This window comes from Harpia harpyja, chromosome Z (genome assembly GCF_026419915.1).
Source record: "Harpia harpyja isolate bHarHar1 chromosome Z, bHarHar1 primary haplotype, whole genome shotgun sequence".
NCBI lineage: Eukaryota > Metazoa > Chordata > Aves > Accipitriformes > Accipitridae > Harpia > Harpia harpyja.
This window is the reverse complement of record NC_068969.1, coordinates 72,707,439-72,975,880: the sequence shown is the minus strand read 5'-3', so window position 1 is coordinate 72,975,880 and position 268,442 is coordinate 72,707,439. Positions and strand designations below refer to the sequence as shown.

General features: G+C 39.3%; 3 protein-coding genes across 7 annotated transcripts; 1 reads left to right on the top strand and 2 right to left on the bottom strand.

Moving 5' to 3' along the window:
• Window positions 1-58,323: 58,323 nt before the first annotated feature.
• On the bottom strand, window positions 58,324-212,640 carry FRMD3 (FERM domain containing 3). 4 transcript variants are annotated; one of them, XM_052778101.1, is made up of 15 exons: window positions 211,828-211,901; window positions 202,230-202,256; window positions 146,172-146,276; window positions 126,284-126,326; window positions 117,055-117,133; window positions 104,755-104,852; window positions 103,412-103,535; window positions 91,177-91,264; window positions 89,313-89,401; window positions 86,941-87,004; window positions 85,820-85,908; window positions 82,426-82,500; window positions 81,802-81,870; window positions 78,480-78,601; window positions 58,324-61,768 (listed from the first exon to the last, which is right to left on the bottom strand). In XM_052778101.1, the coding sequence occupies exons 4-15, from the start codon at window positions 126,288-126,290 to the stop codon at window positions 61,173-61,175; spliced, it is 1,500 nt and encodes a 499-aa protein (XP_052634061.1). In that variant the 5' UTR covers window positions 126,291-126,326; window positions 146,172-146,276; window positions 202,230-202,256; window positions 211,828-211,901; the 3' UTR covers window positions 58,324-61,172. The 4 variants fall into 4 exon arrangements, with proteins under 4 accessions (XP_052634061.1, XP_052634058.1, XP_052634059.1 ...); XM_052778098.1 differs by lacking the exons at window positions 202,230-202,256; window positions 211,828-211,901 and adding an exon at window positions 212,311-212,640; XM_052778099.1 differs by lacking the exon at window positions 202,230-202,256 and having other exon boundaries at window positions 211,828-212,105.
• Window positions 212,641-226,462: 13,822 nt separating this feature from the next.
• On the top strand, window positions 226,463-232,159 carry IDNK (IDNK gluconokinase). Its single transcript, XM_052778673.1, has 5 exons — window positions 226,463-226,547; window positions 226,668-226,698; window positions 227,113-227,199; window positions 228,774-228,817; window positions 231,054-232,159. The coding sequence occupies exons 1-5, from the start codon at window positions 226,507-226,509 to the stop codon at window positions 231,412-231,414; spliced, it is 564 nt and encodes a 187-aa protein (XP_052634633.1). The 5' UTR covers window positions 226,463-226,506; the 3' UTR covers window positions 231,415-232,159.
• Window positions 232,160-237,463: 5,304 nt separating this feature from the next.
• UBQLN1 (ubiquilin 1) lies at window positions 237,464-264,491 on the bottom strand. 2 transcript variants are annotated; one of them, XM_052777573.1, is made up of 11 exons: window positions 264,194-264,491; window positions 252,706-252,857; window positions 248,388-248,503; window positions 246,936-247,198; window positions 245,972-246,130; window positions 245,075-245,318; window positions 244,447-244,589; window positions 243,634-243,717; window positions 240,913-241,028; window positions 240,421-240,589; window positions 237,464-238,645 (listed from the first exon to the last, which is right to left on the bottom strand). In XM_052777573.1, the coding sequence occupies exons 1-11, from the start codon at window positions 264,347-264,349 to the stop codon at window positions 238,490-238,492; spliced, it is 1,758 nt and encodes a 585-aa protein (XP_052633533.1). In that variant the 5' UTR covers window positions 264,350-264,491; the 3' UTR covers window positions 237,464-238,489. The 2 variants fall into 2 exon arrangements, with proteins under 2 accessions (XP_052633533.1, XP_052633535.1); XM_052777575.1 differs by having other exon boundaries at window positions 237,464-238,642.
• Window positions 264,492-268,442: the final 3,951 nt, after the last annotated feature.

Sequence of the window (268,442 nt, the reverse complement as noted above, 5' to 3'; positions counted from 1 at the left end):
GTTTTAAGTAGGGATTAAAAGACACATTCCTGAAGAATAACCTAGGTATGATATTCTGCCTGGGGCAGAGGCCCCTTCAGTACCTATTTTCTGTGCTTCTACAAAAGGGAAAAAGAAAAGCACCAGCAACATGACCGGCAAATCACAGAAGGGGGGCGTTAAGTGGCTAAAGAACACCTGAAGTGGAAGAACATTACATCCAGTGTTTCAGGTTAGAGCCCTCTCTCCAAGCGTCTCAGGTAAAAGGAGAGAAATACCCGCTGTGCTTATAGGTTCCTCCAACATAGTGAGACCAAACCAAAGCATGTCTGTCAGACCCCAGCTGTCAAAACCAGCAATTATAATCAGGCTTAAATTATGCTTAAACAGAGCTGTCTTGCAACTCTAGTATCTGTTCTGGAGCATGTCACAGAATTCTGCTTGCATGCCTTCTCTGCAGAGGCTAAGCCAAAAATTAGACAGTGCTGCTAATCTGAAGAGATCTCATAAACAGAGCCTTGTCAATGTTAGCATGTTACAGATCACACATGCTAGTCATCTAGAGCATGTAGCTCTCCTTGGTTTTGCAGTCACCTGTATCTTCATATATATACACAGACGCAGACATAAACACAGGCTGAAGGTGGTATTTGTCCTAATTACAAATGCCTCTGGTCAAACATCAAGTACACCAACAACAATTAACATTTTTTTAATGAAAAATCTTTAAAATAACAACCTATATGGTTTTTCTCTTAATATAAAATCTGAAAAAATTTCTCACATCAATTGTAACATTCACACCCAACTCTAACAAAAAACTCCAGAAACATTTCTGGTTCAGGAACTGATCCAATAAAATTTACGTCTTTCAACCAGAATTCTCCCTGAGTTTTGAGGCAGCCATCATCCAAAAGAGAAACTGAAGCAGTTAATCATCAAATAGTCTGTACCAAACACACCACAAAAATTCCCTGAATCCCATTCGTATTGGAACCACTTATTTTCATTCATTTTTATGGCAAACTTTATGTGTATGTGGCATTCATGTACACATACATACCCACATATGTACACATGCATATCCACATACATAAACATACAGAATGGGCTTAGATGAGACAAGAGAAATTGCAGCTCAGACTGGGAAAACACATGCCTATATACTTTCCATATAATACTACCTTAATATTAATTGAAATGTGAACTAATGGTATTCCAGTCATCACAGGTACATGTAGACAATAAATTCTGGATGAAAATTGTGAACGTTATGCCTGAATGAGAATGCGGGTTAAGCTCACATACCTGACTATTTGAAATGCCACCTACATTTAGGTAATATAAAATGAACACGTGCATAGTCAGTTGTTCTGAAAGACAACTTTTAAAAGAAAATGATCAAGTGTTATGTGGATCATACACTGGCTACTGTCTTCTGGTTTCATGTTCACTAAACAATTAAGATTTGTCATTTTGTTCAAGAAGAAAATTATAAGATGTTTGCTTTTTCAACACTTTTGAGTATTTCTTTGGAAAAAAAAATTGATTTAAATGTCACTATTAAAAAAACCACCACAATTAAATATGCAATAGTTTTAATACGAAAATAAACCAGGACACAATGCTTTTAAGATTTCCAGGAAGATAATACTTCAGGTAGACGAAACTTCTATTTTCCTGCTAGTATGCATATAGATCAGAGGAATAAGAAAAAGAATATCAGAATCACTGCCTATGATCTTTGGAAAAGAAATGAGATGGTTGTTGAATGTGTAAAATGTTTGTTACTGATTCATACTTAAAGAAAAAAACCAATGAATCAATGACCAGAGATTGCTGTGTGCTCTGCGTGAGTCCTCCAGGAAATCTTGTGACCAACCAGGGTTCATCCTTTCCTGTGAGCAAATGATTGGCAAGGACAAAACCTTTCCTCTGTAATCTTCTATATTCTTAAAAAGAAATAAATATCAGTCATTTTAGCCAAGAGTAACAGTTTGTTTAAACTGTCAGAAGTATTTTTCTCCCTTATAAGAAAAGTTTATTAGCCTCTGCTTTAATTTCTGGGATAAGATATTTGCACCTTACGGCAGGCTGTCACAAATAAAAGTCACGGACATTTGCTAACGCTTTTTACAAATATAGAAAACTTTTACATATCTAGATACATATGTAAAAATATGTAACTAGAAATGATTATTGACATCTTTCCTGTTCTTTATTCTCTAACACAGGTACCTAAATATTAAACCAATTTTTCTAAGAGGAATTACATATCTAGAGAAATGTTCCAAAATGACATTTGTGTTAAATTTCTACATAAAATAAGTCATCTGTCTATGAAAAAGCATTAAACATACAGCTGAATAATAATGCATTTTGCTTCAACTCCATACATTATAAACTAGGAAGTATTTCATATATATGAAGATTTTTACCAAGACAATATATGGCAGGTGGAGCTTCAATTTTGATTTTTAAATAAGAAATAAATTAATGCAGTAATAACCATAAGGATAGCAATTGCAATAAACTTCAAACCATAAAACATTTAAAATGTTTCTTCTTCAGCTGTAAAGCTTTACTAGAAGCAAGAAGATTTTTATCAAGGGTGTGCATGCAGGACTTTCAAATTGAGAAGAATTTAGGTCACATTTAGGGAAGAAGTTATTGGTTACCCATAGGATAGCACAATGGGGACCTATATGTTACATCTAAGGATGGTGTGAGGGTGTGTCAGCCGGGGCTGTGTAGGCAGGGGAGGATAGGAGGAAGAAGACCACAGAGAAAATCTGACTCACTGACAATTTTTCATTCAAGGAATGAGTCTGTGCATTTGATGAACAAGAAGTCTAATTCCTAAGGCAGCACCCCATGTATGTGCAGTTTTGCTATGCCAATAGTTTGTTCCAAAGAAAGGTAATAAAGGCAATGAACCATTCAATTATCTGCAGATCTCTGCATAGCAAGTGCCTTTCCAACCTTCATAATTACAACACTGATATATAATATTTGCCTTAACCAAGGACTTCTGGTGTAATTCTTAGTTAGAGAAAGGTGTCAGTCGCAGTGTCTGATTAGCATATATCTATTCTTTAGTGAAGTACACTGTGTATTCTTTACACTGAAGGTTATGCCACATAGACCATGTTTGAATGCCCATAATTAGCAAGGAAAATTCTATGAAAGAAACAAAATAGTAAAATATTTCTTACCACAAAAAAGATAGAAAATGAAAAAGAATATTAGTTACTGTCAGCATATTAAACCTCAGACAAGTGCCTTACCCTCTTTTGCTTGTTGCTGTAGAGCTCAGAGCAAGATAATGAAGCTGGTGACAGCTGCCTGCCAAAGCCCAAATTCCTGTTTCAGTCACCCTTTACAGCCACAAATATCAAGATACCTGTAGATATCAAAACAACTGACTACTTCCAAAGTTTTGTCTGTTACAAGCACTACATGATGAAATTAAGAAACGGTCACATTTTCAGAGTGATCTACATAGATTTACTGTATGTTTTAAATAAATATGCTAGTAAGACCATCACAGAAGTAGTTAAAGTTGATTACACTAAAATATATACACTCTATAGTAATATATATTAATTCCCACTTCTCCTTCTTATATTATGGCTTCAGTTTAAATGAAATTTATACAAAAACTGTTAATGAGAAGGGTTTTCACTAGATCAACAAGGTAGTCTCTGTAGAAAGGAAAGTTTCTTATACTAAGATGCCTCCTCCACCTTGTCCTCAGGCTTTTATATGTACAGCTTACTTTTGACAAGGAAAATGTAATGATTTTGAGAATATAAATTAATTATATGCAACCAAGAGTTACAGTTAATGTTCTATAAACAAGTTGCTTCATTTGAATTCTAAACGTGAGATCCACTAGCTTTGCTTGCAATTCTCATGCCTAAGCAGCTCATGAATGTCAATCTTATATCATAAGACAAAAACTCAGTGGTGAGTGTTCATTCATTAATTATCTCACCAAAGATGGATATTAAACTTGGGAACCTTACAACTATGTCACAACAGTATGGGATTTTAGTACACTAATTGACCAATTAAGAGCTAAAATGGCAGAATAGTTACTAAGGCATGTCTTGCATCAGAATATATATATATATATATATATATATATATACACCATATGCTAGAATAAAATTTATGCCAAATCATCATACCAAATAACACCACAAAATCTTATTATTCTAAAGAGACTGCAAGAACATTTTCTTCCTGCTGGAGTCTACTATCATGTTCCCATTTGGAGGCTATAAACCCGAGCAGCATTTGTTTGCCTAAGAATTTCATGAGTGTGAGCATGCTAGGGGGCCATTAGGAAAGTAATGCTGTATTCTCACTTTGATACCAATTTTCATGAGTAACTAGCAGGCTCAGCTAAAACAGTCAGCAACGTGGTTAATGAGCATGAAGAAGGAGAACTTCGATTATTGTCATCAGGCACCATCAAAATACCCAAGACAGGTGGACAGAAGCAGCCTCTGCTACCTCATCATTTTCTGTCGTTCCAATTACATAGAACCACGCAGAAAGATAAACAGAATTACGAGAAGTTACAGCTTCAGCGAACTCCAGATTTCGTAGTAGAAAAAGAAAGCTTAACTGAAGTAGATGCTGTCACAGTATCTCACTCCTTAAATAAAAACTGTAACTGTTTTTTTATTTACATACATTTAAAAGGTGAGAAAAAATAATATTCTGTTATAAACAGTGAACTACTTGTCAGTATCTGTATAGAAAATAAATAATTACTTCTCCAGCAATTTAGTAATTCAAAATGTTGCACTCTTGCATGAAGCATCATGATTTCATCACGGAAATTTCTTTACAGAGTAATAACACAACGTTTTCATTGTTCATGACAAGATAAATATTTCTACAGAGGATCACTATCTTAGCCAGCTGAGATACACTCTGAAGGAAAATTGGTTTCCATCTTTCTCTAAATCAAAATTGCTGAAAATATTGGACATTTATGCAGATGCAACTGGTTTCTGCCAAATAGGACATCATTCAAAAGATCCATGCTTTCATTCACTAGAACCAGGCAGACTGTTGGTTCAGGACTCGCATACCACCACAATGACATCTCTGGTAAAGAAACCACAGTCTCTGCTTTTGGAATACCAGCAAGAGCCACATGATTTTTCAAATGGCTGAAATATTCAAATTTACAAGACTCATATATGGACAAACATTTTTCTTTCAGCATTCGAATTTGTACCTGATCACTCATAAATAGGTGCTGAAGTCCACTAGGCTTTTATCTGTCATTTGTGAAAAGAAGCTGAAAACTAAATACTCCAGTTTAGGACACTGAGTCACAATAAAGTGGACAACAATATCTCTCACCTAAAATGCAGCACATAAAGGGGAAATGAAATGCAAACATATTCTTTAGGTAGGGGCCTGAATGTACCTGCCTAAAATGTCCCTGTCAGAATATTCAATGGCCACTGAAAACAATAAAACCTAATGGCCATTCATGCTTGCACAACTTGTCCATAGATAAACAGTGTACAGTTATCATCATACCCAACTTTAACATGAAAACATGCTTGGCATTGTAGTCCCTTAAGGTTACATGGTCCTTGCTCCTTGAAAAATTTACATTTTTTCAAAAAAACAAATGATATGATAACAAAGTAAAATACATAGTAGTAACAGTTAAGATTGGAGTTTACAAAACATATTGATTCCATTAACACACGTACATAACATGGCTGGATCCTCTCCTCACAAGCTTTGGCATGGTGACCATCCTGACTCAGAGGGCAGATCTTCCCAAACCACAACATCCTCATTGACCAAAGACCTCAATGCACTCTCTGTTGCTAAAGCAAGAGCCATCACTATTTCCTCACCAGTTAAGCAAAATGCAGAACTGTACATTGATTTAAGCTACCAAAATAAATAAAGGAATGGATAGTTATTTGCAACAAAAGACCTCATCGAAACAGGTTATTTTCTTAATAGCAAAAATTTCTCCAGTTACAATTTATTTTATTTTATTAGTGTCTGTGTTTTGTCCATTATCACAGGAAGCATTCACATTCTGTCACTGAGGATGTCTTTCCACTTTCTACCCCAATTGTGTTTTTTTTAAAGCTGTATGTAATGACTCCTACTGATATTCAGTGAGACTGGGTAAGTTACTGTCTTTTCTGTATATGAAATTCAGTCTGCAGAAAACACTCTGCAACAAAGTGTTGGTTTTAGTACATGAATGGTGGACACCATCACAATATTTTTAGGGTTCTCTGTGTTGTAAAATGCGTAGGCGACATTCTCATGCCCTATACTATGCCATTTGTATAATATCATGCTCACAGGCCTATAGAGAAACAAGAAGTGCAGGCACTACTATGAATCCTACAGATTACACAAAAAGCTGCAAGTGCATAGCAAATATCAACACATAATATTACAAATATCAGCATGTGCATATAATGCAAATAATGTAGATATAAATCAAACTGCACCTAGTTGTTTTAAAACTAATTGAAGCAAAATCAAGAAATCAAAACTTCCTTGCCACATTGAGCCCAGTTGCATTGAGTGCAGTTAGTTTTCTCAGATATTTCAAAATATGTGATGAACATCCATGGGTAATGCTCAGGACTCTACTAATGTTCAGTGTCTGCAGATCTGGACAGCCACTAGCCATGGAGCTTACACATTTGGTAGTTAGAGAATGACAGCCAAATACTTTTAGTTTTCTGAGTCTGGGGAGAAAAGGGTGAAATTACAGAAACATTAAATCCAAGACCATTAATGCAAAAAGCAAAAAAAATCCAAAACATGTTTGAAATTGTTTCAATTTTCTTTTTCCTAAATAGGCTGGACCTGACACATTAAAAAGTTTGCAAACACTGATAGAGAAGAACTGATGGCTTCCTATCATCCAGTTCAGGTATAATGCGGGAAGAAACATGCAGAACAGAAAGTTCTAAAACAACCCCAGGGAAAGAAGCAGATAGTCAAATATTTATCACTGTATCTGAATCTCCTTCTCTGGGGATCAGACTGATGGAAACCTCTACAGGATATCTAATCATATAAAATTTTCATCCTGATGGACCATAATTGTAGACATACAAACTGAAGATTTTGATGCATGAAAATGTGAACGTAAACTTCTCTGGATGCCACTTAATTTCTTACATAGCAACCCTCCACCCTCTGAACAGGCCTGAACAGGCATTTAACCACAGTGTCCAGTACAACGTAACTCAGAACCTGGAAGGACTCAGCCCCTTTACCAGGACTTACATTACAGCAACACACAATCCATTAGAAAAGAGGAATGAAGTAGGAGAAATGAAAAAGATATTAAATGAGAAAGTTACATGGTTAGCCTTGAAAGCAGTAACAGATGTTGACATATATGCCCATTTAAGGACTACTTCATAGTCCATTAGCATGCTAATATCATATAAACATAAATCTATTTAATAAAATCTATTTAGTTTTCAAAATTAAACTTACAGAAGCTTTAAAATTTTAGACTTGAGCAGACGTGCAACTTTAATTCACCATCTTTCCTCAATGCCTTATTAGGTGCCTATAGTGGTATGATAATATAGACATTAATCAGGGTTTAACACAGCTCTGAGTCAGAGAGTAAGGAAACCTTCCTTCTCTGTTTCTGCACTATACTGTTATAAAATAGCATTGCACTGAGCACTTTTTTTTCCCCCCTTAGACACTTTGGAGGATCACATCAATAAAATACTTGAATCCTCTGAAATGCAACTTAATCTCTCTTTACAATTCCTCTGAGAGGTAAGTAAATAATATGATCTTGTATTAGTTTATTTTTACTTAAGAAAAGGTGACTCGCCAAAGGTCAGAGTATCTATAATAAAACTGAAAACAAAACACATTGCTTCAGTGCCAACTCTTTACTTGCTTCTCTAGCTATTGCTGAGCAACAGCAGCTACCAAAGATCTCACTTGCAGCTGAACTTGAACCTCAATCCTCATATGGATCAAAGTGCCTTGAAAATACGGAGTATGGTTAGTGACTAACTAGAATTATTCAGTAGACACCTTCTGTGTACTGCAACAAACTAGACTGCAGCTTGAAACTGTTGTTCATCCCAAAGCAGCCCCACAGGACAAGGTGGTAGGTTTTATAGCTGCTTTCACATGGCAAATATACACACAGATAAGAAAGGCCCTTTTTAAATTTCTCATCATAAGTTTGAATCTGCAGTGTGCTGGAAACTTTATGAGGTACTCATTTCCTGAATCTAGCAGGATATGAAAGAGAAGAGCATTCCTGCTGAGCAGAACCATATCTTACTTATACTTCTCATAGTTTTTTTAAGTTTATTCTTTGTTCTTATTAACATTGTCCTTTGACATCTTTCCTTCTCTCCGATACTTTAAAATCTATTTTTAGAAACCCATTTGTTCCATATGATCATGGAACTCTTTTCTGCCTCCTCCAAATCTTTTCATTCCATCTTAGGAAGGAAAGAGATAAAATCAGTTACTTTGTATTCTCTGCCTCTGATGCCATTTCTACTATTTCTAAGAAGGAGAGGAATTCCCCTCTCCATGTACTGCATAACCTGTTCAGTCTGTTTTTACATTTTACGGATCATTATGGTCACTCCTATATTACAAAATGTGAGGGACAGAGGTAAGAGGGGATTAATATTTATAACAATACCTACATGTAAGCAGAGGAACAGGTGTTCTTTTGAAACTGGTAAAAGAGAAGTTGGAGAAGAACTGTCAGGAATGGCAGTGAAACTTTAATTACAGGATATGGATCCTGGCTGGCTTGTTTATAACTACAGATTTTGTTGCACTTGGCAACCACCTGCTCTCACTCTGTCATGCAGCCATACATAGACATATAGAAAACAGAAGCAGAATTCAATAGTCAAGTACGCAGAATATGTCTGCAGCCGCTGCTGCGATCACACTGTGTGTGCCATGCCTCAGCTAGCACTGAATGAACTCTAGCTGCATTGCTGCAGTACCATGGAGCATAACTGCAGTCACTGTAAACACCCAGAGCAGCTAAATATATACTTATGCAGTTAGTCAGTGCTGCATTTCGCTCTGTGGTGATCCCAGTGCTCAGCCAAGCTAGTTCAAAACTAGTACAGATATGCCTAAAGATCATGCTACCAATCGTGGTGAAGAAGTTCCTGCAATAACTGCGACTGAGTTATCCGGACCAGGAAAGCCAAGAGCTGACCTGCTGCCAGGCAGGCAGAGCACTGCTCTGCAACGCTGCTGGTGGGGCCCCCGCTCTCAAATTTCAAGCGAGCTTTAATGCTTTTAATGCACCTGCTAACGTCAGCACAGACATCTCCCAAATCAATTAAGTGCCTTTGTTTTTTTAAACTGTGAAATCCAGTTTGCTCTGTGAAACGTGCAGTGGCTACACAGATTGGGTTTACCAGCTGTGAAAATCAGGCAAATCTTAAAGCGGGTGTGTAATTAACTAATTTTAGATGTCTAACCTTGAAAGAGGAAACACAGACTAAAGATTGTGTCAAAATTATGACGGAAGATACTGTTGCCATTATGTGAGTTAGAATAATTATTATTCTTAGTTAAATTAGTTAATAGTTAGAACCATTATTAAAATGGTGTTATTTCACCAATAACTGTTTCCTAATTTTGAAGCTATACTGAAGAGTTTGCTTTTGCTCCTGGATTGCATTTCTCTCTAACTTTTGTAACAAAGAAGAATACCCTTCCTCCCTGCCTGCCACAGAAGAAATGTAAAACCATACACACAGACAAACCAGACTGACTCCTGAGAGGCGGTCTGGAAAGTTAGATGCTCCTGTAACATCTGTTAGTATCCTACCGATTTCCATTTACACTGGCCAGGGATCTAGCCCATCACATACAATTCCAATTCACTGTGAGGAGACAAGTCCTGCCCTAAGCTTTGATATACATTAAATTATGATAGTACATGGTGCTGCATGATATGAAATAGGAAGGACAGGTGAAGGGTCAGCAGTTCATCATATAAAGACATTTTTATGTCATTCTAAATAAAAAATTCAGACAGATGCTAAACTAACAGAAAACATTTAAGCATCCTCATAGCTTTGAAACACACATGATTTATTTGCTGAAGAAAATCAGATAGATGGGCAAGGTTTTGTTTCCATCATCCTAATTCATAACACACATTCTTTGCACAAAATGTTGAAGAACTGCTCTGAAGACAGTGCAGCTGAGTACTATTACTTTCCTTTCTTCTTGCTTGTATAGTTTATTTGAATTAATGCACCACACAACAAAAGTATTGAATTAGGAAAAAAAAATTACATTCGTCTCTGGAAAAAGCAGCATAAGTGGTAATAGTTTTCATTGAATGATATTATTACAATATCTGAAGTATGTTATCCTTACCAATAAATGATGCATAAGCTAACTTCTCAACTATTAACAATTAACAATGTGTTTCAAACAGATGAAAACTGATTCATAATGCTCAACTTCTGGCAATTTGTTTAACTGAAGACAAATGACATCACCATGAAAATTTCCATAAAACTTCGCAAAAGGCATCCTTCAGGAACTATGGATTTCCCCTAGGAAAGATCAGATCTTTTCCCCTTTTTACACGGATAACTGCTTTTCAAATTTACAAGACATATAAGACTGTGCTGGTTTTTGGTTGGGTTAGAGATAATTTTCTCCATAGTAGCTGGTATGGGGTGATGTTTTGAATTTGTGCTGAAAACAGCATTGATGATAATGTTGAAATGTTTTTGTTACTGCTGAGCAGTGCTTACACAGAGTCAGGCCTTTTCTGCTTCTCCCCCACCCCACCAGCGAGGAGGCTGGGGGCCCACAAGAAGTTGGGAGGGGACACAGCTGGGACAGCTGACCCCAGCTGACCAAAGGGATATTCCAGACCATATGACATCATGCTCAGCATATAAAGCTGGGGGAAGAAGAAGGAAAGGGGGGACGTTCGGAGTGATGGTGTTTGTCTTCCCAAGTAACCATTACGCGTTATGGAGCCCTGCTTTCCTGGAGATGGCTGAACACCTGCCTGCCAATGGGAAGCGGTGAGTGAATTTCTTGTTTTGCTTTGCTTGTACGCACGGCTTTTGCTTTACCTATTAAACTGTCTTTATCTCAACCCATGACTTTTCTCACTTTTACTCTTCTGATTCTCTCTCGAATCCCACTGTGAGGGAGGTGAACGAGCAGCTGTGTGGGGCTTCATTGTTGGCTGGGGTTAAGCCATGACAAAGACATATAAGGCACAACCAAACTGTGTGTTTCAAAGCATGAGGTCTTAAAATGAAGAAGGGCATGATGCACTGCATAGTAGAGGACTACCACATGTAATCCACATGTACCATCTTCTCCCAACAGACCTTTCCTTCTCAGAAACTTTGCACAAATGTAAAAAGAATTTGGCCATTTGTACAGGATCGCCGCACTCCTGGCAGCTTGATCAAAGCTACTGCTCTGTCTGGCTACCAGACATCTGGACATCTCAGGCTTCTGCAAGTATAGAGATGGCACACACAGTGCGCCAGCACATCTTGCATGCACTGGACCCTTTGCACATGTCATACTCGATCGGTACAGCTAACGGACCTAACATGGAAGGTCCAAGCCTTTTTGCACTTACTACCCATGTGCTGACCACTATGGAGTGTCTATGCACACATATCTAGTATTTCTCAACTGAAATACAGGTAACTCACAGTCTCACCCTATTAATTAACATACCTGAGTGATTAAAATGTACTAGTTATTAACATTAGTTTAAAATAATAGTTTCATTATTTGCTACCTTTTGCACTTAAGGTAATGCAGGTCTTTTAATGTGTATTCATTTACATGTGTGTGTATATACATATATATTTGTATACATTGAATTAAAAAAAATTAATTTTACACCTAAGCTTGACAAAAGTGGAAGAGTTCACATGCTTGAAAAAGTAAGAAAGAAATTTCCTTTGCTTAAAAATATGTATGTTAATAGTATCTTTTGAGTACTACTCATCTTTTGAGTAGTTAATAAGCACAGAACTGCTTTATATTTAATGTACCCACACAGACACCTCAAAAAGCAACAAAAAATAAAGCACTTCCCACAATCCTGGAAAGCAAACAACATTTTAAAGATCCTGCTGAGAACATATGAACAAAAAAGACTTACATGTCTAAGTCATATGGGGCAAAATGTGAATCCAGAGAGGACAGCTGTTTGGCAAATGTGTGAGTTTAAAAATGGATGGCTATAGCCAGTTTGAACACAAATAGGCTGGCTTACCCCTTCAGGTGGAAGAATCAGTCTAAAGAAGGAGGACTGATATACCCCATGCTCCTGTTCAGATCCCAAGCATGCAAATAAGCAGAAGTGATCAGTTTAGGCTGTGCTCAGTTCAAAGGCTGCATTCAGGTGACTCACAAGTCTGACCCTCACCAGCATTTTCACCCCTTGCCCAAACACCATCAGAGAACTTTCCTGTCCCCTGAGGTCAGGCAGGTGCAGGAGTCAAGGCTGGATTCCATGACCAAATTCTAATTCATCCGTCCTCGTTGTACACTGAGGACATTCTGAGGTAGTCAAACAAATTCCGTATTAGGAAGAAGGTTGGAGAGCAGCATTTCTGATATTCCTCCCAACAAATCCCAGTAAGAAATGTGCTGCTGGACAAAAATGATTAAAAGTGACTGTCTGAGCTATTAGAACGTCTGCCTCCTGTCCAGCCAAACAAGGTTTCTGCCTAAAACTCAGCTCCACTACATTTTAGAAGAAACCTACATCAACATCTACATAACCCTTAACTTCATTCACAATTTTTTTTTTATCCCACCCCCCATCCTAAGTAAACATCTGAGGAGAAGAACTGGCCACTGACTATAAACAAAAGAAAAATGGGTCTCATCTGGCTGAGCTTCTCCATCCTCTGTGTCACACTTGTTAGCAATAGCAAATGGAATGTCAGAAACACACAGACACACACACAAAAACAGATTTACATGTTTTCTGACTCCATGTATTAGAAGGAAGTTCAATGACAAGCCAGCGAGATGGCTTCAGAGTACTCCTTTGTCTGGGCAGTTAAAAAAAGTCACAATTCATGCCCTTGATTTTTCCATTTATTGTCTAGCTACCACACAGCCAAGATTTCCTTTTTTCACAGGGTAACACACGTGTTCTTATACCTTACTTCCAAAATACCTTATGTAAAAAAATTATTTTGTTTTTTGATTAGCAATATATGTGTAACACATATTCATAGTATACTCCTTCCACTTCCTAGATTTGTGTATTATAAAAAATATATAAACACCAAATTATTGTCAAAATTAGCTCATCTTCTTTCATCCTCATGCATCTTTTTGCTTTATTTCCCCAAATATCATGTTAACATAGCTCTTACTGTTAAGAAACTCTTTATGTTTCATGGGGTTTGATTTTTTTTTCTAGCTAGTCATTCAAATCTAATACCTGTTATATACTCACAAACACAAAATTCAGTTAGGTTGATACTGAGGGTGTTACACAGCGTATCAACCAATCGAAATTGTATAGAGCTAGGAAATAAGCCATTCATACATTCAGTTCTACTCTTCCAGTTTTTATTAGCTCTGTTACAGCACAGAATGCTCTTAGAGAAAAATGTGTGCAGTCTTAAATCTGAACAGCTTGATGGTGACATACCCAAGCAGAACTGATTCATGTTATGACTATGTTCATGTAGTTTGAATGTGTAACTCATACACACGGCTGGAACGAAATCTGGTCTCTCAGAAGTGGATGTAAGGACAGGGCAAGGGAGGTACATGGACTACCAGAGGCACCAGAGAGTAGGGAAATTAATAGGTTTTTGCCTTATCTTTTGACTTAGCTCAAACCCTAGGCCAAGTCATTCAGTCATAATCTCAAGGCTCAATCTACACTTAAAAGTTCTGGCATAGCCATGTGTGCCTGGAGTTGAAAAACATACCTTCAACCAGCTGCAATGATTAATGCCCTCAAGTAGACAAAACCCTGCTGTGAAAACCACTAGGTTATCAGCAGGTGTTATTCTGCATAGGATACTGCTTTATCATTCTGATAAGCAAGCACAGTGTTGCAGCAGCTACATCGCCATTTCGGGACCAGTTATGAAAACTTTTCCTTGGAAGTTATATTAATACATAGCTTCCAATGTAAACACAGTCATGTACACCTTTACTGAGATAGCTCAACACAGATGATAAAACTTAGCTGCCATTAAGCCAAAAGAGCTGCATTGTCACAACTGATAATATCACTGCACAAGGTCTTTTGAATGGCAGTTACCTTTTACCATGCTTTTCAACCAAGATATTTAAAGCATCATTGGTAATCTGGCATCCGTTAGCATTCATTAATTAAAGTCACTGTTGTTGACAAGAAAATAGTGGACAGTAAAGATCATATTTGTTTCCTTGGTGTACTGTTACAAATCAAATGTTAAACTGGAAGAAGCTTGTGGATTCATATTAGGTTCTATCAATTTCTAAGAGTTCAAAAATCTGGAGATAAGTTTAAAGCAGTTGTAATTAAACTTAAAATAAATTAATTGTAATTAATTCTATATTCCTTTTATTTGCCTCTCCTGAGCCTGCAGAATTGCTGTTCTCAGGGGTGAGGTGTAGGTATTACAGCAGCTACCGACATCAGTTTACAGATTGTAAATTGAACTGTGTAGCTCCTACCTGCTATCTCCTGATACTCAGGAGTTATCAGACGTGAGCAGTGGGCTAACAATGGTGAGCAATTACTCTCCCAGTCCACTGGCAGGTTATCTTTAGTTAGTTCTTACGGTGACAGCCCTCACCACACTCACTCCTATGGACAACAAGTGTGTATTTATAGTGTGTGTGAAGAAAGCCGGCAGCTGGGTTTGAGTCCTCCCTTGCCTCCTGTTCAGCCCATTAAACCCCCCATCCCAACCGCCTTTGGTGCAGTGAAGCTTTTGGGACCTGAGCTGCGCTGTGTGCTCTGAACAGACGGCAGGGTCACAGCCGACAATCATATAACGAGGCTGCCCCTCATCGCTCCTCACAAAGCAACCTGAAGTCCTTCATAAGTCCATTTTTTTTGCCTGGTTACAGCCTGCTGAATGCCAGCAACTGAGAACTGCAGCCAGGTATTATGGGCTGCCCCACTCAGATATCCCCTGCGGTATTTTTCTCCTTGACATTCATCTCTACCCCCACGCTGAAGCCTATTCACTCCCATAGCACGAAAGCCATTGTAAATCCCAAGAACTTTACTGTGGTGCCACATATTATTTCTCTCTAAGACAAGATATGAACATGAATTTCCAAAGAGAAGAAGAAACTTTCATTTTGGCAGGAAACTGCTCATCAATAAAAGATTTACTGTTATTCTCATATTGAAGAAAGCGCTGAAACAGATTTCCATTACATTTTGTATAATTTTAAAATCAATTACCAATTAATGGTTCACCTATGCAATCTTCAAATCACTAGGTCCTACAATTCTAATGAATTGACTCATTGGACTCCAGTTAAATATTTTAGGCATCTTTCTCTTGTTCCCACAGCTCAAATGATAGATATATTAACAAGACCTAAATTGATACATAAGTTTTAATTAACATTCTTCCTGTACCCATCTACCAAGATAATTTTGTATTTCCTATGACCATGTTATCAGAACACTTGACAGGTAAGGAACATATCTTCCTAGTGACCTCTGAGAGCAAAAGTGTCATTATCAGCCCCATTATCAGTTAATAAATAAAATCTGAAGAGATGAATATGGGAATTCTTGAGTCTTCTCCTTGAGAAGTTTCATGAAGATAGCATAAGGAGTCTGTGACAGACTCAGCCATTCCTGTACCACAGTTTCAGTGCCTTGACTGAAAAATCCTGCCTTACGGCATTTCCTGTCATCTCCTGTTTAGTTTTAGCTGCAGGCCCTCTCCTCCATTGATACCTTTTGTCACTGAAAGTAGGCTAAAGACATGCGCAATGGACTGTGTGCTGCTGATCAATACTTTCCTTATTCTTCCATATATATTCTTGATCTCCCTTCTTTTCACTGCCATCTAAGAACATGAGAAGCCATTGAATATACAATGTTGAAAGAGCAATGTTGACAGAAAGAGATCCAAATAGCCCAGGCCTGGAGTCCTTTCAAAAGGGGCCTCACAGCCAGGTCACAGTTTCTGCTGCACATGCAGGAATAGGTCACTACACAGTTCCTACACAAGTCATTACACATGTGCAACCAGTCAGATTTTTTCACGTTTGCTGTAAAACACTAGGAAGAAGACCACATGTAAACTTAAGATGAGCCTCAAAGTCTACGAATGAAGAGGAAAGGAAGAATCTATCTCCCACAGAAGCTACTAGGATCCTTTCTATTGCCGGTAATGGGAGCTGTGTTTGGTCTGAAATGTAGTTATATTAAATGGGCAATGAGCAGAAAAACCTGAAGGAGTATGTAGTCCAAATTTCATAAAACATCAATTTTCCAGCACCAAAGTTAAGAATTGATGTTGCTGTTAAATAAAAACCTACTAAATACTAGTAAATATATCCAGTAACTGCTTTAGCAGAATAGATTTTTTTCAATTCATTGATCTGAAGCTTACAGAAAAGGGCTTATAATGAAATGGTTATTGCAAAAAAGATGAACTGCTGCAGAAATTAATTTAGTTATTCCTAGTAATCCTCTATGTCTTAAAATAATTTTACTATTCAGCCCAAGGCTCTCATTAGGGAGTATTCAGCCACAGCCAATGTCCTGATGAAAACTGGTTAATTTATATAACTGACAATCTATTTACAAGATACTTGCTTTTACCGTACACTTTGGGTTTGCTGCTAAAGGATTTGTTTACTTTCCTTGGCTAGTACCTAGGACAGACTACCTATTTGGGGTATAATATCTATATGAAGCATGATAAATCATTTATCTACACCTGTGTATGTGCAACCGCATATTTACACATTTGCATATGAAGTATCAGGCTATAACACTACTTTTTATCCTGTTTTTTGAGACATCTTCCACCACAATGATAAGCAGTAGCAGCTCTGATATTTCAACAGTCAGAAGCTATCTGGTTTCTTTGCTCTTCACCTTTTGTGCAGTAGCATGACATTGCTGTTACATGCTTGGGTTTGTTATCTAATCCTGACTGGTGAAGCCCTGGCACAGCCCCTCAGTTTGGTGCCAAGTGTAAACGTAAGGAGCAAACTGCCTACAGCATCACAAGAATCATGAGTGAAAACTCTCAAAAGTGGAGGACCAAGAACAAAGATGGTAAAGAGCTTAAAACATTCTCTCCATACTGAAAACAAATCACTTCCATCTACTCTTGAAACAGATTACAAACATTTTTTCATCCATTTGCAGATATTTACACCTAGCATGTTTCCCTCCATCGCCTGTGAGAACAACAGTAGAACAGTGCCAAAAGCCTATTTGGTATCTACTGCTTTTTCTCTGCAAGGCCTGTTAGCATATTGCAGAAAGGGGTTAGATTGATTGGAAATGTGTAACTATTACCTTTTTCATTTTTTCCTTCACGATTAGTAGTGAAATTTGATTGTTTACCTGAAAATTTCTCCAGGAATGGAAGTTATTCTTAGCACACTAAAATTCCTGGATTGCTTATTTTTCCTCCTTTCAAACATAAGCACTACTTAAGGGCTTTTAGAGTCTTCCAATACCTCTTATACTGCAATGATAAATGCTCATGCTTACAGCTGAGGTTTCATCTGCCTGCTCTTTAAGAGCAGGAGCCCAGGAGGAAGGAAGAACAGAAGGCCCGATCAATTGCAAACATCTAAGTTATCCAAATATTATCTAACCTGTTTCTTCCCTACAAGATCCTGAGCGCTTACCCATTTATCTCTGTTATCAATGATTTTATCCAATTGACTGCAGTTACCTTATACAAAAGTTGATGTAAATATTTCTCCCACACTGTATGTCAATCACTTTCCTGGTCCCCTAATATAACATCATTTTTCTTTAATCTTTCTCTTATTACTGCTTATGTAGAATGACTTCCTGTAACTATTGATAAAACTCTCTAGATACACCTCCTCTGGAAATATGTGCTTATCTTGTTAATAAACATACTCAAATTGCACAAAACAGCCCCTAATAATACATGTTTCAAAACACCAAATTCTCTGCCTTCTAGATCTGCAACAGTTCTCTGGGAAGCCATTACAGATCTAAGCCCCCCAGTTTTACATTATGCTCATGTTTAATTAATTAATTTCAATAAAGCAGCCACTGAAATGTATTTTCTTAGTAATATGAAGCCTTAGCAATAGATTTCTTTTACTATTCTATATCTTCCTGTTGAAAAATCTTGACATACTGATGAGCACTATGTCAATTTCATCACTGTACAATGGGCTTCAAGGAGTTTTTGTAATCAATGGTTGATAAAAGCTATATGGTAGCTATGACCACCACGTTAATCTATGTTAATCCTTGAAAATTCTGAAATTAATTTAAAAAATCAACAGAAACTAGGGACTGTATAGGTTTGTGTGTGTTATCCTTAAGGGGCTGAGGATGAAACTCTGATTTCATTAAAGTTCTGAATTCAGTAGAGACCAACTGAGTCAAATGAGTTTCAGTACCTTGTTTGGTTCTGGTTTTATCCAATAAGAATCTTACCTACTTAACCCCTCCCCAGTATAAAGGTAATATTCAGAAACATACTGTGTCAGATATGATGGCTTTTGAGGGAAAAGATTCATGACTTTTCATAGCTGAGATGTCTAGGGCCTAGCCAGATGTGATGGCAAGAATTGTTGCCAAGTTAAAATCTTGTTCTGAATGGAAGCCTAAAGGACAGCAGGAACTTAGCAAAATTTTTTTAAGAAGAGCAAAGTTCTAGTTCATTCAATACCCTCAGCTAGAGTAATCTCCTCTAGTGAGGAAGAACTTTCTCCTTCACCTAATAAAAGGATAGGAATAAATCTGTAACAGTTTACAGAGCTAAATGTATACCTAATTCTATTAATGGTATGGCATCTCTTATGTTGAAAACACTTGCCTGCCTGCAAACATATATGCACGAAACTGACCTTGTAATGTAAAAGCATATCTATGACAGTTGTTGCCTGTGAACATTTTCCTCTTCAGTGTGGCAGCACAGAATGTAAACCAAACCTATAGTGTGAATGGAAGCCCATATTTTCTAGTCTGTATTTTCATGTTGTTTTCTGTCTTCACCATGATATCTCAGGCTTTTCCTAAAAATTGTGGTGATATAAAAGTTTAAGATTTGTGGCCATTATTAACAACAGCTCAAGAGCCCACCAGGCAAGATTACCCTCCTGTTACTTACACTTGTATGCATTAAAAGAAAGATAAAAACAATTAGACATTCTACTAGTGGTGTTTTTTTTTAACTCTGGCAAGTAAACTCATACTACTCAGTCAGATATATTAGTACTATTCTTTTGGATTTCAAATATAATTTTTGTCTTCAGTTTATATACTTGTCTGTAGCCACAAGACCATAAAGCAGATGGATATGTCTGAGAATTTCCTGTCAGGAGCAGCTCACTTCCACCACCAATCTTTTAAATATTTTAAAATCAAACAGAAGTGACACCATTCTCTATGTTAATCCTTGAAAATTCTTAAATTAATTTAAAAAAAAGCAAAAGAAACTAAAGATTGTGTAGGTTTGTGCGTGTTATCCCTAAGAGGCTGAGGACAAAACTCTGCTCTCATTAAAGCTGATAGGAAAGCTTCTGAATTCAGTAGAGACCAACTGAGTCAAATGAGTTTCAGCAGTTTCTTTGGTTCTGTTTTTATTCAAAATAAGAATCTTACCCGTTTCATCCTTCCCCGATATAAAGGTAACATTCATAAATATACTGCATCAGGTTAATTTTCACTAGGTCCTGTTGAACGGAAATCTGAACATCTTTAACTACTAAAGAAAAATGCTCATGTTTAACCCTTTAAACAACACAGGATCGCCTGCTGAGTATATTAAAAAAAAAAACAACCGTGGTGACATGGGCTCCCCCTCGTGGTTATTTGTTATAATATATTTTAATTTTCCACATTAAAAAAAAAAAACAACTTAAATTTGCTAGGACTAACAACAGACAGAAATCCAAGTAAGGGAATATTTTCAAATGAAATGTATTTTGTGTAAAAACATTTTTCTCAGTCATCTGTAAGGGATCAAAATCAAAGGGTTCTTGAATCACCATTTAATACTGATCAAAAGCAACCCAGAATCAACTAATTCCATGTATAAATTTTACACCTTATAAGAATTTTATACCAATATGATTTGTGTTACTAAATAGAAGTTGAAGACAGCTTTGGTAAAGGAGTTTCTAATAAGATGTCAGAAATGTGTGTTTGTGGAAATCTAATTCCAGTGCCTTAACATATAATTATATTATCACATAGTATTTTTTTCGACAGAAATTGCTTTGCTTGGCACAGCAGTGTTTACATAATGGGCAGCTGCAGAACAGTTTGTTTTATCTTAACTGTTTAATGCCTGGTTCCATGTACCACCTACTGCCCTCTATTCAAAGCCAGGTCTAAGATGAGACCTTCACTACAGCCACAGAACCTCTCACAAAGAGAAATTGTCCTCAACATACAGGACAGGTAACAGTTGATATTATTCCCATTTTATATATGAGAAATGGAGGTACAGATCTGGTAAGAATTTACAGTCTGCAATTACAGTGTCATATTACTGAGTGACTGAGTGGATGTACTTCAGCAATTTAGTGCATGGGAAAGGTTCCTCACAGGTGCAAATTTTCCTTGTCTCTATACTTGTAGCTATGCAGTATGCACTCACGCACATCACAGGTGTTTTCAAAGTGGAGCAACCAAGGCTGAAATCATGGGCAAGGACATTGGTTAAGGTACCTAACTCACAATGTGGATGCAAGGTCTCCTGCAGTTCCCTCTCCATGTCCAGTATTCTGTTATTAAACAGCAACACCCTCTGCACAGTAATGTGTCTTGCATCACCTGTTAGGTACAGATGTACAGTGCTTGCCTGGGACTGACAAATTATATGAATTTTATTGCTGGTAAATGTGTGATATAGACTTGTAATCCTAGAGGTGTAACGGTTCATGTCAAATCAATGCCCAGTCCCTTCCCTTACTGCACAGGTTGAAGCCACATACCACCCAGTTTGAATCTTCCCTGGGGTTAAACTGGATTTGTCATGGTGAAGGCTGTTGTCTGCATCTTCCTGCCTGTAACAGCATGCATTAGTCATTCCAGAGACCACCACCTAGTTCACCTAGTCCACACTTAAGGATTTCTTCCTCAGTGCAATGTCATATGTAAGTAAACACACTTTTGCACAGCTTTCACTAAAACAGCCTAGATTTGTAATCCCGATTGTCTATAAAAGAAAAACAAGAAGAAAACTGTCAGAATTGTCCCAGTTTATTTAGAAAGTGAATGGGAATGAAATATAAATTAGTATACTTCATTTTGCAGAGAAAAAAAGGAAGTTCTAACATAAATAACCAGTGACTAACAAAAGCAAATAGAAACTGTAAGCTTTATCTCACTGTGAAATGCAATCATTCTAGTAAAACACAGCATAAAGTTGGACTTTGTTTACTATTTATCTCACCAACTTTAGCTGCAGGATGTGGGGATTTTTATTTTACTAATTGTATGGCAAACTTTTCACGGTAGTGGAACTTCAGTGGATGTGTCTTCGACACATGGCCAAGCAGACAGTTGGAAAGCAACATACCTTCTTAACCAAATTTGTAAAATTGAATGTACAAGTTTAAAGGAAACATTAATCCTTTCTCTCACTTTGTGAGTATAATCAATCACAAATACATGTTATACACTGAAGCCACAGCATTATAATATGCAAATAACCCTGCCATTTAAAAGAGTTCACAGGCATATGAATACTGAACGGTGGCAAAATGGAGTTTATAGGAGTGCATCTTACTGCACTGACAGAGTCTTATGCAGAATTATTTTTAGGATGCATAGCTAATTGAGCTAGACATCTGCATGTAGCTAGACATCTGCATCCTGTTAAAGGCACCTAAAGTTAATTGCACTTACACTGGTTGCATTTGCTGGAAGGATAATGGGTTTTTAAAACCACACCTCTAAGATTTATTACAGGTTCTTCAGTGCACTGTCCCTTGCATTAGTGAGAAAGATTTATCAGTCCCACTTCCTGACTCTGGGCTTTTTGAGTGTTCTTCAAATGAGGAGGTAGTTTTTATTAGCATTAAATTTACTGCGTTATCATTAATTATTTGGAACTGAATATCCTCACATTTATAAGAGTATGAACCGGGAACACTCTCAGTTACTTTGCTGTAAAAAAGGTGCAAGTAAGAGAAAAAGCTGTCCCAGTGGTTAGTTTCATGCATCTAAGTTAATTGTTCTTTGCTTCAGCTGTGAAACCAAGATAAGAATTATGTACCTTAACAGGAGTGCTACAAAGTTAGTTAGTCAATGTCTGCATTTTTCTCTGAAAGCCTAATTTATGATATAAACACAAGGAAATGTCACTCTTCAGTTCAGTAAAATAGAGCTTTAATAAAGTAACAGGTCCTTTCTGCCATCTTTTATTGCTAAGAAAGGCTGACTTGAGATACTTGTCTAGTGAAAACTCTTCTTGCTATAGATAATCAATGTTTTAAAAACTTTCTTTTAAAACATATGGATATTCATATGTTTATATGAACAACTATAGTAAATTCACTCCTTAGGCCTACATAAATTAGGAAGTGTAGTTACTGACAAAATCAAAATACAATGAGAAAGTGTGTATATATTAATATGCCATTTTTGACCACACAAGTTAAAATGTATCATATATTGGCAAAATATTTAGATGTGAAGTACAAGAAATTAATAGAACAAATGTGTAATATAAGTCCTTACTTTTACCCACATATGCCTGACAAAGCTAGAGCTTCTTTACTTCAGTATTCTCATTTTCTCTAAAATAGGAGTGGCAGTAATTGATTGACATTAGGACACTACTTTGAAAAGGTAAACTGCTATACAGTTGTTCATTATCACTATATAACATACTTAAAATAAAATACATCTTTTTTGTATCCGAGTAGTATTTATAACTATCATTAAGCATTTTATTGCATTGCAACGTCTATCACTAATTCCTAGACTTAACCATCAATTTTTCAGATAATGTACAAAATACAAAAGAACATGCCTACCATAAACAGCATAAATTTAAGTACTGAGATATGAGGCAACAAGTAAATACCACAAATGGAGGAGCACAAGGAAACAAAGAGACAATTCTCATCACATGCTATACATGTATTTTTTAAACATATTAAAAATTTGGATTAAAAAAGAAGCAAACCTTTATGTGTAATAAATCCATCCTGGAATGTATTTGTAGTGGAAAAATAGCACATTTTTAAAGATCCAAAATATATCAGCATGTAAGCCATACTACATTTCTGAAAAAAGAAGACTTTTGCCTCACAAAAACTTGCGTTACCTTAACACACTCTTTGCAATGATTAAATAACTAACCCCTTACCAGTAAACTGCTGTTTTTCATCATGGCAAAGGTAAAGAGTGAAACACTGAGGATGATGGAGCCCTAAACTGATCAGCCATTCATCATTCAAGTAATGATAATCTGCAAAATGAATCTGCCTTACTGCAAAAAGAAACTCATGTTACCATGATACACAAAGAAGTACAAACACACATTTGTATTACATTGTTTGGATGACATCATAGGTTGAAAATAATTTAAATACTTCATTTAAAGAATTAGATCCAGAATATATGTGCACAGTGTGTTTTTCTACTAATAAATCCATCATTACCATACAGTATGAACTAAAGATAAACGTTGATTACTTCATAAGCAAAGGCCAGTGGCTTCCCAAACAAAGAAGAAAATTCAATCACATACATTTCCTGTGTGTCTCCTACTAGCAAAAAATCCTTTAAAATTTTATTACTATTTGCTATGGTAGTATCAGTTGACAAAAAACATTACTCCATAGCTACACACTGCCATTTGGAAATAACCTTTATAAGCTATTATTGATGAAAGAATATTTTTTCCTCTGCATATTTATTCTATTCTCATGCTCACTTTTCCCTATGAAAACTCAAATAATTTATTTAAAGCAGGCATAATACTGGTATTGTCACACCCAAAAGTTTCAGACTCTCATTTAAGCCAAAGTATAAACATCACTTTACCTAAAAGTGTCATAACCTGTTTACTGTGAATAGAAAAAGAAGACCAATTTCTAAGGACACCAATAAGTTTTACCTGTTGTTGAGAATGAAAATTAGAACATGCGAGTCAAAATAGAATCCCAGTTTCAGGTCAGCTGGTTTTGGCATTCAAGGGTTCATCTCGCAAAACATAGGAACTGTGGTGATTTAGGTCAAAAAATACCCAATAATTAGTGAAGATCGATAATTCTGATCTAACTGTTGGCCTACAATTGCAAGATTTATTCCTCTAGCAGGACTATTCATTTTCTTCTCTGCATACATAAATTGCTTTAATTTGGCCTTGGTTCTCAATCTTTATTTCACTCCACTTAAAACTGAAGAATTTCTAATGTACCAAAACTAGAAACACAGGATACTAATACCAGCAAGCAATGCAACTTTTATTCAAATTTGGTATTAAATGTGCAGAATTCTCCACATTCTCCTTTACAGAATGCAACAATATGCATTATGTGGGGGGAAAAAAAATCATATTAGCTCCAGATCAAACTGGACAAAAAAATAACTCATTCTTCAAAAGTTTGTCTGTAATGGGTGAGAATTAAAACTGAGGACTTTGAGTAGACTTCAAATTAGGTGACATACAGGACCTGTCGTGCAATGAGCACCAAATCATGACTTTTGTTAATATTATAGAAGTTCATCGACTAAAGCAAAGGTGTTGCACAAAACAGTAAATGCCTCTACTTTTTGTCTCACTATAATGAACAAAAATTAATGAATTACTGGATGGGAAACTAGCGGTGGCTTAAAGACCAATTATTGTGACACGCTTGTATTCAATATGGGAATACAAAACACAATCCCAACAAGTGATTATACATAATTTGTTATTCAAAAGAGCTAAATTTCCCAATGCAAAAAGTCATTAGAAGAATTACTGGGAAGAAAAATGTTCAGAGAAAACTATATAACTAAAATCAGAAATTAAAACAAATGTTGCATTTGGCAGAACTCCTTAATTCCATTCATGTTTTGTCTAAACAATGGAGAACTGAACTGAGAAGCAACAATTAGAAATAACAAAAATAATGTAATTAATATTAAAAGGAGGAAATAGATGGTAAAAAACTGAAATTATAAAGTGCAGGAAAAGGATAAGGGAAACTAAAGACTGGTGAAATAATTCTGTATTGTCAGACGCAATGCCAGCAAGACAAACATGTTTGATGTAAATGAGCAACAAAAGAAATAAAGGCAATGGTATAATCCCACTTCCGGAGAGAGGTGGTAAACTATTAATATTGCATGAAAGGCAGAATTGTTCAACAGAGATTTCTGTTCTGTATTTGAAAAGAATCCAGATGGTTTACTTGTACAACAGAAGATTTCCACGTCATTAATAACTGAGGATTATATTTGAAAACATTCACTGGATATAACCCATTTAAAATCAAACCTGAGACTTCCATCCTAAAAGAGTTGGCTACATAGATCATATGACAGAAGACAACTAATTTTTAAAAAACTTGAATTGTTGAGAAAATGTTGTAAGAAAGGTCATACAGGTAGACCAGGTAATGGTACAACAGGTAGTCAGATACCAGTCCTAGTCAAAATAAAGGCAAAAAGTACCTCATTATTAAGTTAGTAAAAGCTATAAATCTTGAAATCTAATCAATACCATTTTGTAGGAAGTACTCTGGATTCCGTCTTGGGTTTTGCCACATAAGTCCTAATTTACAAACACAAAACTGGGAAACAGCATACTCTGAGGGGTCTGCACAGGAGACACGGCAAGGGAAGGTGAGGCTAAGGTGTACACGGAAATGATGGAGGCTTGTTCTACCTGACAGAAAATGGCTGAAAACAAGGCAGTTCTCACCAGCCTGCCAGTGCAGCAAACAAATGAGAGGAAATAATGAAATAATCTACAATTATCGAGGGAAAATAAGCAAACTATTGAATCACTGCCCTTCACTGCATGTTCTATAGTCAGTTTCCATTTACTCCTATTGCCCTTGTTTTAACTTGAGATGAAAATTCTCTGTCATAAAGGAGAAACTGCAGGGGAAATCCCTTCAGGTCTTGCTTTTATTAAAGTGTGGCACTGTAAATTCTGAAACACTACCACTAGGATTTCAAGGCCGACATACTGTGCCACCTGCAGAACAACATACAGAAGACAGCTAACAACAGCAGAATCTGCAACAGACACCGAGTCTTCAGGGGGACTCCAGGAAGCACAGCATAAATTTACAGTTAATTTGCCATAACTACGTTAATTTTTTCCATTAGAAGTTAAGGTAATTCAGGTATGCAAATGCCAGAATTAATAGAACCACAACAAAATCACAGGGAAAATATCATCACAGCTAACGAATCATAACAAACTCCTCAGAGGGAAAGTGGGAGAAAAATATTTGTTAGTAAAAAACCAAACCAACCAATCAACATTGTAGAAGCATCTATGACTATTACTAGCACCTATAACCCAAATAAGTTTAAAACTTAAGAAATGAAATAAGGTAAAGCCTACAGCAGTTGTCTGTTCCTCAGACAACTGGCAGAAGCCTCAGATTTACAGGTCCTGATTCTCAGGGTGGACTTCAATCACCCCAATACCTGCTGGAGCAGTGCAATCCAGCATGGCACAAGCAGTCAGGAGGTTTCTGGACTGCACCAATGACAACCTTCTGGCAGGCAATCGAGCAGCTAATGAGAGGAGATGCTCTGCTGGGCTTCACACTTACAGACAAGGAAGGACTTATCAGAGATGTACAGGTCAGAAGCAGCCTTGGCTGTGGTGACCATGAGATGGTGGAGTTTAGGATCCCAAGTGGAGAAAACACGGCAAAAAGTGGGATCACTATGCTGGAATTCAGGAAAGCAGACTTTGGACTCTTCAGGGACCTGCTTAGAAGAATCCTATGGGTTACAGCCCTGGAGAGAGAGGAGTCAAGGAAAGGTGGTTGATTTTCAAGGTTCACATCCTCAAAACTCAAGAATGATCCATCCCAACAAGCAGGAAATCAAGTAAAGGCTGCAGGAGGCCTACATGGATGAACAAAACACTCGTGACCAAAGTCAGACATGAAAAGCAAGCATTCAACAGCTGGAGGCAGGGCCGGCAGGAATAGAGGGACACTGTCCAAGCATACAGGGATGGGGTTAGGAAAGCCAAAGCCCACCTGGAGCTGAATGTGGTAAGGGATATGACACAGGCAAGAATTTCCACAGGTACATCAGCAGCAAAAATACAGGTGTACTGCTGAATGGGGTGGGAGACCTGGTGACAACGGACATGGAAAAGGCTGAGATGCTCAATGTGTTCTTCACCTAAGTCTTTACTGTCAGAATTTGCCTCCAGGAATCTCAGCCCCTGGGGGAAATTCTAGAGCAGAGAAGACTTATCTTTGGTGGAAGGGGATCAGGCAAAAATTATGGTCTTGGAGGGTTATGGATCAGTGGCACAAAGTTCAGTTGGAGCCTAGTCACTGATGCAGTACTAGGGGTCGATCCGGGGGCCAACGTAATTTAACATCTTCATTAACAATCTAGATGATGAGACAGAGTGAACCCTCAGCAAGTTTGCAGATGATACAAAAGTGGAGGCATGGCTCATATACCAGATGGTTGTGCTGCCATCTAGAGGGACCTCAGCAGGATGGAGAAATGAGCAAATGGGAATCTTGTGGAGTTCAACAAAGGGGAAGGCAAAGTCCTGCATCTGGGGAGGGATAGCCACATGCACCAGAACAGGCTGGGAGCCAACCAGCTTGGCATAAAAAGACCTGGGAGTCCTGTGGACAAATTGAACATGAGCCAGCAGCTTGCCAACAGAAGGCGGCCAACAGCTGCCTGGGCTGCATTAGGAGAAGCATCACCAGCAGGTCAAGGGATGTGAACCTTCCTCTCTACTCAGCACTGGTGAGACACACCTGGGTCCAGCTCTGGGGTCCCCAGTACAAGAGAGACATGGTCATACTGGACCGACTCTAGCAAGCAGCCATGAAGGAGACTGATGTCCCATGATAAAGGGACTCAAGCATCTGTCGCAGAAGGAAAGGCTGAGAGAGCTAGGAGAAGAAAGATTCAGGGAGATCTTATCAGTGTGTATAATTACCTGATGGGAGGGTGTAAAGAAGACAGAGCCAGACTTCTCTCAGTGGTATCTAGTGACAGGACAAGAGGCAATTTACAAACTGAAATGCAAGAAGTTACATTTAAAAATAAGAAAAACTTCTCGACTCTAAGGATTATAGAACACTGGAACATGTTGCCCATGTAGGCTGTGGAGTCTCCATCCTTGGAAATATTCAACACCCAAGTGGAGACAGTCCTAAGCAACCTGCTCTAGCTGACCCACTTTGAGCTGGGGCATTGGACTAGTGGATTTCCAGAGGTGTCTCCTACCTCAGCTATTCTGTGACTCTGTGAAATGAAGAAACCCAAAGCTATTGATAGGCTGTGTCTATTATGGCATCACTTTCTAAAAACTCTTCTCTCTTCCTTTAAAGTTTAGTCTCAATGAATATGACTAAAGTCTTTTACAAATCTACCTGTTTAGTGCAAGTCTTAACTAATGCAGGATTGAAGATCAGTTGCAGCAAAAGCAACCTGGTTTATCTTAAGTCTCCAAGTGTTTCCAGCCTCATGTTTTATGGAAAATTTTCAGAAATCGTCCCTTGTGCAAAGTCCTTGTGAACACATCTACACCAGGGAATGCAATACCATGCTAGGGAAACAGCTGATCTAGCTGTTAATGAACCGGAACACCACATTACCATGCAACAATATTAGCCTAGGTTCCAAAAAGCTGTACAATTGCATCAGCACAATGCTGCATCCAGGCTAATTAGCTCTGCCAATCAGCCTAATTAGCACAGGGCGGAGCCATGCTGATGTGGCTATACTGATTCTAGCTCCTGAGCTACTAATCACGGCACTACACTACACTGTGTACACCAAACAAGAGGTACCTCTTGAGTATATTTAGGGGTGAAAAGTCCTGTAATTCTGTCCATTCTATGAGTATGTGTAAAACTTTTAGAAAAGCATTTTTTCCTGCTTTTTAAAACAGACATTTTTAGTATGAGGCACATTTGAGGCTATTACAAAAAATATTTCAAGAATTTTAAAAATTTACTTCTGCTGAATACTGGTTATTCTGCAAGATTATTAGCTGCTAAAGTAGATTTTAACATCTCTTGGATTCTTCTCAGGAAAAGGCAGTAATTTCACTGATGCAATTTTGTTTCTTCACATAGAGTGTTCACAAAGCTCTGTTTCCTTTAACACCATTGGAATAAAACCACCAGACACTTTTCTTGTTCATCTGGTTTTATACTATCACTTTCTTAAAGAGTTACTCCTAATTTTTAGCTGCATGAGGAAAAAAAAAATACTTTCTGGTGTTTGGTAAATTATTTGTTTCAAAATGTTATGATAAATCTTAGACTACCTTGTGCTTACTAAAAACTGAAGGTACGTTAGCAATTTCCTCTAGGATATGTGTCAGGCTTTGCGTAAAGAACAGCTCAATCTCAGTCATGCTCTGCTTACTTCCCAGAAGACAATCATGCTGCTCAGCTAGTTCATGGCAACTTCATCCGCTTCCAAATAAGTAATGTCTTTGATGTCAGCTAATTAGTTCTGCACTGCTTAAGCCTGTTAAACAAGGCTCTGTGTATCTGGGCTAATGCAAGAAGCATAATAAAACCTTTCAAGTAATCTCATGATCTAAAGCACACTTCTTGGGTCATATTTAAGAATGGATTCCAAATTCCAAATTTATATTCTGAATTACCCCCTCAACATGGTCTTGATCTGTCAAAGGTTTTCACCTAGGCAGGGCCTTTCTTGGTTTGAAAAAACTTTCTTAATCTTGATCTTTAAATGATCTTAACTCCCAGGGTTTTACTTTATTTCTTTCCAGCTGTGACTCTTTACTTCGAGCTGCTCACTGTGTGAAAACGCACTACCCTGTCTGACTCTGCAGCTAACTGACTTAGGACAAATGCATGGGACATCACCAAGGCAAGATCTGAGCAGAAAGCAAGGTGAGTTACTTCTACCATATATCTAAACAAAGTAACCAAAAGACTTGTAGTACATGTTCAGATGCTAATGCTTTGTTATAGCAAAGGTTAATTTGACTGTTACCACTGAAAAAAATAACCTTAAAGGTTCAACATTTCCCAAGCAACTGAAACTTATCTCTAAAAATAGGGTCCCCTGGGAAGTTCAGTCCTCATCTGTGTTTGCAACACATTGTATACCAGTGCCCATAGCAACCTCATAATGAAACCCTGCTCCAGGGCAACTTTCACACAGCCTAGCCCAAAGCAGTGGGTGTGGCAAGACACTCACAAAGGTCACCCCAATTACCTCTGCTCCTTCTTTGTTGTAAATGTTGTTATTTTGGTTGATGATCCAACAGCAGGAAGTCCTCTACTTAAATTCCTGAAACAGCCTTTGAATCAGCTGCTTAATATCAAGAGACATGTAAAATGCATAGCAAGAAAGAAAAGAAAACCAAATCTCCCGGACAGACAAGTAAAAGATTAAATGATTGCACTTTGCTAGGTTCAGTGCACAAGAGGATGCAGAAGAAAACAGATCTAGGATACCAAGAAGAAGTCATATTTTAGTTGCGAAGGGAAATTCTAATTGTAACAGCTCAACAGTGGTAATTTGTGATGAAGGAGTGATCTGGCGTGGAGAGCAAGGAGGCCCAACTGCAAGAAGGGGTTAAACTGTCTGGAAGCAGGAATGCCAGAGACTCCTTGCAAGGGAGTGAAGTTTCCCTTGGTGGTGAGATAAGAAACAGCCTTAGCACTGTCTTGTAGACTATCCTGGAATGGGAGCGCTCATGGGCCCAAGCTCAGGGGCCAGCTTTGGGCAGCAGAGTTGGGCTGGGGCAAGGACCCACCGCCAGGCTGAGTTGCCCCATGTAACCACTCAAGGGATTGGTGCTGGTGCAAGTGTATGTGAGGAATCGGCTTGTGTCACATCTTTGTAGACTCAATGTACAACCGTGTATTGCAGTGGGACTCACCCAATGCATTGTTCATTAAATTTTTCTTTTATATTTTAAGGACAAACATGTTTAATTCACCTCGAGGAGTACCATAAAAATTCCCTAACAGCTGTTAAAATTATTTTAAAGAAGTTACTTAATTCTTCAACATACAATGGCTTCAGCTGGTAGGACAGCTCTGCTAATGTACACCAACCTATATTCTGCACCCAGACTGAAGCAATACAGGATAATAGCCGTTACCGTATTTCATATCGCTTTTCATATCCTCATTATTGAATAGATCTTCAATGTACAGCATTCTCTCATTCAAAGTGTTCTACAGCCTGTTCTACTAATTAGAAATGTTAGAGGGCACTGTTTAAACAGCTGGTTGCAGCCATTTACGAGTCTCCATTTTCCCTTTTTTAAGCACCTACAGCTGAGGATTTCATAGTGTCACAAAACTATATTAAGATCCTATTATCACTTATTTCCATTTATTCACTGACCTTTGCTTCAAGTACCATTAAGTTTAATCTAAAACAAAGCTAAAATACTTTGCTTGCTTGTCCAAAGGGTACCATGTGCACACCAGGTGCTGTATAAATAGCTATGATCACAATAGCAGTAACAAACTTAATTCACAAAAGACCTAAAGTCTGCTAGTTCTCACCATGTGTGCTATCTTACTTTAAGTTACTCACCTTAGTGTCTTTTTCTGTGTGCCAAATTCACTGTAGGATTTGACAACAAAACTTAAAGCAATCACAGTACTTACCTCCATTAACTTAAATTGCAGTTCCAAAAAGAAGAAAGTACAAAACAGATTCTATGCTAGGTGACTTGACAAACATTAGCCATTTCAATACACTGATTTAATATCTTTCTTCTCTTTTGTACACAATGTACACCAGTTCAAACTGTACATAGAAATGACCTAGTCATATGTAGTATATTGTCAAGCTAGGGCTTTGTTTGGAGATGATGGTAAACTCCCAGGCTGCAATCATGTCTACAGAAACTGCTGGTACTCCAAGACTGGGCCCTCAAAATGCAAGAAGCAAAAGGAATAATAATTCAAATATTTTACAAATGTAATATTAATGATGAAAGGTAGCTTTATAAACAGAAAAATATGGATTGCTCTTTCTAAGGTTGTTGTGTGTATAATTTGCTGTGGTAGACATCCTAACATCTACTGGAAGACTTAAGTAACTATGACTTAATAAGCCTAGGAAACACACAGCCTCTTTTATGTAAATAGTGTGTATATTTAAAAGCACTTTGTTTTCCAGAGCTTGGAAGTCAAAGATTTGTTTCTTTTAAAATCACTGCCTCTATAGCAGTTACATATACACATGTATACTCCTCCCTCTGTGGGTTATATTTAGGAGAGCTTCATGTAAAACTTAAGAAAAAATCCATAACTTTGGTTAAGATCCATTTTCAGCTGTGTACTCAAAGAGAAGACAGGGAACAATATAGGTGAGCTAAACAAGCCTGCTGTTTTAAATAGTCAAGTATAATTCAGTCTATCAGAGTAAAACCATTTCCTAAAGACAACTGCTTGGCTACATGAGATTGCCCCATGCTCAGTCCCCAAATCCTTGCCTGACAATCTGGAAAACAACATTCACCATTACTACAGACTAATAAAACATATATCTAAATAACTGATTGAGAACAGAAATTAAGAGTATGAACTGAGCATTAGAAGCAGAACAAGACTTGATTTTCAGGGACATAAACTCTAAACACCAAAGAGCAGAAATTACACAGAGAGATGCCTCCCACTCCACTCTTGCTGTGTGACAGAGTATTGCACAACCAGCTGACAGACTACCAATGAACCCAAAGCAGCTGTCTGCACTTGTAACTACAGTGGAGATAAATGATTTAATTAGTTCTAATTGAGCCTGATGAGATAGTATATTTGTCTGCTTATAGAATACATATGATAAGCTAATATAGATCTGTATTTTTGCTTAAAAATAAGATATTCTTAACATAAAATACACACTAATATCCCTAATGGCTGGAATAGCTTACAGCAGCTGGTTACAGGAGAAGCCCAGGATCTTCGTACCTTAGTGGATTCAGAATACTATCTCTCCTATCCTGCTGTACTTTCTGTTCCAGCAGCTGGACGGGAGTTTTGTTAAGATCACTTTTTATACTGCTATGAATCTTTCTGTCAATATGAGCTTGGCACTAGTAGGCAGATCTTTAAAAAGCTGTCTTTGGATTGGCTTCACCCTTGTATTTCCCTACTCTTAATTATACCAGTTAAGAAACTGTAACTGTTAAAGTGGAAAGTAGCTACCGTTATTGAACCTATGAATACAGGAATTTATGAAAATTTTAAAAATACACATATAAAGCACATAATTATATCGACATCATGGGCTGATCATTTTATTATGTTAGTCTGAAATGTTAGGGCAAGGTAAAGACAGTCTAACCCTTCAAACAAAGTGTTTTCAGCTCAGAAAAAAGCTAGCTTCAGTTGTTAGAGGCTTCCTAGCAGGCTAACAAAGAACAGCATTACCTTCATTTCGCAAACTTTGTGCATTATTAGTAGCAGAATACTGATAGCATAGAAATATACATACAGAAGTATCTTCTGTCAATCATAATAGTATGCCTTAATCAATCTTGTAAAATGAATATATATGCTGTCTTTGGAAGTACTACATACCTATCCTCACTACACAGAAGTTGACAGCCATTTTCTTATTTAACTGACCATGTACAACTGAAAAAACTCACTGAGTTTTGAAGCTTTGGTCCTTTGCGACATGCACAATGAGCAAAGCAGAATAAAATGAAAGCACCAAAGGAAAAATCCCAGATTCTGGCCTGGGTTTTTCCGTGCCTGCCTGATGAGTTTGCTTTACCTCACATATAATAGTCTATGACACATTGTAAAGATCCCGCACAGAGGCCTGCTGGCTTTCTCTGTCACAAGCTCCTCAAAGCATACACCTGGGGTAGGCCAGGACCTTCGTGCCCACCTGCAGGGCCCCTGCCACCACCGCCACCTCCTCCTCCTTTTTTTCTTTTTCTTCTTCTTCCTCCTCCTGTTCCTCCTCCTCCTGCTGCCACTGCCACTATCTCTCCAAAGGAATAGCTTACGTGCTTGCTAGAACATTTGTTCAGCAGCACTGAAATGCAACACCTGACACTTGTTTGGGCAAGGTGTAAGTGTTTGCTCAGGAATTCACCGTGAGAATGTGACATAAGCTATGACAGAGCTACCTGCAGCAGGTGACCTACAGTTTTGTTTGCTTCCTTAGTCACAGCCTTGAGTTTCTTCTTTTTTTAGAAGCCACCTCCCCTATTAACCGTTCATGTCATTCAGTGCATGTTAGTTTTCTTTTGCTTTGTTTCTGAACTGTTGCTCTTTGGCCTTTGCATAAAAGTTTGCTGGTGCTTTTATTTGATTAAATTTTGACATAAATTCTTGAGAACGATGAAAAAGAAACACTGTTTCACAATGGAAAATCTTCAATTTTCTTTTTATTTCTCTGCAATAAGTTAAACTTTCCCATGGGTGAAATATTCTGGAAAACTTTACAAACAAACTGAAGAAACTTCGGTTCAGTGACTTACCTCAGTCATGAACAAAAATTTGTGTCAAAGATCTGAATCCAGATGCACTGATCAAAAACGTACAATTTTGCTACCTACCTATGCATGTGAGCCCAGGTGGTCAAAATCTCTGTTGAAGGAGGAGAGCAGGAAGACTTTTTCATTACAGAAAACTTGTTCAAGTAGCATCTGTCAAATTTAGTATGTAGCTCGGACCTAACAAGATGGCACATATTTATGTGTTCTATTGTAAACAATAAAAAAATTTTTTTTTCATTCTTGGTTTATACTCATGTATACATTTAGCTGGGTACTGAATGTAGGAGTACTTAAAGTACCTGGAGAAAATCCACAGCTGCCATGTCAAGGTGAACTTAAAAATAAAAACAAAAATAAAAAAAGGGAGAGGGCACCTTGGAATGAAATCACTTACAAGAGATTAATGAGTGAGAATTTCCTTAATAGAAATACTTCATTTACTGAAAAAAATCCAGTTTAAGTAATTTATAAGTCACATTTTATCAAGGATTATTAACTAGAATTTGCAATAGTCCTAAATTTATAATGGCTGTGATTTTATGTAAGAATATTTAAGGAACTTAAATATAAATATGTTCAGGAGATTTTTTTTTTTTTTTTTAGTAAATACATTACGTGGAACAAGTATAGTAATATCTGTTGTTGCTTCATATAATGCAGTTACTTAGCCATTACATATTATCATTGCCTTGATTTACAATCTACAACAAAAATAAAAGACTTCCCAAGTCCTTTTTGTAGTGCAAGTGGTTTAGTAAGTTAAAACAGTCTTTTTATGTTCCAGGAAAAATTGAACACTATGGAATATTATCCTCCTTAATACTGAGATTCACATTTAAAGAAAGATAAGGCATATCTAAAAAGACTTAAATAACATACTGAAGCAAAAAGGGGTACATTACATATCACAGTGCACATGACAAATTTCAAGACCATGAAAATTAAGTTCTTTTCTGTCTCCCCTCCAGACAGATGTACATTTCTTTGTAACCATGATCTGCATAATTATCAATACAGAGAAATTTTTTCCAAATATCACCTTTCTACCACATAACTCTTTAGACACAAAGGAAATCTTTACAGTTTATGACTTCAGAGATGGGTTTAATAGCCTATAAAAAATTACATTTATTTGCTCCAAAACTGAGTCGATTCTTCCTCTTCAAAAATTTCCTAAAAATGAAAATATTTGCACCAGTCCTAATTGGAAAACTGTTATTTACAACAAGGACTGTATAACATTAACAGGAGTTACTGTTTAAGCAAATACAATATTCACAGACTTTTATTCTACAAAAGCTTATAACTCAATTAGAATTGGGTCTGCATTGCCAAATTAGAATTTAGGTCTGAACATTTGTGGACACTAAGTTATTTAGATCCTAATATAGGATAGAAACATAGAAATGTCATTAGAAGTTTTCCATATCTATCAGTGGTTACTAGGGTGTTTCTCAGAGTTTTCATCTGTTATTTCCCACCAGAGGGGACTTCTTCCCCTTCTGCTTACTGATCTTAATCCAGACACTGTAATGTACTTACAAAACAATTCATCCGTTGCAAGCCCATGTAATCAGCGGCAGACTTGAGCAACCTGCGAAAGTTCTTTATGGGTCAGTAGTGAGAAGATGCATAGCCATACCTCATCAGGGAGAAGAAGCCACACTGAGAAGTCACTTTTGACCTTATTGCTCTTGAAATAGATTAAAGCTACATGTAATTGCAAGGGATGACAAACAAAGACAGTACAGTCTCTGACATTCAATTCTTGTCCAAGCAAATAAGCATGCAAAGTCAGATACTGAAGAGGGGAGCAGATCTTCAGTTGTTCTTCAGGTCTATTTTAACGCCATCTCACTTTTCTGAATAAGACACATGGTCTAAAGCATGAACCAAAGACTCTTGGAAGTAAGATCGCTAGTGCCACACCAGCTTTGCAAATAAAGACCATGCTGCTGTCATTTTCAAGCCAGGTCTGACACTCATGCCTCTGCAATCCCAAAGTGAGAATCTTTAGGATAGATCCAAAAAAACCCATAAATCTGAAGGCTGATTTGTGGCTTTGCAAAAATTAAGGTCATATGTAGTATTTTGAACACATAGCTAAGCATAGATGTACGTATTTACCCAGTACATTGTGTTTGTACCTACTTGGGCACAACTGCTGTCTTATAGAAGTCTGAGCTTGCAGAGGACCATTTTCTACAAAACCAGCTCTAACAACTAGTAAGACACTCCATTGTAGGGAATCATCCTAGAGTATGCGTCATGACCCAGACTGGACAGACCAGAGAGTCGTGTTTAATTCGAAATTCTTTCTCCCACCTAAATTAAGGTGAAATGACACCAAATGATCGGTTGAACGTTTTATTCACGGCAGAAACAAACTGAACTGCAGAGGCATGGTAGTAGGTGGCAGGGTTTCTCACAACAGGAATTGGCATAAGACTACTTCTGTAAACCATGTAACCATATACATCAATTCAGGGAATAAGGAGATCCCTCCCATTGAGTCACAAGGTTCAGAGCAGACCCCCTTGCTTTCCAGACTCCTCCTCAGAGAAGGGTCTAGGGGCAGCTGGATCCACTCTTGGTCTCAGACTTGGTCAACGGTTTATATCTTGAAACTACCTCAGTAAACCAGGTAACCTGTGGTAACAATATACATTGATTCAGGGAATAAGGAGATCCCTCCCATTGAATCACGAGGTTCAGAGCAGACCCCCTTGCTTTCTGGACTCCTCCTCAGAGAAGGGCCCAGGGGTGGCTGGATCTACTCTTAGTCTCAGACTTGGTCAACAGTTTATATCTTGAAACAGATGAGGGGTAGGGATTGTGGAAAAGGAAAGAGAGAAGACGACAGAGGGAGAGAAAGGAAGAGAGAAAGATTTCACCGGTCCTGGGTCCAGTGTTGGTTCAGTCAGCCGAGGGGTCCTGTCAGCCAACAGGTCCAGTTCTGGTGGGCTTGCGCGCCCGGGGCTTCAGTTTGTGTCCTTTTATCATCCTTGACCCTCCTTCGGGTGGGCACCCAAACTCATCAGGTTAATGAGCAGTTTGTGAGCCTTTGGTCTTGGGGGTCGTTTGTGGAGTAACTTCTCCTTCCCTGCAGACACGGCCATTGTTTGATCTTTGTATCAGAACAGCTTATCAGAACAGGGAGCTGCACACCCTCCAGCACACCCTCCCCCTCCTGTTGCTGATGTCTGAGCTGATGGGCTTTTCACCTGGATTCCTTGCTGTGCAGGGTTTGTCTTTAAGCAGAACTTGCCCCACCACAATGTTTGAGACACTAACTCTTTCAGTCTCTCACAGTATGAGGCAGATGGATTACATGGTTTTAATATGTCTTCGCATTTCTGAGAAATCAGACCTCACCAGATGAACCACGTATTTGCCAGTCTTTCATTCAATTAGTATTTTATCTGTCTCACTGGTATTATGTGATTACATATTCATTTCTGTCACTGCAATTGCTACATGGTCAACAGTTAATAACCAATGCATTACTCCAGCATGAAGCCAATCAGGCTTTTACACACAATCATGAAATACTGACACTGCTTTCTAGACTGAACACAACACTGCTCAAGTTCAGCAGCATGGTGGGTTGGAGAAGACCACTGGTTCACCATCAGCCTGACAACTTCCACTCCATTGCTACACTTACACATGAAGCTAAATGGCTGGGCAGAGTAGACAATTGAGGGTCCAGTAATTTTGGACATAGAAAACTGGTACTTAAAAGGCTGTGAACACGGCAAGTGAGAACATGGAGTGCCATGCTATCTGCCTTTCACTTCAACTTCTGTGCTTCAGTTGACAGCTGATGTGCTAACAGGATTACTATGCATGAACATCATCCTACTGCTTCTATTGATGTGATTCTTTGCAGAACACCAGAAGTGCATTTCCAACAAAAACTGAATGACTCATAAACTTTAAAAAAAAATTAAATTATGTTTAACATGCTGAGTCTGCACCTGTGATTACAGGGCAACCATATTTTATCCAGATATCTTTTGCAATGATGCAAAGCCACATTTTTATCCCCTGTGCATTCACAGAGTCTCTTTTGGAAAGCAAAATAGTTAGCATGCTGAGCTATCCATGCTGACATTATCACGTGACTACTGAAGTAGAGTCACTTCCATCTTTGAAAGTCTTCCATCTTTGTGGATGGAAGAGAACAGTGTCATAAACTCAGACAGACCGTAATTGCTAGCATTCATTGCAAAACAATGCAAATTAAAAAAAAGTGCAAATGTCTATGCTATTTCCAATTACAGACACAAACTATGTAAGTAATTACAATCAGCTATTAAAATAACATATATATTTATGTCTACATTATATAAATATATATAATTTTCATGTAGTTTACAGATTCTAAAACTTAATACACTACTTATTGTCAGCACTAGTTCATATTAGAACTTACGATACGAAAGCTAGAGATTACTTGATTTTCTCTTCAAAGAACCGGGCATATCAGTAGTATCTCATTCAAATCTTAAAGTCCTGTTAATATCACTTCAGCCACTAATCTAAGAATAACTTCAAACTGTTTCTAAGAGCAATTATTTGGTTATGCTTTTATGTCACCTCCTGTAAGCTTCTTAAACTTGACTGTAAAAGATGGAGCAGCTTCAACTGCTCAATGTTCAGCTGCTCAGCACATCACTGAATGAATTCATGACACCAGTTCTGAGCAGAATTTAAAACAAGCAAGAGAAAGCAGTGAATGTAGCAAGCACAGAAATTAGGTGATACGTATATAAAGATTTTTATTTATGTGCCTTTACAGTCTTCTGAAGAGCTACTACTCTGTCTTCATCAGGCATTTTCTGTTCTACTTTCTCAGACATGGGAAATTTCCAGGAAGGAAGTGTTTTGCCTTGTCTGGAATTAACACAAACTATGGGGAAAAAGTTTTCATAACATAATAAAAGAAGATAATTACTTAATCAGCAAATCCATAATTTTTCCGTATTCTCAGTTTCCCAGGATGTGATAAGTAATGGAACATACAACAAAATTATTTCAAAGGTTGGAAAGAATCCATGTCACAACTCAACTCAGTCTTTATGCATAACCTACCTGTAGTAATCCAGTAGTTCTATGGTGCTGAACTGTAATGATTCAGTCTTCACAAAAAACCTCTTCACTCAGTATTGAATTTACCTGGGAGGCATTTTGTGGACCAAACATTCTTTCCTAACACTTTGGTTCCCAAGTTTTTTAATCTCTTTAAACACTGCAAGCCTTATGTTAAGAATTTTAATCATTTTAAACACAAAATGTCTCAGAAGTCATGGGCTGCTTCTCATGATATGTGGCTTGGGATCCATCAGCTTGATGATCTCAGAGATAGAAACCAATACGAGAAGAACAGAAGGGAGAAAAAAAACGAGCTATTTTTATTTTCTTGCCTGAAATTTTCAGTTGTGCTGTGTTTGAATGATGACTAGATTAATGGCAAAAGAATAATATGGATTCTAGTTGCATTGCTGGTGAACAAGGCTGCCTTTATGTAACCATTATGGTTGAGTCACGCAGAGTTAAATAAAATTATCTGTCAAATGATTGCTGATTTGGGGCCTTCCATCTTTGAATGACCCCTCATTACTTCCAGTAAGAATGCATCTAGTATTAGCACAAAAGCCTATTAAGCAATGAGACGTTAAGGCCTTTTCAAGATCTCTTGCAGTGTTCTGACACTGTGAACTTGAGATCTGAAAGACTGAAATGCAATTTCTTCATTTATTATAAGAGTATATTTTCTGTATACTGTGGAAGTGTTCATGCATGAAATTATTTACTGGAACTCACTCATAAATTAGCTGCCTTGTAGCATTAAAAAAGGCACAAAAAAAAGGTCAAAAGCAAATTCTGTAATCTATAAAAGTCAGAACTATTTGCCACTGAAAAATTCCTTCTAATTGATCAGACACAGGAGATATAAAACAGCATGCTTTAGAATGCACGTAAAACCCTTTAATATTGCTATACCATTTAAGAATTGTCAAATTCTTAGCTAGTAGCTATTGGCACAGTATCATAAAAATTCAGCTAAATAAGCATTTTCCTGTTATAGAAAGTGTAAATAATTGTCATTGTCACTGTATGATTTGTGCAGGACACTAATGTAAAAGGGAAATAGAAGAAACACAGCAAGCATAAGTGTAAGCATGAACCAGAAACTGAAAATACAGAACACAAACCAAAATCAGAATATTTTATATGATAAGACTAAAAGCTGCTTGCTTAGGCAAACAATTCAGCATAGGCTCAGTAAAAATCAGTTACTCCTCCTATATGAAATATCAACAAAACTTTTGCAGGGACAGTATTACATTGCATTTTACACAGGATACGTAATTATACCACAACGCTACACAAATAATCCTGATCTATCTGGTTGATGCTCCAGTTGGTTGTGCTGTCTCAGAAGGCTGGAGAAATGGGTAAATAGGAATCTCACAGAGTTCAACAAAAGGGAAGGCAAAGTCCTGTATCTGGGGAGGAATAACCAGATGCACCAGAACAAGCTAGCAGCCAACCAGCTGGGAACCAGTTTGGCAGAAAAAGACTTGGGGGGTCCTACAGACAAGAAGTTGAACATGAACCAGCACTTCACCCTTCCCGCAAAGAAGGCCAAGAACCACCTGGGCTACATGAGGAAGACCATCACCAACAGGTTGAGGGATGTGATCCTTCCTCTCTACTCAGCACTGGTGAGACACACCTGGAAAACTGGGTCCAGTTCTGGGTTCCCACTATAAGAAAGACACGGTCATACTGGACCATGCCTAGCAAACAGCCAAGAAGGAGACCGACTGTGGAGTCTCTGTCCTCAGAGATATTCAATACACAACTGGAGATAGCCCTGAGCAGTATCTGCCCTATTTGACCCTTCTTTCATCAGGGACACTGCATGAGGCAGTCTGAGATGTTACCCTGTACTTCAATAACTGCTATTCTACGTTCAGCCAGAGGACTATTTACTCTCCCAGTTTTTCAAAAAGTGCTCTGATTTTCACTCTTTATTAAGGCTTATCTTAGCAAAGTGAACAATAAAATGCTTACTCTAAGTAATCTCGTGATAAATGGAATGACATTGCTTTGTGTCTTTAAACCAGAAAGCAAAACACAAAGAACAACTCTTTGTGAAAGTTGTTCAGCAGGGTTTTGTAGATAGTAGAGGAATAGCTCTCCAAAAGGAAGGAGAGTGAAAAAGTAGGAGCATGTGCAAAAGAAGAACAAAAAGATCTCATAGATGATGTGTTGAAATCAGGTACATTTGAATTAATAACCTTCTGAATTAGTTTTCAAACGTGAGTATTGTGCATTTCGTGGCTCAGTGTCAAGCTTTCAGTAACTTTGTCTACCAGATGGCAGAGGTAGTTGGAGATGTGGGAAGGGTAGTAATCAACACAGACCCATAGGCTCCAAATTCTGTGTGGCAAGAAAGAACCATTGCCTTAGCCATACATTTAGCCTAAGGACTCTTGTCAAAGAAAAGAGCATCAAAAAATAGTCTCAGCACACAGAAGAACCTTTCTTTTTCCATGAAAGTCTCCAACATGGTAGTTGAAAAAGATGCATGTATGTTTATGTTCTAGCAATATATGCACATAATAGTTTGAGAACAATCTGAGTGCAGACACTGCACAGATGATCTAAGTAAGTTTAGAGGAAGTAGTTAAAGTAATTTGGTGGAGGAGTTTTCCACTGGAAGCTGTTACTTAACTGCAAACATAAGCTTTTGCAGAAATGCACCATTTTGACAAAACTTTCAAGGAAAAAATTCTAAGCGTCTCAAAAATAAAATATATTTGTCTTTCACATTTATTTTGTTACATCACTTTTTTTATTATCTCCTTATATAATTACATTGAAGTTTTCTTTTCAAAACATAATATTGTCATAAGTTTCTGACAATAACACCGAATTCTTTATTTCTATTTTGTGGAAAAACAAGTTTTCAGCTAAATCTCATGTAAAACTAGGACAAAAGGCAGGAAAAGATTCTGAAGAAAAATAAAGGTGGCATGTCTTGCCTATGGCAAGAAACTGGGACAGTAGCCCCTGCAAATCAGTGAATGGGACAGATTTCCCACTAAGACCAAATATTGCTCAAGAATAAAATAAGATTAAAAAGGACTATTCGCAGTACTTCAGTCATCCACCACATTGTTGTTCCCAGTTTCAGGCTGGGAGATTCATCAAGTATGCAGATGCACAACTGGAATGGGAGACTGCAGGGAAACCAACTAGGTCCAGAGTCCTTCTGCCTTTGTGGGACTCCATGGGCAATAATTTGTTGAGGATGCTGACAAGCACATCACAATGACAGGACAGGACAAGACCTACTCCAACAATTCCCATGCACTCTGAAAACAGGAACATTCAAAACACACCAGCCCAGAAGGGTTCTGCCAGTTTACTTGCATTCAGTTTCCTGGTGCTGTAAGTAACCTTAGAAGAATGTGTATAATGAAGGCAGAAATAATTAAAAAAAAAGTATTTGTTATGTAAATAGTTTTTCAATGCCCTTTTCCTCACCTGTTTTCCAAATATTTTTTTTCTCCCACTGTTTTTCTCCAGTGGGCTTGATTTTCATTCCTCACTAGGTCAGCTATTTCAAATTTTTTCTCATTTTAAACTCATTTTATATTAGATTTACATCTAGTGTAAAAGCTAATCTGATCCATGCTAAATAATTTCTTCTATTTAAGTCTACAAGCTTTCTATTTCTAATAGTTATTTTTTCTATTCCCCATCTTAAATATTCGGCTGTCTACTAAACAAAAGTAATGAAGTTCTGAGGCCTTTGAATAAAAATTTACCACAGACATTAGGGAGGCCTTACAGGACATTAACAGTACAGGACTTATCTTGTCCTATTTATGGATGTGCTTCAAAGAGGCAGAAACATTGATTAAAAGAATGTATTCATTGTAATTTGCGACCTTACTGGAGAGTGTATTAAAACAAAGCTCTGACAATGGTAATTTGATTTCTTTGAGTTAAATTAAATCACTCTCAGGACAATTAGAACCTTAAGTCAATACACTAAAAATTAAGAAAAATATTAAAGCTGAAGATAAGAATTAAGAACACTGCAGTGTTAAAAATCAGTATTAAAGCCCTCACTGGAATATTCACTAAAAATAAGAAATACCATATAAGAAATATAAACTAAAAAAGTAAGGAAACCTTGGCTTCAGCTACCCATGTATGTAAGATGACTACGCAAGTCTGGACTTCTCCCACTGCCTCCCTGCACCAGTCACTTTTGTTCTAAGGATTTCTGTTCCAGAAACAGATAGTTTCCTATCTAAACTATGTCACAACACTGAATGTTACCAAACACATTTATTTAATGCAAAACATGATGGGTGTTGCTTTTAACAAGGAGAGAGCAAAACCTCTTCCACTGTAAGATACCTGCATTGTTTAAGCATAGTTTCATAGTTCTCCACTACATTGTGCTGCATTAAAACCAGTTTTTGGTGTCATCTCTTGTGAACAACACCCAAGAACAGCTTTATTTGGGATGTTTTGTGTACCACCAGGCTACAGAAAATCACTAATATTAGCAATTAGTTATACAAGCAACTTTTAGGTGTGGTTTGACAACATTTTTCTAATGCAGAAATTGACCGTGCTAGAATGGATCAATCTATTATGTATTTCAATGAATAAGGGTACTACTTTTCAGGGTAATGCAATTATTCCTGCTATGACATTAAAGACAATAACAAAGTATATTTATAACAAAATTAATCATAGTCATATCAAAAGCATGACTTGTATTTAACAGGTTCATTAACAATGATTATTTACACAATATCAACAGCTAAGCATATGTTAGAAATTCTTTACCTATCTGAACTTGACATTTGTTCTGGTTTATTTTATTATTTGACTCAGGACTATCCAAAGGCTTTGAAAAAACACATTCTACAGCAGATTCTACTTAAGAGCTCTCATCTTCAACAGGTGGTCTTTTGTTCCACAAGACCAATCTTTCAATTACTAATAAAACTTAGTCTGGATGATCTATAATCATTGCCAGTTTCTTCTATCTTGACTTGTTCAACAACTTTATTTTCAAGATATCTGGCAAATGTATTCTCTTCAGAGAGAGAGGTATGAATTTTTTAGGAGAGTTGAGATTTATAATGAGAAAAAACTTTAAAGGATAGGCAGCTTCCTGAAGGACTGTCTCCTCAGTTCAGTGTCGAACCTCTTCTGTATCTTCAAATCTTTCTTTATTTCTTTGTTTCTCTGACCTGTCTGTACTTTAAAAACTTCAAAATTTAAGATCAAATCGTCCAAATCATCTACTTTTTCCTTTGCCTTAGGAGCAGAAGCCTGTCTCTTGATGCTATCTGTAACAATTTTGCAAACACAGGAAATGTCAATCTTTATGGTAAAAGTGGAATTTTTCATCTCATCATATTTATTATCTAGCATATGCTTTCTCCCATGCTGCCTTCACCACTGCTGTCAGTCTTTTTTTCTGAAGAAAACATTGCCTTCCAACCACGTAGAATAAAAATGTTTTGTATTTTCTCTTTTGAATGAAGACCTTTTCTGGAGAGTTTTTTGGTAAGGTGTCCCTGTCAGATCTACTTTTAATCTCTGTCAGAGCAATTCTTTCTGCACAGTTCTCATCAGAATTGTCAATTAGGGGAGCCCAAAAATAGGTATCAGAATTTTCATGCAGTGTCTTTATAACTGTATTTGAATAATCATCCTCATTAGACACAGAAGGATGAGGTTGGACTTGACATATATATGCCCTTGTTTCTCCCTCATCCAAGCTTTCAAAACATTTTTCCTTGAGGTTTTGTGGTTGGTCAGCAGCTGGAGGCTGGCCCAAAGTAACTTTGAAGATCTCAGGATCCATTCCTTCCCATTTACTGTTCTTTGTTCATTAGAATTAGACTGAAACTTAGAGAAGCACTTGTTTTGGGAAGGTAATGAATTGTCTCTTAAGAAATTAATATGAATGGATTCTTTTGTGCACTCCATGCTGATAAATGAAATGGTACAAAGTCTAGAGCTCTTGCACACATCAGCATGTAACAGAGGCTGTCTGCCCATAAGAGCAAAAGCCACCTGAACTTTCAGTTTTCCCCATCTTGCTAACTGATGCTTTCTTACTTTCACCATCTTCAGAAAAGATACATTCCTGATACAACTGTGGATTTCTTGATAGATCATTTCCCTTGTGAGTTTTACTATGAAGCTGTCCTATACATTTTCTAGATATTTCTGAACCTAAAGTTGTGTTCTGATCTTTTCCTGAATGTGATATTCCAGGTCATTTCTCACCGTGTCATTGGATGGCTGAGTGCTGTTTGACACAGAAAACTGATTTCTGCCTTCGCTATGGAATGCAAAGTTTTTCCCCTAAAACTGCTAATTCTGGTTTGTTGTCAGCATTAGGATGGGTAAACTTTCTCTTTTCATAGTAAGCTACGTGCTTGGCCTGTATGAACTTGAGATCTTGAGCTTGAGGTGTGTTTGTTTCACTAGGGATTTTGGCATGCAGCTGTTCAGTTGCCTTTTCAGAAAAGTGTTCCATCTGAAAGGAAAAGAAAGCATGCTAAAATAAACTAAAATCTTCCATTAACATATTCAAAGCTGTATTATTTTATTGGCAGAAAACAATAAGATAGTGGGGTAAAAATCCCCAAACTTGCAAATCCATTTTAAATTACTTATGCTTAGCTGAAGATACCATTATATCTTACTATTTAGTAATAACAATGACTATAGATTTGATCCTGACCCCAATAAAGGAAATTCTTTACTGACAATAAAGAAGAATCAAGATGAATAGCTCAGTGGATGCCAAATCAAGACATAAGAGCAGTATTCCTTTATTGAAGCTTTACTATCTGCCTGACATGAAATAGGTGAGAAGATTAAGGTGTTTTCAACAAAAACCTTAATGTGATTAGAATTGGGTGTATGGACAACTGGGATCTTTCCACTGCCTTTTAAAAGTTCTCAGAGTTTGAACTATTCATAGCAAGTAAGACAGCTCTTTCAAGTGTTCCTTTATTTTCATAAGCATCTAGAACAATTTTTATTTATTTACTTTTAATCCAGATAAACAGGGTCTCGATGTATGAATGTATGAAAATTAAAAACTAGGTGATGATACTTAATTTAACAGGTTAAAAGGCAACAGGCCTTTTACACAGTATTCTATTGCTACTTTGATATGTTACACATCAAACCACAACTATGTTCACAGTTACCTTTAAGCTAGATACAACAACAAGTAGAACTCCACCTTGCTATCAAACCCATATATTTTCCACTTGTCAAACAGGATTATATTGGTTGAATTGAAACTCAATCAGAAATTTAGATGGTACAATAGAAACAAAACTATGAAACACACTACTTCTAAAATAATATTCTGGAGTAGAAGCATAATATAGGGTATTAAATAAAACTGATATTTAGCCAGCAAAGCAACTGTGAAGATTAATAAAAATCAATAAAACCTAATTTTAAAATAAATTCCTAAATCACAGCTCACTATTTGAAGGGTAGGACAAGTGAAGTTCCTTATCATCAAGAATTATAGTAAGAAAGTTTTTTTATACTGTCAGATAGTTGACAAACTCCTAGATATATGCAGATATGCCTCTGCAAAATTCTTTTTAATGTGTGATCTGCTAAAGTCACATGAAACCCCAACCGCCTTGAAGGTGAAATCCTGACTTCATTGAAATCATTGAAAATATTTCCAGTGATATTAATGTGAAGTCCATAGTTCTGTTTGTTTCCAAGGTCCAGTTGAGCCTTGAAGGCTCAGAAAAATTAAACTAGCTCAGATTTGGGGAACACAAGCAAACTCCCCTGAATGAACACTGCAGTGCCCCAAGATACCCCCAATTCATATAGAATACACAATTCCATTTAGGATGAAATTTAGCAATAAAATGTCATTAAAAAAGGATTATCATATATTTGAAATTTATTTTTACTTTTAAATTCAAAAGCCACAATAAGGTTGATATTACAATTTTTTTTTCCCCCTATTGATCTAGATCTGTCTGGATCTTACTGGAGGAAAAGAAGCAGTAATTAAATAGCAGGAAATCTACTCCATCCAGCTACAGATATAGACCTTAACCTTACAGGAAACCTTTTACATGCTTAACTGTCCTGGTTTCAGCTGGGATAGAGTTAACTGTCTTCCTAGTAGCTGGTACGGTGCTATGTTTTCAGTCCAGTATGAGAAGAATGTTGATAACACTGATGTTTTCAGTTGTTGCTCAGTAGTGTTTAGACTAAAGTCAAGGATTTTTCAGCTTCTCATGCCCAGCCAGCGAGAAAGCTGGAGGGGCACAAGAAGTTGGCACAGGACACAGCCAGGGCACCTGACCCAAAGTGGCCAACGGGGTATTCCATACCATGTGACGTCACATCTAGTATAGGAACTGGGAAGTGGGGGCGGGGGATCGCCTCTCGGGGACTATCTGGGTGTTGATCGGCGGGTGGTGAGCAATTGCACTGCACATCACTTGTACATTGCAATCCTTTCATTATTGCTGTTGTCATTTTATTAGTGTTATCATTATCATTATTAGTTTCTTCTTTTCTGTTTTATTAAACCATTCTTATCTCAACCCAAGAGTTTTACTTCTTTTCCTGATTTTCTCCCCCATCCCACTGCCGGGGAGGGGGGGGGAGTGAGTGAGCAGTTGCGTGGTGCTTAGTTGCTGGCTGGGGTTAAACCACGACATTAACTTCAAGCATATAGGTATCCTAGTTTACATGAAAATGTCCTTTTCTCTCTCTTACAACTTAACACCAACATTTGTCTTCCAGAGTGACCACGCAGTCAAACAAGGAAATGTTGACCACATGATCCTGCATGTGACTAAGTATATTAATAAGACCTGGGTAAGGCTTACTCTCAACAGCATTTTTCAGGAGTCACCTCCATAGTCATGAATTTCCATTAATATGAAGGAACTTCAGTAATGTCTCTTTCAGGCTGAAGAACTCATTTGAGAGTAGACACTGGCTATTTTTAAGTATTTTCCTTCAGTATTTGAGCCCTCAGATTCATATGGCTACTTTTTTATTTTAGGAAACAAGGTAATAAAATACACTACAAGATAATCAATCACACTTTTAAGGATAAGTATAAAGGCAGCGGTGAAGTAATTGAATTGAGACCACAGCTAAGACTGACTTTGTATTTCCAAAGATCAATTCTCCAAGTTAATATAATCAATAAAACAAATTCATTCACAGGCTGCTGTTAGGATAAATTCTCCCAAGCAAAACTGACAACAGATACTTTCAAGGCAGGACAGGTTCCTTAAAATCTGAAGATTCCACTAGGCTTAAAGCCACTAAGGTGAACCAATACAGATGATCAAGAATTTAAGTGAAATACTGCATATTCTTGGACTTCTATTCCCACCCTGATCTTAGTCCCTTGCTCAAGTAACTCACCTAAGCAGGCTGACTCATATTAAGCAAATAACAAATAAGTCAGAACTCAGTCATCGTATGATATCATTCCTCAGTTTCAAGACAGTTTAGACTGACTTTATTAGTGACATAGATTTTCCACCTCCTCCCCCTTTGGCTACTCTGCTCATGGAGCAGAGGACACATGGGCTCAGGTATCAAAGCAATCAAGAAAAAAAAAAAATTCCATCCAGTCTCTGCTCTAACAAAGGGTTCTTGCATACCTGCTGGCCTCAGGAACAACATCCACATCAGCAAAGCCACTGGAGTGTATCCAAGCAGTCTACACAGCCCATCTGATTCTAGCAGAGCAGGCAGCATGAGGCACTACAAGAAAGTCAGAAGGACAGTCAAATCAAAATGGCACCCATCTGTTAAACATGCAAAAATTCCTGTAATATTTATATGGAGTGAATGACATCTATAACAAAATAGGCACCAAATGAAATGCTTAATAAATTAAATGTTATCATATGATTTTGTAAAATACAGCAGAGTTGATGATTGATACCTACAGCCGTAAGTAAGATACAGCATGAAATAAGAGACGGAAGGCAGTGCAGAAGAACCGGTCTTCTTGTCCAAAAACTTACTTGAAGTTCCTTCCAAGAAAATACTTATTATTTCACAGCCTAAGTTTCCTTCCCACATAGCCCTTTTAAGACCCAAAGACTTGACATTCCCTGTACTTATCAAGGGCTTATTTCTAACTTTTTTTATTTCTAAAGTCTTCAACTGCTCACTACTCTTCACTTCTATTCTAGACCACAAGGGTAATAATAACTCTGTGTATTTCTACCTTTTAAACATTACCTTTGGGGCTCATTTTCTCAGTTGCTAGAAGTAAGAAAAACAGCTCAAAATCTTAACTGGCACTAGCAACAAATGCAACCCAGACTCTTGTAGGTTTGAAAAAAAGCAAAATAAAACAAATAACTAGCATTCACAAATAGTTTGCAAATGATATAGGCACAGAAACAAAACCCAGGAACATGGAAGCTAACGCCATCTTGCAAACACTATCTGAACAGATAAGAAAATTATACTATGCTTTTTTATAATAACCGTTCTCAGAAACCTGGTTTTCAGGTTATCAACCCACAGCAATTTTCAAAGCAAGCCTCTCCCACATGCTTTTGCTTGCCTGCCTTCTCTAAGGATAATTCTCAAATATTTTTTGATTTTTTTTTTTTTCCTCCTAAAATGACGTTTAAAACCAAAGCTCTCTGGCTCAGATCAAACTCACTTAGTTTTTACCAGTGCATCCTATTCTTCCCCTGTTCTTTTCTCCTTTAAAAGAAAAAGGGAAAAATCAAGTCTGATCTACATAGGTAATGAGGGAAAAGCAGTTATCCAAACAATACAGTGCTTTTAGACTTGGAGACTATCTGGAGCTCAAAACTGTGAATTGTGTGTTAGTACACATGTATAGGTTGTATGGAACAGTATCCTTTATTGTTCCCAGGGACGGTTTCTACAGTATTCTGCTCTTATCTGCCCTTTGGGCAACTTTCTCTCAGTGAACTGTTTCTTTTATATCACCTAAAGACTTTTTCAGAGAATAACAGGACACCAAGACAATTTTATCATCTACAGTTTTGCCATAAAATTCAAGAGAGCAGCCACATAAATTGATGCAGGTGATAATTTCCAGTTTTGATCATTTGGTGAAATGCAGCAGAGAAAAGTGCTTGCACCATTCATGTGAAGATCAACAGGACTGACAGGAACTTTTCATACCAAACTTGTCAGTGGAAAACAGTGCTCCACTAGACTACTGCAAGACCTTGTTCTCTTTTAAGTAATTGATTGTTCAGGAAAAAAAAAAAAATCCTGTATAAATGAAATGTTTCAGCTTGGCATTACTCCCCATCACCTACACAGCTGTATTGTCTTCATTTCTGTTCCCTTTTTCCACGTGTCTACTCTCTGGCACCATCTTAACCTACAGCCAAATTGCCAAATGCTTGAGGTCTCTCTTCCTACTACATGCTGCTCAGGAGCAGCTGCCTACACAGAAATGCAGCACTGTGTGTCTTTAGGACCTTTTAGAGCAATTAAGGAGGTGAATGGACAGCAAAGGCCATCAATCCTGCATTAACAGCTTTCCCTTCTGTGATGCTGCACAACATCACCAATCTCTCCATTAACTTCTGAGACTCCTGAGCTACAGCAATGCTCCAGTAAATTGAAAATCTCCTGTGATTACTTTGTGTTTGGTGCAAAGTAAGTTCAAAAGCACAGGATGGGCAGGGGAAAAAGTGACTAAAGGTCTCCTGTTTGACTAAACTGGAAATGTGTAAGCTGTGGTTAGCCGCATGTATTCATGGTACCTTCAGCCAAACACGATCGTATCATAAATGCTTGTCATTTCCAAGCGGGGTTTAGAGGCAAGCTTGGCGTGCCGAGGGATGAACAGTGCCAGTGAGAGGGTCATTACAGCCACAGGAGCCCAGCCCAGGACTCAAACAGGGCTAGCTTTCACTAACCCTCACAGACACAACACTATGGGTATACTACATATATATAATGCATATGTAAGGAGATATACGTGTTTATGTACCTGCGGGGGTGCCACCGGCAATGGCAGCATTCTGAGCAGGATGGCTGCATGCTCACATCTGCCTCAACACCCCAGCCCCTCGGAGTGGCGAGGAGGGGTGCCACTGGAGACCTTTGGCACTGTGTTTTCCTGAACCAATGGAAAAGCTTATTCCCAGAACAACAAAATTTGAAATACTTATGCTTAAAACTATAAATGCCTAATTCAAACCTGTTTGCAAATATTTCTTTAGTGCCATTTAAAAAACCAACCAACCAAACCAACCCCCCCACCAAAAAAAACCCAAAACCCAAACAAAAAAAACTAACAAAAGGAAAAAAAGCAACCAATACCAGAATCCAATTCTTTAAAAAGTGTTTCTGTGCAAGACAACTTCTGATGGATTATTCTGTAGTGCCACAAAAAGACACTCTTAAATCACTTTTTTAAATGAGGACCAGCGCTTTACAAGTCATTCTGTATTCAGTGGTAAATACAGATTTCTGAACCCCAGCAACACAGAAGATAAGGACAGTTTTTCATATTCACCAAATCTTGCTTAAGCTCAGAACTCAGGTAGTAAATAACTAATACAATTTGTTATTATATCTGCTTTAAAAAATTTAGCTCAACTGCCAGCTGTGGTCCTTTATACAAATTGTGTAAGCTTTGGTTCTTGCAGCTTATTCTAATACTGTGCTCATACTTTTTCTCTGAAAGCATGTAACATATTTTACACTTTAGTTACAACATTGTTACAAACTTGCTACTTCCATATCTGTAAAGGTGTACTGTACCAGTACTCATATACCTTGTCTTTAATTGCTCAAAGCAACTAGGCATGTATAATATTTTTAAAAATTACTTAGGAATTACGTTTCTAGAAACATAAAACTAGGTTTTTAAAATTAGTGGTAGTATTAAAAATACTGAAGTAACTACAATGTCATTGCCTTATCATTATTGTAGAGACATTGGGTGCAAGTTTTCTAGAGAGAGACAAGCAAGTAATTACAATATGTGAATTATACATTAAAAACACCTGAGCTGATGTAACCCAGCCATCAGTTTGGAACAAAAGGAACACAAATACATAAAATATCTTGCTTCTTTATAGTACATTCTGGTGGAACAAGTGTTTACAACAAACAGATGTAGAATCTTCCTCCATTTTGCTTATTATATGACTTGCAGTAAGTTCTGTGGCCTGAAGAAGAAGAAGAAGAAGAACAAGTAGTCAGCTAAATGATGAATTAGTTTATACATACAGCTTAAAAACAAACTGATTAGGAACAACAGAATTTAAGATAGCCAGTGATGTTAGTAATATTTGTGATATATGTGTTTCATACATAACTTCATTTTAAAGTTGTCATGGAGTTGAATGATACTGTTACCCAAGCTGAATAGGACTTCAACAGCTTTATTACAATGGTTAGTTGTTTGGGGCGGGGAGGAGAGGAACTACACTTTCAGATTTGGCTTTCATCATAGCAGCAATTAAGTGGATGAAGGAGACAATGATTACCTTTGTCTTGACCAGTATGGCCAAGGGATATTCTGGCAAGTCTTACTTAGGTCCTTTACATCTGTTTGCTGATTTTTGTTCAGTCTGATGTGGTACTATCAAAACACCTTTTCCCATATTACTACATCCTGTCTGATCCACCTCACCATTTCCAACAGGCTAAATCTACCACACTGTCACCATTTTCAGGAAGGATTTGGAAGAAGAAAACATGAAGAAACTCATAATAAAACAACCAGAGGTGCTTACACTTCTGAAGCATACCCAGTTTATAGCTGATAATAATATGAATTACTGCAGTTTTTCTCTTTTCTTCTTTTTCTCTTATAATCTATATAGGACCTGAACACTTAGCTAAATGCAGCTGCAGATAGGATTACACTCCTTGCTTTGTATATCTTTGGAGAGGGTCAAACCCCCATAATTAGCAAGGCTTTCTGGCATACATTTGCAGTTGTAAAATGTTTTAGCTAGATGTGAGGTCTGCTTTATTAATGCTCAGTAATGATTACATAATTTCAAATTTGCTGTTTTCTTTTTTCTAAGTTGTTATTTTGTGATGAATAGCTCCAGCCTCTAGGGGGAGGAAATGTCTTTTGATTTCAGAGTTGCACAGATTGCTTTTTGCTAAATGCTCTTCTCAGTGTCCTGCCAAGGGAGTCCTGATAACTCCAGAAGTCAATACGCAACTTACAACCATAAATTCAGAGGTGTTATTCACAGGCAGGAGAGGAGAGACACCCACAGAGCCAAAATCTTTGAAACAGATGCTATTGTCCTTTATAAAGATTGTGAGAGTGCTGGATCATAGCATAATTTGCTACAATTGTAGATTTTTAGCAAATACATAAGGACAGTGAGTGCTGTAGTGCAAGTCACAAGAAATAACTGTTCAGCACACAATATACAGGAATCAGTTGTACAAGTTTTACAGCTCAGGAGAATTACAAGTCAAAGTAGTACTGAATTAAAAAGGATGGGAAAGAAACTGAGAACTGCGTCTCACTTTAATGTTATTACCTGCACTTTTTGTAAATACCCAGACGAATGAAAAGGAAATAGCCTTTTTAATGCATCGCCAAAGATTTAGCCTGCCTGGTTGTTGACAAACACTGCTACAGTTGCATTTTCCTATAATCCAGGAGAGCCACACCACAGTTCACAAGCAGCTTAAAGGTGGCCGTTGCAGCCCTTGGTGCATGCGGCCAATGCAGGGGGCTGCAGGGTGAGGTTGCAGCCAGTGACTCACATTCCTGGCAAGCCCCTGCTCTTGGCCTGGCCCCAGCACATCTCTGCACAGCTCCCCGGTGCACCAGTGCATGCCTTTTAGGAAGCGCAGCCATTGCTGCAGGGGCAGATCAGGCTCCACCTGATCTCAAAGAGTTTTGGGTACTGAGTGTTCAGGGGGCTGCACAGTCCTGTGCAGTGTAAGGGAAGCAGCAAGGAGCTGGGGATGGAGAGCGTATTGGGGACAGAGAGGGTGGACAGAGCCATGGGCTATGCTGAAGTTCAGTGCAACGGTTTGGAGTGCCACAGTGTGTATTAGGTTTGCCCAAGAGAGACAAAGGAGGAAGAGGGGCTTAGGAAATCAGGATTTTAACAGAAGGAGCTTTGTGCTTTGTGGAGTATAGTTGCCTAAATCAGAGCAGCAAAGGAGACTTTGATCAGAAGGACAATAAAAATGAAGGAGGAAGTCCTGAGTCCATGGCTGGCAATAGAAATGCTTTGTTTCCAGCCTCTGAGCTCCCTTCCCACACAAACATGCCAGCTATGCTATTGTAATGACAAAGGCACTGCTCACATATTAAAAGAAGAGATCAGTCCTTTCTCTCTGTACCCATACCATCTCACGCTCTTTAGAGACATGTTGTTTTATCTCGTTTCTGAGGTTCCAGAATAACTTGGGGAAAGCAATGGGGAGGAGAGGGCGAGGGGGAAAAGGGAAGAGTCATCTGAGATGGAGAAACTTGTGGTGATAGAATAACAGTGTCCCACCATTCCCACTCATCTGAGATGGAGAAAATTGTGGGGATAGAATAATGGTGTCAAAGGTAGTAGAGTTAGTAATATTTTTGGTGGGCTGTTCAAAGAAAATACAGCTCAGCTATTCTGGCTTAACAGTAGGTTTATTAAAAAAAACAGTAGGGTGAAATAACAAGAACAGATAGGCAGCTATGAAGCAAAGCTGACTCAATCTATTTTTCACCAGCAGTTGACATTTATTTCGTTTTTATGCCAGTTTAGCACAGAACAGACATCTCCTTACATCACCTTTGTTGTTACAGTTCCCTGTGAATGTACCAGAATCTCAGACTGAAATGGCACATGCCATCAGCTAGGCAAAACCAATAAAGGAATGGTGGTGATCATGAGGAGATCATGAGAAGCTGTGCTACTAAGTTTGGCATTTCCAGTGAGGATTAGGGCTGTTGACAGAGATTCCAAGAACAACATTTAAGCAAAGTTTGTGCTAAGATGCTTTTTGGTTTTGGCTTTGCGGAAGTCATTTTTTCCCACACCTCAAGTGTATCTCATTATGTCCACCCAGCATTATCTGTGGGAAGAGGAATCTGAAGATTTGATCTGAGAAAAATAGGGGACACATTAGGTGACATTTTAGTTTTTATTGCTGGGTTCATTGCACTAGGAGTTAATTTAGAAATACCTGCAGCCCTTTCAAAACTTCTCCTTAGGGAACTATTCCTGTGCATTAATACTGAAAAACAGAAAATATTTTAAAGTAGTTTTAAAAACAGACCTTTCAGAAGACATTACATGCAGGAGATCTTTTTATTACAGATTCTAAATAGGATATATAGGACTGCAATTGAGAGGCTTTCCATGTTCTTCTGTCTACAACTCTTTCCAGTAGTACATGCCCTATTCAATCAATATATTTAATTAATCTTCAATCAAAGAAATGTAACCTATTTCACCTCAATTTCTAGTTCATTTAAACCAATTAATCTCTTCTTTTTCTGTGGCTAGCAACTAGTAGGTGGTATTTGTTCTTCAGGACACTGATGAAGATTCTAGGAGCCACTTTGCTTCTCTGAAGTATCTGCCATTTCATGAGCTCAGCAAACATATCTGCATTGAAATTAAAAGCAAGCTAACATGGGGAAAGTCAGAATGAAATAAATAGAGCAGGTAATTTTTCATGCTCATGTTTCATTTTTATAACCATTTTTTGCACTTCTCCACTACATGCTTGCAAAGTAGAAATTAATGCCTTATTGTTCTTCACTGTAATGCAGAAGCACTGAGCCGTGGTTGGTTATAGCAGGAAAACTTTTATGATAATAGTTATGCCACAGCTTTAAATTCCCACTGCATCATTAAACATCGCTTCACAGGGACAGATAGTTCCCCTGTTTTCTAGGAGGGAGCTACAAGACATGTAAACGGCAAGCTGTGAACCTTTGTAACAGTGTAAGATGGAATCAATCCAGGGAGTCCATCTGGCTGAGATGAACAGCAATAACCTGCCTCAAAAGAAAGCAACTGCAAGCAAGACAGCTTCAAAACATCAGAGCAGCTCCTACAAATTTCTGAAAGTAAGGCTGATGAAGGATTCACCTTTGTAGAGGGGCAGAATGAAAGACATAAGACTATGGGATCAAAGTCTTGTAGCATGGCATTTAACAGCTGTAATGGTAAGAGAACTTCACAAGGTGTCTCGAGACATTTTTCCACATAAAACACAGCTGTAAGAAAACCTACAGCAAATCCATACAAACAGAAGAGACAATTACTTCCTTTGGGATTTAAACAAGCCAAAAAACAGCAAAACAAAAAGTTGAGAGACGTACTTTGATTACCAGATGAAGTTTCTTGCCTTCCAGTGCTTGTGATCTCCAGTTTGGCCAACGTGGCTGTTGTCAAGTTCTAACAGTTACCTACAGCAACCATTAGCACCGATTAATGCAGCCTGATTTCTTCAAATGCACATTTGGCATGACATTTCAGTGAGCTGTAATTTTAGAGATTTTTATGTGCCATTGTTCAGAAAGAGTCTATGACAAATGTTGAATTTCTACCAAAAGTACATATACTATTTTCATAAATTGTGGTACGTACTTAGAATGCAAACAATGTTGAGGAGGATATACTGTGTTCTTATGTTAAAGCAGGAATGCAACCTATTTTGAAGGCAGCATTATAACCTACATGATTTTAACTGAATAAATATGTCTACTTCTATTATATAGTCCTGGCCCTTCACATTTCAGATTGGCAGAGTCCATTTAGATTTTGGTACTTTCTATACAGTACAGACATGTCTGCATCTAAATGTTTTATGATGTGCTCAAGAAGTAGCCTCAGTTTCTCTGACTTAACTTCCCAAAATGATGTTTGATTGCCTCTTTGCAGACTGCGTGTTTCTTACCAGATGCTTTTGTACTGTCTGAGCTCTTAACCAACTTAATGTAAGCAAGCTTCATCCAAAAGCTGCACAGCTTTGTTTGCATAACACTCTAGCCAGATCTGCCTACCAAAAAGTTGCAGCCATATGTCTACAGCCAGGGCCTGACTTTAAAATCAGACCTCTCAAATTGTATTGTGTGTAGTAGTTTTATTTTGGGGCAAATTCAAGTGACTAACTCTTATATGGTAACTGGGCAAACCATTAGGCCCTTGGTTAGTGCATCTGAAGCCATGTTAATAACATCCTATTTTAAAGCACTTTCTTAGTGTCTCTCCAGCTGATGAATAAAAAAAAAAGTATGTAAAAAAAATTCTAAGAGTCCTAAGCAATCTGTACTATATCATGTACCAACTAATTCTCAACAAAAACTATTATTTACAAAACATCTTTCACCATAAGAACTGTCATAACTGCAGAAAGCTTTTCTCCAGTGTATTTTTATTAGGGATTCCTGCCATCATATCAACATACAAAACAATCAGGATGTTGACATATAGAAATGTGAAATTCACTGTACAAAGATAAGGCTCAAGTTACAGGTATATTTTCCCCTTAGTCTCCATGAAATAAAACCATTTTTAATTCTTCCCAGAGTTGTGTTTATAAATGTTAGACAAACCACAAAATAGATTTCAAGTACATAACATTTTACAATATAATCCAAGCACAGACAGAAATACAAAATATTGTACCTATAGATGCTTCATAATCCAAGTCTGTCATCCTCACCAATAATATACTAGACTGCTACTCTCTCTGAATATGCCCAACCATATCCTTCTGCGTGTATTACGTGGCCCTGGCCTTTAAGTTACAGGACTCTCATGACTTTCAGTTAAATTACTTTGATAGACCAGAGAATATCAGGAAGGAAGGGAAGAATTTTAAAAGGCCAGGCCTGAATATATGCACATGGTTAGTAAAGGCAGGCACATGTGCACACACACACACTTGCATTTAACCCTACATAAAACCTCACTGCACTGCACATTTTCTGAGATTATGTTCTCATGCAACTCAGCCATTTTCCGATAGAGTTAAATCAAGCATAACAATACTCCTACTTCTGGAGTGCTGTAATTTACAGGGACAAGACTACATTTTAGAGCATGGGACCTAACTTTTTTTTTTAAATAATTATCAGACTTATATAGGAGCCTGTGTGGAACCATGTCTCCATAGTCCAGCAGGATGCCAGGTCTCACAGTCTTCACCACTCAAAACACCTTTTCTGACACCTTTGTTTAGAAACAATGCAAGTGAATAATTTCCTGTTAAGGCCAAATGTCTAATTCAGTTCACTCTCCATTTCTATTAGGCTGAATGATTATTACCTCATAGGAAAGGATCATTTAGCTGCAAGTAGCACAAGAAGAAATACACATCAAGTAATTAATCAATAATGATTCTTCTGAGGAACAGATTGGCAAGGAAAAACAAAGACAAGAGAAAAAAGGTAGTTGTTTAATTTAGCCTTTGTTGGTTGAGAAATGAATAGCAATCCAAAAGTTTTCAACTGAGAAAAGGAACTCCTAAACCCTGTAACTGTTTTGTCCTTTAAAAACTGAAGATTAGAAGGGAAGGAGAAATCCTCTAAGGAAACTGCTGTTTTCAAACTAGACACTTGCAAAGGCTTACATGAGAAAACCAAGCAAAACCAATTCTCTGATATTGAAACTAAATTAATTTATTCAGTAGGAATTAGAGATGTGTTTACAATGTGTTAAATGCACATCTAATAAAACAGCCTCAAATATGTCTCCAATTCATAAATGTCTAAGCAGGAGAAAGACTCTGAGGCCAAAATCAGAGTTCCCTAGTTTAAATACAAAACACTTCTGCACTAAGATTGGGGCAGGGCGAAGAATAAAAACTTTCTCCTCTCAGATACAACCTCTGTGGTACATTTGAGGGACTTCAAATGTTCTCATCATAGACAAGATTTTACTTAAGCATATTCTCTAAGCTATATTGGAATAACTTTAGATATATAAATCCGTGTTACATGAAACAGCATTAGAACATGTAACTGGGCTTGTAATAACAGGGAAAAAGGCTAAGTATGCTGCTACATGTGAAAAGAAGCATATTAGTATGCACAAAAAATATGTTGTCTTACAGATTATTAATAAGGGCATCAAAGATGAAGATGCATCTCTTAAAGTGTTTAAGCCTTTAACTGTGAGTCAGTAGAATACTTTTATGTCAACTGTACAGCCTAATGCTTTGCTTTTAAAAAGGAATAAATTTTTCTTCTCTATCATTTTTAAAAGTAGGTCACTCACCTACTGATTTAGCTAGGGTTTTAGCTTTTTTTTTTTGCCTTTTTTTTTTTTTTTGCTACTTACTATTATCTTCTTCCATGTTATGTACAATAATCTACATTTAGACTGAAGACTCATTCTCTTCCCAAACGTACTTGGACTATCTTGTAGGGACTTTCTACAGCACTGATAAAGTATAAGACAACCTGACAGGTTAGAGGAAGGATCATTACGTTCAGTTCTGCTCACCTCCCCAAGCTTTATAACTGTGTCTTTCAGAAATTCTTCTGCATACTTCGTGTCCTTTCACCTCCCCCAGGCAGCCCCTACTGAACTTGAGTGAACTGTCTATGTATTTCCCAAACCACGGTCCCTCTGTATAGAGCTATATTAAACTCATTCATTCTCCAGCCAGTAGTTTAAAAACAAATCATTGCTAAAACACTAAAAACACCCTACATGCCCTTGTGCATTATTCTTACCATTTTGTACATTTAAATAACATCAGAAGTTGTCTTTTGCTAAAAATTTACCAAAATATTTTAAACACATAAAAATGTAAAAAACCAAACAAACAGAAAACCAAACCACAAACAAAAACCCAGCATAAACATTGCTTGTATAGGCATTGGTTAGAAGAGATTGCTGCACTAAGGAGGATATTCAAAAAAGTTATTCTTCCAGTGTCATTGGATTTAGTGTCATGGATTGGAAGGTTAAGGACAATGAAACTTATTGTGACCCCATCTTATATGATGTAATAGATGAGCAGGAAGTCTGAAATGCAATTAAAATAAAGCTTCTTTTTGGTTATTGAAAGGTAACTGTATCAGCCTGTAACTAAAGGGGCAATTTAAGTACATAAAGGGAACTTAACAACCTGAAGAGTCTGTAATGAACTGGATATGAAGACAGCTACTGACTGATGGCCCCAGGGCATTATGGAAAGCTGGTACTAACTGAAATTTTGAATATAGCCCTTAGTTGTATCATATTTATTTAAAAATTAAAAGCTGCCCAGCATGTCACGAATGAAGTTTATTTTGCAAGCCACCCACTGCCTAAGGGGGCAGTAATATTCAATATGAAACTGCTGAAACTCCGGTGTTTGACGGATTTCATGGAGAAAAGAGATTTGAAGGTCCGACTCCAAGAGAACAAGGAGAAGAGGGAACACAAACAACAGCAGTCCAAGGCCTACAAGCAGAAGTCTGGAGAAACTCTTCACAAAGGCATTCACCTCTATGTTGCCCATTAGAAAGTCATAGCTCCACCTAAGTGCTCTCCGAGCTTCTTTTAGTTCTTCCTCCTCTGCAATCAAAAATGCATTTTCATCTGCTTCCAGTTCCTCAAATGAATCTGTATCATCTTTCTCATTCTCTACTCTTGGACAGGTATCAAAGAGCATGTCAATCTCATCATCAACAGGGGTGGACAGCAAGCTGGCACTAGGATTGTATACCAGTTCTGAGATGGTTAAAGGTTCCTCTTTTATCTTCTCTTCGTGTTCAATGGCAAGATCAACATTCTCTCCAGTGTCCTTAACTGGGGAGCCTGAAGTCACAGGTACTGAAATCTCATCTTCCTTTGGCAGTTGGATACCTGAAAAAACAGGATGAAAATAGTGATCCTAAATTTCTGCCTTCCTGGTAGCAAAACTCAGCCTTCCAATGGTATCTACCAGAGGCTGGAAAGAAGATTCTGCAATGACTTTGCATATGGAAACCTGACCATACACAATTAGCAAAAACTGGAAAAGCTTTCTGAAAAGCTCCAGAGGAGGGCAACATCTTTTACAACACTGTAGTACACCAGATCTACTTAACTTTGTCTGATGCAGCTACTACTAATAATGATGTAATGCAAAACAGAAAACAGAACAGCTCATTCTCTACTGGCAGTCAGAATTCTGATATAAATGAATACCTAGTACATATGTGAATTGGTGCTATTTGGTGTCTAATAATAATAATAACAACTACAACAACAACAACAACTCACCTTTATTTCTTGGAGGTGAATGAAGGGAAAGAGATAAGATAATGGCTGAGGCTGGGAATTTTTAATAGAGCATGACATTAAAAAGAGACAATAGATTAGCATGATAAATTCGCGTTAATGGTAGAGAGGATAAAAGGAGAGGAAGGTTGACATACAGTATGAGGACTAGGTATCATTGAAATGGAATGAAAATGCCTCACCTCTTTAAAAAGGTCCCTCTCCTCATGTCTCATTTTTCTTCCAGTCACCTCTCTGCTCTTCATACTCACCGTCTCTTTTCTCCCTCTCCTTTAAATTTCTCTCTCCCCCTTACAGAGGATTCTTTCTTAGCCTTACTGGCATGCTTGTTTCTTGTGACCCCACTCTCTGCCCAAGCTCTTTCCTCTTCAAAATTTACTCCCCTTTTTCCAGTCTACACTAACAGCAGTAAGTCTGCAAAAGAGTCTAGCTGTTTCACAGCTACATCAACACTGCAGTGACTGCTCTTAGTCGTCATCTGCAGCAGTGGAAGGGAGGAGAGTTGGGCACAGAGCTCAGACAAAGTGATCAGAAAACAGTTTTAAATTTGTCCCACGTCCAACACTCATTACCATCATCAGATGCCATCTATGTGCAAAAGGAATAGACCATACACAGTACAGTCTATAAGCAACAGTAATATATAATAACATTTAGTACTTCTTGGTTTGTGATGTTAAGCACCGCTCCATTCTTTACTAATGACTAATCCAAATGCAACATATAGATAAGGATATAGCAGATAAAACCAATACAAGGTTACATGACTTGTCCAACAAGTAACTCAGGAAGTTCATGTCAAAGTACTATATATAATTCAAATTGGCCCAATTCTTTGATTTCAGCAAAAGATCTCTGTAAAAGATAGCAAACTGACATCATCAAAGATTCATTCCAGTTTTAGTGCAGTAAAGGTTAAGGTTCAGAGACTTTAAAACAATGTAGTATAAAAGAAAATGTATTATTACAAAAAAACAAGTAATCAGAAAAGTGGTACATCTCCAGTGCTAATTATACTAGATATATAATGGGTTTCAGTGTGAAGTAAAAGGGTCTCAGCAAGCTCTACTGAAGTTTTCTATTAAAGGATGGCAAACATATAAAAAAATTAAACTAAACAAAAGGCCCATTATGATCATTTTGAGATGAGTGAAATAAAGCATGACCTGAACAGTGCTATATGGAAGAGATGCATTACTGCTCTGTAAACATATGATACAGGACAAAAATTGAAAAGCAAAAATCCCAATGATAAAGACATCTACAATATAGGAAGATACACAGCTTAGATGCATTTTGGATCACAATTCTAAGCTAAAATTTTAAATAGTAATTCAACAATAATTGACCAAAATTCTGCAAAGAATCTCACTTTACAATCAGAAGCCTCCTCAAATTTTTTCTTGAAAATGTGACTTATTTTTTTTTACATTATTAGTCCTAAGAACTGTAAATACCATTCACTGTACTGAAATTATTAACTTTGTTTCTGAAACCTACTTTCCTTCTATTTGACTAGATAGCAAAAGAATATTCTTACACCATTGGCTACTGATCATTAAACTAGCAGTAGGCATAACTATATTTCAGCAATGTTGTTCACTCTAGACCTTCTCACTGTTACAAATTTTGCATTTCTTGAACAACAAGGTCTTAGAATCTCTATTTTCTTTTTTTTTCCCTTTTACATCTATCATGACTACCATGCTTAGGATGGGACATATCCACAAAAATCTCAGTTTCATAACTAATACCAGATTTTTGCACTATCAGGTCACTCAGCAGTAGGCCTGCCCTGAGCCAGACACAGGAACATTATCACATTCTGCCAGAGCCCAAAATACTCAGTATTTGCAGAAAAAATTGCCAATATAAAGTTAACCTGTTAAAATTTTGTAAATTAAATTAAACAAGCAGATTAATACTTTGCGAGACAGAATCTTAAAGCTGCACTGGGAATCTTACAGCTTGTTACAACATTTCCACATGGAAATATCTTCCATAGGACCCTGCTGTATGCCAGAGTGCCTGACTGCTACCACAAAATCCTCCATGCGACCTCTGCAGCATTGTTAGCACGTCCTCCAGACAGTCGAAAGAGTAAGTAAGGTACTTGCTAAGTTACCCCAGTTTATAGACTACCCAAAAATTGGGTGAGCGATGACTTGTTAATATCTGGTAACTTTAAAATTATACTGAACTTAATATCAGTTGAGATGAAATGCCAATAAATGCAACATAAAATATATAACATAGTACAAATATTTCTAAAAGATGTAAGAAATGACAGAAAACCTGCACTTTAAACCTACTTATATTAAATCACTCCTTGAAGAAGCTAGCTTGCTCCTTACCTGACAATACAACTTTCTGAATCCCCTTCTTAGTACATGTTTTTATGTGTCATGTTACATTCATTACAGAAAACCTCTTAATTACAGAACACCGTCCTCAGGAAGCATCCCCCCCTTCAGTAGAGCACATTAGCTACTAAAATTCATTTCCCCTTTTAAGTCTTAAAAATGGCCCAGACAGATCTCTCCCCCTGTAATTTGTTCTCTTTTCCTGCTCTCTAGGAGATACACTGGCCATGCCTCCAGGTGAGGTTTCACCTTCTGGCTAAATCAACCAAAAAGACCATGTCTGCTTCCTCTCATTTCATCCCTGAGCAAGCCAGCTTTTAAAGCTAACCTAGGAAAATAACTGTTTTCTAACTGGATTAGTTCTCTGATGGTTTTTCTTCCTGAACTGGCTTGTCACGAGCGCAGCACATTACCAGGGACAGAGAGAGAGCAGGAGTGCTCCTTTCACCAGCACCTAGCCAGCAGATATGCACAGAAATGAAACGTTGTCCTCAAAAAAGAAAATGCAGATGTCTCCTCATTAGCTTAATTTGATTGTCTAGCTAATAATTCATTGCCTCAACTAATCTGTGCTCTCCTATCACAGCCATTTTAGAAATTCATCACATTTCAGCATGAAACATATTTTGTGCTGGAACTTATTGTCTACACCATTCTTTGTACTAACAAATATACTTGCCACAGTCAAGAAGAGGATACAAACTGATTGAAACTAGACATAACAGGATATAGAATCACAGAATCACAGAATCGTTTAGGTTGGAAAAGACCTTTAAGGTCATCAAGTCCAACCGTCAACCAACACCACCATGCCCACTAAACCATCTCCTGAAGCACCTCGTCTACATGTTTTTTAAACACCTCCAGGGATGGTGACTCCACCACCTCCCTATGAACACTAAGAGGTGAGAATAGATTTGGGGGATCTCTCTCCTAAGCATACTGTAACAGCAGGTAATGCTGGATCATCAAACATACTCTGAGTCACTTGAGAGTTGCACTCATGATATCTTAAAACATAAAAGCCAAAATTTTTAAACTCTGGAGCCCAACATTAAGCATCTGCACATATCTTTAGATACACAAGTACAACAATTTGATTTTAAAATGTGCTTTTCACTTTCTTTTAATAGGAGTAAAGGTAAGTTGAGCCACTTACTTAGGTACCTTAATATGGATTAAAGGACCTAATTTTAACCTCCCGAATTTGAGAATCCTGGCCATAGGCTTCTCTATACCTGCTTAGATGCAAGGTCAGTAATATATCTTCATCAGGTTTCTCATCACAGAGAGGACAGCTGCAGCTACTGCAAATAAAGGTCACCCCAGTTTATGATTCTTGAGCCTTCTCTCCTTCCCCAGAGTAAATTCCAGTGTGCATAACATACATAGTGAACATAAACAAGAAAGGTCATATTAACTTTCATTAAAACTGTATTTTTCTCAAATAACTGGCAAATTTCTGATTTTGTGATTAATCTGTAGATAGAAGGCAGTAGAGGAACCTTTTCAGATCAGTGTTTTCTGAAGGGGTTGTATTAAAATTGGAATGTGTCACAATTCTAAAGCATACATCAACTTTACAGTCCACCATTTAGTTTGAGCGCATAACAAGAATTTTCAACTGTTTAATTGTTGTTAAAACATACTAAATCAAAGTAACTGTGTTTTACATCAGCCAAATATAAGTGTAAATAAATAAGGTTTTAATATAAAAAAATTGAAAATTTAGAATGGGCATTAATTGCTGGTGTTGCAAGCTCATTTGATATTTAAAAAATAAAATATATAAAGCTGTTCTTTTTGTGCCTTCTTATTCCCTGTAACATCACAATATTTATCAAGTCAAGGACTGAGGAAACAATTAGCTATTAACCATGGTCAATGTAAGCCCACAGCAAAGTTCCAGTCATGTTGCAATATACAGATAAGTATGTTGGACCACTCAGATTTTGATAGTGTCAAAAGATACAAGTGTAACATCATTATGGCACATATCATTTACAATGCTTATGCAGGCAAAGGAATATCACATCAAGGCACCGAAATTCTAAATCATTCTACAGTATAATAAATATTCCAGTGACACAAATTGAAGAAAGGAGCAAGTTTTTCAGATTATTTACTTTTTGGATAGCCTTCAAGAGAGTCAGTTATCTGAAGTAATAGAACCAGGTTAAAAGAAAAAATAAATCCTCAAAATCTTCCAATGGAAAAAGAGAATATAAAAGCTAAAGCAAGCCTGAAGCCAATACCCTTTAATTACTCTACAACATTGCTGCAAATCCTTTGCTCTTATTAATACATAACAATTATTTTGCTACTACCCTTATAAGGCTATAATTTTATATAATTTTGGGGCCTAGATTTTGAAAAGTCTACTGTTTCTTTAGTAATAGTTGAAATTTATACTGTGGTTAGATTTAAAGGACTACGACTTGACTATTAAATTACATTTCAGAAGAACTTCTTCCTTCCATCCTTCATTTTATATTTTTACCCTCAATTTATATTCCATAGGTCAGTATCTTTTAATACATATTACTAGAATATCAAGCAAATAAGCTCAATTTTATTTCTTATATTATATATCTATAGCAAAAATTTGCTACACTTTTCTTGCAGCTGGACAAATTTTACAGAGCCAGAGAGATCTCATTACCCCAGCCAAAACTCGGTAGTACCCTTCCACTAAATACTGTGATTGTTCCAAACCTCTAAGTTGCTACAGCAGATAGGAACATGAACAGCTGAATAAAACACGAGTTTACAGTGGTCATCTGCTGCGAACATGAATGTGCAAGAGGTCTGACATAAATGTTGTCAGCTGCTAGTGTTTCTAAAGGGGCCAAAACCAGCAGCTGAGGATTAGCAGGATGAAGTGCAGTCCCAGCTCCACCATTCTTAAGAAGCTGCAGTTGCTGGAAATACAGCACCCCAGAAAAATGTATCCTCTGCTTATTAAAAAATTCAATTCACACATTGTCTGGTGGCTGAATATACTGCACACAACTTTATTTACCAGACATGCAAACACAATTACATACCTGTAAAGGCTTTGTATAGTGGAGAAAGGAACAAGTGTGAAGATTTCCTTCTTTTAAACAGAGAACTGAAAAGTTAGATATGGTCCCGAAAGCGCAGCACTGGGAATACTACATATAGGTGTGTAAACAAGTAAGGCCAGCCAGACTGCGATTAGGACAGTTCCTTCCTATCTCTTTTACTACTTCCTGTAGAAATATTGTGTATTCCTTTGTTTATTTTCCATGTGAACAAAATTCATTTGTACTATGAATAGAATGACCTTTTAGAGGGAAGGAGAGTGTGGCTTTCTCACATGAGCAAAGTACATGGATGTCACAAAGAAAATGTAGGAAAGGGAAACAGAATCTAGAATTGCACTAAACTCAAATATTGCCCTACGCAGGATCTGTATCAAAGCATGGTCTGCATCAAAGCAGGATCTGCATCACAGCTAGATGTCCAGCCCTCAGAAGTAGGAGGCCATAGATCCCTACCTTACCCACATCCTGTGCCCATAGAAGACACCTGTTCTAGCTTTGCAAGGGGAGTAAATTGATGATAGTTTACAGTAACTTCTTTTTAGGCAGTGACCTGGCTTTCCTGGTGGCCGTTCCCACTTGTTTTAGTCTTACGGGAGCTTCTAGAAGGGAGCAAAGCCCTGTGACAGTTGCCAGCTCATATCAGTTGCAAGCACTGTGATTCTGCAGCATTACAACTCACCTCCCAACTGCGTTGTGGGTCACGGTGTTCAACTAATGTCACAGCTAGCACAGCAGCCAGAGACAGCCACCCTGCTTTTCACACCCCACAAAGGGCACCCAAAGCACAGAGGTAGACGCAAAACAGAGCACGCAGCACAGCAGGCATTCTGGGGTGCCTGTCTCTACCTTCCCTCTGGCCTGGCAGGAGCCCACCCCAGCATTGCTGACCCCATTTCAGAAGCAGGATTAAGCAGCGAAAAGGCTGAGGGTAGTAGCAGGGAAAGAGAACTGCCTATCATAGGAGCAGGGATGAGAAGGCAAGATACCTCCGTCAGCAGCTCAGAGAAAGGGGAGGAGCTGGCGAAGGGACTGCAGTGACTCAGTGTCTAGCACCAGGCCAAAGGGAGCACCTCTGAAAAGAGGTGGGCGCTGATGTGAAAGCTTAGCACTCGAGAAAAGGACAAGCAGGACATTTCAGCATGCCCGCTTAGCTTGGGTGAGCCCTCCTGGCGCAAGGCAGCATTGTTCTGAAGCAGTCACAATCTCAGTGGGGTTCTCCCAAGGAGTTTTGCCCCCTGCCATGAGTTTTGCACAAGCTGACTCCAGTCCTTAGCTTTCATATGCTGATATACAGGTTTTATATGCTGATATACAGGTTTTATGCATATGTACACCAAAAGGAATAACATCCTATAAACAGTACAGCAAAATCAAGGTTTTTAAGAATCAGTGTAGCCCCAATGCACACTTCTGTTACTAGACTGGTGTCATATTAAACCAAGATGGCTTGCACCTATTTGGAGCCAGCATTTAACCTCTGAGGTGTAAGAATAAAAAATACCTGTAAATACTAATGCTTTTTCAATTTTGGTATCTATTTTTGAATCAAGGGAGCTAGGTGCATTGTCATAGACACTACAGTTTCCCCTGAGTGGTGAATTCATGAAGCAAAGGCAGCCAGGAGCTGTTGCTACTCAGAGACAAATCACTGCAAGAAGCAAGTTGTCCCATATCTTCTGTGCTTACTGCTTTCTGATTTTCAGATGCCAAAAGTATGAGAATATTCTGGTCTTTGCCAGAACATTCTCAGTTAATTCTTCTGTAAATACTCATTTCTGAAATGAAGATTCAATACAAAGGCACAGTTTTATATAGGTGCATGGAAACTGAAATCTGTCAGCCTATATATGCAAAAATACCAAAAGTAAACAGTACCACAGAAAGCATGGAGAAACAAATTTTGAAATCTCAAACTACATTAAGGAAACAGAGACATATAGATTGACAGAGGGGCCAATCCACCTTTGGCTAAGGGATTTTGGTATAAAAACAAGAAAAAAACCCCACCTTTGTTTTGGTTGCTATCCAAAACAGTATTGAATACTTTTTGTTGCTTGGGTTGCACTCTTGTTACGCATAGTGAAAAAGAGATCGGAATCAGACTCCTTTCCCCACACCACCCCAGTACTATTATTCAGTATGTTAAATTATTCAGTATCTAGAAAAATAAAACCAACAAAGTTGTGATCTGGCAACCCAACCCACTCAGTGGCAGTAAAACGCTAAACCATATCCACTACTGTATTCAGCTGACATTGAAAATCTGCTACCAATCTACCTGCTAATTTAAGAACTATTTAGTTTTGTCAGAAGTTATCATAGTTGCAAAGTATTTCTCCTTCTCAGTCCAAGAAAATCACAAGGGCAAAATTCCAGTCACTCATTTGTTAGCAGTTAACAAATAAATCCACAATTTATGTAAGATATTACAACAAACGCTGTTTAAGTTTAATCTCATTCATTCCCCATTTGCAACTCTGCTCCTGTCAGTAATTCATCCTTATTCTCTGCTATACTCAACGTAACATCGTCTTTCACAGTACAGTTCCTTTCCAAGAGACCACTATTAGCATAACAAACTGGGGGTGGGGGTCAGGTTTGAGTAAAAGAAATGTAAATTTACCAGCCCTTCTGGCTGTGATCTTGGAGCCATGCCGAAGTAATCGAATGCATACTTCCTTGTTGCAGTGGTTAACCATCCGCAAATGAATGCTTCTCTTGGTTTGGATTTTTACAAGACATTTCACCATTTTGACTATTAGTTCCTCTTCTCAAAGTCTTGTAAAGGCTCAACCCATACCAGCTTTGACCTTTTATTGAGTTCCTACTGAGTTTTAAGAGACTAACACAAGTCACTCTCAATGAATCAAATGACAATCTTCTAACGTGGCCAAGAAAAATATCCCAGTAGGGAACAGAACGAGAGGTTATTTTTAAACATTTCCAAATGCCTCATAACGTACAATACAAACTTCCACAGCATCCATCTCAGTTAGCAGTTGCTAGCATAACAGCTGAACCACACACACAAGCATAAAAATATCCAAGGCATCAAAATGTGGTGCAGTGAAACAAAAGGCAAGTATTAAGGGTCTGTTTTTCACAGAACAAAATGACACTGGCCATTATTTTTCTGGAGACCTTCAGTTTGGCCACTGATGTCAGTTCCCTACGACTGCCTGGGAAATATTTGCAGGAAATGTATAGATACAAAAGTAAAAATCCTATGCTGTGGTTACAAACCTTAGTCACAAGGCAAGCCAATGAGATGAAAATGCTTTCATTTCAAGACTAGAATCAAAGCTGACCTGCCTGTGTATAAACAAGAAGAGAAATCTCCTCAGTTTGGGAAAAATGTCTCTCTTTGCATATGTACTCCAGTTCCCATTTGTGGACAACTATTGGACACATTCATATCCACCAGAAAGAAGTGTTGCTTCAGAAGGCTGGGCACTTCCCCATCCACGTCCAACAGAGATATGCAGGCTCCTAAAAAAGGCATGACGCACATATGCTGGCTGCTGATAGCTTGCTCCAGCTGGAATGCAACCACATGCACAGCATCACACTGTCCTAGTGGAAAAGGAGCTCTTACTGGGTCCACTGAAACCACAGAGAGGAGATAAACTGGAAGGAGTGTACTGGTGGGGATGTAGTCTCTCACTTCCCAGAATACTTACCTTTAATGTTTACAACATGTTGTGCCATCTGAGTCCTCATTATCTGATGTCCTTGTTCCCTCTGCACCATAATGTCAATGATGTGCATGCAAATATGTGGGAAAGAAGGGGGCAGGGGAGAGAGTCCTGCAAATGCGTATTTTACACCAAGTGATTTCTCTCATGAAAGACATCTGCTTCAGTGGAGCTTTTGAAAGCATCTTTACGGTGGCTCCTTTCCCCTGCCTGCCTTGTCCATATAGTATGAATATCCAGCAGTACTCCTTTTTGCTCCTTCCTCCCGCAGGGCAAACACTCTTCTCTTCCTTTCCTTCTCTGCAAGCACTTCCTTGTGGGTCTGAGGAAAGATCAAGTGCCCCTTTGCTTCCTATCTCCATGCTGTCACCACTTCAGACGCAAGATTCTGTCTGCTGTTCTCATCTTTATTCTCATAACTGTTGTAGCAACCAGAAGAGGATCATTAAAATCTCACTAAAAAGGGTTGAACCTTCACTGTGTACACAGCTACAAAAACTGGAAAGCACCAATTCTTACAAAAGTCTAACCATCAATGTGTTCGATATGCAAAGGAAAGCCTAATCGAGGACACAAGCATCACCTGTACAAGGCTGTGAATGATTTCCAACAGGAGCACACTCATGTCAATGAATAAACGTGTATCAATTACGTTTCATGTGACCATGCTTCTGCAAAAGAGAAATGACTGTGAGATTTCAAGTCACTGCCAACAAACCATGCATACAAAACTAAGGGAGATTTATGCTGAAATCTTGCAGCTCAGTCAGCAACTCTCTGTCTCTACTACTAAATCTCAGCAAGTAAGGAACAGGCTCTGTCTCCTGAGAGAAAGAAGACTTTGCATGACCTGACAATGGCAGCATGTCCTGCATGGTGGTTGGAAGATGTTTTTCAGAGAGGATTTTCCAGACAAGGAGCCTGCTTCTCTCCTGCAGAGCTGCCTGGGACTCCATGTGCAGAAGAGGGCCAGAAAGGCGACGGGTCTACTCTCAGTAACTAATTGGTTTTGCAGCTCTTGTCACTCTCCTCCTTCCTAAATTGCTACTCTAGTTATTACACAGCTGAAAGACTAATGACTGGTCGGAACTGTGACAGAGACCCTTAGCATTCATGCCCCATTACAAAAGAGGCAGAAAACAGCGGATGGTTACCTAACTTCTCGTTAAAATCAGAAAGTATGGTTTACAAAAGCAAAAACAATCCCCTCTCAAAACCAGAAAACTAAAACTAATAAAACACTCTTCAAAACTAATATCCTTCCCCAGCCGGTGAAAATAGTGAACAGGAAATATCTATTCAAGCATAACAATTTTCACATATTTGTGAAAAGGAAGTATATCATCACCTGTCTTCAGATTTTAGAGGTACCTTATTATGGTGATGGGGGAAATGTTTAGTTTGTAACAAAAGTAGTGATCTTATTTCATAGACACATGGGATGGTAAACACCTGGAAATCTGAGAATTTGTAAATAAGTTATGAAGGAAAGCTAGCTGAGCTAATTCTTGTTAGCATTTGGTATTGTTATCTTGAAGTGAAAGGTTTGCTTGTAAACAAGTTGTTTTCAGACCTTGTAGGGCTCAATTACATGGTTAGAGGACTGTAAATCCAAGTTAGTTTTTTGAACACAGACACAATGACACATGCAGTGATGTTAAGATCTCCTGAGGCCAGAACACTCTTTGGGACACTGCCAGAAACTTGCAAGACAAAGTGCGCAGTAATGGGAGAAACTTAAGATGACCAGACTTTATTCCATAAATGAGAGAACTATCTCAATGTTAAAAAACTACCAAAAAACTGGTAGAAAATTCCATTACATATAACCTGAACTAAGGGTGCTCACTTTGGCCTCTACGAAGTTTAATGGAATATTAGAAGAAATTAATTATCTCTGCAGACCACAGGAATCTAAAAACAGAACTGTTATTTTATTTAGAAAAGCTATCAAGAAATCTGATGAACTCCTACATATTACAATTTTTTATATCATATACCCACACACAGAGCAGGTACAATCAGCTAACAGGAGTATTGCTTCTGCTAATTTCACAGGGAAAAGCTGTTTGATGCTATATGACACAAGACATTTCATGATTCTCTCTGATGTATTAAGATAAATTGTGTCTCATGTACAGCAGGTATGATCTTAAAAATACAAATGTTGACAAGCTGTGTATTAGTTCTACCCAGAGAAACAGTTAGCACTAACCCAGCAATTTTTTTTCCAACAAAAATTAAATGTAACAACACTGAGCTGTGCCCAAGGAAAAAAGTGGACTAGATTACCTGTTACAGTGTTCTTGCCGTACAAATGTAACATGTAAACAGATACTTTACATTATTTCATATTTTACTAGCATATTTTTAATATTTATTCATACTATTATTCATAAGTGGCCAATTGCTCATGTGTTGTTGCCTAAGCTGTACCCACAAAAGCTCCATATGCCTTTGTTCTACAACAAAAGCTTACACAGATGAGAACCCACACACACACAGACAACTAGACTGGTAGTAGCTGGTGTGTGCTCATTCCCATACATGCGCGTAAGATGCAACAAAGACTCCACATTATAAAGTAAAGATAAGTAAAGATATCATTCACACCAATTAATTGCCATTAATGCAATATTTCTTAGACTTGAGTGACACACAAAAGTAAGTGAGCTAAAGGATAAGAGCTCTCCATACAAAACTCAGATGCACAGGCATACAACTTCATAAGAAAAAAAATCTTAAAAGATCAATGAGGACATCTAAAAAATGTGTAAATCTGGGAAAGAAAAAATTGAGGAACATGGACTTCAAACAGGAGAAATTCAGAGTGAGTCTGTGCCATAAACTCTCTCTTTTCTAAAATAAAGTACAAGGTAGATCAATCAATGGAATGACTGAAGCACGCTACTTTCACTTTAGTTGCTCCAAAAGCAAGAGTCAATGTCACCAGGAAAATAATTCATGTATGAAACCTGAGAACACAAGTATCACGTGACTTAAAAGAAGTTTTCATTACTTTGTCAAAACCACATTAATATCCTGTGATTCAAAGGTATGGTTTTGCCTTTTTTTTTTTTTTTTAATTGGACTATGCAAATAAGTGAAGCCCTGATAGCATTTGGTGCTTGGAAATCCAAAGACAATGATCTACCATCTGCAAAATAATTGCCAAGTGATCAGGACAGGCAATAATCTGTCCCACCAAGTCAGAGGGTGAAAGAAGGCAGCCACACAATTCCTATAGCAATACCAAAAGAAATATAATTTGTTCAACTGTACATGGAGCAAGGACCACAGAAAGGACATAATAGGACCATTCAGAAGGACCTAATTTGGCCATCTGTGATGAAGATGAATTTTGCAATCACACTTCTGGATACACTTAAAACTTTTGTAGCTAGGTGCCTTTTGAAGAATGTCTTTTAGGTTCAAATGATCTCTCCAAGCATACCTGACACTTAAACATGTAAAATCTAATTCCATGTGATAACCTTCTATGCACAACAGTAATTTTATGGTTGCATCTTTACACTACCATGCCTCTTTCCTCCTCCTGAGACAGAAAGGACATTGGTGCAAAACAAGAGTCAGCAACAAGGAATGTGAAAGCCTGAAAAATCTTAAGCAGTAGCAACAAAGCACCGACAGATGACCAGCAAAACCTAAGACATGAGGCCTTGGGATTAGTTTTTTAATTTGATAAAACATGTATTGGCTCATGGTCAATCTCTTAGGTAAGTCACTTACATAACTATAATTTAAAATAAGAATAAAAGCACATTTAAGTAAGAATACCAATTCAAATCTAGGTGCTTAAATTAGTAATTGGACAGCTGTATATGGCCTTGTCCTGGGTTCAGCTGGGATAGAGTTAATTTTTACAGGAACCCGGGAGGTGGGGTTGGGGCATAGCCGGGGCAGCTGACCTGAACTAGCCAAGGAGCTATTCCATACCATGTGACATCATGCTCAGTATATAAATGGGGAGCGGGCCGGGGGGAGCTCTCTCGACTTTCGGTGGGGGAAGTGGCGGAGCGTCGGGTTCCGGGTGGTGAGCAGTTGCACTGTGCATCACTCGTTTTGTATATTCTTTCATTAGTACCGTTGTTGTTGTTGTAACCTTTTTTTGTGTTGTCCCAGTAAACTGCCCTTATCTCAACCCTCGAGGTTCCAGTTTTTTTTTTTCTTTTCTCTCCTCCGTCTCCTCCCTATCCCACTGGAGGGGGGTGGGAGAAGTAAGCGAGCGGCTGCGTGGTCCTTTGTTACCGGCTGGGCTGAAACCACGACAGGTCTCTAAGTGCAGACTGAATAATTGCGTCTTGAAGACTGAGACACCAATAGACAAACTCAGGATATTTTTGCTTGCCATTCTAATAAAAAATAAAATGCTATTACTTGTTTTCAAATACTCTTGCATAAGTGTCAACTGCTAAAGTAACTATTAGAGTGATATCATGGGCATGCAGTATCTTTCTTCCCACAAACAGTGGTCGTTTATGACCATGTTCAGTCAGCACACCCTTTCTTACATGTCTGCAAAACCACTGGACAATTCAGGCTTTTTGGAGGACAGCTTCACTTCAGCATGACAGCCAGAGTAGATTTGTAAGATGAAATTTCATGCAGGAGAATGGCTGGGCTTTAGTTGTTTTTCAATATTTGATTGCATCGTGTTTATTTTCCATCTGAAAGGATTATCTTAAGGACAACAAGGCAAGCTGAAGCTGCTCAAAATCCGCTGCAGACTCTGCTATCACCATCTCTGGTGGCTTTGTCCCCTAGCAACTACCAAGTAATTGACACAAAATCTTCCTTCTCACTTGCCAGTTTCTGTTAGTTCAGTTTCATATCACCCAGGCTCAGCCAACTCAGAGTTCATCTCTCCAGAATTTTCAGGAAGCAGAAGTATTTACTCAAGACACTGAGGCCACCATATTTTTGGCCATGTGTTTTGCTCATAATATATAAAGCCAATTTAAAATTAAGAAGTACATTTTGCTCAGTTAAAAGACAAAGGTGTGCACTCTCCTGAGTCTGTGCAACGTATGCATAGCTGACAGCCCTCTTATAGCCAGGTCTGCCAACAAGTTGGCTGGGCCGATCTACACAGCACAGTGCAGCACAGTGTGAAGGTCTCAGCCATCAGCAGCTGGAACATCCATATGCATACGGCAGCACCTTGCAGAAATACGAGCATGGGTGCTGGAAGCTGCATTAGCCAACCCATGCAGCAAAGGGACATCTGACCTAGGCAGGGCTGCACCGTGCTCTCAACAACATCTGCAGGCTCTTTGGAAAGCACCCCAGGTGTCCACCCCCACCTCAGGCCTCGACGTTTAGAGAGATGCCAAGGCTGTTTCACACGTGTAGCACACTAAAAGCAGTTTCCCAATGCAGTTGAGTCAGTCCCAGGGCTAGCTGCTTCCCCTCTCCCCACCTCCTGCTTCTGCCCTTGCCCTTGCCCAAACCTCTCTGATAAGCCACTTAAGGGTTGAGCCAGGCAGTAGTGCGTCACTGTACAGTTAGGGGGTTGTGGTTGGTTGGGTGGTTTTTGGGGGTCAAGGGGTAATTTATTTTTTTTTAACTCCTTCTCCCAGTTCACTCTGGGGTGATTAGTGCTGGTGCAAGAAGATGGGAATCCACAGAATAGGATTGAGTGCATGTGGGGAAGAGAGCCAGCATCAGCGTCAGAGAGCTGTGAGATCAATTCAAGCTGCAATTTTATAATATAGCCAAGTTCGCTACAGAAAAATACTGTAAAAGAGCTAAATACTGTTAACTTAGCAGCTGGTGGTATTTAACTGTGCATAACATGTTCTACAGGAAACCCACCAGCAAATATTTCTATTAAATTGTAGTAGTAACAACAATCTGTATTACTAAAAGGAAACACGACTTTCAAACTTATGTAATACATACATTTGAAACTATGACTCTCTGGTTAGCATATAGCAATAATAAGTCAGCAGTTTCCAGAAATGGATTTCATTGCTTAGAGTTGTAAGTGTGGCACAGCAGCCTTACAAGCAGCAAGCTGTTGTTACTCTGCAGTGGTGGCAACTGCCTAGCAGGAACACAGTGTTGGTACTCGGCTGCCAGAAAGTGAATTCTCAGATGCAGGTATTTCACAGCAGAGGTAAACGTAATTGTTAAAATTAACTACCTGTCATGTAGCTACTACTACTTATTATAATAAGCTGAGTACACAGATAATCTAATTCACCCTATTCTTACTACATTCAGTGTTGAAACCCCAAAGAATGAACAAAACCTGTTCATATGACTCCTATGAAATGAAATTAGGATGCACTCCCATGAAAATGAACATATTTGCTCAGCTGTTTTCTGCTTCCCATCAACTGACCACAACAAAGCAACAGCAGAGTTCATATTTCCCAAATTCTGAAACAATTAGCTCACTACATCTCAAGTAAGAACTACTGTTAAGTTTTGTTCGGTTGGCTTCCTTTCTTCTTAGGAAGAATGCAGTTACCCTCATTTAAGATGGCTAAGATGTTCATACCATTCTTTGTAACGACTGGATCTCAAAAGATAGGTGTTGAATGTGATTTTTAAAATATCAAGGAACAAACAAATAAATGGAAAACCTTGTTCTACAAAATGCATTCAAACTGATCTTCAATAACATCCCTTTTTGTCCATGGGATTAAATTAGCAGAGAATCTTTCCTAGCTGAGCTTCAAATAATGTCCCTTTTTGTCAATGGAATTAAATTAGCACAGAGTTTTTCCTAACATTAGAACAGAAAGAAAGAAATATAAAAGTAAAGGGAAGGAAGAAAAACAACACACCTAGCTGTAAATTGCTGGTTTTCACTCCTGAGTAACTGCAGTTACTATTTAGTAAAATGGTGCTATGTTGAGATTATTTATTTCCTGTTAAATTCCTTTCACCTGACAATCTAAAAAAAGATTTTTGAAACAGAAAGCTCAACAGCAGTAACTTTCCTTACTATGTATCTCACATGAGGCTTGTTCCTTGAGCTAGTGATCATTTCTCAGTATGACATGCAGAGGATTAATGGTGTACTTCTAATGGAAATTACTAGATTTCTTCCATATCGCTGAGTCAGTAACACAGCCTTTTCCATATGTTTTAGAATAAATATTGGTAGTGTTTGGCAGGAATTGGGTAAGTGACTCACCTTCATCTAAAGGAACCTCCTCCTCCTCACAGGGAGAAGGAAGGAGGGGCTGTAGAGGTTCCATGTTGATTATGAGTTGCTTGTTCAGGGAGGGAGAGCTGCGACTCTGGGTAATGCTGGTTCTAAAAGAAGGGGGAAAACAGCATCAGTTTATTCACAGGGAAACAACTGCAGTTCAATACATCTCATCTCAGAATTGTTTTGCATAAATTACACTAGGCCTTGAGCTATCATAACAAGTTCTGCACACTGAACGCTGCTTTCAGCCGTGTTATGTTGCACCCTCAGCAGATATAGACCTTTCAATATCTGAAGTGCAAGAGAAAGTTTTGTGATGGTTTACTTCTCTTTACACAGCCTGACTCCTTTTCATCTTACTCAGGATTTCACTGTGTTGTTCCTTCCACACTGCACAGCACACATCAGTATTTGGCTTCATGGAAGGGGAAGGTAGAGAGGATACAAATAATTTTCTTGATGTTGTTCCATTGCCTCCGGGACTGGGCAAAGGATTTGTTATGGTTTGACCACTGCAGACTAAAGACTAAAGCAGGAACAACCGTATCCCTTCAGTTAACAGATACACAGTGCTCTCATTCTCACGCACACCAGATACTGCCTCTACACCATGCCTCCAGGTGCTCAGGCTGGTTTTCTTTCTTGTCTTACTTGGCGCTAACAGGCTTTCCTGGTAGCAGGTGTTGAACTTTCTCAGGAAAGTTTGAGGAATGCTGTTGATTTGCTTCAGTCATGAGGCTCATTAGCTAAAATCATATTACTGAGAATATAAAATGGCTCTTTAGAATAAGTTAACTAGGACTTACATGATACAGGCCTGAAGCAAGAGTCCTGCAATAAATTTGAACCATTACATTATAAAATATTTATTTTTGACAGAAGCAAAGATGAAAAGGAAGAGGATTCTACTGGACTTCAAATGGTACATAGGTACAGTGAGGAAGTTTCAAAAAATGCATTTCAACTTTGCACAAAGACTCAACTTACAATTCCACATAGATAAACAAACTGAACAAAGCACCTGTTGCAAATTAAAAGAAGGGACTGTGTGTTGCTGAGGATTTATGTAAACTTGGGACACAGATGTCCTACTCTAAGTCACATTACATATCATTAAATATTCTGTGGGGATAAACAAGCTTTCTTGCTCAATTGCCACGATTCTTTGCTCATTAATGTATGACCAAAGCTACTTATGTCCTCATTTGCATTCTGTGAGCAGTCTGTAATAGCTATTTAGTTTAAATTTTCACTTCCAAAGAAGTTTTTCACTCAGATTACTGTAATTACAATCACTGCAACCCAGCAGTACCTCCACAGGCTTGTTATGCATCCCCATGATCTTCGTGCTTGCTGTAAAGAGCTATCAAGCAACCCCCAAAATAGAAGTGCCTAGGAGCACACATAAGGCTCCTACTCCATGTTTATTTACAAAGATGTCTCCTTCAGGCATGCCCTGGAATCAAAATATTAAATCATTCAGTGTGCATTTGTCAGAACTCTCCACTGCATTAATGCTATATGACTACACACTCCAACAGATTTTCAGTCCCTAGTGCTTTAAGTGTAATATCCAAACACAAAGATACTGAACAGTAACCTCCTCACAACTGCATGTTTCTTTCTCAATACAGCCATGTCACCACTGAATTGACTTTGAGGAAGGGAGGACAGGGAGAGAAAACTTTATATATATTTAAATATGTATGTATATTTGCCTTCAATCATATAATTTCCTCTAAAAGTTTTGCATCCAAAAAACTACCATTTCCCACCGTGAAATCCTCTTTCACAGAGTAACATGCTTCTGAAGCCTACTTTTTTTTGAGCTGAAAATTTGCTTTTTGCCTACTTGTGCTATTAGAAGGACAAGCTATCTACCTCTGTCTCCCATTTCAAAACCTGCACTATAAAAACACTTGAAATCATTAGACTTTTTCTTAGTCTTTCTAAGAAACTGAACTTGGAGCTACCATTATACTGTAAATGCAAGCATTTTAAGAAGGTTAATCATAAAAAATATATATTACTATTTATGGGTGTTAAAGCCATATGAAGTTGCTCTATAAACTTATTTGCCCTCTGATCTTTTTCTTCATGTACACTACAAGTTTTAAACAATATGCTTAAAATACACTAAATACTGAAAGCAAAGAAAAGCAAAATACAAGATAAAAAATAATTTTACATTAAAACCCTTTCTTATACTGTGGAAGAAAGAAACACTATGGGAAGTAGGCAATAAGTTATTTCCTTATGTGAGTAACTATTTTCATTTAAAATGCATTTGTGTGCCCAAGTATTCTACCCTGCCTCAATGATGGACCTATATTCTGTCTTCCGTGTTCTCAGTCAACACATTCTAGACTGTCACTTACCCCATTTTAAAATGTAATCTGCAAAAGCATGTTCAAAAGCATCCCTGCATGGCCTTACTATTAACTACATAGTAGGGCTGCACAGCATATTTATAAATATTTGCTGCAAATATATTCCTACCCTTTAGTAAAGACAATCCACTTTTCTCTCAAATATAGATGGAATAGCCATATTCAATTAAAAATAAACCAAACACACACATCCTACCCCTGAAAAAAAATCACAATAAAAATAAGGATATGGCTGTAGAATGTTCACAAAGTTCAGTAACCTTTTTTAAAAGTTTTTAAATAGCTTTTTCGTGCTGGCCTCTTTCTTCTTTTCTGAAGGACTTTAGTTAGGTTCTTACCAATTTTCACTGTCACTACAATGAGTGATAAGGACCAGAAAGCATTAGTTTTCTTTTAAAATCTAGCTGCTTATTTCTAACAAGTCAATTTTTTCTCTGAAAAAAAGATTGTCTGATCTTTTTTCTCTTTACTGAATGAACTTCCTGCTTTTTAATCTGACTGTGTTATGCAAAAACTATCAAGTATACTGTTAAACATACCCATGTACCTACACAAAACAGAATCTTTCAAAACCAGGCAAGAACTAGGAATGAAATGAGAACGTACTTTTCTGTCAGGATCATGTAATAACAGTCTATGTCACAACACAGAAAATAATATAAGCTACTTATCTGACTGATTGATTAAACCCAGCTTCAAAGCAGCACAGATTAAGTTCCCTTGTGCAGGAGACAATACGGCGTTGTCAGAATTTTGTAACATTGGCAACACATATTTCCCAAGACTTGCATGCCTCATTGTGGAAGCTGATAATGACAGCCATTACATCTCACAGTAAAGGAGAGAGAATTTCTCTGTAGAGAACAATAATCCTCCTTAGTCCTTAAACTTTAATATTGAATGTCAAGACATACCTGTGAACTTCAGGAGGTTCCCTCTGGATTTTAGAGCTTGCCTCCACCACCTCTTTGGCTACTTTTCCACTGCATTAAAACATGAGATAAACATTCAAGCAAATACTAAGATGAGCTCATTACATGCCAAACCCTATACATAAATGAACAATTAAGTTACATTCAAAAGAAAAAAAGGAAAAAAAAAAATCCTATGTAGTGGGTATATAGTGTCCCAGATTAAAAATTCTGCTGACCACTTCTCTGCAAAGCTACTGAAGAAAAAGCAAACTTTTGTAGTAGAACGCTAGGAGTGAGACTGGACTATCCCACTAATGCACCCCTGGTCCAGAACTGCCCAGTTACAGGGGACATACAGTCTCTGCACTGGCCACGCATCGTTGTTTTTACAGAAACTGCACCAAAAGTGGAACACTGTTCTCATGAAACTGGTCTTTGACAGAAGTCTGCATGAAGCCTCCAGGATGCTAAAGAGACAACAGAAAATCTTTCTAATCCTGACCTGAATTACGTGTGAACAGGTCATCAAGAAGGAAGATCCCTCAATTTGCCATGAGTAATTACTGATGTTTTCTCTTACTTTCTGAAATGGTTTACCATGAAAAAGAAACAGCAAACACCCACCTATATCGAAATCTACTGCCTTTAAAAAATATCTTGCTGCTGGACATGGTCTTAATCTGACTGGATTTTGCATACCTTGAAGAAAAAGAACAGAGGCTGTCACATTTTCAGCACAGAAGGAACACGATAAGCAAAAACGAACAAGGCAAACTACAAGCTTTGTTATTTTTATACCACAAAGTAATACTCAATAATTGGCCTTTCCAACTTTTTTTAAGGCCATTACACAAATTACAATAGAAAGCGCACATAAAACAATTCAGACAGCACGGAAAAACTGAACATAAAACAAGTGATTACCTGGATAGGAAAGCAAGAAAATTAAACGCAGGCACTTGCTGCATCTCTAGGGACTCTCATTCACAGGATGAAGGAAAGACTGTGGTACACCAAAAGCCCCCTAGGACAAGTTTGCCCTAACACCACCTTGTTTGTGGGAAGAGATGGCTATTTCACTTCCCCACTAGTAAAACAAAGAAATAATAAAGAAGTGGTAACACTTGCCTCCAAAAATAGTTGCTTTTCCAATGTCTCTATACAGTCAACTCCTTAGTAGCCTACGTCATATCCTACTGCTTCTCTCTAATCACGAAGTACACAGCAACCTTTTATCACAGTCTTTTATCACAAAGATCATGGAAGAGTATCCCAGACACTCCATCTCCTTGATATTCTCTGCCTTCAAAATGGCAAATTGATTTCATATCGAGTCTCTCATTTCCAGACCCTAGTAAACAATTTCCTATGATTTGTATCTCCTTGATAATAATCACAACAGTCAACCCTGAGCCTGGATCAAGACAGGACTAAAGCTGTTTTTCAAGACATGCCAAGCAATCATGACCTTATCTTAAATTCCAAGTCTCAAGCGCTTCTAAGCAGAGGAGAGGACGAAATCTAATTAAAGCAAAGTGTCATTATCATGAATTATTTACACAACCTGGCTACCTCTGTTCTAATCTTATTGGAATACCTTGTTGCTATCATACAGAACATAAACAGGATTTATCTAATGCTGTTAAGTAACCAACAGTCCACACTCAGTACAACTCAGTTTCTCTGAAATGTATGAAAACTTTTGCTGTTTCAAAACTACTATCTTAAGCCTTTATTTACAGATTGCTTTGGCTTCAGTTTCATGTTTGGAGGATTGTTGTTATTTTTCTGCACTCTGCTTATTAACCATTACTATTTTCCAATCTATGCACCAGGTTCCTCTCCACTGAGTGTCACTACCAATCTTCATTTTACTAAAGTAGTCCTCTTTTAAGACCCACCAAAATTGAAACAGGCAAGCATAATTTTAAGCAATCATGCTAAAGAAATAACCCCACGGTAGTGCCCGAAGACATTTGGAAAGTAGAAAAAAACATGAGAGAAGCAGCCCCACAGACACCAAGGCCAGTGAAGAAGGAGAGGGAGGAGGTGCTCCAGGTGCCAGAGCAGAGATTCCCCTGCAGCTCATGGAAAAGACCATGGGGAAGCAGGCTGTCCTCCTGCAGCCCATGGAGGTCCACAACAGAGGAGATGATATCCACATTACAGCCCATGGAGGACCCTGCACTACAGCACGTGGACATGTTCTGAGGGAAGCTGCAGCCCGCGGAGAGCCCACACAGAAGCTGGCTCCTGGCAGAAGTTGTGGCCCATAGAGCAGAATCCATGCTGCAGCAGGTTTATCCTGAAGGACTGCAGCCCATGGGAAGGACCCGTGCTGGAGCAGTTCCTGAAGGGCACTGGAGCAGTGGAAAAGTGTGAGGAGGAAGAGGCAGCAGACAGAAACTGCTATGAACTGACTGCAACCCCCATTCCCCATCTCCCTGCACTGCTTGGGGCAAGAAGGACATAGAGGAGTCAGAAATGAAGGAGTGAAGTTGAGCCTGGGAAGAAAGAGGGAAGGGGTGTTTTTAGTTTTGCCTTTATTGACACTTTAAAATAGAGCAAGACGGTCAGAAACAAATTAAATTAACCTTCCCCAAGCCAAGCCTGGTTTGCCCGTGACAGGAATTGGTAAGCAATCTTTCTGTCTTTAACCCGACCCATAACCTCTTTCATCTTATTTTCTCCCCTTGACCTGTGGAGGAGGGAGTGAGAAAGCAGCTGGGCAGGCATCTGGCACCTAGTCAAAGCCAAACCCACCACAACCATGTATTTGTAACCAAAACCCAAACAGTTAATATAAAAACCATTTAACAATAAGAGCAGAGAGATGATATTCCTATAAGTCTCCCTCAGACATCTTTACTTTGAGCACTAATTTCTCTCCTTTGGGTGGGAACTGTTTCCTATTCCCTCTATTTATTTCTAGAAATATAAAAAAAACCTGCTCAAACACTATGCACTATGTGTACTTCCAATGGAAAGTACTCCTGATAATCTTTTTATTAATTTAGTCTCAAACACAGTAGACATTAACATAGAGAATTAACAGCTGTATTGTTCCAGCTCATATTTCCTGTTTCTTCACTGAATATATCAATTGAATAGATTATATTGATATGTTATTGTACCAGTGTTGAAATGAAACAAGGAATCTTCTCCAAAATAAAGCAGGTCATTAACATCCATGTTAGAAGACACATCCTTCCCACTTAGTTATTATTCACCCTTACAGCAGCCCCCTGGTGCTGTTATACTCCAACACAGAAACAATAATTTTTATAAAATATGCAAGATGCTGTAAGGAGAGACTAAGTAACAAGAATAAAAGCTATATGTCTAAAGGGAAGCATCAATAAACAGATCTAACAAAGTCAACAGAGGGCAAAAAGAACACAATAAGAGCTTTTTAATGAGGAATTATTTTCAAGTTCTCTGTTAGGGAATAGGGAGGAAGACACTCCTTTTTTCTTGACAATTTAAAGGCTTTTAAAAAAAAATCAAACGAGATAGCTGGCAACTTGCAAAATGTATCTAAGAACATTTTCTTTTCTTTTTTAAATCATTTCAGAGAATTTTTTTTTTAATCAACTCTTACTAAACCTTGGATTTCAAGTGGGAGAACATTACCTACCAGCAGAAGAGCCCAGAGAATCAAGTACAACAGATTGTTTCCTTCATTCTCAAGGTATTCAACAACACGGCTAAGATTAACAGCTATGTTCCCAGACACAAGTGCAGTACCATGTCCATCCAACATCACACTACAGAGCAGCAAAACCAGTGTGCTGGAAGAAGTGTAATTATTCACTGCCAAACCCCCCCTGCCTCATTCAGATTTTAAACAATTTACAATACTGGCTTGAAATTAAATAATATTCCTCATTAGCTTGCATATTTTCTGTCTGCATTTTGAATTCTGTTAATTAAATGGAACATTTCATGTTAAACAACCTTCTACTCACATGCACACTTTTTTACTTTTAGTATAGATAATCACTTCAGGTTTACATACTTGTAAAAAGCCTGGTTCTCCACCCCACACTTCCAAAGATGCTTGCAGGCTGCTGGTGTAGAGGTATGGAATGACAGCACAGCCTTTTTCTAAGTGAAAGAAAAAGAAGGAAAATAAAAGTAATGAAAATGTAGAATTCTCGAAGACTGAAGTAGCTGTACCTGATGGCATCATCATGAACCGGCTACACTGAAGACCAAGTTTTCCTGAGTAGCCTCGCTCTGTGGTTCACCCACAGAAGTACAACCAATATGTAGCTGATATTTAAGCTGCCCAGGCAATTGTTTCAGAAATACAAGGGGATGCTTGGAGGTGACAGAGAAGAGCATATGTACAAGTGGCTTGTAGAATAAACCTGTACCAATGGTATTCACACCAAAATCAAAAGATGGAAGTCTCTATATTCAATATTTCACCTTGCACAGTTGCTGCACTACGTACCACCTGCTTCTCCCTGTTCCCTATGTCCTACCATCAAATCCTCCTTGCAACCACACAAACAGCCCCTGACACCTCTGGCGTGATTTCCTTCCTTCATTTTCTATTTCTCACCTAGACTGCACCCAAACCTGTAACCTTGGGCTATGTTACTCTGCCCTAGGGGCAGAACTGATTATAGCATCCTGTAGGCAAAAATCTCTACGATTTCAATGGCAAGAGCCTAAGGACAGGACTCCTGACTGCCTGGGACAGACTCCAGCCTATTCAGCTGACCAATATTTGAGGACATGATTGTAATTAGCTGAAAATACCTCACATTGATCCAGGTATCAATGTTCACCTGAATTTTCAATCATATACAGATGTCACTCATGCTTTAGAGTGGGTAGGTACAGCTTTAGCGCTTTAAAATCCGTTAAAACTTGACTACACCGATGACCAAAACCATGAGCAATCAACACAGCACTGCATGAATGTTAAGTGAGAAATGTCTCAACCCTTTGCAAATTAGACATTCTTTTGACAACAGCAATATTCTTGTTCACTCATATTCTATATTGTAGTTACAATATGAAGTACAATTATTGATTGTTTAGAAGTTTGTTTAGTTAAAAAATGATGTTATGATTTAGTTGATTCTAAATCATATACAGAAGTTCTGTGAAAATATTAAACCTGACCTCTTTCTGAGCTCCAAACACATAAAAAGTCTTCCCTTCAAATTTCAGTTTATAGACATCACACCTAGAAAGAGAAAAATCATTTAAGTATAGGAAAAATAGATAGATCTACAGGTATGTAGAACCCATTTCTACAGGTATGTAGAAACTTGCATGCAAGTTTCCTTGATTCCCAAAGTCAAGCAGGCTGTCAAATGACAAAGAGCCTCAACAGAAGTCTTACAACCTTTAGCATAAAAGTATTTAATATTCTAATGTTCTTTAGAGTAGAGAACATAAGCCCAGAGTATTTCTTTACATCCCTATGCACCTTCAAAGAATTAACTTTGGCTGCTGGAAAATGAAGAGGAAATTAAAAGTAGGCAGAAGCTGATGTTTACATTCTATTTATCACACAGTCTGTAATTCCTCTTCTATCTTAAAACCTTGGAACATCTAATGTAATTAAATTGAGGGAAAGAAAATACTCTTATCTCTATCCTTATTTACTTGTGGTTTCATACCACACATTTTAGTAACTAGCTACTTACAGACAGAACACAACAGGAAGAAAAAGAAAATGTTTGACAGCACTTATTACTGGGGCCTTGTGAGTTGCAAACCTATGTCAAAATTTAATTTAACCAAGGTTGAAAGCACAGTCTACAGATGGAATAGCGGTGCACCGTATAAAGGCAATGTGATGCCTCTGCTTAAATTGTAATGGAAATTTTGTCATTACCACAGCTAAAATGGAGACACTGTAGTTTTTCTAAACTTCTCTAAAGATTTTGCATGTCAGATGGCTGAAATAGGAATGATTCTGGAGGCAAGGACAATGCTAGCCCTGCAACTTTAGAACAAGAGTTTTGCTTTAACATTAAACAACAACAACAAAAAATCATTCCAGTTGAGAAAGCTTTTCCATTGAAAAGAAAATCTCAAATATTAGTTTGGATTTTTACTGTGCAGTGCAAATTTCAGCTAATATCAGTTAAAACTACTAGCACTCACTTCTAGGTCTCAGAAATGAAAGGAGCAGTACATGGCATGCAGATAAATTCAGATAAACCAGATCGAACTTCCAATGGCCAGTGTAACACTGAGACAGCTTAATGGCTTTTCCTCCATCACTATGGCATTTTGTACCTGGTTTACATGCCAATGGACTAAATGAATACACAGAGATCTCCGAAGGGACACATTATCCTTAACTAACATGAAAAACTAAGCGCTGAGAAACTAATTTCCCACCGTATGGTGGATACATCCTTGGCAAGTGTTATTCTGTCCTCCCTGCACTGTAGACTGACATTGCAGTCACATTGTCCTTATGCCACAAGCACAAACCACTGAAGCACTGTGACTAGGGCTACCTGAAATTAACCCTAGGGAAACTACAGTACAAATCCAGGATCACAAATGGATGGTATTTGACAGACATGTCCCCAGAGCTCCACAGGGAACTGAATTGTATAGACAGAACTACACTGACTTTGCACCTCTGAGGATTTCAGGTTAGTCAACTATCAAGGGGAGTTCTATGGACATGCAGCAAAGAGTCCAGCTCTACACAAAAAACTACCTCCCCATTTCTTCGCCTCCCGCCCATCTTGTTCCCACAAGACAGGCTGGGAGCGCTGAGGTGGAGCAGCCACATCTAAGTAACTTCTGTGGGCATCTGTTAAGCAGCAGGGCTAAAATGAGATTTATCAACATCTGGGCATGACTGTGCTCACTCTGCAGCACACTGCTGAGGGCATGCCCAGCTACTGTTACAGTACCAGCAGCAGCTCAGTTTTACCGCTCCCTCAAATGTGGCTGTGGCTGCCCAATTAAGTCAAATGTTTTGCAGAAGCAGAAAAGGAAAGCCAGACGAAGCAAGGACAATTGCATAAGTGTCCACTGCTTTAAAAAAAGAGGCTAAAAAATAAAAATTCAAAGGGATTCTCACCTCCTCCTCTGCTTACCAAATAAGTTCTTTTATAGTTTTCAAATTGAGGCTATTAAATGAGGAAATAGCAACATTTCCAAGAGTCAAATAAAGATGCAGGTGGACTCTTGTAAACTCTTCCAGATGTCTCTTCCAACAAGCCTCACTGGTGATTTACAACATAGTTGAAAAATCAACTTACTCAATTTTAGCATTTTTGCATTATGTTGACTAATGCACCCAGCAGAATAATTTTCACTGGAGGAAGAATGAGACCAAATTATTATTATTCTACTTCTCATCTAAGATCCTTTGAAACAGAAACATAATGGGGCAAGAGAAGGAATATTCACTTGGTTCACCTTAAAGACAACAAATGCAGGTGAAGATAGTAGGAAGAAGGGAAGACACAGGAGAAAAGACTCTTGCATATTAATCTATTCTTACTTCACATACTTACCATTTTAACAAATGAATTCTTTTATTCCCCTGGAAAACTACAAATCCTGCAGCTGTGAATCCTAAAAATGTAGTCGTCCCTGTTGAGTCCTTGAAAGAGAAAAAAGAAACATAATTTTCCCCTCATCCAGTGAGGTATTTCTTACTGATAGCATAAATTGTTACCCCACTACAGATTACCGCCATTTTGTTTTCCTTTTCAAAATAAATTTTGCCTTCAAACTGTACACTTCTAAAGAAAAAAGACTGCTCTTGGCAATACAGGCCTCATTTATTTCTAGGCATTTAAATGCGTAACAGCATCTTATGCTTTGTTTCCATCTATCTGTAGCTGATGACAGCGGCGAATCCTTAGGTATACTTACTAATTTTGTTGAAAACATACTTCTGTGCATGTGCTATTCTTAACGTGCTGACTAACTACAAACCAGGGATTCATATCTGCTTCAACACTGATATTTTTTAAGATTTCATAATACGTTGCTCCCCCGTGAGATGTTGTGTTGGAAGTACTGCTGACAGACAGCATTTACTACAATAAGCAAGTACTCTTGAGTACAAACCAGAACATATGGTGATACTTGCCTTTCAAATAGGAAAGACTGTTATTTAAATTTTTAATTCCACAATAAAAGTTCTGGCTTATAGTTTTTGAGCAATGATTCAAGTGAATTTTGTATTAACTGGATTTCCTGTCCATCCCAAGTTCCAGACCCTCACCTTGCTAAAGTTAGTCAACTTTATTGTGTCTTATGTTCCACAAATAAAATAAGGGGGAACAGAAACAGCAACGCCTCTGGAGTAGCAGCCACAGCACTGGAAGGAGCATGTCCTAAGGAGCCAGGGAAGCACCTTACTTACTGAAAAATTTTCCTTAGGCATTGGCCATGAACACCTGCATGCCCCCACACTACAAGCCCTGCCACACAGGTAAAGAGGAAATTCTGAGCCAGATTTGACTTTGTCCTAAGTGCCAACATAAGTCTGTCTCTCAGATGCCCTGTGAAAATCTGCAGTATAGTTTTGAACTAAAGTTTACTAAGTCACTGACCTCACTGGGCTCTGAACCAGACCCTGTATTTCACACAGGAGCACCATTCCTAGCAAAGTACATATGAAATCTGATGCAGCTTCATGTCAGAGCTGACTGTTTAAGGGCACTCACCACCAGAACAGCTAACGGGACAGCACTGCTGTTCCACCAAATGAGATGGTATACAAGCCAAAGTAAGAGCAGTAGTTAAAACATGAAGCAACTAACACTAAAAACAAACACTGCAAATTATGCAGATAAAAACAAGTAATTAAAAATGCAGGTGTAAGGGATAATCAGAACCGGTAACTAAAATCACCTTCTCATAAAGAGCCACAAAATAGCAAAGTGGAGGAATACGCAAATGCATACCCAGTTCTCCCCTCTGTACATTTGGTTTGCTGTTCTTCCTAAGATTTGCATATTTTGATGGTGTTTGAAAAACTAATCTGCCAAGGACTAACAGTTGTTGCATCTTCTGGACTGAGTAACACTGAATCCTGAAAATCTTGGCAAATAAAGTATTTCACACCTGGAATATTTAGAGAAACCTTTGCATTAAATGCAAAGAAATTATGATGTATAAGCAAAGCTTTTGTCGTGACACTCTGCCACATTCTCCTACAATGTTCTGCTTCCTCTGGAGAGACCTTTCCTTTGACTGATGTAGAAATGCCAACCAGTCAATGTTCTTCCAAGGCTTAAACATAATGTGTAGTTCCAGGGCAAGTTCTTTTATAAATTACTCCCTATTAGTGCCTGGATAAAAAACAGGGCTAAATCAACTCAATTAATGGCTTTTTACTAAATGTTAGTAAAGAAAAACTGTTACCTTGCAAGGATGAGGATCAACACCATAAGTTTCCAAAGAATATGCTTTCAGGAGCAAGTTAAATTCAGAAACAGCTGGGCTCTGACCTCTGAAATTACAAAAGAAACAGCAGTTTGACACCAAAAAGAAAACAGGAGAAAAAGACTTTTTGACTGGAGCGTTTAAATGCCTAAAAAAGAAGGAAAGAAAAGTTCTTACTGAAATACAAACTATTTCAACCTTGTTCTGTTTATAATGTAAAGATAGAAAACTTTTCACATGTTTTCTCCTGCTGAATTGCACAGTGCCTGATGTTTTCAGGTAAATTCTGATGTTTTTTTTCTCAGTCCTGAGATAATAACATGTTATGCAGTTAAACAGCTATCCATTATCCTGCAAGTATTTGTTGTCTTTTGTTATACATGCACATCAGCCTGAACATGAAATAAACCTCAGCATCTTTTTCCACAAACTCTTGCTCCCCAACTCATTTAAAAGGATTGTGCAGATTAACAAACATTCCTTCCAGCGCGGGGTATAAACATGGCAATCATATTACACTGTCTATTCAGATGCTTGCCTAATTATAGCAGTGCCTGCTACCAACATGATAGTTCATAATCTGTCAGCTTTTCCATTATATGCCCCTATTTTTAGGGTGTCCATAATCAACCATGAATATACACTAAAGCCTGAAACATGGCATGCAAGACTTGAGTTCTAGAGTAAGTTTCATTATTTGATTTTTGCTCTTCTAACTCCTACCATTACAACAAGCTCTAACACAGATTTACAATGCCTGTTTGTCAGTGAACTGTTCCTAGTATTATTTTACTTATGTATTTGCATGACTAGAGTACAGGATTCTGATAGATAACATGGGTTTGTGACAATGAGCGGTGCTTAGGACCTTTAGAAAGCCAGCCCTCATAAATGCTTCTTACACAAATATCAAAAAAATGAGCCTTAGACAAATCTTCAAGGAACACAGCAATACTTTATCTTACCCCTGCATTTTGGGGTCCAGTCTCACACTGTGACCAATGGCACTCGGGAATTGGCATTTAAAAACTGCTCCATACACTGGTGTGGAATAATTTCCCTGTAAGTCTGTTTTCCCCCAGTAGCTAGAAACCAACAAGCATTGAAATAAAACATTCAGTATCCAGCCCAAAGTTCAGTTTAACAATTCAGACAATGCCTAGCATGCTTGTGGATGTCAAATCCTATTTTGAACCTAGCAAGCTGATGCCCTGTGGCAATGTAAGTGTCAATAACCTTCTCTGTTACAAAGTTTTAATTTGTGCCTGCTTATTGTCTCCCAGTCAATTCCATGATACTTCTTCAGCTTCTTCCATATGTCTTTTGGTCCTCTTTGATACTATACTCCTTGCACTTCATTTCAGATCACATTTTTGTTGAAGTTTAGATTTAAAGAAAAAAAACCACCCGAGATTAGAGAAGTGCCCTTCTTTCTCCTTCCTTTTTTGGTCTCTTTCTCACCACCTTCCAATGGAGAAGAACATGTATGAAGTGGAACACCAAAAATTACAAATTTGCATTTACACAGCTAAATATTTAAGGGGAAGACAGCATGAAAGCAGCAAACAAAACAAAAATGCTTATTTTGCCCAACCAACTTTCTACTAAACCATTTTTCTCCCTTTTCAATATTAATAAATCACAACTTTAAGTGTAATCACAACTGTAAGACCAAAAAATGAGCCTTAAAAAGGCAACAAGTTTGTTTTGTGCACTAACCAACTGCACAGGACAGAGGTAATTAACTAACTTGACCTAAATTACTTAGAACACTTATGTTGCATAGTGAAAACAGCCAAACACATAGATGGTTTGAGTGCTTATTGGAAATTGGGCCTTACAGAAAAATAAGATTATATAATGCATCTTTTTCCCACCTCCCTTTGCTAGTACAAAAGAAAGTAGTCAGTCATATGGTTTGAAAGGACCAAAAAGTGACAAATAATTTGGAGTGATGTGATTTGGGGGTTTTGGCATTTCCAAAAGGGAAAAAACTATTAAATAGCAATTATTATTGAAAAGACACATTAAAAAAGAATTAGCATGCTCTCCTCACCTATAGCCTCTGAAACTATGCTGTCTTTGTGCACATCAAGTGGAACAAGCTGTGGCACTTGGGGAAAAAAGCAGAAGACATGGACAGGTTGGATCTTACCGGATTACAGGCTAATCAAATGGCTACTGTGCAAAGCCTTACAAGAACATCACAAAGCAGAAGAGTCAAGGGCAATATCAAATGAAAAAATCCTCATCCATCCCTTATCAAGGGATTAATATTCAAGCCTTGATAATACACTTTTCATCTGTAACTTTGCAATTAAATTTTCATTACTAAATAAAAATGTAACTATAGCAAATTCTATCAGTAAAGAAAAGTCAACATTTTGTATGAGTCGCTGATTTAATATTAGATATGCCTTTGACTGTCTTCGTTTAAAAGCCTTTAAGCTTTCTACGTGCAACAAACAGCCTTACGCAAAAACATATAGAGTTTCCTCACTTATGCAAGTGTTTCAACTAATGTCTCTTAGGGTGGAAAAACAAGGAATATTTAGACAACGCATATTTGCTGCTTTGTAACTCAGTTCTCTCAGTAATGTCAGGTCTCTCTCTCAGTGCATTCACTCCTTTTGACCTTATATGACTTCCCAAATTTTTCAGAATGTATTCAGCATTAAATGGAAGATGTATTCTCTTTCTATATGCTGCAGCCACTATAGCACCCAGCTGCAGTGTGCCAAAGGTTTTGAACAGGACCAGTAATAGAAAACATGACACAGAAAAGTTTCTGTACACCACACAAATAATAAAATGTGGATAACTTGTGAAATCAGAGCTCCACAGTTATTAGCTATGAATTAATGATTCAAACTAGGATTCAATCAATCTAAAAGTTCCTAATAAAATTTTAATGAAACAAAGACTTTAATAGAAGACTGAGAAGTCTACATTACTCTCTGATTTTTCCTTTGGCTCATGAAAAGTACACACTAGAGGATGTACAAGCTCTGTTTATTCCCCACAGGCCCCCCAACTCTGAAGCACTTCAAAGGCCAGGAAGCTCAACAGGGAATACCTCCAGGGTGTGCCACAACAATGATCTACTTGGTTTGCTGGCTGCCCACACCAATTCACTCTAGAATTTTCTCCCCTTCATACCTTTCCTTTGAGGTATGTATCTGTTGTTACATACTGAAGTAGGGAAACTTAGTGAAAGTCAAGGATGAGATAGCACAGGATTGAGTATTAATTCCTTTTAGCAAACAGAGAAGACTATATAGCAATAACAGCAAAGAAAAAACATTTTCAGTGCTATTCTTGGTTTCTTGCTTCCTGAATAACCTTAGTGAAGTCACTTCATCTGTCTTCTCTGATTCTCTTACTGACTTACAAAGCGCTGTGAGATACTACCATTAACATACTACTAATAATAATAAATCGCATAATTATTGTCCATCCTTTTGCCTCATCTCTATGTCAAAAAAAGTTACTGTACTTTGCCCCACGTACAATTAATTTCTGGGTATTTATGGTCTGTAGGGTATTTCAATGCAATTAATTCAAAGAATAATAAGTATGTACATAATGATCTGGCCTCTAGAAGCATTATGTATTCACCTCCATGCAAACCAGGGAAAAGTATCAGCCATAAAGCTTTAAATAACATAGGCTCAGTCTCCATCAAACACTCTTTGCCCTGCCCTGCAACTGTGGACATATTTCACTGCAGTCTCAGAAGAGACCACAGTAACTATTTCAAGAAGGATCTCCATCTATGAAGTATTCTCCTTGTTATATCCCTGATCTTGTACAGGACATCCCTCAGCAGAACAAGGTTCCTTGGGTTTCCTTTTAACCTAAAAAAAAGCCAGAATTCTGCATAAAGAATCAACACATTTAGCTACACCATATACTGATCACAGAACTGCTTACACATGGCTGAGGTTTTGTTGTTGTTTCTTTAAATCTTTTTACAGGTGGTTGAGACTCCGATTGCTATACAATTATAGTATTAAAGGTCTTCAGTAGTTTTTACTTTTCCTTTAAGCTCAGGAGATTCTGGCAGACAGTGGGGATGTTTTTAAATAGTCTGACTGCTAGTACTTTTAGTCACGATGAAGGTACTAGGGAGGACTATGTGGTATTGAAACACAAATCTGCTATAATTATCAGTGTTTTAGTTGTACTGGGGACAACAGCACAACAGTGGTAATAATTTTAAAGAAAAGCACTAAATTAAGACACTGGTAAATGAAATTGCATTATAGGCTGTGGCTCAGTTTGTCAGAATAGTGAGGCCAGGCTTTGCACATTGCCCAGAGCTGCTCCCCTGAGAACTGCCTGGGCCACCAGCATTCAGGAGAGAAAAGCCTTTAGACAGGTCTGCCTATGAAAAGAGACCTTAACATCTGGCAAGTAGCTGAATTGCTGAAATGTTGCTGGAACATATAAAACTTAGAAAACTGCAGAATACTCAAATATCAATTTTAACTTGTACTGCAAAATTGTTTTTTCTCTCAGACAGATAGAATCCTAGGATCAGAAAAACCTGAATAATCACTTTAAAACAATAATCAAACTCTTTTACAAGTCTATTAAATGCTTATGCATTTAATTTTACACCGTGCACATGGTAATGACATGTGTCACTTACATAACTCCTTCTACCAGAACATTTCAAATTACTTGTGTGCCTTCGGAGATCAGACTGAGGTGGTATCTCTGAAGTCTGTGCTTAGGTATCTGTATTTCAACTTCACTTCATAAATTGATGCAGTGACGCAGACAGCTTTAAGCTTATTCAACAGACAGAATACATTTACAGAGCAGATGCAGTTTTAATTTACCATTAATTTAAAATCTATTCCCATGATACAGAGACATCTACTGAGCTATCTGTTTTTAATGTCACAGTAGATTCATCTTTCTGGTCCACACACATCTAGCCCGTAAAGCTTTCTCCCAGATAAAGAAGAGGTGGGGAGGGAGGAGAGGGGCAGAGGAAATGGGTCCCTTCAGCTGATGAAGAAATCCCTTGTAGAAATTCACACAGACATCCGAATTCACCAGTATGCTAAATATGCAGAACCTGAATCCAAACCTAACCATGAGACAGGCAACAACTAGCTTGGTAAAGAAACCAACCACATTTGTGGATCATGATTATGAACACTCTTCCCGGGGAGGGGCAGGGGGAAGCACGTGCACATACACACACACAAAAAATAAAACTTTCCTAAAGCTAAAAAATTATCGATGTTACAACAAAACCAGCTACCTTTCTCAATTCAAGTAGATTATCCTTTCTATTGACTACTTCTTGGAGTTCCCATTAAAAGAAAAATCACATATATTGATATATCTTTTCAGGTTTTCATTGTATCAGATAGACCTTTGGGAAAAGAGGAGGGGAAAGACACCTGTTTCGTCTCTGAAGTTCATTTCTCTAGATTGCTGCTACAACTGCATCTTCCATTAACAATAATCTTCCATTAAAATCCTGCTCAGTTAAAGCTGCTCCTTACCCTAAAGCTTCTGGGAATACTGTCTGTGCCATGCAAACACCAATCCAACAAAACGGCATCTCACTCCTACCATATTCAACTAAGTGCATCCACAATTACAAATATGGTTCCTTAATTTTAAATGGTTTTGAGCACAGTTCTGTGACAAAAAAGTGGTTCACAAGAACAAAGTTTTGAGGAAAGCAACACACACATCATTCTTCAGGGAAACGAGTAGGTGACCAGGATAACCTGTTATTTCAAACTTCTAATAAATATACATTCCAGCCATCTCTCTAATTCAGTCAAATTAAAACTGATAGGAATTATGGAGTGAAAGAATACATCAGGAAAATATAGCAGAACAGAAACAAACAAATTATTCATCTATTACAGCAAACACAATGGCATTCTAATACCAGATTGCTAAATTAGAGAGAATTACCTAATTTTGAAGTTGCAGTGACATGTGCCAACATATAGCCTGATGGATAAATCTCAATGTCTACACCGGGAAACTGTAAATGAGCGAGCATGGGCTATCAAGGCTGAAGTGAAGAGGACATTCAGTGCAGCCCAGGGTTGTCATGTAGGTGGGATCCTGAGCAGCTGTTGCCACTATCTGCCTGTGCACTCCCACTACACATCATTGTCCTCCTCAGCTCTCCAAAGTTCTTGGTATACTTTGTATAGCTGAGAACTACAAAGACTTTGGCTCCTTAGGCCTGGAAGTCAGCTATCCCTGCTGTAGCCCAAGTCCTGCTTTTTTCCAAACTACCCCCTCCCCTCCATGTAAACCTCAACAGATCCTCAGTCCCTAGCAAAGTGGCTTCTGTCTCCTGTAACATGACTTGCAAGTTTTGGAGCATACCATATGTCCTTCCAACAGCATTCCGTTTGTGTATACAAGGCCGTTAGGTACTGATGTGATTAGTGTAGCATGAGAAGCTAAATATAAAGTGTAGATGAGTGTGCTGCCAACATTAAATGCATAAAAGCAGGTAATATGTAGTTTTAATTGCAAGAAGCTTTTAAATGAAATACATGATCCACATTATTCTGGACTTGCTAAATGGGAATTTAGGTTTAGCACTTTTTAATATATTCAACAGCATGCAAGAAGTTGCTTTAATCTTGGATCTAACGATATTAACACCCACAAAGAGAAGCATTTTCTAGCAACTCTTGCCAAGTCTTCTAGGACAGCCTCCCAGAATATACTCTGATAGTAACATTTGTAGTTATGCTTGCCAGTGGCTCCACTGACAGCTCCATCTCTGCACGAGCTGGAAAGCCAGATCATCAGAGACTGGAAAATCCTGTACTCCTGCTGGCACCAGAGTCTGAGCACCCATGGTAACTGATGGTACGATGAAGGGAATACAGTAAGAGTTAGAGCAGCGGAGGAAAGTTAAAAGTGCTTAAATCCCCACTGAGTAGTTACAGGGTAGACAATGCAGCAAAGGATAAAAATGTTATATGCCTTTCAAATCAAATTTAAACAACACTTCTCATTTAGCTTGGATCAAAGACAAGCATTAATTTGCTACTCTAGTTTTCAGGAAAATACTACCCTTTAGCTTAAAAGTTTAAATTGCTTTTGAGATTGTTAATAGCAGAACATGGCAGTGATTTCACACCCTCAGAGGAAACTTTTTCTCTTCCCAAAAGATGTCCTTCTACATATGACTTTTGCAAAAGCTGGATTATTCGATACACACAATGGAGATGACAGCCAATTCAGTAGCACTCAACCATCTTGAGCCTGTATCCACGCTGGCCATCCCAAGCAATAATAAATAACTTGCATTTACCTATATAGGGTCAGCCTGGGAAACAGGCATTTGAACAGGTCGTGTAACTGTACAATTTACTGCACAAAGTTAATGTTTGCATTTGGCTTTCAGATAAATTAATGGCTTTTTACATAACAGTTTCATATAAATTAGATGGCATAATATTTCATATCAGAAATAAGTAAAAATGTTTCATTACTTTTCAGGTGGGAGAGAGAAAAAGTAATCTTTATTTTTAACCACTGAGTCCTTTCAAAAAAAGAAAAAAGGGGAAAAAAAACGATTCCTACAAATATAAGGTCCCTTGATAGGGATTTATGTGGATCTTCTCTTTGGAAATCTCTGTATTTTCAGGTGTCTGGCCTCAGGGAGCTCTGTCTGACAGGTGTCTTTCAATAGCCAGAGAATTTTATTAGAGTAACAAATGTTCTGTTAAAGGACATAAGATTTGATATAAATTCATAAGAAGGAATTTTTGTCTTGGAAAAGGGAGAAAGGAATGTGACTGCACTAAAAACATCTGATGTTTTATTTGGTCATCTGAAGCAAATCCCACAGTTGTAACAGCACAGAAGTCAATTGGAAGTAGTACTGACACTGGTGCATACATACATACAAAGTCCCTTCTTTTGTAAGAGAAGCCCACAAAATCCAACAGCAACAGCTAGAAGCAAAACTAGGCCAGCTACTAATGCAGGTTGCACAAACAAACAAACAGTGCTAATTCTGCCATGGAAAAAGTACAACTGAGAACATCTGAAAGGAGCAAACTCGTAATGTGTTAAAAAAAAAAACATAACAAAACAAAACCTCAAATCCCAAAGAGATTATTAAGATCACCTGAGTGATCTTTCCCATAAAAGCCCAGTAATCCTAGTAGTCCCTGCTGTTATGCTTGAAGAATCAACCTTTCACTCAGCTTTCCTCGGGTCTACTTAGAAGATTACATGACTCTGTGTAACCTCATTTGATGGGTTAGTTTTCATTTGGTTTTCCCCAAATCTATACAGAATTCTTCACTATATTTGTGTTAAGCTGGGGGCTTTTGGTCACCAGAAATAAAAATGAACTATGGCTTTATACACTGAACACAGTGCAGTGTATTAAACATCTGTAATACTGCCAAAATGGTTGAGAACTGAACGTGTGGTTCCATGTACTTTTGTGGAAGCCAAGTAAAAGAAAGTAACTTATTTTTAACTTGCATCATTTCACTGATTTGTTTTACAGTGCAATGTTACAAACACTTGCACACATCTAACTAAAAGGGAAAAGAGACATGCAACTGAACAACCTGGGGACGGACCTTAGCATTCACTTCACTTGGAGAAGAAGGTATACCAGAACACACTCACAGAATATGTAGATTTTCATTGCCCAAATCTTTTCCAATCCATTAAGAGTGGCAGGAAAACAGAAATGCAAGTAGCTATTACTTCAGTAGCTATGCTTTGTTGTAACCATACCCAAAACCATAACATTCAAATCAATTTTGAATTGCTTTAAGAACAAGTCTCTAAGTCTCATCAGTTCCTAGTGCATCCTCACATATTCTAAGTTTTTAGAGTCGTAAGAGCATTATCCCTTTGCTTCCCAGTGGCATACCGTGTGTCAAAAGAGGGCTTACTTGGAATGACAGGAAAATGAGAATATGTATTGTGATGAAATCAAGGCACGTGTTTGCCCCACCACTGGTAAGGTTCAATGAAATTATTTCTGTACCTGTCCTTTTCTCAATGAGGGAAAAATAATTAATTAAAATTCACAAGACAATTAATCACAGCTCAGTAAAGCTGACATGCATTTCTGTCTGTCACGTTTATATTTTTGCGATTGGGTGCAGTGGAAAGTCACATAAAAGGCCACATTTTGCTAAAATCCAGTGATGTTATCACAGCCACAAAGGATAAGAAATAAGGGCACCATGTCATACATCAGTTTTAATTAATGAGAACAAGGCTTCTAAATGACACAAGATGAGTCACTAAGTCACTGGCAGCTGTCACAGTACCCTACTGCTGCTTCTCAGACACTCCCCTCACAGGTTTCATGTGTCTTTCAAAACGCAAAATCTTCTGTCATGCTGTAGGACAGAAGAAAAGATGTGCCCAGTGAACAGACTTTGACAATGCCAAGACAGGATTCTGTGAAGAACTGGCCTCTTCCAGGCCAAAGGGCTTCGGTTATATGGGAGCCTGCTGCAGAAGAAAGATGCCATGATCTTTGTTTATTTACATATGTGAAGAAAACAAAGAACCAGACACACTTGCAGTGCTGAAACTCAGAAATAACTCTTCTGAAGGTAGCAGAACGGCAGATGGGCTAAAATGGCTCTTAGCCTCTTCTACTCTCCTCACATGTTAGCTCTCAGCTAACATGCCACTCAAGTATCTTGTTAAAAAAAGGTCAGGGGAACCATCTGCAACATTTTTTAAAATACTAATTGAGAAGCAAAACATTAATTCTTATCAGAAAATTCAACTTGCCAAATGCAGTGAAACAGATGTGCTGATCAATATCAGACAGAAGCCTCTAAGCTTAGTGTTTTTTCTAATCATCTCTTTCCAGCTAGGTACAGAAATCTGATCATCTGGCACTGGACCTCTCATATTGTTCTTTATATGACAGATATATGTTATTAATTTGTACTCCTAGAATAGAGATCCATGGAATTAAATATCTGGAAAAATGTAAAAGTTTTATGTGACTAGTGGCTCCCTGATATAAAAAATGTAATATGATGATCAATTTTGGGAAGACAGAATTACAGTGGAAAATTGCCAGATAGTAGCTATCCAGACAGCTCTGAAACTGTCTTTGTAACCAGACAAATAGGTAAGGCACACCAGATGCTGATATAAGCGAAAGAAAACAGAAAAGCAAGAAAACAGCTCCTGAGGGCTGCAACGAGCTATAAGCCACTGAACCTAACATTCATAACGTATAAATTGGTAAAATCTAGAACAGAAAGAAGATTAAGGAACATATACATGTAAGTGGGATATAGTAGGAGAGTTCTGCTATAAATTAGAGTTATGCCTCAAACACCTCCTGGAGTTCTTTGCAGGAATCAGCAGATCCACAGGCAAAAGAAGTCAGGTTGATACCACCTGATTTCCAAAAGGCAATAATGAATAGTGTCCCTCACCAAGACTACTGAAGAAATTCAGGGGACATCCTCACACACTGAGCAGCCATTGATAGGGGGAATCCACAGCTACAAGAATCCCAGAGGGACCTGTGTGAAGGCTTGTAACATTTACTGTCACAGGATCAAGAACATTATACCAACAGGAAAGGGGATTTAAAAAATGAGCTAAAAAAATGTGTCTGGTTATTCACAATAGAGGAACTAGCAGATTAAATTCACAATGGATGGGCAGAATTATGCACAAGGGAAAAAAACAACACAGAAAAATACCTCTCTCCCAGGGCTATGAAATACAAAACCCATCAGCTTTGGTTAACCACCCTTCCTTCCCTTCTCCTAACTTTAAATAAAGAACTAGCCTGCTCTTGAAAGACTGAATTGATCAAAATCTTTCCAATTGCACCTTGGCTGAACCGATGAAAGATCTTGTTTTTAAAGGGTTCAATTTATCCTTTGGAAATCTGCAGCCACTGTATAGGACAATACTGAAAGTAAGAGAAATTCTGTTTTCTTTTTTAAAAGGCTGCTTCTATGGGTCAGTGTAAAGTGCAGCCTGGACCGCTCTAAAAATATTAGATGTAGTTGTGTCATTTAAAAGATTGTCTCACTGAAAGAAATATAGACAAAGTATATAGGTTTCATGAAGGAAAAAAGAGAAGACGCATTAATATTGGCAAGATTATGGTCATGAATGTTGCACTTCAGTTGAACAACATATTTGATAGGCTTCTGAAAAAAAGAAGTGTTTTAAGCTTTAATCCCTCTGAAAAGGAATTCTTCATTTTCTTATTTTTCCCCCAGGAATTTGGTGTCTCACAACCTAATTTTTGTATAAACATTATTCATATACTTAAGCAGAGCATTTACTTATACTTCAATATGAAAACAAAAGACAGGGGGTTTAAGCAAGTGCAAAGAGCCTTGTAATCTTTGAATAAAAATTGTCCTTCTACTTTATGTAGCTTTCATTTGATTTTCTGCATATCCTATTGCTTTCCAAGTTTTCCGAGGACTACCCTCAACTGAGCGAAGTGACTGGGGCATCACGCAAGCTACCGTCACGACGACTGTGCATGTCATTCGCTGACAATCCTGAAGAGGGTAGAGTTGCACAACTCACTGCTACTTCTCTCTTGAAACACTGTTCAGGGACACATTCAACTTCGAAACCAAAAGACTGATTAGTCTATCTTTCTCCATTCCCCTTTGTCACACTATTAAAAGTTTAGGACAGAAAAAGAGCACGCAGAGTTCTGAATCTCACCTCCTTAGTCTTCCAAAGAAGTTATTTAAATACATTTCTGTGCAATCCACCTCTATGTTAACAACCTACAGATACAATAACTTAATTACAGTTTCAGTCAGGTCAGTATCTATCGAGAATTTTATAACTGCACTACAATACAGAAATTTCACAGCGAAAGGCATAAGTGTCATCCCTAAATGAAAGATGTCATTCCACTAATCAACCAGAGCAGCACTCATGATGTGAGCCGCTCCCTCTAACCAGACCTACATTTCAAATGAACGCAGTCTAAATTACCAGCACACAAGCAGGAATCAGCTATGATTAATGAAGGTTTACAGGAAAAGAAAACCCACTAAGCTGAAACCGCATTTTCAAATACAGCATATTAGACAGTATATTGGTAGAGCATCTATTATAATCCAAGGAACAAACCCTCCTAAATTAACAGACACTATTTGGAAACAGATAAAAGTATTTCTTAGCTGTCTTTTTACCAAACAGCATTTTAAATTACCTGAATTCATTTTTATGCATTTCAGCTATTTTCTTCTTGAGCTTTTGTGACTGCTTGGGAAAAATCTTAAAGTCGCTGATGTAATTCTCTGGGTGTTCATCAGGATCATAATCACCAAGCTCAGCTAAACAGATCCAAAATACAAAACAAAACAGAAAAATTCAATTGCAACATTAGTTAATAAGGAAAAAAGTCAGTAAATACAGTGTAATTCAAGGTACTTCCATGATAGGTAAGAATCCAGCATCTGTCAAGAACGTTACTTTGAAGAATTGATAGTTAACTGAACAACAAAATCCTTGTAACTGCAACTTCAATTAATGAGTTTCGAGGGAAGCTCATGGTTTATTAACTGCAGCAGTAATTAGCAATCCTAAACTATTTTCTGTGGCAGAAACATGCTCTGTAAAACAGAGGTGTAGGTAATGTTCACCCTTTGAATACCTGTCATTCTGGTACCAGGCAGAACTGAAACAATGCACTCCAGATTCTCCTCTTTTCTACACTAATTTATCCTCACTGATATGGACTGGTTTAATTCTGTTCTAGCAGGGAAACACAGGCTGTAACATTATTTAAGGTGGCCCACAGTATTTGATTCCTCTTCTAAAAGATGCATCACTTAGGCACCCAAACATGGCATTTGGTGTTTTAATTTTCCAGATAAGTCTCTTTTAATAAGGTCTAAACTCAATCTTAGTTTGGATATGGTCCCTTATATTGCATAAAGAGTTTCATTCACATTAAGGCAGAATGAAGTGGACTTCCACACATGACATCGCTAATCAGACATCTAGCTAACTATTTCTCTGTGTGCAATCCAAGACCTATGCCTGAATTTAGCCCTAAGGAAATGAGGGAGAGGGAGAGGAGGAGAAAAAAAAAAGGGGGGGGGGGGGGGGACAACGACCTTTATCCTTGAATTACATCTACTATTTTTGCCAGAGATTCCATCATCACACAAGTCTTCTTTACCATAAGAAAGGGCACTGAATGACACTTTTTCTTGCTTAGGTCAAATGGAATAGGCTACATTTACATTCAGGATTCAGAACAGAATTTTGCTTTGTTTCTAACTGGAATCTAACATTGATGCTTTCACATAAATGCTAAGACAACCCGTTGTTTTGAAATTTTTTTTTAAGTTCCAATTTGGGTTTAGTTGGCTAAATGGCTGAATTACTTAAAACAATTTACAGTGCATGTCAATGCAGGGAAACAGTACAACTAAAAAAACCCCATACGTTACTGCTAGCTATACTCCCACAACAGTTCTGAGTGTCTTTTTATACTGAACACACCTATGAATTAAGTATTTGAAAAAGCCTGCTGCTCGTACTTACCTTGGACAATACAGGCACCCAGGTAGGCAGCATCAGAAAAAGAACACAGCAAACGGCCATGGAAAATGTCCCTTTTTATTTGTAGATATAAGAGGTATCTGAAATATAATTTAAAAAATCAGGAAACTGTGTGGCATCTTTTTGTAACAGATTTAACTTATTGGTGTGAAACCAGCTGTGCAACTATTCTGGATCTCTCTCTTGCTACCTTAAATGGCAGGAAAAAGAGGCAAAGAGCAACCACAGGAAAAACTAGATGTAAGACAAGAGATTTTGCTCAATAATAATGAAATAATGATAGCAGAAGTAACAAAAACCCACTAAGAGATAGCATGGAGAGTAATTTATTTAAAATGTACAGCTGTTACAATGCTCATTAGTAAGATGAAATAAATTAGAGTAACGTAAGTTTGTTTGAGCACACCGCCTCTCATTAATTACAGGTTTACACAAGGAAACCTCTCTATCGCTGTGGACAAAATAGCACATTGACCACAGCGGAGAGGATTTCTTTCCTTTTCTTTTTTTAATCTGCGAAGAATCCTAGATGAAGCTTTGAGGCAGAAGCAACTCCCTGAGGCCTAGGGGGGCAGCAGGCATAGGGTACTTGCCTGGGGGGAACCTCTCCCATTCCTCTCAGAGCTCTGTTCTTCCTCCAGAAGAACTGGGGAGAAGAAAACAAAAGGCTCCTTCTATCTGCCCTCCACCTTCTACCACAGAGCAGCATTATTTCTAATAGCAAGAGGAGAGATGCAGCTGCGAGGCCATCACTTTCTCTTTTGCTTTCTCCCCCAGAGAGCATCCTCCCAGAGATGGACCAACTCACAGCCCAGTGACTCACTGGCAGCTCCTTTCCCAGCCACCTGGCTGGTTACAGCTGCACCATTCAGCAGCTTCAACCCTCTGGGAAAATAAAGCATTTAAGCATTGCTTTAGCCAGATAAATTCAACTATCTGGAGGGTGCTATCAAACCCAGTGACTTCTGGAGACCATCAGGACATTGCCTGATGCTGCCAGTCCTCTCCAACCCTAAGCTGCAGTGTAGCCAATAAAAATGTGCTCTATGAATAACACTGATGTCAGACATGTTTTGCCCAAGTTACTTGGTTCTGTGTGTATCGTGAGCTCCTGCACCAAGTATCTTGTCTGAAGCTTACAGGGAGTTCTGGATTTGAGCAAGACTGGAAGCATTATCTGAAGGGCAAGAGAAATTTTCCTCCTTTCCTTGGATTGTTACTAAATGCTATGTAAATAGGAGACAGTTACCACTGAGAAAAGCAATTTGTTCTTATTTTGAACACATCCTTTCACTGCATTACAGTATTATAAGTTTCTACAGGGACCTTGCCCATCAAGGCCTTTTTTTTATTTTGCAACCCCTTTTTTTCCTGTAATCAGCATCCAGTAACAGCCCACAAATTCACTTCCACAGTTTGGTACTGCTACAGTACAAGTAGTTCCCAGAGGAGAACTGCAACAGGATGAACCAACGGTCTCAGTGAGATGCAGTAAAAATTCTCAATCGCAATGACAACCTACTGGAAAAAGCTCAGTATATTGATGCAGGTACCATACATAACTTGGGCAAATGAGCAGTCCCCATCCTAAAACTTTTGGTAAATTTTTCCAGGGTGAAAAATTGGCTTGTGGTTCTCCAGAGTGACCATTAGCTTGAGGCCAAACTGAGTTCACCTTTTAAGAAGTGCCAAAAAAAGCCACCTATGGAAGGGCATCCCAAGATTTCACAGCATGGCTTGTTAGATGAGCTGTAAGGTCAACAGATCTTCAACCACACTGCACATCGGTAGTTTCTGAGTTTGAAAATTACTATAATGAGATACAAAAGTAAATAGGCTTCCAGAAAAGCATATTAACCCACTGCTCCTGACCTACATTTGCAGACATGAGGCTGAGGTGAGAACTAAGAATCTGAAGTCTCAGGACTGTGCCAGGTCTGACTCTCCAGCTGTACAGATGGAAGCAAACACTATGAACAGTTACTTTTCCATTAATATTTTGGTATTTACAAGAAGGAAAAACAATTTTGCAGGAAATTCTTTCCCATGTAACAGGATTAGGTGCCAATGCTGCCTACTGTGACCATCTATTACAAGCCATTATCTTCAGGGCCCAGGGAACATGGAGTATCTTCAAGAATTGACTCAAAGCACCTATTCAAGAGTCAGGCAGCCTCTCTCTCTCTCTCAAATGCTATGCAAGAAATCACAAGTTAGAGTCCTGAAGTGAGATGGCAGGGAGTCCCCCTCCCCGCCCAGTATACGGTTATTTTGTGAGAATAAACCTGAAAACACAAATACATGAATTCAGTAGAATTCAAAACTAGCTTTTTTAATACAGGGGGACAGCCATAAATACAACAGTTTGTGATGGGTCACTAAGATACTACACTGGCACTTAGGATCAAACACAACAGCAGCATCAACAGAAACCCCTCAGGATGAGGGCGAAAACTAATTTCTATGCATTCCACTAAAATTCTATATAGATTAACATGGGAGTTTGGGTGGAAGTGTGCATACTTGTGGCATTTCTAAGCAAATAGTTTGTTGCTGACCAGGAACAAAGATCCTCAATGTCGTTATTAAAATTCTGGATCCATAATAGTCTCAGTTATCTGAGCTAATCTTAAACAAGAAATGCATGGGTTTATTTTCCCCAGAAAGAAATCAAAGAGGAATAAATATAGGTTTTATATTAGTTTCTTGCTTAAGCCTGTTCACAATGTGAAACTACCAATATTTGTCAAAAAAATACCCCCCAAAGTTAGTTTCATTACAATAAAAAATAAATATACTCTTTCAATCTAAATTGTCAATATATGCACTTTTGTCAATTACATGAAGCTAATAAAAATGTATTATTATCCATTCCCTCCAGCTAAATCACTAGCTCTGCAAGTTGTTCAGAATTTAAAAAAAAAAAAAAAAAATTAAAAAATTGCAGAAAACTTCCATTACAATTTTTCCATAACTTCAGGATAACACATTTTTCATTGTCTTGTCTCCCTAACACACCAGGAAATATTTCCTTTCTGTAACAATTGGGAAAACACAAACACATATTCAGTTTTCACTGAGAGGTATGTTAACAGAAAATAAATAAGAGTAAGCAGAGGATATGTAACAAAAACAGCACATAAGACATAATTCTAGGGAAAAGAACATTTGTGCCTCAGAGCTGATTTCTTCTCAGCGATCATCCTGGGATGACAGAGCTGAACACAAGCCATCACGTAGGCTAGCTTCTGTCACAAACGTGGGCCATAGATGTTATTCATCTGTCTTTGCTTTAAAATGTATAATCCCTAGCACTTGCTAGTCTGAGGAATAAGCTCTGTTTTTCCTCCCTTATGTGGAAGGGCTTTGTTGTTGCAATGTTTCATTGGCTGTTTGGGGGGCAGGGGGCTGTCTCTTAAATTGTTCCTGTACCTTTCTATTACACTAATAATTTTTAAAATAAAAATACTGAAGTTTATTTTTCTGTCACTAAGGTTCTGTGCTACTGAGTTGCTGCATGCATTTGACCATTGAAATCCTTAATCAAATGGTTCAAAATCGCACTTTCAAAGAATTATTTCACTTCTGAGAAAAAAAAAAAACAGAAAAAAAGAAGAAAAAAAGAAGAAAAAAAGAAACATCTCCAAGACAGATGGCAGCAGTCAAGAGGGGAAAAGAGGCACACACCACAGTTCCCAGTAGAGACGAGAAATTCTTAGCTGGGACACAAGGGAAGCACTTGCACTCATAAGAAGGGCAGGGGAATACCCATGCGGAGCAGAACCAGAGAGTCTGAATGTGTTTTTCAGAGACCACCCACACAGCAAGCTGCATAGGATGCTATTCATCTTCAAAGCAAGAAGGCCAGCCTGCAACAAGACGAAGACATTAAGGAGTTTTTTAAATGAAGGAGATATATGCACTTTGCACTGGAAGCCAACGTTGCAAGCTTTGACAAAGATTGGCTCAACCTCAGACACTTCCTATAATCCTGATAAAGTACTTTCTGTCCCAGGTCAGCAAAGACCTATGAATGTGTACCTGACTCCTGAATTCAGTAAGGTTTTTGCATGTACCGAAAATTGCCTATACTTACAGAAATAACTTGCAAAATCAGATCTAATTTTGCTGCTTCTCGTGTACTTCTACCACAGTTGTTCTTTCCAAGCCCTGGCACAACTTTATAGCCTGATTTACAGCCCTAAGTACTCAGGCTTACCAGCAAGCTAGTAAATGTATGCTTCAGCGCTTATGCTCATAAGTGTCTATCATTGGAATAAACTCTTTTCCATCTATTATCTGTTTCCAACACAGATGACTCAACTCCAGGTTAGCCAAGCCCTTCCCGCAACTGCAGATGAAGGGTCAGCAATATCTATTATTATTTTTAAGCAGGCTTCATGACCCCCAGAGACCATGTTGCTAACTGCTTAACACACAATTTATTTATCTATTTTAAGATGTTCCATGAGGCAGGAAAGCTTTCCCACAGCCAAACTTTGTGGTTTGTCCATGTAGTGGTTTTTCTTTGTATTCAAGTCACTTCGCTCATTTTATTCCAGTAATGCATTTCTCCCAGTGTTGTCGCAGCCTTTCCAGCTGACACACACGGTCACCTTGAGATATCCAGCAATGTTTCAAAAACTGTTATCTCAGTGTGGTGTCTGACTTTGACTGCACTGCTCTTTCCCATGCTACTGTGCATACTCAGGTGCAAAGTAGCAGAGGGCAAATGAAGGTGTTTACAATATTCCTGGATTGGGTGTCCTCCTCCCCCAGTAGAATTTATGAGTTCTTTATGTATATTATTCTGGACATTAACTTCGCATCCTGTCTTTACTGTAGATATCAAGTACACTGCAGGAGCACTAGTTTCCTGTCAAAGTCTGTGACTCTAACCTAAACACTAACTACTACATGCTAGTATGTAATACGACAACTAAGAGAACAACTTTTCTATGCTTTACAGTGCCACCTAGATAAAAAGGCTAATAGAAAAAATAATTATATTTTCTAAAAATATAGTTTGTCTATTTACTAATATTTAAGAAGTATTTTGATATCTTATAATTTAAAGAAAAGCCATCACTCTATTAGCTACCGATAAAACACAGAGTTGACAGAAAAATCTGGGAGTCATCACAGACAGGTCTCTGAAATCATCAAGTCTGGGTGCAGCAGCAGCCGAAAAAGCCAATAAAATGTTCAGCATCATCAGGAAAGATATTGTGAACAAGACAGAGGGGCATTTTGCCACTCTTTAAAGTCTTGGTATAATCACTTCCTGAACATTTTACCTAGCAGTAGCCTCTGTACCCTAAGTAAGACATAGCTGAGCTTGATACAGAGAAGAACTAAAATGAGTGAGAGGATAGAGCTGCCCTTACAAGGAAGGACGGTAACTGAGGTGGAATAAGAGTGAGTCTTATGAAATCTTGAGGGTAGTGGGAAAGGCAAATGCAGAACTGCTATTCCCTGAATCCTGCAATACTAGACCTAGGGGGAAGTCAGTGAAATCAGGAAATTGCTTAAGGCAGACAAAAGAAAGTACCTTACACAGCAGGTAGTGAACTAACTACCTCAGAAGGCTGTGAAGAAAAATGGTATTACTAAGTCCAAAAAAAGCACAAATTCATGAGCAACAGATCCAGCAAATACTACTAAAATGAACAGGGAAGTATGTAATTGTTAAAATTCCTAATACAATAATTCAAGAAACCTTTTAGTGAATTTGGGTGAGGGGGAAGTAATCTATTTGTTTTCTTGTTTTTCTGGAACAATATGAAAGTTTTGTTCACACTAGCGTGGCTTTAAACCCATCACAGCATTTGTAAAACAGATACACATGGCAATAAGCACGCCACAGTGATATTAGTACAGCAGTTGGCCTATCAATCCACCTAATCAGTCATAAACTAAATTCTGGCGGAGGAATTAGGAACTAGGGGCATAGCCATCATGACTTCAAAACATAATCTTCATTCAAACACAGAAAAAAAGAAAAATCTATTTCTCTTAAAATATCTAACACCAAAAGTCGTAGGAACTACTTTGTTAACATATTTGTGAAACTGCATGAATGTCTTTTGTGTTAACAGGCACCTGTAGGAAGAACCACTCTCCTTGTTCTATGCCTTCTAGAAATACTAATACTAATGCTAAGGATTCAAACACCATGAAAGTAGCAGCACCCCATAACTCCATCCCGAATCTATGTCCCTCCTAGATTGCCAAAATCATCAGAGAAGCTCTGTATCCACAGTATTAAAAAAACAAAACAAACAAACAAACAACAAACCAAAACACCAAAACTATTCCTTCAGAAAGAAATTGTCCATTTTCTGCCCTGGGTTGAGAGTGGGAAGGTCACTTGAATAACAGCTTTCCAGTAATCTCAAATGTCTCATATCTGTGGTCAGGATGATAACTGCCACTTGGATCTAGCAATATGTGGGCTTGTCCTCCTGGCTTCGAAGCTGGCCAGCGCCTGCATTACAATGTACAGTCTTTCCTTGGGAAAAGGGAAAAGCGTGAAAAATTACCATGCCAGCCACCTGCTTGACAGTACTGGCTACAGGGGGAAAAAAAGCTTTATTGCTACACAAGAATCCATTTCATCAATGAATAAAGAGGACAAGGGAGTGGTAAGGGACAAGCTTTGTTTTGGATACTGGGTACATAAAAGCCCCACCACAACACAAGAATAGGTTCTCCTCTGCAAACTTCCACAACTGAACTGCACCTTCTCAGCCCTCCTGCCTTCCCCTCAGAGGACCACAAGAGAACCTCTGAACATGTAAGGTCTCCTTCTCCCACAGGCACAAGGTCCACCAAAAAATCCAGGACTCTCCTGGATAATTTTTTTCCCTGACCCGAATGTTATCTGCAAGCCTGCCAGCACTAAGTGCTCTTACTAACAACTCTCATTCATGTTTAAGACCTATGCTATTCAATCTGATTGTGAGTCCAATACTGTTAAAACTATAAACTCACTTGCCAACTGCCAATATGGCCTCGAGAAAGCCAAAACAGACAAGTGGACTTTGCAGAGGCATCAAAACATAGCCACCATTGCACATCTCAAGAAAAGCAGGACAGGGTACCCAGAGAGGCAGAGGTATTCCTAAATGATGCCTGGAACAGGTTTCAGCAGCACAAGCCCACCTCATATTGGCCCACCCTTGGAAGGATGAACATATTGCAAGACTTTTCAACTTGCAAATAAATGGTTTGATATTCAAGCATTAACAACCAGCTGGAGCACAATCAGCCTCAACTGGCCTCTTACTTCTGGAGGGAAAAGCACCAGGCTTTTCCAGTACAAGGCAATATCAAGTACAGCTATTTGAGACAGGACTTGTCAAGCACTGCATGCATGCAGCTGTATTGTTCTTCCTCACCCAAGCTAGCTCACTCAGGGCTCTTGAATTTGCCGTGATTACATACCCCAAGACTTTGTCATTTTATATGACTTCCAGTTAAACATTTTTTATCTGCTTTTCTTGTATGAAAGTACTCATCACACTGTTTTATGACAGCCTAGTGATTGAAGAACTGCTTCTTGGATTAGGAAATATGGATTAGGAAAAAGACATGATGAAAGCTAGTTGAAATAATCCATCTTTGGTTAATTCTGCCAGCTACTCACTCGTGCCCTCTTCCAGGTTTGTTTTTTCTACAATAATCATGGATTACTGCTGATACAGTATTATCTGTAGCATTTTAGATCATTCCTTTGGGACCTCAGAGGACTTTATATTCTCTCATTTTAATTATACATACACAGTATAATGTAGGGATTTGGAGATAAGAAGGCATGAGGCCTGGGACTGCTTTATTACATAAGAAAGAACAAACACTGATTTATTTACTACCTAGACAAGAACACTGAAAAGAAATAACATAGTAAAAATCTGTGCTCAAGTATGACTGGTCTTTGGATCCATCTGTTCACCCTCCCTTGATTGTTCCCGTTCTGTTCACATGCAGCATCTCAGGCTTTGTCAGCTCTGGACCCTCCCAGGGCTCTGACCTGTGATCAAAAAATAGTGAAGAGTGGCACAGAGCAAAAATATCTGTGCTTTCCAGACAGTGTAGTGGGATGCTGTGTGTACTGCAGATTGAATGACCTCTGTCATTACAACTTCCTTTATGGCAATAATATATATTATATATCTTTGCATGCCACACCAGCAGAATAATCTTGACCATCATAGTGAACTCTGGAATATCCTTTTTTCTGCATGTCATTCCGTGCACATAGCTAAAGAAAACCCCCTCTCACCATCAAGCCTGTCACGCTACCTGGAAAAACAACTGGAAGGCACCAAAAAGATGGGAAAAAAAGAAAATTAGGAGAAAAGGAAATCAGCAGTAATACTGAAAATGTACGTATTCAAGGCCTCTACCCCAATCCTGCATAGCATCAGCCAGAAAACAGGCTGCAGAGCAGATGCTGATTTAACAAGAAAAGAAACTGAAATTATGTTTTACAGGTATGCATGGCAGGCAACAAGGGAGATGTGAGGACCTGCTTGTCATGTTGCTATTGCCTAATTAAAAACTAGTAGTTATTACTCCCATTAGGGATGCTCAGTGAAGCCAGTTAAACACTGTTTTCTGAAAGTGAAGTTCTTTGTTTTGACTTCATGTGACCTATAAGTGCTAGACAATCAGATCTAGAAAGCCACAGATGTACCATTCAGAAAAGTCTGATGTCCTCCACATACTACACATGAAGCAGAAGTCAAACCCTCAGACATGGCCACACTATAGAGGAACATCACTCTTCTAGTAAGGTTGAGCACTTCCCTCTGTTTAAAAGATTACACAAACTGTTCAAAAATCCATATTCAGTTTGTGTTGCAACCTGCTGAGCCTCCAGTGCACCTGAAATAAATTCAGAGGCCCAATCACTTGAGCAAAATAAGTTAAATCCTTGCCACTTTCTCCTCACAATTTTTTAAAAGGCACTGGAAAAACTGCCCGATTAGGTTAACTATTAAAAAGAAAAAGTGTGTCTTTAATCTTTCCCAAACATGTTTTAAACATGTATGGCCTCACTGCCCCACTGAGGAAGCAGTATTTCCAAAAATAAGGACAGATCTTCTAAATCCATGTTGACACAAGTTAAGGAGCTGAGTTAAGAAGGTTAAGCATTGAAGTGCATTAAGATTTGGACTTTGTTGACAAGTCGGGTTTCAGGTAGGCTGTTATTACAGAAACAAGAGACCTCAAGGCAACAATCCCCCAGCCACTGAAGTTAACTTGTGAATTACAGTCCTAATGCCAGCTGACTCTAGAGAAAACAGCAATCATGAACCACACAGCACCTCCTGCTGTGGTGAGAGGCAGAAATTTTGTCCTGAGTCCACAGAATTTCTTATTTGGCAATAATATCTCAAAGTGCCGTAACATCCAGAGGCAGGCACTGATTTTATTTCAAAATCATAGCTGTGGAAGCAATCATTAATTAAAATGAGAAAAGATGAAAGTAAGCGGCTGAAATGGTACGATGTGACTGACAATATTCACAGGCGTCCTTAGCAGTGGAACAAAATGCAGTGACAGGCAAGCTCATGGCTTGAACCTTTGCCCAAGGCACTCCTGGCCTCTGAACACATGGTGTACACACGTTTTCAGGCCCTTACAAGGGTTATTTTCTATAATATCATAGACAGAGGGATAACTTCAGCTATGTCATTCTCCAACTTAATTTCCTGAAAATAGTTCCGCCCGTAAAACCACAGGCTAACTCAAGGATAACAGTACAGTCTACCCTACCAAAGGTAGGATAGAAATGAAGCAGCGGTGATCTGAGATGACAAGTACTCAATTTTCTTCCTGCAATTGATATCTAAATCCTGAATAGTATTTCTATCCATGTTATACTATTTTCATGAAATCAAAAAATTTACCCCATACACACACAGCTTCATGTACTGAATAGATGATTTTTTTTTTTTTTTTTTTTTACATCAGATATTGCTGTGGAAGAGCAGGAAAAACAGCTCTTTTTAACATCTTTATGTCTCTTTGGTGTCTCTAAGGTGCTTCATTAAAGATTTATTCCTATAAAGCTTTTACAAAGACTGCATCGACAATAATCCACATGGGGGATTTAGACGGGGTTAATTAATATTCTGAACCAAAGAGCAGTGTGACAATGTGACTGGATGTCCTACTGTATCTTAATTTCATTACCTAAATGGGGACTACTGACACCTGTCAGATTTCTACCCAGTCAAAGAAGCAAGAGAGCAGCTCTGTGACACGCTTTAGGCACAGAGTAGCAGAAATGCAAAGCAGTATTACTGCCTCAGCTGACTGTATATACAGCTATGAAGTACAGATGGCTTTTATGTCAAAGGGTGACAATATTATTTCATTTTCAAATCATCTTAAGCACACACTGCTACAAGTGTGATTGTCCAGTGAACAGACTGAGCAGAGCTAAGGAAAAAACCAAACAAACAACAAAAAACCTACCAAAGAGCCAACTAGCTACCAAGGATTCATGACTGTCCTCTGTCAAATACTAGTGGACATTTTTCTTCTTGAATTTCACCAATCATTGCAATTCAAGAAAAAAAAAAAGTAACTCAAGCCAATTCAGAGCATCACCTTGAAGCTGACCTTGTGCTTTAGATGGTAAAGCAAGTTCTCAGAGGTGAGTTACATGACTACACTTCACTTGCTTATTTCAGGAGCATTTCCTATACTTTGTTATTGTGTAGGAGACCTGGGCAGAGACAAAGCAAAGCTTCCCAAATAGCAACATTGGGAAACTATAAAGCTGATCAGGTACAAAAAGGCGTCGTGCACAATGTGGACATAAGAAAAGAGAAATTATTTCTCTTCTTTAAGGTCTTAATAGGATTAGTTTTAACAAAAGACCATAAAACATTTTTCATACAGTAGCTTGACTTTAAAAATTTATTTGAAATGTTCCAGCAAAGCCTAAAACATACTGAAAGCACAATACACTTCAGTGAGCTAATTCTAGGTGCTTTGCATTTCGATAACACTTCTTCTGGGAGGGTATCCAAGTAGTTAAAAAAAAAATCAATTAATTAAGGCTCTTGAGTGAGGAAAGTCTATACAAAGTTTATACTCTGGCTCATAAAAAGTAAAACATTCATCCAAGGAGAAACACTAACAAATAGTGAAAATCCCTTGACTTCCTGGTTTACAACCTGTTCACTCAGCTAAACAATTTCAATATTTCACCCAAGATAAACAGCTATAATATGAACTGTATGTTCCAGCTGCTCTATACAAACTATAAACTTACTATTCAGCAGAATGCAAGCTGTTCCTGAAACTTTCAGTATGAGACATGGGATAATGGGATCACTCCCATTCATGAAGTGACTTGTGAGCATAAGAATTTTCAGGGCTTGGGGAAAGCATCAATGAAGAACTCAAGGCAACAAGTGCTCAGGCGCTCCATGCTTCTGCAACATGCAACTATTAGTCAGCGGTGTGACCTGCTAACTACAACGCAGTAAGGCGTACATATAGTCCTGCACAGCTGGTGCAGAGGTCAAGAGCTGTTACTTTCCTACATTTTTTCCCCCAAGTACATTCCTTGAAAAATACTCAGAGCAACAGAATATTCAGAATGGCTACGAGAAAGGATGAAAGTCCCATTCATTAAGTATGACTGATCTGTTGCACAGCTGTTTTCACAGCATAAGCTGGAAAACCCCAGTGTAATCAACAAGACTTCTTAACCTCCAGAGTAGCTGTCCTTTAAAAACATAAATATATTGCACATCTGCATCAGTTTGCTAAAGGTCTATCAGTACTTTAAATATACTATCATCTTGTTTGTGGTCCTAAAGACACACACAAGAGAAAATCAGTGAGACTATACACATTCCTTTTGAGAGAGTTAGAGCCATTACTGAATTAAACTTCACAGATTATTTCACAGAAAAAAAAGAAAAACTAAGAGACAAAAGAAACTTACTCAAGACTACAATCCTTGCCAGGGGAAGAGTCAGGATAATCCTTGCCCAGTCACTTGATCACTGCTTCTCATTCTGAAAGTTCTTCAACAATATCACTACTTCTATGTATGTTATAGAAAAGTCCCCTTAAACTGCTTTTAAAAATCTATAGGTATCACAATACATAAAAAAGCTATCAGTAGTGCAGATGTCTGTCTACTCTAGTATTTTAGTATAAATAGTGAGAGCCCTACCCTACACAACAAACTGTCTTATTTTGAACTTAACGATATACATTAAATGCACAGACAAACAAACAAAAAAATACCTGGTGAGCTCTTCTTTAATCTTCAAGGGTTCATGTGGGTAGAATTTCACTCTAAAGCACATGGTATATGGTGGATGAGCTGAAACATTATAAAGAAAAAGCATGAGAACAGTAGCAAACAAACATTGCCTCAGTCACTCTGAAGGAGTGGCCTCCAAGAGTCTTACAAAAGTAGCCTGTGTGATGGTTAGCTCTGAAGCATCAGGCTGGGATTCAAACAAAACCAATAAATATTATATATACATATAAAAGGAATAGATCATATGACAAAGAAGGCCAAAGCATGTGCAAAATACAGCTAACTTAGGCAAATCAATTTATAAACAGTTTTGCACCTCACAAGACTTATTGCTTGATCCAAGAAGTACAAAACACATTTGGGCTGCTCCTTTTTTTTTTTTTTTTGGCAATTCATAAACAGGAACCAATTGCATCTTGTCACAATGAGATACAAAGGTGTTATGTATATTTGTTATTCCTGATAATGATAAAGCCTAGACTACAAAATGGACAAAAACATTCATTAAATTTAGCTAATGAAGCTAGAGACAACAGAACTGTTTCTGTTTCCCGTATTTAATAAGACTACATCACCTACTCCTGAGCTATGGTATCAATACCAGGCCTTAAGTACAATACTTTCACTTCTCAACACAAAGAAAGAAAGAAAGAAAGAAAGAAAGAAAGAAAGAAAGAAAGAAAGAAAGAAAGAAAGAAAGAAAGAAAGGAAGAAAGGAAGAAAGGAAGAAAGGAAGAAAGGGAGAAAGGGAGAAAGGAAGAAAGGAAGAAAGGAAGAAAGGAAGAAAGGAAGAAAGAAAGAAAGAAAGAAAGAAAGGAAAAGAAAATTGGAGTAACAGGAATCATTTCAATCCTGCAATCAGTGTCGCAGTTTTACATTAATGAACACAGCTTTATATACCACTGTTGTATCTTTGATAGCATTCAAGATACTAACTAATCCTAAGCCAGTTGATCTTTCAGTGATTACAGAAGGGACAGAAAGAAAATTGAAGACTATTATTCTAATCAAAGAGGCATCTTGTGATAATCATGTTAGGATAAAAGACATGTGAAGACCAAGTAGAAGGCTTAAATATATCACATCAGGCACAATACACAGGTAGGCAGAGCCCTCAGAGCTATATGTAGCCAGGTAATGTTCTTGTTTTAAATTCCAGTTCGAAGTGAGAAGGAAAATACCGCATCTTCAAAAGGTAAATGGCGTGGGGAAAAAAACCACCTATATTACACAAGCCATGGTAACTGGCCGGCCTGCTGCTAAGAGCAAGAGAAAGCATGGGGTTAGAGCAAGCACCAAGGCAGAACTGCTGGCCAAGCAGCAAGGGCCTCAGCACAGTAAGCCATGCAAGGGTCCTCTTTACCAAAATGTTTACCAGCACAGTCATTTTTAGATGGACATAAGTAGAGGGAAAGCTGAGGTTTCAAACAAAATGGGAACATGTGATCACTGTGCTCATTTGGGAGTGTCCTACAGACCTGAGTGCAGAATTATAATCCTTTTATTAAAATATTTAACTATGGAATTAACTTTCTGCATATTTACACTAGTACTCAACATTTATAGACCCTTACTTTTCACAGGTTGGGGTTTGGGGGTTCTGTTTTGTTTTGTATGCAACTTTTATTTCATAGTAAAGGGCAGATCTATAATATTCTAGTTAGTTTTAAAAGTCCCTTAGTCTTAATGTATACTCAATGCACACAGTCAATCTAACTTTCCTAAATCTTGAAGAGATGGTGCTTTTACAGGAGGAAAATAAGGGAAGGTAGAAGACGAGAGCAAAGAAAATTACAGGGAAAATGAAGGAAGAGAACAGGTGAAACAGAGAATTAGTTATTGTAATCTATAACAGTAATCACTAAGCTACCAGAACATTTTACTGTACCATCTCCTCGAGCTTACTAGCTCACTGGCTTGTATAAACTGCATGTGGAAATTAGTTCAACAATCATCATACTTTTCAAGCTACTTTGACCGCAGTGTTTACCTGTATGATGCAGTTTTCCACAAACACATCTCTGGATATCACATAGTTCCATGTGATGTACAAAAGCAACAGAAAATAAAAATGCATTACATCTTTTGTTATGATTGGTATCTTTTGGTGGGTTCAACTCCTTCTGGAGATGAAGGAATACTTTCCCCTTTCAAGACCTCACATTGCACCTTTTTAAAAAAAGGTCAGCCTCAGCAAAATCTGCTGATTCACATTTTTTTACTTGTTTAAGTAACTACTCATTTAAGACACAAGGAGGAATGTCAGAAGACATGGGGATGGAGAGATGAAAAATACAGAAGAAAAGAAAGCAAGGAAACAATAACAAACAGAAACAAACAAGAGGAAATGGAGAAAGACAAAAAAGCCTTAAGCGTTCGCTAGGGATGGTTTGAACATTCAAGCTAATCAAATCTGTACAAGCCCTCTGAAGGCAAGAGAAACACTCAGACTACTTTCTGTGGGCTTCAGTATCTTAGACGCGATGGCAGCATTGTCTTACAGTGACTGGAAATAGGCTGCAAAACAGAGGACACTGTTAAGTCCTCCCTGCCCCGTAAAGGCAAACTAGAACGTAAACTGAGTTCAGTGTCCCAGAAAGGAAAACAGCCATCCAGAAACGCACAGAGTCATGTTGCCTGGACAAGGAGAAAGATAACGTAAGTCATCTTAAATGGTTCTGTCTCTTCCCAATAGCCTTCTTAAAACTAAGCAAGGGAGAAAAACTTGCACTTTCAGAATACGGTACCACTTACAAAACATGATAGAAGACCCAACCTGTATTAAATGCGCTAGAGCTCCTCCTCAGCAAGAAAGAACTTTTAAATGTCCTGACAGATTTAGAAGTAGTTTGTGCTTGAAATAGGGATGCAGAAATAAGAACAGCTAGTGCATGGCTCTGCAAGGCCCTGGCTAGTACAAGCCTACTGCAAGATCCTAAAAATGTACTGAATTTTACCCAGATTTTTGGATGTCAGTGGAACGATTTAAACTTTGGCTGTGGAAAAAAGAAAGAAAAAAAAAAAAGAGTTACAGTAGAAGAGCCACACTCTGGCAGGATATGGTAACCACAGAAAAGCAACAGCTGCCCCATATGCAAAGAGTATCATAGCAAGGAAAGGACAGCATACACTGCACTAAAAAATAGCCCAGATTCACTTAATAGCAAAGGTTATGGTATGAAATGTTTTCCTTGCAGCAGAAGGACAGCATGTGACAGAAGTATACACCTACGACCAATGCAAAGAATACACAGGAGGTTTGGCAAGGCAGTTTGAAGCCTACTTAGCAAACCTTTTCCTAGACTCAAGCTTCTATAACAATATTACTCCTCAGCAGTGCAGCAAGCAATACAAAACAAGGCTGCTGCAGCCTGCTAAACAGAGGTCCTTTCTCAGCAACACCTGCAAGAATGGCACAATCCCAACCTGCAATTTGAAATGTTAAAAAGAATATGATCCCCTCCATCCAGTTCATCTCTGGAGATTAAATAAGAAGGTACCCTGCAATTACAGAAGGAAACAGGATCCTCTTTTTCTGTTCATCCTTCCCAGTTAGAAAACCAGCCACAAACAATGAATACTTGAAAGGAGAAGGAGGGAACCCCCACAGCTATCCATTTTCCTCTCCATCTTAATTTTAAAATGGATCATGAGCCTAAGGTTCCTCCAAAAATGCATTTGATGATATGTAAACATTTAGTAAGGCCTTCATCTTACAGATTTTACAGCACTGGAGAAACACACATGAGACCCTCATATTCTCTCATTCACTATATTCTTGTAGTGGAAAGCAAGATAGGCAGTGAATTGTATCAGCTCAAGAGATGAGATAGTCAAACCAGACAAATCCTCAATTCCTTGAAAGCAAAATTACTTTCTACCACTTACTCACACATTAAAGTGGAAACATTAACAACAAACCTTCCGAAAACAGAACTCAATTTGTAGAAGAACATTTCTTCAACACAAAACTAGTCTCAATATAATCAGTTTTATAATAGCTATAAGCCTTGTCTTTCAGAGTGGTCCTTTATCTGTCAGATAAGGAGCAGCTGGTATAGCGAAATGCCCAAGGCTTTGTCAGAATTTCCTACCATCACAGGCTTTGCTTTCTCACTAAAAAAGATTCACAATTACAATAATTTCAAAGGACTTTAGCGTGGAGAATAGCATTGACTGCGAATTCCATTGCAATAGGGCAACTAATTTGCCAGTTTATGTGCTAACAGCACATAAGAGATGAAGGCAAAAGAACAAATAAAACCATTTAAATGATATCAAGTGCTGAAACCAGTCATGATCTAGACCCTCATGAAGGAACTACACACACAGATGGCAGGTTTCCAGGCAACTGATTGTATGTTTTTAAGGTTTATTTCAGTTGCATTTAACTAAGACAAACTATTCAGTGTACCTGAAACAGTAAGGATCTCCTAACTAAAAAATCAAAGCTCTAACATCCTGACCTGAACAAAGAGGGATATGGGAGCTGCACCCCTTGGCACAGATACCTATGTGTAAGGGACTGAATCTTACATGCATTCATTTTTAAGCAAAGCCCACTGAATCATTCGTCTTCTGTGTAGATGAAGAGCTTATAGGGAATGATAAGCCTAAGAAAAACTACACATTCATATTAACATTTTCTTCATTGAAAGATAATTGGAAAAAAAAAAAACAAGAAAGAAATATTTATGTAAGCCAAAAATTTTTTTAAAAGCTGGTGAAAAACTTCACTGAAGTTTTAGAAGTGCGAACCAAAGAGGGAGAAGGATGGAAGATTCTCAGCTGCAACTTTTGGGAAGGTTTCCTGGTTGTTTTTAACAACCTGCTTTTCATCCAGCACAAATACTAGCTTCTGTAATGAGCTGTACTGGCAGTGTTGGGTTTTTTGATTAAACACGGAGTACAGATGGATACTGAAAGCCAAATGTGGATGTTTAACTTATCTTCATAGCCCTGAGAATGCAACACTGCAGAAAAATTCCTACGTCTCTCCTTGATGTTACATATTCTCCAAACTACACTACCCTACCAAAAGTTAGTTATCATTTTAAAAAAACCAAAAACATTATACTCAAACAGTCTTCATGTTCACTGATGCTGCAGAAGGATCTCTGGGGAACCCTAAGACATATGCTGTTGTTTCCATATACCTCTTCCCCAGCAAATGAATCAGTGGTTCATCCATACCACTTGCTCAGCATGTTTAAGACAGAACACTACTCAGTGTTTTTATTTTATGCATAAGAGATACCTAATCTATCATAAACCTCAAATTGTTTGCACTTCATTGCACTCAATTAGTTATGGGACAACACAGGGCAAGGTGGATTTTCATCAACCAGTTATAACAATGCTTTAAAGCATGTTATTAAATCTTCATGAGGATCATAGGTAAAGAACATACAGCATCCAGATTAATGCCTGAAGAATCACACAAAACTTTCTGTTTTCACTGTGCATGGATTTATAAACCTCATATTTGATTAAACTCTTTTTCAGATTCGTACTGAGACATGAAAACTGATAAGTTTGTTGAGATTTAAGAATCTTTAGAAAGTTTTGCACAACCCATCTCTGCATCTGGGTTCTTGCTTCCCCTGGTTCATTCTATGTCCTTTCACATTTTATGACAGGATTAGAGATAAGGAAATTAACTTAACAAATTCCAATGGCCTGTCACAGGAGAACATCCTTTTTGCGTTATTCTCCCAGATCATCTGACATGCAAGGCAGCAAGAAAAACATGTAAATTTTGAACTTGCACATCAGAGCAACAGAACTGATTCTGTTCCACTGTCATCAAGAACAAAAGCCATGTAGTCGGATATTTCCCATAAAGCACATGACAAGATAGCTGCATACTTTACAGAATAACCTTTAAAATTAATGAAAAAGAGAGGGAAAGTGCATGGGAAAACTCTGTTCTTTAGTTAAACATTAGTGCTGATGTGACCAGTAGGATTTACACCAAGACATTCCTAGACAGAAAAATAAGTAAAAAAATGTAAGATGGACACATGGAGAAGAACTTTACTGTCAGCATCTGGGAGAGAATAACATGCAACAGAACAGAAAAACTGGTTTTAAAAGGACTTTATCTAGAACCACAAAGGTGCAGCTACCTTAGGCAATCTTCCCGAGAGTTTTTCAACACACTGTTGGAAGCATGGTGCTCACAGCTACTGATCACTGGCCACCAACCGGCTTCAACCAGTACAAACAAGACTGGCAGTTGTTCAGGGCATTTCTGAGAGACTAAAATTTCCCCTCTCAGGCAAAATCAGTGGTAAAGATGGCTGAGGCACAGACCTAGACTTTACAACAACATGTTATGACACAAACATTTCAGTGCAGATGGAAAATGCAAAGGTAGATGCTGAGACAAAAGAGATGTCATGCCTTCATTCTTCTTGTGTTGCACCAGGACACATTTAAATATGGTTTCATATGTGACAAGACAAAATACAAAATATTTTGGAAGACTCCATCTTATCGCAGTATTACTAAACATGAACTTAAAGCCATTTTTGCCAAAGCTAAAGGAATTAAAATGGTAGCACATCACACAAAAACCTATGCAGACTTCAGAGCTTCAAACACACAACATTCTACCCCACTGACAGAAATGTATAGCTGCCAAATTGTGATTTCTGTACAACCTGACTATATAGAGGGATTATGCCTAAGTGATTCATGTACTACTGAGGCCCATGAAATCTAGTACCTACTGAAATTTGTATTAGAACAGGAGTCCCAGTCACACCTTTTCTGCTCAAAATATTTGTCAACACTGAGCTGCACGAATAAATACACTGAAAACCTTGTTGCTGTGCAGGGGGAAAATGAAGTTCCCCATAAATGGTAGCTGAGATCAAGCATGCAGCATTTTTCAAATTCTGCTGCACATATGCAGGTGCTCTGTAATCCTATGTAAACTGAGCATTCACCTGAATTTCGAACATTTTGAATCATTAGTGTTAATACAACCTACTCTTGCATCAGAGGAAATGAAAGTCCATTCTTACAAAACAGATCATTTCACTGTTTTCTGAATTCCTTAATGGCAGAGAAAGAAAAGGAAACCTTCAGTTTTTACACTTTCTACCTGCTACTAATTTCAGTCCTCACTATTGTCACCCGAGACTGTGATGCTTTTCAAATGAATATTGGTAATTTCTTCTTCTGAGTCTAAATCTTTTCACAGTAGACTGAATATTTTTAGATAAAATACAAATTAACCTCATGTGCCTTTAGGAATTGTTTAGTGTTCTACATTAACATAGCATATTTTTAGAAAAATAAATCAAGAGGTTCCTGATGTGAAATGCTTACAAAAACATCCTTGAAACCTCTGGGAGCAAAAAATATATTTATGCATAATCTACATGGTTTCTACACATGTATATGAAATATATACATATATCTCCTTGTTTTGTTTCTTTAAAGGGTTACTGTAGCAACTGAAGTTCTTTATCTGTGACAAAAGATAAAGTTAGGTTACACCAGTATTAAACTGAAGTTGCTCATGAAAAGCCAATCACATAGTTAATTCTACTTCTGTGTCCTAAATCTAAGGCTGATAACAAAACACCTTTATTAGCATCTCATTCTCTTTTGTTGTTGTTGTTGAGACCTTTTCACCATGATAAATAACCTCATACTAGCTGCATTTTATTTTACTTTTTTTCTATGCATTCATTTTCCAGCGTTCACAGTTTTGATCAGGATTCTACCCCAAAAGCCACACAAGTCCTCTGATGAGACCATCACATCAGTACATCTATGGAATTTATAGAGTACCATTGATCACATCTAGGCAACATCTATGTGCAGGTAGAGTTGTTTTGAATAAATCAAAACACTCTCGGTGCATCTGTTGGCAGAGTTCCTGAATATGTTGCTATGCAAAGTGCAACAAGACTCATGAGCCCTTACGCTTTGTTGGGTGAAAGCAGTGATACAAATGCAGATTAGAGGATGCTTTGAGGAAATTCAGTTCTACTTTTGGTAACACATCGGAAGGAAGAAAGTGATAATTTGTAATTATTACAGTCCCTCTTTTCTTCCTTCACTAGCATTGCAGAGGAGCACAACTTAGTTTTAGCTTGACATTCTTTTACTGGATAACACTCCACCTACCTAAACACTAGATATAAGCAGTTCACATTGAATATGCTAGGTATATGTGTGCATGCTCATATACACATGTACACACATATTGCAAGATACACTATTGCTGCATTAATGGAAGAATTTCTTGAAGCATTCCATGTGGTCCAGCCAACACTCAGGATTAACCGTTTTTACATATTAGACAATCTCTTAAGCCTCATCACATTTTAAAACAAATATATTATCTCCCACACAAAAGACACCTTTTACTTATGCTTAAAACAGAAAACAGCTGCATACAAAGGGTATGTGAGTAAAATTCTCCTTCATTTCATAAACTAAGTATAGAGATAGACAACAGCTTTTATTAAACAAGATACAACTCCCAATGACCTAAATCAAGTCTCCAGAACTGCCAAATAAACACTGTCTTCCACTGCTGGAAATAAACTTCTGAGTATCAAAGCAGTTTTGTTTCCTGAAGAAATCTTCACAGTTGATCCATTTAATGGAAAGGATGAGCCAGACCATAACAGTTCAAAAAGATAATTAAAATAATACATTCCTATTTTGAGGAGTCTTTTTTAAATAACGACTGTAATTTTCCACTTCTCTGAGGCAGGAGGTCACCACTTAACCCATAGCACTTGAGTTTGCTGGACTGTAACAATGATCTCAAACCAATGCTCTCCATTGCCAGGAAGCAAGGCGGAAATGGAAAGAAAGCAAACAAGAAAGACCCAGAAGCAGATTGCCACACTCCGTATTTTATTGCCATCTCCCAGTGGGTAATTATGTCTGACTGAAAACAAGAGCCAGAACATAAAAGTCTTTGCACCGGATCTGCAACCCCACACACAACAGCTGGCCTCTGGCTCTAGCCTTGAGCAGTGAGGGAAAGCTCTTGATGTGCAGAGCACTGTGAGACAGTGAAATGAGGGTGGCATGGAGTTTTTAGGAGTCCAGATAGGACATGAAGGCCCTATTTGCACCAGAAGCAAATGAAGCATATTCTAAACTACTGCATGGAAGCACAGGAAAACCTCTGGGCATTTCAAAAGCAGTTCAGAAACATGAGCTCTCAACACTTACATTTCATTTGCTTGAAGATGGACTTGTTGGGCTCAAGCCAGTGCTGGAAAGGCAAAGCAGAGAGCAGAGGTTAATACAGACCACAGCAGACAGAAACATCCTTGTAGATGTATGTGGTACCAAAAATAGGTAGTAGGATTTTGGTTTCACTGAGACATAGAGAAACAGGAAAAAGCACCTCCATACTGTTGTAATACTGGAATTGCACCGTATAAGCATACTTGATGTTACCACTGCTTATAAGATGTCGCTGAGACAAAAATAAGACAAATATTGCAAAGACAAATTTAAAGTAAAGAGGCTCTAGTGATTAGTTTGCAGCAGACATTTCAGTCTTACACTTTCAACCATTTTTTTCCAGAAGAATGATCATACTGGACAGGAGGACAGACTATTCAGAAACATTAACATCATCTGTTCATTAATGCTGTCTTCTATAGTTCTTATAACTAAAGCATGTGTAAATACTGTATACTCAGCCAGCACCCTCAGAACACAAGCTATGGTTCTCTTCTAGCAAGAACTAAAAATCTGAAGGGAAAAAGTGTATTTTTCCATGAAATGTTTACGCTACAGACAGTCAATGTACAACAGAGAGGTATGGAAGCCTACCAGTTGGTGTAGAACTTTCCAGGGAAAGACTGCAATGGCAGGAAAAGTTTCATTTTTTTATTTTCCTGGAAAGTAAACTCAGGAGCTTCTGTGATGAAAAGCTAGGCTCACATTTTAGTTAAGAGCTTTAGCACAACCCCTGCTAACACTAGCTGAACTGTTCAGGAGGATGTTTTGATTGACAAAAGAACAAGTGCCACTTCTGACCACAGCCAACAGCATTTGTACTAGGATTTTTCCTGCAAGCAAAAAATCTCCACACTAAAATGAGATTTGTGCTGCAGAAGCAGCTGGTCAAAAAGCAAAGTATTCAACTTTAATAAGCATAATCAACACTGGAAGCCCTTGCACTAAGGGGTTTCTTTTTTAACCCTTTTCATTCTAGCTCTAAATCCCTATGGTCTACTGCAAAAAGAAAACCTAGCATTTTTTAAACCATATGTAGTACTTAAAATATCCTACATCAACTACTATTTTTCCTCATAAATTAGAGTAATTCTACTACAGAGAAAGGCCAGGGGAAGATATTTTGTAGGAATTGTTAATAGGTGACAGAAAATTATTATTTAAAAAATCATGACATCTCAAGAATTCAGACAAAATCACGGGTAACTGTAAATTAGTTTTCTGGAACATAATTTCTGACAAAAAAAATACCTTGGAAAGAACATTTTCAAATATCTGCAGCTTTTATGCAATGGCTGCTCAGAAACTCCTGCATATAGTTTACAGCAATATTGGAGATAAGCACTACTATGTATTTCTGTTTGAAGCTCACTTATCACTGAGAGACTGATATAGAACGCTAGTACTCAAAAGACACACAAAACAAAAAAACAACCACCCCAAACTTCAAACAACAACAACAAACAACCCCACAACATTTCTTCACCTCTTCTCTCTCCCCAGTAACTCTCTTTTGGGGGGAAAAGGAGAAAGAAACAGAATTGAGAAAGCAATGCCTGTTTCACCAACTTACCAGAAATATCTAGCTCATTTCATTCTTTTTTAGATCACACAGATACATTATTTATACATTTTGTTCTGAATAATGGGGGGGTGAGGGTTGTTCATAAAAAGGTAAGGCAATTTAAGAGATTTGCTACTGTCTGCGGTACTTTATAGATACATAATCCAGAATGAAGTCACAGGTAGGAAACCAGTCAAGACACACAGATAAACAACTTTACTTTCCTTAATCTCTCCACACACACCCCCCACCTCCACCAGGATCTAGGCAGTCCTAGCTGAAGATTCAGACAGCAAAGACGAACTTGGACAGTGAGCCATGCTATACTGTTCCCAGGGAACTGAATGTTAAGAGATGTCTCACTATTTTCATCTAGCAGGAGCACAACACAATTTGTTTGATATTTCTTTTTGAAAGGCCAGGCTGAAGTATTAGCATAGACTAGGTCAGCATTTACAGCTGTTTGAAGAAGTCCATTACCTATTCTAACAACAAGTCAGAGGTAAAAAAAACCAATCTGCAAATATGAAACCCTCATAATTCACCATATGAATAATGAAAAAGGGGAAACATGGATGAAATTCCTCATGCAGTGCACCAAATCCCCAGGAACACAGATGTAGCTAACATGTCCAAAAGCAAACATGTTTCACTAAGACCTGACTTTCATGGGTTAAAAATGGATTGAAAAGACAGCGAGCAATTAAGCAGTCTAGACTTTCACTTGGAGGTCAAGGAACTGCCAGGCAGTTTTTAGAAGCTCAGATTTCTGTGGTGACCTTCTGTTAGTGGAAGATTGCAAACGTGTAGGCAATTCAGCTGAATCTTCCAGAAAACTGAGCAGTTACTTTATAATTTGTGGAGATTTTCAAAGACACAGCAATTAGGTGCTTAATGCTTTCTGAGTGCCAGGGGAAGATAAACACCCAGTCATTGCTATCTGAAAATAGCCACCCCTATATTTGTTTGCGTATTTCAATTTGAGTTTTAGGAAAGATTTTCCCCTGAGTACTTATCTTCTAGCCTTACAGCATTGACTGTTAATAATTAATAACTGTGCCTCATCTCTACTACAGAGTATTCATGCTATATTTATTCCAAGATTAATTAGCTGTTATAGCTAGGACCAGATTAAGGTTCCTATAAATTCATCAAAGGGTTTCTGCAGGAATTTTCAACTGAAAATCATCTGGCTTTGCAAAATGCCTTTTCCATGTATCCATCTTTTTTTTTAACAATTTTGCTGAAAAAGAAAAAAATTCCTCAGAGGAAAGAAAAATACAGCATTTCGAGTTAGCTTGTCAGGCCAAATTTTAAAAGCATTTTAAATCTTCAACTGCAAAAAATTGTCATTAGTACTGTATGCCACACTGCCTTGCGGGAACAGACCTTAGGTGTTTCCAATTCTTTCTTGTAAGGCTAACACCTCATAAGACAAATAAAACAGACAAACAAAACAAGTCAGATGTAAACTTGGAACCAGAGACAAGAATCTTTACTTTCTCTCCTTGCACTAAAATATGCAAACTAGTGGGAGAAAAAAACCCCAACAACCTTATACAGTTTCATTTTTGCCTCATGTATTTCACACTGTTGTCCATAAAGGCTGCTTTAATTGGATGATGGCCTACACCCTCAAACCAGCTTGGCTTTATATGTCATAGTACTTAATGTTCATCAGAAATCATTCCTGCAGAGGCTGAGCCTCCCATTTCCTTGATGGTGTGTTAGCAACATGGTTGTTGCCCAACAGAGAAGAAAAGACTTTGATCCTAATCCAGCTAAAACCTATTACCAAGGAGGTGAGGTAAGGTGTGAGTTCAGTACTGACAATTTCTAATCTCTTCTGCCGAAAGAGTTTTGAGTAGCAGCTGGGTATCTAGATGGTCAGACAGACATCCTCACAGAAGCAGAAGGTAGAGAGAAAGATACTTAGAGATCTTGAAGGTCAGTCATGGGATAGCTAATGAGTCTTGGTGCTTCAAGTGCCAGTGGTGACTAAGCAAACTATTATGGATATCACTTCTGGTCCTGGGATCCTAAAATATGCTGAGAATTGCCTTCTGAATAAGGTTTCATTGCAACTGCATGCTGTGTTTCAATTTAGTGCAATTTTTACTTTGTAAATACAGTCCTCACCTCTGATCAGCCTTTAAGTGGCACTGAGTAGTCATTAGCGAGGCCAGGTGTGTTCTTGCTTACCCACAAATGCTGAACAGCTGATGTGCTACCACCTTCCACAGCAAAAGCTCAGGATGAGCAAGGACACCATGCAAGGGTAAAAGCACCATTCTAGAAAGTAATTTTAACTCTTCAATCACTGATGTGCTTTTAGTAAAGATGCTTCAGACAACAACCTGTTTCAAATGAAATCATTTACTGAGAAGCTCAGACAGGACTGAGCTTGGTCTCAGTATAGCACAGGGTTAAGGGTTTTAGAATAAGAAGCAGGGAGGAAAGAGGACACAATGTACCATATCTACTCTTACAGCCCTTGTAAGGGGTCAGGTGTTATTAAAATCCCCACATTGTTCTTCCTCTATATTGCAACAGCCACTCTACAGTGCAAAGATGTGTGCTCCACTCTCCTCTTCCTATGGACTCCTGCATAAGACTGGCATAAACCAAAGACCACCTCCTAAAAATCTGCCAAGCCAAAAGCAGGTGCTTGGGACCTGATCAACCAGAAGTCCAATGAATTCAGTGAAAACTCTCTCCCCTTCTCCAACACAAGAGGCTTTTGATTTAGTCCCTGTGTTTGCAAGAGCACCAGTAATGAAGGGGCAACCAAAAGTGGCCAAATGCCATGAATACTTAAATCCCCCTCAGCAAGCAATACTCAGTCAAGTGCTCAGATGTGCATACAGTAAAAGAGAATCAGAAGAACCTGCAGATGTCACAAGAACATTCTAGCTAGGCAAGGACTGGATTTGAAGACTTTGTTTAATGGACAGAAGAGACCAGGAGAATGGAGATACACGCTGAAACACTGCTAGAAAAGTAATAAAAATAATTTTATTTAAACCTCAACCCTATATTAATCTTGAAAACAAATACCTAACCTTTTCCTTGAATGAAAAGCAAATCAAAATCAATTTGCTTTAGCCTCAAGGCAGTGACTTGCACCAGGTCACCGCCTGCCGAAAGTCAGACTCAAAAAAAAAAAATCATAACAGTATCCAAAGCTAATGGCAGCTCAGACATGGGAATTAATTGGGTGCCAACTCTATACCGGCGTAACAGATGCCAAATGACCCAGGGCACCCTGTATGTCCCCTTCTTCATGCCCTGAGGCTTATATCATTTTTTCATGGCTTCAAGAACCTCTATACCAAGAATATTCATATTGTTCTATTGCAGCAAAGGAGCTGTACTCTTCCCAAAATCAGAGCATTGACTCTGGTTAGTGGTATGCCAAGCAGGAAGAAACAACGTACATAACTATGACAAAAATTAATCTCGTCCAGAAATATTACCATACATTAGAACAGAATCACCATTTATATGATTCTGAGCTGAAATTAAACAAATTTCCAAATTCTCCCTCTGTTATTCCTATTACACTAAAATATTCAGAAAAACTCCAACGCTGTAAGTTGGAGTAGCTCAACCGATCCATAACCTCTACATCAGCTGAACATGTGGCCATAAAATCTGCATATATTGGTATATGCATGAGCTACCACGTGTTCACAGACAACAGGTTCACAATTGATGGAAAACCCGTCTTTACTCTTATTAAAATAGCCTGCAGAATGATTTGGTTTACAAAGTTACTAATCTTCACACAAGATATTTCAGTTAGTAGCATTACTGCTGAATTAAGTATGTATGTTTATTCACACTACTATACATTTATGCCAAGATTTTGTTTAGTACATAAATGCACCTCTACTGGTAAAAGCAAGTATCCATTTATCTCAGCACTTTGTCCCTGAAAATGGCCTGAAGCAAACACTTAGAAAAATAACAAAAGTAATAGCTCCCATTGTGTTCACTGGATTTTTTCCACCAGCCTCCATGACAATTTGTTTGTATGTCTTTGTAGACTTTCACCAATTTGTCTATACACTTATTTTTTAACACTTTTTTTATATTTTTGGCAGCTACAACAATGAAATTTATGACTAGGTATGGTATTTTAAAAACTATTTCTCGATACCAATTGCTTTGTAATTTCCTTAAGCGCTTTTTAGTTCTGTTATAAGAATTACAGGGCAATCTTTCCCTGCCAATCTTTATCCAAGCCATTTTACATCACATCTTTCTCTCTCATTCTCTCTTGCTCATTCTCTTGTTCTCGTGTCTCACTCATTCTCTCTCACTCACCTCTTTTTCTAGCTGAATTATTCTAGTCTAATCTATCTCTCTTCATATGAAATCCACTCCTTGGTATCATTCTTATGGCCGCCCTTTTTCCTTTTCTAGTTCTACTACATTTTTTTGAAACAGCATGACCTGAACTGCACACACCAAGCAGGGTCACAGCAAGACTTCATGCAAAAGCACATAGGTTTTGTGATAACTCTGACCAGGAGGAGAGATACATATGAACGGTGAAGCATTAAAATTTTAATTAACCTATAGTTCAGTCACTCTGGTGTTCATCCTATAATACTTCTGCTCTACGCCTTCAAAGAGACTGGAGAGGTCCCAGATAGATCTCTTTACATAGCTGTATGGAGCTTTATGAGTCATTATACAAAGACAGAGCTTTGTTAAACTGAGGTTGCAAATTATCTGTTGTCTCTTTCTGCCAACCTTCACCGCCCTCACATGGGATTAAGTGCATATTTTTAAAAACATGTATTAAATAGCTTTTGTTGCTAAAGCAGAGATCAGCTGCACCCAAGACTTGCTGACCCTTCCAAAAGGTCTCTCTGATGAGGAACTGCTGTACATTTTGTCTACATGTCCCATTAAAAACAGAACTGCTACTTCATGATAAAGAAATTCATTATTCACAGACCACAGGCTCCAACTTCCTTCCCTAGTAACTACTGGGACAATGCTGAACAACTTACATTATAGGATTAAACAAATACTCTGCCCAGGTCCATTGGAAGTGATGTACTCTAGAACAGAAATGGGACTCCCCAGCAGCCTTACTAGTGAAATAAACATGTAATCCAACAAAAAACTACTTGTGTGTAGAGATGCCTACCAGTTTTCATTGTGTCTAAGCTTGAAATCAAAACAAGAATTGTATTTGCGACAGTTCTCTAGGGGAAGACTGGCAGGAGTACCAGCAAATCCGTAGCACACAATGTCATCTTCCTAACAATGCACGGAGCCAGGCTCTGTGCTCTACGTGTCCTGGGTTTGGCTGGGATAGAGGTAATTTTCAGAAGAAGCTGGGAGGCAGCACAGCCACGACAGCTGACTCGAGCTAGCCAAGGGCATATTCCATACCACAGAATGTCATTCTCAATATATAACTGGGGGAGCTGGCTGGCAGGAGGAGGGATCACAGCTCAGGAACAGGCTGAGCATCAGGTTCTGGGTGGTGAGCAATTGCATGGTGCATCATTTGCTTGATACATTCTTTTATTAGTATTATTGTTATTATTACTTCTTCTCTCCTTGTGTTGCCCTATTAAACTGTCCTTATCTCCACCCAGGAGGTTTTACCTTTTTCTTCCGATTCACCTCCCCATCCCACCAGGAAGGTGGGGAGGAGTGAGCAAGCAGTCACATGGTGCTTAGTTGCCAGATGGGCTTAAAGCATGACACTCCTTTTTGGTGCCCAATGTGGGGCACAAAGGGTTGAGACAACAACAGACCTGACCCGAGCATGTTAAAACAAATTTGTTATATGCATTTGTTATATTAGTTAAATAGTCGCTGGTCACAATGTTGGTTTATTTGTTCACATGGTGGTGTTATGTAAGTTCTTATATGCACTATGTATTCCCTGCAGTGATGTTTATCACCTCTGGGAGAGGTATCAGGACTATCATTTTGCTGTACTGGCTAATGTCAACTTATGATATGATTACATCACTGGTCATGAGGTTAATCTGGTACCTATATGCAGCATTGTTGCCATGCCCATACCTCAGGTGCCTTCTCTTGGAATTTATTAGTAATCACACCCCATTTATGGGGAAGATGGAGTGATACTTTGTCCTGCTCTTTCAGCTCCCCTTTCTCCTTTAGGTTAACTACAACAGCTTTTGAGAATTTTTATCCTTGGGATGTTCAAGCCGGCATGCTATTATTGCTGTTTCCTGAATGTGTCTCAGGTCTTGTTTAGGGTTAAAAAAATTTTTTTTAAGAATACCACTGAGAGATCTGCCCCAAGGCTGGATAGTCATGGGTGGCATGGCATGTGGGAGAACATGGGCAGGTATCTAGAGAACTCACTTCCAATGGTTTGGATCTTCACTCCCAAACAACTACAGGATCCTGATAAAGTGATAGAATATTTAAAAGGAAAACGCTGTGGCTATTCCAGAGTGGCACAGCTTACCGCACTCTGCTGGGCCCTGGCCAGTATCTACCAAACACTGCTCAATATTATGCAGCACCCTCAGGGGGAAGGGAGGGAAAACATACCGACAGGCACTGCAGCTATTCCAACCCTTGTGACAAGCACTGCAGCTACTCCAACCCCAGCAACAGGCATTGCGGCTGAACCAGAGACCAACCTGTGCCGGTACCTGTCACCCCTATACAGAAGAAGAAATACACAAAAAAATCAGTTCCGTTAGTAAGGTATGAAGATGAACCAGGGTCATCATGAGAACAGGAGGAAGAGGCAGAACCAGAGATAATCACCCGATCCCTATCCCTGAGTGAGCTGTGAGATATGTGAAAGGATTTCAGCCACCACCCAGGCGAGCACATTGTTACCTGGCTGCTCCAGTGCTGGGATAATGGGGCCAGTAGTTTGGAATTAGAAGGTAGGGAAGCCAAGCAGCTGGGATCCATGTCTAGGGAAGGGGGCATTGACAAGGCAATTGGAAAAAAGAAGCCCTCAGCCTCTGAAGGTGACTTCTGATAGGTGTGAAGAAAAGATACTCTTTCAAGGAAGATGTCACATGTCACCCAGGCAAGTGGAACACCATGGAGAGAGGTATCCAGTACCTGAGGGAATTAGCTGTGCTGGAGGTGATTTATAATGATCTGGATAACAAGCAGTTACCCACAGATCAGATGAAGTCCAATGCACACAACCCACGTGGGGAAGTTTCTACAAAGTGCACTACCGTCATAGTATCATTGGCAGTAATGTCCTGGAAAGAAGGCAAGGGACAAATGGTGGACGAAATGGCTGGCTGACTCTGGCAATAGAAAGGAAGTCTCTCTTCCTCCCTACGGGCCTGCTGCTTAGTTCTGGAGAAACTGTCCCAGGAGTTCCAGCAATTCAAAGACTATACGTCCTACTCCCCACCTCTGCAGGCCCGTATCTCAGCTATTAGGAACAGGCGTCCCTCTGCTCAAGACAGAAGACATAGAAGGTATGCACCACGGGGTACCCTGTGGTTTTACCTGCAATAACAAGGAGACGACATGAGGAAGTGGGATGGAAAACCTGCCTTGACCCTAGAGGCACAGGTACATGAGTTGCAAGGAAAAACAATCACAAAAGGGGATTCTTCAGGGAAAAATGCCACTCAAGTTTCCAGTGGGCAGTTCCCCAGACAGAGTAGAAGGGTTGATCTCACTTCTGATCCTCCTGAAGGGACTTCTGATTCATGTTTACAAAAAGTGAGTAACGAATACTATGACTAGGATTAGAGGTGCCCAGCCTCCAGCCAGGTGGAGAAAAGGGACAACCAGGTTTGTTGGACTGTGTAGATTCAATGGCCTGGTGCGTCAGACCGACAGGGGTATAAGGCTCTAGTGGACACTGGTGCACAGTGTACCCTAGTGGCACCAAGCTATAAAGGGGTGAAACCCATCTGTATTTCTGGAGTGACAGGGGGATCCCAACAGCTAACTGTATTGGAGGCTGAAGTGAGTCTGACTGGGAATGAGTGGCATAAACACCCCATTGTGACTGTCCCAGAGGCCCTGTGCATCCTTGGCATAGACTATCTCAGGAGAGAGTATTTCAAGGACCCAAAAGGGTACCAGTGAGCTTTTGGAGACAGAGGAAATTGAACAGCTGTCCACCTTGCCTGGTCTCTCCAAGGACCCTTGTGTTGTGGGGTTGCTGAGGGTTGAAGAACAACAAGTGCCAATTGCTTCCACAATGGTGCACTGGTGGCAATATTGCATGAACCAAGACTCTCAGATTCCCATCCATAAGCTGATTCATTGACTGGAGATTCCAAGGGATGATCAACAAAACTCACTCACCCTTTAATAGTCCCATATGGCCAGTGCGGAAATCTAACGGAGATTGGAGACTAACAGTAGACTGTTGTGGCCTGAATGAAGTCATGCCGCTGCTGAGTGCTGCCATGCCAGATTTGCTAGAACTTCAACACAAACTTGAGTCAAAGGCAGCCAACTGCTCCACAACTGATATCACTAATGGGTTTTTCTCAATCCCTTTGGCAGCAGAGTGCTGGCCACAGTCTGCTTTCACTTCGTGGGGGGTATCCAGTACACCTGGAATTGACTGCCCCAGGAGTGGAAACACAGCCCCACCATTTGCCATGGACTGATCCAGGCTGCACTGGAACAGGGTGAAGCTCCAGAACACCTGCAATACATTGATGGCATCATCATATGGGGCAACACAGCAGAAGTTTTTGAGAAAGGGAAGAAAAATGTTCAAATCCTTCTGACGGCCAGTTTTGACATAAAACAAAATAAGATCAAGTGACCTGCACATTATTTTTAGGAATAAAATGGCAAGATGGATATCATCAGATCCCAATGGATGTGATCAACAAAATAGCAACTATTCCTCCACTGACTAATAAAAAGGAAACACAGGCTTTTTTAGGTGTTGTGGTTTTGGGGAGGATACATATTCCAAATTACAGTCTGATTGTAAGCCCTCTCTATCAAGTAACTCGGAAGAAGAATGATTTTAAATGGGGCCCTGAGCAACGACAAGCCTTTGAACAAATTGAACAGGAAATAGTTCATGCAGTAGCCCTCGGGCCAGTACAGGCAGGACAAGATGTTAAAAATGTGCTCTATACCACAGCCAGGGAGAATGGCCCTACCTGCAGTCTCTGGCAGAAAGCACCTGGGGGGACCCGAGGTTGACCCCTGGGCTTTTGAAGTCAGGGATACAGAGGATCTGAGGGTCGCTATACTCCAAATGAAAAAGAGATATTGGCAGCATATGAAGGAGTTCAAACTGCCTCAGAAGTGGCTGGTACTGAAGCACAGCTCCTCTTAGCACCCCGCTGCCAGTGCTGGGCTGTATGTTCAAAGGGAGGGTCTCCTCTACACATCATGCAATTGATGCCACATGGAGTGAGTGGGTTGCACTGATCACACAATGGGCTTGCAGAGGAAACCCCAGTTTCCCATGAATTTTAGAAGTGATCATGGACTGGCCAGAAGGCAAAGATTTTGGAATATCGCCAGAGAAGGAGGTGACACGTGCTGAAGAGGCCCCGCTGTATAATAAACTGCCAGAAAATGAGAGGCAATATGCCCTGTTCACTGATGGGTCCTGTCGCACTGTGGGAAAGCATCAGAGGTGGAAGGCTACTGTATGGAGTCCTGTACGACAAGTTGCAGAAACTGCTGAAGGAGAAGGTGAATCGAGTCAGTTTGCAGAGGTGAAAGCATTCCAGCTGGCTTTAGATAATGCTGACTGAGAAAAGTGGCCAGTGCACTATCTCTAGACTCATGGACAGTGGCAAATGCACTGTGGGGGTAGTTGCAGCAATGGAAGCAGAGCAACTGGTAGCACAGAGGCAAACCCATTGGCTGGGCTGCCCCATTGCGGCAAGATATTGCTGCCCAGCTAGACCATGTGGTTGTAAAAGTACGTCACATAGATGCCCACACATCTAAGAGTAGGGCCACTGAAGAACATCAAAACAACCAACAGGTGGATCAGGCTTCTAAGATTGAAGTGGCTTAGGTGGATCTGGTCTGCAATTATAGCTTAGTGGGCCCATGACCTCAGGCCATCAAAGAAGAGATGCAACATCTAGATGGGCTCGTGATCAAAGGTTGGACTTGACCATGGACACTATCGCACAGGTTATCCATGAATGTGTAACATGCTGCAATCAAGCAAGCCAAGTGGTTGAAGCCCCTGTGGTATGGAGGACGATGGCTGAAATAAATATGGGGAGGTCTGGCAGATTGACTATATCACACTCCCACAAGCTCGCCAAGGCAAGCACCATGTGCTTACAATGGTGGAAGCAACCACCAGATGTCTGGAAACATATCCTGTGCCCCATGCCACTGCCTGGAACACTATCCTGGGCCTTGAAAAAGAAGTCTTATGGTGACATGGCTCCCCAGAAAGAATTGAGTCAATGAGACTCATTTCTGAAACAACCTCATAGACAGCTGGGCCAAAAAGCATGGCATTGATGGGTATATCACATTCCCTATCATGCACCAGCCTCTGAGAAAATCAAACAATACAATGGACTGCTAAAAACTACATTGAGAGCAATGGGGGATGGGACCTTCAAACATTGGGATACACATTTAGCAAAAGCCACCTGGTTATTTAAGAACTAGAGGTCTACCAATTGACCTGGCCCTGCCCAATCAAAACTTACACATACTATAGAAGGGGATAAAGTCCCCTTGGTGTGCATGAAGAGTAAGTTAGGGAAGACAGTCTGGGTTAGTCCTGCCTTGGGCAAAGGCAAACCCATCTGTGGGATTGCTTTTGCTCAAGGACCTGGGTGCATTTGGTGGGTGATGAAGAAGGATAGGGAAGTTTGATGTGTATCTCAAGGGGATTTGATTTTGGGTCAGAATATCCAGTGAATTAAGTTGTATGATGTTAATTGCTAAATAACCCTGCTAGTGTATGTCATCATTACTACAGTCGCTATATGCTATATCAATGGTATTACAGTGAGAAGCACCCAAATCACTGAAGGATGGACTTCGATGAAACTGAGCAAAGTGCAGCAGTGATGGAACTTGAACTGGCTACAGCAACTGGCACCTAGCAACTTCCTCAAGATCGACACCTTCAACCTGCAGACTGTTGGCATGGGCCACACCAAACACACCATCTGCAAGCTCCAGATGCAGCATGCAACAGTCCAACACCACACACCATCTCTCCTACCCTGAAAGACTGTTAAAACAGATGGAGTCCCAAAGTCATGGATTAAATGAACTCAGCGGGCACATTAGAGGGATGGCCCAAAGACTAAGGGAATGATACCTGTGTGTGTATATATATATGTATACATATATGTCAAAGACAGGGAAAGTGGTGGTGATTAATTGGAAACTGTAGGATCTGGGCATGACGTAGATGGTATAGAATAAGGGGTGGATAATGTCCTGGGTTCGGCTGAGATAGATAGAGTTAATTTTCAGAAGAAGCTGGGACCTGACGCGAACTAGCCAAGGGGATATTCAATAACATATGACGTGATGCTCAGTATATACCTGGGGGACCTCGCCAGCGGGAGGAGGGATCGCAGCTCGGGAATGGGCTGAGCATCGGGCTCTGGGTGGTAAGCAATTGCATTGTGCATCACTCGCTTTATATGTTCTTTTATTAGTATTATTGTTATTGTTACTTCTCTCCTTGTGTTGTCCTATTAAACTGTACTTATCTCAGCCCTTGAGGTTTTACTTTTTCTTCCAGTACTCCTCCCTGTCCTACCAGGGCAGAGGAGCAGTGAGCAAGCAGCCATGTGGTGCTTAGTTGCCAGCTGGGCTTAAACCACGACACTGGGGAAGTCAGAAAATCCTAGCGTTCTCACAGCCACCTTTAAAGATAAAGCTGCATAGTGGGAGTGTATTCATACAGCAGCTTCACTGATTTGAAAGCTTTGTTTTCATATGGCCAGGCATACATGCACAGACCTAAAACCACTGCACTGATGTGCTGTTCCCAGACAACCCTGCGGCACATCCAAATGACAAAGCATCTTAATGTTTCAGGGTGATTACTATCATCTCAAACATTTCTACAGAGTCTGGTGAGACTTCACAGTTGCTTCAGGGTTCTACAAAGCTTTTTCATAACACCTAACACTTCCAACCTACCCCTTCGGTAGCTCCAGGTTATTTCTGGCTAACTATCACCTTATACTTTCACATTCAAAAACATAATCACAAGCATGTGCTCAAATCCACCCACTGGGGGTAAAAAAAAAAGGAAACAAGTATTTACAACTTTAAATCACTGCTCAGATGCCCTCCTGAAGGGACTTAAAGAATAAATTTCACCACACTACCATCTTCCTTCAGCCCCATCCTCCATTGCCCTCAATACCAGTGGCCTCTCTCAACAAGGGATCCCCTCTAGTGAGAGATGCAAAACAGTAGCTGCATTATATCATCCTATTTCCATCTCCTACCAGCCTAAAAAACACAAAAAAAGGTGCTCAGTCAGTCCAGGGTATCTTGCACAGAATTAGCCATGCTGCATTTCCTCAAGGGCAAGAGTGTGATAATTGGCCTCAATATATCATCTAGTACATGAAAAATGTACCAATAGGTAGTACCTTGAGTAGCAGAATCAGTAACACCTCCTCCAGGTATGTCTCCTGCTTGAAACTACTTATTTTGAAAAAACACAAGCTCCAAGTGATAGTTTCTGGGTTCTTAAAATGTCTGTCAGCTTTCTCTAGATTCCCTGTGGAATGGGTTTGCCCTACAGTGTCTCCCTCAGTGAGAAGAATAATCAGGTTTTACCCACTGATGTGGCAGCTTATCTTCATGAAACATTACAGGAACTTAATGTTTGAGACCTATATCCCCAGCCAAATTTGACCAAAACTGGCTTCAAAAGTTACTACAGTTGAGAGTCGGGGAGAAAGACAATGTGATCCCATATACTTAGTTTTCTCAGAAATCCAAGCAAAAAATTCAACAGTTAATATATGAACACTAGGAACTCATTTGTTCCCAGCATAGTACCATTAGACATGAAATGTCATACTGCAATTTACTGCATACTTTTAGTACAAACCTGGCTTTTCTGAAGCTATCCTAAGGCACAGTTTCCCCAAAGGAACATCCAAATCTGATGCTAGAAGATAAAACAGTAGATATGGTGTAGTACCTAGAGTCTTTAACTGCTAGTTCAATTTGAGGTCATTGGCATTGTTACTCTCCTGTATATCCAAAGATATTAAAAAAGCTACCATGCTGCCTTCTGTTAAGAGTGTCTTCCAGAGTTTCTTTTTTGGATCTGGAATAGGAAGTGGAAAACTATAGAAAATTTTACAAAATTTAAGTATGCCTAAAATATCCACACATGTTTACTTATGCAGAAGGAAAGGATTATTATAAAAGGGGGCTGGGGGGAGGAAAGAGTATACATTAAAAGTTACTTGAAAAATAACTGTCCTAGTTTCAGCTGGGATAGAGTTAACTGTCTTCCTAGTAGCTGGTACGGTGCTATGTTTTGAGTTCAGTATGTGAAGAATGTTGATAACACTGATGTTTTCAGTTGTTGCTCAGTAGTGTTTAGACTAATGTCAAGGATTTTTCAGCTTCTCATGCCCAGCCAGCGAGAAAGCTGGAGGGGCACAAGAAGTTGGCACAGGACACAGCCAGGGCACCTGACCCAAACTGGCCAACAGTGTATTCCATACCATGTGACGTCCCATTTTGTATAGGAACTGGGAAGTGGGGGCGAGGAGAATCGCCGCTGGGGGACTGTCTGGGTGTCGGTCAGCGGGTGGTGAGCAATTGCACTGTGCATCATTTGTACATTCCAATCGTTTCATTATTGCTGTTGTCATTTTAGTAGTGTTATCATTATCATTATTAGCTTCTTCTTTTCTGTTCTGTTAAACTGTTCTTATCTCAACCCACGGATTTTGCTTCTTTTCCCGATTTTCTCCCCCATCCCACTGGGTGGGGGGGGAGTGAGTGAGTGGCTGCGTGGTGCTTAGTTGCTGGCTGGGGTTAAACCACGACAATAACCTATAAAACTAACAGCTGTTTCTCATCACAGTTTTCCCAGATTTCAAATTTATTGTTCCAACCTAAGACAATTAGCTCAATTATCTACTTTTTCACAAAGTCAGAAGTTCTGAATGTTCTAAACACAAATATTGAAACATTTCATTTGAAACACCTGAAATATTGAAACAGTTGGTTTTTTTAAATTCTCAAACTCAGTCAAGTGTTTCAACACTCCAAAGTCAAAATGCTACATTTTGGTAGCATAGTGTGAAAGAAGACATTTAGGATGAATTAAAGCTGGTATTTTTGCCTGCTTGAACTCCCTCAATAGACTACAAAACAAAAGGACTGCAAATTAGCTTTTCGAGCAACTCCGCAACCTTCACACAAAAAATTACATTCAAATAAAAGGGAGGCAAGCATCACTGGTAGACTAAACACCAGCAGGAGTAATTCTGCATACTACTTATGTGTATATATATACACATATATATATGTATGTGTGTACACAATATAATAATATACTATGATGTCATATAGCTTAACAATTCAAAGAGCCAATCAAGAATAATTCCCTAAAAGCCAGAATTAAATGCATGTTTTTGGCAGTTTCATTTGGAACCACAGATAGAGTTCTTTCTGTTCAAAGACAGAGACTATGCAGTGGAATATAAACTACAACAGAGCCATTCAACACTTCCAAGAAAACAGGCAAAGCAACATGAATTGTATGCTACCTGCATCAGAATCAATAATAACTCTCCTAAAAAAAAGTTATGCTTTCTTGTTTCAGCTTTTATTACATATTCTTTGAAAGAAACTTCAGAAGATGGTACCTAGTCTCTATCTCTGTCAATTTTTAGTATAAATCCCTTCCAAAAAATTATAGAGATCTCTCTTAAAGTTCTTTACAAATCTAGTTAAAAATTTTGCCCCATTGCCTCCATTATGGCTGTTCCAGATTCTGCAGCTCTCGTTGGCTTAATTGAGAAACCACCTCTCTTGCTTAAACTTTCTTTTTCTTTCTACCATATTCTACCATTCTTTTAACCATATCCTTATCCTTTGTTTTGCTGCACTAAATGGGTTATGCCCTTCTTAATATTGTCTCAAAAACAAGCTCTCCTTTCTCTTTATCTTTCTAATACTCCTTCTCCTCATTCAGTTAAATTTATCTTTTTTTAAATGCAGACATCTAGTTCAGAATAGCTGAGGTCTCATTAGGGTGTAATGACATTAATACTTTCCTGAAAATACAATCCTAAGAAGGGGCAAACAAAGTGTCTTCTTTTATCATGTCACATCATGCCGGTGGCTTACTGCCAAACCCAGACCAGGCAATATTCATTTTATTGATTGTCCCACATGTCTTTATTTGCCTACGGGGCACCAAAGGACTTTGTCACACACATTATTGAACTGGTTTAGGATGAATTATCGCTTCCCTTCAAAGCAATTTTCTCAGTCAAATCACCAGATTTAAGTTTAGAAAGAAGCTCTTGGTGAATTCCACCTACAGACCTTTACTGAGCTACTGCTTCTGTTGTGTAATACGTCTGACCAACTCTAAGAATGTACTGCAGGAAATCTCTCTCCCTTTTTCCTTGGTGGGACCTGCAAGAATTCCATGGAGCTTCAGAAATCTCTTCTACAGAGCTATAAGTACTCTTTCTTGTAAGGTGGCTACGACAATGTGGCATTCCTCCTGTGACCCCACTACACCTTATACTTGCTACAGCTTATCTCTATAACCACATTCCTGAACAACTACTCCCCTGTAATCTCAGGGGGTTTTGTTAACATGAATTTCAGGCAGCTAAGCTCACAACTGCTACAATACAAAACCGTGGGAAGATCCATCACCTACCTAATCATTGCAAAATCATGATTTCCTCTATTTTTCTACTGAGCCATTTACTGATAAACTTTATCCAGCTACAATGCCTGGGCCCCAGCACAATTACTCATAAAGTCCCATGCTTGTTATACTACTAGGAAATCATTGGTTAGTATGCTTCTTTAAGACCAGAAAAAGATCAGAACAGTCTTCTGCTGATTGGAGAAGAATTGTAATTACAGTTTCACAGTCTTCCTGCATCTGACTGGGAGGTATTCATGCATCTGTATTTGATACAGAGGTCAGACTCAGTTAAGTGAACCTCAACAAGATCAGAGATTCAAAAGAGCCAGATGACATAAACCCAGTATTTCTTTATTATAATATTTGTCTGCAGTTTAGTCCTTAGGAGAGGGTTTGTTGCAGAGGAAATATCCACTCCGAGGGAAAGCATTTTATGTATAAATATTTAGAAGTGCAATCTTAAAAAAAAAAAAAAAAAAACAAAAAAAACCAGAACAGGACAACGGGACAATAGAAGACACTGCATGTAAAAATGGCTTATTTTGATGAATTGTAATAAGCCTAAGAGAAAAATGTATGTTGATTTCAATTCATCATCCAGAGCACTTAAGTCGGTATAAAGAAATGTCCCTTATAATTCATGTCCTAATTCATGAGAGAGTTTAAAATCAAGAACTAATACCCAATTAGAGAAATTATCCATATGCTTAAAAATGTGAGAGTAACTATAAATCAGCATTTAAAAATGTGTGTATGGAAAATGTAAGCTTGAGAAGTTTGCTTAACTAAATCCCACCGAAGACTGGGCCAGTTGATATGAGCCATCCTACTACACAGGATGGCCACAGTATTCTTGCTTGTTGGATATAAAGAGAAATGAAGACCTAAGATTTTTTAGGTAAGACTATAAATGTTTTCTCAGATTGTCTTTTACTATTTACCAAGAGAAAACTTAAGCTTCAGTGTAATCTATAATCTCCCATAAAATAAACACAGAATTAGCTATACTACAAGATGTAAAAGAACAACTGTATAGCCCACGAGAATAAGAAACTGCAGCAAATTTGTCAATATAGTTAACAGCTCTTTCAAACATGGGAACCACATAAGGTATGATATAACAGGCATCCCAATGGGATTTTTAGAGTTTTTTCTGAAGCATCACTTTTTTAAAGTATTCTGCCAAAAAAAAATTAAAGTTTTTACTAAAAGAACCTCTTGATTGCTGTTAAGTAAAACAACTTTTCTACAGCAATTTTTCAGTGACTATCAGAGAAAGGGCCAACAAAAGCAAGTATTCATTAAGTCCTACCTAATTATAGTCTAATGCAGCACTCCACCTACTTCTCCTATCAATTCCAACCAGGTGAACACCTCTATAATTTTAATGATTGTGAAGAGTTAAGTACACTGGCCATAGTAACTGCTAAGTATTCTGCTACTTATTTTAATTTTAAAAGGAGAATGCAATGGAAATGACCTGCTGCAGCTTTGCAAAGCTATTGCAATTCTATAAGTTTGAGCAGAGGGTGATGCCCTAATTCCAGTGATTTTTGACAAAACTTATTAGGGTGTAGCAAGAGATACCCAGCAAAATGTTCTTCTCCTCCTGAATCATAGCAGTTTCAAACTGGTGAACATTTCCAGAGTTTAAGTGCCAGTATATGCCCCCATGATATCTAAAGTCATATCTAAGTCTTAACCTTGAGACCAGCAGGACCACACAGTGAAGAAACAGTTCTCAATTTCACCACCTGAGGACTTCTGCTTCCTATGTTGACCATCCTTTCCTATTCTTAAACAGTAATAATCATCTGAAACCAAACAGGGAGCAGCAGTAGCAAATCACCTACAGAATACAACCTGCAGGACCACCTTCCACCTAAGAGAGATGACTACTCACTGTCCACACAAATGCCTAGAGTACAGGCCTGTAAATATTATTGCACAAATGTAAAGATGCTCATAGGGAGAACTAACCTGAAGAAACCCCCTCCCAACCTGACAAATCATACCTATTTTGTGTATTACAGATATCTAAGTCCATGCACTGTGAAAAGTGGAATAGAATGACTGCTTTTAGCTGTTAATAGGATTCCTTCCTACATCTCCCAAGAAGCATACTCTATAGAAAAATAGAAATCCCAAATTCCAGTGCACTGCCAGAGCCTAGGGCTACCCTGTGCTATCTCTGAGTCATTCCTATAGATCTTTTCTATCTTCAGTGCCCAGGAGAACTACACAAATCAGAATACATCAATTTACTTGAAACTATATACATGAACTGAGGGGAAAATTAATTTAATAATGCCACTTTAGGAACTCTATGGATTATGGCCAGAGAATAAACCCTCAGAGATACATAACTTTGCATTAGAACTTGCCTGTTTATTGGAAAAAAAATCAATTCAGCATTACTTAAAAGCAAATGTAGTCAGAGTTCATATACATACCCTCTGCTTCTCAGGGTCAACATATCGAATGCCAAAATAGTCTTTTTCCAGCAAGCTGTAATAGTTGCAGATGTGATCTATGAGAAACTGACCTTTAGTTTCTCTCTGTAAAAAGAGAAAGAATTGATATATTATTATGAGTATTCTGAACTTGCTGTCTATAAATACTAAAAAAATCTAATCAAAGTGTCAAGGAACATGGCACATGAAATTTGTTGTTATTCAGATGAGGACAAGGATTTCAGCATTCATCTCTAAAAGATGCAGGAGATTAGTGATCAATGTACTCCCTGCACATTCACAAATTGATTCATTAAGAAAATATCACTACTTCTGCCTCAGGAAAACCCATGCTACTCTAATAGCTGCACATTTATAACATTTAATACATTGCTAGTAACCACATTTCCACCTGATGCTGTAACGGCATAACAGATACCCATTTACATATGGAATTTCAAAACAGTGTGTGATTATTTGTATCCCCCAAGTTTGCAAGCAGTTTTGGCAGTGAGTACCATACTGGATCTTTACGCAATGCCCACAGCAAGAGAGACCTAATCCTTAATTCCAGGCAGCACTACAGTACAAGGAAGAAATGCCCAAATGACTGAAAGAGATGTTTTCATCTTTGCATTGTCACTAGGTAACTATAGCCTTAAGGAAACTTACTGTACACATGATGTTTAGTTAACAATCTCATTCTCTATTTCTGCTTTCTTCAATCTCAATACTCTGTTTCATTTCTCCTTAATCTACTCCTGATATGGAGAATCTACATGAATTTTCACATTTCTTCTGATCCAGCTAATGTGATTTTTTTTTCCTGAATTGTGATGTGTATGAATATTAACACCGGGCTAAAGCTGTTCCCCTAAACAGTCCACTGTAAGCAGACAAAGGTGCTTCACTACGTCGCAGGGTCAGGTCTCTGCATTTCTTTCCCTCTATCTGGCTACCCCAGTCCTGCACTGAGACACCTCTGCTGCGGACCAGGTAGCAAGTTTTGGCAAGACTCTACACTTCGTTGATGTGAAACAACTTGAACTTAGCTCTTTAATGTTTACAAAATAGAAACTACACAGGATATGCAATCACATTATATAAAAGAATTACTTAATTGTTCCTCCAAATGAGTCCATGAAAACTTTAACGCTATGCCTTATTCAACCTTTCTTTAAGAAGCTAACAGGCAATTTAAACCATTAAAAAGCATGGCTAGGCAAAAATGAACAGATAGCTCCTGCATTTCTCAGGGTGCTTTACAATATTGGACATTGCTATTATCTGCATTTCACATAGAAGCAGCTGAGGCAAAAACAGTGCCGTGACCTGCCCAAGGTCATACTCTAAAGGGCAGAGGAAGCAATGGCCGCAGGACCACCACTGTCCAGTGGGACCTACTGCTTCCCACAATAGAAATGAGACGTCCTTCAAGACTGGAGTGTTAGAAAAGAATACAATCTGTGAACTATGCTCTATTTTCTTATCTTTACAATTAATAAGGAATTCTGATGTGGATACAGTTGCTCATCCTTTCACTCCCATCACTGAACAAATAGACTAAATAAAAAACACCCTCAGTTCAGGCACCGACAGAGACCTATGGTCCTTCCAGTGTGCCAGGGCTCCTGCAGCCATCCCCTTCCCTGCCACATGGACCTTCTCTCCTCCTGAATCCACTTCCAGCCACAAGTGAATTGCTAATTTCTCTACAGTTTTCTTTTTCCTTGATGCAGGGGGCTCTGCTGCTCTTCCTGCTGTGAAAGCCATCTACTTCCACTGCTCCTTTCTTCCTTCACCTTCTATCTCCTATGTATTTACCCCTCACTATGTGTCCCTTACTCTTCCATATGCTGCTACTTGCCTTAAGGATATTACTGCCTTGACTGTGCCATGGTATTTCTGTACTTTGTTTTCCTATTTTTAAACAGCCAGTGTCAAAGGATGTTAACCCAATTTGTCTGTTTTCCGTACATGCTCACTCAACCTCATGCTTTGTGCCCTTGCACTGCTACCTTTTTCCCTGTAACATTGCTGCAACAGGTTTCCTTCTGTAAGTGTTTCTTTCCAGCCTCAAGACATTTAAAAACCGACATGTTTGCTGTTAGGAGTGGTTAACACATACGCTGACATTTTTCTATACTGTACCCAGTTATAAGTATGGGCATGCTAGTGACAGCATAGAGAAAACTTTTCTCAAAAGGCAGAGCCGGTATCAAAGATTGAAAAGTACAATAAGAAAACTGCCACTCTCCCTGTGACTGACAAAAAAAGGTCTACACTTATACAGTCATATCTCAATGAAGTATTTTCTGGCTTAAAATCTTAGAAGTGTCTGCAAACTTTCCTGACTACGCGATAAGCAAGACCATCAAAATATTAAGACAAAATTGCACAGTGACATTTCAATACAAAGGCAGTAGGAAAAAATTTGAACACAGATGTGAAATTCAAGTTGCACACGGTTTTAAGATGAATCTACAATGAACTAAATAGAACTGCAGAATAACATCTATTAGGTGACTCAGGTACAGTCAAACATGAAAATAGATTTTACTGACAAGAATGTACAAAAGAAATCCAATTTTTAAAACACTGGAAATGAGGAAACCAGACTAGTCATATTTTTCATCTGACAACATTAGAGGGTGTTACTGGAAGAAAAGTCAGTAAATGTAATAACTTCTATAGATTCACATTCTAATCCATTCATTTTAAAAGCCCTTTGCTTCACCCACCTAGATAATCACAAAATTTTTTTTGAGTTCTTGAGGAATCTGATAAAAGGCTAGGGCACATACGGTGTTTTCCAATCCAGTACCAACATTCCCTTTCTAAAACAAATTGATGCCCTAGTTTTTTTGCTTGAAAGATAGATGATGGAAATGAACCAAACAAAAAAGAGCAAACAAACAAAAGCCTCTGAGCTAAATTCATGGTCTAGGAATCCTTAAGCCCTCCACAGATATATAAAAGGGACTAGTTAATAACCTCACCCTTGGTTAGTATACACTTCAGTTAATAGTGCTGCTCAGTCAGTCTTCAAGTTCCACAAGATTCATTACCAGATACTAAAAAAGATTCAAGAGTATAAAAGTGGCTAAATAGCACACGCATAATGGAATGAGTGTTCTCCTAAGAAATACTGTTGTAAATGTTCCACTATCATGCTTTTTTAATACCTGAAATTTGAAAAAATTCAGATCATAATTGATACACAGAGGAAAATACCTGATGTGGCACAGAGCACCTCGAGTCTGAATTCATAATAGATAGTGTGGCAAGAAGGATGGGCAATGGTTGTTCATTTTGTTTTCTGCAAACAGCATCCATGAACATTTTCTACATTTCTCTAATAATGCTCCAAATTCTCCTGAGCTTTAGAATCTGATGATCTTTCTCATGTCCTGTGTTCTTTGATACACTTATTACATATTATAGTACAAAAGAATATATTAAATCCAAAGTTTATTCTCATTTGTGAAAGAATATGGGTAAATTAAATTAGGAACTGCCAGTCTTCCACACCAGAGCACAGGAATGGATTTGGGTCACAGAATAATGAATATAAAACATTGCCTGAAATTTCAGATAGTTGCCATATAGCTTTCCAATTAAGTGATCCTTGGGGAAAAAAAAAAAAAACAACGAACCCAAGACAAAAAAAACCAACCAAACAAAAACAAACCCCAAACCCTACTATACCAATAAAGTACTTTGCAGCAATTCAGAAAAATACCTTTATGTTACAATTCAGCATATTTGTCAGAACGTGAAAAAATGACACCACAAAAAAAGCCATTATTTGAAACACTGCTGAAATATGTCAGCAACAGACCACAGGAATCTGAGAGCAAAAATCAAGTCGGACTTTTAAAAGCTTCACAGCTGAAATCTTTGATAATTATACCACAGTTCACCCAGAAGTCATCAACTATTCACAAGTAGTAAAGACCAACGCAGGCCGAAACAAGAGTTACAAAAGTGTAAGCAAGGGAACCAAAATGTACTGGATTGTAATCAATACATTGTTTTCAATGAAAGAATACCAAGTTAAACAAGCCTTTTTTTTTTTTTTCTAAGTCCATTAATTCAAATACAACATCTGGCTATCCCAATTGAGATGTATTTTCTTTCAGATTTTTGTAACCCATACTCTATGAAAAGTATTCTTTAAAATGGCCTTAAACAAAGTCCTATAATGTAGACATTCCACACACTCACACAAAAATAGGTTTTTGTAGATTCCTATAAATAATTTGAGGAACGACTCTCTGATTTGCTTAGATAAATTGACACAGACAAGATGGGTATGTTTTTCCTAAGGCTGCATTTGAGTATCTGACCTTAATACCACAAAAATCCCACAGCAAAACCCAACACACATGCAAGGGATATAATGCCATGTAAATGACAGAATCCCTGAACACAGAAGGTCAGCTTGCAAATAACTGTTAAACTCTGCTTTTTAAGGTGGATCAAAAGTTTTATTTTCTATTGAAAGAAGTATGCATCAAGTTAAACTAGCAGCTGTTGTAAAAGAATTAAGCACAACAAGGGACATTCTCCACTCAAACAAAACACGATAACATGATCATACAGAGTCCTCCATTGACGGACTCACAGGACAACCTGAGTTTCTTCCTTAGCTCCACGAACAAAGTAAGACATTGCAGATATGCTTCATTTTCACTACCAGATGCCATCATTACAGCTTCCATTTCTGCAACTCTGCAAATTTATGACTGAGTAAACCAATTTCTTGGTAACTCCTCTGTTATGCAGAAACTAATCCAAACAAAGATCTCCATGGCTCTTGAGCAGTTTCAATCTAACACAACATCCCAAACTCATGCTTGCTTTGGGGATTTATTTTCTTGTTTTATTCCTAGTTTCTTCGTGCAAGTTAAAAAGTAAGGGAGAGTACATCTTGTTCTGCCAATTTAACCCTTCTCTGATGACATGAGACCACAAAACATTTGTGACTGTTTCACAATTCTGAAAGTGAGAGGAAAACCATTTATAGCAGTTTAAGATCTTGCATTCAGTGAAATGTCTTCCCTATTTGCATCTGCTTCACTGTGGAGTTCTGTGTCTATTGATCTGAATGTCGTCACAAGGAAGAGCAAGAGTCACAAGCAGATTAAACACAACGCTTCTGCTCTATTACCTAACCACTGAAGTCCTGCCAGCTGTGCTTATCTCTGTCAGGAAGCCACTGACATTACTAAGAAGCAGTGCAGAGTCATAAACACTGTGTTTATTTGTACCAGGGATTTCAATCCTCATCCCACAAATGTCTTTACTTGTGCGAACAGTTCCCAACAGTGACGCTCTGTGTAAATATGCTCACATACTTAAGTGCTCATTTAAGCGTAAATCCACTCCAAAAAAAAAAAAAAGGTAAATTAAACCCACAATTAAACCAGTATTTCTGTTTAAATAAATGGAAAGTCCAGGCTCTCAGGCAAAGCAAGAAAAATGTCTGATTTTGTATGCTTGTTTCCTTTAGTGTGTAACATATTTTGAAGTTCTATGGATGAAAAAAAACCTTAAATATATGAATTCAAGCATAATCATAACACCACCATAGAGTGAAACCTAACCAGGTCAGAAAAATGGACAAAACCATGAAGTTCCTCTAAGGCAAAAACGTAATTCAAAAAGCAGCTTTACCTATTGATAACTGAAATAGTATAGTTCTGTTGAGAATTCTTGACAAAAATGATAAAAAGCAACTGAGATTTACAGAGCTAAACTGCCTCCTCGACTGCCACCTCTCACATTTCTGACTTCTCTTCAGACATCCTCCTCCAGTGATGAGATCATACTTCTACGCTTTTCATGAGAGAAATACTTTGAATCTCAACAGGCACACATCTTCCACTGCATCGACAATTATTCTATAGTTCAGTATTGGGGCCTGCTCTCATACACAGAAGTGTGGCTGTAAAAGGACACCTCGGAACAATTCTCTGTTCATGTCGGTTTTGGGACAGCCGTCATCACATTTGCATTTGTTTCCCATGGCACAGGAAAAAAGTTCACTAAGCATCATCTTTGGACTGGGGCACATGCTATGGGAATGGAACAGATTTAATATCAACCCTTCGGAGCTAAATAGGGAGGAGGGCTGAAGGCACAGAGAAGGAAGGCAACCTGGCATGCCTGAATTTCACAATATCTATCTTCTAGTGGAATATTTAAGTCAGCAACATCAGGAGCAGAATCCTCATTCTGCAGCAACCAAAGGCAGCGAGGTGGAACGGGCTCAGCTCCAAGCTGGCAATGTCAGGCCAGCCCTAATCCTGACAACCTCCAATGCCCTGGGCAAATTTCTTACAGCTCTTTGGATTTATGGATTCACTCAGATTGCAAATGACAGTAACTACTCACAAGATGGATACACAGACAACCTCTTTTCTTTTTTGTTCCATCTTTGGAAACAGTGATAGGAATACCCTTCTGTAGATGTTTCACAAGAACTGGACATTGTATAATGCCTTCAAAATGTAAAGAACAATTAAAACCATGCCTGTTTAATTTCTCAACTAAAATGCTATAACCCTTCAAAAGGATTTCCTTCCTGCTTATAATCAGCACCCTCTGGTATTTTAAACTACTTGAAAATACACTGGAAGTCTATTATACAGCATTTAGCTGGAAAATTTTCTCAATTGTAAGAAGGGCCTGCTGTAATTTACTTTTTTGTTGTTGTTAAAGTTTCAAAATAAAAAAAGACAACAAACTTTTGATGATAAAAACCTGATTTGGAACTGGCAGATTTCATTTTAGATGCAAAGTATTTATCACATAATTTTCTTTTCTTTACAGTGAGGAATTAATTGTGTTTCCACAAACCTGAAACAAAGGGAAAAAATCAGTGCTAATAATTTTTAACGAACAACACAACAAGTGACATTGCAATAAAGCAGCTGGCATTTACTTAATTACAAGAGTCCTCTTCCATACATTATTTGTATGAATTACCTCTTGCAAATTATATACTTCACTCTGTACAGTCAATTACCTAACCATAATTTGTATCAACATTTCTAATTCTAGAATGTCGGGGAGGATGGATATTTTAATCTGTGTTTCTTAATACATGTTGTTATGTATAAATTCCCTTATTTCACTACACAATGTTATTAAATTAGCTTTTGTAAAAAGGTTTTACATGCATATGTCCAGATCTTTCTAAGCAACTCCACCACTCATTCAATCCAGCAGAAATAAATCAAAGAATGTGCTCTCAGTAGCCAAGTTTTCACTATCTTTGTTTAACCGAAGGGAAAAAGTGGCACCCTACTACATTGCTGGAAATCCAGCCCCAACACCATCCACTTACAAACGCCATCCAGGTGGAGCTCACTGAAAAGACACAGGCTCAAGAAATGGGAAGAATGGAGGGATGTACAGGAAAATCCTCCTCTAGGGAGGAAAGTGACAACCCAACACAGTAATGCACAAAGCAGAAATACACCTTATGATATGAAAACATATTGGCAGAAGAGCTATACTTGCTTTTATTTACCTACTTGCTTCCTGAATAAAACTCATGGAAGACGCATCTCTTCCTATTAAGCCCCCTAATGAGACAAGCAACCAGAATACGTTTCCCTTTGTTGCAATGCTTTCGCAACATAATTTGTGCACAGAGCTTTGCAGACATGTATACTGTAGAAATGCATCGTGATGCAACAACACCAACTCACTCAAACTAATGGAAGTAAAATTTCAGATTTGAATTACCATCTTATTTTACCCTCATCTGAAGCGAGAAAGACTTTCGGGGGGGGGGAGGATGTGAATACATGAGTGAAAGCATTAGAGGATTAATGCCCATTTCATTTTATAGGGAATTTAGCAGCCAGTAGCGATAACCTTTGCCCACAAGAACACTTCATGCCTGAGACACAAACTATCCATACTGCTCTGGTTTTAGAACTCATTTGCTAACCTGTAATGGGACTTGAAGAACATCATTTTTACAAAGATACCAGTCTTTAAACTCCAATTCCTAATTATCAGTTAAGCCCCAAGTGCTATATATTAATGAATAGAACTAAATTTAAAAAAAAAAAAAAAAAAAAGAAAAGAAAAAGAAAACCACAAAACCACAAACCAACCTCTTCCTACTGTTTCATTTGGGCAATAAATACACAAATATATCGCAAAGAAAAAAGGAGAAAAATGTCTACGCTGAAAAGAAAAGAACTAAGTGGAGAGCAATTCCAAGGTTGTATGTGTGAATGCAGCTGTGGACGTTCTATTAAACTTAAATGAAACTGCATTGCTAAATGTACACAGCATTGAAAATTTACCCAGAAATATCTGTTGTAGTGAGGTCAGAAATGTATTTGTCAAAGATGATTCCTCTTGTGTGCTACCTTGGTTGGGAAATGAAGAGGGTTATTCGAGCTTACTTACTTTTCTTTAGTTTTGCACTATTCATTTGCAACAGATGGACAGTTTTGTCCATACAACAGCATATTTTTGCCCTCTCTTGAATTAGAAGTTATTGTAGGATGATAGTGGTCAAATAATAAAAGATGAAGGTGAAAAAGAAATAATTGTACCACGGAAAAATTACACAAGTCCAGTCCCATGCAATGGAAACTATCATAAATACAAAATTGTATGGAAAATGAAAATTGTATTCTACTACACAGTAAAACCTGGAAAGCAGGAGTGAACACAGATAACAGCTTTCACACAATCAGCTCTCGACCTCAGTGCTATTCTGCAAGTAAATTACTCTGGCCCATGAGTAAATTATAAATGACTAAAAGAAATATTTATAGTTCACATGCTGCAGTTCTCAAAAGTCACCGCCAGGCAGGCAGGCAGGCACTGAAGAAACCACAAATGCGACATTCATTACAGGCCTCATCATCATTTTCTGTCCCTCTGCACATGGGCAACACTTGGCCATTTAGATTTTATGTCCCTGAAGTGATGGCCGCACAGAAGGCTTGCAGCATTAACTGCTCACTTCTGGTAACAGCTTCCATTAGCACAATATTCGTGATGCCATCTGAAGCACTATTGATTTCTTAAAAGGAACTGAGTGCTTCTGTCAACAAATCTATCATTTTATTCAATACCAAGCATCATTTAGCAAAGCTAACTCCTCTTTCTCTCTTGCATCCTTGACATCAAAACTAACTTGGAATATACAGCTAGAACACACCATCATACCACATCGATGGTGGTAGCAGATGAGAGATTTCAAGAATACGTTCTCAGTCCCCACCTACAAAACAATCTAAAAGCCAAATCAGGATTTTGACAAAATTACCTAATGTCCCCCAGTACACATGGTGGTCAACAATCCTCCCTTGGCCCCGTGCAATACTGAATCTTCTCGGTGGGTTCAGCACACCCAGAAAATGAGACCTCCCCCATATTCTGCTCCAAGTACCGTTCTTTAACTATACCTTCTCTAACAGATACAGTGTGCCCATTTTACACAAAAAGAAGTCTTTTAAAAAAGAAAAGCAGCCAAAAATACTTCTAGCCAAACAAGACGCTTCCCTGAGCACAGGCAGAAGACAGAATCAGAATGGTGTGACACAGCTTAGTTAAGCTGCTCACAGAAAAACAATCAACTGATGAGGGGCACAAATGCCCCTTCACAGCTACATTTCAGGGCTTAGCAGAATGTATGGAACCCCAACCATGGTGAGGGTCATGCAGGAACAGCCACACCATTGTTTCGACACCAAGTGGGAAAGTATGACCACAGCAGAGAAGGGCAAGTTGGAAGAAGAGATGAGCAGAGCAGGGGAGCTGCTGTTGCCATAGGGCATATGGTGCCCCTGTAAGCACTGGTAATGGCACCTCAGCTGGTCTACCTTGCCCCCCCAGCTTGGGGTTAGCCTCATGTTCCTCTCCTCTCATGGGGAAATACAGCACGAATGCTTGCAAGCATGACATGGGGTGTGCATGCACTGGGTGGGAGGGAAGGAGAAAGAAAAGGAAGATCATGGAACATAATCCCTAAAGGAAGAGATTTCCTAACTGCTGAATTAATGCCCATTTGAAAGGCTATTAGAGTGATGTGGGAGGCTAAGAGCTTACATAAAGAACAGAATATATGACTAGATATAATGTAAATTTGATCCATCATTATGTGGATTACTCCAGAATCACAAGCCCAGCTGTGTAGTCAGTGGTCTGGCAGTATCAACTGTGAAGCACGCTGAATATCAACAAGTGCTGCAAATCACAGATAATGTGTCCTGACAGACAAGACCCTCAACTACAGTAATGAAGTCAACAGCTCCCAGTGAACCAGCTGAAAGTGTAACTCATACACTAATCTGATGTGAATAGGGCCTAGACAAAAACTTTTGGCCAACAGGAATCCTCACCATGCTATGCACTTGAACTGTCTGATAGTCATACTGTATAATCGTATCATTAATGGCTCAGGGGACACTTGTCATAATACTTTCTGAGGATATCCAGAAAGGATTTTATGGATTGCAAGAGGGTGAGGTTGCACAAAAAGCTCTCCCACCTTTTACTAACTTAGAATCCATCAACGCACTTTTTCTTTCAAATACTTATCTTGCTCACCTGCCCAAGGTAGGTAACTCCTTTCTGAGAAAACTATTCAGTCTTTAGTAATATTGCATTATGCTCTCTCACTTTTCCCATGTGTTTTGATGGGAGAAATTTTGTAACTTGAAGGATCATGTCATGTTGGGTCATTTCCAACTTGACAAAGTGTTTTATTCCTTTACTCTCCTTGGGAGAACTGAAAGAATAATTTTACCATTAAAAACTATTTCCAAACTGCTCAGCTAGTGCTTTATAGACACACATGCATAAATGTATTTTCCTGTCAGAAATAATTACACAGAAAAGAACCTTTCATCAAGACTTTTCCCCGCCTCGTAATAATCCCAGCTATTAAATGCTTGTTGTGAAGGAAAACAAACAACATTGAATTTGTGAGATTAGACATCCAATCTTCAGAAAAGCAAATTTATGGTAGATTGAAAACACTGGAGAAAGGAGTCCTCCAGAAGCATTCTTTGGACATAGTGCCTACACCAATGTACCCCAATGGTATTTAATAAAAGCCAGCTAATGGCATCAGAGAAGCAACTCATTCTCTGTGTTATACAAGCTTCTCTCTCTATGCCAGAAAAAAGTTCCCAGTTTGCAAATTTTTGTAGAAGGAGGAGCTGGATTGATTTTTTTTCTTTCTTTCTTTCTCTCTTTCTGGAGGTCATTCAGTCCTTGAAAGCCACACGAACTGCCTCATTAGCACTACCTAAAATAAGACCTCCATTTGATAGCACAGCCAGAACTCCCCTTGCATTTGTAATCATCACCTCACAAAATTACAACCATGGAAAGTTGTTTTTTTTTTTTACTCTTCTAAGAACAATTAAATATACTGTAGATTTAAAACAAAAATTCTGAATTTCTTTCAAATATCACCACAAAAGACACAACACATTTTAAATAATGGCTTGCAAAAATCCAAACTGAGGGTTCCACAGGCTTGTTCCATCAACCACGGGTGCAAAAAAGAAGATAATAAAGCAATACATTTTACAGGTCCATAACAAATGAATTGTTTCTCCCTTACTAGCGTCTACTTTTCTCCTTTACTCTGCCAGATTCATTTTCATCTTTCTGACCTGTTCCCACACACTCAGCAGAGATCAAAGGCAAACTGACCCAGCTTTTTACTGTTTCCGTAATTGGTCTGTTTTCTACATCTTTGAGTCATGGAACATATCGACACACTATTAAAATGCATCCTTTTTGACTAAGTTGGGAACTCATCATGCTTGATTCTTCTCAGCAGTAGTTACTCTCATATCGCTTTTAAGATCCCCACCCCCAAATTAAATCCTAGGACACTGCAAACATTTCTTCTATCTAGTAACTGGAAAGCAAAGCCCTGAATTACATACTAAATGACAAGTCACTTTTCCCAGTGCAAACCCTGACCTCACAGAAACACTGTATATGTCTATTCAGGACTCAATTTGCTGCCTTTGGTATTTGTAACATTTTTAGCTCTCTGCTGAAACTGAAGAAAAAACAAAACAAAACCCCAAAACTTCAGAATGTATGTTTAAACACTGGGAGTTGTCTGATACGTTCTACAGCAGCTGGCATTTAAGAAAAGCATTGTAAAGTCACTCAGTTTCTTGCATATGATGTGGAGGATGTTTATGCATACTGGTCAGTTTCCCTCAGCTATCCACATTGCCTGTTGCAATTGAACACAAAACTCATTAAAACAAGGAAAGACCACAGGAAGATACTGAACGAGATCACCTGTATTCATTTTACTATGTGTAGTGGTGGATAAGAAAGCTATACACTGAAAACTACATTCTGTATGCAATTAAGCAGTACATAGTTCTCCCAACCAAGTTTCTTCAAAGAAGTCAAATGCTAACACGGAAAATTAAAAAAATAAATGTAAAAGTGCTTTGTTTGCAGGTATTTCAGCAAATTTTTGGAAATAAAGTCCTGTTCTCACACAGGTGGTTAAGGGAGTGGGGGAAGACCTGTCAAAAATTATAACATACAGTAACATTCATAAATATATTGTACAGCTGGTTCCTAGGTCACCAGTTGCATCAGAAAGTATTCTCTTTACCTTCCTGTCACATTTAGAGTAAAAGCAGAACCACAGCAAACGTCAGGATGAAAACTGAGGAACTTGACAAAGGAGTGAACAGCTTTGAATATTATCTCAAAATAAAAAGTTAAGTAAGGTTTCTTCTTCTCCCCTCTGAGTCTTGACAGATCTGTGCTGAACCTCCTGTAATTGGGAGTAGACTAAGGCTACATTTTCCTTTCTCTTCACCCTGATCATCTATGGCTGCTACAGGCTTATGTAAAAAAAAAAAAAAAAAAAAAATCTCTTAAACAGTCTCTTAAGAAAGAGCTAGAGCCAGCACAAGGCTGACATGCAGATTATAACAAGCAAAGCTCTTACAGCTTCATACCTGCTGTGCCAAAACTGACTGCAAAACCTCAGGATGCAATTATTTTATAATGATCCTCTTTTCCAAAACTGAAGAAGTTACATAAATGAGCAGATGACACCAAAGAAGAAAAGGTGCCTTTGTTTTACAGCACAAGGCAACTTTTTGGATTTCTCTTTCTGCCTAACACAGCAAAGCAAAAAGGACTTTTGGGAAATAAAGCGAGAAACAAGCCAGCATGGGAATTGGCCAGTGAGCAAGCAGACATTTCAGTGCCCTTGCACCCTTCCTGTGGGATGAAGCAACCATCCCTAGCTGTGTGCCCTAAGTACAACCATGGGCAAAAAGCAAAAGGAAGGCAGAGAAGCAGGGGAAGACTTCACCACCAAGTGCACTTCTGTCAGTAACCCACACCCACCCATCTTCACGTGTTCTCCAAAGAGCCTTAGGGAAAGGACTGGGCTCCCGATCAGCTGAGAAAGTACCAGACTTAAGCATAACCGTATCAAAGATATGTAAGACCCAGTAAACCAGGATATATTCTTCTAGATAAGGTGGAAGATCCCCTTTTTTCCAAGGCATTTAAACCTTAGTGCAGGAGTGACACCCCACTCTTGTGCTGCCCTGTCCCACCACCTGGTCTTCTCTAACCCTCCCCAGTCCTGTCCATCTTCCTCTTTGCCACGCAACAGCAGGTGGCCAGCCTCAGACCACGTGGGTGGGAAGAGCACCTCGAGACACCCAACAGCCAATATGCTCTGAAGCTTTGTCTTTGCCACCTTCTCTCAACAGAAAACAGAAACCCAGAAGTAGATGAACACTAGCTTGCAAGCTCTGAGCGTTTGACTGTAAGGTACACTGAGTTACAGGAAAGGCATGAAAGCAGGCGTAAGTGGTTAGCAGTGCACAACTGTGAGAAAGCAAGGAACTACTGAAGGACACAGCTTCACAGTGTGGTTGAAAGGCGTTGCAATAATTAAATGCCAATATTTATTTCTACATATGACTACCTATTTAAAAAGTGACCCCACTGAGTCCCTGCAGTACATACTCACACACAGCGATCTTGGAGAGCAGCACATATTAGTCTTGAAATATTAATTTAAGAACCTATAATAGCAATGGCCGATAGGTCAAAAATGCTGACTGTCATCATGTATTCAGCTCATAAAACGCTCTTCCTTTTCTAGCTTATAATGCATCTTCGATACCTCTCACACATACACACACCATACTTTTTTAATGCATATGTGTCTGTAAACATACACACTTTATATATAAATATATAAGAAAGATGTCAAGATAAAGGACTAAAGGATTCTAAAATTAGAGAAGGCCTTTAGATCATTTGGCTGTCTGTATAATTTGGAATACAATTTTATCCAATTTATGTCTCATACTAGCCAGCTTTATCTTTTGTCAAGCTCAATAATTACATTTTTTCTACAGCATGTCTTCAGCTGAGGCAGTCAATCTTGATTTAAAGCTTAAAAAAAAAGAGGTTGAAAATCTGTTGCTGGTTTATTCTACTGCATTACAAGCTTTACAAAACAAACTTGGAAAAATCATGCTTCAGTTAAACTGTCAGCATAGCACCATGGAGCACCATAATTCACTACGAACACTGTTACTAAAATAAAAATACTAAAAAAAAAAAGAACTATCTATCTAGAACAATCTCCTTTGATCAAAAGGATTTAATGAAGGACGCATGATCTATTTGAAAGCATTCAAAACCTGTTATTTTTAAATATATGTATGGTGTCATATTTAATAATATCCACTTTCTCACAAACCAGAACACATTCCAAAGTTTTAAGCACAGCTTTTCCAAAAAAGTTTTAAAATATAGTCTCATTCTTATTTTACTGAGTCCCTAAAACAGGGGGTACAGCTCTGAACAGTCAACTTGAAGCACCATATTGGGTGACACTTTTTACAGACCAACCGAACTACAGTCTTACAATATACATACACAAGAATCTATCTAAAAGATCTACCTTGTTTTTTCAGGATCATCCTTTAAAATCATTTAAAACTTCACCATCCCAACAGCTTCTGATATTTTGAACAGCTGTCAAGTTAGGGTATCCTTTCTCCAAAAAGTATGAAATGAACAACAAAGCATTCTAACATTAGGAAAATTCCATATGGTAGTCAGTTCAGCTGCCTAATTTATGCTGAAAGCTGTGAACTTGCTGTATACATCATTTTAGGTGAGAGTTACAGGCTTGCAGTTTCTTATAATTGTGGCATAAAGCTGTTATTTGATGCAAGAGCAGCTCTCCCGAGTCCAGTGAGTTTTCAGCCCCTTGCTCAAGTACAGATCTTGTCCCCATGCATTTTGGGCACTCTCCCCATCCCCAAAAGCACCTCTACACTGACTCGTGCAGGCTGCACATACGCCACAGACCTCAAGCAACAATACGCACAGTTGCACTCAAGCTCCCAAAGCATAGCAATTTTCCTGCACTGGTGCCTACTGCCCCTGCCCTCCGATAGCTGATGCAGAGCTAGCACCAAGGAAGGAATATGGGGTATGGATATCCCTTTTGTACTGACACCAAAAACACTCATTTCCAATGAATTCGTGACAGATTAGTGAAACAGAAGGCAGGCAGGCAGCTTGCCCTGGGATGAAATTGCATGCACCTGCCCCTGAAATCACAGGGGACCAGATGTCAGCCCCAGCTGTGTGACAGTCGTGGTTCCTGCCTCACTGTGGCACAACTTTCTAATGTACCGTACATCGGGGGGGAAAAAAAGCATGGCTCCTTCCTCCTGGCAGAAATAAGGGAAACCCTCAGAGCCACGCACTGAACGCTTCCTCTGAATTTTATATTTGTTAACTTCCCTAAAAAAAGCTCAGCTAAGAAAGAAACAGACACAGAAAACAGATCCCACCTACAGCAGGTGACAATTCCACCCACTTTAGAGCCTGTATGGTCATTTCAGACTCTCCTCTGTTTTAATTAGAACATTCCCCAGTTTACTTCACCCTCCCTCATCTGCTGCTCTGAACTATGGACTCTGCCGGAAAGCTTTGAAATTACCAGAAAGCTAAAATAAAGATTTTTCTACTTGCGAAAATATTATCGGGTAACTACATTGTGCACATGAAAAAAGACTCTGACAGGTTAACTCAAAAATTCACATACTTTTTTCAGGTTCTTTCTCTGATCACCAAAAGAAAAATCATGATATTCCAAAACAAGTGGTACAGCAGGAGCAGGTCTCAACCTCTCAACCGCACAATCACGTAGCAGCCATCCTACCCTTCTCTATAGCAACATCTACCTCCTGTTGCACTTCACCCAGTGTTAGGGGTGATACTAGGGGACTGAGGATGACAGCTCCCATTATTGCATTAAAATTGTTGTGATATTTGATCTATTTCTGAAAGCTTCAGCTGCCATAAAACTGGACAAGAATCTCTGGTTGAGCTTAAAAAAAAGTAACAAGGAAAACACGTGCCCTAAGCTAAAGAAAACCCACCTACCCCCTCAAAACACCAGAAAGTGAAAAAAAGAGGTAAACTGTGTTGTGTAAATACAGTTTGCTTTTCTTATAAGCCAGTCTTGCAATTTTGGAGGTGATTTTCATATGCTTGCTATTGGCAGTATTGCAAAGAATAGCAAACATGCTGTATGACACACAGCAAATGAACTAGTGCAACAAAAACAGTATCAATAAACAATTAGCCTTCAACAGCATCCTGCCAGGACTACATAAATTAGACTCAACTCAGCTTTCCTCCTGAACACAGAGATATTAATCTATGTCAAGGACAATGTTTCAGCTTTCCTAATGCAATACTTTTCTGCCTAGACTGTGAAAAAGTAAACATCTAAAGGTCATTTGCATCACAGATTTTAAATTTTAAATGAAAAAATGAATACATTTATTGCAGCATTACATCTGATCTAGGAATAGGTACGCCACATTTTATTGAGATGGCTTAATGGGTTCAAACAATAAAATATAAACTCCAAAAAAACTGTTTTGCTGTGAATATCAACATGGCTTTCAACTGCAGCAGCAAGACAACACAGAAAAATATCTCCTGTCTGAATGCTACACCAAGTGTATAAATTACCTTTATTCTGATAATCTATGATAAACACCTGATAATCTTTTCCATTTCATAAATGTTAGTGATTGGTAATAAAAAATTTAGTGACAAATTGCCTAGATTTAATGAATAATGTTTTGACAGTTTTCTGCCTCACTGCTTGCTTTCCTCAATTTCTTTCTTCATGTGCAAAAAAAGCTGTATTCCACTTCCTCATGTTTTGATGCCTGTTTTGGTATAGTGAGGAACAATGAACTTCCAAACCCTTTTCTGGTACATTCTTCTAGCATTGAACACCCTAAAATACAGCAACAAAAACATCTGGGGGCTTAGTTGTATTATGCAGCTTGATAATCTAATCATCCATCCGCTCCATCTACTTAACGCCAGTATTTCAGTCAGGAAGACAGTCTTGCTCCAGACTAGCCTGAACAATGAATCAGCCCTTCTGCAGAGGGTAGATTCTTATTAACTTTTCATCTTAATAAGAGATGTTATGATTTTCTCCTGGTGATGCAAAAAAACATAGGTATTATATAACCTAACTCCTCCGGAAAGGAGCTGCATTAAGGGTGGAACAGGAAATTTGTCCACTTACAAGAACAGTAATAAAGTTACATATTTCTTTTCTTTCCAAGAGCAAATTTATTTACTCATAAAGAGAATAAAATGGCCAAGAGCAGCAGAGTGCCAGAGCACGTCTCCCCTCAGAAACATAACTATGGAAGTACACTAGCTCTTTCTTACATGCGTCCTAAGCTAAGAAAAAGCCTAACCCCACCCCCACCCAAAGTGCCACAGACCAAATAAAAAGGCAAACTGCAAACTTTCTTGCCTTTACTGGCTTCTCAGAGAAGATCGCAGAAGATCCAAGGTCTTATTCTCACCATTAGTCACAGTCCAACGTATCCTAAAGATCACATAAAGGAAACAGGGACAACATTTGTATCCCCCAGCAAGTCATTTGGGTTACAACCCAGGACAGCAGATTACTCCACTGCTAGGACACTATTATACAGGGCAGAGGAAAGCAGAACCATCCCAGATAATGGAGGAGGGAAAGATTACAATGGCACTAAGGGATGCATACTGCAACGGACTCAGCTTTGTGCTGACAGAGTTTATTGAGGCTGGTTCTACACCAGCTTTACTAGTGGGATGGTGGAAAGAAAGGATAACCCTCAAACATTCAATACTAACTCACTTCAGGGTGTTCCATGCCTAAAGCACGTAACAGTGAGAATGGCAGCAGAATCAGCGTAAAACAACATACTGCTACCACTTCAGCAACGCCAGCTTCTGGGCTAGCAACACAAACTTTCAGGCTACCATGACAAATTTTTCATTGCGTTCAAAAACACGTGTGTGAGAAGAATTTTGAGAAGTTTATTAAACCCTTCTGAGTAAATAATATAGTTCAATATACTTTCAAATTGCATTTTTTAAATAGTAGCTCAAAGGCTGATATTAGGGGATCCCTCCTGCAAAAGACTGTATTTTTAAGTTGTTTATTATGCATCCTGGACCTCACTCTGAAAATCTTAATGGTTTATTTTTAAAAATTCAGAGCTTAATTTTGCAAGGGTCAAATGCCTCACTAAATTCACATTTGATGGAGGCTGAATAAGTTAACAGCTAGGAGGAGCGAAAAAGAAAAAGCAGCACACACCACACAGCATTTTGCAGTCTCAGGCTAGCATCTCAGCCTACAATGCAAGCTGCTATTCACACATCACAAAAGGACCTCTTCATGCTCATGTATGGAGCTCAAACTTGTACACAACTCCTAAAGTGGAATAAAGGGTTCAGTGCTTAATCCTCTTGTCTTGGTCTCAATAAAATTCAAGGTATATGTAACATGAGCAAGCCAGGGTCACCCTTTCTTGTGTTTGCCTTTGCATTAACATGCTTACCTATTTTCTTTACCCTCGACAAATGTTTTGTTTTCAATATGTTAACATTGCGACATGCAGCACTGCACATCATGCAGATTTCTGAAGGTCTGAAATACATGCATGGTAATATCAGATGCATGCATCGTGTTCTCAGGAAAAAGTATAAGGAGGGCCAGCCACAGATTTGCAGAAGGGAAGATGTGGGCCTAGATTACCCTGTCCACTTTCATGTCCTCTGTGCAGGGCAGGGAAAACCAGAAAACTGTCAGCAGTCACAAGACTCAGCAATAGCCCAGAAGCATCCAGTTGAAAGAGACAAAGCAAATGCATACAGCTTTTTACCAGCAGCTAACCAGTGGCTAAGAAGAGTGTTACAATGCACAAGCATGAAGGTGCAGCACTCATAGCATCCCAAGATACATGTGGGAACTACCAAGGATGAAACAGCTTCTGACTCAGGATTGCTGGATCCCTTCAACCTGCTTGCAGCAGGAGCCTCTGAAAAGTTTACTATATTTCCAAAAGGAAGATAGAATTAGTAGGTTTGTTCCCAGTATCAACTGGTGCAGTCATGGGAAATTACATCAGACCATTGTTCAGCGAAGGTACGAACTTGAACCAGCAGAACAAGAACGACATCTCCAAGGCAAATGGATTGAGTAAATTATGCAATGAAACAGAAGGTTGTAGCTTCGGTTCTTCACTCTCCTTTCATGTAAACCAAAGTCATCTGTGTATTAATTTCATTAATTATGATTAATTTTAAAGTTTTCTAGAGATGAAAAAGCTAATTAATTAGTTTTGCTTTTATGTTCATTAGTTCAAAAGTAAGCTGACCAATAAGTAAGTTGTTGTGTAAATCTTAAATATTTTAAAAGTAGCAGGGCCTTTCAAATTTTCTTTGAAATTCCCTAGGAAACTGAGTAACACAACTGATCTCTATTTTGCACAATCCTTATGCTCTTTGATCTTTCTTTCCAGGAAATGCCAGTCTTTCCCCTTTATGTTTTAGAACACCTAATACTACCAAAGACACTTCAAATGAGAAAGTGCACATTCCAAAAATCTCAACCTACAGGAACTTGATATTGATCTTCTTTTTTTAAAAAAAAATAAAAAGGGAAAAAATCTCTTTGTAGTCAGCACTTTAATAAATTTAACTAATATATCACTGAGTATTTATAGAAAAATTGTTGCTTAAAGCCATTTAAATAAAATAATGGAAACAGAAAATCCAGCATTTGGAATCATCCAATGGAAAATCCAGTATTTAGAGTCATCTTTTCAGCTGGTACACAAAGATGAAGCAAATGGGTTTTACATGTATGATTTATGCAGTAAATGAGGAAATGAAACGCTTTCCCAGTTCAAAGTAACATTCTGGGCACTACTGTAGCCATGCCTCCCGTGCACTGCCTCAAACAGGAATTGCCCCATGGCTTCACGCAGTTCAGTGATCCACTTACCACCATTTCTTCCTCAATTCTCCTCTGTGTGTCATTGCACAAAGAGCCAAAGTGGAACAACATCTGCTCCACGGCTCATGGCAATTACAGACCTCACTCTGATCTCAAAAGCAGAAGCCCATTTCTTTCACTGGAGACTTGGTGCTTGTAAATACCTTTAAAAAACAAGCAACAAAAAAAACCCCAACAAAATCCAACAAAAATTGGATCTTGATATGAAAAAGGTGCCAGGAAAATTAAAACTAAAACAAATCACCAATCAAATAAAAAACCACACAAGTATACTGTGGACACCAGAATTTTACTTGGATCATGATCTACTTTAAAAGATCTCTTTTCATAGCAGGAGTGACCGTTATGGACAAGCAAGAGAATTGAGCCTGCTACTAACATCAAGCACATTCTTCCCATGTTCACTGAGCTGTAACAGTAAGATTTTCTTCTCTGCTGTTTTAGGTAAAACTTGTAACGGACTGCACTGCTGCCAGCATGGCCCCTTTCCACATTTTCACACTGTATTGTTACTGAACACTGGCACTGAACACTGATGACTTGACAGCACTTATACTTACAAAAACCCAGGGATATCTAATTACAATATATATTTACAAAAGCAGATTGGAAATTCTTGTTCCTTTCAGATGTACTGACAGTTCTGACCATTTTTATAGATCACATTGGTACTGAGGGGAAGCTATCAATGAAACTTTTGTAATAAGTAATATGCATAATATTCAATAAAGAATCATATTCAATAAAGAATATGATGCTAAAATATACAAGCAAAATTAATCATAGGTATTTTTCCAATTTTAAAAACCTTATATTGAATACATATTGAAAGTGAACTTTAAAAAGCAAAATGAATTATCGGGGGTACTAGAAAGGAAGTTCATCGTGACCCTTCCCTTTACCATTCAGTTGTCACAGTGATCAACAGTGCAGGGCTTTTATTTACTGTCCTCGTTTCAGCTGGGATAGAGTTAACTGTCTTCCTAGTAGCTGGTACAGTGCTATGTTTTGAGTTCAGTATGCGAAGAATGTTGATAACACTGATGTTTTCAGTTGTTGCTCAGTAGTGTTTAGACTAATGTCAAGGATTTTTCAGCTTCTCATGCCCAGCCAGCGAGAAAGCTGGAGGGGCACAAGAAGTTGGCACAGGACACAGCCAGGGCACCCGACCCAAACTGGCCAACGGTGTATTCCATACCATGTGACGTCCCATCTAGTATAGGAACTGGGAAGTGGGGGCAGGGAATCGCCTCTCGGGGACTGGCTGGGTGTCGGTCTGCGGGTGGTGAGCAATTGCACTGTGCATCATTTGTACATTCCAATCCTTTCATTATTGCTGTTGTCATTTTATTAGTGTTATCATTATCATTATTAGTTTCTTCTTTTCTGTTTTATTAAACCATTCTTAACTCAACCCGTGGGTTTTACTTCTTTTTCCCGATTTTCTCCCCCATCCCACTGGGTGGGGGGGAGTGAGTGAGCGGCTGCGTGGTGTTTAGTTGCTGGCTGGGGTTAAACCACGACATTTACCTTCTGAAAGAAAGGGCAATTTTCTTTCTCAGAGAAAGAAGTAATTTTCTTAGAGCAACAAAAAATACTTCCTTCCCGATTAAACACCTATCTCTTCTTTTCCACCCTCATCCAGAGAAGGGTTAAATTAAACCTAGCATTCAATCCAGTGCACACCACTAGGTCCTGAATTTCCAAAGCTACCTTGAGGAGTAGATGCTGAAGCCAACAGGAGATGCTACTGGCTTCAGAAGGGCTCTACGAAATACAAATACCCATTCCTGAAGAATCTGCTTGGGAATCCCACAGGCAATAGGCTCTTCAGTGATCATCAGTTTCAAATCAAAAACCTGACCTTTTCTACATAATACGCTAGAAGCATATGGGAGGTTTAGAATGATTTCTCAAATTGTTCAATCCAACTGTATTTGAAGTCAGTTGGAAGTTATTTCAGTAAGAAATGGATGAGAGCCAAAAAACTGATTATTAGCACTGAGAAGTGCTGACAACTTGTACGATCACACTTCATGCCACATGCTGTTCTCTATATTTTGGTTTTATATTTACCTAAACAAATCCCCTCTTAGCTTTTAAGCCTGGCTGCTTTTGGTCTCGCATGGTGATACCTCTTGGTCAGCGCATGCCTAAAGCCAAGTTAAAAATGGGCTCCGACACCTAGGAAAGCAGCAAGATGCAAAAATCTTGGGGAAAGCAGGAGCAACATAAAACATTCTCCCTCCTACCCCATATTTCTCCTTTAGCGGGCACAGGAGTAATAAAGCTTCACCTAAAGGAGGCGTATGACAACATGCTATTGTGCTTCAGGCTCTCTTCCCAGGGACCAGTGGAGCCTGGCCCAGGTGCAGGATGAGGCTCAGCTCCCTACAGCAAGCCAGGAGCTGCTCCACAGTCTCTGTCTCTGCACTGCGCTGCTGGGTTAGCAGCACAAAAGCCCCACGTTGAGATCTGGGCAGGGGCAGCTGGCTAGAATGAACATCAAAAACATGCTTTTGTGGTGCAAAATAAATGGATAAAATAAATAAGTAGATCACCTTCTGCCCAAGGCTCCAAGCAGTCACCTATTCTGCACCCAACGGCCATTCAGCATAGCAGGCACAGCATGGATCATAGCCACCTGGGGTCTCCTATTACAAAAATACAGGCTTCTGCCTCTAGAGCTAACAAAAGTACCTCTATCTGAAAGCAAGATACATGCATTACTGGCCATAAACCATTACTTGCACAGATGCACATACACACGCTCATACACTGGTTAGTTTTGATTTATTTGTAGTGCTACAACTATATACACTACCAAGTTTCTTACCAGTCTTTTCCTTTTGGTTCTGGTTAAGACACAGGGTCTACAAAAAGTCTACACATTAGCTGATATCCTCAATTTATTTTCCATCTTTTCGTAAAGCGAAATATTGTCTTCTGAAAATACCTACAAAAATTAGCCTCACAAACAGCCAGCAGTTTAAAATATTCAGACCATAAAACATTTAAACAGTCTGGAAGACTTGAGTCACAACTTAAATCTTCATTACTTCATCTGAACTAAGTTTCTTCTACTGTCTAGAAAAAGGCCACAGACTTCCAGAAACTCAGACTTGTGCAACATTATGGGCATGTAAAGAAATATTTCACACAAGAGGGGAGAACTACATATTACCAGGTTGACTTGTTTGCCTAACCTAGCCATAAAAAACCTGTCTCTTGGGTACACACGTAATTTTTCTCCAGTCAGTTTGTCTCTACATCAGGCTTTTTAGCCCCATGGTAAGCACTGTATCAGTGGCAATACTGCAGTATAGACTATGATGAAAATACCATAATGGCTTACTGTGCTCTGGGCCAGTTCTCAGAAAATTGCAGTCACCATGGGAATGGAGTGAAAGCCTAAAGCAACAGAAAATGAAAGGGGAAAAAGTTCTCAGTGCCTGCTCCCTTAAGGAAGTAAGATACAAGAGAGGAAAAAAAAAACCCTGAATTACCCTTCTGGTTCATCAGAGAAACTCAAAGGTTGTCTGAGGAGGAGTATTCCTCCCTCTCCATGTTCCCTCCTCCTCTCTACTTGTATATTCACCATACTAAGCTTTTCTGTCCAGAGAGATTTAGTATTTTCTGCAACAAAAAATAAAAATAAAGGGTTTTGTAATTACCAGTCGTGCACTAGATTCCCATCAATCTGTCCTACAGCTCACAGATTTACAAGTAAGGAGGTGAAGTCATTGCTGCTGATGGAATATGTCTCTAGTAAAAACATAAGTAGAAAGAAAACATCACAGAAAACAGGTTTATCTTTTTTTAAAATTATTACTTAATACATGAAGATATAAAATGAATGCACAAGTACTAAAAAATTGAATGTGGGAAGAGTAAATCGTTGAAACAGCCCTTATATACACCATTGATACACACCTCTTAAACATAAAAGTGGTTTCCTTAGAGAAGAAGAGTTCAGCATGTGCCTTCAGTTTCAGCAGACTGAGAACCATGAATTTCCCAGGTAAAAAGAATCTGTATGACAGTATCCCTTTGCAAGATCTGTATGCATCAGAGCTGCAGAAGCCAGGTTAACCAAGGTCTCCACTTCATCACCAAATTGGCCATATACCACAATATTGCAAAAATGTATGCAGAAAGTCCTGCAATCCTTCAGTTTAGAGCATAATACAAGCCCCCATCATTGTCACATAACACTTCCAGTAAGTATTAACAGATCCATCTCTCTTGTGGCATCTTTGTCATGGAAAGTAGCACCATGCTTCCTATTTCAGCCAGGAAACCAGACACTTCGAGGCTAGTTTAAGAAACAGATTGAGACAGTTTGAGAAACTGAGTTTAAGAAGCTGAGATGACTGAGAATTTCACTTGCCCCTGGTGAAGGAAAGTTCAGCACTTTGCAGGCAACTCACCCCTGTGCATTTATGCCCTGAGAATTTGGGACTCTCCAGTTTTAAAACCATAGCCACAATGCTTTGGGTTTGGGGGTTTTTTCCCCTCTGAGGCACTTTGCTAAACTTAATGTAAGTGAATTAGCAGAGATCCTCTCTTTACTCATAAATCCTTCCTTCTCCTCTTCGGTCGCCACTACAAACCAGTTCCCAGTGAACTACACAAACGCTTCCAACAGGATGCCAACACAGACAAGTATTTGCTGCTTGGCAGTGTAGTTTTGTAATTGCTGCTCACTTCCTCAGTCTCATCCTTCTCCATACCAACTTTGGACCTTACCAGCTCAGTGCCCCATGGCTGTTCAAACTATTTAAAACAAGCTCCAACAGAATAGCATTTTGCATAAATGCCAGTTTGTGTCCCCAGCTGACAATCCTGCCTGTTTCCCCACCAGCCTGGCTAGCAGATACGTGATGCAGCATCAGCCTGTGACTTTTATTCATCTACATGTCATTTTTCTTCAGAAACATGCATGAACTAGGAATCTACTCCCTGTTAAAAATACCACAGAGGTTGCATTTAACAGGAATACAACAGAAGCCCACTGTTCTTCAACAGGACGATAGAGGCGTGTGTCCTGTTGCTCTCATACAAGCTCTGCCAAAATGTTTTGGGCAGAAGGGATAAAAGCCTCCCACCATTTATTCAACTTCCCACTTGCATACCAATTTTCATGTGTAAGCACAAGAAGTTAACCCCTGCAACCCTGTACTACAGTGATGCCATTCAATTCATGGAGATAAACAACTCTGTTCCAGATAAACGCAAATTTCAAAACTGATTCAAGTTTTGTGGGTCCTTTTAAAATAAAAGGTAACTTCTCATAACTAACTGTTCTACATATTGTAACATAGGACCTTAGCACAAAGAAAACTTGTATAAATGTTGATACAAAAAGGCAAACTAATTGCATTCCTAAAATTTATCTTAAAAAACCTGTAGTAAACAAATATTGGTGCCTAATGAGGGTAAGTTCAATGATATCATTATGACATCAGTATATCAGAACTCAGAGAATGCTCTACAGATTTGAAAATATTTAGCTTCTTTCACTCCACACAAATAGTCTTTTTTCAAAGAACACTACTATGGAATTTAAAGACTACTTTCAAAAGTAGGATTATTGTACATTTTGCAAAAGTGCACACTTCTAAAATGACTCCAGTGGGAGTTAGTGTGAAGCATGGGGTAGAATTGGGGTGTGCAGCCCCACGTGAGGAAGAAAACAAGGGACATGCAAGAAATGCACTTTCCTTTCACCTGGTAGCAGCTAGAAACTTCATTTTGAGAAGTAAAAATTTCTCAAAATATCAAACCCCCAGGTGTGCTACTTTTACAGATCTAAAGTTCACCAGAATAATCTCATTGAAAACTTAATGTAACCATTCCAGAGGCTTCCAGACTCCCAAAAATGGAAGACTCCCTGATACTCAAATTATTTTGTAAGCAGACACTACTGCAGAACACCACTTAAAAATTTGTGTCACTGTGGATAGGATCTGCCTGGTCATGTTACCAATTTAAGAAAAAGGTGCACATACACAGATACTGCTGCTGAAGTAATTTATCCATTTTCACTTCACTTGCAAGTAGACCTGTGTAAACCTTACCAAAAGCTGCACCAGAAATGTTACTGTCTGTTCGAGTCTTTGAACCATATGGGTCTCTCTCACCATACGGGAATACAGGGGTCTGAGCTTCCCACTACCAAAGAAAGCTTCTGTAGTCCTACACTTACCCTGTCTCTGTGAATCTGGACAAATCTCTGAAGATCTGAGTCTTTGCTCTCCTGTAAAATGGGTCTAAATTACCTGCCTTTCTCTCAGAAAAAATCATATCCATTAGTGTCTGTAAATAGCTCTTTAAAATTTTTACATTTATTTGCAAATCTATTGTTCTAGCCATCAAAATTTCTGAAGGGAGATAAGAAACTCAGCCCTTCCAAATCTGTAAGATGGTTACTACAGAACAGCAGCCACATCAATTTTTGTGAGAGGTGGGTAGAAACAAGTGTAAAACAGAAGCAAAGACAAGATGGCACAGCCACAACTTTGACTTTTGCTACTTGCACATTTTCCTTTTGATCAACTGTTGGAGAAAATGCACACCATTTATGCTTCTGTGCAAAACTGGAGGGAGAAAGATACTCACCTATAGATACCTAAGTTCCAAGCAAGGCATTGGTATGCTTTAAAATCAGGCAACTGCTTAAAGGTTTATTAGAAGTGTCTCTCAGGTACTTTCTTTAGCTGTAGACCCATTGCTGTCAACCTCTTCATACTTATTTTTCTGCCTCCAACCCCAAATTCTGAATACAGTTGGAAGTACATCTATTTGTAACACATACAAGTAAGATAAGAGAGAAATGCATGTGGGAGTAAAATATACAGGATTAAAGCTAATCTCTCTCAGTCACCAGTACTGTGATGGATTACATCACTGTCTATTCAAAAGATACACTACCTCTTGCTACTCCTAAACGAGGGTTTATATGGTCTAGAGAAGCGAAGTGGTTATATGCAGACTTCTACAGGAAGTAAGGTGCAAGTTCAAAAATGCATAGTAAATAGCTGGTAGGAAATTATAAGCTCACTACACTGAAGGTTTCAATAAAGGAATTATTTCTTTGTTGGCTTCCTCTTCCCTTCTTTGAAAACACAACATAGTATTTTTTCCAGGTAAACTACATCTAATGGCATAAGGGACAAAGAAGCTGTGAAATACCAGATTTATGTTTTGATGATTCCTTGCAATCAGATGACTTCTTCTTACTGTTTGTCCTAGTTTCAGCTGGGATAGAGTTAACTGTCTTCCCAGTAGCTGGTACAGTGCTGTGTTTTGAGTTCGGTATGCGAAAAATGTTGATAACACTGATGTTTTCAGTTGTTGCTAAGTAGCGTTTAGACTAATGTCAAGGATTTTTCAGCTTCTCATGCCCAGCCAGCGAGAAAGCTGGAGGGGCACAAGAAGTTGGCACAGGACACAGCCAGGGCACCTGACCCAAAGTGTCCAACGGGGTATTCCACACCGTGTGACGTCAGGTCTAGTATAGGAACGTGGGGGAGGGGGTAATCGCTGCTCGGGGACTAACTGGGTGTCGGTCTGCGGGTGGTGAGCAATTGCACTGTGCATCATTTGTACATTCCAATCCTTTTATTATTGCTGTTGTCATTTTAGTAGTGTTATCATTACCATTATTAGCTTCTTCTTTTCTGTTCTATTAAACCGTTCTTATCTCAACCCACGGGTTTTACTTCTTTTCCCGATTTTCTCCCCTATCCCACTGGGTGGGGGGGAGTGAGTGAGCAGCTGTGTGGTGCTTAGTTGCTGGCTGGGATAAACCACAACATTGTTGTTTTTTTCTGGGTTTTGCTTTGTTTTGTTTTTAAGGAAGAAAAAGGCTGCAAGATTTGTGGGAACACACGGAAGAAATCAGCAGCAGAGGCAGATAAAACCTGAGCTCTTCAGGCCTCTGCTGTAGCTGCACCATCTTCCCTATTTGCTCATTGCAGTTTCCCAATTTGTGTGGCCTTGACAAGAAAAGAAAAGCATTTAAATCAGAACACAGGTTGAAAAGAAGGACTTCAGGAATAAAGTTTGTCCAAAATGTTATCCAAAGAAGAGTCTGAAGTAAATTGTTCATGGTTTTTAGGAACCCCTATGCAAAACTACATGTTGCATTAAATCTATGAGGAAGGCAGACAACCCCATCCCAGCCATCAGAGGCTGAGAGCATGGTGTGCACTAATTCTAGCACATTTCACATTTCAGATGTTATGTAGGTAACAACACCTACAGAAAAGCAGAAAAAAACACAGGGAATAATGGTGAAATGGTTAATCCAATCATATAATGGGTTAATAAATAACAGGTGTATAATTAATGCAATACATAGCAGGCAGTTTCAGATTCACTATCAATTAAAAAGGAAGCATGGGAAACAGAATGAATCCTTGCACAGAAAAGCTGCTACTGTGAAGCACTGTAAATCAAAAGATGACTAAATATGCATGTCCTGCAGCAACACAAGTATCCATGGTATCTACCTTTACCACCAAGGTAAAAGCTACATAAACTACAGAAATGTCTCACTGAATTAGCTCAATTATTTCTTGCTTCAATTTCTTTTATATTTTATGGGTTTAGTTCAAGATGGTGTACTGCTTACTGTCCTCAAATCACCCTGTAAAATGAAAATAAGCACAGCTGCAAATCTGCTCCTTTGCTATCTAATCTATCAGTCCAGGTCAAAACTGCACACCAAGCCGCACAGCCTTTAATTGGAAAGTCCTGGATGTGGTAATTCATCATCTCAGTAAAATCATACTTATGAAATGAGTTAATAAGACTGACACTGAGGCTACTGCTCAACTCTAAAAATAAGATCTTAATGAAAATTTTATCTATTTCCTTAAAAACTAACTATATAAAACTGTTTATAAAAAAAAGTTTCATCCTTTGTGGAATGCAATTACAATTTTGCTGCCAGAAGATCCTCCACATTAAGTACATCCCTGTTAACTGAAGCTGACTACCACTAAACTAATAAGATCCCAGTTGTTGCCCTCCATTTAATTTCCAGTTTCTACTGTATTTTTCAGTAGCTTTTTGGCTTAAAAGCTACTCCAGATTCCACAGCAGCAAGTTTATAGTTCATTTTCAAACTACTATATTTGGCAAACGAGAATTCTTAAACAAGTTACTAAATCCTGAGTTTCACTTTAAGGCACAATTGTGTTTTATAAGACAGTATTTTATGTTTAGTTGCCTACTTTGTCTATATTGATCAGTACATCTCTTTCCAAGAAGTTTAACATGCCTGAACCAATTCCTGCACCAGCAGCAACTCACTGCAAACAGCTGTTCAACTTCTGAGTCAACCTGTGAAATGTCTTTGAAGAGATGTACTGCATCAAAACCACTAATCCACATCAACCAATAACAAGATTAAAAATACATCAAAACAGAAACTTGAAATATAATTAGGCCGAAGAGGCATATCTTCTCCCCCCACCTTCCCACTTACATTCTCAGGAGCTGTCACAAATGACTATATGCAAAAAAGCTCTTTGTAATTATCAATGCAGGAAATATTTATCCCTTGCAAACATGTGATGAAGCCCACATGTATACAAACCCTAAGGCATAAACAAATCGTCTGAGAAGCATGGTCGCATCAGAGTTCCCCTGACTTGCACATTTAACAACTGACAGAGGCAAAAGGATGAATGATTGTAGCACATTCCTCCTACAAACGCTAAAAATAGTTTTCAAAATACTGGATGAGGTCTAGCCATGAAAAGAGAAAAATGAGTATCTACTTAAAGACAGAAGAACTTTGCTTCTGTCAATGGTGATTTCCGGAAAAAAATACTAGCATGAAGCTTCTTAGATTTTGAGACACTGTTACTGGTTAACACACAGTACATCCAAAACACATGCTAATTTTGATTACAGGATGAATGATATCTACCGTATTAAAAGAACTTCATATACGGCATCTCCAGCAACTATTATTAAATATCACTACTAATATGATTATAGAAAAACAGAATGTGCAGTACACTAAATACTCCTTCTGTACTGCACTTTCAAGGACAAGCAGTATATGATGATACCACTACATCCATTTTCACAATCAATCAACATCATTTATGTATGTTTTTCCTCCTCCCCCCCTCTTCCTTTCTAATGGAAGCAACTAGAAGTTAAGTATTTAACTTGATTTCCTAAGAACAGCAGTTACAGGATACACAACAAAGCTAACAGAAAAAATCTCACCAGCTCCACTCATTATTGCCATGGTATCAGTATTAACAAACATCACAGTGTCCTCAAATCATTAAACAGAGGGATCTCATCCTTGGAAGTTGAGATCTTTAGGGTAAAATATATGGAGTCGGAATCATCCAAGATCAAACAGCTGAGTACAAACTTAAAACACAGGGGAAATACAACTGCTTGCAGCTCAGCTTCAATTTCATTGCTGCATTCATATTTCTACATTTAAATCCTTTGGGAACTTTCTCTACTTGGCCCTCAGAAGCATTTACCTGAGAAAAACAAGTATCACCAGCTCAGGTAAAGATTCACGCTTTAATAAAATAATACCACAAAGAGAGCTTTGCTCTTAGGACTATTCAAGCCTCCCAGCAGCTTAAACTAGTTGGGTCTTTGCTGCAGAGCTTTATTCAGGCAACATTGTATTTGTTTAGCACATAGCATGACCAGAAAAGCTCAGAAGAGGGTGGATTTTCTCTTTACTAATAGTGAAGAGACCCACTACATTAATTCTGCAAAGACTGTTATGCAGGATATTGTCCTCCACAAACTGCTTAGTAGAGTTACACACAGCCAAGTAACAAGTGGAGAAGGCTAAAATTAATTATGAGACAGTAAAGACAATGTCTGAACAGACAAAATAGGTGACATTTCCTTTTCATTCACGAAGTTACACTAACCCATAAATGTCCTTACCATGTCTGAAGAGATCCTGTTCAGTAATCCTGGACTTTTGTTTACTCTAACACCCCAATTATTTGCAAAGCCATCTACCACAGGAATGCAGTGACTTCCTCTGGGGATGCTTCTAAGGGATACAATGTGCTACAGACAGAAATTGCCCTAAGACAAGCCTAGCCACTTCATTAAACCATCATTATTAGGTGCAGAGCTGACATTTGTAGGAAGTGCCTTGTTAAGGTATTTTTCAGAAGAGGACCTCAGCTCCATACTTGCTGAACCTGCAACCAGATCAAAGCCAAGAGGTTGGATGGCTCTGTGCATCTCCCTTGTCTGACCTTTCAGCATTAAAAGCAATGTAGACACCACAGCTTCACATGGCAGGTCTGAGAGTCATCCACAAAAGGTGCATGTAGGTACGCATTCAAGTTTCCACAAGTCATTGTAAGCAGTATTTCTCAATGGTTATTAGGTATAGAGGCTGGTACCTAGAAGCTCAACAGTCCACTTGCAGTCAGGCAGGACAAGGGCAATAAATGCAGACACGTTTTCGTATTGTATTGTGAGCTTCTGAATTTTACAAATCTGATCCTAACAGCTAATGCTTATTATTTGAAATTTATTATCCTGGATAGACTTGGATTAGAAGTCCACCTTTAGAGTCACTTTAGATATCTATAATTGGATCTAGGAACATGCCGATATCATAAAACATTGTCATTTGGTCTGGTCTGTCGTTACTCCTCCCTTCCCTTTTTACCCCACCCTAGCATTGTCCACTACAAAAAATACTTTTGCAAGTTTTTTTCTTAAGAGAACCTACTTCTTGTTAGAGAATGCTTTTCTTAGTGGGCCAAGAATAGACAAAAGTCTTGTTCCCAGTTAGACCCCATGGCAGACGATCTTCATGGGATCCCTCAAGCTGTGCTGGCCTACTGCAGCTATGAGAACATTGCATGTTCATGGAGAATTTTCTACTTGTTGTGCATCATCTGTATGTCAGCTTGTCATCTGGCTGTGCAGGGACCATAACCGCTCCCAGAAATGGAGACTGTGCCTGCTTGCAGAAGCAGCCCCTCAGGAGGCATGCCTTTGCTGCACCACCGATGCTGCCAGCGCTTACACTGAATGCTCTTTAATGCCAGGATTCCTTGGACAGCTTCAAAAGAGATGGTCTGACATCCACTTGCCTTAGGACAGCTTCTCCTCACAGGGCTGAACCATCAGAATCTCCAATAAATCAGACAGACCAGGAGCTCAATCCAGCTGCTATAGTATAAATTTTCCTTTCTTTGATGTCAACAGAGAGGCCTCTGTCTGGAAATTGTTTCCAGCTTTAAAATTGTATCTGCTCCTCCTCCCCCCCGCCACATACAGCCACAGACACACTCTCGCTCTGTCACATCTTGAGCCCTCTTTGGTGGCATGTTACTAAATATAGCAGAGCAATCAAAGAAAGTGGAAAATGGTTTGAAATACGAGACTAACAGCATTATATACATTTGAGTGTAATATATTAGAGTTACAACGAAGAAAAATTCCCTAGCAGCAACAGTATTTTAGAGTCTGATAATCTTTTAAATTACCACTTTATAAAAGACTTTTGGGACAATCACCCCACTCAGCACTCAAATTAATCTTTACTTGTATTTCTTCCACAGAAAAGCAGCAAATTGACCATTCTCAAGACTACCCACGAGATTAGGAAGCCCTGATACAGGGCATTCAGAAATCTTAGCTGTCTTCCTGCAATTCTCTCTCTCAGGAATCAAGCGTGATCACCTGGAAAGGCAAGTCTCTCTTTGGCTCTTTGGCATAAACACCTAATGTATCATGACAGTTGATTTTACCTTGCAACCCCACCCTCCTCAATATATCTCTCTCATAATCTCTAAAAAATGCTCAGCTGTTTGGACCTCTCAAGCATCAGTGCAGTGACCACTTCTAAGGAAAGGATTAGAGGTAAAGCTCTAACTGAAGTTACTGAGAGCGTGGTCTGTAAACTGACTAAACAAAATACAAACTAAGAATGTAAGGCTTCCTACCCAGGACTGTTTGGTGTCAGCATTTTTATCTTCAGCATGCACTTGAGGATTCTAAGTACAGAAACTAACCTGGAACCCCTGTAATTCCTAAGAATTTTAATAGTTTCCTGGAATACTAGGTTGACAATTAGTCTTAGAAATATCTGTTAGCCAATGGACTTAACAACAGAAGATTTCTTATTTTCAATTCTATTTTCTTTTCCTCCTACCCTCAACATTATTTCATGAGGCTGTTCTTGTAGAATTAATGGAACTAAAGCAAATGTGCATTCCAGCTGGAAGCTTATAATCACAGCTTTCAAATGACAATGCAGTGTTAATCTCCACTCACTGTATGCAGATGATACTATCAGCTAGATGTATGTTGAAATTACAAAGGCAAAAAATGATGTAGCAGTCATACTGACCAATTTTGAAATAAGAGCATTTTCCAGTGTGTTTATAAGTGATTTTCTGATGTTTTGATTATTGAATTCTTCTCACAGATCTTCTCAGCTGCTTTTAGGAACACTGGAAGTCACAAGTGCAATGCCATTTCTCAGAAAATATGCAATAGCCACTTGAGACCATGATAGTTTATCAGCAACATTTCCTGGCTCTCCAGTCAAGAGGAGGTATGAAGGGAAATTACTGGAGCTAAGGAGGAGGATAATGAAATCTGGTTTTGCTAACATCTCCTGTTAGCAGCTGCAGCTTCTCCGTCTCTTAGATGCACAGAAGGGAAAGCACATGCTACATTAGCAGTAGCAGCAAGGGACTCAACATTTGGCAGACGTTGAAGTAGCACAATGCAGTGCCAGGTAAAGATACCCCAGCAACTTTGAATGGGACTCTTCTGGCAGACATCAAAGGACTGCTTGGATCAAATCCAAGTTTCTACCACTGGCTTAAAATTAGCTATACTGCTCATCTGTCTAAGAAGATTCAAGTACCAGCAAATACTGAACTAAACGGTGTAACATTTTTGCAGTATATAAACTTTAAGTGTAAGGTGGAGTTTGCAACTGGAAAAGCAAAACACACTTCATCTTGTCATTTTAGTTTTTATCAGGTTTCTGCATCTTTATAACACAGGCTTAACTGACATTCAATATTCAAATTATTTTCTTCTGCTTCTCACATTTCATGATAAATCACTCGATTCAATTTTCTTTAGGGCTACAGTACCTCATTTAAAATGCCCTGAATAGTGAGTGTATGTATCGTTGTGTTATGACTCCATAGTTAACCGGTACCATCTTCTCCATAAATTTAACTGGTCACCACACCAAGGCCTTTCAGTCAATCTTAGCAGTACATATCTTGCCTAGCAAACAGTATTAACCACGCCTATTGCGCTAAGCAAAAGGAGAAAATTATCTCATGAGAAATAATGATTCAATGAGATTAGTGTTGTCCCTTGACAAGAATTACACAGCAGATGCTGTCTTTTGCTAACATGCAGCTTGGCCACAGTTCAGCTGGTCATGTTGATGGTTCCCCATATGCTCTATTTTATGTTTTTGTTAAAGAGAGAGGCTGACTAATACAGAGACTTGACCTGCATGACAGCAGATCTGCCCTCCCCAGTGGCTCTTTCCATCATCCCCTGCTCCCCACTATGACAAAGAGAGGCCCCATTCACATGAGAGAGGAGTCAGATTGACTCTGCGAAAATGGGCTTCTGAAAATTGCCCTGAAGGTAGCAGGTGAGTCGCAGCCAGGCATTTTCACAGCTCAACCCACTTGCAGGTGCAACTTTCATTCATGTACTACTGTAGTAGATCAGATCACACAGAGAGGAACAGGTATGCATGAAGCTAAGTGAATTGCCTCTTCAAAAAAAAGCGGACGACTGATGTATCTCAAAACCATTGACCTTCCCCCCCTGGTCCTAACATACATTTCAACTCAAGAGACCACACAAGAAAATAGTACAATAAATTGCAGCAATCCCACCCTTCCATGAAACCACTTACAGAAAACAAGTGATAACTCACCATTTTGTAAGAACTTATCCTAAAAGGTGGTGGAAGTTGCATGCACCAAGCACGTTAGGATGAACTGGTAGTTTCAGTTGCAAGCCCCTACTTGTTCAGACAGATGACTTGTCTATAAGGCCACAGCCCATTCAAAAAATTAACAACAGTTGTAAGACTTTCTTGCTCTGCCCATGAAGCAGCAAGATAATAGAATTTTTGCAACTGTGTATCATCCCAGGCAGGTATACACTCTCTTACAGCCTGCATAGACCCCAAAGCCTTTGAAGAACATCAGCAAAATTCTTCAGAGCTAACTGACCACACTGTCTGTAGTACATTTTGACACCTACGCTAACTGAAACTGAACAGGTGAAGCAAGAAAAATCCATCCCAAGGAGAATGCAGCTCTTGCAGATTAGCAAATGAGCATCAATGTGTCCCTTTCGAATCCTACACTCGATGGCGTCAGGTGGCACAGAGAGCAATATTGCCAACAGACAACTAACTAAAAGGAGCAGTAGGAGATGATGCCAGAATGATAGGGTTTTTCTTCTTATCGAGAACAGGAAACAAGAAACTTCCATACAAGTCATCAAACCAACGCTAGAACATTATTTTAGATTGGATATTAGGAAAAATTTCTTCACTGAAAGGGTTATCAAGCACTGGAACAGGCTGCCCAGGGAAGTGGTTGAGTCACCATCCCTGGAGGTATTTAAAAGACATGTAGATGTGGTGCTTAAGGACATGGTTTAGTGGTGGACTTGGCAGTGCTAGGTTAACAGCTGGACTTGATGATCTTAAAGGTCTTTTCCAACCTAAATGATTCTATGATTAAAAGCAGAAAATGCCACAAATGCTGTCCTCTCATAACTGTTCATACAATAAAATTCATAGTGTACAAAGCACCTACTATCCAACAGGGGAATGGAAAACCTCAACAGTCCAGCTATTTAAAAAAGATAATTATAAAAAATCCAAACTCACTGAGATAATTTCCATAATATCTATCTGAACTTTATGAACATGCCATGTAAATTTAGGAAATTGTTTAAATGTAAAGTTCTCTAGTAAAATGGGCTGCCCAGGGAAGTGGTTGAGTCACCATCCCTGGAGGTATTAAAAAAGCGAGCGGACAGGGTACTCCAGGGCATGGTTTAGGGGGCATGGTTAATGGTTGGACTCGATGATCTTGAAGGTCTTTTCCAACCAAAATGATTCTATGATTCTATGAAAAAAAGCTGGTCCATTTCTTTCTTAATTGCACAGACAAAGTAAGTTGTACAGACGAAGTTTTCTTTAAAAATGTCATTTCATCAAATATGAAGCTCTGAGAAAAGTGTTCCTAACACACTTACTCTCTGTCAAAAACAGACAGAAAATCCTGACATCTCATCACATGAGGCCATTCACTGAAAACTCACAAGACCTAGGGAAAGTCCACATTTACCTGAATCAGACTGTTTCCCAAGAACGGAAGATCCTAATTCTCTCTTTATTTGCTCATCTAGGATACATCTCATTATGAAGATCAGATTTATCCCATCCCTGATGAAGTTGTACCTACTTTTTAAAATAAATTTGTACATACATGAACATGCATGTGTGTGCATGCATGTGTACAAGTGGCAGAAATGAAAGATAACAAAAGCAGTAGTATTAATATATTCATATATGTCAATATATCCAAATTTATGACAAACAATTAGGAAATGGGAAGAGACCTCATTTGAGTTTGGGAGAGTGAGAAATTCAGCCTAACCCCAAAGCCAGTCTTGGGTCAAAGCACCAGGAAAATGTATTGGTGCTATTAAGCCCAAGGCTGAAATATGCTGTCCTCCACACTTCTGTAAAGGAAAAAAAAAAAAAAAGGCCCATTAATTCACTCAGGTTTACCATGCAATTTGCATGTTTGTAAAACTATTTTTAGCTAGCAGACTTAATTGTGACCCTTATGATCCTGAATAAGTTGACAGACGCTAAAGAGGAAAACAATAGAGTTGCAACTGACCATCTGCTATGCTTCTTTAAAGCTTTAAAAGTAGTTAATTTTTTTTTAAATCCAGTCTCTGACCACCGCATTATATTCTCCAGTCTCCTTAATTTCTTACTTTTCTTGTTTTACCTCAGTCATCTTCCCCTTTTCTTATTTCCATCTCCTCCAAATAAGATTTATCAGTAAGCATCATTATGAATTACTAAAAGGGGGCACTACAAAGGAAGCAGAAAAAATAAAGGAGCAAATAAAAGAGAAGTGAAGGTGACTGGCACCAGGAGTATGCCGTAGTTAATTTTTTAACTATAATGCTGTAATACGTTGTAAAATGACAGCTGCATCTGCCAAGCAGTGCAAACACAAAACTAAACCTGCTACACACACAAGATCCTACATATATTTTGAGGTTTTTTCAAATTAATTCTTCAGTGTTTTGAAAGCAGTGGCTGATGTTGAACAATTCTATTTGCTTACTAGTTGCTAATGCTTATGGGTTTCTAACATGTTAAACCAGGCATAAAATGATTTTAAATGGCAGATTCTGGTCCACAGCCAGCTCTGTACTTTGTCAAGGCTCCACCAATGGCCCAGATATGCAATGCCTCTTACATTCTGGTAGGAAATCCTTCCTCTGCTCTCCCAGGGCTTTAGGAAGTAGCTGCAACTTGCTGCTCCAGTTCCCAATTGCTTAGAAAACACGCAATGCCTTTTGGCGTTACAGAGCTAGAGTCAGCACAGGGCAACTACTCCCTGATGCCTGACCTCATGGACAGTGAATTAATCAAGGTCTACTTTCAGTAGACTCAAATTAATTATGTAGTCTTTTGTTAACTATGATATTCATGGAGTAAACCTCTCAATGACCAAATGAGGGTAATTCATAAAATAATTACGGATCATCAAAAGGACACAAAATTTTCACCAAAAGCCTGTGAATGTAGCTTGTTTGGGAAGTTGGTCCTTGCAAGAAATTCAGGTGCTGCATCCAGCCCTCGTGAAAGAAACCTTTGTCATCTCTCTACCAATCATCTATCGGGACAACTTGCATCAAAATAATGTCTTCAGTTTTTTAGGGAAGAACATCTACAAACAAATGAGTTTGTATGCAGGGAGGAGGAGAGATGGGTTGGAAGAAGAGCAAGAGTGGGACAGGTTAAAAAAGCTCAGCTAGTGACAGATTGTGCAATCAGTGGCTCCAACTTGAAAAGCCACAATAACGTGCTGAATGAGGCAGCAGCAACTGAGAGAAGACATATTTGCAATTGCAAAAAGTAAAGTCAGGATCATACCAGGCTCTGAAACTGAGCCAGACATGTCATTAGTCTCCGCAACTGAGTCAGGTATTATGTCACCCCATGCAACTCCTTTGAAAAGCAGGTGCTGTGGAGAGGGATGTGCTGAAGGGCAATGCAGAATGCAAGAAACACAGATTTAAGTGAAAAACCTCACCGCAGGCACCGTTTAGCAGACGTGGTAAGGGAAGAATAAAGTAGCACAGGTTACAGAACTGTCTGCAGGAAATTCTCAGTAGACTAGGTAATAATGTATTTACATTTCATATAGAACCAGGATTATGTAAGCATGGACCACATTATTTAAATCAGGTAAGCAAGAAGGAAGAAAGAAATAACATTACCATTAGACATTCTGACCTAAGCTCCACAAACTGCGAAATCCACGGCACATATCAAACTTGGCACCCAATAGCTCTACATTTCTACTTCACCTGCTCCATGTATCTGGAACCTCTCCTGGTATACATAAATGAATAATCATAATAATAAACCAATACTATACACACACACATACACACACACTTATATAACGATAAACTATTAGTATAGTATCCAATATAGAAAGGCCACTGTTATCATGCAGCAGTTGCAACTTAGTATTTTGTCATAGCTGCATCACAGAAGAAAGTAGGTTCCAAAGAAAGTTTTCACACTTCAAAAATCCAGAGGTCAAACAGTTTCTGTAAGCACCTATATAAATCCCATAAATTGAAAGAACGCAGGCTTGTCAGCTACCAGTGAAAAAAACTGTTACAGAATAAACTAACTCCACCAAAATTAACATCAGAGGTGGTTAAATATAAACCACCATTCAGCCTTTTGTTCAGACACAGTTTCTCCTCATAATAAATGTATACCTGCAGTCCTGATCATTCCTCTCTAATACAGCTCACAGAAAAGAGGGAGGCTGTTGTTAAATTTTAAATAAAAGCAAATATATAAATATTTAAATAAGATTTTTTTTTAATCAGAAACATCAGTCAAAACAGATTATTACTCCTGACCTTCAAAAATAGCACAGCTTTAAGCACAGCAAAATCAGCATTTTGATAATTTATTCAAATTCTATCTTAATTAACAAATAGTGCATGCTACAAATAAAATGCTCTCACAGAAGAATGAAACAAGCTTTTGAGCTTGGTTCTAGAGAAGCAGTTAAATATTTCATTCACCCACAGCTGGGCCAACAGAAAAAAGCCACTCTAGCTTCCCTCTGGTCTCTCAATATACTGTAACTGTGAATACTAAAGATCCCTTCAATTTCTGATGGCAAACAGTAAAAATCTATTAATGAAAGAGACCACAACAGATTTGCTCAGTCCTTTTCATTATACTGTGGAATACTATTTACCTATTCATTTGCTGATTTTCAGAAACACAGAAGCTAGAGTATTAGGCTCAATCATGTTTAAGGCTACAAAGGTATCCAAAGTCTCTGAGGCACTCTGAAACTAAATCATAGGCAAAAGGAAAAAAAAAAAAAAAAAAAAACTAAACCAAACAAATCAAACTCTGAACAACCACAAACCAAGGCATCCCAGGAAGCATTCTGGAAGATTTGATTCTTTATCCACAGACTGACTGTAATGGAATATACCAATCTTGCAATATTACATGAATGGGAATATTTTGGCTTTTGTGAAGATATATTCAGCATGCAATTAAAAAAGACCAACAACTGAGAGTATCCAAAAAATGGAAAAGCCTAGAAGCAAATGCCTCTGGATTACTAAATGATACAAATTAGGAATAAATTAGAGAACTGAGATTAATATAACAAGACGCAGTAAGATCTGGCCCAAGAATTATCCACAAAGCAAAGAGGTAAACACCCAGTTTAGACTTGCTGAATTTCACCTGTACCATGTTAAGTTTCAAGCATTCAGTATGGCTTAAACCAATGGGACTGTCCCATTTGTAAAGACCCATTTATACCCTAAATATATCCCCCAGACACAGTGCTGACACTGGAGTGGAAAAACTCTCAAGATATACAATAAAAATGTAAACAGCTCTTAACGTTCAAGCTACAACTACACCTTGAGACACACTATTGTGACCAGAATGGAAATACATGAAGTTTATACTTTGTAACTGGACTGCTGCCAGCTTGAGATGTCAGAAATGGCATAAATGGGACTAAAACCTTTATGCACAGCATTTTGTAGTCCCAAAGAGTCAATACAATGAAGCTGATAAGGAAACACATAAAGACAAAGGAGTCAGAGACAGCTCAAAGGTTTCTACACAAAAAAAATATCATCTTGTCCTTGTTCTTCGCATGTGTGGCAGCAACAACGAAAGTCCTTGGGGTCCCAGCTGCTCACCCCATGGACCTATACCCAGCAACATATGGGAGCCCCAACCACAAACGAACCTCCCCCCATGGACACCCCCATTGTATACTACAGGTGTGGAGCCAATTATCCCTATCCCACATAACCCCTCAGCACCATTCCTAATCAACCCCATCCTTCTCCAAGACGAAGCACCCTCCCCTGCCTCAAGGCAACGAAGCAGCCGTAGCAGAGGCCACCAAGGGGTGGCACAGTCAGAGGCCACCACTGTCACCCTTCCAGCAGATGCTACTCCTCATCCCCCTTCTCACCTGCACCTGCAGAGGGCTGTGCAAGCAGAAGAGTTGCCTGCTTACTGCCTGTCTAAACAGCAGCATCTCCCAAACAGCAGCTTTGAGACACCCCACTGTGCTGGGGCACAAAGGGACATGCGCAGCGCTTGCAGCAATGCCAAGGCTCCTATTCTTAACACTACACCACTAAAAACTTCAGCCCCGGCAGAAGCTGGGTCCTGCCTCCCATCCCAGCAGGCAAGACTTCCATATAAAGAGCAGGTGTGTGGGTGTGCATAAAGAGATGAAAGTACTCTCTGAAACACTGCCCAACAATACCACAGATAGAGAGAACTGATTCAAGACCAGAGATGTCAAATGTCTGAGACCCAAGTCACACATCAAAAGATAACTGGCAGGGAAGGTTTCCTTTTTAAACTACCAGCTGGTTCTGGAGTCAAATGAGCTGAAAATTTCTGACGATGATATCAGTTTCTAGCCTTCAGGGACTTTCAGGACAATCTGAATACACTACCCCTAAATTAACTAAAAGCATGTACTTAAAAAAAAAAAAAAAGCTTAAACATAAAAAAAAATTACAGTAAAATACAGGTCCTTCCCACATATTCCCATCCCGAGGCAAACCTCAGCGCAGAACTGCCATACACCTAGGATGTGGGTAATGCAGTGTAACACTGCTTGATGAAGGATTTCTTCCCCAAAATAAGGTGAGTTCCATTCAAAATAAAAAATTCTCCACAGGTGATGCAGATGCTGCTTCTGCTTTTCTCCTCTCAGGCACACATGCCTTCTTTAAAATAAATAAATAAATAGATAGATAAATAAACTATATTAAAAACAAATAAATGCACAAATAAAGAAATAAATACATGTTTTTACAGCTAACTAAGAAAATGCACTCATTCCCATTTACCTAAAAACCTTTGCTGACACAAGGACATCCTCTGTGAACAGTAATTCAATCTTTAGTATTATTATGTAGCATTCAGTGAAGCACTCAGCAGGAATCAGAAAAACCTTCATAATAATCCCTCCTATAAATTATGTTTCATGACAGATTGCATGCCCCCAAATTTCCCTCTCTTCAATTGAAATATGTGTGTTTACAGCCTCCCACTTAAATAATACACTTTACATAGCTGTTTCATGCAGGATAAATCAGGCTTATGTGACTGAAAATGGCAGAAGCTAGGTATCTGCTCTTAAAATAATTGTAAGAATTCATACCCTTAATGGGCTTGATTCTTACCAGGTAGTTCATAAGCAGAGTAAGACTTGCATCTCCAGAAACACTGATGTCCTATTCTCAGAACATTATTTATTGCTGTAAGGAGTTTTCAACCTAATGCTGTCTCTTTCCTGCAAAATGCTTTCAAACATCACTTTGTTGTGATAAAAAGGAAATAATACAAAGTTAGGACTGACACATTTGTGACCCTTCTGCAAAGAAAAATTACCTACACTGAAAAAATCTATTTCAGTAAATGTGAATACTTGAGACCTTTATATTTGTCTTCTCCTAAGCACAATGATTTTAAGAAACAACAAAGAGCCTTGTAAATTCCCTTTAAATTGATAATTCACTTTGTTTTACAGACCAGCAGCGGGACTGCCCAGGAACAGAAAGCAATACAGCGGCACAGTCAGTACACAAGCCCAGCAGTTCGCAGCCCTGACTTACTCCATGCTGCGCAATCAGTGACAAGCAGAAGTTTGCATTTAGAGGCAGAATTCAGCTCACAAGATAAACTGCAAAGGTAGAAACGTTTAGAAAAATGCTTCATCAGGCACACTTTACAGTAGCAGGGAAGGATCTTCAGCTCCAAACTAGTCAGGATTTTTTCTTGCTTACTTTTGCCAGTAAAACCTGAAGCCAAACTAGCACTGCAACCATTGTGGGCATTGAAAACCGCTGCACAAGTATGCTGGATTTACAATAGCAACCAGGAAACAACTGACATGCAAAATAAATAATTCCATTTTAATATTTGCACTTTTTTCTTTAAATTAATTGTCTTTAGTTGATAATCCTTGAAAATGTTATCCAACATAACTATGCCATTGTATTCAGTACACATACATAATTATTTAAGCAATTAAGTATCGCCAAGCATGAGTTCAGTCCATTTCTGTCCTTTTCTAATGGGATGGGCACTAGAATTCAACTGAAAAGTAAATAAAATAAATGTCTACTATTTAAAACTAAACTATGGATTGGAAGGGAATCCAGCAAGTAACTTAAGTGTTTTAGATGTAAGAACAATTTACCAAAAAAAGGAAAGCAATATGTACAGTTGGAGATACGGACTGTATACAGTACTACTTTCATGTATGTTTCTGAACTTGTATCTTTTTGTTATCAATTCATTCACAGTGCTAAAGAGGAAAAAAGCCTTCTTTCTTCAGTTCTCCTCATCAGTTTCTGAAGCTTGTACAAGTCATTGAGTTGAACAATCTGTATGATTGTTCAAGGAAAAGCTATTGCTGTAAATAATGGATAAAGAAATACTATCACAAAGAAATCAACTTTTATAAGGTTTGTCATTTTGGAAAGTTTTTTTTTATTTGGTGCCATTAAACATGTCAAATTTTAGATTCCACTAGGTATTACAGTATCTAATACTTAACATATTGTGCAGAAAAAATGAAGCAGAACATGGATTAGTGGCTTCTTATGACAATAGGATGGTTTGTAACTTTTCCTTTTTCCTTGATTGCAACCCAAAAATCATGGATAGACCTAACATTATCACAACAGCAAACTCCAGTTCATTTTCTCTTTGCATCAGGCATAAAATCAGCTTTATTATAGTACATAAAGCAAACAACCTCAGCATTCTGAGTGCTTGCAAAACACTGTCTTCATGAGAACTACACAGCCTCACACAAATTATTTATTTGGTCTGACAAAACCTCAGAATTGTTACATAAAATTAACTTTCAAAGCTGATTGTGATGTTCATGTGATTTTGGTAGTGTATCCTCAGTCTCTTGGAAAAACAGTACTGAAGGTAATAGCTGTAACATGTTCTTGCCCAAAATCCAAGACTGTCAGTACACCTATACCAGCAGAGCTGGATACAATATTCCAAATGCCTCCTCTTCTCTATTAACTTCAACAGAGCAAGCTGGGAAACTGCTTACAGTATATTTAAAAAACAAGATGAAGTCATGCCTGCAAGAAAATTACCCTGGTCAATGTAAGCATAACAAAATTATAAGAAAGCACATGTATTTCAGAGCAACTGGTTTTATGTACTGTGCATGTGCAGTTCCAGACTGCAAGCATTGATTCAGGAAATCAAGGTGACTCATGTATAACACATGTACCTTCCACATATTCTCAACTGTATTGATTCCACTGACTGCATTGGGACCAATCAGTTGGTTCCACTCACCTTAACGCACATTGGAGGATTTTTTGAAAAAGAGCTAACCATTTCTTCAAAATAAAATTTCTGTATACAAACTTCTGTCTTTGTTTCCCAACCTGAGTTTTTGAAGTGCTTTACACCTGAAAACTGAGCCATTTCCTGCATGACGTTTTGCATTAAAGATCTGTTTCTAACTGATGTCACTAACTGGTTAAACAAATAGAAGTTGTACACACCTTAATATAAATTTTTAAAAATTGTGTAAGCTTTATGTATTATTCATGGCACAGTTTTGCCTAAAGCTGATGTAAATTATAACCCTATTCCCACAGTAAGATAAATGAGCTGTAAAGCAGTACACATAACTTCTAACTTCCCTCCAAATCCATTCTGCCAGGAGTTGAACAAGCATGGATCCATCCAGTTAGTTACATGCTAACATAACTGGCACTAATGCCTTTTAAAGTACCCCAAATTCTGTCCCTTCATATTCAAAGGCATTAGTTCAATGCATTTTTTGCAGTTAACAAACATGTAATCTGTCATATAGCCTAGTTATAATTGATGAAAAAAACATTTTAAGTACTCTAAAATTTAGATGTAATGGAAGGTATATGTATTTGCATTTCCCACCCCTACATCTCTGGCATCAGCAGTAAGGATAGCACTACGTACACTTGCATTCACTTCTGATTATCCAATAAAGTTAAGGGGAAATCTGTGCAAATAAGAAAAGCACTTTCATAATTCAGGTGTGCCATATTAAACCTTACGCTTAATATCTCTGAGTAGTTCATGAATAATGGAATAAGCATGCAACCGGTTTTCCTTCACATTTGTGGTCAGGAATTGAGAACAGTCAGAGTCTTTTGGCATTCTTCACCACACAATCCTTAATCACATTAAACAATCCTTTAAAAGTCAACTGTGAAAAATGTTCATTAAAAAGTGTTTAAGTTCTTTAACTTATTAACTTTCTAACAGACATTCCCTACATTGCAGTCTTTCAGCACTAACATTTAAGCTGGTTGCCTCACGCCAAAAGCCTGTCTAATTTTAACTATTCTAGTTTAGTAAACTAATCTAGTCTAATTCAACTTAATCTAGTCAAATACCTGATACTAATCAACAGAAACATTTACATTATTTTTTCTAAATGGATTTTCACTTTCCCTAGTGCCTCAACTTTCTTCTCCAAAGCCGCAAACTACACCGGAAGACAATAAGCAGCTCACCAGCACTTTTACCCTACTGCAATGTTAAAACCTCTGAGTTTTTCACATTAAAAATTTCACGTTAGAGATGCCAGCTGTTTTTTATTGTTAAGGAGTGAAATATTCTTTGAAGCATTAAAAGCTGCTTATTGTATTGAAAATCATACCACTCAAGGTCAGAGTGCACATAATCTGTTGAATAAAAGTACAGCAATTTTGTAGAAGTTGAAGAGGTCAGCAGAGTTGAGACTCACCTTTCAAGTCTGTAGATAACATTATGGACAATCCCAAAACAGGGCAAGTCTAAATCTAGATGGTGTCATCCAGAAGACTGTGACCCTGCCAGCACACAACTGGGTACTAGCATGTCATTCAGGATTCTCCATGCCAAATTCAAAACAAAGAAGAATTAAAATATCATTTATTAATTGAAAATGGGGTTCTACTGCTAGGTGTCCAGACATTTATTACCTTCTTGGAAGCACACCTAGTACATAGTGCAACCAGCTTTGCAGCCCATGGCCTGTCGAAGAAGGCTTTTAAAAAGCTCTTACTTGCTCAGTTAATTTTGAAGTATAACAAAGCTGCTCTTCTCCTAACACACACCTATTTTGTCTCCAAAAATCATATTCTTATCACAAATAGTCATTACTCCTCCTAACCCCTAAGTAGACAAGGCTATAATAAAACAAGACATTATTTCGTTACCATCATTTTGTGATGATGTTTTATGATTATCCCAATATTATATCCTCTGGCCTGCCAAATGCCATTTTGCTCCACTGGTATGTTTCCAAATAATGATGCAAAGATGTTTTCCCTGGTCTACTGCTTCAGCATATCCCTTTGTGCATCCCTCCAGCGATTGTGTCATTTCCACCGGCTACTCTTCATCTATCTGTTCCCAGGTGTAATTCACCCCCCTGCCTATCAGGACCCTATCCCATCATGCCTCTTTGTCTCCCTCCAGCTGAGTGAGAGAGGATACCAACCACCTACCCTTCTCAGCTCCCACAGCCCACTTCTTAAACTTCCAAAACAAGCAACTCTACATTTCCTTCCAAGTCAGCCCTTCTGTCAGGACGGAGGGACCACAAAATACACTCCATTATAACCTTCTAAACCCTTCTTTTCTTGGCAAAAATGACAGTGTGCAGAGACCACTACATCATGCTACCTGCTGTTGTTTCTTTGTCTGCCTGTGCCCACCTAGGCAACAGTTTCATTTTAAGAATGTGGGCACAGAATATAACTCAGCTGCATTTGAAGATTTAATAGATTATTGCCTGCCTTGGTGAACACTGTCCAACCGCAACATATTAAAATGTATTGGCAAAAAAGCTTCAGACTGCTATGCTTTCACTCCTGGCTGCAATGAACCAAGAGCACATGCAGATTCAAGTATGACTTCTCATCTACATGGCAGCAAGCTGTTTTATTTATATAACATACTATTCCACTGGGTGTCCGTGTCCTCAGACATGACTAGCAAGTGTATCTTACTTTGAGTTTGCATAGCAAGATGAGGTCCTTATTCATACCTTAGGCTCTGAGATGTTACTGTGCTAACACAGTAAACACTGCTATCACCACCCATGGAAATGCACACCACATGTTCCATTCGCTGTGTCAAGCTGCCATTTGCATGTTGGCTCTAAGCTCCTTGCATTCATTAGATATACTAAGACAACTGAAGCATCTGAGTTTTGGTTGTTTGGTGTGTTTTTTTTAAATTGCGGAAATGAAATAGCAGACATTCTTAATGAAAGTCACCCAAACTTGTAAGACACACATTTATCATTTAAAAATGGCAAATCCTGCAAAAATAAAATGGTAATATGGTAGAGAAAAATAAATTACTAGCATGGAGGAAAATTATCAGTCCATTTTGCAAGAAAGCAGAAAAGTGTACACTGAAAATCTGTGACAACACTAGCACTGAAGACCAATGGGCTCCGCAAGAAACGTGATTCTGCCTTCGCAAAATTACAAGCCTCTGAAAGGCATATGGTGTAATTTTTGGAAATTCTGAATGCTTCCTGTGCTGTGCTCTCTATTTGTACTCCTGAATGGTTATCTTGTAAACAATATAGAAAAACATAATGCTTCAGAAGACCTAGAGTACCTGAGGTCTGGCAGTAACACTGCCGTGCACAGGGTCATAGCTCTGCTTGTGAGAATCACAAGACACAGGAAAGCCTAATGCTTAACATCCCTCTGGGACGCAATGTCCAAGCCACCCAGCAGAAAAAGACATTTGTCAATCAATCCACTCCAGCTCTGGAGTAGGAACAATGTAGAGACAGCCTGGATGGCTACTTCTCTCCAGAGCACTTTGGAGGGACACAGTGACCCTGCAAACCTGGGAAGTGTTACAGCTATGCTGTGATCAATGCAAGCTCCATCTCCTCTCTCTGCAAAGCAGGAGAGGCCCAGGAGGCAGACAATAAATATGAACGAGAATTCGTTTTTCCACACTACACATAGCAAAGCACATTCTCATTCATGAGCTCTGCAGCAGAGAAGTTCCAGTTCAGTGCGAGACACTCCATCCCACACAGTGACCTGAGGAACTAAATGCTTCTTAGGAATCTCAGGGATGATGTTCCCACATGAATGCATCTACATGTACAAAGGCAAGAGCATTAGAGTTTCTATCCCAGATCTGGGAATTTTGTAGTCATTCTTGCAGAACTCATAAAGTGCTGCAAATTCAACAGTTTCCATTACAGCTTCTCTCCCAACAGCAGCTTTTTAAAATCCAGATATACACCTCTCTGTGTGCCCCATAGGAACACTATAAATAGACATTTGGGGATGAGTGGTCCCACTGTGACCACAAAAAGTCATGGAAAGCATCTCTTATTTCCTTGAGGCACTGGACAGCATCAGCCAGCCCATTTCCCAGAAGCAGCCCTGACTATGACCGTGGGTCATTGCAGCCCCTATTCAGGCATTTTCAAACCCATATTGTAAACCAGTAAACCTGAACGCCACTACTGCTCAGTCCAGCTAAACATTCGTACTACCCCTGTTTAATTTTTCACCAACTACTGCTGTGCTCTGACTGCCAAACACTTCACCAAAACTCCAAACCACACAGACCAAGATGGATGGAAAGTAACAGGCGATTTGTACCTCTAGGCACTCTCATATTCTCTTGGGGATGAAGGCAGTCGCTCAACATACAACTTTACCATTATATCTTGCAACATTTTTTTAATTGCCTCACTGTCAGGGAACTGTTCCAGAATATGCTTAATAAAATTTCTGACACCAGCTAAGCCATGGGATGTGCCCAGTCCACAAAAATCAGAGTTTTAAATATTTTTCATTCACTTAACAGAAAGCATGTTACATGCCAAATTTGTAGTCATAGTTCACATCCTTATATGCAATCTTCACCATTTGTAATCTCCCTACATAAAGAACAAAATTAGACTACCAGCATACGCTCTGTTACATTTGGGCCATTAATATTACAGCAGATCTGGCACCAGTTAAAGTGAATCTGCATAGATGAAGGAGCAATCATTAAGGCTTTATAGATTCGCTTTCCTCCAAAGTGTCAAAAATCCTCCCCACATGCCCTCAAGTGCTGGAGTTCAGTTTTGATCTCTGATTTAGCTGAAAGATGTGTAAAGGCAGGCACAGCATTATCCATTGACAAAGTGCCTGAGACATCCCTGTGCGTTGTTTATTCCAGTGAGTGCATAAAATATCTTGCGGTCATGAAATGTGTCAGAATGATGTTTACTTTGAACAGAAATATACAATTATCTTGTTCATAAAGCAGAAACGTCTCAGCAAGAAAACAGCTCATGATATTTCCGCAAAGAAATACTGCTACAGGAATCCCAGTGCACCTTTGGGAGGACAGTACTTTCCCTTTTATTTCCCTCCTTTTTTAAGCATACATTTGGCTGTTCTATTTCAGGAATGCATGGGAAAGGCTACATAGTTCAAAATGAGAAAAACAATATTCTGTAGAAGCAGATCCAATTTTAATTACAAAGCAATATAAAATCTGTATGGACACAATCAGAAAACAGAATTTGCTAAACTGGCTTCCCCCTGGATTCATAACCTTTCTTCATCATTCAGCCTGCAGAATAAAACACTCAGAATCCTCCTCCAGCAAACATTTTGGTTTCTACGTAAGCAATGAATCCTCCAGAGATAGAGGAGGCAGAGAGAGGTTAGAAAATGCAATTTCTTCTGTATCTCTCAGAGAAGTGCCAAACATTATGTAGGGCACAAACCAGCTCTGCAGGTTCACCATGAACATAGCTCTTGTCTTCTCTGAACACTGTCAAATCAGCGAATTAGGAATTTCAAAAAGGATTTACATGTCACCATGCCTACCTGCTTGTTCTTTAAAAAAATGGAAATTAGGAGAGGGGGAAAAAAAACACTTTGATGCAGTGAACAGAAAAAAGAAGTTCCTTCCTCAACAGATTACCTGCGTGGCCAAGACTGGAAGCAAAGAGGTTTGCTTCATAGAGAAAAAGGGTAATACAAATAATACTAGAAATACTGAGACAGGCAGCAAGTAAGAAAACCACAAAGGTCAGTTTGGGGCAGGAGAGGAGCAAGGACATCACAGGCATAACTAGCAACCTTCCTGGACATCAAGAAGAATGTATTACCTCTTGGGCCGTACCTGCCAACACCTGGTAGAGTTTTCATCTTTCTTGGAGTACTACTGAAGCACATCTTGGCTAAGGAGAAGGAGGGCACCAAAATTGCTATTAGAAATCAGTGCCCTCAAAATGACCAAAAGCTCCACCTGTGGATGGCAAGGACAAGAAAGGAAGGGAAGGCATCTAAATCCACATCTGCGTCTTCCCTTTTATTTCCTAATCAATAAAAGATACAGCTAGCCAGAGCACTTAAAAGCAAGTTAATGGAAATGCGTCAAATGCAACAAAAGTTCTTCCATCCTCAGAATAATGGCTGTATATGGAAAAACTGAAAAGGAAATACAACTTTTTTGCAGTTTTTGGACTACAATGGTAGCCCTGATCACAAAGCAAAAACAGCATAAATATTCACAGAGTAAAAAAGAACTGTAAAAAGACAGATGGTGGAGCTGTGAATAAAAAAACATTCAGTTTGTGTCTATTTTACCAGGACGTGAGATATCCACTGAACTATTTATCACCTCATGACAGAAAACTATGTATCATTTCCTGTAAACAAGACAGGATGTCTAAATAAATTCTAGCACAAAAAAAAAAAATTAAAAGATGCAAATATTCATACAGAATGTTCATACAGAAGAATATGTTAGCAGTACTAAGAACTTTAACAGAAAATTCACCTAGGGAGGAAGGGAGGTTTAGTTTTCAAAAACTAGTTGTTTCCTCATGCTATATGAAAGCCGCCAGAAGACACAGAAACATTTCCATTATTCCTGAACCACCCCAGTATCATTCAGGATTTCACATAACAGTTCAAATGTAAAGAATGGGCAAAAATCTGTACTATAAAGACTGAAACTGCTGGAACTCAATTTCAAAATACGTGAATTCCATTAAGGCTCTGGGAAAGACAGAAAAAAATGTAATATGAGTGAGAGGAGTCAGCCTAGTACAGCATGAAAATAAAGATATTTCTGATTTTAAAATCAATGAAAAGAAATTAAATTGGTAAGAGTGAATTAGTTAATGAGCAAGAAGGTGAAGAAACTGAAGTTTCTAAGGTACAACATGATTATTGTAAAACCGGATCGTTATAAACTGCAGTTAGCAAAACAAAGACATAGAAACAATTAGGATACTGTAGAAGCCTTGCAACTATACAGACCATTACAGGTAAGTTACAGGATGCATACAAACTAACAGATACACATTACTTTGTGCAGAGTATGTTACCAAGAACAACAAAATTATAACAAGTGAGTCACGATAATTCACTGAGCCAGTAAACTACAAAAGATGACACCTACCCCAAAAAGGGGGGGGAGGGGGACAAGGGGGGGACAGGGTGGGGAACCAAACACCAAAATATAGCATGAAACTTCAAAAACCAGTACTTCTGGTAATCACTGTCCAAAGACTAACTTCAGATCATCATCAAAATGATGATTGAAAAAAGCACCCTGGGAGAAAACAAAAAGTCAATGAGACAAAAGTAAGCAACGATTAGTTGAAGCTATAACAATTCTTTGAACGTTCTCTGTGAAATAATTACAGGAATCAGCAAACCAGGGAATGATGACTATCAACAGATCTAGGTTTCTGTTGTGTATCCAACTCAGTGTATTGCCCCACGTCCAAAAAAAAGAAAAAAGTAGAAATCATAATTTACAAGTACCATGAATACAAGCACTGCAAAGAGGACTGAAAACTGTCTCAAGGACTGAAGAAAAGGGTAATGAAAAAGAGATGCACCTGGTGAGTTAGACGATGGCCTCAGAAGGGTATTGCAGGAATCTGGGTTTAGGCGTAGTATTGATATCTTCATCCACGATGGAGAGGGCAGTAAGCTAAGAGTTGCTGAAAGGCAACTGCAGAGCAGAAAGGGTCTGCAGAGCAGAATTACAATTCATATTTCCCCTCCTGCCCCAATCCAACCGAACTCCCTTTGGTTCTTGCTACATTCACAAGCTGCATGAGCCCTTAACAGAGCAGGGAGACGGCAAACCGAAGTGCAACAGAGCTCACCTCTTGACACCTTAAAGCACATGTGAAGTAAAAAATAAGGAAGGAAACAGATTAGAATAGTAAAACTTACCTTATCAGTTGGGATCAAAGATTTATGAACTAGGTGTTCTTTCACTGGAAAGAGTTTCTAAGTAACAGAATAAAACAAAAACAGGTGCAAACACTGGAAGGGTATAGTCAATACTGCCACCTTCTCTGCAGTGCACCATGTAACCTCTCAAATCTCTACACAACTGGAGTCTTGCTCTCTTCCCCACACATACCAGCACCCAACTCCTGGAATTCCTTCTTCTACAGTAGTATTTTCCCCCCTTTTACTTAAGTTAAAACTCAGGCCAACTACATGAATTATTTTGTCCGGTCTCATCATCACAACATGAATTAAGCATTCTCTCACTGTGTTTTCCCTGAAATTACACCATAAACTCTTCAGGGCAAGATACAAACCAGCCTCTGATTCTCAAGAAGCTACGGGATGAAAATTGCTACTCATTTGGTGCATGTAATCCATGCACAAAAAATAACCAGCATTGTCTTGAACACGTCCTGAAACTGTGTAGATTATTGTTCGCCTTTCGCTTAGATGTGCCGCTCTCTTGGCTTTTTCATGCCCACGAGCCAGCAGCATCATTTGGTTTGGGGACTGAAGATTCCTGCTCAAGTCTTCTCTGTTCTGGTGGCTGTAAAGTACTAACTGCCAGACCGTATGAGAAAACTAATCCGAAAATCCTGGCAATGTGACTGGATTCTCCAGTCAAAACAGAAAAGCCTGCCTGGATCTGCACCTATCAACTGGCAGGGGTACTGCAAGCTGCTGGAGAGATTTCGTGTGAACGGCTGAGCCTGCACGCTGAATCACTCATGGCACCGTCTGTAAAAGCCTCTGCTGTTTCCTTCCTTGTCCCAGGATGGAGCTAAAAAAAATTTACACAGAGCAGGAGCAAGCAGGGTCCATGCGTTTGGTGCACTCCACCTGTTGGCACACTGAATGCCTCCAGATAAATCCTTGAAGTTGGCTAAATTCAAGCTGGCACTGCACAGCTTCAAGAGTTCAACTCGCAGCCCAGGTAACTGTCCCGTCTAACAGGACAGCAACCGTCACTCTCTGATGGCAAAGTATTTATCTTTGTTACCCAATTTTAAAGTAACAGATTGAAAGTGAAGGATCAGCTGTCTTTGAAAGCCCTACAGAAACAGGTTTAGAATTACCTTCTGTAGCATCTGTGGCATGCATAGCACTCCATAGAGCATCTCATCTGCATTTTGCAATTACTGTTCAAAGAAATAACCATGTCTCATTTCTCATTCCACTATAGGGCTTGGAGTTTGTGTCTGTAAAAATAAAAACAAAAACAAAAACACACCACCAACTGGTGTCCTGATCCTGCAGACTATGCTAGCAGCATTCAAAAAAAAAAAAAAAAATCAAGAATCTGTCATCCCGGAAGAGATTACAGGTTCAAATCCAAGATTACAGCCTTAGATCCTAAACACAGCTATTTTGTAAGCACCTACTAAAACCAGTGCTAATCCTAGTTTAACTACCACCAACTGTTTAAGATGCTTTACACAATACTTAAGATACTTCCCACTTAGAAGGACAGTGTTATGAACACAGTTACCATTTCACGTTTTAGTATCAGAACTATATAATCTACCTTTAGTCATTCACAAAATCATTTTTTCTTTTCTTTTTCTTTTTGAAAACTGAGATTGCATCTATACTAAAACTACTAAAACACTCCGAGCATTTTGGGGCGTTGAAAGCCACCACCCACACTGGCAAACTATTAGGGCATTGCCTGACAAAAATATGGTCTGTGCCAATTAGCATTCTTGCAGACCAGTTCCCAGACATCGCCTGGCAGATAGAAGGGTCCAGGAACCATTCCCAAAAGACAGTTCACACGCAGACATTCTGTCTTGGAGACAAAAATGTTTGACTAACCTCCATGCGTGGAAACAATAAAAGTACACCATTACAGTCTGAACTTTATGCATCAATTTCCACAGGTTTTCACCATTAACTTGAAATTGTTTGTGACTGCTTTTTGGTCTCTTTATATTTAATAAATTATTAAGTCCTGTAGTAAATTCTCCTGTTTGGGTATGGGGGATGAGGGGATTGTTTGTTTGTTTGCATTTTGCAATCCCGTTTCTTTTTTGCTTTTGTTGCAGTTACATGAAACACCAAAAAAAATGGGTGTACAGACTGACTGTATGAAAAAGGTTTCACGCAGTGTTGTCAGAAATACCCAAAGTTATCTTTGCAACACATGCCCTTTTATAGTAAGTTTACACATTACAACATCAGGACAAAAAATGGCCAAGTGCAAATCTTGATTCTTGGAGGTTTTTTAAAAGCACAATTATCTTCCAAAGAGAGTTGCTATGGGGAAAATATCATTGTGAGATAGTATGTTTGCAAGGAGCAAAGCATGTCTTCAATCCAGGTTGTTGACTCCTTCCTGGGGTTTAAGTAAACAAGGGAAAAATTACAAGTGTTTTTAATGAAGATGTTGACTCATTTTACATTTTTCCAAAGGAAGCCTTTAAAGAGCAATCATTTTATAGCCACTTGATACTTAACGCTTCTTACTGCATCTATCTTGAATGGCCAGATTTCCAATTATTGCGGGAGTTATTTCTGTTGGCAAACCCTTCTGCTGAAAAAGAACTCATGGTATATAGCCCATACCTTCTCATTTCTGGCTGTGAGCAACCTTGAGAAATTTTATACATGTACTTAACCTTATACAGATTGATATGACATATTTTATCTCAAGTTTCCAGCATTACTCTCAGTCAGGGGAAACTTTTCCTCTAAATGTAACAGTTAGTAGAGCATCAACGTTCAGTCTTCATCCCTGGGTCCTCCTTAATCGAGTTTCTCAGAAACTCCCACGAACAGCAACCATGAATAGGATGATTACTATTCACACTTGGCCTACTACAGCCATAATTAACTGTGAGCTGGAGAACAGCATCTATCTTGACAGCACACTGAAATGGCAAGAGCTGATTATCAACACACCTCCATCAAAACCAGCGTGTTAAACCCTAAAAAGAGGAAAAGAAGAACACTTCTATGAACTGAACGCCTGTAGCTGGAAAGGATAAAAAAAACTGACAGTGGAGGAGTGATGGAAAAAAAGAGTGTTTGGGGTTTTTTCTTTGGTTGTTTTTTGTTTTGTTTTGTTTTTTTTAGTTTTATTCCAGAAAGAAAAAAGATTAGTATTAATTTAATTACTGCTGGATTATTATAATTGTGTTTTCACTATCAGACAAGGAATTAAAACAGAGTGAGAACAAGGTAATCTGATAGGAACAAAAAGATGATTTATAAGGTCTAGAAAGGGTCTCCAAGAAAGCAAGGCTAGGGAGAAAAATGAGGCTGTATTTAAGCAAACAAAGAATAAAGGAACAGACAAGCAGCCTCAGCTGAAGGAAGAACTATGAGGAGATATTTTCCATATGCAGCAGGGAAAGACACAGCAGAAGTCATCTGGTGACAGCTTGGCTTTAACAGGAAAAGCAGAGAAAGATTATCTGGATGTTACGAACCTTGCCAACAGGTTGATACTATCCACACTGGGGAGTGGAGGGGGAGTGCAAAAAGAGAGAGAAAATAAGAAGGTAAAGGGAGCCATTTTCAATATGTTTGATTTAATAAGCCAAAATACCCAGAAGGACAGAGACCTGTGGTACAGAAAACAAGCATTTTGTCACAGAAAAATTAGTCTCCAGTCCTCCCAACCCACCTTCCTTTTTTGAAGGAGAAGAGAAAAATAAGCTGCTATTTCTCCTATTCTTTAACCTAAGTGTTTAAACCTTGAGTTTTTAATATACCATCTGTTCCAGGGGACCAGCAACAACCATACAGGCAAAATCCAGACTCCCTATTTCACCTTCCCATAGAAAAGGCACTAATCTCTTCTTTTGTTAAAGGTAATTTCAGGAGCATTGATATACATTATTAAATCATTCCTGACCTATACAGAAAATTCAACCTAGGCAAATACAACAAAAAAGTGAAAATACAGTACTTCCTCATCAATAATTCATTTTGGCTCTAATCTTAGGTCGGTTAATTCTGCCAAATGATCGCTTCTCAGCTGCCTCCTATATTAGATCTGTATCAGTGCACTGAAAATGCCTAGACAGACGAGAGCATCTCAAGGCGTGAGAAGACTAAGCCTCATCAGGTGCCAAAAGCCCTTTCAAGACTAAAGAGTGTATTAAGTTTCTGCAAGCAGAAAGCACCTTGTATCTCACAGGAGCCACTTTCCACCTCACGGGATCAAACTGATGATTTGCAGTTTGGAGATCTAAGCTGTGCTGCATTGTATTATTGATTTTCCAGTTGCCTTTTATTATTACTACAGCTCCACCCCTACTGTTCAGCCAGTGTCCAAACATGCATGACAACAAAGAATGTAAAAATTTTTATTCAAAGCTGTAAGAAAAATGAAAGGTGGGTAAAAATGAAAAAATTATACTTACATTTTAAATCAGTAACTGTTCTTTTAGCTTGTCCTTGTTAACTAGCTAACTTTGTCTAAAGATACCCACATTTTTCACATTTTTTTCTCCACGCTGCAGCACGAGGCCTCACCAATATATTAAAATACTTATCATCTAGACTGTTTGTATTTACTGAAACACATGTTCACCTTCAACCCTGGATCAGGCAAGTCCTTAAGCACACATCTAAGTTCCCTTGCCTTTGTTTACTAGTAATCAAAACATGAATTACAATGCCAATTGCAATACACAGTAAATACACAGTGAAAATGAAACGCAAGATCATTGTCTTTAGGATAGGGAATTTTCAGATTTTGTTCATTAATCAGACAACACCGAGGGTGGAAAAAAAACTAATTCAACATCATTAATAAGCTTTATCCAACACAAAAGCAGTTCAGCTGCAGTTTAGTATATATTGGATAAAATCCTGCATAAGCCAACTTTGTAAGTATTTTCATTTAAGAATAACAAGAAAGAACAAGAAAGTTTGTGAATTGGTAGCAGCATGTAAGTATTACACAGAGATATGTACCTTTCCCCTACCAGAGGTACAGAAACCAATGTTAAGCAAATACTGAGCTTCACAAACACTTATCAAAATCCATCAAGGCAATTAATTTCTTAATTTGTAATGAGAACTCCCAACACCCTAGTAACTTTCTAGTAGCAGTTTCTACTCCTTGTTTCTTTTTGAGGCTTGGAAAGAGCTAAGAGCACATCTGTAACTGCTATTAAAAAGAAAACATGTTACTGCAAATTTAATCAAACACACGGAATGACAACAGAGGTAGCTTTAACCCACAGGCTTAGCTTAATTAATGTCCTGGTTTCAGCTGGGATAGAGTTAACTGTCTTCCTAGTAGCTAGTACAGTGCTGTGTTTTGAGTTCAGTATGCGAAGAATGTTGATAACACTGATGTTTTCAGTTGTTGCTCAGTAGTGTTTAGACTAATGTCAAGGATTTTTCAGCTTCTCAAGCCCAGCCAGCGAGAAAGCTGGAGGGGCACAAGTTGGCCAGGACACAGCCAGGGCACCTGACCCAAACTGGCCAACGGGGTATTCCATACCATGTGACGTCACATCTAGTATAGGAACTGGGGGGAGTGGGGGAGAAGAATTGCTGCTCGGGGACTAACTGGGTGTCGATCCGTGGGTGGTGAGCAATTGCACTGTGCATCACTTGTACATTCCAATCCTTTCATTATTGCTGTTATAATTTTATTAGTGTTATCGTTATCATTATTAGTTTCTTCTTTTCTGTTCTATTAAACCGTTCTTATCTCAACCCACGGGTTTTGCTTCTTTTCCCGATTTTCTCCCCCATCCCACTGGGTGGGGGGGAGTGAGTGAGCGGCTGCGTGGTGTTTAGTTGCTGGCTGGGGTTAAACCATGACAGGCTTCTCATGTGCAACTCTCACCAAGAGTACCTGTTGTAACTGTACAATTAGAGGCTCAAGCATGAAGTTAGGAATAAAAGCCCTAGAACGCAGTTTCTAAAATGTGTCAACAGAACATGGCACAGAAACCATCCTAACTTGCATCGCCTTCCTTATCTCGTCTTACTATTTTGAACCATCATAGCATCATCCCAGCAGCTCAAGGCACTTGCTGGTTACGGTTCTGACATCGCTTACAGGATAAATATAAATTCACTAAATCTCCTGCCTGCTGTCTACATAATCCCTTAACCTTTCCCTTTCTGCAGCTATGGTTCTCTGCCTTCTCCTCATCTCCAGCCTCTCTGCTCTTTTCATTTTCATGCTGCCTTCCCTTTCCCACTTATTTTTCCAAATCATTGGCATCCAGCATATCTTTACAGTAAGATTCATGGTCAGTACTCCTTTTACCTCACAGCCTGCTTCAGCATGTTGTTTTGTTTTTTACACTTTACTGAGGGATGGGAATTTTAAAGAGAGTCCTTTGGTTAGCAGATTTCTATTAAATGTAGCATCTGCCTGCAAGACACATACCAAGCAGAAAATATTATGCAAGAAGGCAAGTTTGCGGTCATAAATGTGCTACAAAAGAATTAGACAGGACAGTGTATGTCACATTTAAAAGGAAAAGAAGAAGTCAAGCTAATAAATTGTTAGCCAAACTAAAGGCAGCAGTATTGTCCTGGTTTTGGCTGGGGTAGAGTTAATTTTCTCCATACTAGCTAGTATGGGGTGATGTTTTGGATTTGTGCTGAAAGAGTGTTGATAACACAGGGATGATTTAGTTACTGCTGAGCAGTGCTTACACAGAGTCAAGGCCTTTTCTGCTTCTCACCCCACCCCACCAGCAAGGAGTCTGGGGGTGCACAAGAAGCTGGGAGGCGACACAGCTGGGACAGCTGACCGCAGCTGACCAAAGGGATATTCCAGACCATATGATGTCACGCTCAGCATATAAAGCTGGGGAAAGAAGAAGGAAGGGGGGACATTCGAAGTGATGGCGTTTGTCCAAGTAACCGTCACACGTGATGGAGCCCTGCTTTCCTGGAGATGGCTGAACACCTGCCTGCCGATGGGAAGTGGTGAATGAATTCCTTGTTTTGCTTTGCTTGTGCTTGGCTTTTACTTTACCTATTAAACTGTCTTTATCTCAACCCATAAGTTTTCTCACTTCTGCTCTTCCAATTCTCTCCCTCATCCCACTGGTAGGGGCGGGGGAAGTGAGCGAGGGGCTGTGTGGTGCTTAGTTGCCCGCTGGGGTTAAACCACAACAGTCCTTTTCGGTGCCCAACACGGTTTAACCTCAGCTGGCAACCAAGCACCACGCAGCCCCTCACTCATTCCCGCCCCCCCCCCCCCCCCCCCCCCAGTGGGACTGGGGAGAGAATTGGAAGAGCAGAAGTGAGAAAACTCATGTCTTGAGATAAAGACAGTTCAACAGGACAGAAAAGGAACAAAATAATAACAATGGTAATAATAATAATGATAATAATAATAAAAGAATTAGAATATACAAAACAAGTGATGTACAATGCAATCGCTCACCACTCACCGACCGATGCCCCGTCAGTCCCTGAGCAGCAGTCCCTGGCCAACTTTCCCCCCAGTTTATATACTGGGCATGACACCATATGGTATGGAATATTCCTTTGGCCAGTTTGGGTCAGCTGCCCTGGCTGTGTCCTCTCCAAACTTCTTGTGCTCCTCCAGCCTTCTTGCTGGCTGGGCATGAGAAGCTGAAAAATCCTTGACTTAGTCTAAACACTACTGAGCAACAGCTGAAAACATCAGAGCATCATTAACATTATTCTCACACTAAATCCAAAAACACAGCACTATACCGGCTACCAGGAAGAAAATTAACTCTGTCCCAGCCAAAACCAGGACAAGTATTCAAACTGCACAGAAATTGCTCCTGAATTAAGATTAAAAAGGCAGAAGGCCATCTTACACTATTGGACCATCAGTGGCAGAAAGAAATGAGCCTTCTCAGATTTTGTCACCCCCATTTTTACTTATGCAAAAAAAACATAAAAGGTCTAAGAACACACCACAAGTAAACCAAAGCTTTGCTCTGCTTGTTTTCTTCCTGATTTCTAAACCAGTTTTTAAAAATTATGCCGCCTTCTTGCTCAGAAGCTGGACACACATAGAAATTCAAGTTTGTTCTTATAAACAACAAACAAATAATCATTTAGATACCTTTAAAAAAAAAAAATTGGTAGTGTAGCCAGGTGATATTTTGGGGGCTATCTATACAGATTTTTGCTTGGGAAAGCTCATACAAAGCAAAACCTGTGTCATTATCAAAGCCCCATTACTACACAATTTTACCTATGGGCTGAGACACAAGAAGATGCAGTCATACAGTATTTCTACAAATAAACACACAAACAGCAAAGTTCACTACCACTCTCAGACAATAATAAGCTCCAGCTGAGAGAAAAGTCTCATTCATGCCAATCTTATCTCCAGTTTTGCACAGCTGGACCTGAACAGCTCAAGGAGTAAAGTAAAACTTTTTTAATTTAAAACTTAAGTAATACATTAAATGTAGCATTTTTCCAAAGTGAACTTATAATTTTGTATTAACCTCATGTAGAGAAATAAATTTAGAGTTATAATGGTTACTAATACCCACTTACTCGTACTTTTTAAAAAATTAAAGGAACAGTAACAGTAGTCACTTCAGTTAAGCGAGGTATACTGAAGCCCATGCCTTATTTAAAGCATGCCAGTGGCACCACTGAACCCAAGGTGTACTTACATATTTAATAACAGTCTACCATAACAGGACCTTGACAGTTAACTTTACTGACCGAAATAAACAGAATAAGCCAGGCAAAAAAAAAAAAAAAAATACTTACAATTTAAGATATTTAGGCTATTGTTACTAAAAGGTTAATTAGATGCGTGAAGTTATTGCATGAAGCCTGCAAAAATGGGAGTAAAGTGCTCATTATGTCAATGACTCAGAAAATAAGTATCTCATTAGTACCTCCAGAAAGGAGGTCTTCCTGCTGCTCCAGACACATTTCCAATAGTTTTGAAGACCTACTTCCCCTACTGCCCTCTTTCAAGCCTTGTTTCTGTGCTTTATCAGGCAGGCTGCACAAGCAGGTCACCTCTCTCTCTTGCACATGGAAACAGACAGTGGCCACTGGCCCTTCAGGCTGTTTTTCACAACCTCTCCATTTTAGCTGTGCCACTACAACTTCACCCTACTGCTGCTGTAAGACTGCCCGACATACGGGTCCCGGAGAGGCTTCACAAACAAACAAAAAAAAAACATGGGAAAATAAATCTCTTCACAAGAATCAGTTAAGCGTCCCTCAGGCCCCAGACCTTTCCTGTGTCTGTCACCACTTCGGCTAATTCGCAGTCACGAAGTCTCTCAGATGAGGAGGACGACACACTGAATCCTGACCTCTGAGCTGCAAACCTAGCCTTGAGCAACTTGGTGACCTACATGGCAGCTGCACAGCTCAATAACTAGTTGGCTGGAGTCTGCAAATGCATGATTCATCTCTGATTCTCCCCACACTACCCCACATGCTGTCACTAGACTGTTTGCTATAAAATGTAATTTCCAAAAGCAGGCTCTATTAGCCTGTTGGCTTGCTGAAACACTGCTTTACTTCAATAGTAAAAAGAAAAATTTATTTTATTTTCCTACCTAAACACTATGAAAATTACACAGGGAGAGAAAAAAAATACACATATATATGCAGCACCTAAATACATCTGCTCCTGCTTACTTTTCCTAACACTACCTCCCAATGTTTTAGCTGAGTACACACAATTCTGGTTGCACATTTTGTAGGGCCAAAGATCTACAGTGCATCCACAAAGGTTTTAATTAGCAGACATCTCTGCACTGAGTTGATACTGGGGCCTTCTGATACTAGCCCACATCCACAAGCCAACTGCTGGAAAGATACACTTGAAAAAGTAGGGTTTGGCAAAACTTAGTGTGCTAAAATGCAGCAAATCATCAACTACATACATCACAAACCACACTAGCTGCATATCTCCCCTCCTTTCCCCCTGAAAATGCACAGCCAGAATTTCAGTCATCACCCTTCCTTACTGCATGCCGTGTCCTTAAAAGACTCTGTTGGCATTTCTCGGTGTTGTAGAATTAGGCTTTCTTATCCTCTTAATGACCAAAACACAGCTGTCCAACATGTTCCAGCTGGCACAACCCCGGCATCTCTGCTGTTAACCCAGCAGCACTTCATCTGGGCTATTCTGTCACGCTGAATATGCATCAATAAGCATATATACAACTAACTTGCAACTTTTGGTTTTTCCGTTCAAAAATAAGATTGCAGCATTGTGGAAGCTCCTAGCAAGTTTTGTCCACATTAGGAAGTTCAAATACACATCTGATCAAGAGGCTAAAGACAAAAAGTTGAGTGGTTTGGGATTTGTTAGTGTAGTGTCTTAACAGCTACACAAATACAAGAAGACAAATTATACAGCTAAATTACATCTCCTCTGTATATAGAGTTGCAGGTAAGGGACAGCTATCTATAGATAGGATTAAGCAGTTCAAAGTGTATGGCACAGGAAAGATTGAAAAGTAAGTCAGAACTATGAAAAGTCATCATTAATTGCATGTTTCTGCTGAAGTGACCAAAAGCAAAGTAGTTCCTCATACCAGAATCTGCATTTACATGTTTAGAATTTCAGTACCTAAAAATCCTAGGGAAAAAAAAAACAGGAGCCATTCCCACTTTTTAAATATTGTTGGTCAGTGTGCAGACTCAGGAAGGCAAGCTCTAGATGAGTTTATAATAGAATTCAATTTTCAGGATTACCCTTGAAACTGTAATAGTTAAAACATTTTCAACTGTGGTGTAAAACACTTTCCCCCTGCATATATTACATGTGGAATGAGCCACAAGGATGCAATATGATTCAACTGGTTCTGAGCTCATTACCTCACCTTGCACAATGTAACACCTAAAGTAATGACTGATTTTTTCTACCCTGTGGGCATCAAAGGGCATACTCGGTATGTGTAAATCTGTTGAGCACTATAAATCTACAGGGCTGTAATGATACCATCTCAGATTCTGACTTTAAATTCATCATTGTTTAAAGAGACTAATTTTTAAAGATGCCAGTAAGTTATGCAAAGCTTGCATTAAGCTCCAAGACTCTGAAGGCCATTCTGCTTCTTACCCATTAGAGCTATGATCTCATAACCACGCTATTCATTAACAAGAGCACTACAATGATACAGGTACAAGATGTTTCAGTGATTTCCTGTTACTTCCAGGCTACATGCTGTTTGAGTGCAACTAGTACACAGGGACAAACTGGGAGAAGAGTGGTTGGAGAGCAGCCCTGCAGAAAGGGATCTGGGGCTGCTGGCTGGCAGCAGGCTCGATGTGAGTCAGCAGTGTGCCCTGGCAGCCAGGAGGGCAAACCGCATCCTGGGGTGCATCAGACACAGCATGACCAGCCGGTCAAAAGAGGTGATTATCCTGCTGTATTTAGCAATGGTGCGGCCTCACCTGGAGTACTGTGTGCAGTTCTGGGCCCCACAATTTAAGAAGGATGTTAATGTCCTTGAATGCATCCAGAGGAGGGCAAGAAAGCTGGTGAAAGGGCTGGAAGGCATGTCCTGTGAAGAGTGGCTGAGGACTCTGGGTTTGTCTAATTTGGAGAGAAGGTGGCTGCGGGGTGACCTCACTGCTCTCTGCAGCTTCCTGAGGAGGGGAAGTCGAGAGGGAGCTGCTGAGCTCTTCTCCCTGGTACCCAGCAACAGCATGCATGGGAATGGCTCAAAGCTGAGCCAGGGGAGGTTTAGACTGGACATTAAGAAGCATTCCTTTACCGAGGGGGTGGTCAAACACTGGAACAGGCTTCCTAGAGAGGTGGTTGACACCCCATGCCTGTCAGTGCCTTAAAAAGAGGCATTTGGACAATGCCCTTAATAACATGCTTTAACTTTTGGTCAGCCTTGAAGTGGCCAGGCAGTCGGATTAGATGACCATTGTAGATCCCTTCCAACTGGAACTATTCTAATCTATTCTAGTATTAAATGGCTCCATTGGAACTAATAAAAAAAAAGAATTTGGTCCAAGCAAAAATGTAGCTTGCAACTCATGGCACTTGATTTTTTCAGCCATAGCTGGTCTTTGTACAAGATCATGAACTTGATTCAAAGCTGTGGATATTTCATACTACTAGAGAGACAGAAACGCTGACTGTGAGCGACAAACAACTTCCTAAAAGGCCACTCACACCTTTGGATCTGGATGCCAAGTTCATCTCAGCAATTCTATGAATGCCATGGAAATTTCAAACAGAGTAACTTGGTTTCTAACACTTGCGGTTTAAGAATCTGTGAGACTTCCATAACACGTTAGAGTTTGGGTCTTGTTAGGACACCTAAAATAGCCCTGCTTTCACACACTACAAGCACTGCCTCTCCACCAGAAATTCATAGACTCCTTACTCTTCGCCTCCTTATTACCTGAAGGAATAAAAAGGGACTAAGCGTTTGGGAAGAGGGACCACAGCAAAGTTGCTTTCTTTCCAGCTGCACAACTACTGTCACTGAAAACCCCTCTGCAAGTTATCTTTTGCCTTAAACGAAGAGGAAGGGGGAGCAGCACTTCACGTTGCACTCTGCCCGCTCTCTCGGTAACGGCGTTTCCCGACACCTGCTCCCAAGGCAGGGCTTCCCCGGCACTGGAGAGCAGGTGCCCCCCCGCACCCCACCTCCGTAGCAAGAAGTGCCCGCCGGGGCGCTCCGCCACCGCGCCGCGGGACGGAGAAGGCGCCGCCGGGGTCCCCCCTCCTCGCCCGGGCCGCCGCAGCCCAGCGGGCTCCTCCTGCCCGCGGGAATGCCGTGCCGGGGGGTGCCGGAGCACGGCCGTCCCGGCGGCTCCGGCAGGGGCCGGGGGGGTTCCGTGCCGTGCCGTGCCGCACGATGCCGTGGCGCAGCGCCGGGAGGCGGCGGAGAAGCCGCGGCTGCCCGCGCCGCAGGTGCGCGGAGCCCCGCGCAGGGGAACGGGGCGTGCGGGGAGCTGCCGCCGCGGCCGCGCCGAGCCGCCGCCCGGGCCCTGCGGCCGGCTCCGCGCCGGGGGGCCGCCGCCCGAGTCCCGGCCCGGCTCTGCACCCCCGAGCCGGGGTGCCGCTGCCCGCCGAGCCGCCGCCGCCGCCCTTCTCCCCGCCGGCACCTGGATGTGGCAGGAGATCTCGGAGTCGTCCAGCAGCCGCACGGTGCATTTCATCTCCGGGCTCAGCGACCTGATGCTGGAGCTCCGGAACCGGATCATCCCGGCAGCCCGCCCGCCGCCGCCGCCGCCGCCGCCGCCCCGCAGGCAGCCGCAGGGGGCCAGCCTGCAGCGGCGCCCGGCCGACCGCAGCACGGCGCGGCACGGTACGGCACGGCGCGGCACGGCACGGTACGGTACGGTACGGTACGGTACGGCGCGGTGCGGTACAGTACGGTACGGCACGGCACGGTACGGTACGGCGCGGTACGGCGGCGGCGGCACCGCCCCTCAGCCCCGCGGCGCTCCGCCGCCGCCGCCGCCCGCCATCCGCCCGCCCGCCGCGGCTGGGGCGGCCGCTGCGTCAGGCTGCGCTCCGCTCGCCGCCCTCAGCATCCTCCTGCGCCCGCCCCCCGCACGGTCCGGGGGGCACCTCTCCGCCCTCACCCGCTCCTCCGCCCCACCGAGCCCGGCGGGGCTCCTCTGCGAGGCGCCGCGCCGTCGGGCTGGGGGAAAAAAAGGCAGCCCCGAGAGGGAAAGGGTCGGCGCGTGTGTTCGCCTCCCCCGCCACGGGCGTGCTTCGCCTGTTTTTGAGTGGACCTGAGCGACTGGTGCTCGCGTGGGAGTGCCCGGTGCCCCGCAAAAGGGGGGACATCCCCTCGGCTGTCGGCGGGGAGTGAAGTCCCCACGCTGCCTGCCTGCCCAGAGCGTGGGTCTCCGGGGTATCCCAACACCGCCCGACCCAGGAGGAGGACCCTGTGAAATACGTATACACATACATGTGTTTTGTTATATGTGTAACAAAATTTGCCAAAGAAGATGGGAGAGCTGTCAGGAAACAGAAGAAAACATAATGCAACTTCGTGTGAGAATGCAAGTCTTGGAAACTTGCTTCCTCGGGGAAAAAGAATGGTCCCTTAGGGAGGAGCATTCTCATCCCCTTTGTTGTGCAAGTAGGAAAGACAATACAGCATCCGGTGGCTTCGCTAGTATCTTCTCCACCCCGAAAGGGTATATACATTTGTGCAACACCTTGCAGGAAGCAAGCACTAAAGTTGACCAGCCTTGAAACAGGCATCAGCACTGTGTTGAAAAATGAGCTCTTCCTGTAATGACAGCCGCACACAAGGTGTACTTCAGTCATTTTGCCTAGTTGTCCGCGATCACCTGTAAACTTCCATATTTTGAAAACAGTTCTGTGTGAATGTAACGTTCTTTTGAAAACCCAGTGGAAAAGCCTAAGCGCCGCTACTCTTGTAAACTCTTCCTTTGGCTTTCTGCTGGACTCCTAACAGCAGGAAATACAGACAACCACAAACAAATGAGAAGTACGTAATGCTCACTACTGTCAGCTAATAAATATGCAAAGCCCTTTAATGCGGAACATAAAAGAAAAACTATAAGTGTATGCTTCTCTTAAATGATAAATGCTTCCAATTGCATAGTGAATAGTGAAGCAAACCAGTGAGTACTTAAAACAGATTATTCACCTCAATAGCCACAGTCAGCCCACAAAGTATGAAAGAAGCTTCTTACCAGCTGAGACACCAGTTGTGGACACCCACTCCTTAATAATAAAAGAACACTTTTTGTCCTACAGTCCTGCAGCATGGGAACTCAGTAGAGGCAGGATTTCAGCCCATGTGTGGATTGACTCTCAGGCTACACAGATTTTCCTGCTGACAATACAGAAGGAATCTCTTCTTTCTAAGCCAGATATTTTACCTTTCCCTTCAGTGTCTGCAGCACACCTTTCTCCATCCAAAAGGGAAACTAGAAGAGGGAGCTGAGCCAGTGGTGAAGCTTTAGGGAGCAGGTCAGAGTCTACCGCTGTCAGAGGGTTTTTTGCTTTACTGTCAGGACCACATGGAGAGGGGATGAGCTTCCCAGGAGTTCTCAGAGTTAGACACAGTGATGGATGACTGCAGCGTGAAATTCACGTCTCCAAACTGACTGTTACACAGCAGGTGTGAACGGGTGTGTCCCGACAGCAGCACAGCTGCAGGAGCACAGAGCTCAGCAGAACTTTACCTGCCTGCTTTGAAGACAAGTCACTCATGTCTTTTTGACACTTTATTTGCTTCTGTGATACCCCATACCATGTGGTCCTGAGGTGTCCGAGAGCTCTGTGAGACAAGTAACAGTTTTCTATGTTTCAGTTACCACAGAAATACAGTCACTACTGGCACAGAATACGGCAGCCATCTAGCAGGATGTCACCAAATAAATGAAAGGATGAAAAACAAATACTCCATCCCATAGGAAAAAAATACAGGCAATGGAAGCAAACACTCTGCCCAGTTGGAACTGCAGAATGTACATCCATTAGATGGATTTTGCATCAGATATAAGGACTGCCATCCCTTCCTTATTCAGAAAGCATTATAGGCCTTTTTTTTTCCCCTACAAATAGGATTCTCTTAAATGTCTCACACCATTACAAATCATATAGAGAAACCCACAAACATATTTCAACAGCCATGGTTGACTGAGTGCACCCCTTTTTGCCATATCTTGGAGGCCAAACAGTCCTTATGCAGCTAGTGTTCAGAAAGATCACCTGAAAAATCAGGTACTTCAGGAACTGGCATTAAATAGTATGGCCAATATTAGAAAACACAAAGCAAAGCGTAGATAAATTCAGTTTGGTTACCAGTAAATGCTGAGCTGATGGAGTATTAAAAAAAATACACTGCTTGTACACCTATCCACTTCTGACTCAGCGGAAGGTTACCGGCTACTGCTATTGCTGCCAAGACCACGGCATGTTGTAGAGAGGTCTATCCAAGCACTCACTTGGCTTCGTACTGCAGAGCATGGGAGATCTAATGGAAGATCTCAGTACCAGGTAGTTGTGGCTGCAAGAAAAATGCTGATGGGTAGGCACATGCTTGAAATGCTTTTGAGGTTCATCAGTCTCAGGACTGTCACCACTCAACACAACAGCCGCATTCCCACTCTTTGTTCATCTAACTGGTCGCTGAATTAATTTGCTTTGGGCTGAGTACATGTGAATGGAGTAAAGGACAGTAGCCTATACTTCCTACTTACCTAGGAACTGCTGCCAGAGAGGAAGTTAGGTTCAGGGATAGCAGGGAGCACTAATGAGCTTGAGTAGTACTTTGATTTCTGGATGATTCTGCATGGAGCCAAATCACAGAATATAATAGTCAAGGGTTTTCCCTTCAGTGACTTATCATCACAGCAACTTTAGCTCTTTAAGTTAATGTTTGGAATTTAAACAAGTATATACATATATTTCCAAGTACTCAAAGATTAATCCATAATGCAACTGCTGCAGCTGTAAACATGCCTGCCCTGGGTCAGAGCTTGGGTTCCTGCACAGGCAGAGCAGATAGATACACAATTAACTGTCCCCACAGGGGTGCCCTGCATGACACACTAACCTCCTCCTTCCCCTAGGCCCACACCTAGCCATCTCCTCAGGCTTGGGCCCCTCACGAGGTTCTCACGGCCAGGCCATTCAGCTCATACAGCGATTAGCTGTGGCTCAGAGATCACAGTGCCATAAGCAAACAACAGTAACTTCCATCAAAATTAATGAAGTCTAAGACAGTTCAGATTTGACTCAGTTCCCTTCTACAATAGGATTAGAATGTCCAACTCTGAAATATTTCAGCTGAAGACAGATGATCTGGACATTAGGCTTCTCCAGAACGTATCCTAAAGAATGGAGGGTGGGGGTTGAGCTAGCAATGAACCAGTATTTCAGGGAGCAGTTTACGATAGTTAGGGAAGTGTGAGTTTTGCTCTCAAAGTTGCAATGTCCACAGGAAAGCTAGCTTCCTAGGTGTCCTAGAGGTCCCGTTACACAGAAGGTTTGGATGACTTTTGAAGGACCCAGCTCACCAGGCAAACAACTTGTTCATACCAAGGCCCCAAAGTTTTGTGCGTATACTTTGTTATCTTCAATGGAATTGCCTTTGAGACACACACTGTATTTGTGTAAAATAGATCCAGAAGCCAAGCCGAAATTAGCAATGAGCTAACTGAATAGAGCTGGGCATACTAGGCAGCACTCAAAATATGAAAACAAGCAAGCTCATCAAATGTTATATATACAGAGAGATCCCACACCTACGGGATGCTCTTGTTTCAATCTTAAGTAAGCATTGGGAAGGCAAAACAGTCAAGTTCACTTTATAGCAAAAAACAATTGTAAAGGAAAGGGGGGAGTGCATCTTGAAATAAAAGTCTCTCACATCTGAATATTACACCAGTAATTTGAAAACTGTATATAAAATATTAATGCATATTTCTAGAATGCTTATTACTGCACTACAAAACCTTAAGAGTATCTAAAGATACAGAAATAACAAAGAAAAAATACTTAAAAAGCAAAAGTTCTGCTGACTGCAATGAGGGCAGAGTTGAGTCAGAAGCTGAAACTTTAATTCACATAGGGTTTCTACTTTCTTTTACATTACAAAAACATTACAAAACCATCACATACTCATTGCATGAACGAGAAGGCAACAAGATCTGTAAAATATGATGCTATTTGACAGCAGTACCAAAGTACTGAAGATTTTAATGTTTGTACTTCAAAGGGAATTTCTATTGTGAGCCAAACATCCTCTCAGTCCAAATCCACTAAAAAATGCAGAGCTATCAGTGATATATTGGACCACAATTACCTCATCAAAAAGACCTAAAGTCCTACTGAAATCTGTAGGGACGTATCACAGCTTGCATGGCAGTGGTGGTCCTGCTGGCCTCCAAATTCCTTGGGTGTAGTTGCAAGAGCAGTCACAACCATGGCTCATAGGGGCAGCAGGGGCGAGTCAGAAGTAGGCATTTTCTTCCACTGCTGAACTTTAGCACTGTCCGCAAAGATTCAGAAGTAAGTATGGGAAGAACATTACAATACTTCCTTCGAGCAGAGAATGACTGGTTGAATTTACTGTACAAACTTCTTAGCAAACTTTCTGCAGCTGTCACCTGGAAGCTCAATCAATCAGCATTTCTCTGGGTTAAACTGTATTGCACAATACCAAACTTAAAAGTTGCTTACTGGAGCAAACTTTACATTGATTTTAATCCAAACAAGAACTACCATGAAGGCAAATGTCAGCTCCCAGCCTTTGGTTCAGAGCACACAAAGTCAGTGAGATGATTATCATGGTTCACTGGGTCCTGGGACTTGCCAAGATGTTTTTACCAATAGGGATTGAAACATTTCTTTGGTACACCCTTCTCTTTTCAGGGAACATATAGCCAGTCCTGTTTTTCTAATATCATTGTCAGGAAAACTACAGCAGGCAGTGTAATCTCTCAGTTTCCCGTGCTGCCTCTCCAAGAAGTCTCTCTTTCCTGGAGGACCATCTTTGTTCCCAAATACTTCTTTCACTACTGGTTCTCTCTAGTTGCTTTCACACAATCCATGCAGTAAGCTTCCAGGCTTGTTAACAGCCCCAGAGAAACCCTGCAGCTCACACCACTGAAAGACTAACAGGTTTTACATGTGACACAACTGGCGGTTTCGGATGTCTACAGTTAATTCAGTATCTACAGGAACCTGATTGCCTCTTGCTGAACACAGGGTGGCTGCCACATCCATGTATCTCCCCAGTCTATGATGAATTAAAAAAACATTCCCGCACCAGTAACTTAGTAATCCAGATAAAGGTACTCTGCATCACCTGATCAAGGTGAAAATCAGAGCTCTGCCCTTCTGACTGTATTTGTGCATAGACAAAGCACATAGCAGTGCACACCTGCCCATCAAAATGTTCATTTTTTAAGTAGGTAGAGGTATATTGGCAGACAGTGTCAGCAGGTAGAGAAAAGAGGTATTGCCTACCTACAGTTTGAACAGCTCCTCTTTTTAATAGCATTTATCTAAATGAACATTTAGTAAGGCTCCAATTCAAAATACAGTCTAATGTTACACCAAAAAGTCACATTTTTTTCAACATTATCATTGCAGGGAGGATAAAAACAAGAGTAAAACTTGATCATTACTGTAACACTAACACTAGTCATGAAATATACAAAAACTACATTAGCGTCTGTTACCAGGAGGCCAGTCCAGCCAACTCTTCAGAGACAGGCTTTGAAGAGCTCTCAGCATCCCAAAAGCCTCACTTACTGACTGCACAGAGAAATAATAACCACCACACACCTATTTGGTGTGTTCTTTTATACCGCTCTTGTAACCGGGTAGAATTTGGACGCTGATGGGCAGAATTCACTTGCAGTAACATCCTGTTTCCATGGCTGCTGCACATTCACTTTGAAACAGCTGAAAGTGCTTAGACCAGTTTTGGCTGGTTTTATAGTTCCTTTTCTTCTTTTGTGGTTATTCTGATTTTTAATACTCCCATCATACAATTTGAATTTTACATCCTTTGTCTGCACTGGTAGTTGTCTAACTTCAAACGTGTTTAAAGTGCTTTTCCAAGGAGTTGATCCTTGAAGTTGATCCTTGAAGTTGGGGTCTGTATGAGGAATCAGATTTTACACCATGTCTAATTTGCATAAATCAAAGTGAAGTCCAGCAAATAAAACTTCTGCTTTGCACATGAGGTTAGTCAGGTTCCTAGTACATTTTGTGAACAAACTTAGTACAGGAAAAACATGTATCACATACAACAGGTATTTCAAGTTTGTTAATCTTGCCAGCATCTAAACTTTATCCAGAGTCTGTTATTAAAGTAATTAGCACTACAATTTTTAAATAATAATATGCAACAATATTCAGTTTCTGATACAGCTCTTTTTTATAGCTTCTGATTTTTTTCATTAATTCCTTTCCAAATTACTGTAAGGACTATTGCTTTTTATTAATCTGGCTCTTTTAATTACATAAGCACGAGTAACGACAGGATTTAAAGTTGCAATTACTCTTGTTGCCGAATTTCCTTGCGCATGAGAGGCTCTATGGCATAAGAACTAAGTACACTTGTAAGTGATTGCAGAACGAAGGCTTGGCTATCCAGGAAAGAGATGTGGACTAACCGAATGCAAAGAACATGAGAGACAGTAAGAAAGCACACTTCAAAAACATTCATTAGTAACGGCTCCGTAACAGTGATCTTATGACTTACTTGTAGGACCCAGCAGCATTTTAAGATACATGTATTTTCTCCTTGCCACTTCCCAAAGCCAGCAGGTGGCTGTATCTTGCTAACGCTTCGAGTGCGTTCCAGATTAATGGTTCTACATGAGTGTGTACTGTTGCTATTTTAAGTGATGTTGAAATCTAGAGTACGTAACTTTTACACCCTGGGTGCTAGGAGACAAATACAAGATGAGAAGATAAAATAATAGATCTGTTGCAGAAGCCATACTTTCAGTGGAGGCCAGAAGCTTTCAAAGTGACAAAGTAATCCTGGAGAAGCTACTTTTAGTCTCACTTAAGACTGGAGTAGAAACAGTATAGCTCTCTGATGTCCTCTTTAGCTATGCCCGGTTTCTTTTTGAAGAGACTAAAGAGAAGAAAATCGTCCTCTTGTAACTCTGTGGTCTTCTTTATTTCCAGCCTGCCCCTTCAATAACACTGAAATTACGCCAGATTGCAGGTGACTGTGGCCTGTGAGCAGTAGCTGTGCACTCACCGTGAGCACTGCGTACGCCGGCAGCCATCCACACCCGGGCAGAAAGTTCTACGTGTTTTCCTGACTCTGCTCCGAGCATCAGATATAACCCCTTGATGTTCACAGTCACTTTTGAATCACATTGCTGCAGCTCTAGTTGTTACTCTGGACTGAAACCACAGTAATTTTCCCATTTTTTTTTACACTCTCGACATGGCAGATAAGTAAAATACTAGTTTATGACCTCAAGGATTTAGACTTGATTTGTTGAGCACTTTTCAGGAGTCTTTATATTAATGCACTGATTTTGGTCATGTCGTGCAGAAATTTTTATGTGGGAAAGCAGACTTTGATTTCTTATACACAATTAAATTTGGTAAGATTCTTGTGCAAACCTGGAGTTGGTATCGAAATATTTAAGCCGGATTACACTGATAAAGTGTATCCCATAAAACGAAGATGTTTTCAAAACCTTAGGAACAACCATGTAAAAACACAACTAATCTTCCACTGCTTATCTACATTAATTTTCTTGAAAGAGAGTCAACTAGCCATTGCATAAGTATATTATAGTATTTCCATTGTAGTTGCTAGAAGAATAAAAATGAATTAACAATAGCTTCTGTGTTTAGAATTATGTGTATTCAACTTTTAGATCAATGTTTCCTTAGGCTTCTCTATACAGAAACTAGTGAGCTAGGACATGTACAGATTATAATACGGTATGAAGTATTGCATTTTTCTTTTACCCATAGGTAGGTTCAGTTAATTTTGTCATTCCTCATCAATTTTGTCATCAAGCTGAGAACATACTTATGTCACTTAGAAGCAACAAAGTCAAGTCACTCCCATTCCCTCTTACCTGGGTTTTTTGTACCGCAAACTGGAAAAATAAGAAAAGTTATTTACAACTCTCATTTTTTATTTCATGAACATCGTACCCTAAAGCTCTGCACTTCAGTATGAAAAAATGGGATGAGGTAGCCTGTAAAAATACTTAAGGTGATTTCTAAAACCTATAACAGCTTTAGTTTGTTTTACTGATCCCAAATGTCTGAAAGCTTGACAGATTCATCAAACTGATGATTTTTTTCCCCAGCACTGGGAAGTCCTGTTGGGTGCAGAGAGCCTGTTTGTGCTAAGTTCTCCTCAACCCCCCAAATATCTACTGTAAAATCAAAAGGAAAGGATTTCAGACAGTGTATTGACTGACTTTGCATTGCGTAGAACAAATTCTGAAAATTGTTGGTACAGTTTTGATTAACAAACATAATTTGAATCTGATTTACTTCATAATGAGGACTAACTGTGATTAACAGGACACCAACAGTGTAAGCTATTTCAGCGACTCTCCTCACATCTTATTAACACCCTCTAACTTGTATTTACTACAAATAAATAACCAGGATTTAATCTGAAGGCCTACATGTCTACATAAATTTGGGCCTTAGCTGCCTGACAGTCTTTCTCCCCTTAAGATCCAGGAAGTTGAGATTACCCAATGTATCTGATCCCTCACTTTTATAAGAAACAGACATCCATGATGCTGGATGTTGCTGGCAAGCTTTAAGAGGTCTGTGCACTTTAACAGTAGTTCACCATTATGCTGTGGTACGTTTCAATTAGGAACTAGGGTGGGAATGTTTTTTTTCTACTTTGAATGTGGCAATATTCTGAATGCAGCAGACCTTTCCTGATATCTTTGGGAAGGAGGCAGATACAGTAAAGGCAAATAATAGAAATCACTCCAGGAAAGTAAAATTCTTTCATTCATATTTCATACTACGCCTCTCTAAAATTAGGCAGCCAATTTAAGTAGACGATAAAGCTTTACTGAATTCCACAGATTCAGTATCAGACAATTAGTCAAAGCCAGAGAGGCTCAGAAAGACACTGAAAATGCTCCAAAACCCCCCATAAAATAGGCTAAATGCCATTAAAAAAAGTATTTAAAAATTCAGTACCTGGAAAATTCTTTAGGGGCTGAAAAATCCTTGACTTTAGTCTAAACACTACTGAGCAACAACTGAAAACATCAGTGTTATCAACATTCTTCGCATACTGAACTCAAACCATAGCACTGTACCAGCTACTAGGAAGACAGTTAACTCTACCCAGCTGAAACCAGGACAGTATCGTGCCCCACGTTGGGCGCCAAAAAGGACTGTCGTGGTATAACCCCAGCCAGCAACTAAACACCACGCAGCTGCTCACTCACTCCTCCCCCACCCAGTGGGACGGGGGAGAAAATCGGGAAAAGAAGCAAAACTCGTGGGTTGAGATAAGAACGGTTTAATAGAACAGAAAAGAAGAAACTAATAATTATAATGATAACACTAATAAAATGACAACAGTAATAATGAAAGGATTGGAATGTACAAATGATGCACAGTGCAATTGCTCACCACCCGCTGACCAACACCCAGGCAGTCCCCCCGAGCAGCGATTCCCCGCCCCCACTCCCCCCAGTTCCTATACTAGATGGGACGTCACACGGTGTGGAATACCCCGTTGGCCACTTTGGGTCAGGTGCCCTGGCTGTGTCCTGTGCCAACTTCTTGTGCCCCTCCAGCTTTCTCGCTGGCTGGGCACAAGAAGCTGAAAAATCCTTGACTTTAGTCTAAACACTACTGAGCAACAACTGAAAACATCAGTGTTATCAACATTCTTCACATACTGAACTCAAAACATAGCACTGTACCAGCTACTAGGAAGACAGTTAACTCCATCCCAGCTGAAACCAGGACAGAAGCACATGATGGGTTTTCTGGTAGGTATTCTTGAGGTTTTCTGCCTTTTAATTCTTGATTGTTCATCCTTCACCATTATATTTTAATTTCACTTGTTATTAAATATAATAAATAAAACATCAGAAGACACTTACATTCCATTGTCTCCTATTTCAGCAATGTGAATATTCTGGAATTCATAAAACCATACAGGTTTCTTATATAACTACATCAGAGCTTCAGAACCAAGTTATATATTCTGCCAACACTGGAAATAACAAGAATTTTAAATGCTAGAGAGAAGGCACCCATGCCAATTATGGCAAATGGTCTTCAATAGAATGCCAGCATCAGAATAAACTTCCTAAGATGTGCATATTTTATTAAATGGCAAAGACTAATATGAAGCTCCACCGTGTTATTAAAGAAATAATAAGTGGAAAAAATATTTGTCTGTGACTAGGACACACTGGAAGGGAAATCCTCATTCAACTCAAACCAAAAGGTTCCACATACCCTATCGGATCTACAACTTAATTAAACACATCTTAAGTGGATACAAAGCATATGCAATGCGATCCTGCTCAGTCAGTCATTTGGCTGGGTTTTATCCAGTCATCTCTGCAGTTGAGTACTAACATGAACTATATCTGCACAAATCAAATGAACCACACCAGCAGGAAGTCTGAATATAATTGCCTTCTTCACATTGCCTATAGGCTCCTGTGTTTGTACAATTCGGTTAGTTTTCTGCGTCTCCTTTTCCTCTCCCTGCAGCAGCATCTGCAGAGCGCGCTGCTGCCTGTATAGCTCTGTCAATGCCTGCTCACGGTTTGTTAGCCTGGGCTTGAGTAAAAGAAAACTCCTGGCAAGACTTCCCCAAATACAGATACAAAATAGCTGTTAGATGACACCACACCAGCCTGGTATGGAGCTTTTTATAAAAGGCAAAGTTATGCACTAAGAAAAAAAGCTGTCAGATAGAGAAACAGGTGGTCTCTCTGCTTTGTAGTAATCAAGCTGGATAACATTGTGATTATCTGATTACAAAAACAGTCGGGTGTACACTGTACGTGGGGTAGTCAGTTGCTCTTGATGTTAACAAAATCACAAGGATTGTTGTGACAGACCAATTAAGATTTTAATACTGGGAATGGAAATAGCAATTGTGATAATGCTTCCAGAGTCAAAGCGACCTCAGGTATTTTGGGGTTTGTTCATTTGGATCTCCCAAGATCTCTCATCTGAATGAAACATTTCCCCCTGCCTCACAATTAATCAGCCAAAAAATTGAGAAGGTGCAGGCAAATTCAATTACTTTAGCACAATCATACTGCTATTACAGCATAATTTGTATTCAGTCACTGGGTGCCTTAAAGGAGTCAGTGTGGTCTGTTAGTAATTTGAGGACTGGGCTGTTTGGGTAGTAGCCTAGTAACTTTGAAGGTTCTGGTCATTGTTAAGAAACTCGTAATAGGTATGTGAAATACAGGCAGTTCCAGCCTCAATTAAATGGTCAGAGACAGATAACAGTAAAAGAAATGCAAGCCATCCATCATTCATAATGTTATTTGAAGTGCTCTGCAAAGGAAATAAAATTTCATGCAGACTGGGAGACTTACTGTACTTTCTGAGAATTTCTTCCACAGTTTGATTCGTGTAAGGTCACATTACCCCTTTTAGCTTCAGAAACTAGGATTGACTCAATCTTTTTTTTTTTCATTTCGGAGAAGGATGTCTATTTGAGAAACTAATGATATAATCTACTTAACTGATATACATTTAATAAGTTTATTCCTTCAGAGGAGGAGCTAACTTAAAATACTAGTAAAGAAGAAACAAATTTAATTTACTTCATTAAGAATCACCACCACTATCAGATCTCTTATCTAAATAGAGTTTTGGGTTTGGTTTGGGTTTTTTTTTTCTGTCCAGTGTAATGAACTTATTCATTTTGCAATCACCTAGATCGCTTTCCTCACAGAAAAAAAAAAGAAAGAGGAAATCCAACATATACAATGAAAACTGGCAGGTATTTTCCCTTAAAATAAAATTTTCAAATTTCAATACATGTCTTTTGTTACAGCAGTGCCCATTAAACTATTTATTTTTAATTAAAGAAAACTAAAACCACTCTTCTATCTATCCCTATGCTAGCAGAGAAACCAGAAGGTGAATTGTAGAAGGAAAGAGTTAAAACTAACTGGATGGATCAGTATCGTTAATAACATGTTTATTTAAGACATCTTTTATTATTTCAAACCAAAATTTCTCATGCAGAAGTGTGAAGCTATGGATAAGTAAGCAAGGTACACCATTTCAAAATTCGTATGACAGCATATTTCAGAAGATATTATAAAACCACCATGATTTTTAAAATCTAGGGTTTTTTAAACATGGATAAATCTATCAAATTATGTCAAATAATCATGACAGTACACTAAACTTTACATCAATGTATTTAGAATTAGCATTACTGCCTATTCTGGAACAACTCGGTACCTGTAACCTAAAGAACATGCTTACTATGCTCTACTCCACATTGGTAACTGCAGCCTCTAAGGCATTAGCAGCTGACTCCCACAGCTACAGTGAAACATTCAATACCATATAGTCATCCTTGGCCTGCAGCCAGTGTTGCCGCTTTTTCTGTGGATGCTTCTTCCCTTCCCAAGGCCCTAGCATCAGGCCACCTAGTCTAGATACCTGTGAGCCCTTCCCTCTGGTAGGATTACGGGATGTCTGAGCTCAGTTGACCGTTACCTCTTTTTGCGCCTGCAAATTGTGTGTACGTAAGATACGTAGGCCTTGGACTGGAATTTCCCAACATCTGGTTGTTTAGCTGAAGTGCCAGTTCAGACCAACCTGCCAAAGTCCATAAACCCCTGCTGCAGCCACCGTGCACAGGCAAAGCAACTTTGCCACTCACGTATGGCATACACGGTCTGCACAGGAGTAACAAACACGGTGTCTACAGTATGTAACTTGCTGTGTGCGCACTGTCCGTCCGTCAGGAGGAGCGTGAGCTGCAGGTCTGGGACATCCCGCACCCATCAGGTGTGCCTATTCATTCTCCTGCCTCTCTCTACCTCCTCGCTGTCAAGTATTGTTCCTGAGACACAGACCTACTTATGACGCCCGCAAAAAGGAAAAAAGAAAAAAACCCCTCACATCGCTCCACTTGCATGTTCTCGTCATCCATATTGTCTGTTTAGACTGCAACCTTTCCCATGAAGAGACTGTCACCGGAGTCTTTCGTACGTGCAGGGACTTCTGTTACTCCCAGCTATTATTACCGTGCTGCAGTCCTCTGGGCAGCATTAGCTGTAGGCTGCCATCTCCCCACCAAGGATACGCTGTGACCCTGGAAAGGTGAACTTTAAGAGAGGAATCTGAACACAAGCGAAACACACAAGGCGAACGCCACGGGTTTTTCCGGGTTATATGGCAAAATAACTATCGCCTACGAACACCAGCAGTCTTTTTTTTTTCTTGCCTGGCGCGGAAGCTGGGCACGCCGCATCCTCTCCCGCAGCCAGCCACCGGGGGGAGCGGCTCTCCCGGGCACGGCAAACGCTGCTCTCCTGCGCAGACCAAAAACTTTTCATCGGCGCTGGGCGGCAGCACAACACCCCCCGACACACACAGACACACACACACTACGTGGACGCCGACAGCAGGAACGCTCGGTGTCCGAGAGCATTTCCGCAATTTAAAAATATGACTCGATCAATACTTATATAAAAAAATAAATAAATAAAAATACTGACACAGAGCTAGCCGCGGCATGGCTAATGGGTTAATTCCATTTTAACGGCAGACCTTTACGAGCAAGGCGTACAGCAGTGCCCGGCACGCATTAACGCAAGCTTTAACACGCAGGGCAGGAACTACTATTCCTACGACCCGTCCCGCGTCAGCAAGGCCGCAGACAGCGAACGCCGACGGCGGTGGGGACCCCTCGGGCAGAAACGCCCGCCCCGACGGGGAAGCCACAGGCGAAACGGGGTCTCGGCGCCCACGAGGTGGCTCTAGCGCGGCGGGAAAAGAGAGCGGGACACACAGCGCGCCCGCGCCGCCTTCCCGCGGAAGCGGGGAATGGCAAGGGGCTGCGGGGGGGGCAGGCGGGGCCGCGGCGCCGGGGCAGGGCCAGGAGCAGGAGCAGGCGCTTCCCCGCCCCGGGGCCGGCCGCCCCGCAGGCCCTCCCCGCCGCCGGGCCACAAACACGCCTCCCGCGTGGGTGCCGTCCCGCCCCGCCGCGCCAGAGGGCCGGGCCGAGGCGGCGGGAGAGGAGAAAAGCGGCGCGGAGGAGAGCGGGCCGGGCAGCGCGGCGAGGCGCGGCCCGCCTCCTCGGAATGGTGCTGGTGGTGGTGATGGGCGTGAGCGGTTCGGGGAAGTAGGTACCGGCGGGGCCGGCGGCTCGGCGTTGCCGGAGCCCCTCCGTGCTGGGGGGGGAGTCTCGGCCGCCAGCCCGCCGGCCGGGGGCTTGTAACCGACTCTTTGTGCTTCCCCGCAGGACGACGGTTGGGTCGCGGCTGGCAGCGAAGGTAACGGCGGCGTCAGGCTCCCCGTTGGGCAGCGGGAGGTCTCCCTGTCTCCCTCCCTCCCGCCGGGGGGGCATCTCAGCCGGCGTTAAGCACCGCCGCTCGGCAGCGCGGCCCGCCGGTGTCCCCCGTGTCCGTCCGTCCGTCCCCCCAGCGCTGGGGGTGCGGGGTGTCGGCCCCAGCGCCCAGTAGCCGGCGCCGACTTTAACTTCGTGCCGCCGTGTGTCAGGTGTTGCTGCTGCTAAGCTGACTTTGTAGGTTTTTTTGCTAATTGTCGCCACATAAGTGGTGATTTATGCCGTGGTGTAACAGGCCCCTAATTTCGTAGGTGTCGTCTTTGTAAATTATTCTTAGCTCACCTGGTTTGGCCGAATGATCCATAATTCTATTTTTTTTTTTTTTTTTTTTTTTCCTTAGCTGGGTTGGAAATTCTATGATGCAGACAATTATCATTCTCCCGAGAATAAAAAGAAGATGGCAGAGGGGAAACCATTAAATGATGAGGTACCCTGTATAAACCCTGAAAGTACAGTCATCGATGCGTTTATGTTTGTAACCTCTGGCATGGTGTGTTGAAGTAGATTGTGCTTTATGTAGACTAGGCTGACTGTAAGCATAGGTGGAATTTACAGGTCTGCAGCTGGTAAGAGGGGGAGGCTTCTTGTGTTACAAAGGATTCTCCCTGAAAAAGTAGTTTATCAAAGTGTGCTTGGTAGCTCACCAGGGGTTTGATGCTGATTCAGGATTTGTCAGAAATCTCTCCCTCTGCATCAATATACAGAGCTGCAGCTTTAGATTATGTCCTGCTTCTTCTTATATTAAATACATGACAACAGACAAATGTCTGTACTGACTGAAGTACATTTCATCACTTTCAGTTACTGCAGTGATTGCTCCACAATCTTCTGTTTTATACTCTCCTGCTTTACATGTGCTTCCTTTCCTCTAGCCTGTGGTTCAGCCTAAACAGATAAAAATGGTCATGTTTAGTTTTACAATACTTAGGAATTCAGAGACTTGAGCAATTAGAAAAGTTACAAGATGACACCTCTTGAACTTTTTCTGGGAAATCTCTAGAAACATAAAGCTGAACTAGGGAGTTCTTCAAAGCACTCCCTATAGACTGAAAAAAGAGTATTCTAGAGTCTTGCTAAAAACTTTAATTTTTCGCTAGTGGTTGGAAGTTCATATAAGCCGGTATGTCATCTAAAGCAGCATTGCACGATTGACTAACCCATTGGTGTATGTTGCCCAGCAAGAGGGAGGCATCTGTTTTGAAACACCAGAGATGCAAAATTGTGAGGGCTGCCATGAATGCCAGTGGGAAGTTATTCTGTAATGGCAATAACAAAAAATTGTTGCATTTATTTGCCCACGTTATCTTTTGTTGCGCTCCCCCAGCAGTAACAGAATTGAAAGATGAAATGGGAGCAATTGTTTAGTGCTCAATAGGTATGAGAAAAGTTTGTGGGAGCTGAAAACCTAAAATAAGATTATAATAAGAAGAGGATCAATCACTCACATTGTGTTTGCCTAACTGAGCAAAAGTGTTGCAAAATTGTGGCTACGATTACATTTATTTGTGATTGCTACTGACATACAAATGATATAATCAAGTTATTGCAGATAACTAAATTTAGATCTATCTGTTCCTGAAAACCTGAACTTTGATCCAAAGAATTGTGTGTGTACGCCAAGATATAAGGAAAAAGAAATAACAATTCAGGCTGTACATTTGAATTGTTTAATAGAAGCAAGAGAGAAGTTGACTGTCCTTCAAAGGTTTACAAGGTGCATGCTACGTATAGATATATATTACTTCCATCAGATACTTGTAGGTATCTGTAATACAAAAAGTACTATTCCACTAAAAACATCTTCCTGATAATATGCCTAGCACTTCTTGTTAGCCTTCAGGCAGTGGTACAAATCTACATTAGCAAGAAAGAGGATCAAGACTGAACTTGCTGTACAGCTTAATGCTAACTTTCATGTCTAGTCAAATGCTGTAGATGTTAGAAGCAATTGTTTCAAATCAATTTCATAAATAACTTTGAATGAACTTGTTTTCTGTCTAGGACAGGATGCCCTGGCTTTGTGCACTGCATGATATACTAAGGAGGTAAGAGAACATCTAGCTTTAAGGAGTTTGGGCTAAAGACAAAAAAAGTGTCCAAAGTATTTTTCCCCATTGCATTCCAAAGCAGAAATGTATGTAGTAGTGTAAAAACATTCTGCAGGTAGTAAAGCCATTCTGTTTTCACTGATCTAAGCTGTCACAGTAATTGCTGAGGCTGAGATAATCCCTGAATAATAGTGTTGGGAAAATTGTTGCCAATGATAGTTGTTTTTCTGCTGTCTGTGTAAAAATAATTTCAAGGATGCAGTTCAGTAATAAGCCTGACATTAGCTACTTTACAAAGGATGTAACCACAAAATACACTGATATTGACAGTAGGGTAAAATTTTGTAAAATATTGTTAGTGTGAGTAAGATACAGTGTAAAGTTTGCTTGACACCATCTGCCATAGGATCCTTACAGAGAAGCTGATGGAAGTAAGGGCTGGATGAGCAGACAGTGAGGTGGATTAAAAACTGGCTGAACGCCCAGGCGCAGGGGGTGGTGATCAGTGGCACGAAGCGTAGCTGGAGGCCAGTAACTAGTGGTGTACCCCAGGGGTCAGTACTGGGTCCAGTCCTGTCTAACGTCTTCATTAATGATCCTGATGATGCGGCAGTGTTCCCTCAGCAAGTTTGCAGGTGACACCAAACTGGGAGGAGTGGCTGATCCAGAGGGACCTTGACAGGCTGTAGAAATGGGCTGGCAGGAACCTCATGCAGTTTGAGAGTGCAAAGTCCTGCCCCTGGGAAGGAACAACCAGTACAGCCGGGGCGGGGGGGCACCCAGCTGGAAAGCAGCTTTGCAGAAAAGGACGGGGGGGGGGGGGGGGGGGGGGGGCGGGCGGGGGGAGTGGTGGCGCGTGGTGGACTTCCAAGTTGAACATGAGCCAGCAATGTGCTCTTCTGGCAAGACAGGCTAGCCATATCCTGGGCTGCATTAGACAAAGTATTGCCAGCAGGTTGAGGGAGGTGATCCTTCCCCTCTCCTCAGCACTGGTGAGGCCACACCTGGAGTACTGTGTCCAGTTCTGGGCTCCCCATTACGAGAGAGACATGGACATACTGGAGAGCATCCAGCGAAGGGCTGTGTAGGTGAACGAGGGGACTGAAGCATCTCCCAAATGAGGAAAGTCTGGGAGAGCAGGGACTGTTTAGCCTGGCTTTACACAGTGGCTGTTACTTGCTTGTGTACATCAGGTGAGCATACTTCATTGGAGCGTGGGTTAATTGACTGAGAAATTTGTCGGGATTGTTATGCTGGATCCATTGCTTTATGTTACATGCTAGCCCAAGGCCACTGCCCAGCTCCAGAAACTTTGCAAAATCAAGTATACTTTAAAGGAGCCTAATGCCAATGTTTAATTACTAGTACTTGTAAGTAACTAAGGCTGGCATTGGTTTACCTAGGTGATAATAGTGGGTATTCTAAGTTCTTATTTCCCTGTGAACCAAAATCTGATGAACACAGCATGATTTTTAAATAGGTTTATACCTAATTTTAATTTGATTACAGAATGTATTTTCTTAGACAGGCATTTCAGTCACTCTTCACAGAGACAACTAATTCTGGATTTGCTTTTCAGTGGAACAGACATACTCATGGTTTAATGCTTGCTTTATTTTAAGAAACTTGCCATTAAAAAACACAAGTGCAAGGCATTACTTCAGCTGCATCCAGTCCCTTGTTTAACTTGAAGTGGCCATATATGCAGTGCTGCCAATGACTATGGTTACAGGAAACATAAAAGATAACGTTACAGTTAAACCTGAGACAACAAAAACAGGTATTGGAAGTATACCTGCACATGTACTTAAGAACAGAGCTCTGTACTGTTCAGTAGCCACTTCCTGTCTGAACAGATGACTATAGTAATTTTATAGATAATGAATGGAGTTTGTATGGATATTCAGTTGCTGCTGTTCTCAGCAGTTAAGGAAATGATCATGACACTTCTTTGTGCTAGAATTGAATTTAATTTAGGAAAGAACAGTGGCTAATAAAGAATGCCCCCAAGATTGAGATTTTACTAGGAGGCTGGCTAGCCTGACCTCACTTTCAAATCACACCTTTACCTGCATTGGAAATTTCGTTTCAAAATCCTTTCAAAATAACAAATGCCACTGCTGCCAAGGATGCAGGGCTTGTCTCCCTTGTTCAGCAGAACTAATGAGCCATATTGTTATACCAGATGTGGATGGGGGTTTTTTTTGTTTTTGTTTTGTTTTCTTTTTGCTAGAGAAGACGCATTTGGACAAGATGCAATTCTGGCCTGTTCTGCACTGAAGAAGATGTATAGGTATGTGTTACTTAGTGGAGCATTTGCAACTGCAAGCAACCAGCCAGAGGAATCAGGAGAAAACAAAGCACTGAAGATCCTCTTTGTTCATTTGGATGGGCCTACAGACATCATTGCTGGCCGCCTGGAGAAGAGGAGAGGACATTTTATGCCACCTGAACTACTTAAGTCTCAGTTTGATGCTCTGGAGCCTCCTAGTGCACCAGAAAACTTTATTACTGTCAGTCTAGAAAAATCTCTCCCTGAAATAGTGCTGGAAATTGAGAGCATAATTTTTCAGGGTGAGGCTTTTCTGGAGTAAGTTTCTAAATTACACATGCAGAAATTCCCTTAAGGATATCAAGAGTATGAAACAGTTTTAATTGATTATTAAAACAACTTATTTTTCCAGATACTTAAATGGATTGCAATATTAAGAGCTGATTTACTACACTTGGTATTTTTATCATGGCTCTGTAAAAGACATATAAGATGAAATTTTCAAAAACTCAACTTTTTAAACCCTTCACCATATGAAGTTAAAACTCCCATTTTAGGAAAAGCCTGCTTTTGAAAATTCTGCCAAGGGTTACACACAATAATTTATTATTTTCTTCATTTTAATTTCTACTCTGCCTAACATGGAGGTAGGCATATCTGCTATTAAGTAATGAAATAATTTAGAGCTTTATTAGAAACAAAGTATTTATTTTTCTAGAAGTATAAGAGGCAGGAACATGCATGATGAAGTTCCGTGCCTGACACTACCACTGTCTCACTGCCAGATTTTCAGCAAGTTGTATCTTCTGTCTTTGTGTCTGTGCTAACCTCACCGGGGCACTGGTGACTTCATGAGTGCTTTCGTGAACTCCTACTGTATGCATTGAACACCAAGCTTAAAAATGTGAGAAAAAAGGTAGTGGTGGTGAAGCAATTTGCAAAATGTAGTTGTATGGAAAGCTTTAGAAATAAAGTATAAGTTGCATCACATTGCTCTGAACTTGCGTCTTTCATGTACAAAGCGTACCCACAGATGAAGTGCAGCGGAGAACGAGTCAACCAGTGATCTAAGATACTGAATACAAGATTGATAGACATTTCCTTCTTTTAGAAAAACTAACTTAGTCTTTCACAGTTGGATCTTCTCCTTGACTTCCCTTTCCTGGTGTGCTTTAGTCTTCTACCTCAGCCAATGTCCAGTCCAATATATGCTTATGGATAGGTGTTCCTACAACTGTTTTAAAGCTTAAGATCAAACTATTTCTAATAGGCATTTTTCACATTTTTTTTTTTGTGATCAGAAAATTCCAAATATCCAATCAGTTACCAAACTCACAGAATTTAATGTTAAACTCCTTTTTAATTGCCAGAGTGTTTTTTAAAAAGTTCGTTATGCCTTGTTACACAAGAGGTGCCTTTTTAGCTTAATGAAAACTGTAGATAGTTCCTGTAAGAAAGATTCAAGTCATATCTGAATAGAGTCATCCCCATGTGCTATTGCACATGGATTATTTCTAGTGTGTCATGCAATTATTTTTTTTATTTCTAGGATGATGGATGAACTCCTTTAGAAGCAAAACTGATGCTTCAAAGCATCATTGGTGTAATTTTCAGCTGGGTAGCTCATTGAAAGACGTTGGTTCTCATTTTATATGAGTAGTAGGGTGTTTGTGGTTTACTAGACAAACTACTGTGCTTAGATCAGTGCAATAAATGGGTATTAGCTGACTGAAAGTGGGCGATTTTAGATACAGATTAGGGATTGTAGACATCAACACACACACCCAGAAGTGGTCTTTTCCTGTTTGTTCATGACCTGGAGGGAGAATACCAGGCAGTTACCAGTTTTAGGCTGCTGCTGTACACTACAGCAGCACTAAAACCACTTGCTCTCAACTCAGAGCCTGTTGATTCTGAGAGCCAAGGTGCAAGCTTAAGACTCAGAGGCAAAGTTAAGTGCAACAGACAGGCATGTCTGGCTGATTCTTAACACCCTCAAATTCCAGAGACTAGGCACCTCTTCAGACCAAGTGACTTGTCAGAACTGTTAAAGTTTAGTAGCTATGAAAACCAAAGAAATAATAGTACTCTCTTGTGGTACCTCTGCTTTTAATGAAGTCTTCATATTTTCCCAATACACCGTTTTACAAACGAAGAGCTCTTCTAATATAACCATTATTAAAAACAGATTTATGCTCGCTTTTTTTCAGACACAATAAAACTAGATCAGAACACTGTAAGGTGATGGGAAAGCAGCTACATCCTGTCACAAACAGGTATGATCAGACCTTCAAATAAGAAAGGAATTGGGCAACGTTTTCAAGTGCGACTTCCGAAAAGGCAAGACTCGCTTTCAGATCTGCTTGTCAAGCATTTATAGCATGCTCACAGAGTGGCTGGCACTAACAGAAAATTGTTCTTAACACTTAAAAACTGTTCTCTCTTAGGGAAGTCTATGTAAGCAGCTTGGGTTTTGGAAGACTTTTCTAAACAAAGTAGTATGTTCTTACTTACAGACAGTTCATGCTTCTTCGAATTAGGTCAGGGTATTTCTCATTCTTTGCTGCCATGACAGGAATATTTCCTTCCCTTAACCTTTTAATATATTTGCCTTTTGCTTTTACTTAAAGCAAAACAAAGTATTTCCACAGTTCAAATGATGCTGAAAGGACAACAAAGTGACCATTTAAATTAACATGCCATCAATCTTGTGAATGACAGGTGCAATTTTCACTATTGGAGTTCAGTACTTTAGTCTGTTATGTCCTAATTAGCTGGTGCTTGAAGGTTGTAATTCCCATTTACATTATTCCATTAAAAGAAGACACCTTTGTACCTTCACTATTCTAGCCTCCACATTAACTAGAGATTATCAGCACCTAAAGCTAGTATTGTTTTGCAGACTTAGTGTTCCCGAGAACCTCCCGTTTCCAATAAAGGACAGGTGGCAGTACATGGATGAACACAGTAAGACGTTAACCATACACCAGTTTTTCTCAGAATGCTGATCTGAAGATAATGCCAAGGATCTGCCTTTCTCTCTCAGAATCTCGGAAGAGGAGGGAGTTTGCCTCCACCTTGCTCCATCTCAGAGGGGGACACGTACAGCCAAAAACATTTGCAGAACCTGCCCCTCTCAATAAACAAGTAGAAACCAAGAAGCCATTACTTTCACTGGAAAGTATGGGTGAAATCTTCAGGAACACAACTTTTTATAGATGCCTCCCCTGTAAACTCTTCCTGCTTGCTTTTTATTTAGAAAAGGAGGGTTGCAAGACTCCTGAGAAACTTTTCATTAGCTCCACCTGATACTCGTTTTAATTTCCCCAACACAGAACCAGGCATGTGCAATTAGCTGGACAGAACTGTTGCAATTTACTATTTCTTAAACTTCTGCCACAGTGCCACATACCTCAACTTTACAATGCTAAATACAAAGGGGCTTGCAGGAGTGGTTGGCTTTTTCTCCTCTACAGGGAAAGCCTGCTTGGTTCCTGCCAGCCTGTTCATGTGCAGCTGCAGGAATGCACGAATTGCTTAAAAAGAACACTGACCTTGCACTTCACAGCACTGTCTGTGGACCCCAGCTTCACAATTTGAGGCTGTTCCAGATATTGCATGGAAGGTTGTTGTCAACTTAAATCAGTTAAGTAGTCTGTTACCTGCTATTCTGAAAGATGCAAACAAAGCATTACTTCTGTTTGCTTACATCCTGTGCATCACAAATTAAAAGATTAAGACAATAGTTAGCCAAATGCTAACCACATAGAACCGCCCTGATTTTAATGAGGCTGTGCATGTGTACAGTGGAATGAAAAGATCACAGAACAATACCTGTACAGAAGTGTCATTTACCTGCCCAAGCACAATCCACATTTCATTTACTTACTTTTTTTTTTTTTAAATGAACTTAACACTGTATTAGGGATGTTGTATTCAGGTTAGTTGGGCAGGTTATTTATATTTAGTTCAGGTTGTTTGGATGCAAGTTTTCTGTCCATATTTTGAAATACATTTAGCAAAGGCAGCAAAAACTAAGGAGGAAATGTCTGGAGTTAGAAATTGCTTTTTCTGTCTCTGCCACAAGCACAAGTTATCTATGGAAGATACATGCACTATACCTCCTCAAGAATTTGTGCTAAGCACAGGTTGTAACATGCTGTGTAAATATTGTACCTACTACAGCATAAGCTTTTTGCAATGCTATGTTGAGAAAATAAAAATGAAATGTTAGATCCCAATACCAGCATCCATTCATACATTAAACACAGGAAGGGTAGAGTCTTCTTAAACTGAACAGGTTATCTATACAGGCAAAAGAACAGACCCAGCTGCCTGCTGACCCAGCTCTAAATTGAGGTGGTTATTTTATCATGCAGGCACAGAACCAAGAATAGAACTAGGCAGACCACATCCTTCACAAAACTAGCCATCTTGCTGTCACATTCCCTATAGGAGTGTAATAACAGTGTTTGATTTGAATGTACGCATTTTACATCTTTTAAATGGCACCTGTCAGTTCACACTACCATAGCTTTTAGCTGTTTTCTTTTTGCAGCGGTTACTTTCTCTAGCAGTAGTTTGATGATCAGGCAAGGCAGTTTTGTAGACAATCCTATCAGATCATTTGGTCCAATGTATGAGAAAAGAAAGTAGGAAAATAAAGAGACAAGCTTCAGGCACACATGCCCTTCTTTTGGACCAAAATGCAAGCAGCAGATTCCAAATACAAGTTATCAAAGTGCTCAAACTATAAGATTACTTCTGAAAGAAGAGGTAGATGATACTTCTGAAGAGAGAATTTCAAAGAGAAGCAAGAAAAGGGGCAACAAGTATTGGGGGAAGTGTAAACAGGAACATTGTAACATGCTATTAAACCAACAAGTGTGATCTTTCTTTTACTGATAAAGATGTAATAAAGTCTACCCTACCTATAAACCTTGTTCTACTTACTGTGTTTTCTGACAAAACTAGAATTCCTCCTATGCAAAAGATGGCTCAGTGTTTTACCACTACTTACAAGTAAAGTTAGCAGCTGACAATAGTTACTGATAAATATCGATTGTACTTCAAGAAGGAAACTTTGTGCAATGCTCATTGCAGAATTTAGGGCAAACTTCATCTCTTGTTGAATTGCAATAAAATTTTACTTCAAACGTAATGTCTCTTAGTTTGTAATGTGCATCTGAAATACATAGGTGAACTGAATGTTGTCTCAAGGAAGTGTTCGTGATAGTTAAATTCATTGTTTTAGTGTCTTGGTAAAGCTTGGTAAAAATTATTCCCTTCCCCACCTCACCCTTTCATTTGACAGCAGCCTTTTTGGATGCTACAGATTGTATTCTCAAAAGGACCCGCCTTCTGCATGATAAGGGGGTCTTACTTTTTTAAAGCAACATCCCATGTAGTTACTTGCTATCTATTACTTCCCTATCACAGCCTTGTACTCAATGCAATGAAAGCGGCCCAACCAAGAGAAGTCACTGTGAAGGTATGATGATGGGTCTGATCACCAGCTAGGAAATAAAAGTAATAATAGTTTTGCATCCAACCTGTAAGTATTTTAAAAGGCTTTGATTATATTAAATTCATCTTACCAACAGATTCTATTTTAATTTATTTCTGTTTATTTAACACTCCGTGCTGCTGCATCTGTAAGACTTTGATCCAAAGGCAGAGGCTGCCAACCAAGAGATTTTCTTGAACTTTTCCCAGTACCATGCATCAGCAGTATTTGATCAATTTACTTACTGGCAAAGTAAGAGGCAAGACTACTGGACACTCAGTGAAACTTCCCTTCTGTGATAAGAGTACAATGCAGTTACTGCTAACAAAACCACATATATGGCTTTGCCAAAAGTTTTTAAAATTTGACTATATGCTGAAGTGTGCTCAACTTCTTCCTTTATAATGCATTGTAATTTTGCTTCATTAAACTGATTAACTTTGAGTTAAGATGGGTGACTTCAAACCATTTGCAAGCAATGATTTTTAGAGCAAACTGAATTTATACTTGTACCATCAAAAGAAAAAGAGTGTTCAGACCAAGTGTTTAAAAGCAATACAGGAATTCAGTGAGCATGTTCACAACTACACTGACACAGAAGACCAATAAAAACCAGATGCTATTCAGTAACACACACAGTAGCATCTTTTATTCTGCTACCCCCACTTTATCCAAGCTAGCAGTCTTCGACATCATATGCCTCTTACTCTCTTCCCTCCACCTCATACTCCAAGAGCTGTTTACTAGTCTTAGCCTAGAGTTGGTGAATATTCCCAGAGCTTACACTCAAATGCCAACTCTTAAGCTGGTCAGTCATCTTGAATTCTAGGTAATCATCAACCGCAAACACATTGAGACAAGATGCTTAAAGATTTTTTAATTCATTTATTACCTTTGCACAAGTAACTACCAATAAAAACTTAAAAGATATACAGTATTTTTTACATGGTGGTTAAAAGTAATTAAAATATCACATGACCATGAATGAAAGTAATGTTTCCAATTAAAAATCAGAATACATGTTAGAACCTCAATGGAACAAGCCAAAAAGCCTTAGAAGCAGTTCCAGAGCACAAGGCAGTGCTCCTTTAATTTGCACAATGATAAAGGTAATTTACAGTTAATCTTTGTGAATATTGAGACAATGTTACAATGCAAGTTTCTGTACAGTTAGATGTAAAGAGATAACCAGAACAGTGTCATCCTAGTATATTTTAACTGAACTTGCTTAAGCATTTTTGCTGAGATGGTTACCAAAGATGCTGGAAGATTCTATGTCAAAAAGAAGTCTTACGACTTTTTTTTTTCCTGGCTTTTTTGCGTTACTTATAATCTCATTCTATTGCAATGTGTAATTCTCTAGAAATGATCTGTCTCCGTTGTATATATTGTGTTTATACAAATTAAAGCAAAAAATGGTAGATTATTTAAGTGGTATAAACCTTTCAGCATTTTGCTAGCAAAAAAAAAAACCCATGCCAAAATCACAATAAGCAGTATTGGTACCCACAAATTGTAGCTTTAATTAATTTGTTTCCTTTTTAATTTGTATTCTACACAAATTACTACTGAAGGCTAATGTTTAAGTAGTAAATAAATTGGACAGCTGTAGGTCAGACAAAACCTGTTCACCCAACTGTGAAAGCTGATATTGTGTCCAAAAAAAATCACAAATAATGCAGAACAAAAGAAGTGTGATGCATGCAACAGAGTGAAAATGCGTTGATTCCCACTGTTTGAAAACTACTGCACTCCACCTTAAAATGCATCAGACCACTTTTAGTTATAACAAGACAATTCCAAGAGTCAGAATGAAATAAAGCAAATATTTTAAAGATTTAAGAGCTGTTATCAAAAATAAATTACATTTTTTCAAGTTAAAGAAACACTGCTATGAAGGCTGAGAGCCAAGCAGCCTTTCAATAGCTGCATTGATGTCTCCTCCTGTTGCTATTAGAGCTTGTAAGTTTGCTTCACGGTTCAGAAAGCCCATTGCACTCAGCTGCTCCAGTTGTTGCTGAAATCGAACTTCTGGATTTTGTAACTGCTAAGAACAAAATTTCAAGCTATAAAAGTGTAACATACATTTAGCAAAGTACAATGGTTCTGCGCCGCTCCCTGTCTTTACTAATTTCTGACTACATCTTTTTCAAGATCCTAAAATTATACCATGACATACATTCAATTCACAATTGAATTATTTTTTTAACAAGTCAGAGAAGCTTCAAATTTTAAGAGTACCTACACTTACATTACATTCTTGAACTACAGGAAAAGCTGTTTGTTTGATAAAAAAAGGATTAAAATTAAATTGGGTAAATTTATGTCCCATGAACAGTTTTCTAAAAGATATGGATATAGGTATTGTTTTTCAAATGAAACAGAGTTCAACCTAGTAATGTGGAACAGCAAGAATTATGATGATGTCACTGTTGGCAATGGTGAATGTCACAGGCTTTTTTTTTTACTTGACATAAACATCATCTCTTTTTTAACACTCCTAGTATTTGTTGACTAAAATTACCAAAATTCTAATTGTTAGAAAGCAATTGTTAGAAAGCCATTGTCTATGGCAAACTTGACAGCTGTGCTTTACAGGATGGTCCTGCTCACACAAACTCATTGCAAAATTCTGCATGATTTCAGTGGTATGATCTTCAGTTCAGAGCCATTTTTGAATCAGAACAATTATAGGAAAATACGCAGGAGTAATACTGAAAAGCCACTTTTTGAAATCTATGAGTTCATTTAGATATCAACACAAAACTTGTGCAGCTACTGCTAATTTTCCTTTTATTCTAATTCAACAGTTTCATACATCAAGAAATTACTAGCAGTATTTAAAACCTGCATATGGTTCCAACCCAATACTATGTAATGATGTAACCTGAAATATAAGAACTGCCCCAACCTGCTTCCCCCAAGCAAAACTAAACAGAAAGTCAACTCAGTAGTGTAATATTTGGCAGCATAAGTGAAAACATACGAGAATATGGTTTCCTACAGTGACACTCACCTACACTTTCTTGTGGTTAGATAACAAGAGAAAAGTCTGTCAGATCAGCAAGCTGACTTAACTCACCCTGTGGCAACACAGGAAGAAAAAGCAGGACTGCCCCTTCCACCACCAGTCTGCCATTACACTGTGGATGTACCACAGTGTAAGGGTGCTGGTTCACACAGCACTCTTCAGAGTTAACAGCATGTCTCCTTTAAAGCCAGTCTTGCTCACCACCCTACAATCACTGGCAAAGCCGCTACCTTTGCTTGACTTCTGGAGCTCTCTGGAGACCCCTAATCCCACCCAGTATGTTAACAAAACGCACTGCTGTCTGGACTTGCAGGATGTCAGTGAAGCCATACAACAAATTCAGGCTCCAAATAACCAGAATGTGGCTATTCCAAACTGTGGGACAGAGGCTTAGTTACAGCTAGAGAGCAACAGCCACCAGTACAGACAAAAAGCACAGAGATAATGGTGTACAATATGCTTAAGCTTTTCTTTTGCATGAGCCCACCCTTCATTTGCCAGTGAACCTTACCACCTCAATCTGCCACAATCTTTCCAAGCATTTCAGAAATTCAAGGGTATGAAGATGAGTGTATAAAAATCAACTGTTCAGAGGACACTTTTACTCAAATTTGATGCTTTTCTAGCATTTACTTGCACAGCTGCAACACCCCTTTTACGCCTTCTCTGCTACCCTTTGACCCCAAGTATCCAGGGAGCTCTCCCCTCAACTATCAGCTTTCTTTCTAGTGGTTTACAATGAAAAAAAAAGTAAGAATTAAAAAAATCTAGAATATAGTGATGTACTTTACCTGAGCATTTGCACCAGCAAGTGCCTGCAACATTTGCTGGACAAACTGCTGGTGACTAGGTTCAGCATTTCCTGATGCTGGACTTGTATTTTCACTGGGAACAGAACTAGGTACACTGGACCCTGTAGGAGCTCCAGTGCTTCCCAATCCACCTAAACCAGGATTAAATCTGCATAAATGACAGAAAAAGAAATACACCACTTTAATAAATACTAGCTTGTCTCTTCTCACTTATTTAATTACTCAGTAAAAATCCTGTCAAAGAGGGGATGACAATTTAAGTAAAGTACTAAGACAAAGACCAGAGTCATCGCTGTTTAGGAGTGCACAGCTGGCAAAAATGCGACAGATTGTAAACCAAGTTTAGTTAAACTAAAAAAGGCAGGAGGAGTCTTCTTTAATAAAAACAGGGTAAGTCTCTACATGTAAAAAGAATGAACAACATAACACAAGAGAAAAGTTCTTGTCTAAATTTGTAAGACCGATACTTACCCTGGTATAAGCCCCGGTGCTTCTGTTGCTAGTGTCTGCAAGCCCTGCTGAATCTGTAGCAAAGCCTGCATTGCTCTAGGGTTTGACATAGCTGATAACGTGTCAGGATTCTGCATCTAAGAAAAGGAGAGAAACCCTTAATCATATGCAGATGTTCAAAGTTAATATTTATCACTAGATGTTTTATAGAATCCAACATAATTTCAGAACTTGTTTTTCAACTTTGTATTTGAATAGTTACATGAAATCCTTCAGGTATTTTGTCTTCTTTGAGAAAACTTTCATAGGAGGTGATCAATGAACTCTAAATGTGGGCAAAGCCTTTCAAATGGGAAGTACACAAGGAAAAGTATTTCTCATAACCTCTTCTAGCAGACTTCATTATCTTTCAAAACCATAAGAGTCCAACATCATTGTAGAATTAGTCTCCTATATCATACTACTGGTAAGCAACAATGCTGAACACAATGAAACTTAACCAACAGATATCTAAGAAAAAGTTATACAATTTCTTTTTCCTACCTAAGTTCAGACCACAGCAATTGATCATGACTATTTGTGAATGTCTTTGTATCTGCAGTGCCCTCATAGCCTAGAGAACTACGAATACACTGCAAAACATACTAGCAAGCAAATGTGTAATATTCAAGATAGCTAAAAGGCAGAGAACAACTAAATATATAGCTGGGTGTTGTGGTTTAACCCCAGCCAGCAACTAAACACCACACAGCTGCTCACTCACTTCCCCCCCCGCCCCCCAGTGGAATGGGGGAGAGAATCAGAAGGAAAAACATAAAACTCATGGGTTGAGATAAGAACAGTTTAATAGAACAGAAAGGAAGAAACTAATAATGATAATAATAACAATAATAAAATGACAATATCAATAAAAGGATTGGAACATACAAAACAAGTGATGCGCAATGCAATTGCTCACCACTCGCTGACGAATGCCCAGTTAGTTCCTGAGCAGCGATCCCCCCCAAGGCCAACTCCCCCCAGTTTATATATTGGGCATGACATCACATGGTATGGAATACCCCTTTGGCCAGTTTGGGTCAGCTGCCCTGGCTGTGTCCCCTCCCAACATCTTGTGCCCCTCCAGTCTTCTTGATGGCTGGGCATGAGAAGCTGAAAAATCTTTGACTTAGTATAAGCATTACTTGGCAACAACTGAAAACATCAGTGTGTTATCAACATTCTTCTCATACTGAATCCAAGACATAACACTATACCAGCTCATAGAAAGAAAATTAACTCTATCCTAGCCAAAACCAGGACACTGGCAAAGTTTACACGAATCTGAAAGAGGAAAACACTTCAGGTTCTCCAATGAAAGCTGCTGCAAGTACTTTAAGAAAATATATTTGGAGCTGTTTTACAGAAATGGTGGCCCAACAGTTCTCAGAGCACTTAGGTGACCTAGATCTTGTCTCTATTAATGTTATTAATTCCAGCTGTTAAGTACCAGCAATCCTTTCATAGTTCTGCTGGGCAATTGCCCTTTATTGCAAAAGATGCCTTCCATTATGCAGAGGAACATTCCACGGTTTCTGTCACCCAATCCCATAACATAAATGCCAGTAGATAAGCAAGGAAGTACAAGTTGCAAGATTGTCAACATTGTGAGAATATCCAGATATTTCTCCACTTTACTTTACCTGCTAAGGCTGCTGATCTTCTGACCTAACATAGCAAATAAAACAGAGAACTAGCTGTGCGGATGTTTATCGCGCAAGGTGATGCTGACAGGAGGAGATACCCAAAGGAAACAGAAATGATTCCTACTGTGCCTTCATTAATTACTGTTTATTCACAAATTTCAAAACATACATGTGGTACTAGCTCCTCAGACACTACTGGGTCATGACAAAGCAGTGACATTATGAAATACTACAGCTATTCATGTGGTTGAAACAATTTAAACAGTTTCTTCTGAACACTGAACTTGCTACTGTAATTCATGTGTGTGTTAATTGCTTTACTCATAAAACCGCCTGTGTGCAATCAGACCTTGGCAATGCACATTTACTCTGATTTGCAAGGACTGCCTAATGATGGAACTCATGCATTGAATTAAGTTTTCAATTCCTAAAAAAACTGTGCTTGCTCCTATTTAGGGAACACAGTACTACTACAGACTGTGGCAGCTAATACCAAGCAGATACCTGGGCTGCAAGCACAGTGTTGTTAGGAGGGGAACATGGTGGTAAGGCATTTTTTACTGGCAAAAAACTTCAGAACCCACTTCTGAATTAGCTAATGACTTGGGTCTTTCAAGGCATGCTGTAAGATCTCTTTCCCAAATACTTAAGGCAGGTTTGAAGAGGTACAAGAAAAACATAGTGAAATGTTGTTCTAGTAGTGGGAAAAGTACTGATCTTTTTAATTTGCAAAACAAACCATGTCACAAACAGGTGTTCTCTAGCTGGTGGGCAGTAAGAACAATTATTCCTTTTAAGCAAAGAAGCAAGAGCTAATCTAAGCAGTTGTGCTAGCTACAGACAAAAATATCCACTAAAAGTCAGGTTTAACTTTTGAAAGGGATGGAGACATTAAGCAAGAATTTATTATCAAGGGACAATCTAACTTGGTGTCTGAAGCTAATGAGAACATACTACAGAACCTAGCTTTTAGCCAAATCAAAGAGACACGCCAGTTTATTGAAAATACTGCTCATTGACTTGCAGATATTTATTAACAGCTAGTATCTCATCTTACCTGCTGAAGGAAAGTTGGAAGTTGTTGTCTCATTTGTTCCTGAAGTTGGGGATTTCCAGCAAATAAAGGATTATTCAACATCATCTATGGGACACAAATATTTAACTTCAAAGATCAAGCAATAAAAAACACGGGGTTTTAAGACAACTACTTACACAGTAATAGTCTATGAAAATAACCTCACAGAATAATAATCATCTACTTCTCCTTTGGCCAAAACTTGTTATGAACCACCAGCCTGAACACACTGCAGGGGGTTTTTTTGCCTTTTTTTTTGGTTTTGTTTGTTTGCTTGTTTGGTTTTGAAAGCACTTCTACAATACCATTCATAAAACAGCATCTGCACTTCTACAGTGAGCACAGGTCACAAAAGAGAAGTTAAAACCAGAATAACACCTAGATATGGCACCAGCTCCCCTCCCTTCACTTCTCCGAAGCTAGTGAGGGTATTTATTTACTGGTAGATTTACCTTAATTTACAACCAAAGCATTTGTTTTGTCTAACTGGTTCTTATGCTGGGTCACAAGTTTAGGGCTGTACAAAACATACACAAACTTACAAGTTATTTTAGAAGCATGCCTGGCATGATGTCCAACTACAAATTGAAGAAGCTCATAGCAACAAATTGTTAAATGTAAGTAGGTAGTAATTTCAGTGAGTTAGGGATTAACATTAAAAACTGGGCCATTCACTACAGACAATTGTTGAGATGCTGGCACAAGTGAAAATCTAACTGTGTCATAGATTCAACTCTTTTTTTAAATTTTTTTATTTCAATACACACAATACATTACTACACCAAATGCATTTACCTGTACAGCAAGATCAGGATTCTGGCTTAACGACTGCATCATGCTTCTCATATAGGGTGCAGACAACATATTCTGCATAAGTTGTGGGTTTTCTGTTATCTGCTGTAATAAGCTCTGCATTCCTGGTGTGTTGAACATACCAGCTTAAAAAAAGTAAAAGACCACTTTAGTACATATCCTGACTATCATCAGGTGAATTAGACTACCTAAAATGAGGACATAACCACTTGGTTTCTAAGAGTTTTAGTCCCTCAAATACACCTCAGTGTGGTTCTGCTTACACCGATGCATCTACCCTAGAAGTTAATACAGGGGCTGTATCCAACAAGCAGTCCCACTAAGTATCTACATCATTAGCTGTTTTCACATTTGCCTCCAAACAGGAAAAATACCATCATTCATCTAGAGATTCCCTACCTTTGTTATTTTAAGGCAATACACAAGTACTGTCATCACTCTTAGTTTACTTTTCATGTTTGTTTTTGTACCGAGGACTTTGATACTAGTCAAATGTTCTATGAAAGTAAATAGCAATAAAAACTCTGAATCAAAAACTCTCTAATGAAAGAATCATTTCAGCAAACTCCCAAGTATGTGCAAATATATGCAACTGCAATAACAAACACACCTCCTAGTCCAGGTCCCAAATTTGGTACAGTTGAGCTCTGTCCCGTGCTGCCAGAGGTGCTATTTCCAGCATTACTATTGCCACCGCTCTCACCACTGGTGCTGGTACCTGTTGTGGAAGTCTGAGAGCTGGACTGAGGAGCCCAGGGATTTGGCAGAGGATCTCTATTTTCTGTACGAGATGGCTGACTGTCCCCTCCTGTTGATGCATTGCTTACTAAAGAAGCAAATGGGTTACCTCCAAACTACAGTGGAAGGAAAACAAACATGTATCATCTACTAAAGCCAACCATTTTTACACCTGCTATAAATAGAAAGTTACCTTTCAAAAATTACACATAAATATTGATGGCTTTTGGTCAGTTATACTCACCATTCTACAGTAATTCATTGTAAATATTCTGAAAAGAGGCCAGCACTGAGAGATACTAGCACGTTCAAAAAATTAAACCACATTTCTTTTTGAAAGCAGTGTTGCTACTACACTGGTATTTTGATCACATAAGATTATATCTTGCATACCATATCTTGGTTTCCAACTTCAAAGCCTTTTTTTCTTCTCATCTTAGGTTCCAAGTTACTAAACACACCCTTAAAAATAATTTTCCTGGACCTCAGAATTTTAAAGCAAAGAATTAAAGGAATTCAAATTTAAGTAATACAGAAATTCATTAACTTTAAAATAGTTTCTCAAAAACACAAAGCAGTATCTGTATTTCTTCCAAGCCTAGAAAAGCACAGAATTTTTAAAGATCTTTCCTCTCAAGAGTAAGAGGCCTCATAGTGACTTCAAGCTTCAAGAAATGTTTTGTCAAGTACGCATTTGGAAATTTACATTACTTAACATGTTATTTTTAAAAAACATTTACTTTCAGTGGCAATTGCAATCTTCTCTCACCTGTTCCTGTGCGGCATTCAACATTGGCTCCTGAATATCTGTGTACATACGTCGCAAGGCATTGTATCCACCTGGTATACTTTCAAGGTTGCTCAAGGCGCGGTCTTGGTTTCGCATCATTTCCTGCATCATTGCAGGGTTTCTAGCAAGTTCTAGTGTCTAGGGAAGTGGAACGTTTAATCTGTATTAATAAGAAATCCATTCTAAAGTGAAAACGTCAGCGTTTGGCAATATCTCAGTTACCACTGTCTAACCCAGTTTGAAATTATTATTAAAGCCAAATCAAGATGTCAGCTTAGTGGTAGTCAACTGAATTCAATATTTAGCCAGCATTCTACCACAACTGTCACTATGCTGGTTGGGCCAGGAAGCACTGGCTAAACAGAAGAAAAATCTTGAATGAACTATCCTTTTCTTTTTTCATCTTTTCAACACAATATACTCCTACCATTTCTAACATCGTTACAGCAGGCAGCCTGTGATATGAACTTTAAATACCTACATTTTCAAAAGCATCTATTTGGTTTTTGATACCTTCTGCCACACAGCATATCTTGCATACCATCTAATTTTAAAAGCACTCAGAAGTACGCAGTTAGACAAAATGAAAATATGTAGTATTTTGGAGAATTACTACTTTTGGTAAACTCATTGTTGGCTAGACAACAGAAGGTTTCCAGTGTACACAGGGTCATCCAACTCTAACCTCAGAAGACATGATTACAGAGTCTTCAATGTCTTTCAAAACCATGCTGCAGATTTTCTGAATTATCAGTCTATTTCGGACATTAACGACTAGAAATACAAACATCAGTTGCCTACAGTGACCTTTTACGGATTTTCTAACAAGCCTAAATACTCAAGAATGTTTAAGCACTCAACTAAGTATGTCCAATTCCTGCTCTGTTCTTCACAATTACAGTATAATGAAAGGTCATGAACTCAGAGAGATCCTTCTACATACCTGTCTCATTATATCTGGATTATTCAGCATGTGACTGATTTCTGGATTTCTCTGTATCAGTTGCTGCATTTGAGGGTTAGCCATAATTAACTGCCTCATCAGGTCAGGATTTGAAAGCATGCTCTGAACAAATGGATTTTCCATTATCTGAACCATCATTTCTGGGTTGGACATAAGTTGCCGTTGCATCTGACTTTGCAACTCTGAAAAGTTTGATGTATTTAAGCCCAGGCTACTCAGACCTGCCAAACCTCCAAGGCCACCTTTAAGAGGATGAGAAAAAAAAATATAATTGAACTTTCGGCTTCTAGTATACTTCTGAACACATCCAGGTTCTTTCTAAATACAAAATGCTTGAATATATCCCACACTTTGAAATAATGAAAACAAATGGGAAGTCCATCTTTCCAAGGCTGTTAAGGAGTTATCCACTGAGGATTTGCTTCTTTAAATTACAAGTCAGATAACTAAAAACCCAACAAACTACATCTGAAATACAACTTATTACAATTGTAACAGCCTTTCTTCTCATTTTCCACAGCTAAGATACAAAGGATGTTTGAATTTTGTGGCCTTAGGTTCCTCCCTGCAGTGCCAGCAACACTTTCCAATGCACTTATAACAATCTTTTACCTGTCTTCTCTTGTTTAGACTGTAACCAAGAGGTATCTCCCAATATGACTCATAATCCCTATTCTAATTAAAAGTAGAGTTCTTCTTCTTTCTAATGTACCAAAAACTAATTATGCTTTGAATTCCCCTCCTTTCCTGAGTCCAAACAAAAAATTTCAGAAGCTACTAGTCTGAAGAACTGTTTACACCTAAGAAAGCAATTACTTACTACGGTTAGCTTTTCCAATTCTACCTCTTCCCCACCCCCTGAAAACAAATTAGATGAAAAAGAATGAACCAAAACCCCCGCTGTGATTATGAAAACAGATAGTATTTTTAAATCAATAGACCGCAGCCTCTTTATTCATGAAAAAGAAGACTGATAATGCTATCAGACTTGGAACCTGAGAAATACTGAATTGTAAGATTAGCAGCAATTTTGTTACTTCTGTTCCAGATCTTGGCTTCATGTTACAGGTCCAACTTCATCAATACTCTCCTCACAGCAATTCAGATGCACTTTTAAGGGCACAAGGACACTGGAAGGAGTTTCATCACCCATAGTGCCAGAATATAACATCAGTGGCACCTTACTACTGAAGGTGAAAAAGCACAAGTCTGAAGTTCTGCATATAAAATTAAGGAAACAACTTTTCTCTGATAACTTACTGATCAGAAACCTTCTACAACCAATACCATAGATATTTGTAATCAGTTTTTTGGGTAGTGTGTTTGTTCAGGTTTTTTTTTAAAGTTCTGTCTACATTAGAATAAAGCTTCAGGGACAATTACCTGAATCCCAGAGAAGATACCCACCACGCTACCTACAAATACTCTTACCCAAGCCAAAAGGGTTACTATTTGTTGAAGCTGGTGTTGAGGTACTACTGCTGGATGTTGACGTGGTAGCAGTACTCCCAGTGGTGCTTGCTTGTTGAGCTGGGTGGTCTTGTGATCTAAAAAAGCAAGTTTAAAGGTTGCAAGTTTAACAAGTTAATTTAAATAATGCCATTAAATATAGGAATAGTATCATACTTGAGAATCTTAATTTACATTTCGATTCTTTCTCAAAAATCACACTAGTATCTCTAGATGGCTTCCTGTAACAAATCTCTCAGACATCTGTAATGTCATCAGTTTTTCAGAACAGCAGCTTGAAACATTAAGAAAATGTATGGGCACCACTGCAGCCATTACCATGTTCTCACCCTGTCCCCAGGATGTCTGCCAAAGAATTGCTTCTTCTGTCCTTACCTTGCTTTAAGGATGCTTACCTTATTCCATTATACTCAAATACTACTGATTACATGCCTGGGGCTTAAAGAAATAAAGCCTAGCAAGATTTAATCTCGGATTTATTTCATGCCACATCTTTAATAGGATGCCTTACTGAATGTGAAATTCAGTTAACATCTTATTGCATTAGAACACAAATATCAGAATCTTAATAACCTTTAAGACTTTAAGAACAGGGTAAAAACACAGTTACACAAAGTTAAAGCCAGCATAATTTAGCACAGGCACTAAAGGCTGCCCAACTCATATACTCACCACACCTTTCTACTGCAGAGGCATTAACACAGGTGCTGCCATGTAGTAAAACAGATCAAGGAACTGAGTTTGTGTAAAGCTAACCTGGCCTCTATTCAAAAGAAAAGAGGCTAGTTTAAAACCCAAATCAGTTCTCCAGTCTGGTTCAACAATCAATCTCATAAATGTCTGTATTTGCAGCAACTACAGCACAAAGTAACTTGTAGAAACGATGAATTCAGACCTCACACAAAGATTTGAGGATTTAACAGTACACTAAATTTCATACCTCAGTTAATCTCAGAGTACCTTTCTGCTACAATAAAATTCTGTGCTTGTTTCACTAAAGCAAAGACTGGGCGGGGGGGGGGGGGGGGCGGACACGGGAACAAACCAAAAAAACCCAAACAAACAAACTAAAAAAAACCAAGCCTGAGAGGTGCCTCAGGTCCAGAGGCTTCCCTGAGGTTTCTAAGAGTTCTCTGACTCCAGGCTAAACACCAGCCACCAAAATCATAGAGAGAAACCAAAGGAAAAATAAAATACTTTGCAAACTTCACAAGTTCTTTCACCAAATCATCAACATTAACTTACAAGTAGCCCATCTCCTGATGGACCCTGCTGATTTGACCGGCATTCTTGTAAACAGGTAAATGAAACATGGCATGCCAAGTCATGAAGGCATAGGATGCCATGGGACCACACCACCTCATTCTATTTCTTACTGATGTTCTGGGTGTGAAGGAGGAGAAATTAATTTAAGTCCACAAGATCTAACAGGTCTTTTAAAACTTAACTCCATAGTGACTCCTCTGAATTAAGTTTTGCATATTTTAATTTGTATTCCTTTCTTGTTTACTTTCAGGTCTATCAAAACACACAGAGATTCTGTTGAATGAAAACCTGTCCTAGAGGAAACCTTCCAGACAGACACTAACAATCCAGGAAAGGGAATACATGGATACTTGGCTTTGACATAAGCTGCCCTGGCATAAGGCATCAGGTTAAACTCTGGGCTCCTGAGAAGAACAAGCGTTAACAGTCCGTAACATAACAGCAACTGCAAACTTTGAACACAAGATGACTACCATTAGCCAAGCAGCTGTAACTTCAATGAGGAAGATTATTGACTGTATACTGACCATGGATCTTCTGCTAGAGATAATTTGTTTCCTTTGGTCTAGAAAACACACAAATCTTTCTTCCATAAGCAAAAGGTAAATAATAAGCCTAAAACCCTATCTGGTTTTTCAGTTGAGAAACTATTTTGAGAAGCAACTGTACCTCTTCATGTAACAGACAAGAAAGGTTCTCAAAGCAGGACAGAAAAGTAGACAAGACTAAAACTTGCAGTCCATACTGATTCTATGGAAATTGGGGGTATACACCCTCAAGACAATGGTCTGAATGTCAAGTCTGTCAGCCTCAAGTCTTTGAGTGAAATTCCTGTCAAGTGCACATCACCTTTTATATCCACTTTGCCATTATGTTTCCTCCTGTCCACTTGTGAACAAATTATCGGTGTTGACTTGGAACTTTGCATTCAGAAATTCAATGCATCTTCACTGCCCATTGCTCATCACGCACTGCTACTCTGACACTGTATAGGCCAGGTTACAAGATTACACCGGAAGTCTGTATCATTCTGGAAAACGTAGCACAGTAATAAAATTATCTTTTTTCAACAAGGATTGGTTGGGATATATGAGGATTCCTATTTGGAAGTTACACATCTAATATTGTTTAGAAGGGAAAAGATCATCTTCAGATCCAGTTTTGGAAAAGAACTTTTGTTTATTCAGACATATGGCAGCAAAAGTAACAGCAACAGTCAACAGAAAAGTAAATGGCATAATGTAAAATGGTTGGGAGCAATCCAATCTTGATACTCATGGCCGAAAATCAGCACTTGCCAGGCAACACTGGCAGGGTCTAACTCTTGCCTTTGGGGTCAAGCATAAAATCCAGGTATTTTAGTAAGAATACTGAGATGGTTCAGGACAATGTTATACTTGCTCAAAGGCGATTTTCATTGTGCTGGCAATTCTCTTTAGCAGGTCTTAGGAGCATATTTTTAGTTTACTTGAGCACAGCTCGTAGGTGAAAACATTACTGCCTCATTTGAAGATAGGGTCGATACATGCAAAGGGTCTGTAGTTTTTGTTTGTACTTCCTCATCTGAGACACGATTAAAACATTCTGAAGATAATATTAATACACTCTTGTAAAATTACTCAAAAAAAGTGGAAGAGAGGGGAGACATGGATTGCAATGCTAATAGGACTGATGCAGGGACACCAAAAATTCCCCAAAAGTCATAAATGTGGCATTGCGCACGGGTGCTCCTTTGCCCAAAGGCAAAGTGCAAGAAGGTACAAGAGACTGGCACTGGTATTTCAGTATGTATAGCTATTGTAGATCCAGCCTATGTACCCTCTGAAGACTGTGCAAGTCAAAAGCATCCTGCTATCACTACTCATGAAGCCTCTCTGCCACACTCAAGACTGCAGGCAAAAAAAGCAGAAGTCATAACAACAGCAGAATATCAGTTTAGATGCACAAAGCACAAAATTGCAGTATTATCTAACACTGTACACAAGATTGGGATGGCTATCAGACCTACATTTCAGGCTGGGCAGGCATAGGGCAGGGAAGGGAGATCTCTGCCAGTACAAACAAAAGTGTTTTGACAGAGACACAACTCCAGGGCAGAGAAGATAGTCCCACCAGCATGTGAGCATGGAATTGAAGACATCAGTTTCAACAGATGTCTACATTTAATGCTATGCTACTAATTTCAACAGGTGCCTAAATGTAATGCTAATGTTACTAATAGGCCTTTGTGACTTGGTGAGGCCTGGAAGGGCAAAGCATATTTCTTTTCTCTCCTAAGTTCCATGCTCTTTCGTTTATCAGCTGACATTTTCCAACAGGAGGAGAGCCTCACTACAAACAGGAAAGACTTAGGTGGAACAGGAGCAAGAACACTTTCAGTCTAGAACAACGAACATGTTATTGACTAAGCAAGCTAGATTCAACCAAGGGATATATTACCCTACTTGCTGAAAGGATTTTTAGTTGAGCCTTTTCCTTCTGGGCACTTCACAGGAAGTAATGTGCAGATGACATAGCTCAGCTGATGCAACTTTCTCATCACCAAAACAAAATAAAATAAAATCCAAGTCTTTATGTTCAGCCAGATAATTAGTTGCACTAAAGCAGTTCTCTCAAAAATTTTCTTTCCTTGTTTTACCAAAACAGTGAGTAAGGATTCACTGCATATTTTCACGGGTGAATAGAAAAGCTGCACATGTCTTTATGAACAGTAAGAGCTGGTATCTAAGAACTATGGAGGCAAAACACAGCCAGCACTCAGCACTAAAACAAAAAAGTTAAATAACAAAAAAACAAGAGACTTGCATTTAGAAACATGAATCCAATTAAAATACAAGATAACCCAAAGAAAAGAGCACTGTAATTTCAGACTGTTATTCTGCACCAACTGTGACTAAAGAGATGATTAAAGTGATTTAGTCAAATCTAGGTTTGCCCAACAGAAAGCTGTTAAGAATTCAGAGTATTTTTACTTCTTAGAGGTAAATAGAAGACCACTCATCAGTAAGGTTACCTGTTTTGTGTTTTGATAACCAGGTGAACAGTGAGTCCATCATGAATTCCATGCTGAGTCAAAGTATCTTGATCTTTTAAAATCTTTCCAGCAAATATCAACACAAGCTGATCAGTGTGGGACTTGAAACGCTTAGAGATTTCTTCCTTGAACTAAACAAAAAAGTTAATATTATACATTTATGTAACTGAAAACTGAACTATAATTTTTTTAATGATTTAAGGACAAGCTATTTTGTTCACATTTAATATATTAACCCACTTGCACTGCACATTCTGTATTACACAACCTAGAAATACTTTATTAAGTTTTCTCAACTTTTTTTGTCCCTAGGAAGATGGTAAATAGTTATTTCTTTTTTGTACAATAAAAATCAAGACAGTTTCATATCTAGATCACTTGTTATATAAGTAGCAATAATGAAAATCTGATTCCACTTACAGAATACTGTGGCTTCAGTCAGGCATGCATCCATGACAATAAATATATGCTAGTATATATACTACTTACATATACACACATATATACACACTGTCAAGTATGTATATAATTATATAGTAGTAAGTATACACTAATATATATACACACACACGTGCACCACTGAAGCCATCCATTGCTGGAAGACTGAGGATGCAATGTCACAAGTACAATAAATCTGTCTACACTTTTGCTGGAACTGAACAGAGAAGTATCATCTCTTCTTAGACATATTTTTGCTGCCTTCCATGTGTCAAAACTAGCATTACTTTCCACAAAAGTTACCTCTCAGGTGGCTCTGCTTTCTCATTCAACGCATGACATAGCTACATGAAATACGGTTGCAGCCCAAGGCATGGTGAATAGCTACATCCTTCATCTGACTAGAAAATCATACCCTCATTAAAACAACTGAACATGGAAGCCCACTGTATACCTTCTTGCCTTCTTAGTCAATAATAACTATGTTACGCTTTAACTGAGTCCTGACTGAGATTTATTATTCTCTAGAAAAATGTTCTCACCAAATGCAAAAAATTCACAAAACTTGAAAAGGAAGATCCAAGGAAAATGCTAAGGAATGACTTGATTATAAGAAAGCCAGATAAATTTATTCAACAAGATCAGTCAGTCCGCTAAGTATTTTTAAAACAACCCAGGCAGTTAGGAAGTCCTTCCCAAGGTCACCCTATTAACATTTTAAAATTAAGTTGACCATACTACTTTAAAAAACATCACAAACATCCTAGGGAATTCCCACTCCATATAGGAAAGTAGAATATTAATCTTGCAATTAGTTATTAGTAATTACATTTTATCATAGGCAGGACTAGAAAGGTATTATGCTTTGAAGGTGGGTCTCTAATTAAAGGGTTTATAGTATAGGAAAAGAAAAAAAAAAGATTTATAAATAAAAAAAGAGAAAGACTCAGAGACAACGGAGGTAAAAAGTCTCTGTGGGTAGTAGGTTGCCCTTGGTTAGTTAAAGCTCTACTCACACAGAGTTAGTTTCAGTTCTTGGGGAAACAACTTTTAAGTCAGCCTTTATAATGGCAATATTTACACTTGCAATTATTCCAGAAAGTCATTCAGTCCATTCCTTCCCAACATGGGTTACTTACCTGAATTGTTCCTGACATGTTTATCTAGTCTGTTCTCTGAGGTGCCCAGCGACTTTTTTCCAAGAAACCTATTCCAGTGTTTCACTATCCTGTTTCTTCATTGTCCTGCCCACAATGGACAATGCAAATGTATTGTTGTTCTCCTTAGAATAAAGGGTTGCAGTAAGAGTAATTTTTCCTTGCGGGTTGTTTTCTAATCCAATCATTCCTACCACTCTTTGGATTTTCAAATCCAATTATATCGTTTTTTAAGTGTGGGGCTCAAAACTGGCCAAAATATTCCACACCAGTTCTTATCTATACTTAGTGGAACAACAGGATAAACCTCATATCCTGCAAGCCATATTCCTACTTATAAGAAAAAGTGAGAAATCCATGTGGGAAAATATTTGTGTAACAGTGCTGACTTATTTAACAGCTACAAACTCTAGACCCTTTTCTGCAGAGCAACTGTTCAGGCAGTGGCTTCCTATTTTGCATTCTTCTGGTTAATTATTCTTAATATGCATTCCAAAGTAACACAAAACCAGCAGAAATACTCACAATTTGGTACAAAGCTAATGCATAAGAATAAAGGACTACCATACTGTGCCAAACTCATTCATTATCACATTTTCCACAGAATGTTGTGACAGTGAGATCCACAACTTAGCTCTCATCAGAACACTGATGTTGTATATAAACAATAGTCATAGAGTCAAAGAATATTTCAGGTTGGAAGGGACCCATAAGGATCATCAAGTCCAACTTCCTGCTCCTTGCAGGACTACCTAAAACTAAACCATACGACTAAGAACATCATCCAGATGCTCCTTAAACTCTGACAGGCTCGGTGCCATGACCACTTCCCTGGGGAGCCTGTTCCAGTGACCGACCACCCTCTCAGTGAAGAACCTTTTCCTTCTGTCCAGTCTGAACTTCCCCTGATGCAGCTTCATTCCATTTCCTCATGTCCTATCGCTGGTCACCAGAGAGAGGAGGTCAGCAGCTCCCCCTCCACTGCCCCCCTTGAAGAAGTTGTAGACTACCATGAAGTCACCCCTCAACCTTCTCTTCTCCAAGCTGAACAAACCAAGTGACCTCAGCCACTCCTCAGAAGTCTTGCCCTCAAAGCCTTTCACCATCCTGTTCACCCTCCTCTGGACACACTTTAATAGTTTGATGTCTTTCTTCAAATTACTTTATCTTAAACCAAGCCCTGTCACACATTTCTAGAAGCTGCTATTTACCCATAAGGTCAAGGAAACAAGACACCACTCATAGAACATGACCAAACAGTATCTAATATTACTAGTATATAGGCATCAAAGGCTATACACTTCTTTTCCCTTCTTGCATGTAGTGCTACTTAGATGATCTGCAATAACAACACTACAGTAAGACATGAATGCAACAGCCAATATACCAGGACCCCCAAAACAACCTCTACAGCAATGTACATGCATGATCCAAGTGCATAATAGATCTCTTTTCAGCCACAATAATAAAACTGTCAAGAATACCCAGCCAGTTTTGGCTAACTGATGCATATTTACATAAAAAGCCTAACCGAGATACAAAAAAGTCAGGTCTCTTCATCAGCTTCACTTGCGTTCAGCACAACCTTGGGACTTCTGAAATGGCAAGGTATAAGCAGGATCAGGCCTTCTTTTTGACCCTTAATTCACACAAGACTACCACCTAAAACCTAGGTTACTATGCAAGATATTTTGCAAATGAGTCTGCTGATTAGTGTTAACAGTCACAGATACCATCAATAACAGATTAGGTCTGCTCACTTCATTTTTTTGCTGAGGCAGGGGGAGGAGAATCATCTATACATCTATAAAACAGAATCCTGAAAACACTTTCCATACATGTGGTTAGGGTTTTTTTAATTGTCAGCACCTAGGGTGTTACTTCTGGGGAAAAAAACAAAAAAAAATCAAAAGATGAGTAAGTCTTCAGCACCACCTGATCTCTGTCAATACTGGAAGATGATTAGCCTTATGTCAGAGTTTGGCACAAGTCACTACTGTTTGCACTGTGAAATAAAGTCAAGGAGGGGGCAAGAGAAGATTCTTTACCATCCTCTGGGGCAAACACCTATATTCAGTATTCTCAGCCTCTCACTGTTAATGGTAACTAAACTGCAAGACTGTTCCCCCACAGTAAAGGGGAAAATCCAGAAGTTTCTTTAAATCCAGACAGAGAAAAGACAAGAGAAATGACTAGCAATTGCATTCTTACTCTCACAGACCTTATCTGTGCAGTTTTTATAGGACTCCCCACTGCTCTTACTGGCAACAAATAATTTGTTCAGATGCTACAGCATTATGGTAATGAAAGACAGCATAAACAGTGAAGACAACTATCTCAATTTTCTTTTCCCTAAACATCAATCTAGTATGTATCGCCTCAGAGCCTCAAATTCAACATAAGTCATCAACAGCAAAGGAAATAAAGGAAATGAGATTTATGACGATGTGAATTAATACATATTCAGGCAGGTCTAAGAAAATAAACTTTGGTATTGTTTAAATCTTCAGTTTGTACAACTGAACTAAATAACACTATCAGTAAATTACAGTTAAAATACTTTGTCACCTGGGAAAACCAAAAGCAGAAAGAGTTCAAAGAGTCACTGACTGGAAATGATGAGCATTTCTGTCTAATTCTCCTACTGCACTGACTCTTCCTTTTTATTAACATGTAAGACCCCAAGCAATGGTTTCAGCTGATTTGCTTTACTGTTCTAAAATACAAGTTTTACTTTATTGTAATAATTCTAGGCATTGTGATATTACAAAGGTGTTCAGTTATATTTGAGCATAGAAAAGGACTTGAAGTTGTAAAAATAAATAATATTTCACCATACTTAACACCTAGCATATTCACAGAAACTAGTTCACTATACTCCTCTAGTAACTGAATACAACAAAAATAATGTAAAATTATGTCAGTTTTAGACATGATTATTAGACGAATCAGTGGAGAAAAACACAATGAAAATCATACTGAAACATGTAAGACTAACATCTATACAGGGGCCTGGTTTCTCTAGGGAGAAAAGGAGAAAGCATTCTTAACCAGAGTGAATTAATTCAAGGTCACAGCCTCCTCAAAGCATGGCAACTTGTAGATCTGACATGAATTAGAGCAAATCTAAAGCTAGTCTTGTTGAAGCGCTTTGCCCACATTACCATTTTACCTCAAGTTAACTTGTTTCTATCAACTTTTTTTTTGTTTTTAAAGGACAGGAACAGTGTAATTTTTCACTTTGAGAACATTCACATTTTTTTAGCAGCACACCAGCACTTCTTGTTTATACTCTCAATTTCCATGCCAAATATCCTCATCTTCACACAACTTTAAAAAACCCAGCCCAATACTCCACTAACAAAATGCTGACACAAAAAAAGGCTCCACAAAGCAAGTTAGGACTTCTATTACATCTGCTCAACTTGATTGCCACTGAAGGTTTTTGCAAGGTATGGGTGGACAGCATGGTGTTGATGCCCAGTGCTGAACAAACGCATACTCATACCTGATCTAGTTAAACATTTTGTCACTGAACAAAGCAAATGTCTGAATACACATGAAGTAGAACAGCTGACTAAATCAGAGACTGTTTTGCACTGTCACTTTGCAGAGCAGATCCATACTTTAAACACTAACCTATTAATATCTGACCATCTGACAAGTTGGCCTAGGAAGGGCCTGGTAAAAAGTTATTCCAGGCAAAGTAAAAACATGCAAATGGTCCTTTGATATGTTACCACCATATAATGATTCAAAAACTTTTGCTGACTCACTCTGTGACATCAAAAACAGCAACTGTAATAACATTACTGTCCATTCACATGACAAAGTGCTGTGAAAAAGGAATAAAAAGAAGAAAACAAATAAATGAAAAATACTTTCCCAAATCCTCTCAACCGTGGCTTAATAATACATATTTAAAAATTAAATTACAATAACAGTATGAAAGAGGCCTCAGGGAATTAACCTCCAATTCCTACTGAAAAGTAACAGAAAACAGGCCCCTAAAAACTGCAACTGCTTTGAAAATACTAAGCTACGATTTCATCTGGATGACAATAAAAAAGCAAAGTTGCTGACTCTCCCCACACCAAACTCTGTTTTGAACACAGTAGTGGATGACATGGAAGCAAAGGTTTGTATCTAGAGGGCTGAACTGCAGTTTACATTCCCAGCAGTCCCTCAAACAGTTCTACTACAAAGAAAGATTTTCAAATCACATTACCTTGTTCAGCACTGCTGTTTCAAAACACACCCATAACCATTTAAACTTTCAACTGCCATTCCTATTAACATACACAGTTAATTAAGCTTATTAGCCGGACTCTAGTCTTTCTTACACCCATGCCCAGCAGTCTCAACAGAGGCTAACTTTCACGAGTTCCAGCTTTCTTTTACACAACAGAATTCATGGCTACAGGTCTTCTTGACCCAAGAAGTAAGGAATCAAACACACTCATGGCAATACCACCGCTGACAGCTGTGGTCTCCTTTCCTGATGAATCATACCTGGTAATCTTATGACTATGAATTAAAGTGAGTCAGTGAAAACAGGGTTTCATTGCACAATTCTTGGACACTATATAGGAAGGGGGACAAGAATTTGTCGTTTCAAGCAGGAAAGCACTTTTGGCCCACAGCCCACAGTCTGCAGCAGATAAAGCATAGCTAGAAAGCGCACCCAAAATTAGGCTTCTATCTAAGCATATTGTGTCTTTCATGACTCGATGGAGTTACTATCTTCCTGTGCCTTTGCCAATGACCCATGCTAGTTTCATAACCAAATTATTTCCTCAAATCTCTGCAACCAAACCAAACTCACAAAAAACTCATCTCAAGAAACAAATTCAGATTCTTGATGAGCTTACAAGGCTAATAGCCCATAAAGAAAAACTGCGGCAGGGCAACCTAGTGGAAAGGACTCAGGACTCATGTTCTAGCCAGTTCTATCCCTTCCAGGCATCCTTCAGCGAGCCACTCCACTCCTTCATGCTTTGACTTAGGACAAATGGTTAGCAATTCTTCCCTTCTCCATAAAAGCACTTTGCAATCTACTGGTGGAAAGTGCTGTACTTGCAACAGAACTAGCTTATTCTCTAGCAAGTCACTGAGACTGGAAAAGGGCATAAAAGGATTATGTGTAAAATGGGATTCCTGCAGTAGATCTCCTTTTTGAGAATCTACCTTATACTTTCTTTTTCATGAGACACCATAAGATGCTTTATCCTTCAACTTAACTGGGAGGAGCTTGGGCGATAACCATTTTTCCTGAGGAAACACTGTGATGTGAGTTACTGCTGATAGAAGAACTCCCTTCTCATCTGACCTTCTAGGTAAGCACCTTTAAATAGTTTGACTTTAGCAAGTTTTAAATTTAAGGTGATACAGACATAATGACTAACATTCTTTATAGCCTGTCAGTGGTAGGGAACAATTAACCACATCAACAACAAGAAGTCTGAACAAAAGCAGGACAGGAAGTCCGATGTGTGCCCCAGGGGGCTTTGATTTTAGGTGAGAATAGCCAATAGATTAAAATGTATTTAGTTGATTGCTATGTAATCCTGCCGCTGTAAGTCATCACTTATAACTGTTATATGCTATATCAATGGTATTACAGTAAGAATTACTTATATTAATGAAGAACGAACTCTGATAAACCCGAGCAAATCGCAGTGGTGATGGAACCATGACTGACTTCAGCATCCCACAAGCCCATACTACACACCATCCTCCTGCTGTGCTCAATGTCACCTGCTCGCCACACCACACCAAGGCCCAGTCCCACTCTGCTGACTGAGTGAACTTCACACCATCCTTCCTGCTCAGACAGACTGGTATGACAGATGGAGACCAAAGTCATGGACTAAATGAACTCAACAGACATTTTACAGAGATGGCCCACAGGCTGCAGGAATGATATCTGTGTATATATATTAAAAGACAGGAAAAGTGGTCGTGATCAATTGGAAATGTGTCAGGAAGTGTGGGATCTGGGCATAATGTAAATGGTATAGAATAAGGGCTGGATATTGTCCTGGTTTCAGCTGGGACAGAGTTAGTTTTCTTCTTAGTAGCTGGTACAGTATGTTTTGGATTTAGTGTAAGAATAATGTTGATAACACACTGATGTTTTAGCTGTTGCTAAGCAGTGCTCATCCTAAGTTCAGGATTTTTCAGTTTCCCCTGCTCTGCCAGCACACAGGTACACAAGAAGCTGGGAGGGAGCACGGCCAGTAGAACTGACCCGAACTAGCCAAAGGGATATTCCATACCATAGGACATTATGTTCAGTATATAAACTGGGGGGAGTTGGCTGCTTGGGGCAGATCGCTGCTCAGGCATTGGTCAGTGGGTGGTGAGCAATTGCATTGTGCATCACTTGTTTTGCATATTCCAATCCTTTTATTAGTATTGCCATTTTATTACTGTTATTATTATCATTATTAGTTTCTTCCTTTCTGTTCTATACTGTTCTTATCTCAACGCACAAGTTTTACCTTTTTCCTTCTGATTCTCTCCCCCATCCCACTGGGTGGGGGGAAAGCGAGTGAGTGGCTGTGTGGTACTTAGTTGCTGGCTGGGGCTAAACCATGACAATATTACATTTTATTTTACTTCAGTTATTAAACAATTGTTCTTATCTCAACCCATGAGTTTTACTTTTTTTTTTTTTTTCCCAATTCTCTTCCCCATCCCACTGGGGGGGGGGGAGTGAGTGAATGGCTGCATGGTGCTTAGTTGCTGGCTGGGGTTAAACCATGACAGCAAGGAATTGCAAAGATTGTACTGCCATGAACTCAGAAAACAAACCAAAGGCGGGGGGGGGGGGGGGGGGGAGACAAAAGAAAAAACATTTTACTGAGCTGAAGTGTCAGCACTGTCAGGGTTGGCTAAAGTCAGTAGGCTTACAGGTATTCATCTTCACCCACCATGTATTCATGAAGTCTTTGCACAGAGCAAGACCAGTGTCATACCCAGTCAAGAAAGCAAATATTTGGTCCTTGTCCTAATACTGAGCCAAACTGTACTCAGCACAATCAAATAGGTTCCACAGAAAAAGAGACAGATGGGTGGCACTTGCAATCAACTGACCTCCCAGAGTGGCTTTGTACTTGAAGGTTATTTTCCATTCCAACCTGCATACTTGCATATCAACAACAAATCCCATGTTGCTGAAGTCTTCCAACAGAGGGAAAAATCTTCCTTGACTTAGGATGGTTGCAAGCCTGATTTACATTAACAGAGCAACATAAGATATGCTCTGTGTAGCCCTAAATTTGGCACTGATGACCCAAAATATTTACCTAAAAATCTAGATTTTCCTTCTGGCAGTATTCTGAAATGACTGCAAACAAATAAACAAGTCAACTCACTAAGTCACAATATTAGCTACAGAAATATACAACTGAATGGGTTTTATTTTACTGTATAACTTTAGGGTTGTTTGGGTTTTTTTCAACCTGCAAATATGGCAGGTGTTGCTGGCCCACCTATGTCAACAGAACAAACCACTTGCTGATCCCAGATGCATTTGAACAGATGTTCAACTTGTTTTGTATTTGAAATTAACCTATTTTCAAGGCTGGCTCCAGAAACATCACATATACTGTTGATGCTTATTATTAACAACAGCTCATTTTTACAGTTTAAGAGAAACAAGCAGTATTAGTCACACCACAGGGACAGTGCATTTTTTAGTGCTAGCTATGACATTGTCTGGTACTCCAAGCAAATGGTCGACCCGCAGGGGCAATCTTACTTCACAGGAATAAAGATATAACTGCAGATCTACTCTTTTAACAGCAGCTCCAAGAGAGACAACATTCAGAGTCTAAGATATCTGTGGACAACAAAGACATTTTCAGCAGTGTGTAATATTAATTACCTAGACTTGCATGGCTGCTTTCAGTAAATTCATGTTCTTGTTAGGCTGTATAACTATTTCAGTTTAAGACAATTGCTTATTTGAAAACTTGGCAGCCCCGCTGGCATTTACAACTGAAACAATCTTGTTAAAGTCAAATGTATCACAAAATTCACATCTTAAGTAAATCTGTTTGTATTTCCTGAAGGACCCAAACTAATGGCAGACTGCTTTTCAGGACAAATGCAATGCTCAGGTTAGACCCAGCGTATGAGTCTATCTTTTGAAAAAAACAAAACGAAACAAAACAAAAACCCCTAAACCTGCAAAGACTTTTACAAAAACCGCATTGACGGTGCTCACAAATCTATGGAGAACAGACAAGTGAAAAGCACCTCTTTCAGACTGAGATTGCTGGGAAAGCAGTGGACAACATCAAAAAGCAAACACAGACATTTTACCTTTGGGAGAAATGCCTAGATTAAGCTTGCAGAGAGAGTAGCTGATAGCATACAATGCTGCAGCTGCCAAAAGACCAGTGAAGACAAGAGAGTAGTCTCATCCCTCTGGCAGCTGGAGAGAAGACCTCAATGAAACTTATGTCTGGGATACTTATAAGCCAAATGCTGACATAAAAAACCCTGAATCTAAAACAGACTCAAGGGTGAAAACTTGAAAGAAGTATCAGCATTTTGTTTCTTCACAGCAACTAGGTGGAGCAAGAGTCTGATATTCTAGCCAAGGTGCTGGCACTACATTTTACACTTGGAAGCCTGTACTTCATCTTTTGTATGCTCTTATAATCACACAGTGTCTTTCAGCTCATCCGTAAGGAATGACTTCAAGCTCTGTATCTAGACACCAGTGGCACTGTTGCATACGTAACCTTTTTTCCATGAGGTCTGCAGTCACCAACCATACCAAAAAAATGTGAAGTCAAACTGAGCTCCCTTATTCAGAAACACTTCAGTGAGAATTTCACAGAAATTTTACGGAAAATTAAATAAGCTCTGAATGTCCTTCAAGGAGTTTCATTTTCTGGAGTATTTTAGCATAGCAATGTCTACGTCCTTCACAAGTGGGAGTCTCTGGCCTTACAGAGCCTCTACCTTATACTTTGATTACACCTTTTCTATGACTTGTAGCTTTCTAAACTAAATAAATGAAATTCTAGCCAATACTTGCATGGAAAACCTTGAAGAAAAACAGAAGAGCTGCAGGGAAGTGTCGATGATTCAGTAGATGTCACTGCTTCTGCTGAGCCAAAGGCTCCATAGGGCACTGACTTTCACAAGAATGCAGAAAAGACCCTAATAATTCAGAGTCACCTGACAATACTGCCACGCTAAGTACCATATCAATAACTAGCACATTTAAGTACAGCAGAAGGTGTGCTTTATTCGTACCACAAATTTTACAAACACAGTCTAAAGACATGGTTTCCCTAAAAAACAAGACATCTTTGCACAACCTGCTCCTGTTTTTAAAGGCAGGTCTAGATCAAGACACCCAGTGGCAACGCAGTGCTGCGATGCGGGTGACTGCATATGTTTTCTACAGTCATGCTAGCTAGCTAGCCAGCCAGCCTCCTACTTGCAGACTGAGTCAGCTCAACAGGACAAGGCACTGTTAGAAAACGAGCTACATCCACCTCCCGGGCCGGCTCTCGGCACTGCAACAGGGAGGAGAGAAGCTGGGACGCAGGAGACGAAGCGGGAGGTTTCTCCACTACCCGGGCTAACCTCAGATGGCAGCAATCCTCTCCTGGGCCAGGATCGGCCCTGGTACTCGCCCAACAGCGCCCAGAGCAGTCCGGGCGAGCAGGAGCTGCTTTGTCACCGGGAAGGGCCCTCGCCCTGCAACGCTGGAGGCGGGAACCGCGGGCCTGGGCTCTCCTCCCGGCCCGCGCTCTACCCGGCCCCGGACCCTAACCCCCGCTTGCCTCCTCCCTCCAGGCCCCCGCCGCCCGCCCCCTCCTCCGCCAGCCCCCTCAGCCCCTCACCTGCCGGATGCTGCTCGTTTCAGACACGGCGAACTCTTCCTTCTCTTTGGGAGTCTTCACCGTGACTTTAATGATACGCGGCTCGGCAGCGGAGCCCCGGGTGGGGGAATCCGGGGGACTACGACCCCCCGCAGGACCCTCCGCGCTCTCCGACATGGCGGGGAGGTGGGCTGCGTAGGCCTGGCGGGCTGCGGACGCGCAGCTTCCAGCCGTTACCAGACGGGACCTCCGCTCCGCTCCGCGCCGCGAAGCCTCCGCAACACCCGCTCCCGCAGCGGCGGAGCGGAAACAGCCCGGCTCGGCGGAGGCGCGGGATGATGACGTCTTGCATCGGGGAAGATACTAGAAAGGGCAACGCACTGCGCGGGGGCGGGGGCTGGCGAGTGCGGGCCCCCCCCCCGCGCTCTTCCGGCGCGCATGCGCCTCCCGCACCCCGCGCATGCGCCAGAGGCGTCGTGTAGCAGCCCCTCAGCTGCCGAGGCGAGAGTTTATCCCCCCCCCCCCCCCCAAAAGCGACGCCGTCCTTTGCTCCAACGGCAAGCTTAAGATTTATTTTCGGGGGGCGAAGGGAGTTCTGTGCTTTGAAGTTTCGGTTGAATGCGCGGAGGAGGTTACTAGAGAGTTTTGCGGGAGGTGTGACAAGAGGCCTGTCACCACCCGCAAGGTTTTTGTGTTGGGGAGGGGGGGGGAAAGCACGAAAAGTAACTCGGCACAGCTTATGAACGAGGAAATAAATCACGTCTGTTGCTTTTAAGTTACTCAGTGCCAGCTGAAGTGTAATAAATACTAAACATTTACCACTTTGAAAGTGTTATTGCTGTGGAAGCAGTCCATAGTTGGGAATCAGATTTTCCTTAAACTTGGACCAAAAAAACTTAATCAATAGTTAAACCTAGTATCATCAAATTAGGTGTTCTCCCAAAATACGAGTGATTTTCCTGTCTCTCAGGAAATTCAAGATGCCTGTTCCTGCTCTGGTGTAAAATACATGTGTGGCTTTCAGTTCTAGACTCGTGTGTCCTTTCTCCCTTATCCTCAAATAAGAACTGCTGTTTCCCACAGTAGCCTGGTCCACCAGATGATTTGCTGGCTTGGTCTGCTGTTGGGATAATCTCGCAGGAACCCTACGTAAATCAGTGCAGCTGATACTAAAAGAGGTGTAACACAACATGATAGGCTCTGACCTTCTAAATTTTTTACTAAAGGAATTTAAGACTTGCTAAGAGGTTTTAATACCAAAGACTGGCTGAAGGCAATTCCAGGCAGGTCTGTGTCATAGAGCTTTGGTTTGTTGCAGATAAAAATAATTCCAGGCATATTTAACCACTAAGCCTTTCCTTGGTCATGCTTGTTTCTTTTCCACATCAGTCACGACCCTTCAAGGCATTGAATTCTGCTGCAGCAGAGCACTTCGACACATGCCAGTGCTACATTGTCCTGTCAACTGGCAGAGTGAGGGACATTATGAAGTAATGTTTTGCAGTGCAATCAAGCAGTGATTTCAAGCAGAGATCAATCAGATCAAAGCGCATGGAGTTGTTCCTCATCCCAGGCCGTTCTTAGTTTATAGATACAGCTCAAGCTGACTGTATTGTTACTTCAGTAGAGTTTGTACTGGAGTAGCACAACCGCTACCTGGTTATGGTTAGCAGAGATTTACAAGTTAGAGGAATAATCATTAGTGTTATCTTATGATGTATATTTGTAACAAGGGACAAGGATACTAAAAATTCACAGAAAATAATTGGAAGCTATTGAAAGTTCTTAATTAAGCAAAGATGAAATTTTAGCAAAGAATGGTTGTTTCTTCATCTTAATTTTGGTACAGATAACAGGGATATGGGAACTTGTTTGCCAGTATTGGAAGTGTCCAGTTGGAAAATACTCTAAACCAGGACAACATGCATGCATGGTCACAGTCAGATAGTTGAGAACACAGCTTACACACAATGCATGGAAAATGAAAATGATACAGCAAAGAATTTTGAGTTCTTAAGCCTCCTTAGGCTGCTAGTTTTTTAAACACTTCTTTCTTTCCTCTTGCTTCTCTTTTCCTTCCCACTTCCTTCCACCTGTGCTTTTATTTCCCTTTTCTGTCACCTTCTGTGCAACTTTTCATCAATTTCTGATCCTAAAGAATATAACTCAGAAAGTTTATTAGAGAGAGCAGCTTAGTTTTTATGACGCTCCATTTTCCTCACCCATGGTTACAGTATTTACTGCAGAAGTACAGCTTAATTCCCAACTCCGACTAGACATCTTCAATTTGGTATTTTTTCCATAGGTAGTTGATTTAAACCAATGCAAAGTCACCTAAATTGGCTTCAAACAAACAAACAAACTGAAAATGAACTTGCAGTGACCAGAGAGTTTTTTGCATTAGAATGAAAATGCTGGCTCAAGTCAAGGTGAACCACATTAAGAATATCGGTAAAAGGTTTTAAACCAGTTTGGCTAAACTCAGTTTAATGTTTTACCAGGAGTGAGTGACACAATTCTGAATTTAGACAAAGTCTCAGGTGGTCTAATGACAGTAAAACTTACATGCAAGATCTCCAAAGTTGTGCTATAAACGACACATAACAGTCATTATATTTCTGAATATCAAAACCAAAACATAACACAAACACTGGTGATTTATTCTTAACATATAAGGGAAAAGTATAGACTTACACTTTCATATGACCTTAAAAAGATATTCTATATATTGCTTCCCATTCCTGATTTGCCAGAAAAAAAGGTTAGGACTCTTGTTTTAGACACAGTTAAAGGGGTTAAATTAAAAAAGCTGCATGCTGAAACTGGCAGTTACCTTCTGCTGTGGATATGGGGCTCGCTGTGTGGACACTCTCCCTTTAGTATAGCAAATCACAAGCACAATGCTTTGTTAGATTTGAACCAGAGGGCAACATCCTTGTCAGCTCATCAGTAATTCTAATAAATTAAATCATAGAATCATAGAATAGAATCATAAAATCATTTCGGTTGGAAAAGACCTTCAAGATCATCGAGTCCAACCATTAACCATGCCCCCTAAACCATGCCCTGGACTACCCTGTCCACTCGCTTTTTGAATACCTCCAGGGATGGTGAATCAACCGCTTCCCTGGGCAGCCCGTTCCAATGTTTGACAACCCTCTCAGTAAAAAAATTTTTCCTAATATCTAACCTAAAGCTCCCTTGCCTCAACTTGAGGCCATTTCCTCTTGTCCTATCTCCAGACACCTGACAGAAGAGACCAACACCGACCTCACTACAACCCCCTTTCAGGTAGTTGTAGAGAGCGATAAGGTCTCCCCTCAGCCTCCTCTTTTCTAGACTGAACAACCCCAGATCCCTCAGCCACTCCTCATAAGACTTGTGCTCAAGGCCCCTCACCAACTTGGTTGCTCTCCTCTGGACACGCTCTAGCAGCTCAATGTCTTTCCTGTAGTGAGGGGCCCAAAACTGAACACAGTACTCGAGGTGCGGCCTCACCAGTGCCGAGTACAGGGGAACAACAACCTCCCTGTTCCTGCTGGCCACACTGTTCCTGATACAGGCTAGGATGCGATTGGCCTTCTTGGCCACCTGGGCACGCTGCTGGCTCATATTCAGCCGGCTGTCAACCAGCACCCCCAGGTCTTTCTCTGCCGGGCAGCTTTCCAGCCACTCTTCCCCAAGCCTGTAGCACTGCATGGGGTTGCCGTGACCGAAGTGCAGGACCCAGCACTTGGCCTTGTTAAACTTCATACGATTGGCCTCAGCCCATCGATCCAACCTGTCCAGATCTCTCTGTAGAGCCTCCCTACCCTCAAGCAGATCGACCCTGCCTCCCAACTTGGTGTCGTCTGCAAACTTGCTGAGGGTGCACTCAATCCCCTCATCCAAATCATCAATAAAGATATTAAACAGAACAGGGCCCAACACCGAGCCCTGGGGAACACCGCTTGTGACCCACCGCCAACTGGATTTCCCCCCATTCACCACTACCCTCTGGGCTCGGCCATCCAGCCAGTTTTTCACCCAGTGAATAGTGCACTTATCCAGGCCACAAGACGCCAGCTTCGCAAAGAGTATGCCATGAGAGACAGTGTCAAAGGCCTTACTGAAGTCTAGGAAAATAACATCAACAGCCTTTCCCTCATCCACTAGGCGGGTCACCTGGTCATAGAAGGAGATCAGGTTGGTCAAGCAGGACCTGCCTTTCGCAAACCCATGCTGACTGGGCCTGATCCCCCTCTTATCCTGGACTTGCCATGTGAGTGCT

Coding starts and splice junctions, on each gene's coding strand:
- FRMD3 (XM_052778098.1), bottom strand. CDS start 212,640: ATGTGTATACGTATTTCACAGGGTCCTCCTCCTGGGTCGGGCGGTGTT. Junction 103,536..104,754: donor GGGTGCCTGTATTGTCCAAG/GTAAGTACGAGC, acceptor GGATCTGTTTAG/CTGAGCTTGGTGATTATGAT. Junction 81,871..82,425: donor GGCAGTAGATTTCGATATAG/GTGGGTGTTTGC, acceptor GTTTTAATGCAG/TGGAAAAGTAGCCAAAGAGG.
- IDNK (XM_052778673.1), top strand. CDS start 226,507: ATGGTGCTGGTGGTGGTGATGGGCGTGAGCGGTTCGGGGAA. Junction 226,548..226,667: donor GGCGTGAGCGGTTCGGGGAA/GTAGGTACCGGC, acceptor GCTTCCCCGCAG/GACGACGGTTGGGTCGCGGC. Junction 227,200..228,773: donor GGAAACCATTAAATGATGAG/GTACCCTGTATA, acceptor TTTTCTGTCTAG/GACAGGATGCCCTGGCTTTG.
- UBQLN1 (XM_052777573.1), bottom strand. CDS start 264,349: ATGTCGGAGAGCGCGGAGGGTCCTGCGGGGGGTCGTAGTCCCCCGGAT. Junction 247,199..248,387: donor TAGTAACCCTTTTGGCTTGG/GTAAGAGTATTT, acceptor ATCCTCTTAAAG/GTGGCCTTGGAGGTTTGGCA. Junction 240,590..240,912: donor GCACCGGGGCTTATACCAGG/GTAAGTATCGGT, acceptor TCATTTATGCAG/ATTTAATCCTGGTTTAGGTG.